Source organism: Nipponia nippon, unplaced genomic scaffold (assembly GCF_047370975.1).
Source record: "Nipponia nippon isolate SJK-2023a ecotype South Korea unplaced genomic scaffold, ASM4737097v1 scaffold_8, whole genome shotgun sequence".
NCBI lineage: Eukaryota > Metazoa > Chordata > Aves > Pelecaniformes > Threskiornithidae > Nipponia > Nipponia nippon.
In genome coordinates, this window is record NW_028262402.1 from 9,296,922 (window position 1) to 9,585,279 (window position 288,358).

Sequence of the window (288,358 nt, forward strand, 5' to 3'; positions counted from 1 at the left end):
AAAAAAGTCTGTGCTGATAAGAACAAAGCTGACAAAACAAATTCATAGATAGCTTGTAAAGGGTTTCTCTTCAGATTACCCTGTTTTGCACACAGCTTGTTTACTAGAGTGCAGCAGAAATTTTGTTGTTGTGATGTGTGCACTGCAAAGTCAGAAAAGTGTATGAATGAGTATGTTAAATTATTGCAAACATGCATTTACAGCACCTTCAGGTGCTCAGCATGTGCACTACACTAAATAAACTCCTTTCTGTAGAGGTAGAGAAGTGTAGGCAGTTTTTAATGGAGAGCACCTAGCTGTAAAATAATCTAGTTTGTGTCAATCTGTACATCACCTGATTTGTCCCGTGCCCATGGCCCATTTGTAAGGAGATTGAAAGCAGCAACAGAGGGAGCTGCATATGAGCCTGAACAGACATGACAGGCAGGTCTACGCTGCTGACTGCTGCCGCAGTGGGGCCTGTCAGCAAAGCACTGGAAGGTATGCTTAAAAAACCTTGTATCTCAATAATGGCACCTGTGAATAAATTTAGTGTCCCAGCCACCTTAGGCCAAGAGCTCACATATTTCACTTAACAGTGGTAATGGAAGAGAAGGGGCACACTTCTCTCTTTGCTCAATTTACTCCTATTCACCGTGGCTAGTGATAGTCTCCTACTGGGGCCATTGCCAAATATTTGCAATAGACGGGCGACAAATGCCACCTTTAGAGGGCACTAGTGAGCTTCTCACCTGGCTCCATTGGTGGGCTCAAAGGGATATTGCCTCGTAAGGTGTTTCACCAGTATTTCTATACTTCAGTTTGGTCAACTTCACACCCCAAGTCAGATGGCACTAATCTGATTTACATAAAAGAGGATCATATTCTTATTCTGTATCTATTTAGTATCTATGGAGGAGTTTTGAAAATTCCTAGGTCCGTCTTTCAGTTCCTTCTTCTCATCAGTAAATGAAATCCACACTTGACTAAAACTTAGATCACTTGCCTTCGGAAGGAATGAAATTATTTGCAGACATTTTTCTCATTAGATTTCCCCAAAACTGATAAAATTAGCAGCTGATACATCTAGTACATGATTTGCATTGTGCTTTAATTTCCATTTTCCTTCCTGTCATCTGACCAGTGGACATTATACAATTGTGCAAGAAATCTGCTCATTTTTCCTTCTTTTATGAAACTTTAAATTTCTTCCAATTGAATTATTTTACTTAATATAATATTATGCAAAGTGGGCTTATAACCATTACTATTTCCCAACCGTAAAATGCATTTGTGTTCTTTATGCAACATATCTTCATAAAAAAAGAATGCAGTGATAGCATTCAAGTTGGAACCCCATAAATTCAAAGCTTTCATAACAAAAACCAGTTTAGAATTAACATGTAAGTTAGAAAATATGAAATATGAACACTTCATTTCCCCCCCCCCTCCCCCTCAGGAAATATCTATATCCTTTAGTAAAATGGGTACATTGCTTTGTTAAAGAGTTCTGGGGGTTTTTTAATTTTTTTTTTGAGACCTCTTTTGCTTACAGTTTTGTAAGTTACTGAAGATGACAGTTGTAAAACTATGCAAGCAGTACTGAAATCAAGATATAATACTTCACTGGCACTTTCCTGAGGACAGTTATTTTAATTACATGTGTATCAACCATTCAATGGAAAATTACAGATGTCATAGTAAATTTCATCTAGCTATGATCAAAACCAAGTTAGTGATTTTAATGGTTTTGATATATTGCCTCATATTTTCTGTTGCTTATTATATGGCACATTAAAATAATGAAATATTGATTTGTCAGATAGTCATTTGGTGTTTGTGCAAAAACTGTAGCGCTACATCTAGGAAAAAAATCTGCTTTATATTAGACAGTACTTCTTGTGTAATATGAAAACAGTGTGAATTCTGAGAATGGTAAAAACCTTGTAAGCCAAAGGGTGATGAGCTTTTGGTTGAATCATCTAGCAACAAAATAATTAAAGATTCATATCTCCTCATATTTCAGGTAATCATTGGTGATTGCTCTGCATTCTGAAAACATGCCAAGTAGCATGCATTAGTGATGATTCGTAGTCTCTTTCTTTCTCGCACACAAAAACACACACATGTGGACACACACATATGCACACCCATACTCCCCAAAAGGTAAGCAGGCCTGTTTACTGTGTACATGGAAGTCAAGAGCAGGAAACAATTTCCTAGATGGAAATTCCAGTTTTAGACTTTCCAGTGCTGATTATTTATTTATTTATTTATTTATTTATTTATTTTAGTTATTTTCCTCTCTGGACTGGTATATTTAAACACTGAACGTAATTATAGATTATATCTGATTACTATCAATCTTATTTCTCTCTCATCCTGAGGCAAGGTTGGGTCTTCCTATTTTTATTTTAGAAGAAGACACAGTAAGCTGTAAAAGCAAATACAGAATGCATATCAGGCTTCTCTTTTGCCTTGTGACTGTATCTGCGACCTGTTTCTTTCAAAGCCCCCCAGAAAAAATAAAGATAATATACTTGATGTAAATTTCAAACAAAAATTCCTTATAAACATTAGTATTGACAAAGCATTACACTTTATTTGCTAGTGCCACTGAATCACAGTGGTCTTTGCAATGGAAGTTCAGCAGTTAACATACAGATTAAGACACTGCAATTGCAGAAGTGAAATTTATTTCTCTTCCTCCAAAATGTGTTAAGGGCATCATCTCTACAATACAGCTGTCTACCCTGATCAGTTACCATTTTTAAATGTGGGCTAATTCTATTTACTAAATAAAGCTTTGCACAGCTGTTTTTTATTTGCCCTGTTGGCATTTTAATATCTGTGTGTTTCAAGCAAATTTTGTGTTTTTAAATCATTGCCTGAAAATCTAACAGAGTAAACTGCTTATAAAAAAATATACCTAATATGTGGAAAAAAAGACTGAAACAGACTTGCCCAGATCTGAGTCTGTGTATACAAAGTGATTTAGTCTATCAAAACAGAGCAGGACACCTGCTTCTTGATGGCTGTTGTTATTTCATTTTTCTCTTTCTCTTAGGTTTGGTTCCTTCTCAGGTGTGTGCTTCCGGTACAACAGGATCCCTTCTGTTCACACCTGTATGGAAAATATCCTATTACTTGCTCTGTAGGGGTAGAACAACACTGTGGAAAATGCACCCTCTAGGTTTTATGCATGCCCTGTCTCGCACAGGCTTTCCCCATTGCCTGGTCAAGTCCTACAGGATGATTGCAATACAAGCAATAAACAGTAATAACCAAGGCCTAGGCAAATAAAATGTGACCAGCTTCCTTCTCATCCACCATCCGTATATGCCAGGAAAACCTTCCCTGCTGTCATTCCCACATAAGCTGCCACACAGGCAGCTGCCTCTGCCTCTGGTGCCTGCCTCAGTAAATGCGACAGTGTATTTTCCCCCTTTCAGTGATGCTGCTGCCTGCTCCACCGAACAGCTATCGATGTGTGATTATCAGCAACATCAGAGAGCCCTTTTATCTTATCAAAACACCTGAGATAATTCTCTGCCATAGTTATTCTGCGCAGTCCCTTTTTTCCCCTACACATAACATTTAAATGCACTTTTGCAATTCTACCTGCTAATGGGAGCCGGGACAGATGAAGAAAGCCTGCCGTTGCCTGTGCCAACTCTCATCAGTGAAATCAAGTGTTTTATACCGCAAAAGTATTTCCTGATGAATCTCTGCAATGAAATGTTAAAATTCACATACAAATAATGTTATGCTACAAGAAGAATCAAACTTTAAATGGAAAAATATGTGATATTTCTTAGAGCTGCTCTGTTACACATGGTTTCTGCAATCAGACTTTCATTCTAGCCCTTTGGGGTGCTGAGCACCCTTAACTTTCACTAGAAACTCTTTCAATATGACAGGATCAAGGCCTAAATGCTTTAAAAAGCTCCTGGTACCATTCAGTTGCTCTGACAGGGATTAAAACTACTGCAGACAGTAGCAAAGTGGTAAATATTGACTCAGCAGTAAATAAAATCAGTCCATTGAGGTGGAGTGTACAATATGTGGTGGAGGAAGAGTCACGAGAAAGCATTATCACTCCTGGGCAGATTAAACAGTTTACATCACAAAACCACATGCTGTTTCAGAAAAGTCAGAGTCTTCAGAAAACACAGTGACACTTTACACTCACAGCAAAATTTAAACAAGGAAATCGTGTGTTCTTTTTTTTTTTTTTTCTAAATCTAGTCAAAAATTTATTTTCTTTAGTTGCAAAACAGATGAAGCCGGGTACTGACGGACAACCTGCCACCCTTTAATATGCCTTAAAATGTGCACGTGTAAATTTTAGATCCTGCCAACAACTATGTTAAAAAATCTTACAATTTGTTATTTATAAAATGGAGGATGTTTCAATACCATTCTCTCCTATAAAACATACTTTATTACCAGTTAAAGAAAAACAGATGACATACAGGTGATCAAGTAATGAGAAAGACAGCAATTTTAATAGCTCTTTTCAAGCCTCGTTAAGCGTGGTTAGTTCCATGCAAAATCAGTAACTGCAATGCCATTTTCTACTCAGCATATAGCAGTCAACTGTGAATCTACCACCAGGCCAAAATGTTGGTGTTTTATTAGTCTGAGCTCCTTTGTTTTTAATGTTTCTACAGAGCTATGAATATGCCATCAAGTGGTGGAAGGAATTTGCAGTAACACAAAAATGAGCTCTCCTTGATTTGGTTGCTCTAGCTTTCTCTTCTCTACTTTGGGGGATAAAAACAATATAAAGAAGGTAATATTAATATTAAAAAAGGAAGTATGCCTAGCTGGTGAGGCACCCCACATATGTGTATATGAATGCCTCAGCAGACGAACATGGCTCCGTTACTGAAATGTAGCAAGCAGAAAAAGAAACAACCCGTGAGCTTTCACTTCATACCACTAAAACTGCTGGCAAAAGAACAAAAAGTCACAGTACCTCACGAGGTGGCTGTGAGATAAGAGGGGGTGTATGCATTTGAGGGGAAAATGGTTCATATTTGAGTTACACAGGAACAGGAGAGAACAACAGGCTGGTGTGTTTCACATTTTTCTTTCCCAATACTTGAATGGCCATCTGCTTAAATCTGTGTATAGGTATGAGTTAATAACCAGTCCTCTGTCACAACCTCACACGCCCTCCTATGAGGTTAAAACCTAACCGTAAAGAACCTTAAAGAGGTAAAAGGTTGAAAAAATAGCATAAAATCACTTTCTCTTTTTTTCAGCCTAGCCCTTGAGCACCTTAAGCCATTTTAAAGGCCTAAATATAAACATCCATATGTGATAGATTTGGGAGATATGCAGATACTGAATTTGGAAACATATACATCCAAACACTCGATATAAACATGACAGGAACAGTAAAGCAATAGCATTGTACCTCAGATAAGTTTGTTAGGGACACTATAAAGGGTTTCACCCTTTTAAATATGATATGGAAAACATATATGAAAGTTCAAAATATGTAATGGAATATTCTTTATTAGAATATTAGACTGGCAGTACAAATGGAATATTCACTACATGAATGTGGAGTCTATATATTTATTTACACATCATTAAACATTTCATAGTAAACTAAAGAATAAATATTTGGTATTATACTCAACCTGAAATCGACAGTATCTCTGAGAAAAGAACAGACTTACTGAATAATTTAGGGTTTACATAAAAAGGACAAATACATTCTGGTAAATAGTACTGCATAATGCATATTTCAATAGCCTTTCATGTGAATTTCAAGCGACAGACTATACATGAGCAGCCTAATCAGAGTTCAGCGCCAGCGGGTGAGCCGGCAGAGGAACTTCTCCAAGGCCACATGGAGTCTCCCAGGTCTACACAAAGAACGGACCAACTAAAAGGGCATCTTTGTATAGGTGGAGAAAGCCTGGCTCAGTCATTTCCAGGATGCTGACTATTGCGCGGAGGCACAAAAAGTACCCTGTGCATGACAAGACTGATGACATTTGAAAATTGGCTGATGTGTCTGGAAATTGGCACTGTTTAGCATTTGCAGTAAGATATGCCATGGAAGATCACTCTCAACCACACACCACGGAGTCCACCAGCGGGTGTTTCATAGAGCTGCTGCGTGCCAAAGCAGCCTGTCTGGCTCTCACAGCCCTGCTGCGGCGCAGCCCCATGGCCTGGCAGCTGCTTACTGGAGAAATGATGGAGGGATCTGTGAGAAACCTCCCCAGGGCCATCCTGTCGCCCTCACTCGAGCGATGAAGTCCAGCTCAGCATCCCCAGCTGTCCTCAGCTCCCACTCACACCCCTGCCCTTGCCTGGCCCCAATCCTGCTGCTCCCTGGCGGGAAGGAGTGAAACGGACACTGTTGCCACAAACAGGGGCCAAGACCCAAGCTTCCCAAATCATGTTTTAAAACACCACAGTCTGGAGCTCAGGGATAAAGAAACAGTGAACAGGAGGTAGGAGCAAATGGCCTGGCCCAGTCTTACCACAAAGCTCATCGAGTCTAGATGAACTGGTGAGCACAAGCTGAGCTTACTGATATAGAGATCAGTAAATGATGCAAAGAAAAAAAAGATCCTAATTCCATTTTCTAAATTATTAGTGATCACAGAATATTTATAAATACACAGGGAAAGAGTGGACAGTTAATGAATTATCCAGCAGCCCTTTCATTATTTTCTTCAAAAGTAGCTTTAATCTCAGTCTGTGAAATGAATGCAAAGCTCTCAATATAAACGGAAATTTTAAAAGCTTGTTAACTGTTAATTTGCAAGTCTGAAGGATCTAATAATGGTTGGCTTTTACACTGGAAACAACTGCTGAATATACTCTGAGCTTACAAAATGGAAGTATCACCAAAAGCCAAATAAAAGATGAATCAAATAAATCAAAACATCTTTACTTATCTCTTGTAAGAAAGGATACCAGTCAGCATTTATCTCCTTCACCAAGTAAAAGGTTATATCAGATCACTGAAGTGAAAGAGAATGTACTACACTGTACATATTAAGAGATGTGACAGCAACATGAGCTGTTACAAAATGTCTTCCACCAAATGAAAAGAGTAGAAAAAAAGAAGCAAATACCACTCTAACCTGCAGGCTACAGATGTAGAACATGGGGTACTGAAGACATGAACACAGCAAGCTTTTTGCAAAGAAAGGTTTCTCAAAGTAGTCAGCTGTTTAGGACTGTACTACTAAGTGTCAATGTTCATCTATTTATGACTTTCATGTTTTCCCAAGGTGCCATGCTGTGTTTTGACTCTTTTTACACTGCTAAAAGTCATAAAAGCTCAAGAAGAGAATCAAGTACTTCTTCAAGTGATTCCCAGTGTGGGCACAGAGGGGGAACTCCAGATCTTGGGGAGATCAGTAAGGGTTTTTTCTCTTGACCTCACTAAGGTTGGACTTTTGGCTCGGGTATTCACAAACCAAACAAACCCTGCAGAAAGGTCAAGGGCAACAAAGACAAGGTCAAAGAATATATGAGGTGGAACACTTGTTCCCACCTGCAGTGCATTGTTTTTGTAAGAAGCAAGTTAAAATATAATGAATTCCACACAATAAATTAATTCAGAGGGAAAAAAACAAAACAAAACAAAAAACCAAACACAAAAAAAACCCCAAAAGAATGCTACCTACCTGTAGCTTATTATTAAGAAATCAGGGAAGAAAACAACATTTTCTAGCACCATAGACAAATTCTAAACATGCCACTTAAAATGCGAGCTTCTTTCAAAGCTGCCTGTGTATCATTGACATAAGCGAGCTCACTGCTGTTAATGAGTGACTCATGGATGTTTATTGTACAGAAAGAACACAAAGTATGTCATTGTACTTGTGCAAGTAAAATAATTTACAAATATACATCAATTTTCTACTGCATTACACTGAAGAATATTGTTAATATGGATTTGCTTTGCAGAGGTGCAGTTTTGAATTTAGAAGAGACTTGTGGGAGTATGATTTAAAACTCTTATTTGGACTTTTCTCGGACATTATTAGGGAAATACAAGTAGGATTTACTAATGAAAAATGTGCGTGTATATATATACTTGTGTTGCTTTTTGGAGCATTCAAAGGCCTTGTTGTTACTGAAAAAGTAATGCTGTGGTCAGTAACCAAAAAGCAGTAAATCATTCACTTCCAAGCCCTTCTATGCATGCACAAATGCTGAAATTCTGGCAGACTTTCAGAACAGCCATAGCCACTATATGTTAAAATACTGGGAAGTGAGAGTCTTTCCTGTCTTCTGTTACTCTAATATTGAGAGTATTTTGTATAGTGCCCCTTTAAAAAGACAAAGGCAAGGACTGAGTGAACATGTTCAGCAGCAGTTGTGAAAGACAGGAGTCAGCAGCTTGTGAGAAGAATTACAGCTCCTGAAAGACTCAAAGAAAGAAAATTTACTGATGTAAGGGGGCAAAACAACAGAAAGGAGCTTGTGATGGTATTTTGTAATCCTATAGGGCAAACTCAGTGCCCTTTCTGTTTTTTAGATACTTCTGAGTGAAAGGCAAAACAAAGGGGTTTTTTGGAAAAAAATGTTTACTGAGAAGCTGAGAAAAATATGCAAAATGAACAAAAAGCACAGGGAAAACTTTTGTGGTGGTTACTGGCTTTCTGAGATTTTTTTTTTTTACCTTCCAATAAATGTCAGGTTTTGAAATTCTGAGCAAAACCAACCTCTCTGTTTCTGTCAACAAGGAAATGTATACTTTTAATTGCATTTAATCATTTTAAGCTTTTTTTTTTAAATGCCTGCAGTATGAAATTGCACAAGGCAGAGTTGAAATTTGTCAGTGTCCAACAGTGCATTCACATTGATATTATAATAAAATATACAGTACATAATTTGTCTATAGCTGAATTCACAGATGTTGCAAAAGAAGTGAGAATGGGCACCAAACTGAAGGACGTGTGCCCAAGTCCCACTTCTGGTGGCTGCCCTTGCCATCCTTCAGGCTGAGAAGTGGCAGAGGCACAGCAGCAGTGTCAGGAATCAGCAGCAAGGAGTGAGAGCTCCTGCGCTACAGCTCATTGCTGACAGCAAATGTGGGAAGGGGAAAGTAGTGCCCCATCCCCGTGGGGACGGAAGCCAGGATATGGATGCATGTGCCTGGCAAGTCATTACATAGGCTCTCACGCCATCCAAAGAGGAGAGGATAAAAGGCAATGTCCTTTCTGTTACGAAGTAAGCCAAACCTATTAATCTGAATAGTTACGGAGACAAAATCTAGTTTGGAAGGAAATGAGAAGTTCCACATTTTCTTACCATATCAGCATGTTAGGGTCAATTGTAAACAAATCATACTGTGTTGTAATTAGATATAGATTAAAAAGCAGTAGAACTCTTCCTTTCATTCTTTTACTCGGTGTCCTGAGTTTCCCCTTCTTCCTGAATTCTTTGCCTTCCTCAGACTGGGGTCTGGGATTGCTGCCTACTGTCACCCTGCTATCTCGTCATACTGCAAATGCTATGTGCTCTACACCTGTGGAGTGAATAAGGCTTGAAGAATCAACATGGTTCTGCAGGATCTGCGACCTTTTCCGTCCAGCGTATTCCAGAGCAGTCCTTGTGGGAAGAAGTATCAGCTGGCTGCAGCAAAAGCCGGAGCGGTTCACAGTCTGAGCCCAGAAGCAGGCGGCTGTGCTGAAAATCACAGCTAAGGGCCTCTTACTGTTTTCAGTAATAATTTACTTTCTTGCTTAGAATGCAATGAAAATAATTTCTGTTAACTTAAAAATCCACTAAGGTTGCTTCATGAGATTCTGCAGCTGGCAGAAGGATAGGATCACTTATCAGTGATCGGCACTCCTGGCAAGGGTCAGATCACTATTCATTGATAGGATAATTTGAGGAGCTTTTTGATCCTTTCCACAACAAAAGTGACATGGGTGACTGCAGTTTACAACCAGCATGAGAAAACCATGTCTCTTTGAAGGAATGTCTGTATACACACAGTGCCAAACTTGGTGGATTTTTCTCACATCAGAAGGCTTTAGAAAATAGGAGGAACCTTTCTTTCATTTGCATGAATTATTGCAGCAACCAGTGTTAAGGTGATATGTTTTTCAATCTGCTTTTCAAAGGATGTGAGGCTTATATTTACTAAAATAATTTGCAGAACACCATGCCCGAAAGGGTATGACCTTGCTTACACCAGGACTGGAAAAGTAACACAAGAAGAAAATGTGTTGTCGTGTACAGATTCACAGTATCCCCTTATGAATATTGTGGGATGTGATACACAAAGTTATGCCTATACATCATGAAATGGTCTGGTTTTGTATTATTTCTTGGAACTGCTGGTGAGCAGAAAGAGGCTCTAATATTCAATACTGGCATAATCTAAGAGTTAAAAACGATGTGGGAGCTGTAATTTGCAAGGGAAAACACAAATAATGATGAAGTTTCTATGAGAAATTGTTGGAATACTGAAAACGAGTTACAGTGGAAAGAAGTATTAATAAGAAGACATGAAGTGCTTTCAGGGTAGCAGAGAGAATGGTCATGCTTTCTCACAATTGGGAGACACCTCAATCTTTCAGTCCATTTAGAGGCAAAGAGCTACTGAAACGGTGAGGTGCCCTGGTAGGACAGATCTGAAGATCCTGCTGTCATCTAGACACGCAGGTTACGCTGCCTGTCACGCTCGGGCCTGACTTGACTTTCTCTCGTCTCGTTGGACCAAACCGGCCTCCGCTAAGCCCGCTCCTCAGCTGCGTGTAAAGCAATGTCCATCCTAGATGGCTCCCATTTTCTTTTTTCTCAGGGTATGAGGAAGGTAAAAAACATGGTTGCCTACAGCTAATGTGGCGTCCCAGGAAAATGTCTTCTTCATTTCCCAAGCCTCAGGGAACCATGTCTCCCATTGCTCTTGTAATGGCCTGTGGAAAGGCTGCAGCCCAGTCCCTCCGCTTGTGAAATTATGTGGGCTAGAAGGGGATGCATTCGGGCTTATTGACTCTTGCAAGGTGACGGACTCCTGTGCCCGCTCCAGCGAGGCGGGAGGTGGAGCGGCAGGCCTGACGAGTTTTGCGTCCCCCTCCCTCAGCCCACACCCGGGGTCAGCCACATCGAGCCCCTTGCCGTCAGGCCGAGGCGGCACTCGCCCAGGCCATTTTAATAGGAAAGTTAAATTCACCGCCGAGCTGCCCTTACCCGCGGCCCGCCCTGCCGACCGTGAGGCGCTGAGGCGAGACCCGCCGGCCCCGCCGCGCAGGCGCAGGCAGGACGCGCCCGCTCGCCCCGCGCTCACCGACCCCTGTGGCGGCCGGCGCGCATGCGCGGAGGCCGGGCGGCGGGGGCGGGCCGAGGGGATCGGGGTGCTGCCGCCGGGGCGGGCTCTCGCGAGAGCTGGCGCGGTGCGGCGGCGGCGGCAGGGAGCGGGCAGGCGGCGAGGCCGGTGTCAGGGGGAGCTGCGCCTCCGCGCTCCGCCCGCCCGGCCAGGCTCCGCCCCGCAGTATGTGCCGCCGCCTCCGCCGCCGCCCGCGGGACGAGGGGCGGCCGAGCGGCAGGGGCCGGCGGGCCGGCGGCGCCCTCCTCTCGCCATGAACCTGCACCAGGTGCTGACGGGGGCCGTGAACCCCGGGGACAACTGCTTCTCCGTGGGGAGCCTGCACGACCAGCCCTTCACGGTCAGTTCCCCGCCGGGGCCCGGGCGCCTCCGCCGGGCCCGGGCCCCGCGCTGCGTTCCCCGGCGCCGAAAGCGGCTGCGTCAGGCGCGGCGGCCGCCGCCGCCGGCCCCGGTAGCGTCGTCGGCCCGTAGCGGCACTGCCCGCCGCCGGGGGACGGCTTCCCCGGAGGGCCTGCGGCACACCTGCCCGGGGGGTGGGGAGAGACGTGCAAAACTTTCCCGGGGCGGCGGCGGTTCCCGAGGCCGGCGGTGCGGGCAGCGCCTGGGGTGGGCGGGCCGGGCCGGGCGGCGTTTCTGCCGGCGCCGGGATGGACGGGGCGCGGGGCGAGTGCGGTGCCCGGCGGAGGCGGCGCGCAGCTGCGGCTCTTAGCGGGGTTTGCTAACGCGGGAATATGGTGGCTTCGGTAAAAGATTACATAAACGGCAGCCGGTACGTGGGGCGTTCTGTGGCGGGGAATTTCAGCAGTCGCCTTCTGTCAGGTATGTAATTGGCATCCTTACTGGTCGCCGTGGAAGAAGATCTTGAAATACCGTGCCTTAGTGTTAAGGTTTTAAAACCAGTTTTGAAGTCCCTGCCGATGTTTATACTTAGAGTGGAGAAAAAACGCTTGCAGTGTTTAGTAAAGGCTAGAACCTTTCATTAGTGTTTGTTTTCCTCCCTTTCGCTTTTGTTTTGTAAACAGACTTCTGTTGTTGTGGTTCTCTTCCCACCCTCCCTCCCAAATATACCCTTCCTGTTTTGGGCTGAAGAGGAACGAAATGAGACGCAGCAAAGTTTCTCAGTGCACCACATCTGAGTGTTTTTAACCTTGCCTTTTCTGGCCACCCCTAATTACAGCACAGTGTGGTTTTGAGTTTGATAGGGAAATGATAGATAGAAATGCAAGAATTAAGAAACTTTATTTTCTAATGTCCCGTCTGGTGTACGCAGTTAAATTCAGCTGGCCACTTGCAGCTTCGCTCTGCGGCAGCGGTGCAGTGCCGGTGCTGGGAAGGTGGGGTACAGTCAGCGTTCAGAGCGAAGCACCCTAGAGCTGCTTCCCCAGAGTCAGGCTGGCTTTGCAAAGTCCGTTTATCTACAGCCTTGTCCAGTGATGTCCTTGCTTCTGAAAAAATGAATCCTGGAAATAAGTTCATATTGGAAGACTTCTTAAACTGCAGCAATTGGGACTTTGAATTCCAACTGTGGCAAACTTTCTGATTTTACACATCTGAAAATGTTAAAGACCCACCAGTGGTGGGAAGCCACTTGGTAGGAGACAGGGAGGTTTGCTTCACAGGGGAATGCTAGTAAGCTTTCAAAGTATGTGCTCATAACTTTCCAATTTTGATATTGTTCTTTTTTGAGGCAAACAGTTCGAGTTATCAGTGTCACTGAAGTGCTTGCTGCTTGTTATGGCCTAACTTATCAATAGTGTTAGAGCTTCCCAGTGGATAAGAAGAGTAAGAATCTCTCTTTGGGGAGAAGGGAATGATTGGGAAGTGCAGTTATCAGTAACTGTTTCTATGGTCTCTTTTTTACAAGAGCTATTTTGACATAAATACAGTAACAATGTTTCCTATAGACACATTAATCTTGCTTTGTTTTGTCCTTTTCCCCAGAAGGTTCTTAATGGATTTCTTTTCCTCAGATTTAAAACTGCTAACAGAAATATCCTCGACTGCTTCAGGGTTTTGTTTTGTTTTTTTTTTTGTTGCTGTTACTCATTTTATAATGCTATGTTAAGTTCATGAGATTGCTCAGCAGGATTAAGAAGTGAAAAGTGCTGAAGCTAATTTCTGCCTTTTTGGAAAGAAATGGTAGACATAACCTGTAGAAAATCCAACAAGAAAAATTAACGGTTGTTTTCTCATATCTGAAGTCATGATACAAACATCAATAAGTATAAATACTGTTGAATGGTATCTTAGAAATGGAAAAAAAACATGTCTCAGCAAACTTCTATGCTTCCAGGTTTTGTGACTGAGAACTCACAGGAGTTGATATTTCAGGGCTACATACTGTACAGGTGGGGTGAGTTACCTTTGTCTGACAAGAGAACTTGGTCTGTAATACCTTGATTTTTTTTTTGTTTGTTTGTTTTGAATACAGTATGGCCCAAAATATTGTTTGATATGGTGCACTAAATATTTAAGGTGAAAAGTTCTAAAATTTTACAGTTTTAAGCTAAAAATAACAGATTCTTCTGCTAAATTCTGAAAAATTGGAAGTGAAACTTGTAAAAAGCGCCTGTACTCACTGAATTGCATGCACCTTTTTGAATACGTGCAGTTCTGATCTAAAAAGGTATTTGAGATGCTTGTCCTAATGGTGTGCAGGCGGCAGAGTTTTCTTGTTCTGACCTTCTTTTTTTAGGATGTGAAGTGTCAAGTGGAGCTTGAACTTCCTTAGACAGAACACTGATAAAGAGTTTTTGGCATGTCTTTTATTTATATATAGAAAAAGGCTCATAAGCATCAAGATATTATAAGAAGCATGCCTGTTGTTTATCTGCTGAGAGTGGGTAGTAATAATGTATGGTACACTAAATGAGAGAGAACTTGGCCCTCAGAAGTCTGTATTTAACTGTTTATTCTCTGTGTGCTTCTCCTGAAATTTGTTTTATCTACCGTGTACTTGTCCACAGTGGACTACATCCTTAGCTTGCTTTTGTTGTTTTCAGATCTGAAATATTTGAGTACAAAAGCCATTTGTTTAATAAGTTCATGGAGTTCATCACATAGGATACTGTTATACTAGTTATTACTGAAGTTGTACTTAAGTTATTGGGTAACCAGCACTGATATGCCTTTTGTGATTGATTGGCTTTGTGCATTTTTGCTTATTCAATTCTGCTTCTGTAATATTGTTTTTCCTTTGTTTTTTTCCAAGTATCAGAAAAGGGAAAAAAATCACTATGGGCAATAGCAACTTTAGAAGCACAAGTCCCAAGACTGGTAATAGAAGTCACAAAAAAGCAGTTGTTTGTAGGGGTAAAAATTTGGAAAAAAAAAAAAAAAGATAAATTACATGGTTTATTTCAATGCATCCAGAATCTGTTCTGGACAGATTTCCTCTCTGTATGTGGTTAAACTCATCCTGGACTTGAGACTTGCTTTGTATGATAGACAAAACTGTGAATTTAAAATGCTAAGGTGAAAAGCACTTGGAAAATGTGTTTTTTGGGTAGTTTGATCAAGACCACACTGAATTTTCCAAAGATATTGCGTTGCGGTATAAAGATTTCCAGCTTTGTAAAGTTTTTTTCATAAATGTAGTTTCTGTGGCTCAATAAAATTGGTACTTATTTGTCTGGAAAATACTTCATGTTTTCTTTGTATTTAGAACTCCGTGTGTGTCTATAGTCAAGAAAATTAACTGACTGGTCATAAGAGTCACTCAAGAAGTTACAGTGTTTACACCTGCTTCTTGATTGTGATTTAGAAAAGGGAAGGAAACATTTTTGGTACTTTTTTTCCCCAGATTCCAGTTAACCTATTCTGAACTTAAGAAATTAATTGGCTTTTAAACTTTTTAACTGAATTAATCTTAAAAAAAAAAAAAAAGGGGTAAAACCTCTTTACACTTCAATGAAAAGTGCAGTTGCAGTGATACTTGATTCTAAGTGCACGTCCAATCAATTTCTCATTTAAAGTATAGTAGTTCAAGTACTTTTGATAGATTAGAAAGTTGTTTTTTTTTCCCCAAGGATGATGAAAGAGTATTTCTTACATTTAATTCATCTTCTTAATGAAACAAATATCTTTTTTTTTAAATAGGATATTTAAATGTAATACTTAGAGTAGTGTAAGTTTTGATACAATAATGAGGGTGGGAGACCATGCTGAAAAGCCTAGTGCAAATTTATATCTGCACAGGTGAGATTTTTTTTTTAATAGAGTGATTCAACGAGGTACCATGTGCTTCATGGTGACTGTGCTTTTTGATTTTGACCGTTCTGTGCAAAGGAGAAAAATACAGATGTTATTGCAGTATAACCTGGTTAATAGATTTATTTGCCTTTAATTTTTATCTTTTCATAAGAATGACCTTTGTTGTAAGTTTCTTAGAAGAGGAACCAATGAGGAAGGTGTGAAAATGAGAGAAGCGAGACACAAGGAAATACTCGCCTCCCACCTGTGCCTATTTGTGTTGCATATAAACAGTATTTAGCCTTTGCAGACTGAGAATGTATTATGTTTATGTGCTCAATCAAGCAGAAGAAACAGGTACCTGATGTAATTAACAAAGGTGATTTTTTTTGGCAATAAGTTTTTGTTCCTAGTCTACAATGCTTTTCCTTGGTAGATCTTTTTTTTAAAAAAAAACAAACAAACTGGGAAATGACTCTTCTCTAAGGTATAAATCGCTGTAAAGGTTGTAAAAATACCTGTTGTAAACTTCCGCTTTCAAACATGCGATAGAAATATTATTCAGCTATTACAGAATTCTGATAAAATCTTTTTAATCGGTCAATGTGATTGTAAGCCCTGGCATCCTGACCTTAGGGACTTGCTTCATTTCATTGGCAAGGGACATAAGAGCCCTTGAGACCCATCAGTGATAAAAATGGCCTTGATGTGGCTTGAGAATTACCCCCGATACAGTAACTGAATCAGTTGCAAAACAAAAGAAGCAAAAGAGAGTGTGGGTTGTTGAACTGTTAAGCTTCCAGTATAGCTATAGTGGGGAGAAAACATTTCCAAGTGAGTTACTGTGAATGGTTAAACATGGTCCCTTCGTCTGCTTCGGCTAGGTGGTTCTGTATGACCTTGGGCCCAGCACAGCCTTCTGCATTATCTTTCTAGTCTGTCTGTTCATCCCACATATATTTGCATGTGTTTATATATTTATATATATATATATATAACTTTATAAATGCATATGTGTGCACACACATACTACTGCATTCACCTGTGCATAGTAGCTGGCAATTTATGGTAGGTGTACTTGTGCCCTTCATGTAAGAGGTGTAGGTTAAACAGAGTTTGTACAAGTTGTGCAAGATAACGTGTCTGTCCTTATGTAGCTGTAGCAGAAACTATAGCAAAAACTTTGTATGTCAGTACATAGAAGAAATACATAAAAAGGGTTGAATATAAGGGAAATAACTGCTTTAGAGGTCCTGTGCTGTGTAAGAGGTCAGGACTCCTGCTCATTTGTTTTTCTTCTGTTGAAAGTAGTCTGATTTGCCAGTACTATTCTGTTTTTTTTAGAGTTGTATATATCAGGCTTTCACTTTAGAAAGGAATTAGAATAGTTCATATAATTGTCTGTACTATTTTCTGTTACAACTAACATGCTTTTAAAGCACTGTTATTGTCAAAATATCTGTTAATCTTCTCCAAAGAAATATGATTTTACAAATAAGAGCTGACATCTGATTAAAAGAATGAGTAGAAATTGTGTGAAAACCCACTATTTCATGCAAAATCACATTTATTTTCACAGGCCTGAAACATCTTTCACTTCCTAATTTCAGGCTTGTTTTGATATGTTGACAGCTAGTGAAATCCATGTACATGCAGCATGAACAAGTTCTATCTTGTTTGTTTGTGTAACAGAAGAACAAAGCATTGTTTAATAAACATTCCAAGAACATGATAATGTCAACATTATCTGCTTGTCCCATTGTGCAAAGATAACTTTCTTGTAAATATTCTAAGACATTCTTAAGGTGAAAGGCTTTTATGGCTTGCCAAAATCAGACTTAGAGGCTCTGCTTGCTTTAAAAAGGTGTTCTGGGTGTTTATTATTTTTTAGGAATTCTTTCTTAGTTGAACAGTATGGCAGCATTTTGTCCCTCACCAAGGGCCAGGTAACGTAGGCAAGAGTATAGATGTGAGACATGCTTATACTCTGAAACTGCTTCTTGCCTTACACATAATAGAACACTTGAATTACCTTTTTTCTTAGATTCTATAGTTTGTAAAAATGCAATCTCAGTAGCTTCTGTCAAAATGAAAATGGGTGACGTGAACTATTGTGGACAAGTCTTGCAGTAAAGAGTAGATAAAGTTGACTGGTAGGCAGAATCCATTTTTGTTGTATCTGAGAGACTGTTAGGGTATATAGAAAGTATCTCTTACTCCTCAGTGCTGATTTCCATTATACCATGCTAAAATACCTCATACAGTTTTCTGAGGTGAAAAAAATAAGTGTAAAATTAGTCCAGCAGTTAGTTTTGTGCTCTTGTTTTAGAGAAATGCCTTTATAGGATACTACTGCTCTAGAAACCTCATTCAGAACTGGAGTCTGGGTTCCAGTGCGTGTGTATGAGGAGATGACCTTGCTGCACAGAGACTGTCTAATGGACGAATTGCAGTGGGGACAGCAAAGAACCAAAGGAAGGACACCTTAAGAGGAGGGCAACACTCAAGCTTCCCTCCCAAAGTGTCTGGTCAGTGTGAGGTGTAATGGGATTGGGATGGTAGGCAACAGTAGAAAAGGGAGCCTGTTGCAGTTTCATTTGCCAAACAGCTTAGTTGCCTTCTGTTCAAACACTTTTTTTCTTTGAAATATATAGCTTCCTTCCCCTCTGCATCCCTTGCCTTTTGTCTTTGAAATTGTGGTTCTCCTGCAGGCGAACATTGACTAAATGTCAAAAATAACTTCAAGCCATCATCCTTCTGCTTGACTGTAGTTATATTTGGAAGCTCCTTGAAGATGCTTTTTTTTTTTCCCTTGCTACCTCTTTGGTGACAGACCAGCTCTACAGGCTTATGAGCTAGTCAGTGCTTCTACAGCTTATTGGGGATTGGGAAGTCAATCGGACCAAGTATGGTCTCATCTATCTGAATAGACTGATGTCAGAAGTGATTCTTTTTTTCCCGAATGTCAATTTTTTTCAGGTAATGTGGATAATTACCAGAACATAAGGATGTAATGACTATATTTTTCTTCCAAGAATAAGATTTTAAAAGGGCACCTGTATTGGGTTTGTGTGGCAAGGTTTTGGTAGCGTGGGGGCTACAGGGGTGGCTTCTGTGAGAAGCTGCTAGAAGCTTCCCCTGTGTCCGACAGAGCCAATGCCAGCCGGCTCCAAGACAGAGCCCACGCTGGCCAAGGCCAAGCCCATCAGCGATGGTGGTAGCGCCTCTGGGATGTCATATTTAAGAAGGAGGGGAAAAAGAAAAACCTATGCAACTGTAGCCAGAGAGAGGAGTGAGAATATGTGAGAGGAACAGCCCTGCAGACACCAAGGTCAGTGAAGAAGGAGGGGGAGGAGGTGTTCCAGGTGCCAGAGCAGAGATTCTCCTGCAGCCCATGGTGAAGACCATCGTGAGGCAGGCTGTCCCCCTGCAGCCCATGGAGGTTAATGCTGGAGCAGATATCCACCTGCAGCCCATGGAGGACCCCGCAGAGGAACAAGTGGATGCCTGAAGGAGGCTGTGACCTTGTGGGAAGCCCATGCTGGAGCAGGCTCCTGGCAGGACCTGTGGACCCATGGAGAAAGGAGTCCACACTGGAGCAGGTTTGCTGGCAGGGCTTGTGACCCTGCGGGGAACCCACGCTGGAGCAGTCTGTTCCTGAAAGACTGCTCCCCATGGAATGGACCCACACTGGAGCAGTTCATGAAGAACTGCAGCCTGTGGGAAGGACTCACATTGGAGAAGTTTGTGGAGGACTATGTCCTGTGGGAGGGACCCTATGCTGCAGCAGGGGAAGAGTGTGAGGAGTCCTCCCCCTGAGGAGGAAGGAGTGGCAGAGACAATGTGTGATGAACTGTCCGCAAATCCCATTCCTTGTCCCCCTGTGCTGCTGGAGGGGGAGGAGGTGGAGGAAACTGGGAGTGAGGTTAAGCCGGAGAAGAAGAGAAGAAATAAGTATTAAACATAAAATAATAACCATGTTTAAACATAGCAAACAGGAGGAGGAGATACAGCTCTTGGACAAGAATTTATATTCATAAAGGAGACATTTTCAAGAAATGTCAAGTCTAGGGTGTGTGTATACCTCTTTGAGCTACTGCTGTCTAGCACAGGCAGGTTAGCAGGGGATAGCCTGAGCTCTGATACTATTTTAAGTCCTTGTTCCTGATACATTGATGAATATACTAGTTCCTAAAGACTCCAGTGTGTAATGTTTGATAGTTACTTTAGAGTTCTTCCAGGGCAAAATGCCAAGTGTACTCAGGAATTTTTTTATATGTTAAAACTGGTTGACTTCTTGATCCCATTAAAATAGTTAGTTTATGAATGTCAGGATCACTGCTAACAGTATGTGTTACTATGTATGCTAGTTCTTGGTCACCATGGTGGAAATATTGTAGTGTTGTGACGCGATGTGATCTCAGGCTTGCCTGTGAAGCTAGTAATGGAGGGAACCAGATATGAGAAATCTAGTAAGTCTATAAAGTGCTGATGAGGCCTAGAGGGGCATACAGAAGAGCAGGTGGGCTTCATAGAGTCTTTGAGACTTCAGTCTTTTAAAGGCATTTTAATGAAGCCATGTTATCTTTTTAAAGTGAGGCATGTTTTTTTTTTCTTTCTTAAAATTGCCTCCATATGGAATGCTAAATTTAACAAAATGGCTTTGGGGAAAAATTGTATGTATGGTACTTCTGAATAACCTTTGCTGGGTGGACCAAGGATTTAATCAGTGAGTCACCAGGTGAGATGGTTTTTAACTAAAGAAAAGTTCTGTCAGGAACGGGTCCAAAGTTCATGTCATTGCAATATCAAAATAATCACTTTAACATTGGAATAAAAAATAGTATTCAATCTCCTCTTCTGAAATGAGTTTTAAATTAGACTGCTTTGGAGCCTGCAGTTTAATATGTCAATTTGTAATAAATGCTGCTCTCTTGACAGGAGGAATTACACCTCTTGAACCTCTTCTTAAAGCTGAAGAAGGGACAGGACAGGAAGGGGCTCAAAAACCTGACCAATAATAAATGATCATAAATAAATATATGGTTATATTTAGTCTGCAGAAGCATTCTGGACAGAATTTTCAACTATCAGGTTATTTTAAGGGTGGCTTGTGGTCTGCTGGTTGGAAAGCAATAACTGAATATTGGCTGAGAATGGTGATCACAGTCTTGTGGGTAAGATTATTTTGTGAAATATCACGGAACCCTTTGTGGGGAAAATTGTCTTTTGGACTGAAATCTCCATATTTTTTATTTTATTTATTTATTTTAATGTATGTAATGGTATGATAGTCTAGGTCAGGCTGGGCTAAAAATACTCTTTCACATGAAGCACCTGAAAACACGATCATGAGATTTCAAATTTGTAAATCTAGCATTCAATTTTTCTGCTTTTTTCCAAGTCAAAAGTGTTTTTAGTTAATATACTAGAAATTAGTAGGGTTGGTTGTAAGACAAGATCATTTATGTCACTATATGGAAATCTTCCATCTGCAGTTTCTGTGAGACTGTTCTGCTCCTGCATCTTTTGGCCAACTAAAATGGCATTTTTGGCCCTTTTATCATTCTCTTGCTCTCTAACAGAATACTATTTTTTGTGCTCTTAATTTTGTTGCTGGCTTCCTGGCTCTGGCTTTTTAATGGATGTGCATTCTTTGTTCTAGCACTTTCATCCTTGAATGCTGTATTCTTACGCTTATTGGATGATTCTGCTCACTATTGTTTCCGCAAGTTTCTTCAGCATATAATCTTTCTCTCCATTTTAATCTGTGGTCTGTTTCTAACAAAACTTGTATAAAGATAGGAAGAAATTTTGACTCACACATTGCAATACTCAGTCAGCTGGCTCTGTGAATGTGTTAGATGTATCAAATTACTTAGTGACAATATAAATTTAAGAGAAAATAAAATTAATCCATGGAATGCAAGTCACAGGAGACTCAACAAGTCTAAAGGCACCGCTTTGCTTCTGTATAACTAAGCTTCATACTCTTACCCTTTTGAATTTTTCCTTTACTAAATGCTTTGTACCATTTTAGCTCTTCAGTTCTATTCCCCCTTTTCAAAAATTTATTTTTAAATGCCTCTTTCTCCAGTGTGGAAAATATATTACTTTTTCCTACTTTGCATGAACTTTGTTCTTCATGCTTTTTCTTTTCTTTTAGATGTTTTCATAACTCCATCTTTTTTACCTCTTATATCTTGAACCACTGTTTGCTTGTTATGCAAGTGTTGTGATGCACTTCTAAGCATGGAGGAAGAGTAATTTGCCACTTCTATTGCTTGATTTAAAATGTAGATATCTGTTTGATCTCTGCGAATACCTCTGTACTTCGGTCTATAGTGTTCTACATGGATAGGATACGTGGACTATGCTGTTTCATTCTTTACGCACATGCTGTAAATAGCTAAAGCTTTCCTCCTTGTTTCTTTTTTCATTTTTAGGCATACGCATCAGGATGTGATATTGTGGTACTGGGGACTGACTTTGAAAGATTACAGATAATCCCTGGAGCAAAACATGGAAACATTCAGGTGGGATGTGTGGACTGTTCAATGCAACAGGGGAAGGTACGTAGAGCAGCGTTTCTAATAATGTTCTAGCAATATCATATTAAGCACCTTCTTGAGAGTGCGGATACTTGCAAGGTAAAGCAAATACAGAAGAGTGAATAGTAAAATGGCCGATTGCTCCATGTCTTTATTTGTGGTAAGCAGCACACTGAATGTGAAATACTAACCATAGTTATAAGATTGTAGAAGATATGTAGGGCTGCACAGGAAGATGTAGATATGCACAGGGCTGCATAGAGGAGATAGCAACAATTTGACTAGAAGATGAGTAAGGTAGAAGCAAAGGTAATTTGTTCACTATGGTTTCATACTACTTGGCGTGTCATTGACATACTTTGACATGTTTGTAGTTGGTAGCAGATGAGAGGTTCCACAAAAATCATTTTCAGGTCATTCAGAAAAATGACACCCTTTCAAGCAATTCATAAAGGTTTAAAATTGCTCTTGGACAGGGTTTTGCTTTCTTGAATTCTCAGCTTTTCTTTTTCTTACGTAGGTAAACTGGATCAGAAATGTTGTATTTTAGACACTATTAGGTTTCAAGTCCTTTTTACATAGGTCTTTCTTAATTGTTCTGTCATAGTAAAAAAGAAATAACCAGGTAACTGTATCCACTGGGATGTCACAGTGTGATTAAGCTGTTCACCAATTCAGTAGGAACTGTGTTTGGGTACATGTTGGCTTACCAAAGAGAGTTTTTTTACTTTGTTGCTTTTTGTGAGTAGATAAGGTGAGCCTTTTGCACATCACTACAAGCCTTATGAGTTGATGAGAGCTTTGGTTAGATTCTGGTGTCTGTCTTGAGATGAGACCTCTGCATGGAAAGCAGTTAATGTTTACATGTGAAGTCTATGATGATGATCCCCAGCCACTCTCTGTTTCTGCTTTTTAATGTTTGAGTGATGAACTCTTACAATGGTGGTGAAGGAACATAAATGAAAATGAGGAACTGTTCTGCTCTGTGTCTCTTGGTACCTCATAGCCATAAAGACTGCGTGTGTTTCTCCATTGGCTGCTGTTAACTAGAAAGCTTTTTTGAGTTCACTGACTGTATATTAACAGATAGTGAAATACACGTGCAGATCACATGTCACAGTTAATCTTATAAAATTTTTCTGCAAATTTGCAGGGTCATCTTGACCGCACAGTAGCGGTTCTATATGCATTTAAATGACAAACTGTCCTTGAGTTGTAAATTAACACATATGAATATATCAAATGATCAAGCTTACTAAGCTTTAGAATTTTTTTTTCTTAAATGATTTTGATTCTGCAAGTTGGTATGGTTTGCTGTTAGCAATTAGACTAGATGTATTTGCAGAGTGCTGAAATACTAAGCAGTGGACTCTGCTTATTGACTGCACTGGTCAATACCTCTCCAGTTCACTGTTGCAAGGATGGAATTTCTTCTTGTAGCTTCTTCATTGGTATTGACACACAGATTTCTATTCAGTTTACCTCCAGTTTATTCTTTGTTGTTTAAAATCTATAGGAAGAAGCACAATGCAAATAATGCAGCTTATTTAGGCTGCAATTTTGAACCTTTCTAGAAAGCATCAAGTTATAATTTGTAGTTTATGAATTTCGTACCTTTTTAACTTTTTACTTTATGGAGAACTGCTATCAAGCATTTTCTCCATAATAGCTGGCCTTTACTGTCTTTGAAGGATCTCTGTCATTCTCCCTTTGGATGACAGAATTGATTTGTAAAAGAGTAATTTTTTAGTTGTGCAAGTAATGAGTTGAAATTTTTCTTCGTTCTTGCCCCATAAATCTAATTGTAGTTTATTGGGAAGCTAGTGCCTTGTGAAGCTACTTTGAAGCACCAACAGCTTAGAAGTTCATGTATGACCCACCTCTCCCTTGGCTTTGAAGGGTGGGGGGAACATGGCACCATCTTTTCTTTTCCTAGTCTAGTTTTGGAGATTAACTTGATTCTCTGTCTCCATGAATGAGATGAGGGGAAAAAAATGGATGAGAATTTTTAATCATCCCAAGAAAGCATGTATGAATGTGTTTATATTTACATGTGTTTGTATGTGTATGTATATAAACTTTTTAAAAAAGTCTCCCATGGATTTGCTTGCAAAGACTAGTTTCACAAACAGGACAATTTAATCTTAGGCCACTGAATCCAGTCTCTTGCCTCTGGTTGTAGGCAACTTAGTAATCAACAACTTATTTGTAAGTGGGTGCAGTACTTGATCTTCTCCCACACAATGTGAGCTACAGGCTGCTTTCCAGGCTGCTTTTTTTTCTTTAGTGAACATAAGAATTAAGGCCAAAACTTTTAATGATAACCTGATAAAACTTTAATTGTTTTCATGGTTTGGCTTGTACAAATATCTAACATTAGAGTACAAGAAGATGGTCCTCGCTTCAGATCACTTGAAATGTTTCATCAGTTGTTTGTGTCATGGCTGGTGATTGCAGTATTACAAGGTATATGAAGTATTTTCTTTATGGAACAAACTATTTTACTGATGTCAAAGGAAAACATAGGTACTAATTAAAAGTTTCCTTTGGTTTACATGATAATAGGTTACCTGTAGAAAATTGGTAAGTAAAACCAGTAAGTTTGTTAAATAAGACATTTTTAAATAGGACCTTTTTTTTCATAAGTAGAACTACTAATTATTTTGAGTATGAAAGCTCAGTTTTGAATCAAGGGTTTATAATTTTGTGAACTATACTAGGGTGGGGGTTTTTTGTTGGTTTTTTTTTTAGTACGCAGTCTGTGGATTCTTTTCAAAGGAACTCTGTTCCATTTTCTGCTGTTTGGTAGTGAGTGATAATATAACTTGATACGAGCTACAGACCTTTTGATGAATGAGAAAAATGTTGAGGACTTCTATGCAATATGGAGGCTTGGTGGAAATAAACATAAGTGTATCAAGAAACTATTTGGATTATACTAAGACTTTAGAAAATGAGAAACTGATGCTGCCAGTTCTATTCCTACTTTGGACAAAGTGGTGAGGTGGACAAAGTTGTTGCTCCAAGGACTGATGCTTTATTCGTATATGATGGTGCAAGAATTATAGAGTCACAGAATGGTTTGGGCTGGAAGGGACATTTAAAGATGCTTCAGCCCAACCCACCCCCCACCTACCCTTGTGGTCAGGAACATCTGTCACTAGATTGCATTGCTCAAAGCCCTATCCAACCTGACCTTGAATGTTTGAAGGGATGGGGCATCTACCACCTCTCTGGGCACTGTTCCAGTGTCTCACCATGCACATTGTAAAAAACTTCTTCCTTATATCTAATCTAAATGTACTGGCTTTCATTTTAAAACCATTACTCTTTGTCCTATCACTACAGGTCCTGGTAAAAAGTCTTTCTCCATCTTTCTTATAAGTCCCCTTTAAGTATTGAAAGGCTGCAATAAGGTCTCCCCAGAGCCTTCTCTTCTCCAGGCTGAATAACCCCAACTCTCTCAGCCTTTCTTCATAGCAGAGGTATTCCATCCCTCTGACCATTTTTGTGGCCCTCCTCTGGACCCACTCCAACAGGTCAATGTCTTTCTGGTGCTGGGGACACAGGAGCTCAATGCAGTACTCCAGGTGGGGTCTCACTAGAGCAGGAGAATCACCTCCCTTGCCCTGCTGGCCACCCTTTTTTTGCAGCCCAGGATACGGTTGGCCTTCTGGGCTCCAAGCGTGCATTGCCAGCTCATGTTCAATTTTTCATCCACCAGGATCCCCAAGTCCTTCTCCACAGGGCTACTCTCAATCCAATCAGTCCCCTTGTCTATACTGATACTGGGGATTGCCCAAGGTGGAGGACCCTGCACTTGTCCTTGTTGAACTTCATGAGGTTCACATGGGCCCACTCCTCCAGCCTGTCAAGGTCCCTCTGGGTGGCATTCCTTCTCGCTAGCGAACCAACTGCACCACTCATCTCGATGTCATCTGCAAACTTGATGAGGGTGCATTTACTACCACTGTCTACAATTAAGAATGACTGTAACCTTTCTCTTACAACTCAGTAAGGCTTCTCTGCACATCTTATTTCTCCTAACAGCACTTGGGACTACAACAGACGTTTGGTTGATGTCTGGGTGGTTATTGTTGTAGTTTGGGAAATTCCGCAACACATGTTTGCATTATTCTTTTTGGTGGCATGCTGCTCAGTGAGGACTAGTCTGAGTGGCTGTATCATTGTGGAAGCCTCTGGAAACTTTCAGAGGGCAGCAGTTGCTCTGGACACTATTTGTTTAGCATTTTGGCATGCTAATGTTAGTTTGTCTTAAAAACCCACTAAACAATAAAAAATGGAAGGATTGTCCACAGTTGGAAAAAAGGAAAAAGGAAAAATCTAATGGATACGAGGTTATATAAACTACTTGCTGTTGAGGTGTGGAATGGAATTACAAGAACAAAAGAGTAATTGTGGTATTTAAAGAGAATTAGAGAGGGCAAATATTAGCCTGAGATGTAAGAAAAAAGTTTCTTCAGGCATTTTGCAACTATGACAAAATTATTCTTGGCATTTTTGGGTCAGGCTGATGTTTAGGTTGCTCGTGTGATAGAAATTTGTTTAATGATCTGTTCTTTTTAATGCAGAGGGCTTCTCTTGAAGCTATGGATCTACGGATTTTAGGATCTGTATGGATCTGTGCATTTGTATATCTGTACATTTGTAATTAACAGATCTGTAAATAACATGAACAACTTGGGTATGACACTTTAGTGCTTTTTTTTTTCCTTAAAGCTGCTGTGGTGGATACTGAAATCAAAATGTATTTTATGAAGTGACTGGCTTTCTTTAATGTTGTTAAAGGGAAACTGTGAATATTTTCTGAGCCAGAATTTCACAGATATAGGAAATTGACTATTACAGCATATCAGAACTGTAGATGTGCTCCCTTTTAACATCAAGCATCACTGCAGAATGCAGGATGTCCATTATGCATGACCTGTGCAAACTCCTTAATTTTTGTATTTCAGAGTAGTTTTAGGCAACATTGCCTTGTGACGGTGCTCGCAGGCTCTGCCTGAGGGCTTTAACATATATTTGGCTTGTTTTGGCTGCTCTTATCAAGTCTTTTAGGCTTGCTTTTATATAGATATCTTGAGATAAAATACTCCTAATTTTGTCTTAATGCAAGTTTGGGGTGGCTGATATCACTGATGGAATAAGACTTTGAAATACCAATTAAAGCTGACCATACTGCAACTTTTTTTTGAAGTATTTTATGTTAGCATTTAGTAGTTCTTCTGTTTTGCAGTTCTCTGAATTGGGTGTTTAGCTTATGTAGCTTATGAGTCTTGTGAATTATCTTTTTATAATCTAGCATGTTCTCATGCCAGGGAAGTCCACAAAAGGACCCTGAGCCAATGTTGGTTCCATTTCTGAGAATGTGAACTCAGCAGACTCCTTTGAGTGTTTACCTAATTTAATGTGGAAAGAATATTGATAATAGATCTAATTTAAAAAAAAAAGGCTCATGTCCACCTGTACTCTCAGTAGTTCATCAGGACTAATGTGTAAGTAAAGAATTGTATTTTTATTATCATCAACACTTGCTTCATGATTTTTGCTAGATGTCATTTTGCTGTTATTGAAAGGGAGTATGAATGTGAGCTTCAAATTTATCTACAAGGAAGGTTAAAAGTAGAATCAACAATTTGCATTTTATTCTTGTTCTGTAGCTTGTTTCTTCTGTGTGTGTTTATGTACATATAAATTCCTTTAGATTGCAGCTTCTTACGGAAATGTGATTTGTATCTTTGAGCCGGTTAGCCTCTTGAAGCAGAACAGCAGTCATCATAATGTGAGTAATTCATCACTCCTTAATTCATTTACTCAGGTATAAAGCCTGACTCATTTTCTGGTTTGCTTTAAAGTTGAAGATTTCTTTGTCTTCTTTTAATGCTGGAATAAAATTGAGAGATAAGATGGTCCTTGGGAAATGAAAATGGTAGGAGGAGGGCAGAAACATTTTTTGAAATAGTTTTAAAAGGAATAGGTTTTACTATAATGCTTCATATTAGTGATTTCTCAAACCCTACAATTCATAACTGAAATATTCCAGAACCCAAAAAGAAGTGCATGTCTCCATTCTCCAAAGAGTATAGCCATTACAATAGGAATTCCTTTTTGAACCATCCTGTGTAGCCTTTATGTCCTGATGTGTTTTACAATTCTTATTTTAACTTTGGTTTATGAAACTACATGCTCTTGGTGAAATCTTTTATAGTTTCAAAAAGTCATTTATTGTAAAAGTTCTTTAGAATATCTGACTGCATGCTTATACTTCAGTGTTATGACGGTGAGTAAGAGCAATATTTATTCTCTTGATAGCATAGCTTAGTTTTGGTGACAGTGGTTTAGTGAATTAGTGGCCAGAATCTTAATTTCTGGCTAATAATGTGATTTAGAGCAAGTTATTAAACCATGCTTCTTACACGGGGAGGATTACTCATATAATTAGAAGCTTTAGAGTCTAATTAAAGTCAGTTTGATGATATGAGGAGACTTTGATAGCAATTGCTCAAGGAGCTTGTGTCTCCCTCTTCAGGGGTTTGGTCTCTCCATTTATATTAATAAATTGTTTATATGGCTGTATAGTGGATTCCCTTCTTTATACTAACCAGCTAAGTCATATGGTTCCTGGTGTACCTGTAAACTAGTGGTATTTTATATATTAATTAAATAGCTGGTATTGAATATCAATGTATAATATTTCATACCACTAGAAAGCAATGGAATAAAATAATGGTACAATGTGACTTCGTGTGCTTATATGAACTTTTTAGAAGTACTGCTCTCCTTTTTAATCATTGGAGCTGTTGAATCCATCCTGAATGTTTTTCTATACCTGTAAACACTACACTTACCTTGAAACCTCGAAGTTAGTCTAGTAACTGTATGCAATAGAGGAAGCACTCTTCACCCATGATTTTCTTTCAAATATTTTATAATTGAAGAAATATTCTGTTACTTCATTCTTGCAGTTAACATCTATGCAATAATTTCCAGCATATTTAGGTTGTCGTAGGATTGTCTGTCTTCTATTTACTGGAATGTTCAGAATCTAAAAAAAAAAAAACCAACAAAACCAAACAACAAACCAGCTTCAGAAATATTTTATTTAGATCTTTATCAGCAGGTACTTTTTACTGTTTTCTACGAAACTTGTGGAAGATTTTGTTGTTATATTTTAACTTCAGCATCTATTGGTTTGATATTTTTGGAGCGAGGGATGATTACTTTAAAAATGTCTGTCTTTGTGAAGAAAGAAAAAAACTTGTTGACTCTAAATATTATTTCCAGTAATGATTTCAGTTTCTTCTGTAATTCAAATCATCAAAACTTTGCAACCTATTATGTAAACAGACCAGATAAATACTTTGTTAATTTAATCCTTAGCTTGTTCCAGTGAATGAAGTAATGACGCAAAATCTGAAGATAGCTGACTGTCCTATTGTATATTTTAAAAAAGGGGGGAGGGGGAAATATCATATATGTTATCTTGACCTTATTGAAATCCTTTAATTCAACAATACTACTGATATCAAACACCAGGTGCATTTAGTGTATTTCATTTTTGAAATATCTTTTTTTCCCAAAAATAAAATCAGACTTCCCTTTAAAAAAAACCCAGATTCTGATGATGATTATATGTACTGAATTTTTTTAAGATATATTTTTAAAATAAGAACTTAGAAACTTCTATTTGTATGGTCAGATTAATGGAAAGCTATTTTGTTTAAAAATCAGAATGAATCCATTTTTATGAGGTAAGCAGTAATGTATTTTTAAACACATCCTTCATAAAAGTTGGAGGATGCAGTTAAGATGTACTATTTCTATTATGAAAGGGGAGGGGAAGGAAACATTTTAATGTTTGTGAACACTTAAATTTCAGACATTACATTATCAGTGGCAGAAGAATGCTCAAATCTTACTGGAAGCCATAGCACATAATCTAACGTGGGATCCCACAGGTAAGAACAGAATAAAAGAAACACCTAACTATTTGATACCGCAACTAATTTTTTATTTAAATTTCACCATTCTTTGGGGACAAGGAAACAATTTTTGTTTTGCCTTGGCATAATAGAGAACATTAAATTGGAGTGAAATCTACCTTTTGTCACTTGCTATAGGAGAGCCAAAATATTAGGTGCATCTGTATGGTTGTACTTGATTATCCTAATCTTAGCAGTATCTAATTTTTAAAAACATGGCTTAAATGGTAAGCATTTGTTAAGAGGGATGTCTACAGTAGCTCTAGGTGTTTCTTTTAGAGAGTAACTACTTTGAAAATTTGATTAATTTTCACTATTTGAACTGTATGTAGGTACTCTCATAAGACATTTTGATTTGAGTATCTTCTTGCAAGATTGACCCAGTCTATATCCATGTAGGGGAATATGTAAAAGGCACACTGCTATTATAGTAACTTTGCTATAGAAAAGGTGTTAAAATAATATCTGGCGTATTTTGTTCTGCAGTTTCAGCTTTGCAAAAGTGTTTTTTTCTCTCTCTTTACAGAAGTCTTTATTTTGCTACTTGTTTTGTAGTTATATTGTTATAAATATTTGCTTTAGGCACTCGTCTTTTGACTGGTTCCAGTTGTCTTCAGCTTTGGTCCAATGTTCCTTTGGAAAACCCTTCTGACAATGACAATACTGAAAGAACAGGTGTTGGACTAGGAGAATGGAGGTGTATCTGGCAATGCAAGTAAGAAACTTGTTTGAAGACAAGTAATTCCTTTTTCCTTGCTGATTCATATCTTTCAGATGAAATACTTAGTGTAGTTTAATGAAATCCTATTCTATACTGTTACTTGATAAATATTACTGATATGTGATAAATTTGAATCATATTTCCCTTGAATATGTGACATTTCTTTCTTCCTACAACATCGGTTGTAATTGTTTTTGGGGTAGTTTATGTTCTTAGGCAGTTCTTCAATTATATTGAACACTAGTAAAATACTGAGGGAAGGCTGCTATTGAGACTGTCCCAGTCGACTTTGTTCCTTGTACAAGAATTAAGGTGAAAGCTGCATAATTGAAAATTATTGTGCTTGCAGGATGGATGAAAATAAACTTCCTTCTATGTCCAATGTACTGCACCTTTCTTTTTCTCACACATCTCCCCCCTTTCACACACCTTTTCCTGTGGTTATTCTGTATATTTGGAACAGTTATGCAAAGATGGATGCATTCTGTTTTTCATGTTGATTAATCATTTTAATCTTTGTGTCTGTGTATTGATACATTCAGAAGAGTTTTAGTTTAGTACTTCAGTTATAAAACAATTGAAATTACAGTCCTTTCTGCCTTTATTGAGACACCCTTGGACCCTCATCTCTCAGCCTAGTAAGAGGAGGAGTCAGCCTGTAAATAGAATGCCATGGGTATGGCTTTAGAATCTGGGGTTGTGGTAACAGTAGTCCAGATCATACAGATACTGCTTTTCCTCTGTCCCTTCAATAATATGTTTTGCATTTGTGTCATAAACCTTACAGAAGTGTTCATAGCTCTCCACCTGGTTCCCTCTTTTAAACTCTTTTGTGGAGGAGAGAGCTGAGTGTTGTGTACTTGGCACTGGTAGGTTCTGGAAAGGGTCAACAGAACTCACTTTGTCAGTTCACCTTTTGTGCCTGTATGTCTTCTGGCATTTGTACTTCAGTTAGATTTAGAATAGGGCTTTTCTTAAGGAGAAGTTTTCAAGATAGTGATTTTGCAGTACTACCCTTTGCCAGAATAATTTTTTATGTCCAAAGGAGGCATTCCCAAATGCCTTCATAGTGGCTCTACTAGGAGAATGTTGCTTAATCCTAGGCGGAAATTGACTTTCTTTGATGCACAGCTTTTGTAATTGACTTATTGTTGTTACTGCACCCACTAAATGCATCATGTTTTTGTTGACCTGATGGTTAACTTAATCCTTCTTGAAATTAGGCCTTACAACTTGTTTATACATGTCTAATAAATTCAGGATGAAAACATACACTGTAGTTGTGCTGCACCATTAAATTCTTGTATGTTCTTGTTGCCATTAATAAGCCTGTCACTTAGGCAATAGCTCAGTGCTTCAACACCTATAAAAGAAACTCATTTATTAGTATTTCCGATAAAAGTAAAACACAGCAAAAATGAACCACATAACTAGGTTTAGATTATTTTGGTGTGGTATCTTTTATCAGTTTGACCATTAATGTAAAAACCACTTTCAGATACTTCTTAACTACACTATACTTTTTATACCTTTTTATTTTCTTGAGTTACAGCTGTAGGAAGTATGAGAAATGGAGGTGTCTTTCAGATAAGTTGGAAGATAATATGGGACAGCAGAAATCAATTTGAAATCCAAATGATTGTGAAGTGGAAGTAGAGCATATCTTCATAGAATTTAATCCGTTAGCATCTGTTAAAAAATATCCTATGATATTTTGGAATATTGGATATGGTAGTACCCTCAGCTACAGCTTTTTGGTTTTCTGTTTTTCCTGTGTGACCACAACTATGTGTTGCACACAAGTTTACCTCCTAGTTCTTCTGGACTTTGTTAAAGCTTAAGTTGTTTCACACAATACAATGGACATTTGCATATAAGAATTAAATGACTTTCATGAGTTCAAGGGGAAAAAATGTTCAGAGTTCTGAAAAAGTTCTTAAAACTTGTTTATCTATTTTTAATTGTCTTTATTTCATAGAACTGCTTCTCAAGTTTGTTTAATGAAATTCTCGCCAGATGGGGAGTTTTTTGCTACTGCTGGAAAGGTAAGCATTTTTTTCTAATTTGTTTTGTACTAATTCAGATAAGCTATTAAAGCAAACAATCAAAACAAAACCACACTTTTTTTTTTTTAAAAAAAGCTTTTCAGTGAAAAATTTCTTTTTTATATTTTTTTGCATAGTATTTCCAGTAATCACTCTATGCATCTTTACATTTTGGTAAATAAGAATTTGGGAGAAAGGTAGTTTGGGGGGGGGGAACCCAACAAATATTCACTGCTTATTATTTTAAAAATACCCATTTTTAATCAGTACCAAATTATAAGACATCAGAAAGAGTTTCAGGGAATGGGGGACATCTGTGAATGAGCTCTGTGATGGATATCCTTCTAGTGAGGAAATATATTCAGTATTTCACTATTATCGTGACACCATTAATCAAAAATAGCTCTTTAGTATCTTTTTGTGTAAATGTGTCTGTATGCCTATTTGTATACATAGAAGAGAATTCACATTCCCCTCCACAGGTGTATTTGCACATAATTAATGTCAGTGTTTGAGGCCAGTCTTACAGATTAGTTCTGTGTGCTCAGCATTGAGTGATTTATCAGCAAAAGCAATAAAACCCCTTGGCAAAATAAGCAAAAAAGTTAAAGCAAAATGTCACTGTCATGTTTTTTCACTTCCTGAAACACTAATCTTTTATTTATACTACAAAACTTGTTCTTCAGGTTTTGTAAGAGAATAATATCCTAACAAGTCAAAGCAGAAGAAATCAAGAAAATGTAGAGGATCCAGTGAAAAAGTGTAACAAATCCATACAAGAATTTATATTGCTTGTTAAGGGACGTGAGATGAGTAGTTGTTTTCTGCAAATAATAGTGTTGTCTTTATTTGAGGGGAAAGTCGCATTAACACTGGTCAGAAAGTTCTGGTAAGAATGTCCAGATCCATCTTGTGAGAATTTATGGGATTATCAAAGTAGATGGGGGGGGGAGTTTTCAGATTACTGTTTTTAAAAAAGACACAGAAAATTTAACAGTATAAGCAGTTTTAACACAGATTGACAGATGCAGGTGGGCATAAAGTTTGTGCTACCAACTAAAGAACCTAGCACAGACTGCAGAATTATTAAAAAGGAAGCAAAATGCTAGTATGTAAGGTTAATTGGGACAATGCAATTGCTGAGATTAGTGAAAACCTAGTTTAGGTGTCACAGAATCCAGAGCAGTATTAGCCTGACAGAACGAGTTTCAGACTTAAGAATGACAGACAATTGTGCAGTTTGGTCTAGTCTGTCTCAGAAGCATGAATGAAAAATTAGTATGTACACATAAAGATTGGTTAGAACAGTGTTTGATTTGGTAGCAATATGTGGAACTTCGCTTTTGCTGTTTGGATTGTAATGTCCCTTAATACATGCTCAAAGCACAAAGATTCAAGGACGGTTCAGTCTGCAAATAAGTCTTGCTTTTGAAAGGTAGTTGTCATGCATATTTTTGTGATCAGTTGTATGCATCAAGAACAGATGAGTAACACACGTTTTGCTTAGTTATAAGTGTTTGGTTTTTGCTCTAAAGCTTGCCATTTCAGATCATTATGCTTGCTTAGAAGACTAACTTTGAAGGCATTTGCTATCTTTAAGGAAGAGACAAAGATGTAACAAATCTATAAAATAATCTAGATTTCTTTTTCTAGATAAACTATATTTCAGTTGACTAGTTTCCAACATGTGAAGTGAAATACTAGACTTTCTCGATGATAACCTATATTCCGTATAATAACAAAGTCACAAGTTCTCATGTTCCATTCCTGTTTTGCTTATTTGGAATGTCATATTGCTTGCTATATGTTCTGTGATGTCTTTAGCCATTTACTGGCTGAAAGGAGAGTTATTGCAGTCATATTTAAGATAACTATTACTTTTTAATTTTTCGAGTACAGGTTTTATAAAAAGAAAGTTTTTTGTCATTGTTGGTAATATATACTAGATGTATTTCATTGTATTTTTTTGGATGGGTAGGCATTAATATTTATTTTAAAAGTCAAGTTTTAATAGGTTCTAATGTTATAATATGATTGAATTGTGGAAAAATAAATTAATCTGGAAATAGCTTCTGAAGGGGTAATATCCTTGCAGAGTTTTTGATTGGAGTATCTTATGTCCTGATGTGTTATCTTACATTATAAACTCATGCAAAGCACAATTACTAAATAAATAGGAATAAGTAGGAAAAATTACTAAGTAGGAAAATTAATAACAGATTGTTTGCCATAAATTACTAAGTTAATTACCTGCCTGCAGAATCTTTAAAATGCATCTTAGTTTCTGTGTTGTCTTTGTTTAATTTTTTATGAGAGGGGATGCTGGTCAGCAAAACAACTTGCCCTGCCCCCATCAGGGTCATGTTAAGCATACCCAGGTTAATATAATCTTTCAGTACCATTCATATTTAATAGTTGATCAACAATTTGTGAATCTAGGTCCAGATTAATTTATCTAGTCCTTTAAGGCATAAAGGACAAGGACACTAGGAACATGATTTTTTCAGCTTATGTATGTGTATATCTAAGAAAAACAGGCTGAGCAGTACTGAGCTTGATTTTTGAGATGTCATCTTTGACCTTTGTTTGTATTCCTAGCATTTAAATTTGTGTGTGCAGGTTTTGGGGGTTTTCTGTCAGAGGACAATAAGTTGTATTAACATTTGAATACCAGCTCAAGCCTGTACAGCTTGCAATTTTGTGGTTAAAAACTGGCAGCTAATCAGAAGGAGCAAAATTAAATCCAAGTTAGTAATGGCAACAGAGATTAAACAGAAGCTCTGCTACCATGTTTTCTTTATGATCAGGTTTTGAAGTTCTATTTACTGAACTGACTTTCTGCCATCAAAAAATTATTTTACTTAAAAGAAAAATGAAAACACAGGATACATACCCAGAAGTACTTGAAGTGCATCATATTCTTATGCAAGATAGTCTTATTTCTCTTTGTTCTTCCCCCAGGATGATTGCCTTGTGAAAGTATGGTACAATACAGACAGCTGGCGATCAGCCATAACACCACCTGGCGCAAGTCCAGAAAAACAAGCAGAAGTAGTTGATTTTTCATTTGTCTATTTGGCTCATCCTCGGTCAGTAAACGCATTTTCATGGAGGAAGACCAGTAAATTCATGCCACGGTCAGTAATTCTGATAACCTGAGGTTTGTAAATTGCACAAAAAACCCCCAAACTGTGTAGTCTTCCCAGCTCTACAGTCAACAGTCACACAAGTTGTTCAGTTTATTATTATTTCAGTTAATAATTGAGTTTACACATCTTGTATATTGTTCGTGTGTGTTCGTATAATTCCTACACACTGAAGTTCTTGAGAGGATGGTAAGCATCCTCCTACCCGAGAAGGAACTGGAAAGATAGAAGGGGAGTCCCACAGACTGGCTTAGAGATTGGACTAAATATAAAATCAGCTGTTGAAAAATTACATCCCTTTGCATCTTTTTGATTGCACTGTCTTAAATGACCATTCATGCATTTGGTCCCAGCCTGTTGCTCTCTTTCTATCCTAATGGAATCAGAGCAATTCAAAAGTCCTGTCACTTTAGGTTGTCTTTGTCCAACATTCAAGTACTTCCATGTCTTTTTAATTTATTTCTCTACCTAGTACAGAACTAAACCTCTGTCAGAAACAGTATCTGGAAATTAAATCGAAATGATCATTTGGAAGTGGTAATCTGGGTTTGATTTGTGTGTGTGTGTGTTCTGATGATTCCTAAATGACTAGTCCCTAGTTTTCACCAGTAATTGCAATCTCAAACTGAAGTAACATTAGCAATTTTGTGCCCTGCAACCATCTTTTTGCCATATTATTCGAAATAGTAGCCATTTGAATTCTGCATACCTTTGTGTGTTTGAGCAAGTTTATGCTGTCTTTTATACCAACCTTTAAGTAGAAGAATCTTCATAAAGCTATTACTGTAGTCCTTAAATCAGTTTTGAAAATCCACCTACTCCTTGATGCCTAAGGAAGTTTGCTGCTGGACAGTCCAGTCAGATGATCCATATAGTTTTTGAGTCTTAGCTAACACTAAATTCTGAAATTACATGAACTGGAAACCTGATGATCTTCATAGTTTTACTTCAATGCCTAGTTTAGGTTAATTAATTTTTTGTATATATGTGTAACACAAATTGCATTTGGAAAAATAGTAATTAAGAAAAGTTAGTAGTTTGAAATTGGCTGTTGTATTCTTGGTATTACCTTGGTTTCTCTGTTTGGGATATATAATTTTCTAAGTGCTAATAGCAGTAAGATCTTGGGAATTGAGAACAGGTATCCAGAATATGATTAGGTTTTTTTGTGAAGGACTTTAAAAAGAAAAACATAGGTTTTGCTGTTCCAGCTGTGACTAATTCTGTAAATTGAAATCCATGATTTGGTGTTGCACAGATGTGTAATGAAGTTTGAGGTAGTTCATATTCAGATACTTGAACAGGTATGAAAGCCTTTCATACATCATTTGTTTTCCGAATAAAGTATTAGTGAGTTTTTCTTTCCTTAGCATCTTTAAGTTACTTGGTGCAATTCTGAAAACTGATAATGGAAAATTGTTTGCTACTGTTGCTTTATTTTGATGCTATGTCATAGTAAGCAGCTTCTTCACACCTTAAATTTTCTTTCATTAGGGGTGCTGTCTGCAATGTACTCCTGACTTGCTGTAAGGATAATGTTTGTCGTCTCTGGGCAGAGACTTTGTTACCCAATGACAGTCTGTTGTATGGTGGAGGATACAATAATTGGAGTGAAGCGGTGAACTTCACAAATAACTTCAAGAGAAATATTTCAAGTAAGGAAAAAGTGCAAAATGCTTTAGAGGTAAGAAGTGAAATTGAACAGTGAGAATAAACACGTGTACACACGCGTAATTTGAGACAGGATTGTAATTAGGAGCTCGAACATGTATCATAAGCTGAAATCCTTTATACCATAGATGTGCATAAAATATTACAAAAGAGTGGATTTACTTTAAATCTTCCTTAGGAAGGCTAAGCTGACAGCTGTCTTACCAAGCTTTCACATTAGAAGACACACTGTCGTTACATCACTACTGCCTGTTTTGCTCTGGTGACTAAAGCAAAGTGCTTTGCAGTATCTAGTTCAAAGGGCTAGGAACAGTATAGAGCACATATTGTACACAGAATATGTGACACTCACTAATGATGCTGCCTTAAAATGTAAGGGGGCTCACTTTTTACCTCTGAAGTTGGGATGTTGTCTGGCTTCTGCAACTGGAAAAACAGTGGTAATATGGAGGGAAGAAAGATAGCCTTTGTTGCCTTTCTGCTGTAGTCCTCAGGTAGAGCAGACTGCTCGTAAGCTGTATCTCTGAGGCAAATGATCCTTACCAGATAGTGTTTTCTAACCAATGGGAAGCAGGGGGAAGGTGAAGCATTAGTGGTCTTTTACAAAGCTATGTAGAGAGTATGTGGATATTGTGCTCTTATCTTAATGGACTGATGGATTTAAGATGATCATGGTGCTTTCTTAGCACATGTGGCACAGATGAAAAATATGACAGGCTGAAAGGCACAACACAGCAAAGAAAAAAATTCAAAGGGGGGAGGGGAAAAGAAGTTGGAGACAGTTCCGTGTTCCTATTGAAAATAAGAGGCAACATTAGAGATCAGAAATAACAATTAAATAAAAATTGGGAGAAAACTCTTTTACAGGAGCATGCTGGTAATATGCAAAGGATAGCAAGTGAAAAGGAATGCCAAGAGTGTAATACCATCCTTAATACAAATCATGTACCACCTTGTACCTTTTGGTGTCTATATAGATAGCTACAGCACAATGGCCGTGAACTGTGCAGTATGTGGAGTGAGACTTCTTAATACTGGCATAGTTAATCTTAACAATTGAATATTACTTTTCCCTTGGAAACATCTATTTGCATAAAAGAGGGAAGGCCTTAAAACTCATTGGGCCATTATGATGGGAGTGGAAGTACTGATCCAATCAGATCCGAAGTACTGATCCAGTTTTTCAGTCTCTGAAATGAAATTATGCAGATTTCCTGCTTTTTTGTTCAGAATCTTGAATAAGCATGATATACCTTTATGAAACACAATAGTATTTTCTGTTTAAGTATAAAAACTGTATGAGCATTTTCTGCATACTGAAATGTGAAGCAGTTACTATGTCAAGGTACTGTGTGGGCCTTCATAAATTAGTCTGAAGGCACTGGTATCTCTACTGCAGACACAACCTGAACAGCGTAGTTTTTGCAAGAAACTCCACTGATAATTTCAAGTAGCTTTTAAACTGAAAAATTTCCTTCACTAGTATCTAGAAAACCACTTACAGATGAAATATGATTTTTCTTTTTGAAAGGAATTAAAAATGACACCTTATTCTTCATGCAGTTAAACCTGAGGCACTTCCGACGAGGAAGGAGGAGGTCGGGTGCTGTTGTAGCACATACTGGATATGCTCCACATCAGCAAGATCCCCATGAAGTTCACAGGAACATCCCTCCTCATGCAAATGCACTTTGTCACTTCCATATTGCTGCCAGTATCAATCCAGCCACAGGTAAGAAGTGTGGTAAATCCTTGCTACAGGGTGAGCTACAATTTCGGTTAGGTTTGTGTTGTCTCTGTAAGCTTAACTGGCTCAGATGTGTTTGTACAGTATTTACATGATCATGCAACATCACTAGCATGTTGGTTTCATTTAAGTCATGGAAGAACCTTCTTCTACAGTCATGAAATCATTTGAATAGATTTTCTCTACAGTAATCCTGTCTTTCATTTTTGGTCATCTTTTAACTGAGATTCACAGTGGTCTGAAATGCAGGAGGCTAAGTATTTGTAACTGGAGTTACAAATTTGCTGGGAATTGTGTATGATATTGGGAGCACACTGATAAATCAAAAATTTCTAGGCTTCTGAAAATGAGTACCTGACACTAAGTGTCTGAAGTAACCACACATCACTGTACTTTGGCCTCTGAACCAAGCAAAACACGCCTTCATCTTGTGTTCCATAAACTTTACTATTCTCTTGCACTCAAGCAATATGTTGATAGGCATTAAGGAAAATCCCCTATAGTCACCAATATTTCTGTCTTCATAATCGTTTGTGTATGCTGAAAATGAAGTGCATGTCTGCTCATTGAAAAACTGAATAGAAATGCAATATTGAATGGCCTTTCATTAAGGTTTTATTGCTATGATGTGACTTCCTGTGTCTAGACTTAATGAGCAAACATATTATGTAATCCTTTTCTTAAACTAGTAAGCTCTGTCTTACAAATAGTATTTTTAAATTGTTTTTTGTTCCTCCTGACCATTGTTTGAAAGGCCAATTTTGACCTAAAGACATTCATGAGTAGTTCCTGTTTGTAGCTGTACAGTCTTTGGTATGATTATAAAGAACTATTGGCTTCCATTACCATTGCTGGGCTAAGCAAGCTATAAAAGCTTTCTCCTGTAAGATTAGAGTTAGTCTTCACCTTTTTTGGTATTGGTTCATGTTTCTTTTAACAGATATGGCCGGAATCACATCCAGCCTACTAAAAGGGAACTTTTTGCAGTTTTGTGCTGTGCCATCAATGCTATCCTATTTCTACAGGAAATGTCTCCAGTCATTACATATGTTACTACCCAATGTCATAAAGGAAAATTTCTCCAAAGCTTCTTGGAAATGTGTAGTTCACCTCTCCGCATTTCTGCGTGTTCAGATTGCCCGGGGAACTAGCTAACCTTTTCATGTGGCTAGCACATAATCTTTCACTATCTTTTTTGTGTCTACTCTTAATGCACTTATTTCCTTGTTTATTTATACATAATAACTAAGTAAACTTTAAGTTCACTTTTAATAGTCTTTGCAATATAAATGTGCCCAACAGCAAACTCACAGAATGGGAATAAAAATAATTTTGGAAACAAACGATAAAAGATTTTCCTATATGTCTAACACTTTGGTCTTTTTAATCTTGTATTCCTTCTATGTTATCTGTATTAATGTTATCTATCTTAATACTGTGTTTTGGATCACTTGGTCTTTAACTCAGTAGTTTGGAGGATAATGGGTTGTTCTTTAATGCAGAACCTCCGTTCGAAGTAACTTTCACATCTTAAATCTTAATTTGAAGAAATACCTGTTCTCCCTCACAGTCAAGTCCTTAAGTACCTCAGTCTAACCAGATTCTCTAGGTAGTCCTTTTAGTTTGCCCTTTTGAAATTAAATTTTATCTGAAAACCTAATTGTATTTTCTTTCACTTAATTTAAACCAAATTGGTTTATGATCTCTCACTTGAAAATTTGCCCTTAGTACAGCATTCAGAGTACTTGATAAAAACTAAGGCCAAAGCAGCTTTATCTCTAGTTCACTTCACTTTTTGAAGAATGCTGTCATATAGAAGAATAAATGCCTTTTCAATTTTTATTGTATTTGTGTTCTGTTGTTAATTTTGAAATGCATTTTCCTGTAGCAACAAAATCCTTGAGACCTTTTTTTATACTTGACTGTTATTTAAAGTGGTATGCAGCCTGGGTGGAGTTCAGCGAAAGGAATAAGCAGTGGTTGCTGGGACAAAATTATCTCTAGGCAAATCCTGGGAAAGTTATTGAATCCAAACACCCTAGAAGTTTTCTGGAAAGAGTGAATGTGATTTATGAAGCAAATAGAAATTCACTAAGGATTTTGTCCAGAGCTGAGCATCAGTTAGAAGTTGGTAGTTTCATGGCAGGAGAATGGGGGGAAAAGTTATTTCTTTAGCAATCTTTTGATATATCCTCAAAGTACATAGATTTATATTCTAATCTGAAAAGTCATCTTTCCAGTTCACCACCTTATTCACGTTTACTGTAGTTTCGTTTTCCAAAGAGAGGTCAACAGAATTCTTCCTTCAAAGTTCTGTTTTTGCCAAATGTATTACGATATTTGTAAAACTGGCGTTAATTGGCCTTTTTAGGAAAACATTGTATTTCTTAAATACTCTGCGTTCTTCTTGCCCCCCTCCCACCAACAAAACTGCTGGTAGTCATGGTGGCCCTTTCTTCTATCTCTGTGCTCTCAGTTACCGTTTTCTTAGGCTAGACTGGAGGGTAAGTAATTCAAAGCCATCACTGGCTTTGAAAAAAACACCAGAATTTGAGTAAAAAGTATTTTGCCTCCCAGGGCATTGAATTTAAGTAATGCTGCATAAACAGGGAGCAGGAGATGAGAATATATATGGAGACTTCTAGGTGGGAATTAAATGCAGGTTGAGCTTTTAGCATGTTGCTGTATGGTCCATTTGAGGAGATTACAGTAAATCACCTAGCTGCTTTTTAGCCACACTTCATTTAGATGATGTTACTCTGAAGCAGTCTGATGTTTGCTTCTGTTGCTTACATTGTGATTATTGCTGTATTTTGTACAGCCACCTGGGGCAGCAAGTAGCATCCTAGGGCAATGTAAAATAATAATGGAATCTATAGGAATCAGAAATCCTGGCTTTATGTGATGTTGTTACAAAGTCACTGTACTAGTGTTTGCTAGTGTAAGCCCTGCCGTAAGTGGTACTTGATTACAGTGTATACCTACTGCAGCCTCCATTGTGGACTAAATGTTGGGAAACTATGCTTAAATTATTTGGTTTGTACTGAGCTGTAGTAGTAAAAGACAAGGTAAGTTAACCTGTATGGACAGAGTTACATCATGAAGATGTAACAGTCTAGGGCCATACTGTAATCCTAATGTAAGCATACCCAAGAGCCTCCTGTGGAGCATCTGTTGTTGTAGCAGTCAAGCAATTTACTAGTGAAAGTAGATGATGTTGGTGAAGTGAATGACAAGTGGCAATACACTTAGTGTATTTTTTTCATGACAGAGTTTCTGCTTAAAAAAAATTTCTCTAAAATTCTTTTTTGACCAAACTGCTTGGTTTTCAAAAATGTCAACATCTTTTTCTTATAGATATTCCTCTACTTCCTTCTATCACATCTCTGAGTCTTGGTGAAAATGAAGAAAAAAGTGGACCTTTTGTTGTGCACTGGCTAAACAATAAAGAACTTCATTTTACCTTATCCATGGAAGTATTTTTGCAACAACTTAAGAAGAGTTTTGAACATCATTCTCCTGAGACTAATACTGAGGAATCTAATCAAATGGATGGTAGATCAGAAGAAGGTAAAAGTCTTATCATAGACAAATGGCTTTCATTTTACAAAGTAATTTGGAATGTTCTTTCATGTGAAGTAAGAGGTGGGTAAATTGACATGTAAGGATACAGACAGATTACGGTAGCATTTCTGCGCATTTTCTTCCCTTACTCTGGAAGTACCTGTATCCTGAAATGCTGAATTTGTTTATGGTTGTTCCAGAGATTTTGAGTTAGTTATGCTGAAAACTGTGTTACTTAAGCTGATCTGGAGACCTTTGCATGAAAGTGTGTTATTTTAACATGTTTAAGGAACCAGGTGCAACCTTAGAATTAACTTTCTTTCTTTTAATATTAATGTACACCTAATTTAAATAGCTTTATTTTATATATAATATAGTCAATTAATTTACATATATACAGTTTGGCAATGACTGCTTTTGTTCTGCCTATGCATGCAAAAATGTATATAAAATGGGGAAGAATAAAAATATTTCAAATTAATGTGCAATATAAACTATTTTGGTTTGTTAGTCATTGACTGAGGTCCACTAGAGGATTTCTCATTCAAGTTTTCATTATTTTGAATTTGTGCTTATATGAGTAGTTTACAAAAGGCCTGAAAGGTGCTTCAATGCCTGAATAACACTGCTTGCTGCTATACTTCTGCTTTTGAATATAATATATATATATATATATATCTGTGTGTGTTCTAGAAGTTGATGAAAATGGAGATGAACAAAAAGGAAACCAAGAAAAGAAGGAAGTGGGGGATGAGAAAACTCCAAATTCAAGCCTTGTTCCTTTATCTTCTGCTATTATTGATCATGAAATTGAAGTACTACTTTCTGAATGGAGTAAAAATGCTGACATGCTATTCAGTATACATCCTATGGATGGTTCACTGCTGGTGTGGCATGTGGACTGGCTTGATGAATACCAGCCTGGCATGTTTCGTCAGGTGCAGGTACTTTATTTTTTCTGGATTATGCATTGTTATTCCGTGAGAAGTATTATGAAAAAATAACTTTAATACTTATTCTTTCTCCCTTCTTAAAATTTCAGGTGTCATTTGTCTCAAGAATTCCTGTTGCATTTCCGACGGGTGATGCAAACTCTCTTTGCAGAAGTATAGTGATGTATGCTTGTACCAAAAATGTTGACTTAGCTATTCAACAAGGCAAACAAAAACCTCCTGGCCTTACACGTTCTTCATCTATGCTTATCTCTTCTGGACACAGTAAATCAACCAACAGTTTAAAACTAAGTATCTTCACACCCAATGTTATGATGATTTCCAAACATGCAGATGGGTCATTGAACCAGTGGCTAGTGAGTTTTGCTGAGGAATCTGCTTTTTCAACCGTACTCAGTATTTCACATAAATCCCGATATTGTGGTCATCGTTTTCATCTTAATGACTTGGCTTGCCACTCAGTATTACCACTGCTGCTTACAACCTCACATCACAATGCTCTAATTTCACCAGATGTTGAGAGCGCAAAACAGGCAAATGATTCTTTAAAGTCTCAAGAGTCACCAGTAAGACTTCAGAGTAGAGGCAATGCAGATGTAACATCCCAGGATCCCAATGCAGTTTACAGTGAACTTATTCTTTGGAGAGTTGACCCTGTTGGGCCTTTGTCCTTTTCTGGTGGAGTTTCTGAACTTGCTCGGATCAATTCTCTTCATGTTTCGGCTTTTTCTAATGTTGCATGGCTGCCCACACTTATACCTAGCTATTGCCTTGGTGAGTTTGGTTTCCTGATTTGTGAAGTGTTCTAGAATAAAAGTAATATAACCTAATAATGCTATTAAATGGATAATGTAGATGTACTTGAATGCATTGGAAAAAATGTTAAGCGTGGGTCCTTTATTTCACAAATTTCCAAGCTGCTCATACGTGGAAATTATTTATTCCTGTGTAAAGAATTGCGGGGTTCTTCTGCCTTCTTTTATGTATTTCATATTTTAGAAGCTAGTGCAGTAGGGTTCTTAGATGCTAGTGCGTACTTCAGAGTGCATTGAACACTTTAAGCAGAGGTAGATTTTGCTCTGGTTTGCAAATGGGATTCTCGTTTCCTTTCGTGTACTTTGATTGGGTTGCTGAGTGCAGCATTAAACTTTGTAGTTCTTGCTTGTGAACAGAAATTAACAAGAGAGAATTTTTCTTATGCTATATTGTTTTCTTTCATAACTTCAAAATTGCCTCTTACAAAAAAAGGGAGCAAGTTGGTGTTTGAATATTTGAGCACTTTCTGCATTCTTATTTTTCAGGTGCATACTGTAATTCTCCAAGTGCCTGCTTTGTGGCCAGTGATGGACAGCATTTGAGATTATATCAGGCTGTAATAGATGCAAAGAAACTTTTGTGTGAGCTTTCCAATCCAGAAATTTCTGTAAGTGAAAAGCTGTCTCAAGTTTTTGCAGGTTGGAACTTCATTCAGTAGCTCTAGTTTCAGACATGTTCGTAACTAAGCTGGTTGCTGAGGATTTCACATTGTAGCCATACTGTGTTCCATTTAATCTCAGACTCTGCATATTGAGGCAGGTCAATGTTTGTTTGGGAAATACCTCTGTAACACATTACAAGGAGTAATAACAGAGCAACAAACTGTGTGCGTTGTCCATCCTAAGGAAAAGTTGAGATGACAATGCAGCTTGGGGAAAGGACAATAAACTGCTGAATGCAAGGCTTTCCAGATGAGAGATGCAGGTTCCTGTCACCTTTCAGCCATCGAAAACAATGTGGCTCTTGATAAAACTGTGTTCTTGGTGAATTTCAACCAGTGTATATTTAATGCTTTAGTTAACATTTCCTTAGTGATGTTGCACCTACCTAGAAGGCTGTGCCACAGAAATACACAAAACTGAGTTAACAAGATCATCTCCCTGACTCTTTTTAAACAGAAATATGTTGGTGAAGTTTTTAACATCATAAGTCAGCAATCTACGGCTCGTCCAGGATGTATCATTGAACTGGATGCTATCACAGAGCTTGTAAGACCTTTCTCTGTACTCATTTTATACCATAATTAGCTTGTTTAAAAAGTGTTAATAATAAGGCTATACCTGTAGCTCTCCATTGGATAAAGATGAGGTATTTAAAGACTAATTCTAGCATACACTTGCTTTTGGTTTCATAGTACCTGTAAATGAAAAAAATGTGAGTAATGAAGGTGCATTTTCTTGAGAAATCTTTCACTGATGTGTGTAACTTAACAATCAAGTTAAAAGCTCCCATGTTAGAGAGCAATCTTAAACAGTATGCTCCATGATGTTCACTTCTTGTGTGTGTTTTTGCTTTCTTAGCATGGCAGGAAAACACAGTTATTCCATGTTTTTCAAGAAGACTTCATTTTAAATAACCAGGAGAAGGGAATACCTGAAAAGAAGAACAATTTATCAGACTCTGGTAAAGAAATTTTTTTCATAGAACATTGAAGACAAAATATTATATTTTTTTTCCACAGTGGAAAAAGAACATGTTATATATATAGCTTTTAGCATTTTAAGGTCAAATACCTTACTCTATTTGAGATCTGTATATACCAAAGAAAATCTAATCTAATGAAACTTGGGTGTTTCACTTCCTTTAAGAGTAGTGCGCAACCAAATTTAGACAAAGTAGCTTAAATCATGATATACCGATCAGGTACTGTATTAAGCATTCCATTGCTGATACCTTTCTTACATGAGGGGGAAAGGGTTTTAAATGTAGAGCCTGTAGCTGTAGGGTATGACATAGACAAAGCTTACTTGGGACCTTTCATGATGGATGTTCATCCTTTACATCAGCTAAATACTGCTCCTCAGGCCTCGTGTTGTATAATAAATGACAGGCCAAACGAGTCTGCCAAAACACAACTATAAAATACAATATTGTGAGTAGTGTGTGGATTTGTAGGTCTTAGGGCGGATGTGAATTGCTCTGGAATAAATGATCAGTTTTCCTTGGTGGAGTGGGTGAGTAGTTGTGTTATATAGGCATCTTAATTTTGTTTTGCTCTGTTCCGTTAAAATAATGTGGAAAAAAAGGATCAGAGTAAATGTTGTGATATTAAGTCATCTGCAGTGGTAAAGAGAATGCTGAATAAAAAGCAAAGTTGTGGAGCAGTGTAAAAATGTCGCATAATAGCTCGATACACAAAATTTATTTTTCTTAGAAGAAAAGGGAGACACCTAGGGAAGTATTACCCGAACTGTATATACATAATGATCAATTCTGAATTAGCTGTTTCTAGTCAAGAAAGAGATTTGGAGTAATGAAGATTATCTATGCAAATGTCAACCCAACTTTCAGCAGAGGTCACAAAATGCAAACGGGTTTTTGAAAATGAGGAAGAAAATAGAGAACAAAAAGAACTGTTACTCTACAGCATAAATTTGTTGTAAGTTTGCATCTTGAGCATGGTATACAGAAAGGACTTTAAAAGAAACATGGAATACTTGATCTTAGAAAAGGGCAACTGTATACATCTGTATGTGTTTTGAAGGTCTATATGGATTGCTGCTATGTAAGAAATTGGACTAAGTGGACCCTTTGAAAAACTGTGAATTAGAAGTGTATCATTCACATACATTCTAATTTGAAAGTATTTTCTAGTACTTTAAAGCTCTTTAGTTTTTTAAAAAAACACTATTTCCTCTTCAATAAAACATGTAAGTATTTAGCATATATTATTTTTAAAAAGAGAACAAATTCGCTTGTGTTTTTCTACAGTACCATAAATAACCCAATGTCAAGCCCACAGGGCAAATACAGCTTATTCTTGATCATGTTTTATGTAGATGCACACCTAAAGAAGGGTCGGAGGAATCATGGAGGAAAGATGGGCACTAAACTAACTATTCCTTCTTGGTTGTAATGGGTTTATTTTGGTGCTAAGGAAGAAAAATGGCTGCGTGCACCCTCCAGAAATGGGCTCCTACTGATGTTGTCTTTTCTTGGGGTGAAAATATAGCAAATAATTTCTTAGGAAGAAACGTTGTACCTCTTGTGCATTCCAGACTATACAGGTGGTCTGTCTGGGTTGTGATGGATGAGCCTATCCATTAGACCAGGCTATGACTTTCCCAACTGTTGGCGTGGCATTTCTTCTCTAGATGTAACTTGCATACCTTTTATACATTAAAGGCCAAACCTCTGTCTAGCTCACTGGCTTAACCGTTAAAGTTGCCAGTAATGGGTAGCTAAGAAACTGTAAGACACAAGCACGTAGAAGACAAAGGTGTAGAGCTGAGAGTATATTCTGGGATTTAACTTTAAACACAGTAAATTCAGGCAAATATTTTGTCCTCTCTAAAAGAAAACACTGATAGTTCTTCATGTGTGTACCTATAATTGTAGTGGTTACTGCTTGTGATAAAATACTGAGAAAACTAATATAACAGAGTCGGATGTAGTCACTGTTGCATTTCAGTATTAGTTCACGATAGCTTAATATGTTTATTTGCTAGCCAGCAAAATTTAGTTCTGCTTTTAGGTGCCTAACCCCTAAGATCTTCCTGTTCTGAATTTCATCAGGAAACAAGCACAATGGATTCTCTGAAAAATTCTACTTAATAGTAATAGAGTATACTCAAAACCATTCATTACTACATATGTGGCATTTACATTTGAAGTCAATTCCAGTCTCAGTAGGTAAGCCCTCTTTCTTGTAGTTTTCTGTTTTTTTAAAAAAAAGTCACTATCTTGTGAATATATCTGCTATTCAGTATATTCTAAATTGTATTTCAGCTTTTTGAGAAGAATCTGCAATTCTATTACCAGCTTTCACCACAACCCTTTCTTTCTTGATTACTTCTTAATGTTCAGAATGTTGAAGCTTTTGAGTTCAGCCTGAGCCCAAAGTTTGGTATTTTTTGTGCATTCTAAGGGAAAAAATATATATCTGGTTTTAATACAGTGTAACAGTTCAGATGTTTTGCTTCTTAGAAGACTTTGTTCTGCAATTTTTGAGTTTACACATAAGTTCTAAATTGGACCGTAGTCTGAAGCACCTAAACATCAGAGCTACAATTACAATTATGAACAATTCTGAAGTTCTGAAATCTGCTAGTTCTCTTTCAGGCTACCAAACTACCTCAAAAAGTATAAAACTTTTTAAATAAGCTAAGATATATTTCAGTAGTTTTCTTTTAACATTTAAAGACTTTAAGAAAACATATATCTGGCATTTACTACATACCAGAGGAATCTGTTATAATGCATGTTTCTGTCATTTAAACCAAATTGGTATTTGTCTTACAGTTGCTTTCAAAGGCAGAATTTCTTCAGTTATTTTAAGTATTATTGCTATTAGTTTGAGTTCATGAGAAGACTAAAGATCCAAAATTTTTGATCTACTTGTATGATTAGGACATTGCTAATAAGGCTTTTCAACCAACCTGTTGTCAATCTTCATGTTCCAAATCCATCAAATTCATACTTCAGCTGCTGAGTTTTATTAAAAAAAACAAAAAACAAAAAAAAAACCAAAACAAACCCAAAGCACTTGTATCACATAATCTCGGAGATCCTACATATTAGGGAAATATTAACAAAACTTTTCTGAAAAATACCTTTCCCCAATTTGTAAGGCAAGACATGGAGATCTTAATTTAATTTTCTCTAGCTGCAGGTATTTTGTGCTTCATGAAGCGTTAATTTCCATGGATAACCACATACATACCTCTTTCATCTGCAGTTTTGGTGTTTCTGGTTACAGTTTGATTGTTCTAAGTCTGAACTGTTTAAAGCTGTAACTTCTCAGCAGTTCTAGAATTTCAGAAGTATTTAATCTGAGATGTGCTAGCATTTCTTTTTAAATCTGAATTTGGGAATGCATTTCATTAAAATGAAAGTAAAACTTTAAGTCATGTTTTATCTGTCTTTTTGCAACTTCTGAGGTGAGTAAAATTAATTCTTAGGTTAAAAGAAATCATTGACTCTTTTAAATTAACAATGCCAACTTTTTTAGATGAAAAGGTAGATTCAAATACACCTGAAGCAGCAACACAAACAGAAGAATTGTATTCTTCACCAGATCCAGAGAAGATCCAATCACCTTTCACTCAAAAGTATCAGGCCTGTAGAGCCAATCTTCAGAGCACCAGCTGGCTTACTCTGTCTTCCAAAATGGTGTATAGCCAAGAGTTGCATTTGCCAGAAGGAGTAGAGATAATAAGTGTAAAGCCATCAGCAGGTTTGTAAATTTTTTAAAGAATAAAATAAGGAATCCTTGCCTTTCTGACTTTGGTCTTAAAATAGAAACAAAGTAATAGTAAGTTTGGTATTTGTTTTTAAAATTAAAATGCCTGTAGGTGGATCCAAAAGGTTTGCTAAAACTTGCTCCCCTGACTTTATATCTCGATTCTGGAACTAATACTAAAATAAAACTTTCATTTAAGGTATAATATTTATGGAATTCCAGGTTCTTGCAATAAAAGGAATTACAGAAACACAAATTTGGTTTTGCAGTCATTCATGAAATTTTTTGTAGGATCTGTTTGTAAATTTTAAGGCTTCCATCAGTAGTCTTTCCAAAAATATTTTATAAAGATTTTTAGATTTCTGAATGGGAAATGCTTGTTTGTTTGTTTGGGAGAGATGAGAGATATTAATATTCAGGTTTAAATCATATAATTTGACTCCTTTCTAGACCATGAAATAGAAACAAAGGGTAAAATGGTTTCACAGTATTTTTGTCACGTTGTCTCCTTTGTGAGGCCCTGCAAACAACCCTCTTTGTGAGGAAGTGCTAATACTTTTTTGTTTCAGAATAACAAAATGATAACTGAATAAAAACTTCTTTACTTTTTTGTTTGCTTTTTAATATTTCCCCCAGTAAAAGTGTATTTTATTTAATTCTAGGACATCTCAGTTCATCTTCCATATATCCTGTTTGCCGTGCACCGTATCTGCTGGCTACTTCATGCTCTGATGGAAAAGTTCGATTCTGGAGATGCAGAGTTACCTCTGAATCATCAGCTTCTTCCATGCAAGAATATAGTGCACATAGTGATGTTACATATGTATGGGAAGAATGGCCATTACTGATTGAAGATGGACTTCTTAGCAGTAGTGCTATTAATGTTCCAGGAAGGCCAACTGAAGTTAGCTGTGCACACACAAACAGATTAGCAGTAGCATACAAGCAGGTAACATCTAAAAATAGTCATCTTTCTCAAGATTTTGTAATGCATGTTAGTATTTTTGAATGTGAATCTACAGGGGGTTCTTCTTGGATTCTAGAACAGACTCTTCATTTAGATGAGATAGGCACCATGTTAGACTCTGGTGTTAGTATTGATAGTAATTTAGTGGCATATAACCGACAAGACATTTCTCTGTCTCATGGTGGGAGTATTATGCCCAGCACGAAGCACTTGGTACACTTAGATTGGATGTCTAGGGAAGATGGTTCGCATATTCTAACAGTGGGAATTGGATCAAAACTTTATATGTTTGGTCAGCTCTCTGGGAAAATGCAAGAACAAAATGGTAAGGAGATTGTAGCAATCTCCCATAGTGGCCACATGAAGGCTACAGCCCTTTCTAGGTTTGTTCTGCTGCGTTGTGTTGACTTGGTTTCATCTGTAGAGGGGTCACCTCCTTTTCCAGTCTCTTTGTCTTGGGTGCGTGATGGCATTCTTGTAGTTGGAATGGACTGTGAAATGCATGTTTATTCCCAGTGGCAATCTCCTTCCAAGCAGGAACTAGTTAGTACAGATTCCTCCAGTGGAAGTATGCCATGTATAACTAGCTTAATGAAACAAAGCCAGTCAGCTGCCTCAGGTCTGCATCCACCAAAGCGAACCTTGACCAGATCTATGACCAGCCTTGCACAGAAACTTAGTGGGAAAAGATCTGCCTGTGATCTGTCTACAGAAATGGAAGATTCCGGTCTCTTTGAAGCAGCTCATACATTATCTCCCATTTTACCTCAGTACCATCCATATCAACTGTTGGAACTCATGGATCTTGGTAAAGTACGTAGAGCAAAAGCCATTTTGTCCCATCTCGTGAAGTGCATTGCTGGAGAAGTTGTTGCTATAAATGAATCTGAACCTAATCACGATAAGAGGCTCAGATCTCTGACCATCAGTGCTAGTGGAAGTACTGCAAGAGATCCCAAAACATTCAGCAAAACTGAGACTACAGACTATATCGAAATAGACTCTGTTCCACCATTGCCTTTGTACGCTCTGCTTGCTGCAGATGACGATTCATGTCATTCCTGTTCAGAGAAGTCTAATAATCAAAATAGTCAAAATAAAAAAGATGTGCCCAATGACAATTATGAAGATCTCTTTCAAAATACTGTTATAAGTACAGATGAACTTGTTACTTTTGATGCAGATGAAGACAGTTCGAAACCAAAAGTCATTGATCTTTCTCAATATAGCCCAACTTACTTTGGACCAGAGCATGCTCAAGTTCTTTCTCGTCACTTGCTTCATTCAAGCTTGCCAGGTCTGACTAGGATGGAGCAAATGTCATTGATGGCCTTGGCAGATACGATTGCTACTACCAGTACTGACATTGGAGAAAGCAGAGACAGGAATCAGGGTAAGCTGTCTCTTAGTGTTAAATGTACTACTGTGCTTCACAACCTTTTTTGGGAGTTTTTCCTATTTTGGAATATTTCTGGGGCTTATGAAAGCACGTCATAGTTTTGTTTCATAGTATAGCCTGTATTATTTACTGTGCCATCACAGTATTTACTGTTTAATTAAAGTTTGAAGACTTCAGACTTCTATAAGATCCAATTTTGTGTTGCTAACTATTAATGCCAGTGTTAGTCTGTCAGTCTACATACTGTAATTGTTTCTAATACACTTTTGAAGAGGTGACTTTCCTAATGGCCAATGTTTGTTGCACTGTGTAGAGAAATCAAGAAATAAGTTTATGGATTTTTTTATATGATAATACTTTTTCTGTTTCTTGCATTAAGAACATATAACTTGAAAACTCCTTATATTTGAAGTTTTCCTCTTTCCCTTTCCATGAAGGGAAGAAGTATGAATTAAGCTATTATATTTATGAATTTAAAGCATTAGTAGTCTCAGAATTGTGAAGTATTACTTCTGTTAAGACACCGAATAGCTACTTTTAGTAGTTTCTCTAAAGTGCATATAAAAATATTTAATTCCAGGTGGAGAAACTCTTGATGAGTGTGGTTTAAAATTTTTATTGGCTGTTCGGCTTCACACATTTCTGACAACTTCACTTCCTCCTGTACATCGAGTTCAACTGCTTCACCAAGGTAACTGATGTGTTTTCTTATGTGAGGTGAATCTTAGTGACATAGCTATACATATGATTGCTGTGCTGTTGACATGCCTCTGCAGAATCAATGAGTTATTTTGTCATTTTTTTAAAAAAATATTGTTCAATGTGAACATATGCTAGAGCAGAAAATGTCTGTTTTATTTTAGATAGAGGTCTTGGAACTGAAGTGATTCCCCCCCCCCCCCCCCCCAATAATTTTTTGGTTTTTATTTTTCTCTATTTCCCCAAAAGAACTGGCTTTTCTGTACTTCTAGTACCATGTTGTTCCAATAACCTTCTGCAGGAATAATGCAGTAGAAAATAGAGTACTTATTTACTTAGTTTTTTAACACGTGTTTGAAAAAAAACCTCTTACAGGCTACTCAGACTTTAAATGGTTTTTTTCATATGCTTACCGTAATTATCCAATGAACTACTTCAAATCGCTTTCTTTGGTATAGTTTTAAGTAGTTGCAACCTGATATTGCAGACAACTGAATGAGATGGACTTGATTAGGCTTAATCAAATCTAAAGGGCTGGCTCTGATTGCTTCTTTACCCTTTCATTAGTCATTATGACAGTTGATAGCATTTCCAGTCTTGTGGCTTGTAACCCGCAGCTGCATCAGAGATTGGAAATTGCCAGGAATGCCACAACAGAGTGCTACTGAGTTAGGTCTCTGATAGAATACTTTTAGTTGAGATACTTCTGCTTCTGGTGAGCTCAGAAATTGCTGATAGTTAGAAGTGCCTCCAAGGCATCTGCAGATGTGCAGTTGAGTGTGCCTCCTTCCAGTTTTCATTTGTATCTCTAGCTTTCTTTAATATTTGGTATGCAGTGCTTACACATGTTCTTCAATGTCTGTTGCCTCATCAGCAATGCACTTAGAAATCCAAAATAAACAATTTGACCTTCTTCCCTTCTCCCTTTCCCACCCCTTTGTCTTCAGATTCTGGATTATTTTATTAGTGAATCTCTTTTTTTTTTTTTTTTTCCCCTCCCTTTTTTTTTTTAAATGGCTTATTATGTAGGTTTATCTACTAGTCATTTTGCCTGGGCATTTCATTCAGTGGCAGAAGAAGAACTACTGAGCATGCTCCCTGCAGTACAGAAAGGAGATCCAACATGGTCGGAACTCAGAGCTATGGGTATAGGATGGTGGGTTCGAAATATCCATAGCCTGAGGAAATGTATAGAAAAGGTAAACGTAGCATTCTGAAACAAAATTACCAAACTTTTTTCAAACAGCTGTCCTCTGGTGTTTACCTTCTATTTATGTGGTTTTAACTTTTTAGATATGTTCAGTGTTTCTGAGTGTTTTGTGCTCTATTTTTTTGTACGTATAGTTTATTGTATGAATATGAGCTTTTGTATTTAACTGTTTATTTTTAGTACCGTAGGTTTCAAATTCCAGCGTGAAGTACATTGCGGGCTTTTAGATATTCCATTTTGAAGGTGGCAGTGTACAGTGCTTACTGTGGATGCTGAAGACACAGATTGAGCATATAGTTGTTTTTTATAGCAAAACTAGGAAACAAGTTATGTGAAAAAGTTCTCCTTAGAAACCTATCAGAAGCAGGGTCAACTAAAATATTGTACATCTGTTTTGCAAATTGATACATTTCCATGATAACAAAACCTTCTGTTGTTTTGTTTTGGCTTGTTGTTGGTGGTGGGTTTTTTTAATATGTATTTTAATCATCACAGATGTGGCAATAAGCCTAGCCTCATTATCACTTGTTTTAAGCTCTTGGAAAAGCCAAGTGTGTTGAGCTAGAAAATGACATGCACAAGATACTTTGACTACAAAGCACAAAGTGGTAAAATGCATGTGTCTACTTTTACTTTTCAACTTCAGCAATTGATCATCACTTCAGGAAACTTACCTGCCTTGGTTTTGAAAAATTCCAAGTATTCTGGGCCTGCATTTAATGTTACCTTACATGGGTCTTGGACTATTCTTGCTGCCACTTACCCCTTTTTTTCTTTTCAACCTGCAAAAGTAATATCCTGTAAACAGCTTTTCTCCTGTTGTGAGTGGTCCCAGCCTGTTCTTCAAGACTGCATTTTTCCTTTGGTTACCAGAGCAACTAATAAATTAATTTTGTTATGATTTCAGGAACTGATTTCAGCTGTAGGCATTCCCATTTGATCTGCCAAAAAGCTTCTAGAACTGGAAAAGCTTTAGCTAAATGATATCAACCAAAAACAAGGGGTTGAAGCTGTGGTATCTTCATGCGTTCTTATGTCAGACTCATAGTGAGAGGAGGGATCTTATATTAAAGAGAACTTCCATGCACTATGGGGTGTGGCATACCAGAAGCAACAGGAATCCCATTTAAGATTTATTTAAATTTTGGTTGGGTTTTTTTTGCTGTTGAACTGTCTTCACAGGTGGCTAAAGCAGCCTTTCAGCGAAACAATGATCCACTTGATGCTGCCATTTTTTACCTTGCAATGAAAAAGAAGGCTGTGATCTGGGGATTATACAGGTAGGGGACATGCAAGCTCTTATGTGAAGTTTCATACTGTCTGGTATAGCTTTGGGGAAAAAAGTTGAATGCGATGGTAATCCAAAAGAAGTACAAATATTACCATTGAAAGCTGAGATTTGATTTCTAAATCAGTCACTACCTTGGGTAGTTTTTAAGCTTCTTGTATTTACTGAGGTAATGAGTTGCTGTTTCTGAAGGTAGATGCTTCAAATTTTAGTCTCGAATCTACTGTAATTTCAATCACTGCTTAATTCTGATTTACTTTGAGGATTACCTGCGTAGTGTGTGGAATGACATGGCTATCTTTTAGAAGAGTGTTTGTTATAAATTTTACCTTAAGTTCAGAGGACTGAATTAAGTCTGTCTTTTGAACTGGTGTTTCGTAATATAATGTTCAATGTTGCAAACTTTTCAAAAAGTAGTTTGCATTGTCACTTATTCTTAAGACCTCACCTGGGAAAAATGAGCTTTTCTGTATTTGTATCAGGTTAACTGAAAATACCATTAGTTTTTGTATTTACTAAAGTTGTTATTTTAAAATATGAAGCTTCGTATGCTTCCAGTGTGGTGAGAGCCTCTGCATTTCCTAATGAAAAGATCTGTGTAAAATTCTACTAGCATCTAAGGAAACGAAGGACCATAATGCATCTAGTAAAATATATAAAATTTTTATCAATTATGTTCAATATGCAGGTCCCAAAAAGATACTAAAATGACACAGTTTTTTGGAAACAACTTTACTGAGGACAGATGGCGTAAAGCAGCATTAAAGAATGCTTTTTCTTTGCTTGGCAAACAGCGTTTTGAACATTCTGCAGCATTTTTCTTGTTGGCAGGACACTTAAAAGATGCAGTGGAGGTAATAAAGTAATGAACTTCTTTTTTTATGTTTAAGACTGTTATATTGTCCCAAACTTAGAAATATATTGAATGTGACTTGCATTTTGCATTCATACAACCACTGAAGATTCTGATTTGTTTGTGCTCTTTCCCACCCTGCCCTCCCACCCCAAATTAATGACAAATACAAATCTTTGATATTGATGTTTTGATTCTGTTTTAGCTCTCATGGTAGTAATACTAAAAAGTCCCATGGTTAATTTCTCCATAATATTATTTAGAGGCCTACCTACCATTAACTTGCTTTCAGATTGTCTGCTCTACCATATGTGAAGACAACATAGTTTTTCAATAGGAAGTTCCAGATCTGAAAACAAAGGCTTTTTGGCAGTGATGTGGGTTGGCTCCTAGAATCCCTTCACAAAAAAAAATTATTTCCTGGATCTGTTTAAATTGAAAAGTTGGGAGGAAATTCATCTCTTTGATAATGAAGGATTTGTTCTGTAAAGCTTCGTAACCAAAACATACGGCTTCAAGAGGTGGCATGTGCACACTGACAATGATTTATTGAAGCCAATTGATTTCAAAGATCTATTGCCATGTCAGGCTTAAACTAAAGAAATTGCAAATCAGATCTTGCGTATCATAGTTGGCCACAGCTATTCTGCATAGTTCCTGCTAATTTTTTATGGAATTGATAGACCTAGTTATCTCAATCTAAACAGATTTATGTCACTTCCTGTCTTGTGATCATTTTAACCAGAGGAGAAATTATAACGTTTGGTCTTGTGAATATATTTATTTTCAATTAGGTCTGCCTTGAAAAACTGAATGACATTCAACTGGCTCTTGTAATAGCAAGGCTTTATGAGTCAGAGTTTGAAGTATCTAGTACTTATAAATCTGTACTACAGAAGAGAATTTTGGGAAGTGTGTTTCCTGGAAAAGAGAGCTCAGGAAACATGCACTCTGACCCTTTTCTGCGAAGTATGGCTTACTGGATTTTAGAAGATTATAGCAAGGCTCTTGACACTTTGATTAAACATTCTGTTGAAGATGGAGGTAAGAATATGAGTATTTTGCCTGTTAGGTTGGTTTTAACTATTTGTTGCTTTAAGCAGTAGTTTCTTAAAGCATAGTCTGAACAAGATCAGGTACTGCACAGTTGCTCAGCGTTGCTAGTAAGTAGCTTGCTGTAGCAATGTATTTTTGTACGGTTTTATCCTAAATGTGGTGACTGTGGTGGTGTTATCCTGTATCTCATGAATGGATACTTAATTTATCCTTTAAGTATGTGAATATCAGGATAATGAGAATGACCCTGCAGTGATGCAGCTGTTTTTCCAGCAGCAACTTAAAGATGAAGAGACAAATTAACTTCATTAAGTTAGTCACAAGCTAGGAAAAAATCTTGTTGCATAGTTACATAGCAGAGTCTGGAAGACATGGTGTTTTGTAGCTTTTAGTCCTTGGGAAGAATGGTTGACCACAATGATGAACTGCCATAGCAAAGATTTTGATATCCCCTATGATACAAGAAGGCCCACATGGTGCCTGAAGTAGCATGTAAGTCTCCTAAAGTGATTCTTTTCCCTGTTTACTTGCTAACTTTATAGGCCTTCTAAGAATCAGTTGTATTATTTCCTAAAGTTAATGTTGTCAAGGAAGTTAAATGTATCAAGTCACTAGTAGTTAGCATAATAGCTGGTTTCAGTCCTGGCTACTGAGAGAATCTTGATGGGGATAAATGAAGATTCGAATCCACAGAGTTGTGCAATTAATTTTAAGAACTGATTTCAGTAGAAGTTACATTCCTCAAGATAATTTTGAGCAAATGAGGGATGTAGTATTTAGTTGTTTCCGTCTTGGTCACATCCTTGTGTGTAAAATAATATTTAAATGTTACTAATTCTTCTGTAGAAGAAGTTCAGTGGCTTGTTTGTGGTGTGTTGCTTTATTTTCTTACTTAAAAGGTGCTCTTTCATGTACCTTTTCCTATTATCTGTAGTTAGTTTTGCCATAACTCCTGACAGAGGAAACAGTAAGGATATATCTCAGCTAACCTGGACTCTTCAGAAGCTGTGTGAATCATTCTATGCTGATGCTCGTATCTTTTCAGGGGTTTTCGTGTTGTGCTTTTGGACATGAAAATAAAATCTGTAGGTGCTGCACTGCTGTATAATTCATTTATTTGTATGTAATAGTGATCAATACGTATAAATGTTAAGGATTTCCTGGTTTTATTTTAAGTTGCATTTTTGTTAAGAGGTAGACAAAATAAAAAATACTAATCAAATTTAAAAAAAAATTTTTTTAAAAGTAAAAATAGTAACATGTAACATCTTACTGTCGTTTAGTGATGGAGACTTCAGAAATCTAAACTGAACAGGAACATGGTCCTGTTTGACTGCAGGAGAACTAGTCTGACTGCAAGGAAAAGAAATGACAACTGTTTTAAAGGTCTTACCTGGTCTGCCATTCAAGCTTCTCTTTTTAGTAGTGATTAGGTTTGGCAATGTCCTCCCTCCAAAGACACCCAAATGATAAAGGTGTGCAAAGGAAGGCGAAAAGGGGGATGCAATGAAGTAAACAATAGAATGAATATTAAGACCTAATAGCCTTCTGATGAACTTAGAACTTTGCAGATGGATTATTTCATACAGAATGATAGATTTTCCTCCTGATGCAATATCTTTTCAGATGAAGGAGATGGCTCATCGAGTTGTAACCCTGCGGTGTTTAACTTCTATAACTACTTAAGAACACATCCTCTCTTGTTGCGACGTCATTTTGGGTCTTCTGATACATCTTCCACACACATTTGCCTGACAGTAGAAAGTGGATTAGCTGACAAAATCAACCTAGGCGAAAGACGGCTGTTTTTCACCACTGCATATGCGCATCTGAAAGCTGGTTGTCCTATGTTGGCCTTGGAAGTGTTATCAAAGATGCCCAAAGTTGTCAAGAGGTCAAAGTCATTCTGTAGATCCCCTAGTTTAATGGATACTAGTAAAGATTTTTCACCATCTTCTCCAGTTAAAGAGTTGGAAACAAAAGACCAATCTTCCAGTGTTGATTGGTCACAGCCAGTATTGAATGGTCTAGGTTCATCTTCAGATTGTTCATCAGGAAAACATTCAAGTTCAACTCTGTCCTTTGACTGGAGCCAGCCAAGTGTGGTATTCCAAGATGAACACTTGAAACTACAGTCAGACAGTGATGAAAGTGATGAGAGTGAAGATTCTTCCCTGGTAATGAAAGAGCTAAAACCTCTGAAGAAACCTGAAAAATTATATGAAACAAGTTCTAGCTACACAGAATCTTTTAGTGTAGTTGATGACAAAGATATTCTGAGTCCTTCAGAAGATATAATTTCAGCACAGCTGAAGTTTAGAGCATGCCTGAAAATTCTTACTGTAGAGCTTCGTACGCTGTCTACTGGTTATGAGGTAGATGGTGGGAAGCTGAGGTATCAGCTTTATCAGTGGCTTGAAAGAGAAGTGGTAGCTCTTCAAAAGACCTGTGATTATAATGTTGAAGTAGAAGAGATACAGTCAGGAATTAGTGTGATGCCAGAGGAAGCTACGGTACATGAAAACCCTGAAGACTCCGCTGACCAGCAAAAAAATATGCTACAGAAAGAAGACTTTCAGAGAAGACGTCAATGGCTTCTGAAATATCAGTCTCTCCTCAGAATGTTCCTTAGTTACTGTATACTTCATGGCTCTCATGGTGGAGGTTTGGCATCTGTCAGAATGGAATTAATTCTGCTATTGCAGGAGTCTCAGCAGGTATGTGGGGGAGCTTAGTTTGTGTTTTGTCTTGCTTCAGGTTTCTTGTAGATTTTTTTGAATGTGTTCCATATTATTGTTGAAGTTTTCTTATTATAGCATGCAGCTGTTTTATAATAACTGTAACACTGTTTTTAACATGTTATGTTTTCTGTAGGTTATGGGTTTTTTTGTTTAGAGTCCCTTTCCCCTCTTTCAAAAGTTCTGTTCCCTTTAGGAAGCTGCGCTATCACTTTGTGTGTGTTTCTTGCTTGTTTTTAGGAACAGTCAATACAGATACCTTCCAGCCCTCTACCAGAGCAAAGCTCCATACCTCTCCTATTTGCTTGCACAGCTAGTGCCAAAACAGTGGTGGCTAATCCGTTGCTACATCTTGGTAACCTAACTCATGATATATTACATGCCATAATAAACCTTGATTCACCACCTCATCCAGATACTCAGAACAACAAGGTGTGTATTTTTTTTATAGTTGTTTGGGTTTGTTGTTGTCATTGTCCAGGTTGATGAAGTCATGAATCTTTTTCTGACAGCATGAAAACTTTCTGATGTGCCTACCTGTGACAAGTAATAAAACTGTGGAACTTAAGTGTTTTCTGTAGTACTATAATGTTCACTGATTATTACTTATTGTTGAGGTGTTAAGCATCTGGTTCAACAAGCCGAAGTACATTGGCCTCTCTCAGGACTCTGTATTTGTCCAAGATGACATCTGTTATGGAAAACACTTTGTACTACATTATCAGTGTCACGTTTGTCTTTATGACAGTATGATCATTACTTCTGTTATATTAATGATAAACTCTGCATTTCAGTCCTAGACCTAAGTAAAATTAAGTTTTGAAGTGTAAAAACTGATTATCAGCAAAGTGCAGTAAACTCAGACTTTTTTGTGAAACAGTATATATGTTTATACAGTAAAATATAGTCTTTTTTTAAGTTATGTTTCTGTAAGATTGCTTCTATATTTAACCTTGGACTGGAAACCAAACTTAAAGTGTTAGATTAGATCTTTCCTGAAGTTTTGTATGTGTTAGGTCCCAAATAATGTTTACTTTTCCTAGAGATTTCTAGAGACTACTCAAGAGATTGCTCAGTTCCTAGTCTGTGCTTCGTTTCAGAGGGAACAGACAAATAAGTATAATAAACTAATCGTTTTTTACTGAACCTTTTTGATCAACAGATTCTCTAGCTCTTTACGTACGTGTGTTTTGTGATACATTAAGAAAAGTACCAGCTATGATAAAGATCAGTGTGATACTGAGTAAATTGTGTGTGTGTCTGAGAGCTGCACAAGAATTGGTCAAAAACTAAGTTGCATTATAATTTCCATTCTGAAGCAAAGGCTTTGTATTCTGAGACAGCATATTGCTACTGTCTTAGGGTATAATCACTTAAAACTGTTGTACAGAGGTTTAATATGTTGCTGTTTCTTAATTGAAAACATTGCAGCTAGAGCTGATCTATGATTATGGGTTGGTGGGGTGAGTGAGTGCTTCCCCTTCCCTTTCACTGCAAAGTGAACCGATTTCTTCGAATTGAATTCTGAAGAGAAGGTGGCTTTGTAAGTGATTTTTGCCATAAGTGCTTGTACTTTTGATATTCAGCTCTTGTTCCACTGTTACAAATCTGTATGCGTGAAAGGCTATGATACTAACCACTGGTCATCTTGAGTGTAATATGTTCTATAAAACTTTGTCTTACAGATATATGTAATGCATACCTTAGCAGCGTCACTCTCTGCTTGCATCTACCAATGCCTTTGTGATGGCCACAGCTACAGGTAAAGGTCTATGAAAAGTACTTGCTAGAGCATGGTCAACCTATTGTCTCACTGTAGTGATGGTATAATACATAATGCACCGGAAGGTAGTGCTCACACCTGCCTACATCTAGAAAGGGCCATCTCTTGAACAGTTTTAAACATAACTTTTTTTTATAAATACAACATCCCACTTTTCTGTTTCACAGCTCATTTCAAGCAAATCAGTTCACTGGAACAGTGTATCAGACAGTGCTATTAACTCAGCGCCATTCTCTAAGAACAGGAAGCTTAGAAGAAACAGTGACTCCCAATACGTCACCTGCTCAATGGCCAGGTATCTAGAGTTGATTTGTTTCTTTCCTCTTAAGGAAAACTTAATTGTCTGCATCCACTGTAAGAGAATGTAGCTATGCTCTGGACTTTCTAGTAGTATTTGTGACAGCTGTGTGGTAAAAATAAGTTCGTATAATAAAATTTTATCTTCATTTTTCAAAAGCTGTAAGCTAGTAATTCTGGTTATTCACTAAGTCAAGTTGATTTATATTGCTTTCTCTTGCTAAAAAATGTTAGTGGAGGCTCTAGTAAAGGGCAGATAAATGGAAAGTAGGGTGTTGTCCTGTGCTCTACTTGCTCCCCCTGCAGACAACCAGCATTATTCTACTTCCTTACTCTTGAAAAGGACATGAAAGGCTATCTTAGTTTGTGCTCCATCACAGAATGGTTGTAGCTTATGTACAACTTTTGAACTAACGTGAAACTATTGACAATACAAAGTTTATAATGAATTGTGTTCTGCTCTGAAACCCACATAGGACTTCAGGTAGTTCTTAAAGTGTGCTGGGATCTATGCTAATGAACCTACACTAGTCATATTAGAGGGAGTGTAAACCATGTAATATGTGTCTGTATGAGCTTCAGTTTACAGCACTAACTTTAAGTGTAGCCAAGAAATATGCTTTCATATTATGGGATTTGTTTTTTCAATAAGAAAATTTCACATTAAAAATTTTTTTTGGAGAACCTTAAGCAGTCTTTGTATTTGACGCTATACTAGTTTTTCTTTTCTGCAAAACATTCTGTCACTGAATCTACAGATTTCAAAGAGAAATCAGATTGTCATCTGTTTTCTCCTTATTTCATTAGTTGCAGAGTTAAATTTCTAATGAATCGGACAAGGGATTTTTAGCAATTGTGCTAGCAATCACCTTGAACTTATTTCTCTATTTTTTTTTAATAGCATCACATGCTTTATGTGCAAATGGGAGAGCATAACACAAAGCAGAATTCTTTGGCCACTGCTTTTTGTATTTTCTCTTATGTGCACGAAGTGACACAGTTGGAGCCACATCTGAAACTCTATACAACTTTTCGTGGGAGTGTAAAAACACTACAAGATGTTTAGTACTTGGGTGAAAGAACACTTGTCAGACAGTGCATAGTTCAAGTTGATGCGCATGATTTTTGGTTGGCTTTACCAGAGTAAACTGAGAATATAGCATTTCAACTTAGTGTTATGCTGGAATTATAAACCTAACTGGTGAAACAAGCACCACAAGAAAGTCAATGAGCAGATTAGTATTTTTTATCTTAAGATCTGGATGCTATGTATTAAATATGCTGTGAGGTACTGAATTAAAAGTAGAGAATAAAGAGCTAACCCTTTGCTGAAAGAATTGAAGAGCCAGAAAAGAGAGAGCTTGAGACATGGGGGGAAGAAAGATTTATGTAAGTAAAGTAACTAGATGTTGTATCATAGAGTTTCAGTACCAGGGAGTTGAATTAAAGCTGCCAGTGTTTTATTTAAGATATATTCCAAAATGTGAGCGCTTTTTTGTGGTATTTTTTTTCTCTTATTCTTGAAAAGTTGCTATGTATTTCTTTAACTGTTAGCCCAAAAGATGGAGCTGTTAAAAATAAATAGCATGTGACTTTTTCCTGGAGTTTTCCATTTCCTCTAAAACTTAGAATTTTTCTACATTAGAAGGTTGCCAGTCAAAATACCCATGATAATCCAGAGTATGTTCACACACACACATATATGGTTTATTTTTTTTTTTTCTTTATAAATAGGAATAACAGCTCTGATACGTCTCTTGAATTCTGCTGGTGAGGAAGCCCAGCCAGGTCTCACAGTTTTACTTTGTGAAATCCTAACTGCAGTCTATCTGAGTCTGTTCATCCATGGCCTAGCAACACATTCTAGCAATGAGTTGTATAGAATTATGGCTCATCCACTTAACAGCAAAATGTGGTCTGCTATCTTTGGAGGAGGAGCTCATATGCCCAACAGTGGACAACTGCAATTAAAGACAAAAACTGGTTAGTTCTATTGTTTTACTTATATTTGTCTTCTGGGTTTTTTAAGAAAGTGGTGTGACTGCTGAAAGCTTAAGATCAATTGCTTTAAATAGTTCATGTTCAGTAAGAATTCAGTATGGTTTTAGATCAGCAAAGAAAAACAAGGCTCGAAAATTATTAGTATAGGTATTGTGTAGAAGAGAGTAGGAAGCAGAAGTGAATCTTATTGAAATAAGGTTTCCAAGTAGCACAACACTGTAATGTGAGGGGGTTACTTTCATCTTAAAGAGAAAATTTTCAGCACTATTACAGCTTAGTTTTTAATGTTAATTTTAAAGTTTTCCAGTTCTGTCATAACAGGAATATATTCCCATTTTGCAAATACAGTATGTTTTCTCTCTTTGGCAGGTAGGCACTTCCCAATGCCTAGCCCACATCAGGTGGTAGTGTTCTCCATGGAATGCGTGGGGTTTTCCAAATCCCTTACCACCTTCAGTACTCATAGTCCTACCAAATCTTCAGGCAAGATACTAGATTTAGTACTAGGCCTCTACATGCAGTTTGCTTTGTGTGATTTTTTTTTTTTTTGCATATGTAGAAAGACAGAAAAACTTCTGTTTGCAAGCCATGACATAAAAATTTAAAGCAAAGTTTTGTAACTAAAGCAGCAGTTGAATTGGGCCTTTTTAAAAAAGAAAATTGGCAGTGCTGTTGTATTCTTACTACACTTCATTTGAAATCAATGTTAATTATAAAATGACTTTGACCATGGTTTGAAAGGATCAGAAGTGTTTCATATCTTTGGAGAGCTGCTTGTTTTGCGTTTTGAATATAAGCATTATTATGCATGTGGATTTCTAAGTGTTCATTCTAGACATTACAAAGGAAAGATGTCTTGTTGATATTCAATTTTGATAGTCTGAGAACCCTTTAGGAAAGCAAACAACCTTCAAGTTTTAAATTCAGATTATTATAAATTATCCTGAGGTCCAGAATGAATTCTGCAATGCTTTTCTTTTTGGTACAGATTTGTGCTTTGTAATTTAGTTGGACTTCTATAACACCAAGAACAACAGTCCTACAAATTATCTACTTTTTTAACAGGAAGATTTTGTAAAGATAAATTTACTCGAACGATGGTGACTTTGTACATCACATCTGAATATATATCCATATAAAATATAACTTAAACTATATAATTTTTATTATACTGTTGTTATTGATATTAGATGTATGTTACATATAAAAATGTCTTACCTTGCATTTAAGGAAAGCTGGAAATTCAGTCTGTTTAAATACAGACTTTGTCAGACATTTAGAAAAGTATTTTCAGAGTAGACATCATTAATCAAAAGTGAGTTCTTATTCTAAATCTGATCAGTTTTCTCTGTGGTATTGAATAAATATTTCTCATTATAATTTTTTTAAGGTAAATATATTTGCCATATCAGAATTGTTGGAAGGCATAACTGGCTTTTGTTGGCAGTTCTAAGTTTCCTAGGTGTTGGTAACTGCATAGTGAGGTGTGTTTAATGCTGCTGCTACTGCTGTTTTAAAATGATAATTGTTTTTACTTAGAGGGGTGTTCTGAAATCTATACTAAATGCCTGTCTACTGCATGTTTTTCTTAAAAATGAATGCTGGCTGTCTGATTGCAGAATTAGTAAAACTGTTGGTGGAAGAATCAATGCTGAAACTGAAAATTTAAGGGAAGAAGGGACCTTTTTAAATACTAATTTGTAGGGATAATCAAACACTGGAAATTGGGGCCTAGATGAATTGTGGAGTCTCCATCTTTGGAGTTATTCAAAACTTGAACAAACTAGGCCGTTACCTAATTTAGCCTTATTCTGAGCAAGAGGTTGGACCAGGTCCCTTCCAACCTACATAATTCTAGGATTCTGTAGGTCCATTATTTGTTTTTAATGCATGTTTATCTAGAGCAAATTTGGGGGAAAGAATTTTGGAGAAACATCTTTCTCTGTCACTTTAAAAAAAAAAAAAGGAAAAAATAGACCCACAGTGAAGCAGAGGAGTCGGGTTAAAATCAGCTGTATTTTTGTGCCTTTACTGTTATCTCTTGCTTTTTCTTCTGACACACAGAAGCAAACACTGAGAAGTGACTGGAATGCTTGTTCCAGTCAACTATGGCATATTCTTCCATAATATGATTCAGACTTCGTGTAGCTTCCTGTTCTGTTATGCATAACTAGGCTCTTTTTTCTTTAAGCTTATTTTTAGATTTTTGTGAAATATTTTCAGTCTCAAATAAAGATCAAAACCCAAAAATTCTTAACACTAAAAATTCTACTACAAAATAGTAGAATATAGTTGATATATAGCTGAATATAAAATTTCTCTTAAATAAATATGATCTTCCTTTTAGACATAAACTAAAAAACAGGAACAAAAAAATAGTTCCCGGTAGTCTTGCTGACCTCTGTTAAGAATTAGTTTGTATGAAAAACTATTGTTTTATTGCCTCTTTCACAGTAAAGATCAGACAAAGCCTAACAGTTTGAATGCTTTTGAGAGCTGCCTGACATGTTATACTTTCCAGACTTGTTTCTTGGTTTTGCAGTTGCAGCAAATGATTTTGACAAACTGGGTTGCCATTTGAGAATTTATGTTATGTCTTAAAATTGTGGGTGTGTCTTGTTTTCAAAGAGGCAATTAGCATCTGAAAAATAACCCTATTGTTGATTATAGTAGATCTTTTCAGAATCATATTAATATATAGTTTCTCTTCAAAACTGCCTCAGAAAACTGTTTTGTAACTTAAGTGTATATAAAGATGGTAAGTTCTCTATAATCCAGAGGGTTCTTAAGGAAAAATTTGAATTTTGCTTTAACAGTTAGAAATCCATAATTTCATTTCATATATTCAGTTATTCCATGCTACAAGAGTAAATTAAATGAAAAACTACTTCCAAAACTCGAGTATTTTACAAGTATACTGTATACACTTGAAGCTGTCATTTTGGGTTTCAGATGTAGAAAATCAGAAATCTGATAATACTTGATTATTGAGACAAGTTATTTTTCTCTGCTGATTGTTCTAACTTTCCAAGCAATTAAAAAAGTTTTAAAGCAAATACTATTTCTGAGTACTGTCATAGTTGTACTTTCATAGGGAGAAATGATAAACTGTCAGCTCTTACTGTGATGAGTTTTGCCTAACATGCCAGAGATTTTCACACAGATGCCTTGATAATAAGGATGTGCACATAAAATTTATCCATAGGATGTGAAGTCCTGCTGTTAGTCTTATGCATGTATTTCTCTTGTTAGATCCTCTGAATTAATTTGTAGGTTTCGCTTGGTCTCCACAAACTGTTATTCATGACTTCCTAGAAAACTTACTGCCATGACAGATTTTATAAATGTCTGACGTAAAGTAACAGAGCATCTAAGCAGAAGATGAATTTATTGTTTGGCCAAGTTTTGTTTAGGCAATTGAAAAAACAAACCCTTAGAACTCTTGCATTTATCTGCTTGTTGTACCTACTGTGAGGTTTCATCCACAATCTGAAACAAAACCACCACAGAAATGGAACTTGCATTAGCGGTGCTTCAGACTAGATGCTCTCTGCTTCAGACTAGATCCAGCAGTGCTATAATCTGCTACTCAATTTCACCAGCAAATCAGGAACAACAGTAAATAGTGTTCGTTTTTAGACTTTATCTCCAGGAATGTCTTAATCTCAGAATAGATAAAGGGATACAGATTCCTCAAGTTTTAAAGCCTTCCAGCCTGTATAAGGACCTACAACAGCCATGCCAAACTACTCCTTTTTAATACAGAATTCCCTGTGATATTGTTAGTGATGGAAACTTTGACATAAATGTGAGAATAATTGCCTTTAATTCTGAGCTGGAATTCAAGACTGCAACATTGGGCCTGTTTTCTTACTGTACTTTGGAGTACTGAGTACTTCATTACTTGTATGGCCTTTCTATTCTGTGTTAAAGTCTGTGTCTTCACACTATTAATCTTATTCTTGGTTAAGTCAACCATTAAAACAGATTAGAAGTTTGACTTTGAAGTATTTGCACTGTGAATGATGGAGTTACTTTGATTCAGTACAAGAAGCCTTAGATGGTCAGAACAGGATATATCAACAAAGTTTGTGTATGCCACTAAGTACTTCGTTGTGCTTATCTGATTTTTTGAGAGGTTTCCATTCATTTATTGAAATGTCCACAATGTATATAATGTCTTCAGAAACATCTGAGAGTTTAATATATACTTGCTTTGAGCTTTTCAGTGAATCACTAGTCATTAAATGGTGCATAAATACAATAAAGAATCTACAGTCTTGTGTACATACAGTAAATCAAACTGCAGCTTATGGAACTGAATTGCAGTTGCCACTGTTGAGTGCTAATTCATTAAATTAATCACTTTGGCCACATGGGTTATTGCCCGTGAGAAAGCAGAATATCATGTTGAAAATTTCAGGATTGGTAACCTTGCAAAATTAAAATTCTTTTTAGGTTTGAAGTCAAAGTGTCCAGGAGTGTAGATTTTCACCGGGCTGCTGTTCTAGTTGGCTTTCATAGCTTCCCAAAGAATTAGAAATCTGTGCAGGGCTTTACACTTACTAAAAGGATTTGAGGTGTGATTCAAAATCAGTGTTTCTTTGTCATGTCTGTCATCCCACTCTGTTCTGGGCTTCAGCAGTGCTAATAATTGTTGATGCCTTCAGTCAAGGGTGATGCTTTTTTTAAGAGGACTTCTTCATAATTTTACATCTCTTAATGAGGACTTGCATTTCTTGTAGGGTCATGGGGTGTTGATGCTTCATGTCTGCACACAGTCTTCAATAAAACACAGTAACTCTGTCTTGCATTTTAGTTTTTTGGGGAAATTGAAAGAGATCTGCCTTTTAGCTCTTCCTGGGAAGCTGGAAAGGAGGTGATGTGAGCAACAAGTCTTTTGAATATCACTGCATGTATTAGATCTTGGCAGAAATAGAAGCATTTTCCATGTCTGACAGATTACAATAATCTTGGAAAGTAACATAAATTTTACATTTGTCTTATAAGTAAAATGAGACCCAAGATAAATGTAAACGTGTAAAAGAGTTTTAACTAGAAATATGAGAAATTTGAAAGTGAATATAATTGATGATCTGAAATCCCAAATGACAAAGTCAGATTCTTAATGAATTTGTTAATTTATTTAAAGATTTTTAGAATGCAAAAAAAGAAATTGGCATCAGTAGTATGTAGGTCAAACCACTTAGATGGTTGTGCATTTGCCTTAAATACTGAATTTGTTTCCAATGGCTAGCTTGCAGTATTCTTAAAGATACAGAGAATGATCCAACAGAATGGAAAAAAGTACTGTTTTAAAGTAAAGCATTTGCTTTTTGAATTCTGTTTAGAAGAACAACCTGCAAGCATATACTTGCTTATTTCTGTATCATGCAACACTTGCTCCTTATTTTATGCCTAGTGAATTTCTTTTTTTTGAGCAATTGATAAAAATTCATACAGTGATGCATGTGCATGCTCTTTCTTACCCGATGAGCTTTAAATAATGAAATGAAAAGGCATTGTACTGAAGCTATTATATTTGCGACTTTTAGTACAGGTAAGTGGATTTCAAATAATATCCCTAACAGGAAAAAAAAAATTATGATACAGTATAGTAGTGCAACACAAACTGTTGAAATATACCAGTTTCAAGATGAAAGATGAGATGCTGTCTTCAGCTTTTATTAGATTATCTATATAAATTTATTTTATAGTTCAGCTGCTTGTAGTGGAACTGGTTGTCTTCTTACATGGTCAAAAATGTTTTTGAAAATCCTTGGAAAAACATGGGTTTTTCTGGTCCAAAAATGACCAGAAATTATGAAAAAATTCCATCGGCCACTGTGAACACAGAGAATTTGCCCATTTCAAAAAGAAATTAAAAAAAACACATGAAAAATCATAGTTGTGAGGTATAAAAAACTCAAGTTGTTTTTTTTTTAAATCAACTTAAATCTTACCTCCCTCAGTGTTTACAGGTGGCTCAGTTTGTGTTATGAGCATGTAAGTCCTATGTGGAATATAACTGTTCTTAAATGAGCGCTGTTTTTCTTTCATCCAGAGTGTTAGACCTTCTGTTTTCAAGTGATTGGAGTACCCATAAGAGTTTCAAAGCAAGTAGTCTTTCAAGCATATATCAAGACTCAAAAGTCTCCTGTGGATAAAACATGTAAACAAAACAAAATGAGGGTTTAGGAAATACTTCTTTGTAGTTGTTCACTCCAGGCATACATAGGCGTGCTGGCTCTTCTTATGCCATCCCCAGCATTGTTAACAGGAGAAAGTAATTTCAGAAGCTTCAATGGAAGTTAGTTTTGTGGGCCCTTGGTAGCAGAAGGGAATAAGGAAAGTTAAAACAATAAAGCACCCATTTACATTTGTAATGTTCATATTAGTTCATTCTTGCAACGAGTCTGGCCCAACATGTTGATGCTTGAACTCAGTGATAGGGATATGTAATCTCCAGTTCAGCTCTTTTAGCCTGCAGATTTCCTTTCTTTGAACCTATTTATTACTTTTGTTACCTCAGTCAAAGACTCAAATCATAAGGCAACCCATATTCCCCTTTACTTAAGAGGTGTTTAGATGAGATCTTTTATGACTAACTGCCTGATCTCGTTATTGCTCTATGCAAAATAAAAAAAAAACCAAACACTTAAACAAGAAACAAGCAAAAAGTTTTTCTATACTCTTCTTCCCCAACTGCTTTTTTTTTTGCACTTAAAAAAAGTGGAGTGGGGTGGAACTTAAGTGTGTTCTGTGATTCTTTTGGGTGATGTTGTAGTTTCAAATCTCAACTGGAAAAGAGAAAATGTAAAAAACTGGAAAAAAGTATATGTTTAGTACTTGGTTAAATAGGTTTTGAAAGTTTTGGGGACTTCAAAAGGCAGTTTGAAAAATCTACTCCCTCTTTATCTTAATGTTTTAGCTTTCTTTTTTTTAGCTAAATCTTGAACCCATTCAATTGTTTCACTGTAGAAACTAATCTCCATGCATTACATTTATCTACTTGAAAATAAAAAACAAGTTTTACAATCAAGTAGGAAATGGATTCAAGTCCATTTTGTCTGTAATGGAAGATGAATGAAGGCTACCATGTTGTATCAAATCTCCAAATATGATTCCCTTTCTCCCTCATCCCTTCCACTTCAGAAATATTCTGGAGAGCCAGAACACTAGCTTACTGGTCAGGGACAGTGACAATCAATATCATTCATCCTGTAATAACAGAAAGGCTGTATTGGAATACAGTCCACCTACCAAGAATTGGAATGGTTTCAAGTCATCAGATGGTTATGTGAGCCTCTTTTTAAGTAAGCCATTACTTTTTCCATATTTGTGAAGTTGATACTTCTCAATTAACAAGAAAATAAGGGATCTGATATGAGGCTTGCTTGTTTGTTCATTTGTGATATAACTGCATTAAGATGTTCCCGATAGCTTGGATAAGCTATTTCCTTGAGTACTGTGATCATCAAGAATGTAATTCAAATAAATCTGTTGTAGACACTTCTTATTCTGAAAAAAGTAAATGGTGGGGGAAGTGAGGGGACCCCTCAACTCCTAGGAGTTAGAGTATTATTACAAATAATTAGTCTTTCCCTATTTGATAAGGTATATATCAGATTGTATTAGTTAAAGTGGGATCTTTTATATTTGCTAAAGAAATATATTGTCAGGGCATATGGATTTATCAGAATTGTACGGTTTATAAAAAAGTACAGACCTCCTCTGGAAGGAGACATGCAGTTAGAACTTGGAGGAGGAATGGCAAGCTTAGATATTTGCACTATGTAGTCTGAAAAACAAGACTCTTGGCTTGTCTTAAAAAACAAGCATGATCAGTATTCAGTAGTGCTATTTAAAGTAAATTAGTTTTGCAGTATTGTTGCTTGAGCAATTTGTCATCTTTGTAGGAAGAAAGCTTCCAATGCAGTTATGGGTGTACTCTACTACTCTATATTTGTGCTGGGGGTTTTCCCCTTCTAGAGTTGTAGTTATATATTAGTTTTGCATATTTGAGGATTAACATTTGCTATGCTTATTTGCTACAGAAATGTTAAGATAAAATTCTGAAAACTTGTAATGAGGAAGATTTTTACATTCTATTATAAATCTCTTTATTAAAAGCAGTAGGGAGGTGGAGTAGACAATTTAAAGCAACATACTGTATTTTCTTCCTCTGTAGATGATGGAGAGAAACAGCAAAAACGTTACAGACTTTCATCAAAAACCTCTCCAAAAGAGAGTTCTCAGTCGCCTGCATTGCCATTGGTAGACCAAGAATCTTCATCTTCCAAGGAAAGGTTTATTCCTCCTGAGCTTAGCATCTGGGATTATTTCATTGCAAAGGTAATTTTTTGCTATTACGACAGTTAAATATCTTCTGTCACTTCTGGAATGGTAATTTTTTTCTTCTTAGTCTTTATTCTAGGTATTAATTTAGATGTGTGATAGAAGCTGCCTGTTTTTATTACTCGTATTTAGCTTTTTCTAAAACATTGCCTATAGATATTTTTGAAACAGCTTTCTTAAAAACTGTAGTTATGAAGTTTACTTGTTTTCAGATAATGCTATGAACAAAACATTTGCTTTTTACAGTTGCAGAGTAGGAATGTATAGGTGATTAGGGATAAGCTGTTTAGATGGACAAGGAAATGTTGAGAAGCTTTTTATCATCTCTTTCAAATGGGTGAAATGAACGTTTATACTTACTAGAAATCAAATTATGTTGTCTTCTGTCAAGTCTCCTGTGGCAGATCATTATTTGTAGAAAGTTAAAGAATTGTATGGAGTTGTATGGCACATTTCTATATCAAATATTAGCCATATCAGCAAAATAAATATGTAAGCAGTATTTTGGGAGCAAGGACAAAAAAGAAATTGCCAATACTGAGTAACACAGGGGGGCACTGATGGTGGGCTTGTCCTAAATACTGAACTCTGTAGACAGGGGATAGGATTTTCTTTTTCTTTAGTCCTCTGAGCCCTTGGAAGAACTAGAGAGAAAATACAGTAGTGGTTTTGGTTTCTACCTGGCAGACAACAAGCTTGTGTGTCCTATGTGTGGTTTGATATATCTGACATGAAAGTAAAGCAAAATAAGAATTGGAAAACTGTTAGTATTTTCATTTTCAGTATTAGAATTTTGAGTAACATAAAAAAATGGTTAAGCTGTTAAAGTATGCAGTGCTCATGGACAGGTACCCTTTTCATGAGGTACAAACTGCAAATGTTACTAAAAATAAGATGATATGCCTGCTTTTTTATAAAAAGCATAAAATATAATGATGTATTTTTCAAAAGATAATTTAAGACTAGATGTGGGCTAGAAGATACTCAAGGAATATTGTTTAAATTTTTAGCCTTTCCTTCCATCGCAAGGTAGAGTGGAATATGATTCAGAAGAGAGTCAGGAAAGTGGCGAAGATGATGAAGATATTGATGGTGATGTGTTTGCATCAAATTCACATAATCAAGAGCATTCTAATTCAAATTCATACAGGTAAGTAACTCTTTAGAATGCAAAATGTTCTGCAATGGCTGGACTTGCATTTCTGGCCTTTTATTTTTGAGATAATACACCAGTTACTTGATAAGGCACAGCCATAAAATAACTAGACTTAATAGTTAATTTTTCACAATGATTATTTTACATGTTTTATTAATACATGATATAGTGACTTTTGAATTCAAAGTATCTCTAATATTCTGAAATACTGTTTGTAGCTATCAGCAGTTTATAATGAAGATTTAAAGCTCTACATTTAAATCCTAATTGTGAATAAGTGAGAAAAATTTATTTTCCTATTAGTAAATGACTTACTAGTGCTTTCTTGTTAGTTGGTCACTGATGAGATTGGCAATGGTTCAGCTGGTACTTCACAATTTGAAGATTTTCTACCCTTTGGCTGGACATGATCTTTCAGGTAATGAGCAGCAGAGTTGTCTTTCCATACTTAACTACATTTAAAATCAGTGATGTGTTGAATAATATGTATGTTGTAGCTTTATTTTTAGTTTAAAAGTTCCTAATTTTTCCATGATCTGGGAATAATTGTTCTGATACTGTTTATTATATAGGTATATTTATGAAATAACATGGTGGGTGGGTAAGATGAGTGGGTGAGAAGGAATGCTCAGTAGTTAGCAGAAGTCTCTGCATACTTAGTTTTTTCTTTGCCTCTTAGTCATGGACGAATGTTTACAATATTTATTTCTTGGTAGAAGCCCTATAGTCCTTTGTAATTCAAGTTACATCGTTCCTACTCCTTGTTTCATAGAATCATGGAATGGTTTGGATTGTAAGGGACCTCTTAAAGATGATCTAGTCCAAACCCCCAGTTGTGGGCAGGGACATCTTTCACTAGATCATGTTGTTCAAAGACCTATCCAAGCTGACTTTGAACACTTTCAGGGATGGGGCATCTACAGCTTCTCTGGCAACCTGTTCCAGTGTCTCACCATCCTCACTGTAAAAAATTTCTTCCTTATAACTAACATAAATTTATTCTCTTAGTTTAAAACCATTACTTCTTGTCCTATCGCTACAGGCCTTGGTAAAATGTCTGTCCCTATCTTTCTTATAAATCCTCTTTATGTATTGAAAGGCTGCAGTAAGGTCTCCCCAGAGCTCCTCTTCTCCAGGCTGAACAACCCCAACTCTCTCAGCCTTTCTGCATAGGAGAGGTGTTCCATCTCTGACCATTTTTGTGGCCCTCCTCTGGACCCGCTCTAAAAGGTCCATGTCTTTCTTGTACTGGGGCCGCAGAGCTCGATGTAGTACTCCAGGTAGTGTCTCATGAGAATGAATTAAAGAGGGTGAATCACTTCCCTCACCCTGCTGCCCATGCTTCTTTTTATGCAGCCCAGGATATGGTTGGCTTTCTGGGTGGTGAGCACACATTGCTGGCTGACCAGTATCCCCAAGTCCCTGTCTGCAGGGTGGCTCTCAATCCCTTCATCCCCCAGCCTGTATTGATACTGGTGATTGCCCTAACACAGGTGCAGGACCTTGCACTTGGCCTTGTTGAACCTCATGAGGTTCACATGGGCCCACTTCTCAAGCCTGTCAAGGTTCCTCTGGATGGCATCCCTTCTTCTAACAAATCAACTATACCACTCATCTTGGTGTTATCTGCAAACTTGCTGAGAGTGCACTCACTATTACTGTCTATGTCATTATCAAAGATAGTGAACAGTACCGACCCCAATACACACCCCTGAGGGGCACCACTTGTTACTGATCTCCATTTGGACATCAAGCCATTGACCACTAGCCTCTAGATGTGACCATCCAGACAGTTTGCTATCCACTGAACAGTCTGCCCATCAAATCCATATCCTTCCAATTTAGAGAGAAGGATATTATGGGGCACTGTGTTAAAGGCCTTACAGAAGTCCAGATAGATGACATCCGTAGCTCTTCCCTTGTCCACCTTTTCCAGCTCTTTGGATGCAGTCATTCAGCCAATTCCTTATCCATCGAACAGTCCATCCATCAAATGCTTATCGCTCCAATTTAGAGGTAAGGATCTTGTGTGGGACTGTGTCAAAGGCCTTACAGAAGTCAAAAGCAGAGAACATCAGTTGCTCTTCCCTTGCCCGCTGGCACAGTCAATCCATTGTACAATGCCACTGGATTAGTCAGGCACAATTTGACCTTTGGGAAGCCATGTTGGCTTTCTCTCATCACCTGCCTGTCATCCATACACCTTGACATAGCTTCCAGGAGGATGTGTTCCATGATATTTCATTTCTGTCAGCATTGGAGAAGTCTGTTCCTGTATTTAGCAATGATAGCACAAAGCAGTTCATCTTTTTATACTTACAAATATCAAGGTGAAGTTTGAATAAAGCTTACTTTTGGAGATATTTGAAATACACTTCAGCCTTCGGCTGTGGAATTATCTTTGTTGAGGTTATAATGGAGAAGGAAGGTTTTTTATTGTTGTTTACTTTTCTTTCTAGAGCTTCCAGTTAGCTCCCCAATATGCCATGCAGTTCTGAAAACACTACAGCGCTGGGAACAAGTTCTTCTCCGACGTCTTGAGCTATATGGGGGTCCACCTCAACATTATATTTCAGTTCATGCTTCTGAAGATGCCTTAGCTGCTGGTCCTGCACTGCTTCGCCATAAAACTTTACTTGAGCCTACAAACACTCCTTTCAGGTGAGTCTAATTTCTATGAACACTGACTATATTATCTTTAATATACGTCAAGCTTTGTTGTTAATGCATGTGACAGACCATGACTTCAATAACTATATAAAGCCAGTTTCTAGACTTGCTTTAATCCATTGTGAACTTGTGGGTACACATCAGAATTCATGCACCTCTGGTCTAAAGCAAGATCAGGAAAAACAAAAGTTTCTAATTTTTGTAAGTTCTTTTATTGAAGCTTAACATTGATTTTGAGTGCCTCTGTGGAAAAACAATGGTTGACAACAAAATAACGAATAACAAATTTGCCCTGAAAGACAATTAAGGATGAGGGACAATGAATTAAATAATTGCCCCACTTTTGGAGGGAATAAAATTACATTCTTATCAATATCTTTTCCTAAGATGAGGTAAGAAATACTTACTATTTATAATATTTGCATAGTTGTGATTCCATATAATTGCATGTTCAGCCAGAAAAGTCTGGTCAGTTTCTTAAATTGTCACTTTGTAAATAGATTCCTGCCTTTTTAATCTTACTATCACCTGTGGTTGCAGAATCAACAGAAAGTCTGTCTTTTTGTTGTCAAATACCTCACAACTGTCACACTTAGTTTTAGTAACTTGAGCTGATTAAAAAGGAAGAGCTTAACATGTATCTGCTGCCTGGCATTATTTTTAAATTATGATTTAAAGCGATTCAAGGTTTGATGGATTTTGGCCTGCCATAAGCAGCTGTATTTGTATTTACAAGTTTTACTTGAGCATACAGTTTCTAGGGATAAGCATAAACATTTGAAGTCTGATCTGATTCTGCAATCCTTCCAATTTTGTTACTGGAAAGTCATGGATGTTTCAGAGATGTTACACAGCTGGTGATGTGTTCCTAGCAGGAAGTGTTAGTCATTCATTGTCCATGTGATAGAAGCACTCATTAGCAATTGTTGTGGTTTAACCCCAGCCAGCAACTAACCACCACACAGCCACTTGCTCACTCCCCCCCGTGGGATGGGGGAGAGAATCGGAAGAGTAAAAGTGAGAAAACTCATGGGTTGAGATAAAGACGGTTTAATGGGTAAAGCAAAAGCCGTGCGCGCAAGGAAAGCAAAGCAAGGAATTCATTCACTACTTCCCATGGGCAGGCAGGTGTTCAGCCATCCTCAGGAAAGCAGGGCTCCATCACACGTAACGGTTACTTGGGAAGACAAACGCCATCACGCCCAATGTCCCCCCCTTCCTCCTTCTTCCCCCAGCTTTATATACTGAGCATGATGTCATATGGTATGGAATAGGCCTTTGGCCAGTCTGGGTCAGCTGTCCTAGCTATGCTCCCTCCCAGCTTCTTATGCACCTGGCAGAGCACAAGAAGCTGAAAAGTCCTTGACTAGTGTAAACTCTGCTCAGCAAGAACCAAAACATCAGTGTGTTATCAATGTCATTCTCATCCTAAATCCAAAACACAGCGCTCTACCAGCTACTAAGAAGAAAACTAACTCTATCCCAGCTGAAACCAGGACAGTATCTACCCCTTATTCCATACCATTTACGTCATGCTCAGGTCCCACATTATCCAATACATCCTCATTAACCACCACCCCTGTAAAATGTCTGTAAAATGTCCATAAACATCCACAAATGTCCACATAATGTCCATTGAGTTCATTTAGTCCGTGACTTTGGGCTCCATCTGTGATGGTGGTCGCTTAGGACAGGAGAGGTGGTGTGTTGTGTGGAGTTATTGGGCACCAAAGCCAGCTCAGGTCGGGTCACTGCTGCACTTGCACTGCTTCTTGTAAGGCTTCTCCTCCATTGGTTCAGGTGGTTCCTGCTATGGTAATTCCTATAACATGCAACTCAGATCATGGGTTACAACAATTTAAAGGTATTTCCATTACAATCTCCACCCCGGCCCCTTTGGGTCAGGATTAACATTGCAAGGAACTCCTCCCCCTGTTCCTACCCTGGCTAGCAATAAGGGATTCCTGCTATAGTAATTCCCATAACATGAAACTCAAATCCCGGGTTACAACAATTTAAAGGTATTTCCATTACAATCTCCACCCCTGGCCCCTTTGGACCAGACCATTGGGCTTAACACTGCAATGGACTCCTCCCCTTGCCCCTGCTCCGGCTTGGACTTATCCACAGACTGCAGTCCCTTAGGGGTTTACCTGCTCGAAGTGGAGCCTTGTCTATGAGCCACAGTCTCTTCAGAAGTAAACTTTCTCCACCATGGCCTTACCCGCAGCCACAGTCTCTTCAGAAGTAAACTTGCTTCACCATGGCCTTACCCATGGCCACACACTTTGAGGTGCTCCAGCATGACCTCATGCACAGCCACTGATGCTTCAAGGTGTACCTGCTGCAGCACAGACTTATCCACAGCCACAGATGCTTCGAGGTGTACCTTCTCCAGCGTGGACTTATCCTTGGGCCACAACCCCTTCAAGAGGTATACCTGCTGCGGCACAGACATAACCATGGCCACAGACGCTTCGAGACATACCTGTTCTGGCATGGGCTTATCCATGTCCACAGATGCTTCGGGGTGTCCTGCTCCCGGATGGACTCATCCACAGGTCACAGTCCCTTCCACTCGAGTTCACACTGGAGTTGCAGCCTGTCCAGTACAGCAGCGATGCCCTGGCCTTCTGCCAGCCCAGGCGCATGGCCGTTGTTGTTATCAAAATGTTCCCAGGTACAGCAGAGTAAGATGATAAGCAGTTCAGCAAGCAGCAAAAGCAAAAAGCAGCCACTAATGAGCACTAGACTGTAATATATGGTAAGGCAAGCAAGCCCTGTGGCAAGTACAGAAGCCTGCCGATTAATACCTAAACAGCACTAACAGCTATAAATTCAGTCTAGCACATTCCACTTAAATCTGTCATTATCTTGAACCCTTTGAGCCCCATGTTGAGCGCCAAAAAGGACTGTCGTGGTTTAACCCCAGCCAGCAACTAAGCACCACACAGCCGCTCGCTCACTCCCCCCTGGTGGGATGGGGGAGAGAATCGGAAGAGTAAAAGTGAGAAAACTCATGGGTTGAGATAAAGACGGTTTAATGGGTAAAGCAAAAGCCGTGCGCGCAAGGAAAGCAAAGCAAGGAATTCATTCACTACTTCCCATGGGCAGGCAGGTGTTCAGCCATCCTCAGGAAAGCAGGGCTCCATCACACGTAACGGTTACTTGGGAAGACAAACGCCATCACGCCCAATGTCCCCCCCTTACTTCTCCTTTCCCAAGCTTATATACTGAGCATGATGTCATATGGTATGGAATAGGCCTTTGGCCAGTCTGGGTCAGCTGTCCTAGCTATGCTCCCTCCCAGCTTCTTATGCACCTGGCAGAGCACAAGAAGCTGAAAAGTCCTTGACTAGTGTAAACTCTGCTCAGCAAGAACCAAAACATCAGTGTGTTATCAATGTCATTCTCATCCTAAACACAAAACACAGCGCTCTACCAGCTACTAAGAAGAAAACTAACTCTATCCCAGCTGAAACCAGGACAGCAATAAACAGAAATGATCCATGTTGTAAAGCATGAGGTGGACTAATAAATAATCTGTATACTGACCTTATTGTTGTGTAATCTCTTAAAGAGATTTTTCTCACATGTCCCAAGATCAGAGGTGAAAATGCTACTTGTTCTTTTCTTTCTTTCTTTTGCACCTCCTCTCACACATAGGTTTGTCAGGAAGATGGTACCAGAATGCTTCTGAATAGCTCTTGTTTAGAGAGCTGTACTTTTTCTTCCGCATTTCTTCTGACTATAGTTTGATTATTATATAAGGTATTGCTGTCTCCTATAAGTATGAGCATGATGTAAATTTTTATTTTAACTTTATTCTGTAGATCTAACAGTCATGTTGCACTATCTGTGAAAAGGCTCTGGCAGTACTTAGTTAAACAGGAAGAAGTCCAGGAAACCTTTATCAGAAATATTTTTACAAAGAAGCGATGCCTGAATGAGGTTGGTATGGTATGTAAAATGCATAAAATGTTGCAGCTCAATCTATGAGCTTTTACTTAAGTTATTTGGCTTTCTAGAGCATGAGTGTATAATATACTTGGCTATGACTCTAAATCTACAGTATTTCATATTAAAAAATCTTTGTCCATTGTTTCTTTGAATATTCTAAAAAATAATCAGTCTTTGACTATATATTGCTCCTTTTCTTTGTCACTGAACCCTACTCCCAATAATTTGAAAGAATCACGTGTATTATAGAAAAACCTATGGAGTAGGAGAAACATAGGAGAAAGAAGCAGATCCAAACAAATTAAACATTCAGGAGAAAAAGAGTATTCATGACTGGCAAAGCCATGGCAGCAAAGAGTTCTGTATGAGCTAATCTTTGTCTTGTCACAACTAGAATTTTAGCTTGTTTGAGTATTTGTGGCTGGCTGTTCACTACAGACTGCAATTAAAAGGAAAATTTTCTTTGGTCTTGTCCTTTGAAGATGCACCATTTCTGATCATGTCTTATGTTAATGCGGCCGTGCTGCTATGCTATATGGAAAGGTATTTTGGAATATTTTAGGTGGGCTTCATAGGTTTCCAAGCAGGACTATTGACAGCCTTACACAGCATAGGTATATTGGCTTTATTTTGTATCCTCTTGTTACTGGCAAAATGTCAGTGGAGATGGCTTATTTTCCAAGAAATACGACTTTTGAGATGGACAAGATGCTGTTACAGTATAGAATAAATAAATCAGTGTCTTCTGTACTGAATATTGAGTTTAGAATTTGATAATTACTGTTACTGTATAAAACACATATGTATGTGTGTGTGTATGCAAATGTACTGTTGTGTTTCAATTGTTCTGTGTTGGGGTAAACAACAAGGACTTAAGGATTTCCTTGATACCTTGCATGTTATATCTTATCTTTATTCTTTGTTCTGTGGTTGTGCTTTCCTTGGTGAAGTCATTAGAGGAGCACAATGAAACCGTGAAAAATTCTGTGGTGGAGGAGCCCATCATCAATAAGGTACACAGTAGTAATGCTCAAATTAATTAGACCTTACATCATTATGAAATAGTTCCTTTTTGAAGTGGTGCTGATCTCCCTTAAAAAAAAATCTTTGCTGACATAGCAAATAAACTTAAACGTTCTATTTTGCAAGAGATTGAGTTAAAGTAGACTTGTGTTAGGGCCTATCTGAAACCAAATGTATCTTAGCTGGATTAAACAATCAGGTAAGAACAATATGTATTATCAAATTCCATAGCTATGCCAAATGAAGAGCTGAGGTTGAGATTTGCTCAAGTGACAAAAATTCAGTAGTACTGTGGGAACATAGTACCTACAGGAGCTTTCACCAGTATGAGATGGCTAGAATAGCTGCCTGTAAATGAAGGTGGTTAACTGAAGTTAGAGCAGTTTGCTAGCATGATACTAGTTTGCTACCAAAAATTTTCGCTAAGCCTTAGTTTTAAGATGGTGACAAGTGAACCCATATAACAACTTTATACCAACTTTCTTGAAAAATTGGTATGAGAGACTAAGAAGTATGACACTATGCCTAGAAATGCAAACAAATACTGTATTCTTCAGGTGGTCTTTTGCAAAACTAGTGAGAAGACAGAAATGAGAACATCCTATGTCCTTGGGGTACCTTGTTGTTATTAATTATGCAATAACGCAGTATTAGCTAGTAGGTAATTGGAACTGACCGGGGAAAAAATAATCTTAATTTCATGTGGGTTTGTTTACCATACAACACTGATCATGTTTCTGTATCTGTTTGTCACTGCAGCTTTGTGCAGTCTTACATACATAAGGTCATCTGAGTATCAGTTTTGTTTTAATATTAAAAAAGGTATTCTACTCTGTGCTGTATAACAGCTACAGTCTTTTTTCAGACTTTTAAAAAGACTGTTTGCAGTTATTTGACAGCATCATCTTACTGTTTTTCAACTAAAATATCCTTGTTTAAATCTTTGGAAGACCAGAGAATTAAGAAATTGAAGGGGAGAGGCTGGGAAACAATAGTTCTGAAATAATTCTTTGTGTTTTGAAGAAAATACAGAATTTTACATTTGTAATTGAGGTTTGAATTTTTATGTCACCATTTGTTTGGCAATGCCCTTTTTTACTGTAAAATTAATTTGTAACTACAAGAGACTGGAGTCTGTAGTCTATCAGTTTAATACTTGCAATGCTGAGCTCTTTAATTCTGAACAGGAGTACTACAGTGCTGGTAGAGTCCAGAATTTTGTGTGCTGGCATATAGCTGGATGCATTTCTAAAATACAAAAAGGTAGACAAGATTCAAATATAACATTAGATCGCATTAAGAAAAAAGAAAAAATAAAAATATGATAGTAAAAAGTTTGTGGTACTGGAATGTGCAGGATTCCAGATTTATTTGATGGTGGAGAATGGTGAACAGATAAGCTGACAAAGTTCAAATTTATTTTCCTGCTCAGGATCTTGTCTGCACCTTCTGTTGGACTATTTCATCAGTTTCAGTGGCAGAAAGTGTTTGCTAAGAGCAAGAAAACATTTAGCAAAATTTTTTAAGAACAAAACATCAAGACTCAATTTTCTTATTATCAACACCCCCAAGTGTGCATGTAGCCTCGCTGGTGTTCAGCATCCCTGAGAACTTGAGAATGAGCACAGTACTGTGAATTCTGTGACAAATTATGCTTTCTGTGTTGCTGTGGTAACCTCAGTGTGACAGTGGGAAGCTAGATTATTACACATGAAACAGGTTTACTGTAATTATTACAGGTTATATTTGTCATATTTTCTTAGAATTAAAATAGAGAGGGGAAAAAAAAAAACACAAACATGAAATTTCATACGATCCAATGTTTGGTCTCTGTACTTCCAGTAAAAAGCAGTGTTCCATAGAAGTTTGCATTTAAATATGCTTTACTTTTTAAATACAGATAGAAACAGATTTGGGATACCCAGGAGGCAAGGCAAGAATAATCCATAAAGAGTCTGACATCATTACTGCTTTTGCAGTCAATAAGGTGAGTATAAAAGAGGTAGAATAATCTAATTTTGTTGTACTTCCGCCTGATAAACAGGCAGTAGTCCCATTATGAATGAGTGAGATATCCTTTGCCAGCCATCCTGCTGCAGCTTGAACTCAGCGCTTCCTTCTCTAAAGCACTTCAGAATTGTCTTTTCATAATTAAACAGTTCTACTACAAAATGTCTTTTTTTCTATTGTGCAATGGATTTAGGGAAGGGAAAGGTGGCCTCTACTTTTTCTTTAAGCTTGTGCGTAGGAGTATTTTTTTCCTTCTCTGTTAAAGACAGCCAGGAAGTCATCTTTTCTTCTCCTGTTTAACTATTTAAGCCTTAAGTGGAGGAGGGGAGCTTGGTTGCAAGCATTGTAGTATAGTTACCTCTTGTTTATCTTCTGAGGAAAGCAAGGAGAAACTAGAGCTCCTTGAGAGAGGTATAAAATACAAATAGTGTTTGATGCTATCCCAGATGCAGATAAACTTTTAAAAGGGAAATGTCAAGTTTAGACAGTTTAAGTATATATATTTATAGACAAAAATGTTCGGATTTTGTGAATTGATTAAGTGTATATTTTTTGAACAACTGTACCATAACCAGAGAAAATAAAAAAAAAAGCACATTTTTGAGTATTCCTTTTGTACCTGCCTTTGTGTGTCTTACTTTTTTTCAGGCAAATCGGAACTGCATTGCAATAGCATCGAGTCATGACATTCAAGAATTAGATGTTTCTGCGATTTTAGCCACACAAATCTATACCTGGGTTGATGATGATGTGGAAATAGAAAATAAAGGGTATACTTTCTGTTTCCAGTATCACAGCTTGACTGTGTATAAATCAGTGTAATAAAGCATGGTATTTAGTGTTGTTGTTTGAAATCTAACTTACAATGTTGTTTCATTTATAGGGCTGATGATTTCTTAGTTATACATGCTCGAGATGATCTGGTAAATGTTCAGGGAACCACTCCTTATACTCACAGTAATCCCGGCACACCTATCAATATGCCTTGGCTTGGTAGTACACAAACTGGCAGGGGTGCATCTGTGGTAAGTCGCTTGTCAAAGATTAACCTTATGTACTCTGTCTGCTTCTCTCCTTTTGTCTGTTACTGGTCATATTTTACAATTAGCATGTAAGTAAATGTAATTTTTCTGTGTAGTCAAGGCAAGCTGAAATTTTTTTATAATCATTCAATTAATAGCTTAAAATACTGCACAGAATTTAGGACACACCAACTAAGCAAGCAAAGTTTTTAGTCAAGCCATATACGCTTTCTATACTTAAGATACATAGTTTAAAAATAAAGAATCAGGGTTCAACTAAGAAGTTGCAGTTTAAATTGTTCTTTTATGACTTGAAGCCAAATGCTGTATCTAAAGAGTATATATTCAGGAGATTTCAGGATATAAATTCATAAAGATTGCGTAGAAATATTTGTGTGAAATATTGAGGTAACTTTTATTTTAAGCATAATCTTAAGTTCCATTCTGAGTTCCAGACTATTCCAGCTTTTATGTAAAAGTAAATACCAACTTCTGCTCTTGTACAAAGTACTATTGTAGTGCACTGTATATTAGTATGAGCCTGTATTATAGAACGGGCAGCAAATGAACTCTTAAAGCAGATTTCACTGGCAGGACAGAGCCTTCAGGTGAAATGAATTAAACGCTGGAAACTGAGTAACTTAAACTTGGGAAAAATAGGGATTCTTGATTTCATAAGAAAAATGAGGAAGGCGGTACTGCAGAAATAGGACCAGCTACAAATGTCATGTATAGTTTGAACTATACGTCATGCTGATGCATGACTGTTTCTCTCCAAAGCTGTTTTCAGCTCTGTCATCTCTGAAGTGCTGCACAGTTTTGCCATAACTCTGCTTAGTAGCATCATTAAATATCTCACCTCTGAAGATCATGTTTTAGCAGAGATGATCAGTTTCACTGTTCAGCATTTCTGAAATACACTAGAGTGAGAGACCCCCAGTAAAGTGTAACTAGGTCCACATGAGCAAATTGATCCTTCTGATCATAGAGGTGACACCTGCACAAGGGTGGCTCTTACTTTTAGAGATAGATTCTGTTGGAATGAAGCTTGGCCCTGAGCTATTTGAGCTATTAGCTCAAATTTAATTCAGATCAAATGATAATTCTAGTCTGGCCATTAACATACTTACCTTAGTTCCTATGAAGTGTAGATGCTCTCTAATAATGCAGATCTCTTGATTCGTTTAGCTGGGAGATGTTTAGCTTCGGACCCACTTAACTGGACTGAAACACTTATACAAGACACATGTATCTCTTAACCTGCCTGCACATAGATGTGGGGTTTTCCTGGATAACTGAATGCATTAAGTCTTGTGACTTGACTGCACTTTGTGGTATTTAATAGCTCAGAGCAAGTCCATAAGTGGTGGCAGAATGAAAGAGCCACATGTTAATTTATATTGTAGTTGGTTTTTGAAAATATTGGATGGTTAGGAGGAGTAAATAAGGAATGAGCATTATAAGAATGATAATGTTATCCACATGTGGAAGTAATACCCATTATCACTTGTGCCAGTACCTACACCTGTCCTTTCTGTGTAGGAACTGCTGATCCTAGTTGCCTGTTTTGCAGCTCTGGTATCACAATCAGGTCTCTTCTGCAAGAATTCTTTGAATGACTTTGCCACTTTCTCCTCTCACTTCCATTTATATAGATATATACATATATATAGATTTTGAGTGTGTTTGTGTATTTCTCAACAAAGTAATTACATAATCTATTATTGTAAACTATTCTTACATGACTTTCTATTTTATATGTAGTAAAACTGTCTTACCTGAAGATATATGGCTATGCTTGTGTTGAATGCGTTTGCTGTTAAACTTTGGACCTAAATTTTGTTTGCGATACTGTTTGACTGTGGCAGAGTAGAGAACCAACCACAACGACACCTGCCCACTAGGGAGGGGAGACAAAGGTACTGAATGAAGGACAAAGTAAATGAAGGAAGATAGAGGGCTTCTTGGGAATAGTGTTACTGTGGAAGGACTCAAATCTGGAGTAAAACCAGCTTCACCGAATCTTTGTCGCAGCTATTTGTTACTTTGTTCCTTCAGATACTGCTTTCGATCCTTGTTCCCATCTTTGCTTTTCCATAATTTGCAGCCCATTTAGTAGATAGAGCCCACTGTTCTTTACCATTACCGGCTTTTCAGTCTTGTGGTCTTTGCTTCACTTCCATCAACAAGTGAAACTATTGGACTTGCGGTACTCAGGCAGTTAACGTTTTATTAGCTCTGAGGTTTTTTTGTTACTCTTCACTTTTTCCTGTTACGCAGTTCATACAAGGTAAGTAAGGAGGCTCACCAGCAGATCCTTCAGTACACTGTATTTACACAGTTCTTACAGGAGGTGTTTCTAAGAGAGCACTGAAGTAAATAGTGCATACTCTCAGCTTTGAAACTCAGGTAATGTTCAACAGCTTGTCTGCCAAACCAGTACAACTGACACCAATATTCACCAGTTTAATAACTGATGGGTCAGATTTTAAGCTTTTATATTCTTCAGTCCTACTGCATATTAGGCTCAAAGCACCCAACTCTCCAACAAAGCAATCAGTGTTCTAGCCATCAGCTGTTGTTAAGGGGGAACTGACAGAATCAAATGTCAGTTACATTGGTAATGAAAGTATTTGCATTTGATAATGATACTTGGCTTCTAAATCAGAGATGGTGCACCAGAAATTTATGTTAGCGTAGTCTTTCAAAAGCATGTTTCTGTAAGAGTGCATTTTTCCAAAGCATAATCCAGTAGGCGTCAGGAGATCATGATGCATGCTTATCTGTTGAATGAAGGAATATGATTTCCACTGACTTCTGGGTAAAAGTTAGTAGCCAGAAAACTTAACACAGCCCTTCATTTTGGTGAAGAAATAGAATGAACATGAATAATTTTTCTTTCACTTACACATAGAGATAAATTGTAAGTTTAGAGACCTAAGTGTTGCAATTATTTACTGATTGGTATATGCATTAATGTTTGAAGAATATCATCCTCTGTTGTCTTGTCCTAAATCTTATAATGTATATATTGTTCTATTCACCAGTGTTTTACCAAACCATTGAGCTTTTTCCCTTGTCATTTAAAGTACTTACATGAAAAAAAGGAAAATATGTATTTGAAAAATCTTATTTTTTGTCTTCAGGAAAGTGTTTTGAAATAAACTTGGGTAACCAAGAAGCATAAGGCTTTCTCTTCAACAAATAATAAAGCTTTGAGAATTGAAAGATCTAAATCTGCTTCCAAAATGTAATTAAGAGGATTGCAATTCCTCTGCTAATCCAAACCCCAGGAAATTTTAGCAAGAAAATCAATTATTTCCCTTCCAAGTGTTTTTCCTCCTTTTTGTTTGCAAACTGAAAATGTGGAGAACATTGCTTTTGAACTCTTTGGATCACATTTAGTAACGTGAAGCAAGAGCATGAACATGATTCTAAGTAAAAATTTGTAATTCATACGTTCTTCTAGTTGACACCCTGACATGATTGGAGGCCTGGGGAGAGTAGCATATTTAAAATACTTGATTCGCTATCTACTGTTTCAGAGACAAAGCAGTGGCAGAATACTATACAAAATCATAGCAGTTGAAAGTCACGGTTGGACTTGATGATCTTAAAGGTCTTTTGCAACCTAAATGATTCTGTGAAAGTAGTTCAGTGCCAGCTTGCTATTCATGTGTAGAAGTGGTAAGCTGCTGTGTTGAAAGTAAGTGCTCTGGCAACAAACTTTCATGTTATCATTTGAAGTTAACACCTGGAACAAATATAAACTTATGCCTTCTTCTCTCTCAAATGTTCAGTTAAATAATACATGCATAAACAAACTGAATCCAACAATTTTCTGAGGAAAGGCAGTCCTTAATGTATTCAGACACTTTTGAGGAGAACTAATCAGAAATAAAAGAATGAACACTTCACTTTGGCATACATTAATAGAAAGAAAAGAAGGGAAGAGACATGCAAGGAAAATACAAGTGCATTTCCCTGATGAAAAATCCCTACTGTTTCTTTCCAATAGTGGTATTGTGGGTTGGATTTATGATTTAATTAGATGGTGGGGTTTTATCTTAATTGTCTAATGTCTCCAGTCCTCTTCATATATTGAACTCTTCCCAGTTAGGAATTAAGCAACTAAGAAAAAGAGCATTCTTGGTCATGTGTTTTGCTTAAAGCAAAGTCTGGAATTTAGGAACACAAGTGCTGCTAAAAATCCATTGGATGTGTATTTGCAAAATTACAAACTCTTCTGAAGAATTTTTTTTTACCAGTTGCTGAGTATATTGCTTATTCTGGATGCCCACAAATAATCACTTTTCAGTCAATGACAATAAATTAACTAGAGTTGAAAATAAATATATTCCTTCCTATTTTTTACTTCTGTTAAAGTTTGTTTACCTCTTTCTTTCCATGCTTCTGCCTCTCTCTTGCTTATCTTACAATATTCAGGAATATTCCAATAAATTTAATGGAATCAGAAAGGAATTGGCAAGAAAAGAGGTAAGACTGCAGTCTAAGGAGTGTTTATATTTGGATCCATAAATCTCTGAAGCAAAAAGTTAATATTTACCTAGATGTATAAAGCTGCAAGAGTATTAACATCTACACTAGTCTTGGAAGAAACTGACTTCTGTCTGAATCTCTAAACCCAGTACTTGCTTTCAGTAGGAATTTTGATAGGAAACAACTCTCTGTGATTACTAATTATTCTACTTCAGTAAGTTTTTTGTTCAGTAGTATTGTTTAATTATTTTCTATTATTTTGTATATTAAACAGATGCTCAAGAAGGCTATTAATAACGTCAGAAGAATGGCTTCTCATCCAACATTACCATATTGTAAGTTTGGTTTTGTTAAAAAAAGACAAAAGTTATCTAAAGGTTATATATTTCCTTTTTGGCCCTGTTTCTTAGTATGTTGCTATTTTGTACTAGCATAGTATATGTTGTAAAAGTTGCTTATAAGCCCTATTTTACTGAAACTATTTTTCATTTACAAAAAAAAAAAAAAAAAACAGGGGATACAGAATAGCCTTTAGACACAGTGATATTTTTTCATACCAAAAAGTACTGTATTTCTGTTTTATTTGTGACTTGGATGAAAGAGAGTAGGAAAAAGATACATTATTATCTCTGAGTAAATAACTTGTATTTCAGTACCATCTAAATAGAGTTCTTAATTAAATAATGAGTAAGTACAGTTCAATAAAGTTTGAATAACACAAGTTTAAGTTTCAGTGGTACCAACTACTCCTACAGTATGCCAGGTATTATGGCACTTACTGTGGCACTAGTTGTTTTGAGGATGTTGTGAGCTGGTGTGAGATTTCTTAAGATTTTGGAAGAAACCTTCCTGCTCAGTTGCTACAACACCTGTGAAAAGTTATGTAAATATTCTCTGTTGCAGACCTGACAGGTGCTCAAGATGGTAGTGTAAGAATGTTTGAATGGGGTCATGCACAGCAAATCACATGTTTTCGGTCTGGTGGCAACTCAAGGGTAACTCGAATGAGATTCAATTACCAAGGAAATAAGGTAACTGACAGAATGTTACTGTACTTACCTTCTTCTCTTTCCCCTCTGCCCCCAATGTGTTTTTAAATTAGCAGAAACATCACATCTTCAAATATAGTTTCTCCAAATTGTGGATAATTTATCTGTAATACATACATATGTTTTTACAATTAATATCTTTTTTCAGTTTGGAATTGTTGATGCTGATGGATATATAAGTTTATATCAAACAAATTGGAAATGTTGCCCGCTTACTGGAACTTCACCTAAACCATATTTGGTAAGCTGAAAACTAAATTTGCTGCCGTAAGCTTGTGTTGCGCTCTCTTATTTCCTTTGCCCTTTAGAATAGTTAAGAGAGCAGGAATTGTGCTGATAACCAGTATTAATCAAGATTTAATAATATATTGTTGCCATCCTGTGATCTGTGTGACAGACAAGTTCTTAAATCCTAATCATACTTAGTAAGTTAGAGAGTAGAAAATGCAATGTTAGATCTGAAATAACTTCAATATTCTTTGCGACTTGTCAATAATTGTCAATTGTTAATTAATTGTGGATAGCACAGGACTGGAAAGTATACTTCTAGGAAAAATTAAGAGTATCAGAAGGCATACACATATCTTTATATCCTGTGTTCTTTAAGTTGCTTTTGAAACAGCTCACCTTTTTGAGGAAGTTCAAGATTTCATGCTTACACAAAATACATTTCTTTTTTAATTAATAATTTCTAAACTGCAATTTTTCAGACCTGGCAGTGTCATAACAAAACAGCCAATGACTTTGTTTTCATCAGTTCATCATCTTTGATAGCCACAGCAGGATTGTCTTCTGACAACAGGTAAGAACTGCTGTGTTAACACATAAAAATGAAGTGGTGCCATGTTTTCTCTCCTTCTTGCCCTCTCCCTGTTTTTTTAATGATTCTCCTTAACCAGTTTAAGAGCAATGTGTGTACTTCTGCTCGCTCTCTTTCTTTGTGGGAGAAAAGCAATGCTTGCAGCTAAATTCTATGTGCCTATTAAAGGAGGTTCCATAGGGAAGCACAAATCCTCTGTTCATGTTCCATATGAGGAAAAGTGGAGAGGGGAGGTACTGATCTCTCCTCCCTGGTATCCAGTGACAGGACATACGGGAATGGTTCAAAGCTGCATCAGGGGAGGTTCAGACTTGACATCAGGAAGCATTTCTTTACCGAGAGGGTGGTCAAACACTGGAACAGGCTTCCTAGAGAGGTGGTTGATGCCCCAAGCCTGTCAGTGTTGAAGAGGCATTTGGACAGTGCCCCTAATAACATGCTTTAGGTTTTGGTCAGCCCTGAATTGGTCAGGCAGTTGGACTGTATGATCATTGTAGGTCCCTTCCAACTGAAATATTCTGTTCTGTTCTATTTTATTCATATGAGCCTGTCTTAAATTATTTTTATAGACGTAGGGCGTAGCTCTTCATTTCACACTTACTTTAAGTTTTAATCAAGAAATAGCAAAAACTGCAAACATTCAGGTGAATTCAGCTACAAAAGATTGTAATCTCAATATGAATTCTTTATGAGAACAAGTCGTAGAATGATTGTGTAGAGGGCATGTTCTTGCAGTGTAGGTATAACTACGAAAGTAACTTGATGTCTGCTCAAAAGTAATCACTGGAAGTCTGTTCACAGTGCTTTTATGCCTGAAGCAATCTTTTTGAGGTTCAGATGACTTTTCAAGTGTTCAAAATACTTCAGAACACTTCTCACTGCATTAAAACATTTTTTTTCTACAGAAATATTTGTCTTTGGGATACTTTGGTTTCACCTACAAATACCTTGGTGCATGGTAAGTAAAATACAGCCAGGAAAATATCTGATCACCGTAAAAAATACATATGTGTGTGTCTGTCTGTATGGAAAAGTTATTGTGGGAAGTAATTTTAATATTAGCAGTAAAACATCCTTCACAGTCCTGTGTGAGTGCACCAGCAGGAACATAAAAACATATTCTTGAGAAATGACTTAGTGTTATATACAAATGATTGGTTTCATGGGCATGAGCACCTTCCTTTGCATACCATGTATCTTTTCACCACGAGTGCAACCCCTGACAGCCGGACATCTGTAATTTCTGTTCATTTTTAAAAGATTCTGAGCAACTCCTGCTTGCAGTGACAAGCATGTTAAGACAACAGCTATAACGCTGTCAAAACTACAGGTTTTAGCACAGTTATAAGATACATATTTGCAGGAAATGCATCCACACCCTTCAGTTCAAGGTTCCTATGGCTGTGTCTGTACTCCTAAATCAGAGAGGCCCCACTCAAAATTGATCAATTAAGCGTTAGACCAAATAATGGTACTACAAAGATAGCACTGGGCACTTGCAGATACATTATCTATTTAGAGCATATGAGAGGACATGCTTTTTATGAACTGTTGCCTCTGTGAAAATCCTATCCTCAGAGAAGCCGCAATTATAAAACTGTTCTCTGAAGGTATGTATATGAATAAACGCACCAAGTTTTCTAGAATATATTAATTGTTTTTTTATGAATATATTGAACAAAGAGATGCACAAATAAGATCTCATAATTATATAGTAATTTTCAGAGTTGAACTAAAAGATGAACTTACTGCTATATTTGTAAAGTAGTGCATTTTTGCTTTCAAAGATTGTCCAGTTCTATGACACTTCTATGTATTATGCCAAATATCGTGGAATGTTTTAAATTATTTCTCTGTGTGTGTGTATAGATTATCTACACACAGTATCACAAAAATGCTTAAGAAGAATTATTCCTATAAGTATGCTTTCTGAAATGTAATAAGTACTTCGCGGGGTTTCATTAACTTTATTACTAATATTTTGTTGCAGTGGAAAGAAATATATTTCAATGTCTGAAATACAGAATTAGGCTCAGAGAGAGCTCCTTGTAATTAAAATGTGGTGAATGCTTAAGTGTATGTGTGAGACGTGTCAAATTTCTAGAAGTAAATTTAGAGAGCCCTTTGAACTACAAGTACAATATACTACATGCCACGTGTTAGGATTCATAGCGTCTAGTCTCAAACATACTGAGCTTTGTTCTGGTAATTGTAATCTTCTTTCACTTCCCCCACTCATTTGGGGGAGTAGACATATCCACACAAATGTGAAAAGCAGCAAATTAAAAGTAAAACAACCAATGGAAACTTACAAGATATTTGGGTAAGTAATTTAGGAGGACATTTCTTATGGGAAACATATGCCTTAAAATAGCAAGCATTAGAGAGTCTGAAAGGAATCTGTTTCTGGTCAAGGCTTAATAGTTTGTGATCACACAGGAATAGACAGAAGGATATAATTTTTTTTTTCATACAGATAGTAACTGCTTAATTTAAGAATACTGCAACTTCAGGATGCCTGATGTGAACTTGGGTTTACATATGTATGGTACTGCAGTAAATGGTTGTGGTCAATTGGATTACAGCATCAAAGTCACTGTTGCTACTGTCTTGAACCATTAGAGGTTAATGGAAAATTAAAGTTACTACTGTAAAATTGAAGTTGGTACTATGTGTTTATTTAAACTACTTTGCTTTGGCTTTCAGCTTTTATCTGTCATGATAGTGGAGCAACTGTGCTAGCATACGCTCCAAAACATCAGCTGTTGTTATCTGGAGGCAGAAAAGGCTTTACATGTATAATTGATCTTCGCCAAAAACAGCAGCAACAGTTACTCCAGAGTCATGATTCTCCAGTCAAAGCAATTGCTGTTGATCCTACAGAAGAGTATTTTGTCACAGGATCTGCTGAAGGCAACATAAAGGTATTAATGAGGGGGAGGGAGCAGAGAGATGAAGATGGTGGTGATGTGTAAATTCAAAAAGAATCTTGCATAGGTGTGGAATAATTAGATATGTCATACGTTCTGCATTTGTTCTCAACCCTGACTTTCACATTTACTAATTTAATTAAGAAATGCTATTCTTACCTTGCAGTCCTCCTTTTAGTTAGTCTTGCGTTAGTCCCTCTATATATTCCTTATTATAGAAAATAAATATTAATGTTCTATAACTGTGTCATTACAGATTGTTACATAGCTTTTCTTTTACAGTTAGTGTCAGAAAATGAATGCAAAATATAGTCCAATTTCTCCATGACTCATTACTGGTGAATTTTAAGATCATGGTAATTACCCTTATAAGAGATTGGTGTTTTGATGCTTTTTCAGGTATGGAGTCTGTCTACGTTTAATCTTCTTCACACTTTCATCAATGAGCATGCTCGACAGTCTCTCTTCAGAAACATTGGGACGGGAGTCATGCAAATTGAGACAGGACCAGCAAATCACATATTCTCCTGTGGTGCTGATGGAACAGTAAAGATGAGAATCTTGCCCGATAGATTCAGCCCTTTAAATGATGTGTTAAAAAATGATGTGAAATTTATGATCTAATATTTTTCTCAGAACAGTGTATAATATTCCCCTTCTGCCATCCCTAAAAATATTTTTCCTGGAACTAGCCAACAAAGCAGATACACAATGATAGCTTGTGCCACAAGGATGTTTGGGTTTCTTTTTTTTTCCTGCTGTCCCATGCCGTACCCCGCCCCACCTCAATATTTATTACCTGGAGCTTTTAGTCCCTGATGCACTGATGCCTTAAAGATTTTAACAAGGTCCTTCAGATTTTGATCATTGCCTAAAACAATAGCTGTACATTACTCCATATTATATACTTATAACATTATTAAGATGTTGCTGAAGTGGTTTACTCTTCCTTTTGAGGTAGTTGTGCTCCCACCTGGAGTGTACCATCTGGACATGGCCTCTGCTTATATTCAACATCTGGCCGCCTTCTAAGATCAGGTCCGTCCAGATGGAAACCTTAAATAATGTTACTCTTTCACTGTGGCAACCATAACTGTCTCTCTTCTCAACTATAAAAATTGATACCTATGTGTAGAAGAGAAACAAAGCCTGTATGAGCCTCCTGCCCATGCAAGCACTCATATAATAAGCCACTGTCTGTCTCCATTCCTGGAATCCAGGCTGTTTACCTCTCTAACTTGCCTGATCTCCTTCCTCTGACCTAGGGTATAAGAAACTGAAGGATGTTCTGTAACTTGTCTTCTGTTCTATAGCTTGAATCGCTGCCATCAGGATGGCAGGCTTACCTTTTAAAAAGAAATATATTTTTAACCCTGAACACTCCCTTTACAAAAATATGTAAATATTAATGGATATCTTCCTAGTAAAATAGTCAAGATTATGTGTGAAACTTTCGTCTTGATCAAAAAGAAACAGGAAGATACTGCTTTAGGATATGGCACTAGAATTTCTTCAAAGAATATTTATTTACATGTCTGTAGAGGAAAAAAAAACTAATTTATTTTTACATTTTTTCCAGTAAGACTTTTATTTAGCCCAAAGATACTCAGTTCATTCTTAGCACTTATGTTCTTGTTTGTCTGCTTTTCCTAAGTACCTTAAAAAAGGAAAAAGGAAAAAAGTTCAACAGCAAAGTACTTTAATACTGTCAGTCTTTGTACTTATGTTTACATCTGGTGTAAAATGAAAGAAAAAAATTTTGAAAAGGATAGATGGATTTTTTTTTTTGCCAAAATATTAAACTGCATAACTTAATGTTTGACCAAATTATTAATGCAGAAAGCCTTTACGTTTTTTTTTAGTCAGCTAAAAACTGTTTCTGTAAGTGTTCTGATTTATTTTTTCTGACTTGAGAGCTTGACAAAGGTTTAATTTGTAAATTAGATGTGAGGCTGGATTACTTGAATGCCAATGGTGTACTTTTTGCTAAAAGATATTTTGTGAAATATAGCACCAAGATATTAACTGTAAAATAAACTTGTCAAATTAGGAACTATGGGGATACATAAAGCATAGCAGAAATGAAGGGCTTGTAAAATGAACTTTGTAACATTCTCAGGATGCTTTTATCTTAAGAATATAAAATTGTTTAAAAAGATTTTGTAAAATTAAGGTCATTTTAAATGTATGTTTCGCAAGTTGCAGTGCAAACACTATGAAGGTTTTTATGCACATAACCTGAATTTTCAAATTGTGCAATAAAAAGAATGTGAATATTTTGCCATGAAGAAACATGTGACAGCATTTCAGACTGGTACAGCTGTTCAGTGATTCAATTGTAATTGTTCTTCCACAACACTTATAGATTGGAATCAAAATTGATATCAAAACAGTTTAAGTACAGTGATGGACCAGAAAAGTGACTGACTAAAAGTGACACCACCTTACAAAACAGACTTGCCCAATGCGTCTGTCATCTGCTCAGTGACTGAGTTTCTAATATTCCTTATTCTCATGAAAAAGAAGGAAAACAATGGAGTTAACAGTAGCACACTCCTTGAGAATCAACTGAAACCCTGACTTTGTAGCTGCTTAAATACATGCATTAGTTTTATGCATCCACTGAACTAACACAATTTCGTTCAGAAAAGGAAAAATGTGCAAAAATCATGGCAACATTATATAATGATGTTCTTGATGTTTTGTCATTAAATATTGGTATCTCATTAGCTTTAATATTTCAAGCTCAGTTTATTGTACTGGCAATCATGAAAAGCTGTCTTATCATCTGCAAACTGAGCAGATTTTGTATGTAATTTGCCAAGACATACAATGTTGTCATTTTTCTGAGTAGAGCTGCACTATGAATAATCCTGGCAAACTTACGCTTTTACCAGAACAGTACTGACTGTGAGCAGGCATTTTCAATAATGTTTATAGTTACCATAAGCTACTCTCAAAACTAAATTATGTAAAATCACAATGTATTTGCCACACCTTCATAATCTTTACAATAAATCCTGCAGAAACTCAACCTTCTACAATTCCATGTTGCTGCTACTTCATTTACAAATCAGTTGTTTGCTTGTATAATGTTCATTGATGTTTAACAATTATTGTAAGTCAAATTATCCATAGCTTTCTTGTAATGATGGAATCAAAATGAGTTAACTTCTGTTGTATCTGAAACTTTTAAAGGGACACTCTCAACTTTTAAATCTAGTCATTGGGGAAAAACTGAACTCAGAACTCTTCCAGCTGTTGCCCTTAATAACTTCCACTGAATTTTGTCCTCCAGCAGTTAATGCTTTCTTCCTGTTGCTATGCAAGTTACTCAAACAGAAGGGTAATAGTGGCTACCCAGCGTTCTGTGCTTGAAGTAGCCACGTGCACAAACTGAACTTAAAATTTGTATTTGCCAGTGCTTAATCAATAATTCTGCACCCAGACAAAATAACTTAGCTTGTAGTTGATAATGTCCCTTCTAAATATCATAGACTAGCAGTTGTGACTTGTGTTTGTCTATGTAGCAATACACAATGCAATCGGAGTGTGTCATTCTTGTGATTCAGTTACCTCAAACCGATACACGATCTGAGTTCTTTACTATTACTTTAGTAACTTGTGAGAGTTAAAACTGGCCATCTGGGTACTTAAACTGGCTTGCTGTGTGACTTTTAACCAGCAAATTCTCAGCTGACAGCTGATGTTGCAGGATGTTTATGGAGAAAGATGGAGAGTGGAATAGATGCAGATTTTGTACCACACTGCTGTGGCACAAGGTGAGCTTATACGTATAATGTTCTGCGTTTTAGGAACCTTGCTACCAGTTACAGGAAATAAACTGTTGAGATATCGTGCATTAGGTACCACTCCCTTCCTCTTAAGAGCACCCAGTGTTAGATTAGTTGCAATAGGTATGAAAAAAGCAACAGTGATTAAAAAGAAATAAGCTTGGAGACTATATGTTCTCCAAGGTAATTTTTTCAGATGTTTATTTTTACTAAAAATAGCAAAACCAACTCTAATGGCAGGTTCAGCACACTGATCAAACTACTTTCTATAAAATAAAGATATTGATTAACCAAGTTTCTTGGTGTTTCTTATTCCTCCCCAGTTCTAGCTCCAAAATCTGCATGGTTTTGATCTTTCTCCTTTCCTGTCGTTTTTTTTTTTTTTTTTTTTTTTTGGTCTTAGCTTTTCATGCCTTAGCTTTCCTTGTATTAGCTTTTTAATGTTTTGGGGGGTTTTGTTAGTGGTTTGTTTTTTTTTTTTTTAACTATCAGCTGTGATCACTTCTAAGTAATTTCTCAGTGGAAAGAGGCTGATGTGCTGATGGTGCTTTCTGTCATTTTCTTCCACAACTAACTTTTTTTTTAACTCCTTGTCTGTTTCGTTTAAGCTTGAAAGCTTGTGAAGGTCTTGGGGAACTCCACCTCTCTACTTTTCCTACCCCTAGACAAGACACAAAGATGAGTGCCCCTGCTTTAGTTGTACATTAGGCAGCACGCTGCTGCCAAAATTAAGAGCACCTCAACATGCAGCTCAGTAGAACGAAAAAAGAGTTTTACTTGGGGTTTGTCCTTGCGGTAACGGGTGGCAAAGAAAAGATGTACCCTAACATCTGGGACCGAGACCGTGCCCTAACATCTGGGACGGAGACCGTGATGTCCTTTGCGGGCGTGTTGAGCCCCCTCTTCTCCAGCTGGTGTTTTCCTCTCTGCGTGCCCGGGGAAGGCGATCTGGCCGAAGCGCCTCCCGCTGTGCCCGTCTGCCTGCCGCCCCCTCGCCCCGCGGCTGTGCGAGCTGCTCGCCCGGGTGAGAGGCGGCGGCGGAAGCTTGAGCGGGACTGAGGACGGGCGGGCGGGCCCCGCCTGGGGCAGGCGCTGCCGGCCGCGGGGGGCTGCCCGCCCCGGCCCTCCCCTCCCCTCCCCTCCCGCCCCGGGACGAGCGGCGGGCAGGGCCGCCCCTCTCCCGCCCGCCAGGGCCGCGCCCCGCCCCGCGGCGCAGGGAGCCGGGGTTGCCTTCGCCGCGCCCGCACCGCCTCGGCAGCGCCGCTCCCGCCGCTCCCGCCGCCAGCCCCGAGGAGGCGCCGCCGCCCCCGCCCCGCGCCCACACAGTAAGTGCCGCGGCTCCGCGGCGCGGGGTCCTGCTCCCGCCGCGCCGGGCAGCCCCGTCCCCTGCGGGGAGCGGGAGAGGGCAGGGGCCCCGCCGCGGTAGGGCGGGCCCGCGCCCGGCGGCGCCTCAGCGGCGTGGCGGGCTGGGGCCTGGAAGCCCGGCGGTGCCCCGGCAGCTTCCCCGCCGAGGGGGCGGCCGTGGGGGCCTGTCTGCCCGGCGGCTGCAGGTGGCGGAACCCGGGGCGGCGCTGGGAGAGCAGAGCTGGGCTCCCGGCGCCGCCCGGAGTTACTCGGGTTTCGGCATGGGGGGCGAAATGCGGGGGCCGGGGCGGAACTCGGGAAGCCCCCGCGGGGCCGGGGCGGGGGCGCGTCGCTGCCGCCTCCTGCCCCGGCGGCTCTCGGCGCTGCGGAGCCCCGCAGCGCCTCGGAGCGGCTCTCCGGGTGGGAGCTGCCCAAAACGGCTCACGTTGAGAGTTTCATCGCGCAAAAACGTATTTGGGTGAAAGCTGTACAGGGGTTTCTGTTCGGGGAAACCTGACTGCCCATCTTCCTTCCGCCGCTCTTCCCGGGCGGTGGGGCAGTTTTCTGCTTTGTTCAGAAATACTCCTGCCTTCGCCCGGAGGGAGCCGTCGCCCGCCTCAGGGTGTGCTTGAGCGCCCACAGAACACATCTGCCGCTCCTCGGGCAGGGGCAGCAAGTGTGGCAGCGCAGCTGAAGTCTGCGTGGTGCTGGTAAAAGACAAACTTTTCTGAGATACACGAGTTTGCTTTTGAAATACTACTAGCAAAAATTCTGCCGGTAAAATTAGTTTGTATCTTATTTGCATACTGCTAATTAAATGAGAGAGATCACGGTTCAGTGTGGGCTTTTCCTTTTTAGAAACCTGGATGGTCAGACTTCCCACGCTGGAGGTCTGTGTGTCTCCAGAGGTGCACGTTTGCCATCTTACTTGACCACACATATGCACTGGTAAAGCAAAATGCAGTCCAAATGATGTTTCACTCTGCATGTGTCTTGTTTCGGTTATGCTCATTTGCAAATTATTTTGCATAACTGAGTAGCGAAACTACTCGTGTTACAAACTGCCCGGTCAAAACTTCTCCGAGCAGTCGGGTACGCCAGATGAGGAGCTGTTGGTTGCACTCGCTGGCTGGGTTGACTGCTGCCAGCTCTGCTTATCTGTTGTCAGCTCTAAATAGGAAATTTGCTTTGAAAGAGCGCTGATAGCAGAGTGCTTGCAGCCCGTGCGACAGCAGAGGAGCCTTTCGGTTGCCACAGACCACAGGTCTGGCCTGAAAAGTGTCGCTGACCTGAACCTGACCGCTCGTGGGCATTACTGGGAGATCCAGAGCTACTGTTCTTCACTGGCAGACCCAAGGCGGGGGTTTCAGGGGCAGCACAGGTCAGGCTGTGTCATATCTGTAAAGGCAGCGTGCCTAGACGGAGTCCTGATCCTGCATGCTGTTCCTGTTCCCATGGTGGGAAGCGTCTTAGATGAGATGGATGTTGCTGAGAAACACAGGACAAGCCATCGCTGCTGTATTGCTTATAACTTTTCCATTTAATGGCTTTTGGTGGGAATCTATTTCTTTGTGGTGGAAGTTTCTGACTATTATTTCTACTTTGCAGTGATTAATAAGCATTTTAGTAAACTTTGGAGACAGTGCAAGTCTGAGCTATTTTAACTTGAGATTACGCGGAATGCATTCCTATCCTCATCATGCTACTTACATTGTTGCCATGTATTAATAGTGCAAAAACGTAACATCATGTGTTTGCAGACCTCAGAGTTTTAACTTAAATAAACAAGCACATGATGCCTGTACTGCATGTTACATAAACAGGATACATTTTTACCTTAACCTCATTTAAAATATGATAATGAGGAGAAGAAAAAAACATCCTCAAGGGAATGAGCTACTTGGGTGTTAGCAGAAGGTGTTTGGATGTTCCTTGCTGCTTCATCCCAGCAGTCTATTTTCTAAGAGGCGGGAATCATCTGCTGTCTGTCAAATAAACCGCATAAAAGTTTCCTGAGGCTTTAAACAGGAATTGGTAGGGGGGAAAAAATCCAGAGAGGAAGTTTTGCAGTGGAAGGAGGTCTAAGGCCTTTATTTGGAAGACAAAATTCATTCAACTTGGAACACGCTTAGAAGCAGGAAGGAGGAACTAAAATGTTCTAGTACATCTACGTACTTATTTTTATTTAACCTGGATGCAAATTTCACATGGAATATTATCAAAATAAAAGTTATGGAACAGATCTTTGCAGGAGCACAAAACGCTAAGGCTTAAATTGAAGTCACTCGCTTTTTACCCTGACAACAGGAAGCTGCTCATTTCTATTAAATAGTAACTAGCCTAATCTCACTAAACCTAGATTTCAGTGTACTTTGTGGCTTAATTTGCCTGTTTTGAGTTTTCTTTAAGTACTTGCTACTGGGTAAAGAATAATAATTGCTACTGCAAATGGCTGAAGAAATAATCAAGTGGTTGAGAAATCTCAACCTTGGTCAACTTCTTATTTCAGTATGTCAAGACGAGTCCTCCAAGTGATGGACAACAAAAGGCCTAATAATCTTTAAAGCGGATAATGCATCCCTACAGATTATTTTTATACAAATAACAAAAGTACCGAGTAGCGAAGTATGGTATGTAAACAGTAGCTGATTCAAGAGAAGTTACATCTTTATGATGAATTTTCTTCCAGGTTACAGATGTTCACTCTTAAGTTTACCTTTTAAAAGAGGTTTTGGCCTAGAATTCTCCTTTCTTTTTTTTTTTTTTTTTTAGTTAATTCTTATACACGAACAGTAAAAAGATAAAAAGGAAAAAAAAAATGTTACCAAGTGATATTTGTCATGATCTTAACATTGGATATATCCACTTAAATTACCTGCTTAATTGAAATGGTTGGTAGTATGTTTTCCATAGTTTTTACTTTATTGATTACCTTCTAGCAGCTTTGACTACTGGGTAAATCTGGGAAAATTTAGTTTATAGCTTCTTACATCACTGAGATATAATACAAGGCATTTGTACTGTACTTTGCTTCCTTTCTTTTTTTCTTTTTCATCCTTTGTAGGTACGTTTCTTGCCATTTCATGTATTTTCCCACCTTTAGGTAGAGCATTCAAACTGACAAATTTCTTATGCTTTGTTTAAATTAGGTTTTGTGGATCAGATTGATCTGATGAACAAAACAAAATTTAACTGAAAATTAAGTATATAGGAAGACTTTTCTCACAGGGAAAGTATACGTTTTATACAGTATATCTTGCATAAGCATCAAGACATAATCAAATGATATGCATATCAATTTAAAAAATTCTAGTGTTCTTGTCTGTTGTTTGGAGTATCGATACCCACAATGTGGTGCTCCAGGAGCTGACGATTTAATGGCAAAGTAACTTAGGGACTTTTTAGTGTTGGTTTGGGGGTTTTTTGTGCCTATATGCTCATGCTCACAGCCATGAGCAGCCATGTTGTCTATTTGATCTGTAATAGAAACATTTGCAACATTTTTCAACTGGGATGTAGCAAAAAATCTAGTCCTCTTTATTTGAGAGTGGCTTCATAATCAAAGAAAGTGAGTATGGCTTGAAATGAGTTACTTTTATTTTTTTCCCTTATGCCTCCAGCATCTTCAGATCATAAGATGCAGAATAAATGCTTTGTGTGGTCAAGTAGAAGTTAAGATGGCATTTTGTCAGTTAAGCAAGTGAGCAAGAATTTTTACTTGGCATTTTTACACTCTCTTTCTCAAGTAATGCTTTGCTCAAACCAGAATTTCCTCTTTTAACTTGAAGACAGACTGACCTCACCCCGCACTGAGAAGTGTGAGCTCTGTGGCCTGAGACTGAGGTATGTAATTTGCAGAGCACTAGCACGTGCCCATTTCTTTAGCATTTCTAACAAGTCTCCAGGAAGGGGAAGAGTACAGAATACATGATTTAAATTAAAAGCTTACAATCATGTGTATAAGGTGCTGTTTTCTGAACTGATCGTTGGCACTATCGCTTGGAGCCAAAACATCACTTCTTTCTTTTTCTTTATTTCACTGTGGTGGTTCCTGGGATCTCTGCAGCAGCCTTGAATTTAGTAAGGCAGGTGTGTGAGACAGAGTACCAAATAAAACACATACCCTTTAAATGATGCAAGTAAAAGCTATTCCTTAATTTCAATTCTGCTTTTGTTTAGAAACCCAGATGGTGAAAAGTAAGTGTCTCATGTCTTGAGCAAACCTTACAGGGACTTCAGAGGTGTTACATGCCTTTTACATGATAAAACCATTAGTTGGCATTGGTAAGTTAATAAGAGGTATGTTGAGGACTAAGTCCAGAAGATATCAGTACCAAAATCTGCATTTCTTTCAATGCTTTCTCATTAACTAAAAGAGTATCTCCTAATAGGTGAATTTTAGTATTAAATATGCCTGGCTTAATCCAAGATTTCATTTTTCTTCCAGAAATAGGGTTGGGTGTTTTTAAGTATCTCCGTGAAGATGAATTTCCCTTTGCTTTCTAGCTGAATTAAGTTGTTTTGGACCCAATTTCCATATAGCAGTGTCGGCCACTTCCAATTTGATGAGTAGTACTGAGCTATGAAAAGTATGTTGGCATTACTGCAGGATATCGTACTTGCCTGAAGAACTTATTTTGCCTGTAAGTAAAGCTGAAGTTCTGGAAGTTAATCTGGAAATCCTGAAAAAAAAGATAGTAAAAGTAGGTTTCAGGTGATGAGAAGTGTTCTCTGCCAGAAGTCTGTTGGGTGGGTGTGCTAGCGGGCACTCCGGGCGTAAATATATTGCTGCTGTCACTCCATCCTAAAAGAAACAAAACCTTAACTTCCTGCTTTCGCCAGTTCTGCAGAAACCTAAGACATAACCAAGTCATTGGTGTCACTGGACATAAATAGTGAAATGCTCCTAAAATATGATTCAACTTTTTTGTTTCAATGTCCGAAGTAAATAACTGCCTCTTGACTTACTGAAAGCGTTCTAGTGTTATTTTCATATAAATAGTTATGAAGGGATTTTTGGTGCTGCTTTTGCTTTGAGGCACACAGAGGAAGTTGCAGCTCTGTTAATTGCTATTAATAAAGCATCACCATTTCATACAAAGCAGTCAGTTTTTAGAGCTCTCTCTGGTATATTGTGGTTAACTAATACAAAATACATACCTAAACCATACCTTCATCTTTCCCAAATAATTTTGTAGATTTTTGGATTGTTTAGATAATGTGGTTTCAGAATGTTGTAGAGAAATACTAGTTGGTACCGGAAGGTACCTGTGATTTTCTGACTCATCTGCTGCAGAAGGTATTCTCCACGTGGTGAGTATGCACAGGCATAAAAACCCTAGATAAGGTAAGTTTAGTTAAATAGCCTGTAATTAAGCCCTGATTGTTGAGTGAATTTAGAGTATTCATAATTAGATATGTGTTTACTTGTGATATCCTTCCACTTTCTAGTAGAAAAGTATTTGTTTTGTATATTTGCTTAGCCCATTTTCTTTAGTGTATTAAAGTAATTTTCAAGTCCTGTGGAGGAACCTTTGTCCAACTTCAGCTTATCCCACATCCCTCCTTCTCAGTTGGGAACACAAACTCTGCATTTTATCAGCTGCATTTCAGCTGAATTTTGTATTTCATGCTTCTTTACCAGATGAAACAAAAATAAAAAAAAATTGTTCAGCAAGTATTTTTTTTAAAAAAAATTCTAGATCATCTTCAAGTTTTATAGTCAATAAATGTTGATATTAAGATTTTATCGAATCCTGCTGTATACAGTACTGTCTTTATGACTACTAACTGCAGAATTGTTTTATTTAAAAAAAAACTCCCCTTCTGAGGATACCTTGCCAACTTACTTGGAACTTTATGTCCTTGATATATTTTAATTTTTGAGTTTATATTAAGGAAAATAATTTGCTACTGTTGGGCCTCCAACTTGTAGTGTTTGGGATTCCAGACATAAAACTTGTCTCTCAAGTAGTCTAGACTTGTTCTTATTTATGATATTGCTAGCACTTTCAGCTGTGTTATCTTTTTGGCGTGACTGGAATGATTTTGTGAACAGCTGGGGGGGGTTTAGTGGCATGTGGAACTTAATTATGCTTTTTATGAGATTAAAAAGTAGAAGCCTTTTGCATAAGATACAGGGAAGAAAAGAAGAATGTAAATAGAGGGTAGAGCAACAGAGACGAAGCTGAGCTCATTTTAGGAGCCTTAAAGTTTGCTTAGCTATCCAAAACTTTGCACGTCAAGTTAGAAGAAAGCAGTTGATAACCTTTAACTGTTTAGTTATGGCTATTATTACAGTAAAATATGGAATAATACACCTCAAGGACTTTTTGTACCTGTGCTATTCTTGAAATTTTTGTGTAACAAAAATCATCAATACTTTTTTCTGTAACAAAATCGAGAAGCTGTGTTGTTTTATTTTAATGTTAACCTTCTGACGCAAACCGACTCTTGCAGAGAGCTAAAGGACAGATCTGCATTGGTGGGATGACAAGTTTAATATTTAATATTACCCCTTCCATAACTTCTTATAAGTTAATAAAAGCAATTATGTAAAATACATGAGGTTCATTTGTAGGGATATCTCCTGCTGAAGTCTCAAGTGGATTCAGGATGAGTGTAGCAAGAGTTTTTCTCAACATCTTCCAGCAGTTTCAGAATAATTTAAACATACTGAGGGGAAGCTATTGATTTTACTCTGTTTGACTACAGTTTTCTTTTCTCGTATCACTGAGTAGTATTTAGTGTTAATAATAATGTGGATAAATGTTAGAATGCTTTAGCCTCTTGTCTGATGAAATCATGAAATAAGATAGTACAGATCTGTCACTATAAACAGTGTAATGGGAATCTTGATACTTTTTTTTTAGTTGTCAGCCCTGTTTTTCCCCAGTAGTTGACAACATATTGATAGGTGGAATTGTTTCTCGTTTGAAGATGTCATTCTAGAAATGGTTTATATGATATTTCTGTATTTCCATGCATTTCATATCAAGGTCTCATCTGCTACTTTATGTGAATTCAATTGGTTATTTCCAGACACATTCACTTAATTTGTTATCCATTAAAATGTTTGTTTGTAGCACTTCAATGTATTAGATTAACCTCATGTTAAAGAAAAAGAAATCTGCAAATCCTTTTTTGCTTGGAGCTTTTGAAAACTTATTAAAAGTTACATGTAGCATTGAATAATAGTGGAAATGTGATTAAACTTTGAATTGTAGAGAAATCTCTGTAATCCAAGCTATGAATTTATGTTGTACTGGTCTACAGAACACCACACTGGTCAATGATGCAGAAAGTATGCTGATTGCAACTGAATGCTTTTGTGCAGATTTACTGGCAGTATTTGCTGTACAAGTGGTTTTGAATATGCAGGTGGATAGTTTAAAGTCATCTGAAATGTGAACTTTGTTGTTAATACCAGGAGGATAACTGCGGAATAGATGAGGAGGAGTACTGAATGTAAAGTCAGTGATAGGCAATAAAATACTGTGTACATTATTTATTTATTCCTGTAAAGTGTTGAGTTGTAATCTCAGATGATTGGCAGTTTATACATTTCTTCGGCTTCAGATAATAGGCTGGATAGGAGAGAGTACTGGAAGTCTGCGTTATGACAAAAAGATGCACCTATTGAAAGCATATTCTAGGTCACATCAGAAGATGAAGAGCACAGGACATGGCCATTACTATTAACTGCAGTTTGTACAGTGCTGTCCATCTCATCTGGCATCCCTAAACACTGGTTGTTTGCCTGTGTTTTCCAATAAGCTTTGTGTAAGTTGTTTTTCATTACCTGTAGTTTTTTAGAAATTTCTCAGTATTTCAGCATACTCATTTTCTAATGACTTGCTTTAAAATTTAAGACCTTTAAAAAATAAACCCCATATTTGTGTAAAGATCCTGCTTTACAAGAAGTACCCAGTTCTACATGTCAATCCAGGTATTTAGTGTCAGTAATTGCAGAACATGGTGTATTGAAAACACTTGCAGGGTGTTTGGGTCCAACTGATGTGGTGTCAGCATTTGAGACCTATAAAACCTGCAAGTGCCTAAAATCAGAGTATGTGCTGCTCTTATGTACACAGGAAACCATGTCACAAAACCAACCCTATTTTCTGCTCAAGCACAAGAGGTTATGTGTAGGTGACTGAGTTTGGGGAAGGAGCATGTATTGTTACAGTGGACTTAGAAATTTAGTTTTAAATGATAGGAAAGCAGACATCTGTACTAGCCAAGCTGAAAGACAGCATGCACTATTTAACAATCTGTTAGTTTTACAACGGTATGTAAGAAAAGTAGTGCAGGAATCTACAACTAAAAATGCAATTATGACCAATTTCACCTTTGTTTGCCTTACAACCATGTTGTTTAAAAAGTTAATAGTTACAGCACAAATCTGAAAGTTGGTGTTCTGTGTCTTGATCACAATAAATACATTGATGGAGAAAAATGTCAATTAACGGATAGGCAAAGTTACAAATATTTAGCTAGGAGGAGTAAATGCAGAACTTGATCAAGTACTGGGATAGGGATAAGGAGAAGTCTTGAGGAGCTTAAATTAACTTCTTGAGACCAAAAACAAAAGATTGAAAATAAAAACTTGATGTATGATTTAAGTTTTGTGATTTTTTTTTTCTTAATATGAAGAGCTGGATAACACCATAATAAAGTAATGTAAAGCTAATAAAAAATATTTGACAACAGTGCCAGACAGAAGAGAGATCTTTTTCAAAGCCTCTTCATGCTACAGAAGAAGTGGTTTAGATACCCAATGTGACAGTCTGAAACTATCTGACAGTGCATTTTTTTTTTTTTCTGTGCTCAGTGAACTGAGGGCTTGCTAGGAGAAAGTGGTAGAATCAGTGAACTAAAGCTTTTCTAGATATTATTTCTGTTTTGTGTGGATATGAGCTGAAAACACTTCAGGGAATTTCACTACAGTAAAAACGTGTTGAAGGCTTGTTGGCTTTAAAGCACACACGTGCATCAAGAAAAGCTGGCAGACCCCGTCTGTCCCATTAAATGAAGCTCAAAACTGGGGCACAGCACTTTGTGAGGGTCGGTAGCCGGTGTGGTGCCTCGGACCACAGAGATGCATGGAGCAGAAGCACCCGATGTGCTGTGACTGTTGCAGGCAGCCCATGTCTTCTGGGGGTGGCCTGCAAGGGGGCAGGCGCATCACATAAAGTGCCTTGCAAAAGCCCTCACGCTTGTCACGAGATTGTGGTTACCTACCCGGAGTAACCGTCTGCCTTCAGTAATACTTCAGTATCAGACATGGGTATTTGTGTCTCCTGTATTCAGGTGTGTGACCAAGTACAAATCTTCTGAGGTTATGCTGCACAACTGAGGGAAATACAGATTTTGTCAATCGATGTTATACAGACGGCATGAAGAGCGGTGACCATTGCTTAATTTCCTCTGCTCAGGTAAATTCAACTGAAGTTCCCTCAAGGGCCATGCTACTGTGCCTGACTAATTTGGAGGCAATTTGTTCAGGTGCTTAGTGTTGCTGCAGTGTAACCCTGAAAATAACATGCCTTAAGCTTGTTTATACCTTAAACAAGACTGTATTGTAATTATGATTTTCAAGCTATGGAGCAAGTGCTGCTTGCTGAAACTTGTGGGTCCTGTTAGCAGAAGCCCTTCATAGTCAGAGATGGGGAAATCCTGTACTCCGGACCCATCCCACTCTCAACCCCTTTTATTGAAAGAAAGTACTAAGAAAACAATAATTTTCTCCAAAATTAAACATACAAAGACCTGTTAGACCCTGCTAGAATTTTCAGTTAAAAAGCACACTGTGACATTATCCGCTCTATTCTCCATGTGTGGCCACAGAGCATCTTTGGCCACTTGAACAAGTCACCAGTGCCAGTCACCTTAGTTTGGCATTGCGGTCCTTTACAAGCAGGTGAAGACCAGATCACCTAAAAGGATCTGCCTGAGGAACAAATAACTCGCAAACAACAATTTGATGGTGTTTCCCTGGCTGGTACATCTGTTGCTATGTCTGTCCAAATAGCATGGTGGTAGAGTAACTAGCTCTCAGAACTTGCTGTATAAAAGTTGTATCTATGTATAGTTGATTTGAGAGCTGGAGCATCCATTTTGTCTGATGACAGTTTTAGGAGATGTGGAAGATGGTAGAGACGTATGGTGGGTGGTAAGAGAGGGTGCTGGGATATGTCTGAGCTCCCACAACTCCTGTTACTTCCAACTTCTGGGACTCCCGGTGTGCACTGAGCCCACAACAGAGCACAGTGCCAGGTAATCGTGTCCCAGAAGTTATGCTCCTGTATCTGAAAACTTGGCTGAATACAGTAAGGATTGAAATAGGACATAGCTGTCTCTACAAATGTGATTAATTTGCAGGAGTTATTCTCTTAATACTTAATGTGTGGCAGCTTATAGCAAAACTAACTCCTGTTTTGGATCTTGAAATGAAATTTCCAATGCAAGAGTGTTCTGAGGGAATAAAAGTCAGTCAAGTGCTTCAAAAACATAACCTTTTATTTTTTCTTTAAAATTATTTCGAGATGTGGTATTTATGCATAATTTAATTTTAGCCATAAACAGGCATGGACAGAATAGTTCTGATACTTAAAGTGGGAATCCTGAGGCTGTTCGCAAATTCGTGTAGTTCAGGAAAAAAGTTAGAGCAATGATGTTTTGGCAGCCCAGCTTAACAATGAGAGAAAATAGGAAGATAACACTAATGAAGTTATTCCAACATAAGCTAGTGAAATAAGATGATGAAATTCAAAAACTGTGGAACAACTTCAGGCAATAACTTGCCTGCTCCCTTAGTACCCTCTTTTTTTTCAGTGCTCTAAAGGAAGTAAACTAATTAATTTTACACCCATCTATTCTTGTAGTACCTCTGGCACTATACATGTGCATATATACATATAAATGTTTATTCTGACTAGCAAGTTTTGCAGTTCCTCTTGTTTGTGTCATCCTTCCATGCAGAACTTGTACTAAATTATTCTTTCCTGTGCTGCTCTACTCCAGAAAAACCCCGGAGATATTTGATATATAGTGTAAGATGAAAGCAGCCCGAGATGACCTAGCAAGAAATAATAATCACAAAAGGAAAATGGGTTCCTCTTTGAGTACACAAAATCTTTTATTGACAGTAGAGGTGTGTGAGTGAGTTATTGCTGGCGGTTATAGAGATGGTTGTGTGATCAAGTGTAAATATGTTTATGGATGTTGAAGTGTTGTCTGTTTTGAACAAATCTAAACCAAGCTGAAAAGAGTCTGGTGGAGGAAAGCATTCTCTGTGAAATTTTAAGCTCCTTTTGCTCAACATGAGTGGAAGATTCCAGACTTTTCTATTTGGATAAAACTTCCTTCCACATTGCCAAATAGAAGTACTTGCTTTCTATTGTGTTTTGCAATCATTTAGTGAGGAGTTTTCAGTAACTGGTAATATTTGATCACAAGTATAATTTGAGGTAGTTTTCTTACATAGCATACATCCATTTTTATACACAGTTTAAGAGGTAATTCATACAAAACTAAACCTTGTTATACACAGGAATATTTCTCAGACACCTAGTTTTAATGCTTGTTTATTGAATTGATTCATTAAATGCAAGGTGATTTAAAAGTTATCTTTCTCCCTCATATCTCTTCTCTTGATTTTTTTGCAAAGTGCCAAATCCAGACAGGTTTCTCTAACTTTCTCTGTAACAGCTGCATGTAGTTACACGTACATCAAGTGAGTGTAGTATGTCTGAACAATGTTCTCCTCTGCATTAATAACATACAGAAATTACTGTGATTAAAGCCTTTCAGTGCTTGGGACCACAAGTTAAATTGCTTCTCAGAAACTATTTTTTTTCCCTTGTTTTTTCAGTGTATCACCATAGGACTGAAGAAAGTGGCTCAAGAGATTCAGACCTGGATTTTCATTCTTAAGTCTTTAAATATTTTTTTATCAAAACTTTAACCCTGAATTTTCTTGGAAAATGCCTAGTAGAGAGAAAATTGCAGCATCCTGTCATTCGGGTTTTTTACTTGACTGTGTGCTCCCGTTTTTATCAGAATCATAGAATGGTTTGGGTTGGAAGGGACCTTCAAAGATCATCTACTTCCAGCTCCCCTGCCATGGGCAGAGACATCTTTCACTAGATCAGCTTGCTGTCAAAGCCCCATCCAACCTGACCTTGAACACTTTCAGGGATGGGGCATCCACAACTCTGGGCAGCCTGTCCCAGTGTCTCACCCTCATTGTAAAAAATTTCTTCCTTATATCTAATTTGAACCTACCCTCTTTCAGTTTAAAACTGTTACCCCTTGTCCAGTCACTACAGGCTCTGGTAAAAAGTCTCTCTTCATCTTTCTTTTAAGCCCCCTTTAAGTATTGAAAGGCTGCAAAAATTTCTCCCCAGAGCCTTCTCTTCTCCAGGCTGAACAACCCCAACTCTCAGCCTTTCTTCATAGCAGAGGTGTTCCAACCCACTGACGGTTTTCGTGGCCCTTCTCTGGACCTGCTCTAACAGGTCCATGTATTCTTGTGCTGGGGACCCCAGAGCTGGACACAGCACTCCCGGTGGGTTCTCACAGAAGCAGAGCAGAGGGCCAGAATCCCCTCCCTCGCCCTGCTGGCCACGCTTCTTTTGATGCAGCCCAGGGTACGGTTGGCTTTCTGGGCTGCGAGAGCACATTGCTGGCTCATGTCCAGTTTTTCATCCACCCGTACCCCCAAGTCCTTCTCCTTTATTCTAGTGCAGCTTTGGCAGGAATTCCCTTAATCTTATTTAGTACTCTTAGGTATCGTTATTTAGTGTTTAGAAATCCAGATACCATTTTGGCATACTTTTAATACTTCTAAGTACAGAATGTTACCTTTAAATCCTTTATTTTTGGTGACAGTATTAAATGGTACTTATAGATGTTTATTTATTCTGGAGTTGAAAATACACAGGAGCTGTCTGATTGTTTAAGCTGTTTTTGTAGCTGGTTTATCATAATGAATAAAGTGCAAAACAGCCTACATTTTCTAATTTTCCCTATTTTTCTTCTAGATTTCCTTGCATGCGCATGAATATTATTTACAGTTCCCAACTCTGTCCTTAACCTGTGCAGCTAAAATGTTATAGATGGGCAATAACTGGTTCCAAAAAGAAAGAAAGAAAGAAAGAAAGGCCCTGTAATGAAAGTCACAAGTTATTCTGCTTTAAAACCTGCCAGTCTGTATTATTTTGAGGGAATGTACGCTTAATTTTATGAAAAGCAATGCATGGCCTTAATCCTCTAGGAAAGCCAAGTAAGGGGAGAACAGTGAAAGCGGTCATTTAACTGTGGCAGGTGACAGCATCAATGGCTTTGACTACATCCCAGTGCTGTAAAAATTTTCAAGGAAAAATTTATTATATTTATGATTTTCCCATGTTTAGAATGACATACCTGCACGTGGAATAGAGTCCCATTTGCAAAAAGAGATATTCCTAGCTAATGCAAAAGAAACTGGAGGTTGCACAAGGCTTAATTCATTTGACATTTAGCTACAAAATTACCAGATCCTTCTGTTATCATGCAAGTGTTTAAGAATTTTGTATTTTTTTTGTGAAAAAAATTTCAAATCTACACCAGACTTCTAGAACTTTTAAATAGAAAAGTGTAATCTATTGAGATCATTTAGCAGAAAGAAACAGTTCAGTGCAGAATACTACACCTTTCAAAGGAACTGCTTTTTCAATTTATATTCAGAAACTATTTTTTGATTGATTCTGTGTATTTTTATAAGTATTACTTGTTTTGGTGTTTTTTTTCCTATGATTCCTGTTTATGTATAAAGCACAGCTTGACTGCAGAAACACAGGCAGTGACTCCTGAAGTATGACATTCACAGGTTCCCCTTTATAGTCTTGATAGGAAGGTGCTGCTTCAGGGAATGCAGCTCTCCTGTCTTACAAGAATGCTTTTTTTGTTTGTCAGCCCTGGGAAGTGAGCACTTTCAGCCCTTTGACGCTTGCTTGGGTAGCATATGTAGATTGGGAACCTGTTTTTCAGAGGTAAAATTATGGAAATTTGTAACCCTGCTGACAAGTTATTTGCATAGCCTAGAATGAAGTTCTAACAGTAACTCAGAATTGCAGTTAAAGCACTTCATTGTGTTAACTACAACATCTGGCACAAGATAGCTGTAAGGAAGCATACTTTGTCAATAGCCATATAATAAGGAAATTTTACAGAGTGTCTATTGGATAGCGTTATTTTTTTGTTCCGAATGCATTGACCTTTGCTAACGTTACCTGGCGGTAAAGATGACTAGTTACAGCACATTCCAGGAAGTGCAGCTGTTTGCCCTCTTGCAAAATAATGAATGTATTTGTTTTAGAGACTGTGCAAGGAGATGAATCCCCTGGTGACTGATACTGCTTTCCTTACCGAAGAGCTAGAAGCCAGGAATCTGAACTGTTAAGAAACTGCTTCAGCCGATGCGTGTTAAAACCAGCATAAGCTTTTCCAGTCATAAACTGAAACCAACTCTCATGCTGCAGTCATCTGCCACTTTCACTCAGATTCTTCTCTTCCATTGTTTTTCAAATAGGAACTGTAAAAAAAGTCACTTCTGAAGCTTCTTTCCTGAAAAAAGAAACTAAATATTTCAAATATTATATTCATAATATTTGAAGCCTGTTAAAATAATTTTTGACATGGTAGAAGTAGAAAAGTGTCTATGACTTTACTAAATGTTGATTTTTTTTAAATTTTTCTTTTAGTAGGAAGATATATGTAAAGACATTTAACTTAAAAAGTGACATTCATAATATCAAGTTTATCAGAATCAAACCAGGGATGGGCAATTTTGTTAGTTCTGCTGGCTGTGCAATTTTTTAAAATAATATTATGTCTCTGGACATAAATTTCACTGCTGTTCTTCAAATAATATTGAATCCTCTCCAGTTTGATTCATAGAAAATATTTTCTAATGTTTTATCACTAATCACCTTGGGATGCATGCTAAATATGTTTCGCTAATGTTTATTCTGTTAGCTTGAAATCAGGTGACACTTGCCAGAATTTTTGCCTTTAATAATTAAGACATCCCCTAATTCTTTTAGATAAGATAAGGTTTATAAAAAAGAGTTATTTTGCTTTTGTCCTGGTCCTGCATACACTCATACCAATTTCATTAGGCTGGTGGTGGCTGTGTTTTAGGAAGAGGTAACTGGAAGAAGCCTGCCTTCTGAATCACAGGCTGCAGGTCCCCCTGTAGTGAGCAGCTGTCTCATGTTGCAGTCAAACCTCATTTTAATTCTGCACAGGCACTTGCACCCTCTACAGTGGTAGGTGGAGGATTGCTCTAGTACTGGAGGCTTCTGATGTTTAAAGTTTTACTTGTTTTTGTGGCTGGTCTGTTCTCACTTGTTTACGTATCAGCCTGTGAGCGGAAATAATTCTGTTACCTGCTGTTCAGCCCCTGGATGTTTTTATAGACTGAGGTCTTCTGTAATGAGATTGCTTGTTGGAAGAGTAAATATGCCAAACTCTTCTGTCTGCTGCTGCAGGATGGGCACTCCCCTCAACTAGTACGTTCTTCCTTTCCATTTCCTCTGGTTTGAATTCTGCTCTCCTGAACAGTGTAGGTACATGCATACATTTATTTACATACATACATATATGTCTGTCATACATAGCATCTCTAGATAGAGTTCTGTCTCTGCTGGAATTACTTCTTATGGTTTTCTCTTTTCTCTTCTTACTGGAGAGAGGCTGGTGGGCTCCTCTGCTAAGGGTTTCATGGTGCCACAGGCATAGATACAACTTGGCGTTAACTGCCGTATTGCAGCAACGTTTCTCATACAGCTTGGAAGACTAATCATCAATATGCAGGCTCATCTGGTTGCATTACCATCGGATTGTTATGCACATTATTAGCAAACATATGGGAAGACATGTTTTTCTTTGTGCTTAGCTGTGGAAGCTGCTCTGAGCAGTGTGTGTGATGGTGTAGCAGATGCTTTTGGAGCTCAAGGGCAATTGGGGCTGTGAGGTCCTGTGTGGATTCAGCTCTGGTGCGTGCTCAAAGCTGTGAAGTCCTGACCAAAGCAAAAAGAGATGCGGCATGTTTGGCTCCTTCACTTTCTGCGTGTGAGAAACAGTACAGACTGCTTCATTAGAAAACCTTGGCAGGATTTATCCATTTGAGCTAATTGCAAGAACGGTGGAAAATCTGTGGGCAGGTGAAGTTATCCTTGTTTCAAGCGAAGAAGGTTAAACAGTGTTTGTTCTAAGCATGTGCTGCTAAGGTAGCTGCTCATCTAGAGTTGGCTTGACGGTGAAAAAGGCCCAGTTTAATAAGATAAATACCCAGTCAGCAGGAGAAAAGCTCAGTGGTGTTTGCTTATATTGGAAAAATACAACATTTCAAGCATCAATAGGTGTGAGGATTGTGGATATGTGAGCCTCAAAGGAAACCTGTGGAATGAGCATTGCACTGGCACGATCCCAGGCTGTTGTGAGGAGTGGTTCTGGTGTCGTCTTCTTGCCCACCTCCACCCAGGAGAACTGGATGCTGTGCAATGAAAGAGGTGGTTGCTGAAATGAACGGGATCAGTCACCGATGCTGACAAGGCAGGTATGATGCAATGACAGCCAAGCTAGGGACCTTGTCGTGGCAGGCCTGAATTTGGGTCTTGAGATGGTCAAAATGGTGGCAGGTTGGATACAGGCTGAAGAGATAGAAAGAAATACGGTGCACCTAGGAGAAGCTGTTTGAGGGCTGGTAATGTCCCTTACTTACCAAGCGCATTTAATGCCTTAGTGAATGTAATGGAAATTTGGGCTGAGACATAGGCTATACAAGAGTAGTATTTTTGGAAAAGTGTGGTGCGTGAGTGTCAGTTCAAATGCAGGAGTCCCTGTGTAATCAAGCAGTGAAGGATTAGGCATGACAGATACAGCTAGAGCACTGGACTGGTAGCTGTGGTCAAGGGCTGAATAACTGAAGGAAATACTGTAATGTGAGCTAATAAATTTTCAACCTCAGGACAGAAAAGAGATGATGGGAACCATTTTTTGGCCTATGTGGTCTCTAATTGGTTAAAGGGATTATGATATTTCCTTACCACGGGGTACAGGATAAGAAACAAGGCATCCTTAAGCCCACACAGTTCATGCCTTTTGTGAGTTTCTGTAGGAGAGCTGAAGCTGTGGTTTATTGTTTAATTGCATACCAAGTGTCTGTGTCATCCTTTGTATGCAGATAAGAGTCTGTGCATCCCACCATTGTTGTCTTATCTTTTCCAGAGCAGTAACAGATTGGTTGATTTGTCATGATCTTGTGGCACAGGTCCTTTTCCTTTTGTTTCCAGTTGATGATATCCTCTCTTTGCTGAAGGATTCAAGCGAGTAAGCAGTAATTTCACACACATCTTTGTCTGCCAAAAATGTCATTCAGTCTTGCTCCCATGCTCATATTATTTCCTTCTTTGTGTCAGCAGAAACATTCATGTTCATCAGACTGAGGAACTCGATCATGAGATCAATTAACCTTTTTTTTTTTTTTTTTCCCCAGCAACTTTTTTCTGTGAATCAATTATGCAATCCCATGTGCCATACAGCTAAACAGATGCTTACGCTACCACAGGGAGCTCTCATGCTGGGGTGGGAGGAGACGACAGAGTTGGTGTAACATGTCTGAGAGTTGGGGATGGTGCAACCACTTCATTTGGAGGCAATGCTTAAACATTTGTGTTCATAAAAGTCTCTCAGTCTGACCTTGCACTTAGAAATACTGGTCTATATCCCATTTCACTGAAACTAACCCTGCTCAGATTTGTTCACTTTTTCTTGCGTGTTTTGTCTTCCTGTGTTAAGGATGCCTCTCAGCTTTGTGGGAGGCATCGCACAAACTCTCACATTCTTTTGAGCCAAGTTTTGTTACTGAAGTTTTGGTTAAATATGTTGCAAGGTTTAGCCTTACCTAAACTGTAGAAGAAACCTTTTAGCCTGATGTTTACCCTTCTGGTACTCCTTATTACAATTTTTCCTTTAGCAAGTCCACTGTCCAACTGCACACTAATAGTCATCTATCATTCACTAGTAGCTTTCCGTATAATAAGTCTAGATCAGGAAAGATAGTAGGTTATTTTCACATGACCTACTTTTGAGATAACCATTTCTGAATTATGTTTCAGTTTCATTAACTCTCTTTCTTTAAAAAGCTTTCCGTAACTTGGAATGCTGCTGTTAACTAACAGGCTTGTAGTTGGTCAGGTCACTTTTTTCTTTTTTCCATTCCCCTTTGTTGTTTGCTGTTTTGCCATTTTCCTAAATTACAAATGTAATTTATTCAGCCTTAAATCAATGTAATAAACCTCTGTGTATAAGAATTTTTTTAGGAAGTTTTGTGGAGTGTTTGGATTCTGAAATATTTTTAGGAAAGGTGTTTGATTCTCTTTAAGCCAGTTTGTAGAGTATTTTCTTTTTTTTGTTGGAGCATTGAGTACAGCTTGGCTTTGTTTCTCAAATGTAAACTTGCATACTAGAAAAAGCTGCCTTTGAGTAACGCTTATGATGCACAATGTGGTGCCACTGTAGTGTTTGGCATTTATTAATGCAACTTGCCACAGTAAAGTGAAAGATTTACCTTGGAATGCAGGGAAATTTGACCCAGGAATGTCCAAGTACAATAGAAGTATGGAAAACAAAACATGCCAGACACTGAGATTTTTTCATTAATCTTAGCCTTTCTTTAGCTATGTCCAGTGATTTAATTTTGTAGCTAGCTCTTATGAATATCTGTCTTCTCAGTCCCAGCAGTGGCAAAGTTGCATTCCAGGATGTATATGAGAAGGCCCGATGTAGCATCTGCAATCCGCATGTGTGTATTGTGTTTTAGATAAACCTTTGCTGTATAAACATCTCAGTAAACAAATGTGTAGCTGACATACATATGCATGTCAAAATATTCTTATGTTTATACTAGTAACCATGCAGAGTTTTAAAAATATGCTTCTTTAGCAGTTGTTTGTTTCTGTATAGCTTTTCTATGCAAATGGCAAGTTAGTGCATGCGAAGGAAGCACTGGGATTTTTAAAAATATTTCAAATATTAACTAAGGGAGGAAAACTGGTAGTATTTAATCCTGATCTGCTGCCTCTTTTTCAAAATACATGAAAAAGTTAAAATGATATTATTTCTTAAACTGGTTAGACTGAATCCTGAGTTATTTGCTGCAGTTCTTCTCTGCTTTTCCAAAAGCCATAATACAGAAGATCACTTAAAATTGTGTTCGTTGTGACAGAGATACTTGAAGAAATCAAGACAATACACAGAAGCCAAGGTGCTGTCACTTGTTTCCATGTTACAGCTGTATTTTACTATCTGCTGAACCAGAGTGGTGAAGGTTTGGTAGACATAGATGTCTGATTTTACTGTTTCAACTTCTTCAGGAGACAACTGAAGAGTGTACATTGTTTAGGGATTTGTAACATGTCTTTATTGAGCAGGCTAAGGTGTCTACTGATGATAGTTCAAAAAAAAAGAAGGGGACTGCACACACAGTTGTAGCTAGCAGTGAATATCTAAATCATGTAATCTGTAATCAGACTCAAAAATTAATGTTTTCTGACCTGATATCCCTCAGTAGAAAAGAAAGTAGAAAGTATCTAATGTAGTTGGTGCGATATAGAACAAGAAGTGGGATTAACATACATACTTTTTCATGCTGCTGCATAGACTCACACTGCTAGTTTCCTCATCTATCACCAGTCAGGTAAAATCAAAAAATAAATGCCATCACAGGAATTATTAACAGGGTGATAAAAACAGTCTGGTTTTTTTGAAGTGTTTTCTTGTGGATTTTTCCTTCCTAATCCTTAAGAACAATTATCTGGTAGTACACAATATTTGTGCTGAAGAATTTCTCCCTTTTTAACATAAACTTAATTTGTCTTAACAATCCTGATCTGCTCTGCCCCAAACTTATTTGTCAAAAATATTAAGGAGGACAAATGCCATAGAAAGCGAGCAGGTGCTGGAAAGCAGTGGAGATTTCCATTGGATGAATATTGGCTTAGAAAGCAGAGCCCTGAGGAGCTGATCTGTAGCAGCTGAAGTGCATGGAGGCAGTAGTAATAAAATGAGTTCCTACTAATGGAGCTTTTCGGGCTTTCCTTCTTGAGGTGGCGTGACCCTGGCGGGCAGGTAAGTCGCCTTCTAGTCACTTGCTCACTCTCCCACAGCAACAGGGGAGAGGATCAGAAGGACAAAAGTGAGGAAAAAAACCACATGGGTCAAGATAAAAACAGTTTAGTAGGCAAAGGGGGGCGGGGCGGGGAAGAAACAAGTAATGCAAAAGCAATGATTTACTACCAGCAGACCAATGCTCAGCCACTCTCAGAACAATGGCTACTTTGGAAAAACTCCTCCTTTCCGCCCCAGTTTTAATGCTGATCATGGCATTACATGGTATGGAAAATACCTTTGATCAGCTGAGGTCAGCTGTCTCAGCTGTGTCACCTCCCTGCCTCTTGCCCAGTCCCAACCTGCACATGGGGAAAGGGGCAGAGTGAGAGACAGAGGAGGCCTTGACCTGCTCAGCAATAGCTAAAACATTGGTGTTATCAACACTGTTTTGGTCACAAATCCAAAACACCATAAGGGCTGCTATGAAGAAAGTTAACTCCATCCCAGCCAGACCCAGTACGCTTCTAGTGACTCACCTGTAAGGCAGCAAGTACAGTAAATCTTAATAGGTTTACTAACTTTGCTCTGAAAATCCAAATATCCAACAAATTCATGGTAAAGGCAGCACTCTGTCTTTAAATGACAAACATTTTAATTTTACCTTCCAAATTAAGGATTAAATTCTAATGCCCAAACTGAACTTCTCTAGAGCTTATTGTCAATTATCAGTTAGCTTTCCATAAGCTCAAGCCTCCCATCTGAAGCCTCATTAAATTAAAACAATGAAAGCTGCTATGAACAAAGTATCTGAATCCTCTTTCTAATGTTTAGACTTCCTGTTTTCTTGCTCATTACTTCATAGTTCTTGAGGATAAGTTTTGGAAATGTAAATCAAAGTTAGCGACTTTTTTTTTTTTAAATTACCAAGAAGCTTCACCTCTTTCTCTGGTTAAAATTCTTCTTTAAAATGTTCTGTGCATTTCTAAATTTACTTATGTTTTTATGAGTAAATAACTCATGACTTTCCAACATAGTGTTCTGGTGAGGGCTTGAACTGCTTACCTTCATTATATACCACACTGTACTGTTCTGTAAATGGCAGCAACTGAAATTTGTTAAAATCATAAAGAAAAGGAAAAATAATTCTTAGATTGTGGGACCCTAAATCTTCTCCTAGACTACAAAAACTTTCTTTTAAACTGTCTCATAATTCAAAGAAAATGCAGAAGTGCAAGTGAAACAATTAACAGCTTGGTGAATTGGATTAGAAATCTAGTTGTACCTTTGGAAACTCGTGACAATCTAAAACCTCCAGAAAATAGCTCTTACCCCTGTCTATTGCTGTGAAGGATTTCCATAGATAGATTCAGTTGTAGCAAACAAGCATGTGCCATCCTCCAAACTGACAGGATGTGAGCCTGGTTTAACTCAAAACCTTGAATTAACAAGCCCTACGAGACATGTCCTCCAATAGTACAGGCAGATTGTTTCACGAGCTGTTGACAGATTTTTGTGATTAACAGTTGCTCCTTATGAAGACACTGTATAAACCAGTTCAACTTGCTCTATGGGGACATGCGTTTTGGAGTCCTCAGTCCCAGAACTAGCTAAAACATCAAGTCGGTTTCAGAAGAAATCTGATGGTTTACTTGCTGTCCACCAAAACACCTAGAAACTCATGGCAAACAGAAGCTTCCAGTTATTCAATGAAAATGTTTTGCTTGTCATTTTTAGCAACTGAAGATATAGTTGAGTGTCTGTGGTGCTTCTTCACGGCACTTGCAGGGTAGGGTGGTTGGGCATCTACGTATCTGTTCCAGGGGTTCTAAAAGCCCTTTGGAGATCCCAGGAGATTTATCAATGCGTTACGCCAAAGCCCTTGAGACCCAGCATTATTTTGCAATGCTGTTTCTAAAAAGTAGGTCTGAGCAGAATAGTTTCAGGTTGGTTTGTTACCTGTCAAGAGAGGTTTGTTGGAGCCTTTCAGAAGCATTTGCAAGATAAATGCAGTGAGGCTGTAGAGGTCCACGGTACTTAATCAGCAGTTAGGAGAGACAGGTAGATATAACAATTGCAGGACAGTGCTAACAAACAGAGTTAATATATAATGTCATGATAGTATCTGGACCAGTTTTCTTTTTAAAGCAAAAAAACCAGACAAGACCATAGTAGTTTTGGTAGCTTCCTTTTTTTTTTTTTTTTTTTTGGCTGACATAAATGAACAAAAGTAGATCTTTTGAATGCCTTACAAATTAATATAACTTTTGTTCTAATTTCAGGTGTACTTTTACAATATAAACAGATAACTCCTATTTTTTAGGACCCTTAATTACTGTAAATTAAAACAAATTATTAAGTGCTAGTCCTTAAAGACTAAGAATAAATTTGGTCTAGCACTCTAATAGGTAGTTCTGCTTAACTCCACAGAGGAGTAATATTTACGAAATGTAGATAGGTTGATACTGGGACTGGATCCAGCAAATAATAAATAAAGCATTTATAACTTTAAAACATGAAAAAGTTGCACAGATGTTTGAGTATACAGTAGTTCCCATGTAAAACCTCTAAGTAAATGTTGCCATAATTCTTAGTGATCCATATGATGTTGTCCTCTGTTATTTACAGATTAGTTATACATACTAAAAGCGTTAACTTAATGAGTTATGAAATGTATTTCCCAAATTACAGTTTTATGAACTCTTAAATGTGTTCCTGATTCTTCCTGTTTACATTTTTCTCTATTTTTATTTATTAACTCCAATGCTTTCTCAAATTCTTTTGTGTTGTACGTCATTATCTACAAGCCATCACTGCCTCCGATGGATCCTGAGCGGCAGATGGTGGGGAGGGTGGCTGGTGGCAATACTGCTGTAGATGTCTTGTGCTCTTCCTGCTTTTGGCCACTGTTGAAGGTAGAGTTCTGGGAAAAACAGACTTTTGGTCTGGTTTGGTGCAGCTGCTCTTTATCTTCACAAGTTATTACTTAAAGTGAGGAAAACTTTTAGCTGCATTTTTAAAAAGTGTAAGTTCACAGCAGCAACAGCCACTAATTCATATGCTTTGCTGGTAGCCTTAACTTTTTGATCACCCAGCCAGACCTTCAAATTTGCAACAGTGCATGAACTGGGAGGTTTCTGGTGCTGTAAGCAGTGTGTGTTTTTCCTAATGAAGACCCTAATGTGTTCTGCAATTCAAAGACAGAGTAAGGAAATAGTGCAAAGGAAGGCCTGCCTCCTGGCAGGTTTTTTTCTCTAGTGTCAGACAGATGCTGACTGACATATACCACTGGATCTTTTACTATCACGAGGAAAAAAAAAACACAATTGTGCCTTATCAGAAGATTCTCCAGCTCCTTTAAGGGCAGGTAAGATTAACTCAGATAGCAGAGCAACCTGACTTGTCCCATCTCACAGACTGTATTATAGTACCTCCTTACAAATTGTGGCGGTCCTGCAGATGGTGGTGCTAGAAAAGAACTACCTGAGAAATTGAAAAAGTGTGTGCAGCCAAAGGTTCCTGAGATCCTGACTAACCTCAGGGTATTTGGCATTCCCTCTTCACAGTCAGGAGCAGCTTTGTCTGCAGTGACCATAAGATGGTGGAGTTTAGGATCCCAAGAAAAGAGAGCGGAGCAAAAAGTAGGACCATTGCCCTGATTTTCTGGAGAGCAGACTTCAGCCTCTTCAGGGATCTGCTTAGAAGAATCCCATGGGATGTGGCCTCGGAGAGAAGAAGGGTCCAGGAAAGCTGGCTGATATTAAGGATCACATCCTCCAAGCTCAGGAAGGACCCATACCAACAAGCCAAAAATCATCAGAGACAGCAGGAGGCCTGCATGGATGAGCCAGGAGCTCAGACATGAAAAAGAAATGTATGAGAGATGGAAGCAGGGACAGGTGACCCAGGAGGAATACAGAGCTGCTGTCCGAGCATGCAGGGATAGCATAAGGAAAGCCAAGGCTGACCTGGAGTTGAATCCATCAAAGGATGGGAAAGGCAACAAGAAAGGCTTCTACAAGTACATAAACAGCAAAAGGAAGGCTAGGGAAAACGTGAGCCCGCTGATGAACAGGGCAGGGGAACTGGTGACAAAGAAAAGGCTGAGGTACTCTACCCTTGCTCCAGACTTAGGGTTAGGGAGCACTTAAACAAACTGGATGTACAAAAGTCCATGAGGCCTGGCAAGTTGCACACACGTGCTGAGGGAGCTGGCTGATGCCATTGTGAGGCCAATCTGAACTAACTTCTTTCACAGCAACTGAAAGAGCTTCCTGAAGACTGGAAGAAAGCAAACATCACTTCTGTCTGCAAGAAGGAAGATTTGGGGAAATAGTGGCAGGTCAGCATCACCTCAGTTCCTGGGAAGATGATGGAGAAAATCCTCCTGGAAAGCATTTCCAAGTGTATGGAGGGCAAGAAGAGAACTGGGAGCAGTTAGCACGAATTTACAGAGGGGAAATTACGCTTGCCCAACCTGATGGCCTTCTACAGTAAGGTGACTTGGTAGATCAGGGAAAAGCAGTGGGTGTTGTTTATCTCAGCTTTGGTAAGGCTTTTGACACTGTCTCAGTCTCCTATAACATCCTCCTAGACAAACTGACAAAATACTGCTTAGATGAGTGCATACTGGGGAGGTTTGAAAACTGGCTGAACAGCCAGACCTAGAGGGTTGTGGTCAGTGGGACGAAGTCCAGTTGGAGGCAAGTCACTAGTGGTGTACCATAGGGGTTGATACTGGGGCCAATACTGTTTAACCTCTTCATTAGTGACCTGGATGCTGGGACAGTGCACCCTCAGCAAGTTCACAGATGATACAAAAGAGAGGTGGGTACACCAGCTGCTTGTGCTGGTATTCACAGGGACTTGGACAGGCTGCAGAATTAGGCTGAGAGAAGTCTCATAAAATTCAACAAGGGGAAATGCCAAGTCCTGTGTCTGGGGAGCAATAATCACATTCAGAAGTACATGCTGATGGCTGATGGACTGGAAAGCAGCTCTGTAGAGAAGAACCTGTAAGTCAGCAATCTGCCCTTGTGGCAAAGGCTAGCAGCCTTTTGGGCTGCATTAGGAAGAGATATGCTAGCAGATCAAGGGAGGTAATAATTTTTCTCTCCTCAGCACTGGAGAGGCCACATGTGGAGTGTTGTGTCCACTTCTGGGCTCCCCAGTGCAAGAAAGATATGGACTTACTGGAACAAGTCCAAAAAAGAACCACAAAAATGATTAAAGGACTCTTCATGCGACGGGAGGCTGAGAAAGCTGTTAAGCTTGAAGAAGAGAAGCCTCAGGGGAATGTCATCAATGAAGAAGAGGGACCTAGATTTTTCTCAGTTGTGACGGTGACAGGACAATAGGCCTTGGGCACAAATTGAAATGTATGTGATATCATCTGAACACAGGAACACACTTTGTTACTTGTAAGGTGGTCAAACAGTGGCATGGATTGCCCAAAGAGGTTGCAGAGATATTCAAAACCCAACTGGATATGGTCCCGGACAACCTGCTTTAGCAGTGGGGTTGGACTAGGTGATTTCAGCAGATTCCTTCCAGCCTTAACAAATCTGTGATTCTGTGATTTTGGTGACTACTGCAATAAGAGTGAAACCAACCCGATACAGTGTTTTACTACAAGTCAGCTTAGAATTTCATCAGACCTTTATCTTTCTCCTCCTCTATCAAAGAGGATTGTTCTCACAAGTGGAGACTTTGGCCATTTGAGCATCAGCACAAAAGACCTGTAATCTCAGGAAACACTCAGGTCTCACTGACATTTTCAACCAGTGAACACAGCATTCAGAGTCCTTATTTCTGGATGATCCTTATTGACGTATGTCAGCCTCACTCTGTTTAAAAAAAAATTTTTTTTTTTTTTTTTTAGTTTATTTGTACTCATACAACCTCAAGGTGATTCGTCTCGTATAGGGACAAGAAAGCATGTAACCATGCTTTGTTCTCCATCTGCTGCAGTACAGCGATATCTCAAATAGTGTCCTCCCTGCCACCTCAGTCAAGAGAGGCATGCTTCTCCAGCATCTGCTGCTACCATGAAAGATTTTAGGGCCTTTCCCAAAGTTATTGAAATGTATGGTGACAATTCTGAGGAATCTGACAAAGGCTCTGAGGTTTTCTCCTGGCATCTGATTGCTATGGAGACTGGGGTAGGCTGCTGCCAGATGTCAGAAGCAATGAATATCACGATATTCTACCTATACGAAATTCTTGGAAAACACAAGTTTCACATGGTTTTACTGCTTAACTCGGTGGCTTCTTCTTTATCCATGTTGAACTGATTTCTGTCATTACTGTTGACTGTGAAAAATAACTGACAGTTTTATTCTGCTTTTTTGGCAAAAAGCTGTGTATTCCTGGTACTTGTGATAAAACTTGTATTTCCAAGCTACTCTACAGTTTAACACAGTAAATTGAAATTTTTTCTGTCAGCATTAACAGTTTATATTCACTAGACTTAAATGCTTAAAAAAATTTCCTTTTCTCAAAGAAGTAAGCTGACTGCATTATTCTTCCAGAACATCATCTTGCTTTGAATTTTCCCTACATGAGTTGCTGGAGACACAACAGCAAGGACTTAGACCTCTGCCATTGAGGAGTTACTCTTCATTTTCTGCACTGTCTCTGAAAGAAGCTAGAACAGAATTTAACCTTCTCTAGAACCATAAACTCTGCCTCTGTTATTTAACATTTCGACCACGTGTACTCATCTATATATTCAAAAAAGGAAGCAGTGCTGTTGCTGATAAAGACTATCTTCCTGTCTTTGCCTCCAACCACATCACCACATCTTTGAACGCCTGCCAGAAGTGGTGTGTTTTTCTTTTTCTTCTTCCTCTCTTCTGCATTTGAACACAGACTGTACATTTTCCATTTCACTTGAGCGGTATCATCATGAACATCACTTCTTATATTTATGACATCCTGCCTAACTGTAGTGGAATGTGTGATGTCAACTGACATAGTATCTCATGCCATATTCCACACAAATTGATGCAAGGCATCAACAATCCCCGAAGATAGCTGCGATCACAGTCCTTCTAAGATTTTTAATTCTTTCTGAATGATGCAAGGCTAGACAAGATTTTTGGGGAACTGTCCATCCAGATTCAGATGACATGGAAGTCACTCTCCTTAGCGTGGTAGCTCGCTTGTATGGTTAAGGCACAGCTTTTCTGTATGCCTCTGCACAGCAGCTTCATGCAGTACAGAGGGACATCTAGCATTTTCCCACTGAATCAACAGCTGTCATGCTTTAGTGTTGACAGTTAACAACCATAATGTATCACATAAACATAAGTATGAGATCTTTCTCTTGTGTAAGGAAGTAATTGACTTTTGGGAGGTTATCTAACAAGATAACTCAGTTTGGTTAAATATCTGGGCTGCTAGTGAGAGGCCCAGGACAAAGGTTCAAGATAACACATTTTGAATTAATAATTCTTAAGGCTTGCCTTTCTTTTTACTTTAAGAAGCAATAGCCTTTCTGTTTCTGAGCCTATTGATTCCCATTATTGCAATTGGATGCTTTCCTCCCGCCTCAGTCTGAGGTACACGTTTCTACTGAGCATTTCTGCCTCTTCTTCAAAAAAGCTCAGGAGTCTCTGGAGTGCTGGGACAACTTTCCTTCCCAAATCCTTCCCCTTTTGTCATCTGGACTGTTTCAGCCACATAAATGTGTAGGTTTCTCAGCCCCGTGAGCTGCACTTGTCAATTTTAAATGCGGTGTTAGTCTATGCAAATGATATCCTGCGTCTTCCTGTCAGGCCTTAGTTGGGTTCCTTGGTATTTTCCTTTGATTGGGGGTAGTGTTTCACAGGGTACCTTAATCAGGCATCGATGTCTTTTGCAAAGGACCCTTTCAAGGCTGCAACCATGAGAGGTCTGCTGTTTCTTCTGGAGGAAAAGGAGCGCGAACCTGAATGAGCACTCACTTGAAGGAGACGTGAAGGCTGTTTATTAATTACTAAAGGTTATTACAGATATATTCCGTATTCACATTCATAGTCCTCTGTCTTTCTGTCTCAAGTGCTGTCAACCAATTTTGAGATTCAAAGATTGTAAAGAAACTGAGAATGCAGCAGCATGTTCCAGCCATTTGTGCCCTCCTGGAGGGAGGAGATGTGAGCGCATCTCCTGTCCCAGCAGGTCCAGTCATGCTTAGTCATGATGTGAGTGGACACTGTCTCTTAAAGGTATTGGTTACTGGTGACGTACACATTTAGGAATATTGCAGAGTTGGATTTTGAAGGCACTATGGTTTGTGGATGAAGTGTGCATGTCTTAGGAATATTTCTGAAATGTATACCAGGTAGGCAGCAGTTTAATATTGCTGTCTCATTTCATAATAAATCAAGGTTTATACAGATCAGAATGATAGCACAGGCTTGGGGTAGAATGCTGAATGCATTCACTGAGTGTTCACATTCAAAACAAGCGTTTGGCCTAAGAATAAATTCCTTAATTTTTATAACGAAACTGGTCCCCAAAACTTTGTAATCACTGAAATGCATGTAAAAATAGAAATACATGTTTCATTTTGAGGGAATATCAGGCATCACAAATATAGTTAAACAAGAGCTTTTCAAGTGCCTTCACAGATGCTAACTGTTGATGTTTTTTGTCACTGCCTGGACTTCATCTTTCATAATGTTGCTAACCTTGTTTTTGATGGAGGCATATCAGGCACTTTGATCAATAGCTAGTCTTCAGTTCAGAGCAGAAACAGATACTATTTATTTGTTGGTGGTTGGCAATTCTGCTCAGATACAGAAGATACAGTTTCATTTCTCTTATTTAGCCAAAATAACATTTATGTCTGGTTTGAGTTTTAGTATAGAACACCTGTGAATAATTAACTTCCTTGTACAGCCAATGTTAGAGTAGGTGTTTGTAGTTACAGTGTTTTTACCCTATGAAACCAGTACTATGTGAACTCAGAAACCTGTTGCTTTATACCTGAGGGTTTTACCATAAGAGATCTGGGGAGGAAAAAGCTGCTGTCTTATTCACTGAGGGGTTTCAGCACACAGCCCTGGGTCAGATGTCAGGACCCCTGAAGAGACCTAGCCAACTTATGTGAGATTCATACCCACCAGTAGGTTAGGTAAGGGCTTGGCTGAGCATCAGTAGTAGAAGCTGACATGAATGAGGTCCTAGTTCCTTTTTGGAGAGAGACACACTACTTCAAATGGAAAGGCAGTGCCTGTTTCACCACAAAATTCATATCCTGGAGCTTTCACCTCTGAAACAAGGCCTTTTGATGCATGGAGGTTGCTAATATGTGAATTCAGACTAAATATCAGTTGTAGGGTTTGGGTTTTTTCTTTATATACTGAGGTTAGGAACAGCTTCAAGAGGATAAAAAATTCTTAATTCAAGTCTCAGTCAAGGTTGACCATCTCAAACCCAGTTCAGTTCTGATTTCATTTAGAAACCATTTGGTGAAAAGCCATAAGTATCTCTGAGTTGGAGATCAGATAAAATGAGCATAAATCTCTGTGGTCATCGAACACATTACTTTCTTTCAGATCTTTGTTGCACAAACCTTATTAACTATGAGTGGTGTCTGTTTTTTGTTGTGCACATTGGACAGTGTACATCTCTAGTTCTGCAAAGAATTTTTAAGCTGTCTTTAAAGGAAGGAGGTGACATAGATGTGTAACATTTTTTGAAAGATAAATATTCGCAGATACTATATTTCAAAGGATCTGGAAAAATAGATAGACAATAGGTACCCCACAGGTGCTCTGCGTGTGTGTGCATGTATGCATCATCAATGAAGGTGCCACAGAAATCTGTGTCACCCAGAGTCATGTGGGGGATACTGACATTTGCTCTAGCTTATCATTTAAAAATGCAACATTTCATGCTGAGTATACTTGCATGCTTCTTAAAAACTAGAGAAATAAGAAAATGCATCCAGTTCACAACTCTAAGCCAAAGCAGCAGTGTTTGTCAGCTATCGATCATCACAAAATACTAGTTTTGATTAGCAATTTTTTTAAAAACTTTTTGACAATGTTTTCTCCAAACATTATATTAAGACAGATTTCTTTATTGGTGTTAGATACTTGCATATTTTAGTGCAGTAGGTTCTTTTTTTCCTTTCATTATTTCCCTATTCATTCACTATTAAGTGTTTGTATTTCACCTATTTCTGTTTAGTATTAGAATAAATGCCAGAAACCCACTGTGACAAATACGAATTTCCGTTTCTTCCTTGCAGTTAGTAGGTTCAAAACCCTGTAACTACTGATGAGATGGCTATCCTTGTGTTTTTTGTCATGCCTGGGACTTTTTTCAGTGAAGTTTTCTCTTCTTTACACCCTGATTTAGTTTGTTTCATAAACTGATACGCTTCCAGATTTCCAGGTATCTATATGTGGAGACTGCTGTGTTTAAATTCCATAGGAATTTTGAAAAGAAGGTGGATTATTTGCACAGCGACTGTTGAAGAGCTGTCTTGAATTGGTCACAAGCTTGAAGGTCAGTCTGCATTTACAGTATAAACTGTGGAGTAGAAACCACAGAGGATTGTGAAACCAAACTCTCAGGAAATGGGGAAACATGATGGCTTTAGTATTATGTTGCCCAAACACATTCACTGTTTACTGTCAGGTAAGCTTCTGCTGGCTTTTTCCTGATGTTAACAATAAGTTGTGTTATGTAGGTCAGAATGATCTGTTTTGGGAAGGCATTGCATTAGCTTTGAGTCAAATATATTTGTAGCCTGGTCTCATAATGCTACACTTCACCTCTGCTTTTCCATTCATCGACTAGACTTACTACAGTTTTCTACCCACAGTCAACTCTGCTGAGATCAAGTAAGCCTGTTTGGATATATAAATCTAATTTGAATGGAACAGCTGTATAGCCAAGTGAACATGTGAGCTTTCTGCTGAATAGATAATGTTTTACTGCTTTCAGTTAATGTGTTCTTTAGTACTATTCTTTTAGTTTCACAGTTAAGACAATCATGTCATGTCTGGTATTTGATAAAGAATGGAGATTTATTTTTTCAATTTCATTTACAGAGATGAAAAACTTGGTAAATCTATGTTGGCTTAAAATATGGATGAAGATGTTGGGGAAAATCTTACCTGCTTAGATAGCATTGCTTAGAGTAATGGGAATGTTCTAAATGGTGGCAATTCCTGCTTCATCTTTTGTCACGGCAAATGTGAAAGCATTTGTACATACATTTAGGATGAAATGCTTTAAGGCAACCAGGAAGTAGAAAACATAGGTTTAGTATTTGTTTTATTTTCTTAGACTTCTGAAAACATGATAGGCAGGTGTCTCTACCCAACACTGACTAAACTAGAATATCCTAATTTGTCTTATTGCATCTGTTACTATAAATTAACTTCATTTATTTAAAATATCTGCTAAGGTTTTAATTGACATGCAGTAAAAATAAAAGTGACTAATACTTTGGAAAAAAAAGATTGGGGGAGCAGTCCCCAGACAATTGCAGTTTTACAGTGTACACAAAATTACTACTATTTTCTAATTTTAGGTAAACCATCCTTTCTCCACCATTTGAGTTGCTCTTAATTTTCAAAAGAAAAAATTCTTTTGAATTTTTGAATTCTCACAGAATTACTGAGACTTTGTCTTTTCCTGGAAGTGACATTAAGAAAAATGTAACGCTTGGGGATGTTTTGCAGGCTTAGTGAAGGTTGTATGTGCCATCTTTATCCATGGCATTCCGTGGCTGTGATGGACATTTTAATTCTGCATAGTAGTGATATTTGTGACTTCTTAGCATTGGACTTTGTATCACTGCTATGCATCAGGTGAGAGGCTGTCAGGATTCCTCATGATTAGTTTGAGGCTCATCTCTCCCTTCCCACACCAACCTCTTCATGGCTCTTTCACCCCATCTGTACCTTGCCGGGGACCTGGGACCTCTTTTGGCGTGACCTCTTCTTCACAGAGGAGACTACAGCATGAAGAGTCCCCCTTCTCCTATTTGAATTCCTGAAATAGGGGAGACCTACTCCAGTCCAGACCCCTGATTTATCCACTATCCCCCTGATTTATCCACTGTCTCCACTCATGAAACAATCCTGCATGTCTGGTGAGAGGAAAGGCTGCCACTGATTTTGGAGCTGGGAAGGTGAGTTATAGGTATCTCAAAACCTACCCTCTGGGGGTAGGGGGAAAAGGTTGCATCATCCCATTTCTGGAAAGGCAATGGCAGGATAGGGAAGGGAAAAGCCTACAGGCAAAGCAGGGCTAAACTGAGTTGTTGCAGGCAGAAGGCAGGGGCAAGGGATGAGCATCATGAGTAGCACAGTTGTATCCATACCTTCAAGTGATACTTGCAATTTTAGTATGGTTTTAAATTCATGGAGCCAAGTTGTTAACATCTGTTATATTGCTGTCTTAACGTAAGCGTCCTCTACATAGATTTAAGTCTTTTTTCAAATATATTTGGGATTTGGGTTGGAAAAATATGATAGATATTTTCTGTTGCGGCCTGGTGTGTTGATGACCAATTTCAGGCGACAGTTACTGCGCCAGAAGCATTTAGTTCTCCAGATTTTCCATTCCAGCACGTACAGATGAAACACAATTTCAACATTTTTGTGTGAGTTGCAATATGAAATGTTAACATGGGGCTGTACGTGAAGCCGCTCGACTTTTTTACCTGCCCTTTGCTGCTGGTGGTGCTCTGTTCCCTAGGCTGGACCAAAACAATCCTGAAGACCTGCTTTTTTTTTTCAGGGCGCTGTTGCCACCTCGTGGCATTGGCCAAAACCAGCAACAAAAGCTCCATGATATCAGTCGCTGACATATGTCGCGAGTCAGATGGATGTGGGATGCGCCAGGGGGAGCGGGTGGGTGGATGTGGATGTGTGGTAAGCCTTTTGAGGCTTTACCTCTGTGCAACACTCAAAAAGTTTGTTACATGAGATTTCTGATTAAAGTGCCCAATCCCTTGTGCGCCAACAGTGGCAGAGTCGGTGGTAGTCTTTATTCTTTTGCTTGCTCCTTTTATTTTCTATAGTGGACAGAGATACTAAGTGTTGTCCATACTGAGGCTCAGGTTTTGGAAACACACTCTAAAGTCCTCAGCCTTTAGGAAGAATTGCAGTAGCATAGCCCCAGTAGACCAGCCGCCTGAACAGTAAATCATATTAAGTATGTGCCAGAAGTCAGCTTTCAGCAAATGAGATGTTGAGCAAAAAGACTAGGAAGTCTTGTTCAGATCTTGTTATGCACATCTCTTTTTTTGAAACTCAATACTTGAAATAGTTCATGAAAGTCTTGCAATAACTCTGTGAAGTGGTATTCAGTTTGGCCTAGCCCCATTGTTGCTGAAGCATTCTGAGAGCTGAAGTATGAATTTCCTGTAAAGCAGATAAAGTACTTGAAAGGTTAGCCATGTTTCTACTAAACAAATTCATTTGGGCTCCAGCAAAAATTCCTGAGGGTTTTTTTTTTTATTATTGGAACTCACAGCATCAATAAAAATCCAACATTGAGTTTTTAATGTAATGCTAAAATGCTAAACGTTGTTCACACCTGGAATCTGCCTACATTGCTCTCTAGCATAAGCCTGCTTAATATAGGGAAAAATGAGTAATGTATGGATTTTTGATTGTCATAACTAGATTAGAAATCATCCAAGCCCTTCTTTTGTGAGAAAAATGCTTATTTTTAGCTGCAATTAATTTATTATGTATTTATTGGGAAAAACAAAAAAAGTATCAGAGAGCTGTTTCAGGTTACAGTTCTCCTAGCCAAAAAATAAATGTTAAAGGTTAGCTATAACTGGGATCTTCCTTATGTGGATGCCACATGCCTATGCTGGCATGGTAGGTGGAAAAGAAGAAGATGAAGATGCTGCAGCTCTGTTAGACAGTCACGCTCACTTGGACCAGCCTGAAGTGCTGATCTATCAAGTGTGCTTTAGTTATGAAAATATCACCATAGGCCGGGGGAAGCAAATGCTGAAAATCTTCTCTCTAAGGCTGCCATAAATTAAGAGTTCTTGAATTCATTTGGGTATTGGGAACTGACTCTTCAGCACTTGTTCAGCATAGTCTTAGTTAATATTTTCCCAAAAGAAATACAGTTCTTGCAAGTACTTTTCCAGATTCTTAATGTGGCTTCAGTCTAAGCTTTAGGCAAATAATAAACTGATTTAAAACTGATTTGGAACATGTAGAAATCAATATGGATCTTTGAATGAACACCACATAATTAGGTACATCTGGCTTGTGAATGTAAGCTATAGCTAAACTGAATTTTTAAAGAGCAAATTCTGCTTAGGTTTAATAGCCATTTAAATCCCTCTTTTAATCTCTTTTAATTAAATTTGAACTAAAAGGAGATTATTCTTAAAGCTTGATTTTTTTAGTTTTGTTTGACTTGAAATTTTGTCCAGATAAGATTGCATTTGATATGCAAGTGGTATTTTGACTGTTTGCAGGATTAATGGCTTTGGTGTCTAAAAGAAAAAGGGCATAGTTTGATTGTTACGTATTAGCAAAACACTTGGATCGTTTGCTTGGGACTGGAACACAGCCCTCACAAACCGAGACACATGTGTTTTCCCATATGTACACTGCTTTTATATGAACAAAAACCTTCCTTTTTTAAGGTAATGCTCAATTTTCTGTTCTGTCAGCATCACTGCTATACCTTTTTTAAAAAAAGAAAAATGTACCTTATTAGCCATACACTCCAGTAGAACTGTTTAAAACATACTGTATTTAACACTAGTTCAGGCACTTTGTTTTCAAGCTTTTTTTGACTTTTGGCTATGTGATATTAGATTTTCTGGTTTTAATTAAAATACCGCTTTTCAATTTTAATTGTTCCAGCACTGTGTTTTGATGCACAAGTATCTGGCAATACCTCTTTTCTTACGTCTTGCTGAGAGTGGATCTGGTGTAAGTAGGCCTGTGGCGATGCTGCCAGTCTCTGTGTAGCACATTGACTCCCCACTCATCTGGGGAATCTGTGATGCTTTTGTGTGATTTCTGTTTCTGATGCAGGGTTTTTTCATGTTTATGTTTTTGGCGTCTGCCTCTCAGATTTTTTTTCTTAGACCTTTCTTTCATTTTTGCAAAGGCTGCAATGTCATACAATAACACGACCATTTAATAAAAATTTTATCACAAACTACTACTGAGAAACTTATTTTTCTATGTGACAAAACTAGCTCAGATCTGCTGTGCTCTTTACCAAACCGGAGGATTGCACCTTCTTACCTCTGTTCATGCGGGTCTCATTGTCACTGTCTCATTCTCTTCAATGCTGCCTTTTGCTTCGCATAGCTGTGTTGGCAGTAGCAATCTGTGTGTGCTCCTTTTAAAGGAAAATTTAAAATCATGAGTGAAATTTTGTTATCTGGAGAAACAGTGCTATGAGCCTGTATGAGTAACTGTTGCAGTCCTTGGTGCAAGACCCCCAAAAGACAGCTAACCTTGGCTATCTGTCTTTTAACTTCTGTCACATCCTCTATGACCTCTTGAATGTTCACCAACCATCACTGACTATGACCTATTTGTGTATAACAACCAAGTCGCTGAATGTTATTTGGCATGTTTGCTCTTGAGAAATTGTTTTATACTTGCTCCTGCACTGAAACTTTGTCTTCAGTAACTGGTAACTGCTGGATAAATAATCGTCTCTCAGTGCATCTTATCTATGTGGCTATACTAAAACCATTGTTATTAGTAGTGGTTTTGTACAACATGATACTTATAGTCAAGGCAAACAGAATTGCATCAGAGTTCAGATCTCAGAAATCATGGTGTTGCTCTGTGTGTGAATTTGCAGAGTTGTTTTGAAAGAAAAAAGGTAAGCCAGTGAAACCCATTCTGAGCAGAGAGCAATCTCATACCCTGGCAGTGTGCTGTTCAGTGACAAACGATGCTCATCTTGAGGCCAAAAGGTGGGGATCAGTCTAAGGCAGTGACCCAGTCCTGTGCTGAGCCTGTGCTGTGGCTGAAATATCTGACCATTAGTGGCAGATGCAGATAAAGCTTATGAAGAAAGCTGCGCTTTGAGGCTAAGTGAAGATGTTTCCTTGCCTGTTAACCGCAAAGCTTTTGAGTAGAGGCAACAGCAGCTTAAAAACAACTGTTGTCGCTATTTGAAAACCAGCAGTCTCAGTGTGTTTGTAACAGGGACACAGGTTTGGAAGATGCACACTGCACAGTAGTCTTGACAGTTTGCAAGGTGGTTACTACTATATTGTCTTCTCGGGCTGTCAGTGCTGAAAATACATAGACATGATTGTGGGTATTCCACAGATGGACACTGTAAACTGTACAGATGAGACTAATGGGACTTTCAAATTTTCTAGCAAAGTTATATTCAATATTAATCAGGTTCAACTTTATGAAGCCTTTTGTGCATATATCTTCCTACCCTCTCTCCGTCCGTTTTCTGTCTGAGGGAGAAGAGCTGAGGTGAGGAGCCTCTGTAAGGCAACTGTTACTGCATCCATATGGAAACCAGGATCTGTCCCCTACATGCTGCTTCTTCCTGTCGCTAATTTGGTGGGCTCATTGTGAATCTGTTTGTCACCTCGTACTGCTGCCTATTCTGCCAGTTTGTTATCAGAAAGGAGGTCTTTAGACATGCTTTTGTACAGCTTACTCTATGGTGAAGCTCTAGGTTTTGCTTACTTTGAAAAAGCAATGTGATGTGGGTTCACATGACACTAGATTTGCCATATATTGCTCTTGCTATTTGGAAATGAAAGAATGGACAGGCCTTAATAAAACACTAGCAGGGTGGAGAACGGATGCTGAACCGGAGAGTATAGAAATAAGTGAGGAGGATAGCACAGGGGACGGGGCAGAATAGGACGAAGTGCTGGATGCCAAGCATGGAGCAGAAACTTTTGAGGGATCCCTGATCCCTTGGGCTGGACTCTTTATAATTCGTTAACCACGTGGTAGAAATATACACCAGAGTATCATTCCTGGGTTTGCCCAATAGGTGGAAGCATTGTGAGTGCTTCAACAAGTGCCACAAGCATTATCATCTGAATTGGTCTGAAGTCTGTTGTGCAAATGGGGAAAAACGAGTAAACGGTAAGAAATAGCAAGCAGTGACAATCAGGCCAAAACTAGGAGTACCCATATTTTTCAGATCTGGCTTATAGATCAACCTGCTCATGTTTTGGTTTATTTTGTCTATCTAGCTTTCAGTGGACTGAATTCTCCTAAGATGAAAACAGTTCCTGGTACGTGGTTTATGCACACGAAGACAAATTGCTTAAAAATTCTGCACCATAGATAATTGAGATGTTAGAGTTGTGCTGTTATATGAAAACACTGAATGCTGTACGTTGAAAACAGTATTTCTGACATCAGTCAAAAGCTAAGCACTGTCTGATATATGTGTGTTTCATGGTAGAATATAATAAATAGAAATCAGGAGTAAAATCTGTCTACACCAACAACAGATGGGCTATTGTACCTAATCCTTTTAGTTACAGTGCTATTAAAATCACAGAGCTAACCATAAGTCCTCTTTTTACTGTAAAATAATATTAAACTCCAAATTAACAAAATTGCATAAGAGTTGGAATTTGTTTTTACTGTGCTCACGCTACAGACTGCATATTGCACCCTCTTTTGCAATAATAGATGTAACACAACTACAGATGGTGTTGCTCTACCTCTGGGTTAGGAAATAACTTTAAAATAGCTTCTTGGTTTGCTAATTTGAATGTCTGTGTGTAACTGTCCAAGTGCGTAATTGAAAGCAGAACAACTTAGACACAATGCAAGAAAACGGAAATTTTACTTTTTTCTGTGACTCTGTGCCCCTCTCTCCACACCTTTCCTCTCCGTGTGCACCTTTGTGCGCACATGATGTCTGTGTGTGGCAGCAGCAGAAGGCACAGACAGCAGGTCAGGCAGGGCTGCACTGTTTGGCACCTGGGAGGATGTCTGGCAGGTGGATTTCTGCATCCTAGGAGATGGGCAGTGCTGGAGGAGGCAGCAGCTCCTTGCTTTGTGCTGCAAGATCTCAGTGCTCAGTAGGGATGCCCAAGAGCTCATCCATCAGTCTAAACTAACAGGGAAGGGCTAGAAAACAAAAATGTCTCCTATTTTATAAACCTGTGCATCTTGAAACTCAGTGCAGTTATGATCTGCCTGTCTGAAAAAAAGGTTGTAGTGGCACTGGAAGAGATGCAGAAAAGGACCAATGGAGCAAATCGAGGGCACGCTTCTGTGTTATCTTTGATTGCGTCCTCAATCAGTAACATCTATAAAAAGATCTTTCTGGTAAAACCTACAAGTTAACAAGGCACCACTTTCAGAAGAGGTAGCTACAGTTAATTTCCTAATGATACCTCAATGTGGCTTCCAGGCTTTTGAATTTAATAATTTGTCCCCTTTTTTCCATGAGCTATTATCTTGTACCTTTTTTCTGAGGCACTGTATAAACATCTTGTTGCCCTTCTGATAGGGCAGCATGTTTGTAGATTCCATAAATGTGTACAGACCAGACCTGCTGCATATATTTCTGCTTGGGAGATCTTGGACTGATATATAACAATCTTCCATCTCATTCACTTTCAGAACATTAGTTTGAGAAAAACTCAAATATTTGAGAATTGGTGAAATGCATTTACAGTGACGGGTGTATCACATTGTTTCTCATTACATTTTGAAGATGATATCTATGAAAAAATAATACATGTGAGTGGTTCAGGACAGTGTCCAATGTTCTCCTTATCCTGTGTGACAACTTGCATGATGTGCCTGTAACCCACACCCATTAAAGAGTGTCAGAAGTTGAAAATTTGTCAACCCAAACCCCTTGTATCAGAAATAGGTACAACTTGTTGGGGCTACAAGTGAGATGGCGTAAGCTTTCCTTATATTACTGCATGATTGCTAAATGGCAAAGTTTACATAATCCCTACGTTATATATTTAAGTATGGTATCTTTGAGTTTACTCTGTGAAAACAGCTGGTTGAAAAGCTTTTTTTGTAGTAGTACTGTGAGAGCCAGTACTTTATTTAACTGTACAGTCTTACATTGGACAATGTAGTGCAACACTTTTACTTTCTCATCATTGCTCCACACAACATTCTCCATCCTTGCTAATTCATGGGAAAGAAAATCTCTATGACATGGCTGTTGACATAGCATAAAGAAACCATACCTGCAGTTATATGTATTATGATGTTTCAGGGTACTTGTGCACCTCTTTCTTTTGTCTCACAGTTGGGAGTAGGGTGGGAAACCCAGATTTCCTCAGCTGCCATCAGAGTTTTGTCATGTGGCTTCAAATAACCCAGTGCAGTTACAGCCTGCAAAAGACATACAGTTGACTTAGAAAGAGAAAACAATTGGTGGCTATTGTCTGTAGCAAGAAGTTGAAGTTGGGCATCAACTTTATTTTTATTGATTAAAGGTTTGCAGTCCATTGAACATGACATTCTGGAAGAGCAGAAGTTATCACCAGACAACTTGAATTATGTTAACCAAACATGGGGAGATTTTTTTTTTTAAAAAACCATGAATATGTAATGTCCAAAGTGTTACATTACCACTTCCTTCTCTAGAACTGTTCTAGGGCTGTGCAGGTCTTTTTTTTCAGTAGGAGATTTATTCTTGCTTCCATGGCAGCTGCCTCCTCTTGAAAGCTTCTTCCTGATACTTCTCATGTAGTAGTGCTGCTTCCTCTTTTTTTGTGAACCAAAACATTACAATATTTTTTGACATTTCAGCATTGACCTTCAGAATCTTCTTGGCAGTAATTTTAGCACCATTTTTGGTCTACTGTGATTTTTATTATTTATTTTAAATATTTGTAAAAGATGTAATAGGATTTGCCGCCTGTGTATCTAACAAGAAAATGCTTCTGTAAACAGAGCTGTCTCAGCACGCATTGAGACCCAAAACATGAGCAAGGTTTTGAGCTGGGCTGGGGATGTGCTGACACAGCTACTCATCCTTTCACAATGCCCTGCATATTGCTGTAGTAAGCCAAGGCCTGGCTATAGCCTGTTCTTTCTGTGGTATGTCTGCCTTAGGGTTAGCAGAAATGAGGACAATTTACAAGTGATGAGCTAAAAACAAAAACAAAACCAACTGAGAAGCTTTTTATTTCAGCAGAGAAGGGTGCAAAGGATCATACTTCACTGTACCCCCCTGTCTTACCCAGCTTCGTGGCTTTTAGGCTTTTAGCCACTGAAACAGTATGTAAACCCATTTTTTTGTGTATGCCACACAAAAGATTTCATTTTCCTCTGGGAATTCTGGCCTCCCCTCCAAGACAGCATCTGTCCAAATGTGGTGTGGGTTTTAAGCCCTTCATTTTAGGAAGTTACTTTTCTTTTTCCTAAGAGAATCTGCCCTATAAAATTTAGCTGTATCTACTCGTTCTATTTTTAGAGTTTTTGTCATTCTTTGTTTTGTCCTTCCTACTGTGTATCACATGCACAGTTTACAATCAATGAGGTTTTTTTAAGCTTCCAGGCTGTTTACTCATCATGGGATCCAAAAATCAGTCTGGATGCTTTGATAACTGGCTCTTCCCTGCAGGTGAGGTAGTGTCTTCCCTTACCTGGGCTCCGGTGTTGTCCATAGACTCTGTTTAATTTTTACCTGCCTTATTCCATTACTTTTACTGGCCTTCTAAGTAAAATTATTGGAGTTCATTGGGTGCAGACTCTGAAGAAGGTGATAATGTCCTCATGATCGGATGTCATTACAAGTCCCTGCTTAACCTAAGATCAGAAAATTACCTACCTAAACACTCTTCGGTCTGATTGGGATCTTTTCAGCCGATGCATGTGTTTTTAAGAAGCATTAACAACCAAAATGAAACATAAAAAAACGTTTCTGGAGTCTGAATTGAGACCCTGTATGCAGGGGGAACAGAGCTGAGTGAGGAGATGCGATCTTAACTCTGTAGGGAAGAAACAAAACAAGATCACTGGGATTTTGTTATCTGTCCAGAGAGGTCTGAAGTTTCTGAGAGATTTGAGAATTCTTAATTTGCAGAACTTGCTGACGTTTAACCACAAGGCTCATTATCTCTCTGTGTCCGTCTGTCACCTAAAATAACAAAAGGCATCCATCTATTGTGTAAATCTGTTCACATAGGGCTCTTGATACTGGCTTATAGTCTGGCTATTTTATCTCTCTACCAACACTTCCTTTGATTAAAGGACCCCAAAGGCTATTGCAGTTCATATTGACTAACACTATTTTTCTTCCTGTTCCTCCTCTATTCTGTGTGGGGTTTTTTGAGTGGTTTCAATCTACCAAACAGTCATTACCCCAAACCAGTAGTTTTTAATTTTTTTTTTAACTTGAAAATGTGGCTTCTTTAGCTAGTCCAGTGTTGTAATTACTTTTTCTTCTGTGATACTTAGGGTAATATTCGCTTTCATTCTCTGAGCTTTGAAGGATGCAGGTGCTGTGCTTTGCCACACCGCAAGAGACAATGAGGCCTGTAGAAGACACTTAGCTTCTTGAGGAATGTCCTTAAGGGACCCATGGAGTTGTGCGTATTGCAAAATAAAAAATTGACAGTGTCACCAAGAGCCTTTAACTAAAATGAGATCTGTCTTTCTTAGGCAAGGGAGAAGTACATGGCAAATGACAGTCCTTATCATTAATAAAATCACTCAAAATAGGACAAAAGTTGCTCACATTCTGAAGTAGTATTTACCCTGATCCCCAAAGCAACTTTGTCATGGCTGAAGAATTCATACTGCCCTTCCTGACTCCGTACCTTTTTTCTTACACGACCATCCTACCTACTTAGAGTCTTCCCATAAACTTTAATGAATACAGTTGAATGTTACAATCTGAAATGCTTAATTTTTTTTTTTTCCTATGTGCCCCAATTTTGTGCAGCTGACAGCTTTGGCGCTTTCTGACTTCATCTTGAAATACAGTTATTTCTACCTGACTCCAGTAACACACTCACTGTTAATAGCGTTACTTTGACGAAGACCCTGACAGCCCTTCAGGCACACGCATTTAACCCTGTGAGGGGGAGGTAGGTGGGAATTTGGTTGCGTGTCAGAGCTGGCAGCACCATCATGACTTCTCCTGAGAGATCACGCCTCTCCTTTTGTTGGAGCAGTCACGTTTCCACTGAGGTTTTCTCCTGTTCACTGTGCTAAAAATATATTAAATGAATAAGTAGGAAAAGATGGTTCCTTTTGATGGTGATTTTCCTGGAGGCTGTGCCAATTGGAAAACAGGCTTCCAAGTAATTCCCCTGATTTTGCTCTGAAGATGTGTACAATGCATGGCGAGTTGGGGGGTGGCAGCAAAAGACCCCTGTTCTCTTGCTGTGCTGTAAAACAATGTCGTGTAATAGTTAAAAATAATGATCTCTTCTAGGATGCAGGGGGCTCTATAGCACAAAGAAATCAGATATTTTTTCTAAGAAGGAAAGGTGAATTGCACCTTTCAGGGTAGACAGCACCATGCACTGAGCATGAGTGAAAGAAAAAATAATCATTTAGCTTAAACTACCTGAAAGAGAGCTGCTGCTTCTTATCCTTCAAGCATGTATTTAGTCATCCTGTATTAGTCAGTGTAATTATGGAGGCTAGAGAATTAATTCCAGATAGTAACCAGTGTTGAAATGTACAATTTAGGCTTAAAAAATCATTGATTTAAATTAGATTTTCCTGCAAGTTAAGAGAGCTCCAATCTGATTGTCAGTTACCGCAATCAGACACTGCTGTGCGCTCAGGGCTTTTTTGGTCTCCCCTGCTTGCTTTCTCATACCACGTTGGCAAGCTGCAACAAGTGAAACTCCACCCTTCCTACAGACTGGGGAGAATAAAATGCATAAACGGCGACTGCTGTGAAGTAAAATGAGGGTTTCTGTGAAGGTGCTGGTTTTCCAGACAGTCGCTGGTGTGCAGCTGAGAAAGGGGCGGGATCCTTTTCAAGTAGCTTAGTTGTGATTTGCTGAATTCATAGACTTTTCCCCTTAATATCCCAACCCTCTCTCTCTTTTTTCCCCTTCCTCCTTTTTTTTCTTCTTTTTTTTTTTTTTTTTGAGAAGTTGACTTGTGGCTGCTTCTCAGTGCGCACGTCAGCTGTAATCTCATCCCCAGTGCCTTGAGCTGACACCATGAGTTCGGAGGCTGATGAACCCAAGGAAGGTATGGTTTTTAACTATTTTCACAGGAGAGGAAATGTGCACGCTCGCATTGCCAGCGCCGCTTTTGTGAGTACAGAGGAGAGTTTCTGCTCGCTTTAGCTTCGGGTATTCAAAGGGAAGGCAAAAATGCCTTGGCAGAATTATCCGAAGTCTTGTCGTTGTCACTGGATATGAAATGACTGAACTGTTGACATCCAGGGATATCTATCTGTCTTGGCAATGGTGATCTACTCGCACATGAAATACTGATAAGTGGAAGAAACGGTGTTTCAAAACACTGGTAGTAGAATATCGAAAGAGGAAGATTTTTTTAATTTGGAAGCACTGTATTTTTCAGCAAAAGAGGAAGTTGCATGGGGGAGAAGTGAAAGGTCATTATTTTGGGAATGAGCTTGATGCCACTTACTTCCCTGTCCGAATGAGTGTGCATGCATGCATGTGCATGCACGCGTGTGCGTGTGTTAAAGCTCAGAGGAGTGTGCCAAAGCTACAGAGTTTCATTTACTGCTTCTAGAGTGGAATGTGCGGAGGAGCTGGAAGCACTCCAACAAAAATACAATTATTCACTAGTGTTGATTGAGAGGGGGTGCGAGCCAGAGTAGGACAGTAGGGAGCAAGCGGGGGAGGAGGAGGGCAATTTCCTGAAAGTGCCTATATACAAAAGAGCATTTATGCAGAAAAGGGAACAGGGCAGTAGTGGGGTTATGCACTGGATTTCTTAGAACAGAATTGATGTTTCATGGCTACAAATAGTCCTTAGGGAGACTCAAACTTACAGAGATCCAGTATGGCTCAGAAAAATAATTTTAAAACCACAACAGATAATCAAGCAGTAAGGCAAATTAAGTATTTTGTATTTGGTGAAAACAAGAAATTTTCAGAATATTTCAGATGGTTTTCCCCTCACACTCTGTACAACTTCCCCCACTTGATGAATAACATTACCAGAGACCTCTATCTGCTTACTTGCGTAAAACAGTATTTTGTTGATTTGCAGAAAAGACAGCTTGGACTGAATCAAACTTGATAATGCTGATAGAACCTGGTTAGTAACGAAGCACGATAGCCTATGTTTTGATAAGAATTACGACAATGCTCTCTGTTTTCTTTTTCTTCTTTCTTCTCGTCAAATGAACAGATGAACTAAAAGGCAGCTTTTCTTTTTTTTCAAAGAAGATTCTGTAAGACAGATCTATTGGAAAGCAGAACTGAAAAAAATATTTCTCTATAGAAACTGTTTGGAAAAGAAAATATGTGAATAAGAATATGGCAATGTGAGGATTCTCTCTCGGTTTTACAGCAGGAGAGACAGGAAGCTCCAGACAATTTTACCAAGTTGGCTATATTTGAAATGTAAATGTTCTTGTTTAAAGAAACCTCTTACCTTCTTAGATGACTCAGATTCTTAAAATCCTCTGAAAATATTTTTGCTTTTCTGTGCATTTCTTTTGAAACGATTTGAGATGCCAGGATCTTCGTGCTGAAAAAAGCATTTGGAGCAGGTGGCTGAGACAGGAAAGAAAGGGTAGCTTTTTGATTAGTTATTTTTAGCTGGGAAAATATTTGGGTTTTGCTGTCCTGTGATTTTAATAGGTTACAATGGAAAATAAAAACAGTAGCCGTTGTGGGAAGATGAGGTACAGATATCACTGAGAAGGTTTTTCAGTCGGTCTATAAATGTATTCCTGGTAATACACTCCCATCTGGAAAGGAATAATTTAGAAGATGCATGAAAAAAAGGGGGTTTAGTGTGTATGTGAATAAAGCCTAGGATTAACAGGTGAATATGTAGAACTGCAGCTTTTACACTACTTTGCTTTGATTGAACATGGCATGAAAGATCACTGATCAAAATACTGAAAAATATTATCAAATACCTGTGGACTTGTAGTGGTCCAGTGTATGTGGCATAAAACAGGCATTCAGAGTCTTCTGTTTCATCAAGGAACTGTGCTTTCTGCATAAAGAAAATTGATGCTTCATAAATTAAAACTTAATTTGGGGCTCATGCTTTTGACATAGAGGATATATAATCTTTTAAGTGGTTTACCAAAGGGAGGGGTGGTTGATTTTTCCTTGAGGTGCAAGACTGAATGTCACTCTCTGACTTACCCACAAATTATGAGGCCCAGCCAGGGAATTAGTAAGTGAAGGTCTGTGACTGATTATGGAACGGATAGAGGGTACATTTGGACAAATATAAAGTAGTTATTTTACCAAATTCTGTACATTTCAAGGCCAAAGCTAGCGATGAAAGCACAGTAGTTAATCTGCTACATGCTAAAAAGTGAAAGTAGGAGAAAGCTACAAGAAAAATGTTATTTTAATGTCATTTGTAAGCAAAGGCAGAACTTTTCTATTTTCCTTGAAGCAGATATGCTCAGGTGGCCAGGGAAGCATCACTGGCCAGGGGCAAGTGAAGGGATACACAAGGAGCTCTGAAATTCAGTTGCAGCTTCCAGGCATGACTCTGGGACCATGTGTTGGAAGATCAGCCTGAAAGAAAAGGAGGGTTGAGGGCACACTAATAGTATCGAACATCATGTATGTTCTGGCAATGATCTATGCTGAAGCGAGCAATACTTCACTTCCAGCTACTTTGTACAAGTGAATCACAGTGTCTGGAGAACATTGGGATGTCTACAAAAGTGGATTTAATGGGTTAATATGGATTTTTTTTTTTAAATCTGCATAACAATATCAAAGACTATGGGTCTTGCTACTGTAAAAAAGAACTATACCCATTGTTACAGTGAAACCCAAAATCAAGGTCAATTTTGAATGGCTAACTCCTGAAGATTTTCTTTTTTATAATTAATCAAAAAAAAGGTAGAATCTTTGACGTCAAGTCAATTCTTATTTTTTTAGCAGAACCTGGGAGTAAAAACACATTGTTAGAAGGCAATCATTACTTCACTGTATTTTGTACTAATTGCTGGATATGGAGTATACAGCAGTGTATCTGGGCTTTTCAGCTTCTGCCTTTGATCTCTTCATGGTCTATATTAGCATGGTAACATGAAACAGTTTTTTTTTCTCCCATCACGCTGCTTAGTAACATCAGAACAATCTTTGTATTCATCTGTATACCACAATGCTGTGGTAAGAGTGTGTGTGTGTGTGTGTGTGTGTGTGTGTGTGTGTGTGTGTGTGTGTGTGTGTGTGTGTGTGTCAAGAAAAAGACTATAGCATTTAACTGTGTGGCATAATTTCAATCTGGTGTTGTATGGTGGCATATCATGTACCAAGGAAGGTTTCTAATGGTTTCAGGCTGTTATTTGACTTAATTCCTTTCTACAATCTGAAGGAAATGTTCTTAATGCTGTCACATTAAAAATACGTATCATGAATATACCATTTTAAATACATGCCAATACTGGTTAAAATTATTGTGGTGTTAATGGATTCATTCCTTACATCATATTTCTTCAATAGAAGGAAACAGTAATTTATGTAAAGCTTCAGAAAACTTCAGCTTCGTTTTACAGGTATTATGTTTTATATATAGAAAACAACAGGAGATAAACCTAATGTCTCAAAGGACAAGTAAAATAATATTTTGAATGAGTGAATGAGTACATGTAATACACAGCCTATCAAACAATGGATATTGCATTACAAACTCAGAAGCAGTGAGAGCCTTCATTGCACCTTTATCATACTTAGTTTTAAGTACCAAATTTCATGGGAGAGAGATCTCTCTGCATTCCTACAAGTGCACAGAGCTTTTTTAGACACAATTAGCATTTTTTAATCCAAATGAGATTACTGAGGAATGAGCTCACCTGTTTTGTTCCTTTTAGAGCTCAGAACAGAGACACAGGGGTTATAAAACAACAGAGCACTCACTGTTTTGAGAAGTCAGTACTCCCTCCTGTAAGTAGTCATGGATTTGCTTTGACATTTTGCAGTCACCTCTCATTGTGTGAAAGTTTTGCAGGGTAGAATCATGTTCATTTAGATAACGAATTGTCTGCTCTTGTGCTCCTACAGGCCACTTATTCCATCCAAAACATCGATGGGAGTCTGTAATGTATGATTCTGCATCCCACTATCTCCAAAACCAACATTTGTTAGAACCTTTTATGCTTTTATGACAGTGAATGGGGAGATCCAAACTGTGCAAGTAGAGCATTATGCATTCATAAATGCAACATGTACCCGTTGATGACAGCCCCATTTCATGTTAACTTCTGAAGTTACAGGCTGAGGTGGCTGTCCATCTCTTTTCGCAAGTAGCAAGTGATAGGACGAGACAAAATGGCCTCAAGTTGCACCAGGGGAGGTTTAAATTGGATATTAGGAAAAATTTCTTCACCAACAGGGTTCTCAAGCTCTGGAACAGGCTGCCCAGGGAAGTGGTTGAGTCACCATCCCTGGAGGTATTTAGAAGATGTGTAGATGTGGTGCTTAGGGACATGGTTTAGTGGGATTTGGCAGTGTTAGGTTTACGGTTGGACTCGATATGATCTTAAAGGTCTTTTCCAACCTAAATGATCCTATGATTCTATGATTCTATAATTACAATAAACTGCATGAAAATCATAATATTAAACAGAAGTGGGATGTCTCACTGTCTATTTTTGGACCCAAATTTGAATGGTTTTGTGTGACTTATGGTAGCTTTGTCAGCTGCCAAAGTTGGAGATTGTCCCCTTGTATTTGTGGAGCTCATTTTTCCATATGAAGCCCCAGGGAAGCAGCACAGACAATTGGTACCTACCCCACATATTAGACCCACCTTCTGCTCTCACCCAGAAGTCTGCAAAACGTGGGCTTTCTTTATTTCACTTGCTCTTCGCCTACACTCCCTTGTCAAAACAACAATTCCATAAAACATTAAGGCTAATGAAACAGGAGCTTTTTGTTGAGAGTAGTTTGAAAAGTTCAGTTTAGGCGCAGGACGAATCATCTGGCCCCAATGGATGTGTCAGAGATCTAGATTAGTCAATTTGAGGATTTTTTTATTCAACAGATAACTTGCCTACTACCGCTGAAGGGACTTAAAAGATTACTGGGGTCGTATCATGTATGCAGCTCTAGAAATCAAAGCAATGCTTAACAATTTGGCATTTCATGTAATTGCTTCTACAGATTATTAGAATTCAAGATTAATAGGACAAGCTAAAGGCAAACTATATTATTTTAGTACAGGAAAGAATGAAAAAAAGAACTAGGCTTACGAGAAATGAGAAAGAAAGGGTTATTACTAACCAGACACTGTAATGCTCTTTCACATATACATGGGGAAAGCATTGCCATAGCTGCAAATAGTCACGGTAGAAGGAAAAGCAAGAAGCTAACATCTGAATGAAGAAGGAGCAATGGGAAATTTGGAGCAAATAAGACCACAGTACACAGACAAGTCAGAATTGCTAGATTTTTTTTAATGTAGTTTGGAGGATTGTACGTTTAATGAAGCAAGATACAGGAAACTGTTAAAGGGCTTTGAGGACAGGAATACAACTGCTGTGGTTTGTAGTACAGCTGCTGCAGCTCCATCTAGATGTGGGCACTTGAATCTTTTGGTAAGAGCACTGACTTAAGGCTGTTAAACCATAAGACTCTAGAAGCAGCTCTGCATCTCTCCCCTCAAAAATCAAAACAATGGCTGGTTTTATTTTTCTGGCCCAATCAGAGTAACCTTTAAGATAACCTATCTGTGAATAGATTAGGTGGCTGCTCTTGTTACTTTTTCTACAGGCTCAGAATTGAATGGGTTGAACTGGTGTTTTTTGCTGTATGCCACGTTTAGAAGGCCATATGCCATAGCTGCCTTCTGCAGAACACTTGGTACCCCACACATTTAGCAATCTTTCCCTTGTGCAGTTGGAGCAGATGAGGAAGCTAGGTGGTAATTTGAGCAGAGGCAACAGGATAAGCACTAGCAGTAGCTGGTAGGTTACTTCAGAGGATCATTGAAACTCTTAACAGGTTAATCATTTAGCTGTGATTGTTGGGTTGAATGCAAGATTGCTTTGAGAAAATTCCATTAATATAATTATACTTATGCAATCAAATCTTTTAATCCATAGTGAACTGCAAGACTCACGTGTTTAATTTCAGTTAAGATAGAGTCCCTTGAGCTATCTGGTCACTAGAGAGAAGCATAGATTAACTGAGGCTGCAGGGAACTTCTGGAGGTCATCGAGCACAACCTTCCACTCGAGGCAGAGCGAGGTTTGAAGTTGCATCCAAATTCAAAGTTAGATGAGGTTCCTTAGGCTTTTTCCAGTCAAGTTGATAGTGTGTTCAAGGGTGGTGGACCCACAACTTCTCTAACAACATATTCTAATATTTGACCACCCTTGTTATGAAGGTGGTCATTCCTAATGAGAATTCCCCTTCCTGCTGCTTGTGTCTGTTGCCCCTTGCTCTTTTGCTGTGTATCCTCAAAAAGAGCCTGGCTCTGTCTTCTCTGTAACTATTCAGTAACAAGTTAGATGTATTAGTTAGGTCCGCTATTAGTCTTCAGGGTGAACAAACCTAGCGCGCTCAGCCTGTCCTCTGTACTGTGCCCTCCAGCTCCCTAACTGTCTTGGTGGCTATCTGCTGGACTTGCTTTAGTTTGTCAGCTCCTTTTTTGGAGAGATATTGGGGAGCCCCAAACTGGACGCAGTGCTCCATATATGGGGAGGTAGTACTTCATTTTCAAATTCTACCAGTCTTTCCATCTTACAGAATTGATTGTTGTACTGGAGACTTAGTTTCCCCTTCTTCCTTCCTTTTATCTGTTAATGACAGCATTTGCTGTATTATAGTATTTTTTAGTTATTTTCTTTGAGGAATTTACAGACTGTGCTGTCATAAATGAGACAGAGGTTAGAGATCAGAGAGCAAAAGTCAGTAAATCTCTGAAGAATCAAAAGAAGTATCTGGGTAAGGGAAGGGCCTTGCACCTACATTCGGAAGGGCTGTATTCTTTATCAGTATTATTTTGAACTACAGCAACAGGCTAAATGAATGGCTTGTAAGAATAATGAGTATTTTGTAATATATGTGCCAGGGATAACATGAGGAAAATGTAACATTCAAATACTAATTGTAATTTGTAACTTTTATTCAAAAACACACATCGCTCCTTTCACAAGTAACAATTTGTCATTTGGTCAGATCCTCTGTTAAATGTGACAGTTTCGTAAGGGTTCTTAAATACTGCTTTTTGAGAAGCAAATTGCTTCCCCTCCCCCCTCTCTCCTCAGACATCTAGAGTCTCTATAAACCCATTTGAGTAATAAATAAAGCAAATAAAAACTGTATTGCAGGTGTTATTTCAACCTTCTGGACTGATTTTTTTTTTGTTACAATTAGATTACAAAATGTGGTAAGAGGAGAGCATTTCATAAAGAGGTGTGAAAGAGCTACTGATTTTTATGCTACTTTATGAAACAACTTCTGTTTTTCTTTTTCCATACATCACACTCAATAGAAGAAGTAGTAGGCTAAAAATAGTTTCATCTCTTTCGTAATGGCTTTAAAGCAAAAATGACTTTTTTTCATGTTTAAAGATTAATTTTTCATGTTTGCTTTTTGGGTAGATACTTCATAGATCCAGTAGTATCCAGTAGTAGTAATGTTAGTAGTAACAGTTGCTGTATATGACTTTGTAAGAAATTTGAATGCTTGAACTGACTGTTTCTGCATTAATAAATACTACCAATCTGAACATTAGTTTTACACATAATGGTATTAACATTTTTTTTTTGTACTGTGGGAAATCTGGAAGTTACAGATTTTCATGTTTTCTGTCTGCATCAGCAGATTTGCTAAATTACTTCTGGTTTTTAATGGTAGGTGCACACTTTTTCTTTTGTGGACGCATCTCCATCACTGCTGAACAGGATACACTGTGGGATTAGCGATGCAAATGCAACTGACAGCAGCTTGGTTCTTTTAACCATAATGTCAGCAAAAGCACAAGCCTTAAATCTGATGTCAGTTGGGCACAGTCTTGTTTTGAGTGAGGAGGAGAGAAACTGGGAAACGTGCTGTTTGAGAGTTTCATTCTGCATTCATCCTTTTGCGATGGTTTCTCATAAATTTTGTTTTTCGTTATAAGATTCCCTGCCTGGGTTGGGATGTGGTTTGATTCAGTTTCATCAGTTGATTCGCTGTCAAAATTCTGTTTTGTGGTTCATTTCTAGTGCTTGACTGGCTAGCAATGAGAAGTAGAGAGCCTGAGCAAATGCATGGCATGGCGGATTCAGTCTGGGATACTTGGGATCCAAAATCTTCACGACAGATCTGTTTCAGAAGAAGCAATGTAGAGGATTGAATACACACTGTATAAACTAATTTATTTTTCCCTACCTTTTGCTGAATTCAGTATCGATATTTGTAACTATACAGATTAGTAATGAAAGATCAAAGAGTCTGTTTTGCATAGCAATAGGGGAAACCTACATTTCAATTTGACATACAATATACAAATGCTAGGGTGTCTGCAGAGTCCTGTTCCTGCTGGCAGTTTACAGTAATGAGAATAAATTGCAGTAAAGTGAGAGTTAGCATTTCATTTATTTGAGAGCATTTATCCTTGAAAGGTTTGTAATTTGAAATCCAGGGACATGTTCTGAGATGTATTTTACATATCTATGAAAGTCAGTACTTGCAGGTTTCTGTAAGGCATTTGTAGCTGACCTGTGATTTCAGTGGACCTCTAAGAATGTGATAGCCTCAAGTCTTGATCCCAAAATGTTTACATTTCACTTTATACAGGAATTAATAAAGCACTGAATCAGTGCATGCACAGACAAGCTTCCACTTAATTAACTTCATCAAAGTGTGTAGGAAACTTTGCCTTTGAAAAATGAAGAAATTCCATTGGTTTAAAATGTAAAGCTTTCATGAGATCTGTTTTTGCTTTTACTATGTCCACTTTACCAAACTATTCTACAGAGATAGTTTTATTTATAGAAAGAAGAATATTTTAGTTTAATATCACCAAAAGCCAGTAAATGACTTCCTTCTTACTTTTTTGGTAATAATCCTGAAAATCTCAACCTTTCCTGCTGGTGGATATCCCTTCATAGCTGACCAGTGCTGTTCATCGCCTATTTAAAAATACCATTTGATGCCAGTGCAAAGTAAAGAAGCTGGACATTTAAATTCTACAGTAGTTAACAGCTGTAAAAACCAGTGACCTCAATCTCCTATGCCTTGTGCAGAGGAGTGAACTACAAAATAGATGCAGGTTTTACAGAATCACAGAACAGTTGAGGCTGAAAGGGACCTCTGGAGACTGTCTAGTTTTAGTCAGTAAATATATTTGCAACATTTGAAAATAAATAGGATTGCCAGTGCTTTTCTAGCTATCAAAGTTCTGTATCCAAATAATACTGCTTCCTGACATAAAAGAAAATGACAGGGTCACACACATGATGTTTAACCAGAAGATTTAATTTTACAGATCACAAGTTGTTAACAGTATTGAAGACCTAATTTTTCTCTTAGGCTTTATATTCTACTAGGATTTAATGACATTAATGAAAGCAAAACCAAACTCTTAAGATACGTGGGGAGGTGGACCTGTGTTTTGATAGTCTTAGTTTATGCTTGACAGTTTACGTGCTGTTAAGTCAAAGAGTTTAAAGGTGGGGCTTTTTCCCAGTAACTGTTATGTATAGAAGTACTTTGCATACTTTTTCAGCTGTTTCGAGCATTGGTTTTAAATTGGAGATGCCAGGAATAAAGCAAACCAAATGGAGACAAACAGGAGTCAAAGCAAAGCCTCCAAAAGATAGACTGTGCATTGGAGAGCCTGAACTTGGAGAGTTCTGAACTTGACAGCAAGGGAGTAAGGGAACAAAGGAGAGAAAATACTCTCAACCATTGATTTCATGGCTGGAAGTTTGGATGAAAGTCCTGACAGTTGTAGTATGGATACAGAGGTAACAGGCTGTGGCTACTAACTATTGGGAGAAAAAATTAAAACTGAGGAGTTTGTTTATTTTGCTCCTTGTAGAAGAGGAAAGTAAGGGAAATGCATGTTAGCAGTGGGAATGGAAAAGACCTCTATGGCCATCAGGTGTAGTCCTCCATAATCAGAGGTACCATGAATGATTGGTGTGGAAGAGTAAACAAATTCTATGTACAGCCACACATTTAATGCCAGAAAACTTATCCTTCATGCTATAAAACAGGAAAACAGGTAGCGAAAAATTAAAGACTGCATAAGAGATGAAGGGTGTCACTAGTGTCCCAGGCCTAAAGAACAGCCAGTATTTGATAAGTAAAATTCTTAGGTGACATATTTTCTTGTGTTTTATAATCCGCATTTCAATGTTGATATTGAAAAAAGGGTACACTAACCAGACACCTGAGAATTGAGTGCCCTGGGAATCACTACTGTTTTTTTCTGTATCTGACCTGTAGCTGTGGCAATCTTCAGTGCCTCAGAAGTTTCTTTAGAAAGAAAAAGCCAGAAACCAAATTATGTGTGTGTGGGGCAGGTGTCATTTAGTTTCTCAGGGCAATCAGTGGAAGACACAAGAGTAATATATATAAACAAAGTGCAAGCTAGCAATCCAGCCTTCTCAATGTTACACTGAAACAGAGATACTGATGGACTCCCATCCTATCTGCAAGAAACAGACAGGGTGGTGTATGGATCAACATTGAGAAGAACAGAGAACCAGAACTAGAAATACAGGAAAAGCTTTATTACTTACTTTCAAAGCAATTGTAAGATCACTCACAAACCTTTCTGTCATCTGAACTCTCTGAAGCCTCTGCCGTGGCTTTCTTTACGTGCTATTCAAAATATATGCCCTTTGCATTTTGACAGCCAAGTTGCTACCTTGTCCTTGTAATTGAGTTCCCTGTTCCTCTCATGCCAGATTGCCATCTTGTCTCAACCTTCCAGTTCATTGTGTTTTTGCCACATGTATCTTAAACTTCCTCTTAACTTCTCTGCCTCCTCCACCCTGATGTCAAATTTAAGTGTCTCCAATGCATTCAGAGTTCCCCGGGGCTGCTGGTCTTAGTGCTTTTCCTTCTGCATTCAAGCCAGAAGCTCTTCTGTTATGTTCTAGGTCCTGTGCCTACAGCTAAGGTTTTTTTTGTGAGAAGGTATTCCTTTTGTCAGGATGGTTGTAAGAGCAATTAGATACCTCTTTTTAAACTTTAAATTTTGGTAAAACGTACAGTTGTAATGGCCAGATCATTTTATTCAAAGTGCCTCTTGGGTTAGGGAGTTTGGCACTGTTGCCTTGCTGCAGTTTGGTACGTGTTTCTAAGGCTGGAGGAAAAAATACAATATCTGCATTGTATTTGCTTGATCAGAAGGAATGACCTAAGACACTTTATTTCCTGTGAAAAGATTTGTGCAGTATTACTGCTGAGTGTGCATGGACACCTGGTAGATAGAGAGGAATTTGATGTAGCCCTGAAATGGCCCACAGCTGAGATATACAGGCTGCATATTTAATACCACAGCACCTGTTGTTACATTCCAGCAAGGATAACAAATGGTGGAAAAGAAGTGAAATACCAAATTAAGTTCATGACCCTACTCTGCATGACTGTCATTTTCTCTGTTTAATATCCAACATATTTTAAAATATGCTTCTCTAAAAGCACTCATCAGAAGTTAATCTGAATTTTTTTTTTTTTTCAGCTGCACTGTTAATTAAAATACACACAGAGGCTCTAGGAAAAAGAGCTTTTAAGAAGGCTTTTTAAATTTCTAAATCAGCTACAGTATATGTATCATGTGATGCACAGGGTGGCTGTGGGAAGCACAGACATGTAAAACCAGAATAACTTGTTGGCACAGACTGCTCTCATGGGACTGCAAAACTCTGCACATACATTCTTGTTGGAAATAGCATCTTTCTTGCCACACTACCCAGCCTTAACCTCCAGGTACTTTTTTTGGCAATTCTTCTCAACTCTTGATCAAAAAAGTATTTTGATTTCTGTTTTTTCATCATTTGTTTTTGCAGCTAGAAAGTGGGTCATCTTTTGCTGTTGGTCAAATTTTGGACATTTTAATACATTAAGGCTAGAATTAAATAGCAAAATCAGGAAGCATGTAACTATCATATGCATTTTGCAAACCGATTGTCAATGACTTCTTCAGCATTTTATTGAGTAAAAAAAAAAAGGTGTTCCCAATGTTTTTTGCTAGCTTTACTTTTATCTTTCCCGTGTTCCTGCTGCTGAATTTGTGCTCACTTTCAGTATGAGTATTCACATTAGACATACTGTATATTTCAAAAAATGCTTGATTAGCCTGATTTTTTGCCAGTATTGCTTGATTAACTGTTGCTTCAGAGAGACTTGCAGCCTCAGAGCTGACTTCCAAATCCAGTAAGCCTGCTCATCCAATATTTGCCATGCATTAGGCTTGGCTTTAGATTGGCTATTTTTTCTTTTCAAAGTCTTCCACTGTGAATGTTAAAATTAGTACACATTGCTTGACTAATTAACATTCTCATAGTATGCTCCGTTGGTAAAGATTATGGTGAGTGAGAATTCAGTACAATTTATTGTACCTATTAAGAGAACTGTAGGCAAAGCTTACTTACCTTTATGAAGGAATGCTTTGTATGCATTGAAAATTCTAGTTTAAACTGTTTTCTAGTTAAAATTGATATTCATATATAAATCTCCCATTTTGAAAACAAGGTGCCAAACAAAATATTTGCTCTTCAAATAAGGACCTTGTGTACCTGAATCAAAAAAGTAGAGATGTATGTGGAAGAAATAAGTACTGTATAGGGCCCTTGTTGTTTTCTTTTTTTTTTTTTTTTCCCCTCCTTCTGCACTTAGCCGTTTGCCCTCTGGGTTTTCCACTGCCTGATGGTGCTTGCCCAAACCATCTGCCCTGTTGCAGTCCTTTTCTCAATAAACTCTGTGGCTGCCCTGGTCTCTTCTCACCCCTGCCATCAGCCAGCTTAGAAGTTGCAGTCCCAGTGTCTGAGGTTGAAGAGTGAAAGCTGTCAGAGCACTGTCTGGTCTTGCATGTCTGGTACAAGCTTCAGTTTTCATCAACTTTTGAAATGCCAGCAAGTGAACAAATGCTTGTGAATGCAGAGACTGGCCAGTACGCTGAAGTGGCTGTCTGGGGACTGCTGCATTTTTGGAATGATTTCTACACTACGAGGACTTTATTTGTGCTTTTAAAAAGTTTAAATTTAACACACTTTCCACCCAGGAAACTTTGAAGCACTCAGATAAGAATCAAAACATTGACTCTTCTGTTTAAAAAAAAAAAACAAACCAAAAAAACACACCCAAAAAAATATCCCCAAAAAAACATTCTTTGAAACCATGACTCACTTACTCAGATGGTTATTAAGAAGAAGCTATAAATCATGGTGGCAGCTGGAAAAATCAGTTTACCGTATTCATATCTGAAGAATTAATAGTCTGTGTCCTATCACTCATTTTTTAATCTTATCATCACGTAACAAGTACATTGTGAAAATTGTTACAGCCCTGGTAACAAGTTTATGACTCTTATTTCTGTCTGTCCTGTACTTCAGGACTTGTTCATTGACTGGTGCTAGCTCTTGCAGTTTATCACTGTTGGAGCTTTACCTTACTGAAGTCATGTGTTTATACATGAAGTCATATATTTATATGCCTCAGGGTATTCAGTTTTTAATGTTTCTGGCCTTTATCATTCCTGAAAACAAGGGTAGGCCTGTAAAGACCCAGTAAGCAGAAGGCACAAGAAAAAGCAAAAATTCAGTATTTTTTTTATCCCTTGATATCTAGGCAATCTCATGGTTTTGGAGGTGCATGACTCATCATCACATACACCTGGAGAGCTTAGCTCGCTCAATCCCCCTTGATTTCAAGTTGCCTCCCTCCAGGGAAATGGTGTTCTCTCACTCCAGGAGTCTGACTGAACATGCAACTTGTATGGCGTGCGCGGGCTTTTAGCTGTAGCTCTCACCCGCAGTTTGTAGAGAGGCAAACACACTCGTCCTCACAGGATGCCTGGCAGGAAATCAGTTGCCACATTTCTCAAAGCTATGTGACACAGTCTTTTAAATGCTGCCTGAAGTGCTCAGTCAGTGCTGTCTCTTTCTTCCTAACCCCACGTAAGTGGTCTTTGTGCCTTGCCCAAAAACCCCTGTCATTTTTGGACATTGCACTCATGATGTACTAGTGCAGTACATGGTATGCCAATCACTAAAATGAGAACTGGGTCTCACGCAGCAGCATTGTTATTAATGGCTTCACAGTCACATTTTCCCTTCCACTGGGACTGTTGTATCAACATACCGAATATGTATGCGAGAAACGCAACTCATGTCAGAAAGCTCAACTCTTGACTTGCCCATGGAATTTAACATGGTTCACTGGAAGTTTTTACTGGATGCCTTTTTTCTGGTCCTTTGTTATAACAACAAGCTTAAAAATACTCAAGTGACTCAAGTGTTCATTGTAAGTATACATGAGATTGAATACACTCAACCGCAAGTGATGTTGAATCTACCATCGACTCTTTATCTTATGGAAAAACATTCTGCCTTGATTTAAGGCAGTGAAATAATCTGATCCAACTTCTTTTTTTTTCCAATTTCTTCTTTTGTTTGTTTAAATAGAGTTGAGAAATAGAGTATTTAGTAATAGGCATTTGCCACAGTACAGAGGGAGGTGTAGTAGCTTCCACGTCAGGGAAAAGTCAGCATCACGGCCATAAGTAGTAGCCTTCTTGTACTTTTATAGCAGTCTCCTGAGAGCTTATTAGTCCACAATTCTGAATTTTCACTGAAAGCTTATACTTCCACCACAGTTTTAAGGAGAACATGTGTAAGGTAAAATATTTTGGGGAAAACACATCCAGAATGCTACATGTCCCATATTTATTGACTTTAACACACAAAATACTGATGTTAAACACACATACTGTTGATTGCAAAAATTAGGAAGTTTCATAGTTAATAAGTTCCCAGCTTTCACAGGAAGCAGTCTCGAGCAATTTGTTTGCTCCTCTGAATCATAAATTAGAAGACTTTGCGGATGTCGCCATTACCCCAAAGATCCTGTGAATTTCAAAGGAACAGAGGCAGGACTTTCTCTGAAAGTCTTTCCCCTTGGACTGCTCTCCTCAGTGGAGAACCAGCTCCACTGAACATAATCTTGTTTATTTTTATAGATTGTACAGAAAATGACATCCCATTGATTTCAAAGGGGTATTTTTTGATGATACACTTTTAAAAAGTGAAGTGTAAAACTGCACAGGAAAGAAATAGGAGCTATAAAGAGCAGTCATGAGGAAAAACTATCTATAAGATGCTTAAAATTAGTGGGATTACCTGCCCAAGTTCTGGGTCTACTGCAGGCCACCAGAGAAATGGCCCTGTTTCAGTTTAAAGTGCAAAGATGGGACCTGTCAATACAATAGGTGTGTTCAGAGATTTATACATCCTGGCCAGCTACTGTAATCACTCTTAAAAGGTGACTACATACAACCAACCATAAGAAAATGAAGCTATTTTAAGTAGTTGTCTAAATGTGGATTTACTGCCTTATTTTTAGGTGCTCGCGTCTGAAATCGTGGTCAGAGGTTTGAAAGGGGATGCTTGGCTGTCCTCACGTTGGGAATGGGGGGCTGGTGACACTTGCAGCCGGCGGCTGCCTCTCACCGGCACCCTGTGACCCATGAATCGAGCATCTCCCATACATGCGAGTATCTGCATTTGCAGATACTGGGTTAATGTTTTAACCTCTTCTTGACACGTCCCCTGCCCTGTCGAGTCACAGGACCTTTCTCCTCCCTCCCTTTCTGCTAATTGTTCCAGTTGTCAGTTAGCAGTAACGGCTATTGGCGTTGCACTGCTTGCTCAGCAGTGCAATTTCCTTTCAGCTCTCTTTTCAAGGAAGTGAAACCACTGCGATGTATTTTTGCCTTCTGAGGTGCCAAAGCAAAATGAAGCACTGCAGGCAGGAGAGAAAGGTAGCTGAGAAATGCTGCTGTTATGGTGAGGGGGAAAAACCCACCTTCACTCTGTGTTAGCTTCTGACAGCATTTCAAAGCGCATGATAAAGTGTGCGCTGGATTTAGGGGAGTAAATAAGCCTCAGGCCAGTCTTCACCCCGGGTATTTTGTCTCTTTTTCTGCTGTCAGCATTAACAATTCCAATTCCGTTTGATGAACAAGTAAGTAATAATTTTACTGTTTTGTGAGGAAGTGTGTATGTTCGGTCTGAAGGAGCTCTATGATCTTACTGCTTAAACTCATTTTTATTTAAGCAATTGACTGTGAAATACATTTTATGTCTTTCTGCCATCAGTAATGAGGAAAAATTCTGCTTATAAAATACAAACAGTTTGCAAGTTCCTTTTTAGATTGACTGAAATACCGAAGTATGAAATCTACATACTTAGCAATTAAATTAGAACCCATGTAATAACACAGGGAAAATGAAGCTGACTTCTGGTGTATTGCAAAGTAGATAGAAAATAAGCCATGCTGGGTAGTCCCAAAACTTGGACATTTTTTAGAGAAATGCCATTAGCAGTTTAATACCTCTTGTAAGTGAGCAATTCCTGTTTTGCTTAGCAGTGGTAATTACACATGTTGAGCTCCACCTTGTCAAATGTTAAATTACATAATATAAGGGGTTTTTTGTTGAAAAACTGTAAAATTTTTAGAGAACTGCCATGTTTTCAGTTTCTTGAAAGTGATACTTTGCGGGTTGTTATGTGTAAGTTGTTAGAACCATACCTGAGTGTTTGTGGGACTTGCTGGAGGCAGGTTGTATGGATTTCTGTTCAATTACCATGGAGCATTCTGTGTGATAGTTAGCATTTTATAAGAATACCTACAGCAACCTGGGAAAGATAATTTTAAAATACGTATATATTGTATTCGGGGGGTGCTTCTCTGCAAATTAATGGAATATATTTTGAAACAGCGACTGCTATTAGTATGAACATCTATATATCTTTGTGGCATGTCAGAAAGAAGACATCATGACCAATTAGTAAATTGGAAGGCTTTAAGAAATAAAAGTTATGAAAGAACTACTGATATTCCTGTTTCCAAGGCAAAAAGCTATTGTTCATCTGTAGATCTTTGTAAACCATTAGCTGTTGAGTTCTAGTATTTGCCCACCCTTTGAAATACTTTGATTAGTTTTATTTGAATAGGAACAGTTGCAGGTTTATATTTAAAATTGAATCAAATATTTTCAGTTCAGATTGACTGCTTAGCATCTTTAACGTCTTCCTGTATCTTTGTGGTTGAGAAATGTGTCTGTCTTGTGATCTGGAGTGCTTTGCCCAAGATAGTTAACAATGGGATCTTTGGTTTTTCAGTGTCCTCATGTAGTAAAGATTTTAAAAAATGTGTTCAAACACTTCATGCTTCAAAACAAAATACTGGTATGCACTGAAAGTCTTAAGAATGAAACCTGCTTTAAAGTTTCCGAGACAACAAAAAAGTAGCTTGTTATTAAGTTTCTCAAAGGTACTGTTGAAGAAAAAAATACAGATTTGTGTCTTATGTATCCTGAAGGACAAGTTCCTTCTATTTGCTGGAACCCCAGAGGCACCCTGTGTCTGAACACACCCAGCTGCTCAAATACAAACAGTTAAGAGCAAACCTTTTCCAAAATCAGGGGCTTACGGTTTGGCATCTGCAGAATTTATGTTTTCACTAAAAAAAAAAAAAAAAAAAATGTTTCCAGGCCCTGTGTTTGCAAAGCAAACCTTCCATATGTGAAGTAAATGTAAACAGATGAAGCTTTCCTTCAGCCTGTCTGAGACTCCAGGAAAGCTGCAGCATAAAGGCAGCCGTCCCCCAGACTGTTCAGCCTGGAAATATGAACTCACGTGTGACTTAGTGGAGAAGGTGCTGCAAAGGGAATGTGCTGTAAATAATTGTCACTGGCAACAGAACATGAGCAGTAACATTTCACAAAAGAAGTCTCTGAAAGAACATTTGGGGTATTTAAGTGTTTGAAGAAACTACAAACCAGTTATTGGGTATACTGGTGCAAGCAAGCACAGTTTTGGAGGTGGAAATCTGTTCTAGGATCTACTTTATTGGTCACAGAAGGATCTCTTTTTAAGGTTATGCTAGTAAGTGTTATGGCAATCTCTAGACTGTTCACTTTGGCTATTTCTGCATTAAGTATAGAACACAGAAGTGTTAATCTATACTTGCTTTCCTTCTGAAAACCAGCATCTTCACATTGCATCCAGAGAATCTCAGTATCGTTTGCTGACAAAGGATTTTTGTATTTGTATTGTATTTTTGTATAAATATATGTTATATTTATATATATATAAATACAATACATGTGTGGGATCTGAATTCACTGATCATGTAAAATACTAAGCAGGAAAATTTTTTACAATAGTCAATTCACTGAATTACTGCCTCTAACTGAGTAGCAGTGGTAATTGTCATGACATCGGGATAGTGACAGTTTCAGATTTCATTATGAATATGAGAATCAGATCAGACTTACGACTCATCTGATTAAATACGGCAGGTTTATTGCCTCAATCTGAAAACCCATCAATCCCTATAGAGAGAGATATTTAAAATTATTTTTAAGCAAGTTCTATCTGATTTTCTGTTTTCTCAAAAATAAAACAGTCTAAAAGAATGTAAACCTAAAGACAACGGAGTTTTAGGGATTGAAAAGATGGGGTTTTTGGCAACTACATACATAAGTTTGCATTATTTCTGTGTCAGTTAGTAGGACTAACATGAATGGAGAGACATGGAAATATTCCTCAACTTACTGTCCATAGTATGGAAGTCAGGAAGTATTGACTGCATCCTTTTTTTTTTCCCCAGTGGCCACAGATGTCTTCAACTCCAAAAGTCTGGCCATACAGGCCCAGAAGAAGATCCTTGGAAAAATGGTGTCCAAATCAATAGCAACTACTTTGATCGATGATACAAGCAGTGATGTTTTAGATGAGCTCTACAGAGTGACAAAGGAATATACACAAAACAAAAAGGAAGCAGAGAAAATCATCAAAAACCTCATAAAAATAGTCCTCAAATTGGCAATTCTCTACAGGAACAACCAATTTAATCAGGATGAAATAGCATTGATGGAAAAATTCAAGAAGAAAGTTCATCAGCTGGCTAAGACCGTGGTCAGTTTCCATCAGGTGGATTATACCTTTGACAGGAATTTTTTGTCCAAACTGTTAAACGATTGTAGAGAGCTACTTCATGAAATCATTCAGCGTCACCTAACTGCAAAGTCACATGGACGTGTCAACAATGTGTTTGATCACTTCTCTGATTGTGAATTTTTGGCTGCCTTGTACAATCCCTTTGGACCTTATAAACTCCATTTGCAGAAACTTTGTGATGGTGTCAACAAAATGCTAGATGAGGGGAACATATAAGTACTTGTATTAAAGTTGACTGCCTATGCATTATTTGTAGATGGAACACTGTTGATTTATGAAGGAATAAAGGAGCATGCAAAAAGGTTTTTTTACATTATGACAAATATTTCCAAAATATCTTTATTAAATTGATTGCTTATGAGCTATCTGTTGCTATTCACAGTCCATCTGGAAGAAAGACTGCACATGACTTTTTTGACTATGCTTTGCCTACAGAAACAGCTGGATAAAGTCAATAAAACAGAACAGTCCAAGTAGAGTAAGAGTCTTGCAAGACAGATACACAAAACCAAATAATATGCTGTCAGACAATCCAAATCTTTCATATATTTACATAATTATTTCTGAAGTATCAGAGTCCAGTAATGTTAGTAACAGGCTATCACGGTGATGGTACACTCTATAATTTCTTGACTTATTTGTAAAATATATATTTGATTCATTTATACCCTTTTATGCTCTCTGCACAGATCACAGCTTCCTAGTGTTGCCCTTATGAAGCATTCAGTTTTAAATAATAACAGTGATGCTGTCACATAGAGTCTTAACGGGCTTGTTCATCTCCAGCTCAGTGGTGAAAACTTCCTGTCTGCAAGGCTACCAAGTATACATCCTTATAGACCTGCACAGATGCTTGCTTCCTTTGATTATATGGGGATTATTTGAGGAATAAGCTACAGTAAAATAGCATAACTAGGGAAAAGTACTCCCTAGAAAACACTTGCGGTACATAACTTTAACTCTGCTTATGATAAGGTAAAACACAGTGACTTACCTGTGCAATTCCTTAAGATACTTAGAATCCTACTAATAGGTCATAATTCTTTTTGAAAAGGTGTGAGTCGATATATTTTATACACTAGGCTGATGTGTATGATGATGTGAATTCAGAAAACTTAATCACCTGAAAATAAATTCCAAGCCGATTTGCTTTGTGTACAATGAAACTAGAAACAGAAATTGTTTTTATCATTGCATTATATACTATTTAACTAATGGAAAAATGGCATCTTGAATAAATTTTTTTTGTCTTTTCTTCCCTCCTACCTTTCATCCTTCTTTTTCTCCCTCATCTTCTCCCTGCCTTGCCCTTGGGGATAAAAAAATGTGACTTTCTAGACACTGTAATGTATGTAAAAGCATGAAGTTAATACATTTCAAAGATCTTGAAGACTTTTTGTTAGGAGCCATATAAAGAATTTGCTGTTTATTTAATTGCCAGTGTTTTTGCTGTTTGCTGTGTCCTTTTATTTTAATGAGTAAACCAAAGAATATTTGCACTCTGAACTTTCCATGCCTTTTTTTTTTCCCCTGTTGCATTTTAAATTATAAAGAGCAAACTTGTCCTGTGCCGGCAACGAAAGCATTACAACCTCTGATGTATGGCTTCAGCACTACTTGTGATTTTTTAAGGGAGAAAATTCACTTTTATTCGTGTTTGTTTGGTCACTAGGTTCTGAATATTCCCAGAAAGGTGGCGGAAATGTGCCAGAGCAATGTGTGTTCAAAATGTGAACTCATTTTATACAAGCCACTCGTGTCTAGCAGAGACAGAAGATTAATGTAGTTCTAGGCTGGAACAACTAGGAACTGACATAAGGATAGTGCACCAGAATTTGCCAAGAAATGGATTATTAGCTTGACATCTGAAGGAATATCATAAAAGATCCGTTCCCATGTTTTACTTAAAACAGTAAATACCTTGTACTTTTGTCCATCAGAAGTCATGTATAGGAATGCAACATCATGAGGAAAATCCCACAAATTGTAAAGAGTACAGTTTCTGATGTATTTGCTCCACCTATTTCTTTTCTTTTCCCACCTAGTAAGAGAAAGCTATTTGTTTTCTTTCCCAAGAAAGAGGTGAGAATAGAAAGGAACTTGAGTTCCAGAAATTGAAACTGCTTTCTTTACAAACCCTATATCTAAATCATGTTCTGATTCTCTAAAATAACATAGTTTATAATGATGGTAACAGTTACTGAAAGGAGGGCAGGACTGTACCTTGTTTAGAACCAGGCACAACATATGCATGTGCTGTGTAGACCACGGAAGGTTTTCTTCAGCCATGACCCAGAATATTTTGACTGCTCAAATTTGAATTTTCTCTGGGGTAAAAATTGCTTAAATGATCTTTGTACATTGTTAACGAACACCTAGTTACATGTATATGATCCATATCGTAGTCAAACTACATATATTTTCAGTAACACAGTACCTTCTTACTCAGTTGCATTATCTGGCCATATACTTTCTAGAAAAAGCAAAAATTACTCATGGAGATTTGATTATAAGCATAAAAACTTGACAACTAGGAGAAATTATATTTTGCTCACAATCTAGTTACATTCTTCTGAGATGCTGTAACAATAGTTCTTGTCTGGCATTCATTTTCAATTACAAAGAAGTGAATTCTGTAATGATGAAAGAAAACAATTGTACTGGATTTCCAAAGACCTGCTTTTGTAAATAACGTGATATAGCACACAAGCTGTATAATTTTGCAATTCATTTATTTTTCCTGCAGCATACATAAATAGTGGCTTTAATTATCAAAATTCAGAAATAAATTGATAGCATTTTTCCTTGCAATACACTTGTTATCATATTAAAGCATCGATCCTCTAGCAGAAACTTGACATAGTCAAGAGATTAAAAAAAGTTACAGTAGTACTGTTTAATTGTAGGTAGGATAATGCCATTATTCTGTGCTGTAAAACTGATGCAACACTGTGTTTTAATAGGGTAAAAATTATTAATATATTAAAATCCAATCATCACGGATTCATTTTACAATAGGCTTTTAAATCTTGGTACCTTAAGTGTTTCATACTTGTAACATCCTTTTAATGTTTAGTTAATATGTAGTGCCTAATGCCATTCAAATATATGTTGCTGAAGCTGTGGAAGTTAAAACTAATGTTATGGCCTTCTAGAAGAGTTGAAAAAGTGTTAAGTCAGACCTTGGATACGTTTTGCAAGACACATCAAACAACTGTGATTTCAGCCATACAAAGAAAGCAAGATATAGGGATGTTATCACGGCCATTTTGTGTGTGCAACCTTAAAAGGGATTCACTAGATCTTTTGGCCACCCCTTAATTATCTTTGTATGCGTTTGTGTGTATGCATAGACAAACAAAAAGACACAATTGGGTAAGTTACAAGCCTTATTCTTGGCCTTAAGGTCTCTTGAAATTTATCTCCATTTAGAAGGTACAGAGATTATCAGGAGTCTGGAAGCTTTCAGCAACTGGTGTGGGTTTTGGTGTTTGGGTTTTTTTGGTTTTTTGTTTTTTACTTTAGGAAAATACCAAATTATGTGTCTTCTAAAAAAAAGATTCAACCCCATAAAGCAAATTCCTGTAAAATAAAGGAATGAGGAAATGGCCAATTGCTTTCTCACATCTCTCCCTAAAAAGATTGCATTGTCCCAAGGAAGCAGCAAACCGGTTTTGATGCCAGCTGGTTCTAGTTGCTTTCCAGCCCCTTGTAGCTATAACAGCTATAATGTGACTATTTAAATGTAAACTGGAATTCTGTATATAACTCTTCAAAGGACCAGAACATGCTTGTTTTCATGGTCTAGCAGAGAGGAATCCACTACTTGTAAGTCCGTCATTGTCAAAGATGACAGTGTTATGAAGAGGACAGGTAAGTTGCCCATTGTACTGGCTTAGACGATCTATCTATGATGAGTGATCACCATCTGGTGACCTGCTACCATAGCTTTCCTTTGGCCTTACATGCTTTTCCTGCCCTTCTGAGCAGCAGAACTACTCTTCAGACAGGTCTATTCTTTCCCTACCATTTTTGCCCCAAGATTATATTACATTGCATATGCATCTAAGGAGAACAGTAGATAGAATATGTTACCCACTTCACTTAATGAAAAAAAACAGAGCTAAATACCAGTTTCCTGTTTTTTTGGCAATGTAATTTGAAAGAGTAATCTACATCTTGATTTAATTGATAATACTGTTTTGGATATAATCTATACCCTCATCAGTATTTAGCTGTGATTTCAGTACACGTACTTCTGAGCCTTTAAAAAAAAAAAAAGTAGTGCTTTTGAATGCATTACAGAGGGTATACTTTAGCATGAACATGAAATGAAGATTCCCGTTTGCATAACCATTTGCAGAGAAACCTTCTTGTTACAACTGTTTTTCATTGAGATTTGGGCAGGTCAGCCAACATTCATTGTTAAGTGGCAGCCATCTGTGCTCTGGATAAAACAACTGTCAAAGGAGATTATAGTTGTCCAGAAAAGTTCCGTAATATCTTATTTTTGTGAATTGCACATAAACGAAACTTCTTTTGGGAAAGGAAAGTTTCCTATCTATCTTAAAAAGAAAAATTGCTACCCAAAACCGCACTGTGGCTACTACTCAGAAAGACTAAGTAATGTAGTTGTTATTTCCAATTTGCTAAAAACTTGCATTTGTTCTTACAGAGAAAGAAGTTCTAAAAAACTAATCCATACTAAATTACTAAGGTATTGGTGCTGAACTTTGCATACTGCAGCTGAAATTATATTGCAACCTTGACATTCATATCTACAGTATTATATATCTTAGGTTACCATGTGATTTATTTTCTCTCTATGAAAATAAAGGAGTAGTATCTCCATACAGGCTATATCTAAGAGTTCTTTACGTTGCAGTAGTGCTTGGTTTATATTACAAATCAAGATTTCTTAATGTTAAACCACAAATCGCTGAAGTGACCTCTCTTTTCTTAGTACGCAGTTTTAATATTTAGAGTTCTGGTTTCCAATTTTAAAGCTGATATTTACAGATAGGACATTCCTGAATCAATACTCACTTTTTCTTGCGAGTTTGGGAAATACAGGAACAAAAGTATATCTTCTAACAATCTGTAAATTTCTACTTGCTATCACTCCACCAGTTTCTGGAGAAACATCCCTTATGGCATTTCTTTCTATCAGGGAGTAAATTGAAAAGAGGCAGCTCATAGCTTTGGGATGTCCCATAATTACACAGTATCAAGCAAAGAAGCAGACTATAACGATTAAGAATAATGGCATTAAGGAGGTACGTTACTTGCCCAACTTTCCCAAGCAACCGAAACCTGTTTGCTATTTGTTGTTCTCCCCTGTGGGAAAGTCTTGGTGTGGTAGGTGGAGGACAAAGGTGGAGCTTCCTCCAGTTACTCTGATTTAGATATAAATTACTTTTACCATCATACGTAAGACCTTCCACTTTCTACTCTAAAAATCTTAACACTGGATTTTAAAATCATGCTTCCCATTGGCTTAATGACAAATCAATTCCTACTTCAGTTTGTATTAAATATTTGGGTTTTAAATCTGCTTTTATTAGCATGCATAAATATGAGGTGAAACAAAATAGAAGTCAGCCTTGTGCATCAAAGCTTTCTTCCTAGATACCGTATTTTTTTCTACAGTCAGTAGGTGTTTTGTGTGCTATAAAGAAACTTCTTGGTGGATATAATTCTGAAGGTTTTGATAAATGCATATTGTTCCAAGAGAAAATTCTTGGCATTTCACCCACTTGTTCTCCAGTTCCTGCTGGCAGCTTTTCAGAGTGTCAGCCCCACCGGTCTTTAAACATGGCCATTTAGAGCTCTTCATTTGCAACACCCTTTGTGGGACATTTTGAATTAAGTTTTTCAGAATTCATTTATTGTTGATTGCTCTGGCCAAGCCACAGCTAATAGTGGATGAAAAATATTGTTAATTTAATTTGTCTGAGGTTTGTAGATGGAATAAATCAGCCCAACTAGGGCCCATATACCACCAAGTCTTCTTTTCTTGCATGGGAATAGCAATGCACCAGTTCTACTCCATTATGGAACAGTACTGAAAAATTATTTGACTTTCTTGAGCAGAATTTCGTCTCCTTGCATTTGAGGAATCTATTTCAGTAGCTGGGCTTGGCTTGGGTCCTGAGGCGAAAGTCCCCTGGCTGCTGATAGACTACTGTTAATTAAGGGTTCCTGTGACATGAAAGGACAGCCTTTCGCCCATTCCAGAAGCACTTAGCTGATGCTTTCGGTTTACTTCACTGACTGGACTTGAGATACTGTGGTTTTTTGCTTTGTTTGTTTGGGGTTTGGTTTTATTTTGTGGAGAGTCAAGACATACAACTCTGTATCATCTGCCAGGCCTGATAAGAGGTTGCAGGAATAAAACAGACTGAGGCTGTGCTTTTTGCCGGGGGGGGAATAAGTGCATTGGTCCTGGGACATAAAATGAGATCATCTGTTACTTTCAAGAAAGCTGGTTCTGTATCTCAAGGATCTTGATAATTCAGCAACAGAAAAATGATCTCATCCTTGGAACTAAAGTGAGTTTCTTTGCCCAACTGAAAAGCTCTCTCAGTTGTAGGTCGCTTAACTTGATTTCAAAGATATGGACACTCCCAAAGGCACATTTGCTGTGCCATCATACAAGAAACTATTAGGGAAAAGTGGAGAGGAAAGCTCAGCACTTTTCTGGGAGAAAGGGCTGTGATCACACAAAGATCTCATTAAGTTTGCTTTGCCATCGTCACTGTGATAAGGTCTACTGCCTACCATAAGCATAGGCATTTGACTTTGGCTAAGTAAGACAGTATGTTTAAGCTTACAGTTCTGGTATCCTATGACACTGCAATCTACAGTTTACCCCAAAACTAGAACTGAGAAGCTCATGCTACAAAATATGGAAACAGGGAAGGAAGCCCTTTACAAAACAGTATCGATGAAAACTAGTCTTTGCTACTGTTTGGAGCTGGGAGAACCTTGGCTGGGGAATTCAGACTTCCCACCTCATTCCTGATGAGAAAAGCAAGTGCTGAAGAAGAGTACAAACTACTAAAGAAAAACGTGTTTATGTTGTTACTTAGCTGACTGGCTGTTCTCCATCTATCTGTCTTGCTTCTCAGTTAGCGGGCTATTCCATACTGCATGTATTCTCAGCTAAAATTGCTCTTTACTGCAGGTTGAGGAGAAATTCTCACCAAAGAATATAGTCAATCTGAACCTGTGGTGTTTGGCTTTCATTTGCATTTTTGGGGTGGTTGGGGTGGAAGCTGGCAGAGCAGGTGTTTCTGAGAGACAACTGGAAGTCTGTTGTTTAGCTGTGGGGAATGAATGTATGTGTGCTGTTGTGCATAGAGAAAGCTTCTGTAACAACACTGGGATTAAGAACTCTAGAATGTACTCGGTGGCAGCTTGAGAGAAGAGGCCATTTTAGGAGGCACAGTTTAAAAGTAGCTTATCTTTTGTGCATGTTTTCTATTTATTGAACGAGCTGCCTGGATTTATTCTAAGAGCAGAACCTCTTGGAATTTTTGGCTGTTCTAAAGCTCAACATGGCCATTAACTCAGGAAGCAACTGCACTGAATCAGTTTTCTCAGGAGGCATTTCAAGTCTTCCATCTTTCAGTGAAGATTCAGCTCATCTGTAGATTCTATTTACCCGTAACTTGGTAGTAGTGCCAATATGCAGCTGATTTCCACAGAGTGAGACATACAGTTATTTGCTAGTCTTTTTACCTCTTATTTTAGTCCATGTGGTTTTTACTCTCCTTATTTTGCCTTCAAGGAGACCAAGTTAATGGATTGTTCATGAAAAATCATTTAGCATGAAATGGAGTGGTTGTGTTACGGGAACACCACCATAACCTTTTGCTGGCACCTCCCTAACATCTCGCCACAGGATGTTATTTTCAAAGCTGTAGATGTGCACAAGCGACTAGTTTCTGCTTGATGAGTTTTTTCTACTAATGTGTTATTACATACCAGCTCAGCAGTCCACCAAGCCCTGACTGACCCAGGTCTTCAGTCTCCCTTAAACCGTGAGCCTCTGATGGAATCAAATGGAGAGCTTCCATAGCACTCTGCTTGTGCCCCCAGCATGGATTTTCCACTTAATTGAGTGGTATGTGCGACAAGTGCCAAAATTAACGTTTCTTGCCAAAACAGGGATATAAGGCCTCCTGTGATGTGGGTTGTTGACAAGAGCTAGAAAAATGTTTCCATTTACATTTGCAGTTGGTTCATAAGAATATATCCAGTCTTAACTACGCAGTAGGCTGCTCCTCAACATCACATCAGGAAAGCTGCTTTTCAGGTTCTGAGGGTGACAAACAATGGATTCAATAGCTAGAAAAACCCCACTTACTAACTGCTGTAGGCCTACAGAAAAATAAAAGAACACAAGAGAATGCAAGTTAGAATGGAAATAATACTATTATTTGCTGTTCCTGCCAATGAAAGGAATCAACAGAAACACTACATGCTAGCTATGAAGAATTCCTCAGCAGGGGTTCCTATCACATAAAACTGTATACCTAATCAAAATAAGTAGTTTTCTCTAACCACTTTTACTGAAAGAGTAATTAGTAGGGTGAGCTGGGCCATACAGTTGGTTTAGATGAGATGAACATTTGTGACCAATGACCTCTCTGCACTGGCAGCCAGAGGATGGCTGCAGAGAGAGAGGATATGGGGACGATGACCTGGCTGCAAGTGAGGCCTCTTTGGTCACAGCAGAAAACGTCTATCTACAAAACCCCAGGACTTCTACAGCACTAAGGCTGTGGGGAGCTACCATCTGTTGTAGCCCATGCTTTTGTAGTGTTCAGTGAAGGGTGCCGCAGTTTTTAACATGGATTCAATATCTAGTTGTTGGTCATGGCAAGAACCATCTAGTTGCCCCCTTCACTCACATTTGTAGAGAAATCTTTGTTCCCAATGAATAGGCCTCTACAAATCTCCATGAACAAAACCATTTAGAGAGTAAATAAAGTACTTGAAAATGAGCCTTATGATCCAAACAGATCTTTTAGCAATATTAAAGAATACAGAGTAAAAGCAAGTCAGACAATTTGTTTATTCCCCCTGAATAAAAGGTTCAAAGGTGCTCATCATCTACAGCAGCAGATGGTAGAAAACATTTTCAATAGGATTAAGACTCCTACAGTATCCAAAACATGTGCAACCCCAAGTTTATAAAAGAGACAAAGCCAACCCCCCCACACAATTATCTAACCTGTTAGTCAAAAGAATGACTTTAGAACATATACCAAATTTGTTTTAGTGCACAACATGGAAGTTCACTGTTTATAAAAGAACTTACCTGCTCTAGGCCTTGAAGCATAACAGAAAAAAACATAATCATACTCAGTGTTACAGGGTACTGCTTGGGGTTTTTTGGCAAATTTTTCCAAGTGTATAAAGCCTGCTATGTCAGTAAAAGAGTTAATGATAAATATGTTAGTTCACACTGCTCACTAAGAGACAAAATAAAGTAGATTTGTTCTTCCTTTTTGACTCACTAACTTCGTTACCAGTTTCAACCACTTGAAACGCTGTCTGGCTGAGTTTGGAATCTAGATATCCTGCTATTAATCTCCCACTATGGCTCACTCATTCAAAACTGAGTTTGACACCTGCTATTGATTTGTCGCTTGACACCTACTCCATTCAAGTTTCCACCCAACATCACCCCACTTTGGTTAACAGTGGCAGTGTTTTGCCCTCATACCTTGTTTCAGACTGACACAAGTATTTTCTGATAGCTGTATGACTTCTGGAACAAATCACTTCTGACTGTTACGGGAACCCATCAAACCCCTTTCCATTCTGAGTTGTTCTTTGTATTTTGGATCTTTTTAATACAGACAGGCTTCACTTTAAAAGCATAAATATAAAAGTGAGGTACTTTCACTCCAGTGCACTTTCTGTTGTGTTTTCCAGAAAAAAAAATCTGGTGAGGAAATCCGATTCTATTTATTGTTTTGAAGTGTGACCTTTTTGCTGAGTCTAATCCTAGTCTATGTACCAAAATGAGGAAGCTGTAAAAGATCCTGACTTGCTAACAAGGCCTGTTTGTTAGCTACCTAATGAACAAATTGCGCCGTAGAAGTACCTCAAGGTCTGATCTTACTTGTGGCACGTAACCAGTAGCTTCCAGGAATATTCAAGAGTAGAGTCTTTAGCCCATCATCTAATGCACACAATCCTCTTGCCCTAACAAATTACATCCTAAACTTACAGGACAGTACAGAAACAAGACCCTAACCCCCCTAATAAATGCGTGGGAGCAAATATGGGTACATAATGCTCAGCAGATAGCACACTGGCTACACACTGCTTTAGCACAATGCTCTCTTCTGTGCACTGTTATCTTTACAGGTACACCGTCCGTCACGGTCGTGTTGCAGGGCCAAGAAGGCGGCTCTTGCAGCAGCCAGCATGGCTCTTCTCCCGCAGACTTCCCTCTCTTCTCCCAGGTGGGAGCCCAATCCCACAGTGTAGCAACAACAAACAAAATATTGAGCGTTGAAGATGGACCAAAGCTCACAGATGGTTATGAGCTCAACCTCTTACTTCCTCAGGAAGAGCAATCGCAAACTGACTCACAGCTCTGCCCTCCCGGGAAAAAGTTTCCTCCAGCCGGCGAGGCCAGCACAGACAAACGACCACCAGGGATGTTCGCTCTGCAACACCCGGCTGACTGCACCGGGCCTCTCACGGCTGGGAAATTTGCTCTCGTGTTGAGCTGCATTCAAATGAAATAGGCAAACTTTGGAAGTGTAATTCATTGTGAGGGTATTTTGTGCTGATTAATACACTGCCAGAATAACACACATCCAGTGCAAGGGGTTGTTTCTGAGCACATTCAACAATATATAAAATCCGTGATTTTTTGTAGACTATTTATCTGTCCTGTGTTCCTTTACCTGCCTCCAGAACCATTTTGTAGTTTCCAGTGCGTACACATAACGTGCCTATACAGCCAGAGGAATGCCACCACCCCACTGAATCTATTGGCTAAGTAAAACCAATGTGTATTAAAAGCAGCATCGCTTTGACTCGATCTGTGCGTAAGCCTTTTTTAGGTTCGTCGTACAAGAATTTCATTACTTGTAGTGTGGTATCTGTCAATGTAGGCATTTAATTCAGTTTTATTGTGGCACAATTCTCCCTCTAGTGCCCAAACTGTAAATTGCAATTATAGTATTCAATGCAATTTCTCCGTTCAAACTGAACTGCATGTAATAAAATCACAGGCAATACATCTCTATTCCTAATACTTCTAAAGGAGTGAATGTTACAGACTACTTGAGGTCAGAAATGCTAATTTCTTCCAGTTTGGAAGTCTCCAAATAGCTATCACTCAGGTAACTATCACCTCTCTTTAGTGTAGACAGTAAAGCACTAACAGCCGAGGAGATCTGCAGCAAAACCCATTTTTCTTTCTACTAGCTCCCGAAATAATCCAAACTTTACAAACTGTACAAGAAAGGTTAATCATGAATTAAAATTCATTTGTGCAGAGGAAATATGTAGATGATTTCCCCAACAAAATAAGCTAGTCAGCTGCTCTGAATTCTGGGTACTCCTTACACCATCCTCTCTTCCCTGAGCACCTCCTAGATTTAGGACAGACAACGTGAAGAATCAGGGAGTTTACAGGTCCCAGAGGCTCAGGCTTATGATGCTCTCAGTCAGCAGGGAAGAATGAGCAAGTAAGAAGGAATAGCTCCAAGAGATCCCTGTCCACAGTTCAGATAAAGTTTGTCATCACCTGAATTGGGTGGGTAATACTGGAAAATCCTAACTAGATCCACTGCTGAGATCCAGAGCAGTGTCCCTGTGAAACTCCAGTACAATCACATTGTGAATGACACTGTCAGACACTACACCATGGCTGCAATGATGTAATGAATAGGCATGTTCATTCCAACCTAACCCGGTGGCTGCTTCCACAAAATACCATCATCTCTGCTACTCTTTCCTCTTCATGCTGTTCCCCTGCTTCACCGTGGGGTCACTCCCACAGGCTGCAGTTCTTCACGATCTGCTCCAGCGCGGGTCCCTTCCACGGGGTGCAGTCCTTCAGGAACAGACTGCTCCAGCGTGGGTCCCCCAGAGGGTCACAGCTCCTGCCAGCAAACCTGCTCCAGCGTGGGACCTCCATGGGCTGCAGGGGGCCAGCCTGCCTCACCATGGTCTTCACCACGCCTGGAGCACCTCCTCCACCTCCTTCTTCACTGACTTCGGTGTCTGCAGGGCTGTTCCTCTCACGGTTTTCCCACTCCTCTCTCCCACAACTGCCGTGCAGTGTTTTTTATACTTTCTTAAATATGTTCTCACCACCACCCAGGCTGCGGGGCTCAGCCGTGCCCTGCAGCGGGTCCGCTGGCGCCGGCGGGCAGCGGCTGTGTCCGGCCCAGGGCAGCGGCTGTGTCCGGCCCAGGGCAGCCCCGGCCTCTCCTCGCAGCAGCCCCTTCAGCCCCCTCTCGCCCCCGGCAGCGCCTGGGCAGGGACACCCGGTACAGCCTTCCACGCACCGAGAGGCGAAACCTGGCGGGAAAAAAAGGCGGTATATTTCACATTGATTTTTCGATCTAAAAAATGGACTCCCACAACCAGGGAAGCAACGGCTGAAAGCAGTGATTTGGATTGGGAAATAGCAAATAAAGCCAAAAATAACACAACGTAAGACATAAGATTAATATAAAAGATGTAAATAAAGATTAACTTTCAACTGAGGCATGATGTCTACCATCAAGCAGCCTGACGCTAGGGCAGGACAGACGGGCTTGCCTGGTACAACCCCTGCATTTCACAAGCAGCTCGCCTCGCCTGCAAAGGTACGGAAACAGAGGGAGGAGGCGGGGCTGCAGCCCGAAAACAACCGCCTGCCCGGGGCCGCCCTCTCTCCTCCGCCGGCGCGGCGCCGCTGGGGCCACCGTTGCAGGCCCGACTACGTTTCCCAGGGGGCGGCGGGGAAGACGCATGCGCGCTGCCGGCCCTCGCTCCTCCCCTGCCGCCGCCGCCGCCGCCTTGCCCTGCCCTGCCCTGCCCGCGGGAGCCGGGCCGGCGGGCAGCGTAGTCGAGCGCTGGGCGGCGGAGCGCTATGGCGGCGCAGCTGAGGTTTGACGGGCGGGTGGTGCTGGTGACCGGCGCCGGAGGAGGTGAGCAGCGCCGTCCCGTCCCAGGGTGCGGGGTGGCGGGGGTTTCCCTCCCCTGCAGGAGGCGGGTGTGTCCGTGGCGGGGCTTCCCGCGGGAGGCCGGGCGAGGCGGACACCCCACAGCCGCCGCTGCCCGCGGCCCTGACAGGTGTCCCGGTGCCCTCCGGTGGCAGCCGGAGAAGTCTGTGAGGGCTTCACTCGTTAAAAACGTTTTGTTTGTTTGTTTGTTTTTTTCCCGGAGAAGAGCGAGGCGTAGCGGCGGGAAGGAGGCGCGGCGCGGCGGGCGCCCGCCGCGGGGCTGAGGGGGAGGCCGCGCCCCGCGGCGGCCCTGTCAGGTGCCGGCCCTCGCCCGTCAGGGCCGCCGTGGCGGTGCCAAGTCTGTACAGGGGTTACCGCCGTGTGTCTTGCAGGGCTTTGGAGCTACTGCAGTTTGATCTGAGCCTCAGTACTGCTGAAAATTATCACGTTAGTGCTGCCTCCAAATGTGTGCTTTCTGTTGTTTAAATACCCGGGAGGAGTAACATTACTTCACAGCAGTCAGTAATGGATGTGCTGCTTCACGTACTGTTTTGCTATCCTAATTCCTTCCGGTTTTGCCTTGGACCTAGTGATTGATGCTTGTGACCTGCGTGGTCGGGCAGAGTGTTGTTCCAGCAGGGTTTGACGTGAGCCAGCCCTGCTGCAGAAAGCATCCTCCGACCTGCTGCTGCCTTCCCTGACCTCCTCCCGGGAGGCAGCCTGAAGGCACAGGGGAGAGGGCAGCAGAGAAGTGGAAGGGTGGGGAGAGATTTCTTTCAGCAGCAGGGCTGGCCTGTGCTGTTGGTGGGCTGTGGGCCTTGCCTCTCCAGGGGTGGTGGTTCTGCAGTGGAATGTTTGGTTTTGCCAGGACATATTTTTGTATTTGTTGTTGTGGTGTGGGGTTGTGTTTTTTTGGTTTTATTTTTCCCCCCCCTTTTTTTTTTTTCTTCTTGCTCTGAATGCATGCTTTGACCTTTGCCTACTCTGGTACTTCCAGCCAAGATATGAGCTGTGAGTGTGGAAGAGAGAGAGGCAAAGTTTGTAGTTGTGTTGAGCTGCTAAAGGAGCTTCCTCTAAGAAGGTTCTGCCTTCCCACAGTGAAGTTTAGCCTTTTTTTTGTGGAGCTGCACATAGCCAGAGGAGTAATTTTGGGGGCCTAGATTACATGTCTTGCAGAGAAGGAGCAAGAATATGAGATTTTTGTGGAAAGAATATGAGATTTTTGTGGAAAGCACTGAACAGTCCACTCACATCACCTGAAGGTGACAAACCTGAGAATAATTGAGGCCAGATCTTTGTACGGTGCTTTTCAGCTTTTACCAGACCTATATTTATGTGCTTCTCTTTGTGTAACAAGTTTCACTGAAGAACAGGTTAAGATCTTAGGTAGTAGCAAACCAAAGACACTTTGGCAACAACAAAGCTTCTAAAAAGCACTACATGGAGCAAAAATTGCTTGTCATAAGTGTGGGTACAGTGACCCTTTTACTTCTAGTATTAGGCTGCTTGAAAATGGTTTGTTAACAGAGAAAACTGTCCTTGGATGCTGTAGTTCATAATAGTTTTTTGATAAGTCATTGATTAAATTTAAGCCAATATAAAGGGAAGCTCTCTTAACTTCAGATTGGTTCTTGTTTTGCTTTTATTTAGTTTACAGCACTGTAGTTAGACTGTACTGCTAATAGCATTGTTTGTCAACGTTGATTTTGGAATTGGATGCCGGTGAACAGATCAGAGCTGGGAATTTAGGTAAAACATCCAGATCACTAATTTGTTTTAAAGTGAGACTGTTTTCACATACACAGGCATCTACAAATACAGTAGTTTCTTTTCACTTTGGGCAAATCCCTTGTGAAGTATTATTGCTGCCTGTCATGCAGCATTGTCATTGTTTGTGCAATTCAAGGTAATTTTTTTTTTAAAGATTAATTTTGATTCTTAAGCATTCAGTCCTTGCTTGCCAATTGAGAATACTGGCACATATAACATGGTCTGGGTTTTGTGCGCTTCTCAGTTGTGTGACTTTTCAAAGCAAAAAAAAGTTTTCTTGGACTTGGGTTACATCAGGCAGTGGACGTATATGCACCTCACATGTGAAACTCTCCATTGCAGAGGCTCATAGGAGTCTTACGGAAAATTCCAATTTGAGATTAGTGTGTTGCAAAATGGTCTAAACAGTTCTAATTTTTTTATTTCCCATTTTTTTTCTTTTGAGAGCTGGCTTTGAATGTTTTGGTGAGGGGCAAAGAGATACTGTTGCACTCTGAGAAACTTTTTTCTGACTGATCATCTTTTGATCATTCAAATCTCAGTTTCTTTTGGAATGAAAAAAAGGATCATTATAATTGACTTCAATAACTTTTGACAGGTACAGTGGCTAGTATCTCTGTAAATCATTTCTTGTAACAAATAACTAATGTATAACACACCTGGAATCTAAGCCAGGTAAAGGTGCAAGAATCTAGCTTTTGTATGTGAGGCAAAAATGACAGTCTTCTGTTATGATAGGTAAACTGTGGGTGCGTCTGCTTAACTGTGATATTAAGTGATTCCTTTGTATCCAGATAATTGGAGGGGTTTCGTCAGTACATCTTCAGTCACAGTTAAATTTTGTTCAGTTTCTTCTTCAAATCTTAAAGACTAACTTTAACCAGGGAAGTATCTTATTCACTTAGAATGTAATTGATTAACTTGAAACATCCCCTCCTTCTTCAAGGTTACATCAAGACATTAAACTCTCTGCCTTAACAAATACCTTTTTCTGTCACAAGCACAAACTCAGCAGCAAGCAGCTTTCCCTGATGGTTCCGTTGAGTGCGATAACAAAGAGTAAGCACGGGGTGGTTTTTTTTTTCCTCCTCTTGACTGGAGGTTTGTCCACAGTGTATCTGTTTGTTTATTTTTATGTTTTGAACTTTCATGAAACTTTAAACTCCGGGGGGAAGTAATGTTTTGCTTTGAACCTTCAAGGTGTTTGTGTTGATTTGGTGCATTTTTCTTCATGCAATGAATTTTTATGTAGGTTTTCTCTGAATTGTGATCCAGGAGACAAATTGACTCTTTTTTTACTTTTATTTTTTTGAACTAGGTCTGGGCAGAGCATATGCTCTGGCTTTTGCAGAAAGAGGAGCTTCAGTAGTTGGTAAGTTTTATGTTAACTAACTTGATCTAGACAATAACCTTTGCCTTTTCATATGGCTTGCTTTCAACTCTCCATGCCCTTTTTGATAGTAACCTTTGTTATTTAATGGTTTTCTGTCTTATCTTTTGCTATTTAATTTTTGCTTCCAAGCTTTATTTTGTTCTGAAACAAGTTGCCCAAGTTTGTCCAAGAGCTTATCTTTGCTGCAAAACCAATTTGAATCAGATAATTTCCAGGACTTGACTTTCATCCATGCATACCAATCTTTACCGTGAGTTGTGTCCAGAGAGGCTGTAGTCTTAGGTGAATACTGTTCAGAAACTTTTAATATGACTGTTTGAAAATGTGAATATGCATCTTCTAGTACCTTCTTCCAGGAAAGAAGTTATTGGAATGTAACGCAGTATCAGTAGCCCCCCAGAAAATACAGGATGTGCTGAAAGTGCACTGCGTTGTTTCTTTCTGCAGCGCATCACACAGAAGAGCCATCTGGTCTCAATGACAGTGCCAAATAGCTCTCAGTAAAGGATTTATGATAGTTTCGTAGTCATCTGATTGAACCTTCTTCAGGGAATACTTAGTTGTGCAAAATGCTGTATCACAACCTAGTTCTGAAGGTTAATTTATATTCTTGGGCACTCTCTGGCAGTTGGCATCACCATTTGACTGCCTATGAATTAATTTGTACAGGTATTGTTGATGAGTTCAAGGTTAAATGTTTAAACAGATTATGAACGAGAACTTGCTCGCTGATTTTTAGTAGCTTTCTAATAAAAATCCCAATCTCAGTTTACAAAATGTCATAAAATTGTTTGGTTTTACTTTATTGATTAAATATGAGAAGTCTGCGTGTAGACAAAAGAAAAATGAAGTATTTTTTTCTGGTAGTTGCCACCTTTGATACTTACCTTATTTACTAGGAACATGAATACTTCATCTCAAGTTCTTATTAACAAAAATTAGGTCACTAAAACAGCCCAAATGTTTAATTGTATTGACTCGGTATAGCTAGTGGTGTTCTGACTTTCTAGAATGATCTGAAAGAAAATGTATTGTATTGCCTGACCACAGCTAATGCCCCTTTATCTCATGGCCTCATTGCACAATAGCTAAATCAGTAAGTTAAGAATTGACTGTCTGTAAGAGAAACTTCTTGTTTCCCTTTGGAAACTGCACCTCACCTAAAACCTCTTCTTATAGTGGTGCTTTGCAATTACTTATACATGCCTACATTTATTTTTCTTACTCTTGTTCTCTTATGATTGTGACTTCTAAGAGTTGAGAAGTTACTTGTGTAAAGATTTGATTTTTTTTTTTTTTTTGAACTAGAGTGGATAAGAGACTCACGTCTTGTCTCTTTAAAACAAGTTCCCTTTTTTAAGTTATGGAAATGAAGGTACATTGTAAGAACAGGGATCAAATACTCTAGTTGGAGGAATACCAGCGGGTCCCAACATGAGAGCTTTTTCTGTCCAGTCCCACATCTCTCTCTGTGTACAACTGTCTGTTGAGTGAGTTGCTGTCAGCGTGGTTAGACTGACCACTGTGACCCAAGTGGAAATCTCCCCTTTCTTACCACCCAAAGGCTGCCTGCTACCACCTTTTTTGTCATGCTTCATCTCTTTCATGCTCCTCATCAGAAAATGTCAAAAGCAGGACGAAGGGAATGCTTTGTTTTTGTCTTGCAACCTGTATTATGTCCAGACCTTACTGTTTCTTCCTTTTCAGACTACCTGAGCACTCTTCTGTGTTGCTGTTTTAGGTTAGATTAGAGTCATGCTTTTGAAGCATCTCTCCTGATTTGTATCTATCTGTATTTCTGCTTGCATTGTGGGATGGTATTGAAGTGCATGAGTGGAGTTCCTTTGAAAACCAAACTGGAAGATGCAATTTAGCAGTGCACCTGAATTGTTCCAAATGTGTGTTTGGTTTGTGGCACCAGACTACAGCAAGAAATGAGCAGGTTTATTTTTCAGAAAACATGTACTGCAGATGTCAGGTCCTCAGCACCAACTGTTTCACTCTACAGATTTGCTGCTTCTGCTCTGCCCTACTTGCTAATAATGCACTCATAGCCTTAGAGGTATTCTTCTCTACGGTTCAGACTGTAGCTGTGCTCTGTCACAGCTGCTACAGTCTCTGGCTCTTTTCTACTGGAAGTTTTCAACTGGAAGTTATATGACGTAAAGCTTGAGCTTAAAATAATGTTATTTATGTGTTTTTGTTTTTTTTAAATTACTCTATCACACTCCTAGAGTTATTTTATCATTTTCAAAGCCTAAAATATCTCTGTTCTTTCTTGTGTACTCATTTTTGCTTCAACTTTGTTAGTGCCTGCACTCAGCCTAACGTGCTTTGCTGCCTCTGGAAATTTTCCGAAATATTTAATTAAGCTTTTGCCAGCAAATTACTATTGAAGTGAAGGATAAACATATATAAGCATGTGTTTGGTAGAGAGTAGTAATGTCTTAACAAGGCTAACTGAATGCTTTTGTATAAAAGTTTACCACAAAATTGTCCACTCTTCTTTCCCAGGACAGATTAGAAATCCTAATGGTGTTCCTGACTCAGTTTTCTTTAATGTTGTTTTAAAGACCTTTGATGTTGCAGGCTGAGCAGCCTGCCCATGTTGCCTATTCTAATGCTTCCCTATGCTTGGAAACTTTCCCTAATGCCTCACCTGAATTGTGCTAGCTGCATGTTCAAACTGTTAGATATCGATCTATTTAGCTTGGAGATTGTGTCTCCTTTCTTTTTTGCATCAGCCTGTTAATGTACTTGAGCATAGCACCATGTTCAGTCTTAATTCTTCCTGCTTCAGGCTAGGCAGTTCTTGGTTTTGGTTTGGTTTGATGGTGGTGGTGTTTTCTTTTTCTTTTTCTTTTCCCATTCTTTACATGGCTCACTTCTTCTGGCCTTTGGCATTTTCATTTACTCATATGGATTTTCTGCAGTGTTTCTACATTTCTCTTGAAGTGCTACACACAACGTTGAATACAGGATTCCATGTAAGACTTTCTTGGTCTGAGTAATAGAGAACAATTTTGTTGTGTGTCCTGCAAGCTATGTTCATCTTTACATGGAGAGTTTTTTTTTTTTTAAAAAAAAAAAGGACCAGCAAGAATATCTTGCATATTTTGTGGATTTCACTATGGCTGGCTTATTGAGGACTTTAAAAAGTTAGAAGGCACAAAGCTGGAGTTCACCACAGCAAAAGACTGTTTAGCAAAATACCAATGTTGCATGTAAATTCACAGTCAGTTCTGGTTTTCTTACGATTTCATTTTGCACCCATTTAAACAAACTTCTTACCAATTTTTTAAGTTCTTTGTCCAAATATAATGTGTGTATGGAATTTTTGGGATGCTTGTGTTCCCTTGATGAATTCCGTGAAAGTGTAGGACGTGCAAACACAGCAATGCAGCAAACTGTGGTGATGATACAATGCAGCTACTGTTAATGATGCATGCCCCAGTACAGAGAGCAGCCTGGAAACAAGGCAGCTCTCTGTGTCAGGTGGCCCTCTTGTCCCACAGGAGCAGGATCTGAAGCTCCAGAGCAGGCTCTTCTCCCCTTGTTCAGACCACTTGATCTGTTCCATAGTGAAGTTTACTAGTAACATTTTAGCTACTCTATTACAGGAACAAAGTCTTCTCAGTCTTGTTTACAGTTCATGCAGTAGCTATAGCAGTTTGACAAGAGACCAGAATTAATCACCTATGATTGATACATAATCTTGATCTTAATCTCTGAACTACAATAACACAATTGGAGAGGTAGCCTGGGCAGGGCAAGCAAATTGAATGCATGGTGGAGAGAGAAAAAAAAAAAAGTTTTGTTTCCTATGTTATTTTAAAAAAATGATACTATATGTTATACTACTTAAAAAAAAAAAAAAATGTGACCTACTGTTCTCTAATCATCTGAAATTGTCAGTAGGATCCAGAAGCAGCAGGTTTTATTAATACTCCTTATAATTTCCAGCGTGATAATGAGATAAGGAGAGACCGTGAAGTCTGAGTGTTAACAACGAAAAATGCATTTCTTTGTGATGCACAGTGAATGATCTTGGAGGTGATTTCAAAGGATATGGAAAGAGCTCCTCAGCTGCTGACAAAGTTGTCAACGAAATCAGAGCAAAAGGAGGCAAAGCAGTACCCAATTATGGTATGTTATTTTTCCAGACTAGTGTAATGCTTTATCTATGGGAATAGTGGATCTGTTGAATGAAGAGTTAACACTGCTTAATGAAGGACTACTGCCAGCTTACCAATACCATATAAATTAAATAGGTGTAATGTAATGTGGAGTAGGGAGACAGAGACTCTAAAAGCAAGTGCATAAATTGCTTTTTTTAATTAATACTCTTCTAGTAATGCTTTTTCATATGCATCTCTTAACATTGAAATACTAAGAAACTGTCCATCTGCAGTTGTCTGAGGCAAAATGGGAATGTATGATTCTTACTTGTTATGCTTGTTTTTCTTGCAATGGAAAACATTGTGTCATTTAGACTTACTGTGTGGGATTTGCTTTAGGCCACATGCAAGTAGTGGCTGAATTTGTATTTATTTTATATTGGGGTTGTACACAATTTATTTTTCTTAGCTCCATGGAATTAGTTGTTAATATCCTGATAGTGCAGTGTATGCAGTTCATTTGACTTGAGAATTTATACTTCTTTTCTTGTAGATTCTGTGGAAGATGGTGAAAAGCTTGTGAAGACAGCACTTGAGGCTTTTGGGAGGATAGGTACAGTTTCTTAATTTTTGTTGGAACTTGTTTGCAAGTGCAGAGTCATTATAAACAGTGCAATTGATAACAAGTATATGAAATACAGTGTGGCAATAGTAGAACTCACCAGCCCTTGATGCCCTTAGTCAGTGAAACTTAAATCAGGGGCTTTCCACTTTAAATCTGAATGGGCAACTTTTCTGTCTTTTTGGTACTTTTTAGCGGAAGTTTAAAGCTTAATATATAATTCTTGTTTTCCTGCCCTTCAGTATTTTTGTACTTCAGTAATGGTTAAAAAATTGTAATGGTTAAAAAAATTGTTATGATCCAGGTTGCTTTAGTGGCTCTGTGACTCTGTGGTTCTTCCAATTATTTGGGCTTACTGCAACAAAGATGGTGGCACAAACTGCATAATTGGGAGCACTCTGGAATTCAAAGCAAGCTGCAAAACTGTGCAGGATGGCTGCATCCTGCAGGTATTGTGTCTCCTAGCTAGCCAGCACTTCTCAGCTATACCTCCCTGTCAGGCTTTGTTCTGTTGGCAGACCAAGACTTGCCTGTACTGAAGTATTTTGCTTTGTCTTAATTATCGTCCAATGGTAGAGTTCCACTATTCGGGACAAGGAGCTATAGAATAGTAATACAATGTATGTGTGCAGTGTTCTTGTCTCTATATATTTTTAGAAGTGGGAGCTTGTATTTTATCAGTGCATTCACTTAGTTTAGGTTTTTGTTTTTTTGTTTTTTTTTTTCAGATATTGTTGTAAACAATGCTGGGTGAGTAAACCTGAAGGTTTTTTCCTGTTTGATTGTGGGTTGTCATTTTTGTGTAAACGCCTGTTCATCTTTTGTTTGTTTCTTTTGTTTTGTTCTTCTAATGATGCATTTTAGGATCCTAAGAGACCGTTCATTTGTTCGGATAAGTGATGAAGACTGGGGTGAGTTGATAAACTTTGAAATGTACTTTCTGTGTAAAAGGTGAAAGGTACATCCCTCCCATTGCTACAAGGAAGAAGAGAAGGTGGGGAAGGCTGGCTGTGCCAGATCAGAGAATTATCTTTTGCCCTGAAAGCTTAGTGGTGAGCTGCTTGTGTTCAGCTGCCTTGCGTTCAGCTTGCAAACCAGATCTGTGCTGCAATGCATGGTGGGTGTATGTGGTTCCAAGGGGGACGAAAGGCTCTAGCTGCCGCTCTTAGTTGCTGAGTGGAATATAAAAAAGAGCCATGTGAAACCCACGCAATAGTTTTTGTGAGCAGAACACATTCCTAGCGCCAGCACTTACTAGCTGAATACTAAACAGGCTTAAAAGGCCCAGAAATAACAGCAGAGGAAAGAAAGCTGATGTGCCAAGGGACAGCAGAACAGGGGGAACCTTCAGTGAGATAGTAGGTGGTGATAAGCCAGTTGAGCAGACTTTTGCAAAGATGGTCTAGCTTCTGTAGTCCTTGTTTGACTCTGCTTAAGTGCAGGAATTTTGAACGCTTGTGAATTCTATACAGGAGAGCCCCATCTAAGAGGCAGAAGAGATCATCAGTGTATGTTCAGGCAATTAAAAATGATCTATAAAAAACAACAACAAAAAAAAGCCCACCACTGTTTTAGTAACAGTTTGGAGTACGAAGAGAGTGCAGTTTTTTTCAAGAAGAAACAAATGATGTATTTCAAGTTGGGAGACAAAATTGTGGAATTATTAAACCAACATTAATTTGTTCCTAGATATAATTCATAGAATTCATTTGAGGGGATCTTTCCTGGTCACTCGAGCTGCATGGAATCATATGAAAAATCAGAAATTTGGCAGGTAAAAACTTGTCTTGTTTTTTTTTTTTTTTTTTTTTTTTTTGCTTTTTCAATAGTATGTAGCAGACTGATGCATGCCCTGACAGTGAAGGAGTTTTGCATCCTTTTCTTTCACTGTCACTGCGATGAAACAAAATCAGTCCAAATGTGTAAGCCCTTATCCTTTCAGTTCTGCCCCCCTCTCTGCCTCCCCAGCCAAATATTTAAAGTTTTTTTTCCATGTAGATGCAAATATCCCAGACAGGAGCTGTACGGTTATAGAAATACCATTTCTTCTCATGAAGACTGGTTAGAAATGTTTGACTTGTATGTTACTTGATGTCTGAGGGATTCTTCTCCTGCTCCTTCTTATTCAAATGATGAGTACATGCAGTTCTGCTTGTGGGTCTTGTTTTTTTCATTTGGGGTTGGATTTTGTCCCCCACCCTGACTTTAGACAAATGTACTTGTCTTAGAAGTTGTGGGAGGGTTCTTAGTCTGTTTTGGTATGTGTTACTGTTAACTGAAAGAGTGCAGTGAATTCAGACCTCCCAAATTTTTTCAATTTTTTTGTTTTTCCTTATCAAAACACTGACATTGTATAAATCTTAACAACCATACCCACATGCTGAGAGCTGTATGAGCTGCTTTGTCATTCTGTGACCAAACTGACATTCATTCTCATCCAGGGAACTGAACTGTAAGGATAAGGGAAGAGATCAGCAGGCAGAATACATCGGTAAAGTCTAGGAGTTGTGTCCATTTAGGAAAATGTTTCTCTTAGCTCCTTTTCTGTATTTGCTCAGATAACAATGGTAGTGAGTGCTTCTGCAGTTTATGCGTAGATGTGTGCCATCTGCAAAATGCCTGCTTTGTATAGGTTTTGTAGCTTTTTTCATCTTTATTATATTGAGCCAGTACTTGTAACGCATCTCTTTATTTTGATTAAAAACAGTGGATTATTGTCAATGAGGCAAATAATAATAAAAATGAAATAGATTTTGATCGCAGCTATGCAGTGTGTTTGAAGTAGATTGGAACAGATTCTGATAAGGCTTCTTGTAAAAGTGAAGGTGTAGACCCTTTTCTTTTGAATTCTAGTTTATGAGAAGACGTGCAGCACAAAGTTTTCTTGCCTCAAACCAGCTATGAACTGCAGTAGTTTTAGAGCTTTCTTGTGAGCAGTTCAGTCATCTCCACAGCAATAATGTTAGGGGACAGCAAAGGGCAAGACTTTGCTATCTTCTTCCTTCATGTGTTTAACGCACGTTAGGATTCTTTGAGTGTGAATTCTTGCAAGAATGCATCTTCACATATTACCAGGTAGATGTTAAGGTGAAGTAATTTTCAATAAAATAATTTTCTTCTGACTGCTGAAGCTATTTGTTAGTTGTAAGAATAATGCCACTTGAAGTGCAGTTAGAACATGAAAAGAGAATACTTTTCTCTATACTGCACCCCATTGTCACAGAATGTCTGTTCTAGTTTTCCAGCGTTACTCAAAAAGGCTCATGACTTTGTTAGTTTTCTGCTACTATGGCAGCACTTCAGGATTTGTCAGCTGTTTGCTATCAATCAAACATAAAGAAGGTGTCTGTTTGTTAGCAAAACCAACAAATAATGTTTTCTTATTTGTACACTTTTGTTTTGTGGAATATGTAGAATACAATGCCAAAGCTGGAAAATGCTGTTGTGTAGAATTAAACAACTTGAAGAAATCATTGAAATTTTTTTTTTCTTTTTTTTCTTCCCCCCCTCCTCTCCCTTAAGAATAATTATGACTTCCTCAGCTGCTGGAATATATGGAAACTTTGGTCAGGCAAACTACAGTGCTGCAAAACTTGGCCTTTTGGGTCTTTCGAACACAATTGCAATTGAAGGCCGGAAGTATAACATCCACTGCAACACAATTGCTCCTACTGCTGGATCCAGACTGACCCAGACTGTCATGCCACAAGGTGAATCATTTAAGGTCTACATGTACTGATATTTTTCAGTGAACTGATGCACAGCTAGCTTTCTTATCTCTTAAAAAATGAAAATCCTTTACACTTCATACACTGCTAATTCATTATTCCTATTATCTTTTTGACTCTAAACTGTCAACTTACTTACTTTGTTGTAAGGAATTCTTATTTTCTGCCACAAGATAAGATGGAATTTTTGTAATTTACAAAAGCAACTTCATGTGGCAAGGCATGTGGCAAGGCTCTTTAATTATAGTCTCTTCCAAGATCCTCCTGCAGTAGTGGAAAGGCTTGTTTGTTTCATCAGATGTGGAATCAGGTACGTACAAAAGGTGTCTGCAGTTATTGTAATATTGTCTAATTGCAAAATACTGGTTTTTGCGCAGTATGTCATGTGTGTACTTCTTTGTTTCATGATCAGCAGGAGATTATAATGAACTGAGTTGCCTTGTATGTTACGTTTTTCTTTATTGCACAGTTATTAATCTTTGAATTCTTGAACAGGTTTTATCAGAGCACTGCATTGGGAAGTTAGTATTAAAGGATGTTGTAGGAGACAGCTGTATGTGAAGTGTAAATTTGGTGACTAAATACTTTCGTGAATGACTAGAAGAAGCAAAAGAATTTGGGAAAAGAAATCTGTAAAGGGAAGTTGCTCTCGGAAAGTCTTCTAGAATCAGCCTATTTCATTTCCCTCCCACCCTTCTTTTCCCTAGTGATAGGCAGATTTCAAAGCCAGGGGAATCATTACGCTTTCCAGACTGATACACAAGACATTGAAGAGTAATATATTTTATACAGTTATGCATGGATTGAATGCATGATTTTGTTTGACGAAGTTCTTTGTAAAGTATCCTGGTTTAGGTCTAAATAATCCAAGTGATCAGGAAATCAAGCACCTCTATAGGTTGTGGGTTCCAGGGATTTATTACACTTATGTATAAAAGAGTCAAATGCAGTCATTAAGCTTGCAGCCATGAGTTCCTGAAGTGTAAAGTGGAGTTCAGTAGCTGGAATTTCCTGAAGATATTTACATAGAGTGATAAAACAACCTCCTAATTTTCTTTCTTAGTCATTTTAAGAAGAGTGAGATTCTTTGGTCTCCCTATAAGATAGTTACAGCTCTGATCATTTATTTCTTACCTCGCTCCCTCCCTCCCTGTCCCGTTTTTCAAATACTGTTAAAAGGTTTGGAAACCAGAACTTTAAAAACATTTGCATATGTCTTATCAAATTATCCTTGTTACCTTAGTCAGTACTTTCCTGTTCATCTTTAGATGTCTGCAAGCACCTATGCTTTAGCATCACCGCAGTTATGTATGTTCAGCTTGGCCCACTTGCTAGAACTCTAAATGTAGCTTGCATCTTTTGTGTGTTTTTTGAACTTCTACCACCTATTTCTTAATTCATTTAATAGTGGATTAATAGCATTAGTGATAACAGTCTAGTGCTAATTTTTGAGACTAAATGGTGTGTGGCATAAAGTGGAATACTTTAGAAAAGCCTAAGGCTTTTGTTACACACTTAAAACGCACCGCATTAAATGGAGTTCAGTTTCTTTTTACCTTTGTGGAACTTCTAAAAATGAACTTCTGTTACTTCAACTTGGCTGTTACAGAAGTACCTGTAATGCTAAACTTTCCCAGCTCTTCAACTGTCAGGATCTATTTGAAAATGCTTCCTGACCTTTAGTTGAGGAACAGCTATGTATCTATTGCTGTTGAAAGAATAATATTCTAAAAGCTGAAAAAGAAAATTAAAGTTATTTTTTATTTTCAGACAGTGGATAGAATATGTGGTAAGAGCTGCCTAGACAACCATACTCTGCTCCATGACAATATCTCTGTTTTCAGATAGTTTTCTCTTGTGCCAGATGACAATGAAAATCCCAAAATACAATTGATACATGAATTTAGCAGGGCTGATAAGTCCTGATGTCACATTTGGAAGTATCAGCATTTCCAGCTGGGGTGTTTCTCAAATATTCAGCAGCTGCAATTGTTTTCATATTGTCTTTTCGTTATAACGAATTAAAAGGGAAATTGATCAATCTCTGTCAGGATTATGTCTAGCTGGCTTGTCCTTATTTCAGGCTGCCTGTCAGATGGAAATTTAGGAAGGTACATGGCTTTGCAGTCTGCATGTTACGGTGTTCCCAGCGTTTAGACAGTGTTTAATCTGTCTGGCTGAGAACCAATGTCATTGGGTTTAGAGGCATACACACATCTCACGAGTTGTTCGTATCTAATGAATCTTCAAATGTTTCATTTCATTTGTCCTTTCTTTTCATGGCAGAACACTGTTCGTTAAATTCTCCCTGGCTCTGCTGTTCATCAGAAGGTGTTAGAGTAAGAGTAATTTGGTGAAATCATACAGTATTTCTATTTTATGATTCCTCCCTCCAATTTGCTCTAGATATGGTCGATGCTTTCAAACCAGAGTATGTTGCTCCCTTAGTTGTTTGGCTTTGCCACGAGAGCTGTGCAGAGAATGGCAGTCTGTTTGAGGTAATTTTTTTATTTTCCCTTTCTTCGCTCTCTTTTTCTCCCTTTGCCCTTTCTCCCAAAATCAATCATTTGCTTTAGCCTGCCAGTCTTAACGTTTTTGCTGAAACTGAATTATCATGTGAGATACTACATACTCAGCATAGACAGAAGAAATGTTGACCCTGTTGTGCTCTATATGACAAGTACATCAGGCAGAAATAACCTTGTCAAATTCTGGTGTGCGCTCAAAATACTACTGCTTTGATTGTTATAATGCTTATTGCACCCTTATAAGTTTGAAAAGGTACCAAAGCAACTACTTCAACAGAAGTTTTTGTTTTCCGAGTCATTCAAACACGGAAAGTAACTTGCAGGAAGGATTAATTACTTAGTTATGGAATACATTATAGGTATTGTCATCAAACTGCTAGCTCATAAATTGGGTGGAAGCTGTTATCTTGTTCTTGTAGTTTTACGTTGCTAGCATTTCAGTGCTTAACTAAACTGTTAAATACAACCAGCAATAGTTCAGAAATTTTTATTATGTTGAGTTTGTTCTGAAGTATAGTTTTGTTTCCCTACATTATCAAAACTTTGCTTTGTAATGTATGGTAAGCTGATGTTTGGGTTTTTTTGTTTTGTTTTTTTTTTTACTTCGCAGGTGGGAGCTGGATGGATTGGAAAATGTAAGTACTTTGTGTTGCAGGATTGATTTTATTTTTTGAATTGACAACAAAAGCGTGCAAATTGTATTTGCAGTTAACCTCTGCCCAAGATATTTTTATTTAGGGAGAGCAGATTAGCAAAAGCCTAGGGTTCTGAGAAGACTGCTTATTTTAAGTAAAAGTCAAAAATTTCACTCCGCATGGGGGAAACCAGTAACTTAGGGATGTGCTTTGTTATGCTTTAGAGCTGACTAATAGCAACTGAAAATCTGCATAAGTAACCTTAACTCTTGGATCCTGAGGGCATAATTGAAGTCAAGAAGAATCTCCATTTTTGGTGCTAAGTATACATTGCTGCCTTTTCTTGATAACATCAATTTTTCATGGTATAAAAGTAGCACATGCTGGTAAACTGGCTGCTTTTTAGTTGCTTTCCACCCTTACACTTCTATGAAAATACTAGTGATATGCATTAACATGTTGAGGCAATTACTCTTCTTAATAACCAGTAGCTATGCTAGCTAAGTATTTTCCTTGAGTGACTCCAGTAACTAGCTTAAATATGAACGTAAAGAAAACTTGCAGACAATACTGAGGGCTTATGAGATGGAAAACTTAATTCAGTGTGTGAAATGTCTTAAGTGTTTTCCTAAATATGTTGAACCTAATACAAGCATCATTTTCCTGAACTGTTCAAGGACTTTTCAGCCTACGTGAATATGATCAGTGGGTTGGAAGTAGGGCCATTAATTCAAGAAGTGGTTCCCCCTTCTTCCAAAACATTTTTTTGCCCACTTGATAAAGATTTTGTACATTTCTAACTAACTGTAAATGTTCTGGTGGCACTGGAATAGCTTTTCCCAGGTAGTGTATTAAACAGATAAAACAAATAGGGGCAGCAGCATAAAACCTCTTGCTGCCCTCCACAAGGAGTTGAGTTGTAATACAGCCGAAAATCTGTGGCTTCTCCTCTCTGGTCAAAAGAAAATACCATTTTTCATCATTATAATGACTACTGTTGAAGTCTTTAAAATGAAGCTAGGTCATTAATGAGGTACCAGTATGGCTTTATTCGTTGTCTGTTGCTAATTAAGAGCAAAACCAACATGACAGATTAAGAATTAGTTGCAGTCCAGGAACTCTGTATCCTTCCAGAACTGATTTCACATTACCCTTCCAAGTTTCTCTCAAGTTACATTATTGAAATAAAACCTCAGGGTCCATTTGGAGATGCTCACTGCTGGTATTAACATTCTTTCATAGATAACAAGTGGTTTTTCCATTTCCCCTATAGTTTTCCAAGGCTTTCAGAAGATTCCTAAGTATTAGTAGCCAAAATCAGGTCAGAAGAGAATGTCTGTAGATACATACTCTAGCTACAGCTTTTCACTAGACAGAATCCTAAAAAGGATGTCATATTTTCAGAGAGCAGTCAGTCTGTTGTGGCTTCAATGAAATTTAAACCCAGTGCTATTCCTTTTCTAAATGTTAGTGAAAAGCAGTGAGCCCTTTTAGTCCAGTTTGAAGTTATACTGGTGAGTTAAATTGGAGTACTTACAAGCTTTCCTTTCTTGCACTGTCTTGCAAGTAGTGACCTAGATGAAAGTGATCTAAGAAGGTAAAAGTCTCTCTGTTAGTTACTTGAACTCTGGCTCATGTTTCCCATTAGTGCGCTGGGAGCGATCCTTGGGTGCTATTGTCAGAGTAAAGAATCAGCCAATGACGCCTGAAGCAGTGAGAGAGAAATGGGAGAAGGTCTGTGACTTCGATAATGCCAGCAAACCAAGAAGTATCCAAGGTAAAGGAGACTTCAATAATGTGGATAGTTTGGTGTCATGCTTTAAACTCAGATGGCAACTAAGCACCGCACAGCTGCTTGCTCACTCTCCCCACTGTACCCCAGTGGGATGGGAGAGAGAATCAGGAAAAAAAAAGCAAAACCCGTGCACTGAGATAAAGACAGTTTAATAGGACAGCAGAGGAAGGAAAAAAAAATAATGATAAAAGAATATACAAAACAAGTGATGCACAATGCAGTTGCTCACCACCCACCAACCAATGCCCAGTCAGTCCCCATGCAGTGGTCACTGCCCCCCGGCCAACTCACCCCAGTTTATGTACTGAGCATGACATCATATGGTATGGAATAGCCCTTTGGCCAGTCTGGGTCAGCTGTCCTGGATGTGCCCCCTCCCAGCTTCTTGTGCACCTGGCAGAGCATGAGAAGCTGAAAAGTCCTTGATTTAGTGTAAGCACTACTCAGCCACAACTAAAGCATCAGTGTGTTATCAACGTTATTCTCATTGTAAATCCAAACCACTGCACTATACCAGCTACTAGGAAGAAAATTAACCCTGTCCCAGCTGAAACCAGGACATTTGAGCAAGCGAAGCTTAGAAGAGAAGGCTTTTTTGTCAGACATTTGCTGAAACTTTGCTTCAAAAGTCTACAGAACCAGTGAATTCTTTTGTAAACGTTAAGTCATTTACTGTTTCACTACAGTCAGATCTTTTTAAGGAAACTTTTACGTTCTTACCTGTAGAATTAAAATGGTTTTATGTTTCTTAAGAGTTTCTAGGGAAGCAACATCACTGTCATTTTATGTATTACAGCCAGACTAATGGTAGAGTTTTATTTGATTACACCTACACAAAGGTAGTAGCAGTAGTAGAGTAAGTAGACCTTACGGATATGTTTTTAGATGCCTAAACCAAAACCAGAATAGGATATGCTTTGTCCTTTCCCTCAGATCTTGGCAGAAGAATGTATCGAGCCATACAGTAGTTCTATATCACCTTACTGACTGTTTTCACTGATCTTTGGCTTACAGATGTCCCATTTCCAAATGTATGTCAGTCTATAAATGTTCTCTGTCCTGCTGTGGAATGGTATTTATCACAACATAATTCCAGCTTTATAGCTTTTGATCTATTCTCCAACCTGTCACATGTACTATGTTATTTTTATGGGTTGCTAACAGAAAAATGTGGTAGAAAAAAAGTTGTAGATGGGAATTTCTTTTGAAAGTTGCTTTAGCATTACATATGATATTCCACATCTGCCTCTTGATGCTATCATGAGAAAAACTTGGACAAGATTTTGGAGTTTTGAAGTAAATGTGCTTACAATACAACATAGCAAGTTTCTACAGTCAGGAAATTGTAAATATTACATTAGCATGAGTCTCCCATGCAGTGTAGATGCCTTGGCTTTTGTTTTGTTATGAACTTAGCCAAAATACAGCATTGTACTTTCAATGACATCAAGCCATAGATACTGCCAGGCTGAATTAATACTTTTGCATTAATTTGTTTTATGTGGGAATCAGTGGAAGGGTTGAGGAAAATTCTGAAGAAGCTAGCTGAATAGAATTTTCAGTTCTATATTAAAACTTTTTTCTACTGCCAAAGTCTCCAGTTTATTGCTTGAAGGTATTCAACTGTTAAATAAGAGAAACTAATTAGAGTACTTGCATTAAAAATGAAAAGCTACAATACCTAATATCTGCAAGTTAAAACTCTCCCAGAAGATTTCATTAATTTAAGTAATTTGGTGCTGTGAAGAGCAATCATGTACTAACTATTATGTATAATTATAAAAAAATACCAATTAGATAAAGTATTTGGTTGTAATATAGTAGAAAATCCCATAATCAGAGATGTTAATCTTGTTTCATAATTTGGGCATACTGATAAGAGCAGTTTGACTTTATTCATTCTAGATTACAAAAAAGTAGGAGCATCATCTGTTGGCTGGGGTTTTTTTTAGAGGTAGTTTTTCTTACATATGTAACAATCATACATAACTGAATACTTGGATTCATGTTGTATTTTTTTTTTATTTAGAATTCTCTTTTTTGCAAGCATAGGGGGGGGAAGTCATTCTCTTAAAGATAAATAAATTAAATGCTCCACATCTAATGTCTGAATGATCATGCTTTTAGAGCCCTGCCTAGCAAAGCACTCATTTGATGTTTAACTAGAGCATGTTCATAGTTGTGTATTTTAGCTGAGGTCATTCTGTTAGAGATGCTGAACTCTAGAAGAATAAATGGACATACTTTCTCATCTTTATGTTTTAGTGGTGGTCTTTGAAGAAATAAAACCATTGAATTCTTTTTCTTAGAACCAGTTTAAGTAAAAAGATCTGAACTTTTCTTTCCATCTTTTTTTGACTTTTTTTTTTAAGCACTTCTTCAGTTCATAGGCTTAACTTGTTCTCTTGGCACATAAACTGAATCGAGCTAAAAAACTCCTGCTTGTCTACCAGTACATGATTTTATACAGTTTGTGCAATTTTAAGTAGTAGGAAATAGCTAATTGTCACTTGATTTGGGAGTTGATGTTAATTTAGTAACTCATTGAAGTTTCTCAGGTATCATGATAATGTGCTCAGTAAAGCAGCCTTTCTTGGTAGTTACCCTACGTCTTTCTAGACGAACAGCTCCTGATTGTGCAGTACAGTCTTTTGCCCAAACTTTTCCCCTTACCCTAAAAGCTGTCTGACACAGTCGGTGTAACTGGCTATGCCTGCCTTTTCACTTTCCTTTTAATGCCTCAAGTGTCTTTGAATGTTCTCTGTAGTTATTCTGTAGGCTTCACAGGCTTAGTCCTTAACGTACCTGGAGCATTCCTGGCAGTTCCTCTGTACTCCCACACAGTTTAAGGTATAGTCCTGTTAACTAGCAAAAGATATGATTCCTTGTGCATTCACTACACGATGTCTTTTTAACAGCAGAAAAATCTGAGAACAGATTTTTTTTTTTTATTTTATTTTTTTTTAAAGCTATGTGAGAATTTAGGCCTTAGGAGGTTGAAGAAGTGGAAGATGTAGTTTTGCTGGCATGTATTCTCCTACATTCCCTTTACCAGGAGTGAAAGGTAACCATCTACTTAACGCAACATGAAAATGTCAGTGCCTCTGAGGCAGCAGTGAATCTGCAGTGACTGATGTGTCAGAGCTTTTTCCTAACTTGCATGATGATATTTTCTTACTAATGATTAAACTGAAATAATAGTTTTAGCTTACTTTATACCACTTCAGAACAAGCTAGAAATCTTTCAAGAAGATAAGCAGGGCATAATCAGAGCCTTAGGGTTAGGACACAGAATCAACTTACAGTGTACATCAGCAAGTCACTGTAACTGGCTCCCTGTATGCCCTTAGGCAGTAGCAATTGCAGAATAATGTCACTTGGCTTAACTAGTACTAGAAAAGAATTGCTCAGGCTCTCATTTGCAGCTGGATCTAGTGAGCTGACATTTGTCGTGGTAACATGATTCTGTCTTTTGAGATACTGAGAGGTCCTGGGTTCCTGTGCCTGTGTATAAGCAAAAAGACCAAATTAAATGTGATACAGAAGCTTCTGAATGTGTGGTGCACGTGCAGCAGGTCACAGTTGTGGACTGCATGCTGGCGTGTTGTCTCCTTGTATTCCCTCTCAGACAAAGCTAGATCCAGTAGACCTTACCTCCACAGCACACTACTTGCTCTTGTGTCCTAGTCCGATTCTTCCTGTTACACAAAAGGAGATTGTATATTGTCTACAGCATCCTATAGTATGTATTGCACAGGTTAGTATGTTTAGTTGTTTTCTAGGAAAACAGAATTATGTCTGTCACCCATATGAGACAACCTCTTTCTGTCTTGATTTCCTCCTCGGTTGTGAAGATACGAGCCAGTTTCAGCTAAATCTGCTATTTTAGAGGTCTGTAATCTGCTCTTATGTTCATGTGCATTTTTAATTCTCTTAGAAGCTGTCTAGGTACAGAAAAGAACTTGAGTATTCTCACTGGCTGACTTTTGGCACATTTCAAAACCTTATCTCTTATAGAGCAAATTAATATAAAACACATAGAAGGTGTGTATGTATGTATACTTTGTCTATAAAGAAAAAATTTGCATAAGAAGAAAACTGTTGCAGCTTCAATTTCAGGTTTCTTCATGTGTGTTTAAAAAGGGTTTAAACACTGGTGCTGTTTGCTCCATAGTTAAGGTGTATGGTTCACATGCAATGTTCCCTAATTGGGAAGTGAGAGGAATACTTTTTGGAAGGAGACAGGCTTTGCCATGGTTATTTTCAACGTTTGCTCTTCAGGTTAATCTTTACCTGCTGTCTGCTAATCATTTGCTCTATAATAGCAGACCATGCTGGGGGAGTGGACATTTAAGGTTTTGGAGTTCACTGATGGTATAACAACTTAAAAAAATACACCCAAACCAATATTAAAAATAATTGTATTAATGAAAAGATTTCCTACTGAGTTTGTTTCTGCCAAAATCAAACATAATAGCTTTGAACTATTTCTTGAATGTTAGAAGAACCTTACTCAGCTTGTAGAGTCATGTGTTAAAAAGTACAAATTGTCATAGTTAAGTCTACTGCTGAAATGTTAATTTCGGACATCCTTGTGTATTTACATGACTGAAAACTCATGCACCACTCTGTGCTGATGTCCTCATCTCTTTTACTTTCAGTAATCAAAAAATGAGTGCAAAATAAAGACTGTTGAAACCAGCCTTATCAGTGTCCAAACCTCAGTGATCAGTGATTTTGTAATGTTTCATCTTTCTTCTTTGGCAATCTCATATCTCATTGTTAGCTCATAACAATGTATTTGATCACAACCTTTGTACTTCTTAACGCAATAATCTAATTTACTCTTTCTTTGAACGTGCAACTCTGCCTCATGTGAAAGATTCATATCTGGTCAACTGCTAGAATATTGCTGTAAACCTCATGCTATACAAGTCCAGTTTCTTATGCCAGGCAGCAGAAGAGCAGTGAAGACTGAAATAAATTAGTATGTTGAGACATTTCAGTTGCATGCTGCTCTAGCAGTCCCTGGAAGATGAAAGGAATATGTCAGCACTAGGGTACTTAACTGGAAAAGTTCTGTAATGTAGTAAGTCAGGGGGGAAAAAAGAAATTAGCATTTTTTCCCCCTTTATTTAAAAAAAAAAAAAAGAAAAACGTTTTGTTGCCTGCATTTGGTGATATTCTAGTAGCTTGCTTAAGCTTTTCAGGCAACCCAAAGGGGCAGCATCTTAAAAGTAGCTTTGATATTAAAGGATGAAAACCACCTTGAAACATAAAGCATAACATACACTTTCTGCTGATACCTCTCAAGAAATTTGGGCCTAGAACCATAGACATACCTCATGTAGTTGATGTCTGTCACAGATATAAAGAAATAACCCAGGAGTCCTTTAAACAACATTCCATCCTTAAAGGCAGCTTTTTCTGCATACACATGCTTTGAAAATCAATAACAGTGTTACTAAATGATTCTGGTATGATCCAGGTCAGGTGCTGTTGCTGATTACAAATATAACAGTAGGCCAAAGTTTAAAAAAAAAAAACCAAACAGTTTGGGTGAGGCCTTTGACGTTGAGGGTGAACAATGACAAGTCTCACATCTTAAAAAGGGTAGGAAGGAGGACCCTGGGAACTACCAACCTGTAAGCCTCACCTCTGTGCCTGGGAAGATCATGGAACAGATCCTCCATATGGAGGATGGGGAGGTGATTTGAGACAGCCAGCACGGCTTCACCAAGGGCAAGTCCTGCTTGACCAACCTAGTGGCCTTCTATGATGGAGTGACTGCATCAGTGGACAAGGGAAGAGCTATGGATGTCATCTATCTGGACTTCTGTAAGGCCTTTGACATGGTCCCCCACAACATCCTTCTGTCTAAATTGGAGAGACATGGATTTGATGGATGGACTGTTTGGTGGATGAGGAGTTGGTTGGATGGTTTCATCCAGAGGATAGTGGTCAACTTCTTAATGTCCAGATGGAGATCAGTGATGAGTGGTGTCCCTCAGGGGTCCATATTGGGACCAGTACTGTTTAATATCTTCATCAATGACATAGACGGTGGGATCGAGTGCATGGTCAGCAAGTTTGCAGATGACATCAGGCTGAGTGGTGCAGTTGACACACCTGAGGGACGGGATACCATCGAGATGGACCTGGACAAGTTTGAGAAGTGGGTCCATGTGAACTTCATGAGGTTCAACAAGGCCAGGTCCAAAGTCCTGCACCTGGATCGGGGCAACCCCCAGTATCAATACAGGCTCGGGGATGGAGGGATTGAGAGCAGCCCTGAGGAGAAGGACTTGGGGGTACTGGTGGATGAAAAGCTGGACATGAGCTGGCAATGTGTGCTCACAGCCCAGAAAGCCAACCATATCCTGAGCTGCATCAAAAGAAGCATGGCCAGCAGGTCAAGGGAGGTGATTCTGCCCCTCTACTCTCCTCTGGTGAGACCCCACCTGCAGTAGTGCGTCCAGCTCTGGGGTCCTCAGCACAGGAAAGACAAGGACCTGCTGGAGCGTGTCCAGAGGAGGGCCACAAAACTGATCAGAGGGCTGGAACACCTCTGCTGTAAGGAAGGGCTGAAAGAGCCAGGGTTGTTCAGTCTGGAGAAGAGAAGGCTCTGGGGAGACCTTATTGGAGCCTTTCAGTTATTAAAGGGGGCTTATAAGAAGGGACAGACTTTTTAGCAGGGCCTGTAGCGATAGAACAAGAGGTAATGGTTTTAAACTGAAAAAGGGTAGATTTAGATCGGACATCAGGAAGAAATGTTTTACAATGAGGGTGATGAAACCCTGGAACAGGTTGCCCAGAGAGGTGATAGATGCCCCATCCCTGGAAACATTCGAGGCCAGGTTGGACGGGGCTCTGAGCAACCTGATCTAGTTGAAGATGTCCCTGCTTATTGCAGGGGGATTGGACTAGATGACCTTTAACAGTTCCTTCCATCCCAAACCATTCTATGATTCTATGATCTCCTTAGTGTTCAGCCAGACATTAGCTAGCTCACCAATTTGAGAGTCAAGTCATATCATAAATTCTGGAAGAAAGACTACTTGAAAAGGAGATTGTAGTATTCTACACCATTATTAAATTACAGGTTGCCTTTCTACTGTTTGTCTCAATGATGTCATTGCATGTAAAATACATGTTGGTAGTCTTTTCAGATGTCACCATTAAGAATGATAGTTATGTTCCTGCATGGAAACAGGTTGTGGAAATGAAAAGTTGAGGAAACATTCAGGTTTACTTGGAGGTCAAAGCTGATTTTCCCTTGAAGATTTTAAAGCAATGTGAGAGCCTTTCTTTAGTTCATGCAAGAATGGTAGAAACAGTCTGTTACTTCTCCCAACAGCTCAATATTGCTTTTCCTTCATTCATTTCATATATGAAAAAAGGGATAAAAGGGATTACCTTTTAAAGGGTTCTTATAAATTATAAATCTCGTTTTGCACATTTTCACGTTACCTAAATGTCATAACCTCATGTTGTGTAATGGCAGCGCTTGTACCCAAAGATAAGGTTTGTCTTTGGCAGAAGACGTGACAACATATGTTTGTTTTGTAGATGTTCCTTTTTCTTCATGAGATTCAGGCAACAAATAAAACATTATGATGATTCTGGCAGTGAGACTGGGAAGCAAGAAATAGTTCAGGAAATCAAGATTCTGCAGGAGGTTATGCAGCTAACTTGCAAGATATTTAGGGGAGTGCTGTGCAGTAGTGCAACATGGTGTTTGAGCAACAGTGCGAGTCAGTATAGGTATAGGGGTTTTGAAGTGGAGGGGAGCGGCCTCAAGGTAAAGGTAGTTAAATAATAATTTTGCACTCCTCTGATTTAAACACTTTTTTATTTTTCTGTGTGTAATTCTCACTTTTTGTTTGATGCTTTCTAACACACGGATGTTTAATATTGATTTTAGCCATATTAAGCTTCAAGGAGCAAGCTGTTCCTGATGACCTGCCTTTACCATAGCAAAGTTCTGTATCTCAGTCATGCATCATCTCGGTGTAATCTTGGCATTATTCAAGCCTCAGACTTATTTATTTATTTATGTGACTTGGGAAAGAGGGTAACCGCCAGGAGATGATATCTGTTACTTGTATTGTAAATAGTTTTCAAGACAAGAAAAGCAGTACTAATTTTCAGATGTTTGCTTCTGAGACAGTTAAAACATAATGCTCATTATCTTCTCCTTAACACCATGGTTCAGGGAATGTGGATGGAGATCGCTTATCATCAACTGTTGCATAGATGCCTGTAAAATGCAGCACTATGCTCAATTTGCAGATGTATATTTGTTGTGTTTAAAAATGAATTGAGAAGTACCAGGATATATGTCATTTGCTGGCATGTTTGTTGTCTGTCTAACTGGAGTGTCTCATTTACGGCTATTTATAAGTGATATTTTTCAATTATTTTCTCTAGAATCCGTAAGTGCATTGAATGATGCTCTAAGTGAGATAGAGTCTCAAGGGAATGTTTCTATGAATTCAGCAAGCTCTGGATCAGTGGTGTCTTCATCTGTTGACACAGTAAGTACCTCTGTCTACCAGGCGCACTCAAAGTTAGGTGAAAACCTCGAGCAGACAGATTTATGTTGTTGATCAGCTTCTACTGTGGCTTCATCTCTACAAAAAGAAAGGTAGGTTTTAAACTGTGAAGTGAGGAAGCAGAATAAGAAACATCTCCATCTCCAGACTACATTCTTTATTTTTCCTATTGATGATGGGAAGACTTAAGGCTAGCTAGACTGAATAATGCAGAATGCAAGTGCTTGTAAGTTCTGTAACCCTCTTCAGTTAGGGTAGTGTTCAGAAAAGGGGCAGGGGATGGGTCTTGTTTGGCAGTGTGGTTTTGCTCTGGCTCTGTCTCTGTAGATAGTTCATTCTTCCTCGTTTCAGTCTTACTACAGTGCTAATTATTTCATTTGTTGTTTCCTTTAGAAAAATTCTTATGCATTGCTATGAGCGGAGCTGTATGAAGTTATACTACTTATTCTTGAAGTAAATTGCTTGCAGTGAGATATAATGCATTATATTCGGGTTGCTTGTATTATAACAAATATATTAATATTTTATGGTATCTTTATTACTCATACTTTATGTTTTCATGTGGCTACAAAGAAAATGCTCAAACATAAATTTTGTTTGATAGGAGAATTATAGAAAGAATGCAAGTGCAATAGTAACTACTATGAAGTTTTATTTTATTCTGACTTTTAATTTCCAGGGAAGCATTGTTGGCCGGGAATTGGCTACCAATGTGTATAAATATACTCACTTAGAGCCTATTCTATATGCCCTTGGTGTGGGAATGTCAGCTAAGGATCCAGATCACCTGAAATTTCTCTTTGAAGGAAGTGAAGAGTTCTGCTGTTTACCTAGCTTTGGAGTAATTCCGGCTCAGACTTCAATGTTTGATGGTATTCCTTCTGTTCCAGGACTAAGTATTGATCTCTCAAAGGTATGGAAGAGTTAAGTACCTAATTTTGTTTGTGCTTTATATAACTATAAGGTGACTTTAATTAGTATGTTTGTAATATTAATAAGTTTCCTTTATTTTAGAAAAGGAAAACTCAAAAGTTTTGTATTCTTACATCTTAAGAAATATTCATTTATTTCACTTGTATGACCTGTGTCTTCCTAAGATGGTATGAACGATCAATTTTTTGTTAAATTTTAATTTGTGTTCACTATGCTTTTATTAAACCACAAAAGTTTAAAACTTTCTTTGAAAATATTTTCTGTTGGGGATGAAATTGGAAAAACAAAACAAAACACTTGCAGGGGTTTTTTGTTTGTTTGTTTGTTTGTTCTGAACACTTTCCAAAATAACTGTGTATTCCCTTGCAATTGTGGTGGGGAAAGCAATAGAATATATTGATTGTTGTTATAGCACTGCCTTTCTTTACATAGATGCTGCATGGTGAGCAATATCTGGAACTGTATAAACCACTACCAACCTCAGGTCAGTCCTTTTCTGTTGCTGATTTGCTTTTCACTGTGACAACATTTCCTCTAGCCATATTATAAATGGAAATAGGGAAGCTCTGTTTCCAACTGGAATTTTCATATTCTTTTTACAAGGGGTGGGGGAGAAGAGAGGCAACCTGTTGCATTATTGAAGGAATTCTGAAACTGTGTTCTTGGGATCAGGTGTTGCTTTTCTATAGCATACTTAGTAAACTCATGCCTAATCTTTGATACAATAAGCAAATATACTACATGCCGGTGTATTACTCATATAATTTGATACTAACTAGCAGAACTTTTTATTCTTTCTGTGAGGTTGTATCATAGAACTTTGGGGATGTTTACCTAAAAATTCTTCAACATTGGTTGCATCTGTGTGCCTATAATAGGGTAAGATTTAAATTATGTATGTAAAGGAGGAATGGACATCTCAATGAGGAGGCTAAAAAACAATTAAACAATTACTTTTCTCAAGATACTAGTTACTGCAGTAGCAAGCTCTTTTCACACATGGCTGTGTTTTCCCAGATTACAATACCTGAGAGGTGCTTGTTAGACCCATTCAGGATATGCATGCATGTGTCTGGGTTTCTTCATTAGTAGTTTTTAAAAATTCACTTTTCCAGAGTGTAGAAGGAAAAAAAATCTTGCAAGCCACAGATAAATGGCATAATTTCTTGTTGAAACAAAAGGAGATGTGTGAAAGTTACACTAACTTCAAAGAAGTCTGATAATTAATAATGGATTGCCAGGACTTGCTGAAGCTTTTTATTTTTCCATTCCATAGGCTGATTGTGTAAACAAATATGGTTACATATCTCTCTAGAGCAATAACCTCTTTAGAGACAAACTTCATAAACCCACAGGCCCAGGCCCTGAGCTGAGCTTCTCTTCTGTAGAACTGTAGTTATCTCAGCCCTCTTGAAAATTGTGGACAATCCTTAAGTGATTTGAGCTATCTTTGAAGTTAGCGATGTGTTTGAGTCTGAAATGTGATTTGTGTTTATCTCTGAATACATAAACTATAGCAAGATTCTATTAAAAAAAACCAAACAAAACTTAAAAAAAAATTCCTCACATCAGCAAACCAAGATTTGCAAAGATTCCCAGACACTTCTGTTATAATCATGATGATTGTGATTACTATGACTATTACTATGATTATTATTACCAGTATTATTATTGTTGTTAGTAACGAAGTGTAAAGAATGATCTGTGGACTTCATTCCTGAAGCAAAACCTTACAACACATACGTGTTCTTCTTTTCTTACAGGGCAATTAACTTCAGTTTCAACCATTAGTGATATTCTCGACAAAGGATCAGGAGCAGTCTTGCTTATAGATGGTAAGAAGGTTTATAATTTTTGGAGGGGATGCAGTAAAATTTGACAGGCTCAGTTTTTAACTAACTGTACCAATAACTGCCAGCCTGTCCACAGTAAAGACTGTTAGCTTATTAAATCTCAATGAGAGTTGAGAAATGAGCTAATTAGCAATAGCTGTGTAAATGTATAATGTAATTATTCTTGGGCAGTTAACGTACTGAAATAGAACACTCTCTTTGGAAAAAGATTTCAGAGAAGGTTTGCTTTTATCCTATGCAGGTGGAATAGTGCACTATGCAAACTGAACAAAGTTCTTTAATAATAATACTTAGTCCTCTCTGAAGACAGCCATTTTAGATTCTGCCAGCCTTCAGCAAGGAGGTGTGTGTGTGCCTGTGTGCTTTTGTTTTGTGGGGTGGTTTTGCATAGGTTAGTCATATGAGTATGTTGCGTAGACTCATCTGCAAAGCAGCCATCTTTAAGAGCATGTCCTACATTCCTTTTTTATGTTTACATTATTCTTTTCTAAACAAAACAAAACCAAACCTCATTTCCTTCCTCTTGTATCCAAGTTAAAGGATCAGAATGTCTCCAGATGTTGTTGTTTTCAGAATTTTGATATCTTTAGGTGTGGTTATACCAAGGTCACTTGGGAAATTAGACTGCAAGAGTAGGTTAATAGGCAGTGAATCTCTGACCACTCTTGAGCTTTTATTCCTTCAGTGTACGGATAAAATTGTGAAAAAGGTTTTTACTGTCCTTTTGTACCTCCTAGCTGTGTTTTGCGTCCATCCTGGGCTAACATCAAGCCTGTCTGTTTCTGCAACATGCAAAAGTTCTTTTTGTGAGCAGATTCTTAGTGGTTTTAAAATTTCTTCTGGAACTGGAAATGAACATTATTAACAATACTGTAAATTTCAGTCCAAGGTGTAAGGGAGTAGAATAGGCATCAACTGGAAATAGGAAACTGAATCTTGATTCAGTGTAAGTTTGACTTCTTCGAAAGGAGGAACAGGTGACTTTAAAGCTTACTCTGGAGCTCTTTTCATACAATGTACTAGTACTGCTTTTTGTATGAGTTGGTAATGTGCTTTACGCACTAGAGATTCTTAATAGCTTTAATACATCATATTTTATGGCACAATTCTATCATATTTAAATAAATTGCTAATACAGTGTCCGGTGCTGAAATAAATACTAATTTCAGCACTTTTTTGTCAAATATTCATAGCATCTTGAATGTCATCAGCATTTTGATAGCTCATTTTTTAATTTTAATGCTTTCATATAAATAAAATTCATGATAATGTTATTTGAAACAGATCATTAGTCTTCACTAGTCAGGAAGTGACTTGCAACAGTGCAACATGAAAGTGTGACCGTTGTCCCTTCAGTTGTTAAAATGAGCTTTGCCATGTTTGAAGCTGAACTTTTCTCTTGTAACAACACATGCTAACGATGTGAAAAAGGAGATTGAAGACAATATATGACTTTCCTCTTTTGTTGTCTTTCAGTGAATACCTATTGTGGAAAGGACCTAGTGTGTTATAATCAGTTCTCTTTGTTTTGCCTTGGAGCTGGAGGATTTGGTGGAAAAAGAACATCAGAAAAGGCCAAGGTAAATTCATGCATATTCATATTTAAAAAACCACAAAAACTTCTGTCAGCACTGCAAGAAAAATATTTGCTATATCAACTAGGAAGGATAAACTAGCATTTGATCAGTGTGGTGGTACAAAGTCAAATGGAGTTTAAATACTTCTGTTCATTGAAGAGTGTGAGTGAAAAGGTACTTTTTAGGGCCTGGGAAACCAATGGTTTTGTTTTGACAATTAGGGAGAAAAGTGAATTGCTAAACATGCAACTGATGAGATATTCCTCCATTCAAATATTTGAAATTACAGGTACAGAATATCCTAATGGAAAACAGAATAGGAGATTCTCCGGAAGATGTTTAGAATCTAAATTCTGTGAACTTGGAATTAGAAAATGATGTCTGAAGTTAAAATAAAATTGAAATTTTTATGAAATGCATAATGATGTGGACAGAACGCTCCTCTAGAGGATTCATATTAGATCTTTCAGAAGAGGGTCTTTTGAAGTCGACAGTGTAGCAGGCTGTAATTTGACCCAATTAATTCCATAGAAGTGGTAAAATCTGCTACATGTTGTACTTTGGGCTGTGCTAAATTGCTTAAAATCCTACTTCTGTAGGTCAGATGGAAGATGGTATCAGTTCAACTGTCCAATTTGGCAAGAGTCTTATTGACTCTTGGGTTTATGAAACCCAAATGCCAGCTTTGCAAACAAAAGAAACTTCGCGTGTTTTGATTTTATGTATTTACTTACTCCCAATCACGCTCTCCATAAATTAACAGATGAAGAAAGTTACTAATATCTTGTTGAAACCTAGTTTGGGAAAGGTTTTATTTTCTCAATCTACTTTTGATCCAAAAAATTTCTAGAGACCTCTTTGATCAGAACAAGAACAGAGAAGTAGCTTTTATTTGTAAGTCTTGGTTTTCTCAAGAAGTCTTACATGTAGCTTTAAGAGCAGATTTTTTGTCTGCTCTTGTTTGAGCAGCAAGGAGAGTGATAAAGAAGTTAAGACTTCAGATACTTTGTCTAGGGGCCTACTACTGAGCTGTTGGATTGTGCCAACTAGACTCATAACAGAGTCCTGATTTAATACTGTCTCAGCTCTGCTGTCATGATCCCATTTCAGTTTCTGCCTCAGTGCTTACATCTCCAATTAGGAATATGTGATCTGTGTGTCATCAGTTTAGCATTACAGTGTGTTCTGCTGCTCCACCTGACATACTTTCTTTGCTTCTGTTTAAGGGGGTGTGGGGGGCTATTTATGTTTTAAAACAAATTGATACCTAGTGATAATTTCATGTGTATGTATACAGAGAGTGTTCATGTTTAGTTTAGCAACTTGTTTTTCATGTGTTAAATTTGTGCTAATAGGTATGATCATATGTTAATATTGCAAGATATTGCTCTAGTGAAAAGACTAGCATAGTAAAAAGCTGAGAAGTACTCAAATGTGTAGTGATGGGTTTGAACTTGCAATTTCTAGAAGAGATCTATAGGTGTAGCTCTTTATAAATCTATGTGTTTGTGTGAAAGAGGTTTGGAAGGCATCAAGAGCAAATGAGAGAAGTTGCATTATAGTTTCTCAGTTCCACCAGAGCGGAACTCCGGCATTTTGGGAGAGAGTTAGCAAATGACAACAATGTCACATGAGCGCATAGTGTGTATGTCCAAATGCATGAAGTAGCTATTCAGGTACCTGTCACATAACTGTTGTGTCCTTCAGAACTATGTTTAAGGGTAGTGCCAGCTATGACCAAATGTTGTTATTGTGAACTAGAGCCTTGAGGTGCTACAGTAATAAACAGTTAAATAGAGGCTATTTTAAGCTCAATATTTTTGAAAATTTATAATTAAATACCTAGATTTTGTACATCTTTAATACTGTAGGTAATGTTTTTTGGGATTTTTGGATGTAAACTTAAAAGTTTTTTGACTTAAATTCATATCAGTTATATAGAAGTTTTCCCATATGTAACTTTACAAACCAAATCTTGAAATGCCTGCTGCTTCAAAGAGAAACAGGAAAATCCTCTGTGTAGTATGAAAAATTCACAGAATATTATTGCAGACAGTGTATAAAGGTCTTTGATGGAACCCTTAATTCTTCTGTAATCAGATTTTATAACAGTGCATATAAAAAAATAGTGGTTCAAAGGAAATGCTGGTAATCTATAGTGGTTGCATCAGTGAGTCCAGTGTAGTACCTTGGCACTTTTTAGTTAAACGTTGCACTTCAGGGAACTGCAACTTCTTCGCTCTATTTAGTGAAGTATGAGAATTCTATATAAATAATTTTACATTTTAAAATATAACGAATACCTGTTTCAGGCAGCAGTCCTTGTGATAGAAGAAAACAAAATGTAGTCAAGACAACAGAGTGATAGCAAATTCAACAGAGGCCTCTGCATGTAAGAGGCCAGTTTCAAACAATAAATTTTCCTGCTTTGTCTTTGCAAACCTTCCCAATTAAAAAGACTTTCACATCCCTCTGTGCCAAAAAGAAATCCCAAGCTGATTAGATATATTTTATGATGTGTCTTTTTGTCACTTTACGCATTTATTGTATCTGCAAACTAAGGAGAACAAATTTCCAAGTTGAGGTCTATGGTGAGCAACAAATTGTGTAAGTCATGTCTCTCTGGAGCTGGGGTTTTCTTGCTCTACTGGCAGAGGGGTTTCCTTAATTATTCATATGCTGGATAGTTTTAATGTCTTAATGGCTCAGTAGGTCAGGTTGAGTTTCTTTAAACCAACTGGAAATAGATTGGCAAGCCATTCTTGTTTTGAAAGCATGTTAGATAGTGTCCTTGTTATCCAGCTGATTAATGTGTAGGTCCATTGTGGTTCTCTGAAGGTAAAAAAGCAGGAGTAATATTATCAAGTCTTCCACCCAAGACGTGGCTTTGGTCTGCTGTTAATAAACAGGAAAAAGCCTTTGCTGTCATTAGATGTGAAACTACACAGCTCTCCGTTTCTTTTGATTTCTCTTTTCTTTGGTAAAGAGCTTATGAAAACTAAGATTTAAGTAGAATTACTACAGGTGAGAGTCAAGTTGCTTCCTTTCATTTTAGAGCTTACACCAGTTTCTCTTCGTTTGGGCTTTTTTTGTTTTGAAAACACAAGAAGGAGAGGGGAAAAAAAAGATTTCAACTACTTTAATAGCTTTGAATTGGTTATAATGTTGTGTTTATCATGATCCACGATGTTCTCTGTCAGCCTGTTGCTAAAGTTTGTATCTTCAAAAGTGAACAACGAAGCTGTAGATTGAACAAGGAACAGCTTTTTTACAGTAATATGGGTCTTAATATGCAGCATGTAATTGCAAAAACAAAAGAAGAAAGTGCAAAACAAAAAAAGAGTTAGAAGCTCTTAAAGGCCAAAAGTAGCATAGTGCATGAGTGAGGCAGTAAATAATTTTGTACTCCATTGCACTTTTTAAAGTATTATTTTAAAAGCTTCATTTTGATTTCTGTGTTTCAAAACACTAGTGTTCTATGAGACACGTATTTTTTCTGAGTTAATAATTCTTGCTTAATCTTTTTTGGATAGTTTGGAAGAAATGTAATCAAACTTATCAGATATAACATGTAACTTTTAGCCAGATCTGATGCCTCAGGATCGCTATCTTTGTAAAGCTAACCTTCATAAGAGACTGTTTCTGGCCTAAATACCTTTTCCTATTTGTCTGTAAAGGTAGAAAGGGTAGGAGGAACTTTAACAGCTTTGTAAATGCTGTTTCTTTTTATACATACCTGACATATTCTGGCATGGGTATGGTTAAAAGATTTTTGCAGTGAAATATTAATACTACTACTTTTGCTTTAGGTAACAGTGAATCCACCCAAGAGGCCCCCTGATGCTGTAATTTCTGATGTCACAACAGCTGATCAGGTAAAGTTTTGTATGCTGTAGGTGTGAAAATATTTGTTTTGTTTGGAGAAAGGAGTCTTATATGATGTTCACTAATAGTTCAAATTTTCTGTTATACCTCAGGTATTTATGTATGTATATTTGTGTGTATACGTATCTATGTATAACATGAAGCTAAAATTTGGGCTAGGTTGAGTTATGACAGTGTGTTCAATGTTCTATCTAAAATGTTCTTTTCATAAGGGTAATGCAATTTTATAATTGTTTATTACAAAATTCTAAATAGAAGAGGAAATGAACATTTGTATTCTGCTGTAGTTTAAAAAAAAAGAGGTTCAAAATCTCTGAAATTTACAACAAATGGTGCAAGCAAACACATCATGACAAAAAAAAGTGCTTAAAGTTCACAGTTTTGAAAAAGTTAAATTTCTGTAGTAGTAATAGTAGTAATCAGGGAAACTTGAAATACTGACAGATGTCTGTCCATGTATGTTTCCGTCTGTCCACGGTCCCACTGGTTGACAGGCATCCACTTTCCATAGACAAAAACCTGAGTAAATAAATACATCATCCTCTGAAGGTAAACATGTGCAGGTGTCAGACAAATACGACAGGAAAGTCTGGAGCTACCAGTATTAAGACACTGAGTAGTATTTTCAAAAGCAACTTAGTCATGGCAGGAGACTGTAGCTTTTTGAGATGCAATTAAAATGTTGAGCATCAGCTGAACTGTGGTAACTGATGTCTGCTTAGCCTCTGATTATATACAGAGTAGTTAAACTTAAGTCTCATCCAGCTGATTCATGTGCTTGAAGTCCAAATTAGCCCTACCCACTTAAATCAGGAAAGAGAGCTTAGATCAGCATTTCTGTTTTTATCACTGATGTACGTGCTGCATCCTAAAATTCACAGCATCAGTCTAGGAGGTACAGATGTCTAATTCTTCTGAATAGATTTCATTGAAAATTGACAAAGTGAGCAAGGAGCACGGAACGGTGAGTGAGTACTTTGTTCCTGGGAGGTGGTCAGATGTAGTGGAAGGTGCTCTCTAGCAGCTGGCACTTTATTAGGTAAGATACAGCAACCCTAATGGCCCAGTAGTTAACAGTATTTACTTTGAATGTTGGAACCCTAGTTCAGATTCTGCTCTGCGTGATTATATCAGAATTGATTCCAGGTCCATCAATTTTCAGATGACATTTATGATCCACTTGTTCATACAGTAATCTTAGTTTCTGAGCCTTAAGCTCTTATGTCTGAAATTATTGCTGTATATAAAATGCTAAGTTCATGAGATAAAAGAAGATGGTAGTGACCCTATAATGCAGAATTTGGGAAACTTTACAAAATTGATTTTTGGAAATAAAGGAAGGCGCACAGAGTAGCCACCACACTTACTTTATTTTAAGATCTACTTTGACAAGTAGATATATAAAGAGAATTCCTCTCCAATTAGGTCTTGCAAGAGCCACAGCCAGCAAACTTTGAGAACTGCAAGAAGGCTTATCTGCCAAGTTATACAGTAGCATCTGTGCTGAAGTGATGATGCCTGTGTATAGGAGGGGGAATGTGTAGAACTTCGGAGCTTTATCGGCAGGAATACAGACTTTCATGTGAAGGACAGCTTGGGGAAATGTTATCAAGATTTTATATTTATGTGTCTGTGGAATGACACATAACTGCCTAAAATCCTTTTCGAAAATGGAAGCTGGCACACAAATTGCATTGAAGTTTCTGAATTTTTTTTTTCTTACTGTTTATATGAAAAAGGTGTTGGCAGAAATTACTGTTGCCATTCAGCTATTGAATTAGTATAGAGTATGAGACAGACTGAAAGAGTTTGTTTGCAGATGGCATTTGAGCTGACTTGATCTGTATTAATTTTCAATGATAGCTGTGACATTCACCACTCAGTTTTTGTGTTACCACAATTACGTGGCTAAACTGCTCTTCACAATTAGCATTTTTCCCCCTTAACTTTTCATAGCATGACCATGTAGTAAACTTCCTGATAAGTAGACCATCATGGATATTTTAAAAATGTTGACAGTGATGACTCCTATCTTTCACTGAAGTAACTGTCTGTGGTTATCTTGAAAGTTATATTCAGTTCTCACTCAGCTACAGTGGGTTAAGTTTTTTCCAAGAGGAAGAATGTTTTTTACATGTTTTCAGACAGGCGGCAGCACTGCTTAGTGAAGAGGATACTGGAAACAGAGGGCTAATAACCATTTTTGCCCTTCACCATGTGTTCAGCAGAATGGAGGGTACAGCCACCTACAGTTCCTTGAAAAATTATTGTGTTATGTCAGTGACCATTGACAGAACAAACTAATAATTTTGCTTACTGGTATCAAAGACCAATAGCAGGTAGTATCATAAATGTTTATCCCTTTCAAATCTGTACCCATTCTTGAAAACTTCTTTAACCACCAACCAGTGCTCATGAATGAGTTGCAGTACCATGGTGTAAGCTGCTTAAGGATAAAAAATGGTTAAGAAAAATTTAGAAGTATCTGACCTTCTAAAAGGCTTTAAGGCTTAAGATTTGCATCATGCTGAAGAAGGACATAAAATATTTCTTCTTTGTGTTTATGAATTTTTCCGCAAAGAACTAAGTAACGTTTTTTCCATCTTGCCCTGTAGAGATGTGCATGTCCTGTGGTATTTTTCTAGCTTGTTCACTCTCTGGAACCTGAGCTGTGCTTTGCTAGATATACTGCCATAAGTCTTATGAATAAAATAGACCCTTTGACAGAAGATCAAGAAGTCTGGAGGGTGCTTGACTATTAGCTGTTTAGCAAGAAATGAATCATTCAATTTCAACCCTGTAGGGAATGTTTAATGTAGTTACAGAGCTTCAGTATCACCAAGCTACTCTTGTCCTGCCAATTTTTGATCCAGGGCCTTAAATTAATCAATCAAACAGATTTTGCTGAATGGTTCCTAATGCAATTAAGAATCCCAGTCAGTGAATGACCTGTATCTCTGGAGAGTTTTGCCTCTGTAGAGTTTTCTTTTCACTCCCTTCCCAAATGTGTTGATTTCTTGGGAACTCTTTTTCTGATGACACATAAAAGAAGGTGCAGTGGGTATTTAAAGTGGATGATGTCCAAGTGATGCAGGTCACTTTTAAGGAAGGAAACAAATATGGAGCATTGTGTTTGTTGGGGGCTTTCTGTGTGTTTTTTTTTTTTGTGTGCTTGTGGAAAAACTCATAGCATTGTGGTATTGTGCAGATTGTTCTCTATCTTCAAATATCAGCATTAATATTCAGAATACACAATGTTGTGACAATAAATAAACAGTATAACAGTAGCCCATAAAATGGAATTTTTCAAGTCGTTTCAGTTTTGCTATTCTGTGTTTCCTCCCGCTTTCTTCTGAAAGCTACTGGTCTTGTTTGCCTACATGGAAGAACTAAAGCCGTAACACGCAGAGTTTGCAGAACTTCCAAGTTTTTGTTAATGTCAGCTGATTTCAGTAAAATGTCTAATACTTTCAAGAAATAGTTGCCAGTTGAAAAATGCTTTTTGCTTGCAACAGTATCATATATTTCCCTAAAGCATTCTCCTACTTTAAATTCTGACTCTGTGTATTTGTTACTTACATTGATGGGGAGAAGTAGACATGACAACGAGGTAGAAAAGACCATTTAGACAGATTTTGAAAATAACATGGTATCTCAGCCTGCCATGCTTTGAGACCAGCTGTGTACATGCAACTGTGCCACCTATAAGTCTCTGAAAAGCAGTGTCATGTGAGCTATTACATGTGAATTTCTGCCAGAGCTACTTTTTCATGCAACTTGCGTATCTCAAGCACGTGATATTTCTGCTCTGTGGCTACCAGGGTCAGGAAAATTGGCCGTTGTTGCTTTCAAGAATTTTTGAATTCCTTGTTAGAGCTTATGAAACTGAGAATGATATTGGTCTGTTGGAGGACCAGCTTTTTGATGTCCTGTCATTTTTAAATTGCTTTCGTTTGGGAAACTACAATAATATTTTAAATGTTTCAGAGTCTCTAAAAAGATAAAAATTCCAAATAAAGCTTGCTTTGTTTGCAGTCTTAATCCCCCTTGTATGCAATGCTTTATGATACAGTTTTGTCATGAAGGCATAAATGGCGTGTTTGTTCCCTCTCCTTCAAGAACTCCTTCCATAGGCAAAGAGAGGGCTCTAAGCATGAGCTGAGATAGCGTAGGAAGTCAGTTTTCCTATGTTATTTGTTGCAAGAAGTTGTGTTCTGAGAAGGAGTAATGAGAGGAAAATTATCTCATGGTTAGTGACTGGTTGGAGCTGCAGTTCTTTGACAATGGATTTTCTTTGCTTTGTCCATCAAATTCTTACGGCCTGTGGGCAGCTGCTACCCAGATATCCCAAAGTGCTCCTTAATCAGTGGCTGATAGGAGAGGGTGAGACAGTGGAATTTGAAAGATGAAATCTGGGAGTTGGACTAGCAGGAGGGTGTGTGAGCATCACAAGCAGAAATTGAAATTTACAGGAGCTCTGTTCTGAACTTGTACAGTGTACTTCAAAAATGTGATGCACTTTGAAGAATTAGGCCTTCAAATGTTAAATTGGAGAGCCAGAATTGGTTTGTGCTGCTGACAATTATGACTTTTTCTGCTGTCTTACAGTTTCCAGTCTATAAAGTAAGGATGTTTATAAATGTTTGAGGCATTTTAATTGTAAATGTGATACAGTGAGCAGCATAAAAAAAAGCCAATTTAGGGAATATAATGATTCTTGACTCATTCAGAGATTTTTAGAGAGATTCAGTAAATTCACACCTAGACTAATCTCGTAAGATTTAAAATATACAAGCTATATAAAGCCTTCTGTTCCAGGTATAGATCAAGCGTTGACTGACAGGGTGTGAAGAAACTGCTGCTTTTTAGTGGTTTGTTTTTTTTTTCTAAAATACAGTTCTTTTCCATTTTCTCTGAAAGAGGAGAAAATAATTGGCACCTGTCATGTTTCAAGCAGTGTCATCAACATCCTGTGACTAAGACTGCAGGAGTGTCCTTCCCTTCCTGAGTCATTCTTGCTCATAATGCTGTCCTTTATTTTTTCACTGTGTCAAGTTCAGCTAAAGCTGCAGTTCTTAATGTAATGGGAAACAATTGTGAAGACAATTATGCATGAATCTAGTTTGCTGTAAAAAGAGGACTTTGTAATAAAAACGTATTAAAAAAGACATCTTAGAAAGAAAGAGGTGCATGGGCAACATTTAACAGCCTAAGGAACTATTAAACTAAAACCTACTGTAAAATGTTTTCTGCCTGTTGTCAGCAGGTTCAGTACTATGAATCAGTGCTTTACCTTGAGGATGGTGCGATAACACCCTTACAAGCTTCTGTGTAATTGGAATAGGGATACTTACCTGTGGAAAGTCATCTTTTATTCTGCACAGATTTAATTTGTGTTTTCACTTTAAGCGTATGTAAATATTTGTGTGTGTTTTTAGAGAACATATGTGTAGATAGAATAAGTAATCGTTAACATTGTATAGAAAAAAAAGTTGGTTATTTCTAGCTTATGTTTGTTTTCTTGGAGAGATTTTATGCTTATTTTAAACAGATTAGAAGCAAAAAGTTATAGGAAGGTGAGTGTTTTGAGTTCAGGTCGTTTTTTGAATGACTGCAATAAAGTCATGTGAGAGAGAAGACAATGAAAATATGTGCATGGATACGGAAAATATGGTTAAAGGACAAATATTTTTTTATGTCTTGCTCTGTAAAGATTGTAGTACAGTGTTGCCTGAAAACATGTAAATTTAAATTAACTTCAGAGAATAGCACAAGAGAGCCTCCTGAGAGCCTCAGGTGATTTTTTTTTTCTGTTTGTAGCATAAATAATTTGTTTCAAGATAGAGAAAATGAAGTGCTGCAGTAGATTCAAGATACAGAGAGCATGCCAGAAAAAAAGTCTTTAACAACAAAGGGTGATACAAGCAAAACAAAGGGATTTGCCATTGCAAGAATTTGATAATGTTTTCCTAGTTTGTCTAGAGGTTTCAGTATGCAGAGATGATACTCTTAGAACCCTTGAAATTGTATAGTGAGTGAGCATTTGTAGTAGTAATTACTTTAAAAGTTTGTTACATGTTATCATGCTAATGTCAAGATTTATACACACCCACACCCACACACACCTGCCCCGTGTTTATTTCTGTTGGGAAGATCAGAATATAGTTTTCTAATCATGGCAATTTTGAAAAATAGTTGAGGGCTTGGATTATACTGGAATTTTGTATGGTTAGATGATAAAAGAAGAAAAGGTACTAGCCTGGCAGTCATTTTGTTTAAACAAGATGCTCTTCATTACCAAGAGTTTGTTTCCTCCCCTTATCTATGCATATCTTAGTAAATGATATAAAAATTGTTATTCTATTTGAAATTCCCCAAACCAAAGTGATTTGTTCTTTTTGATTAAGAGAGGCACTGTTAAAGGAGAGGCTTCTTGTACATTTGCCATGCTACTGAAAAACAGCTAATGTTCTGTGAAGCCTGTGCCAGAATACATAAGTTGATTTTAAATTTGAAAAATATGTGGTAAGGATAAACAGTAAAGACATTAATAATGTGGGGTGAGGAAGGAGAAAAGATGTAGTGCCGTTTTATACCTATTATACCTATTCCTGTTTACAGCTGTGTATGTGAAGGTGTTTTAATTGAACATTTTAGTAATTCTTATTCTTGAGGGAGTCAAAGGTATGTAGGGAATATGGTAGTGTTTGGATAGTCCAGACCACTGAGAATCAATTGGAAACCTAAGGTAGTTGAGGAAACGATACACTTGTGTTTCTTAATTACAGTCTTGTTAAATAGAATCATGTGTGATCCAGATTTCCACAAAATATATTTAGGCATTGGAAACTATTATGAGCAACTTAAACTGTCTATTTGTTTATTTTCCACGTACGCCTAATTTGAGAAAAATAGTTGGTTATCTGGAGGAACAAATAAAACCTTTTCTCTTTCTGTGTGTGGGTTTCTACCAATTGCTCTTGCCTAGTATCTCTCCTTACCCTTACAGAGATAATTAATTAAAAAAGAAGATAGGGCAAATGGGGATCTCAGATAGTCAAAGAGTAGCTGCTTAATTTTAAGTACAGTGAATTACTTAAGTACTGTGCTAAATTTGAGCCCTTGAAGGATCAGCCTGCCAGTTTAACTGGAAACGTTCATTGTTCTTCATGTAAATCAGAGCTTATTGAAATGTGTAGATGAGATTTGTGGCTGTTTTTTCTTCATGAGATTGCTTGACTGCTTGGTCTTACTTAAATAAGCTGTTAGGTAAAGTATACATACATACAGGTACACTCACATATGTACATGTATACATATATACACATACACCTGGTAAGATAAGCTCTTGGGCAGATGTCTTCTTCTCCCAGTTAGAAGGGAAAATATATGGATAGTTGGCTTCCTTTTTCGTTAGCTTTGCCACTGACCTTTATTGCAGTCTGCAGGAAAGACTGAAAAATTGGCACAGACAGGTTGGATATCGCCTTTTCTTTTGTGGTCTGGCAGAACTCCTAAATTGTTAGGAAATGAGACTTGACAGTTTGTGTTATTAATTGGAGAAAAATCTAACCATATTATGACTGACTTCAATTTAATGCCCTACATCAATTGACTCTTGTCGTCTACCAAGGATGCATCACTTTTTTTTTTTTTTTTTCTAAAGCTATCACTCAAGACTTCAGGAAATGTCATTATTTGAGGAATATAGAAAGCAGAGCCAACAAGGCTTTAAAACAATTCTGTTCTCATGTGAAATATAATTTATATAATAAAGTAATACCAAAGACCGTGGTAAATGAAAAGAAGTTTGTTGGCAGACCTGACTTGGCTGAACTGAATCTGAAATAACCTGCTGTGTAACTGTTTTATTCAGTTCAGCCTGTGTGTTTTCTGGCTGTGACCAGTGCCACTCTAGTCGTTGAAAGTGCAAAAAGACAAGTATCATCTCTGTCCTGATTTCGGCTGGGATAGAGTTAATTTTCTTCCTAGTAGCTGGTATAGTGCTGGGTTTTGGATTTAGGATGAGAATAATGTTGATAACACACTTATGTTTTGGCTCTTGCTAAGTAGTGCTCACACTGGTCAAGGACTTTTCGGCTTCCCGTGCTCTGCCAGGTGCACAAGAAGCTGGGAGGGGGTGCAACCAGGGGGGCTGACCCAGACTGGCCAAAGGGCTATTCCATACCGTATGATGTCATGCTCAGTACATAAACTGGGATGAGTTGGCCGGGGGGCAGTGACCACTGCATGGGGACTGACTGGGCATTGGTTGGTGGGTGGTGAGCAATTGCATTGTGCATCACTTGCTTCGTATGTTCTTTGTCTTCTTCTTCTTCCTACTACTACTACTACTGTTTTACTTTATTTTTATTTCACTTATTAAACTGTTCTTATCTCGACCCACAAATTTTCTCACTTTTACTCTTCCAATTCTCTCCCCCATCCCACCGAGGGGGAGTGAGCGAGTGGCTGTGTGGTGCTTAGTTGCTGGCTGGGGTTAAAGAATGACAGTCTCCTATATTCATGCATGAGACTCTTAGTTGAATAACATAGATCACATTTAATGCTCCGAACCTAATTATTTCCTAAATGCTACGTTTATTTTGTTAGTGAAGCACAAGTATTTTTTACTACAGTAATTTTGAAAAGCATTTGGTAGAAGTATTGTCTCCCAAGTAGAGCTTATTACCACCCCAAATAAATGGCTAGTTCTTATTACAGCTTTAGTAAGCAACAGCTGCATAGCTAGATTTAAGGTGACATTTGAGCTTAAAACAGAAATGTCTTTTTTATCATACATAAATAGAATTTTCCAGTACTACAACTAAATGTTATTTAGTTTAAATTAAAATTTATTACAACAGCTCCTTCGTGAAAATAGCCTTCTGACAGCTTTTGTAAAAATTCAAATCAATGGAAGAATGAAAGTGAGACCTTAGACTTTTAATTTAGCTTAAAAGTAATTTAATTATTTAATTTAAGTATTTCACATCTGGCAATTTTTATTTTCTAATTCTCAAGAGTGGTGATTTGCTGTTAGATTTTAGACTCCCTTGAAAGAAAACTTTAGTAATGAAGGGTGATATTCTGCTTCATAGAATTCCATCAAGAGCAACTCTCTTTAAATTGTCAGGTTTTAATTTTTTTAAAAAAAGGACCTAAGGGTCTGTTCCTTGCTAAAAGTCTCTTTCATAGTGTTATAACTTTGATATTGGTGGCATTAAGGCCTTAGACAGCTCTTAACAAAGAAGCTAGTGGTACATCAGAGCTGCTCATCTCTATCTTTCGACAGTGAAAACACAATTGTAACAACTACTCAGGGGAAGAGTGGGGACCAGTGAAGACACAGCAAGTCAGAAAAGCAGCATGCGCATGTTCTTCTCTGAACCCCTGCTGCTGTGTTTTTTTTATGCATGCAAGTGGGAATGTGGTGGCCCTCTTAGTTCCCCATTTTTCTTCTATTTGTGTGAGAATTGAGATAAGAGCGAACAAGAAGTGAAGGGATCAAGTGCTCTCCATGCATGGTAATTGTTAGCCCATTTCCAGCTGTCTCTTCCCACTCGTGACTTCTCCCCAGCTGCCTTAGTGGTGTACTAGAGTGTAAATATGTACTTTAGCTCAGTTTGCTTTCCTGTTCCACCTTCAACCAGCACTGTGTGTTTCACTATGTACTCCTTGGGTGCCCCCTATAGAATGGCCTCTATGGTGTAGGATGACTTCGCAGCCCATTTGGCTTGCTCTTTTGGACTTGATTTGGCTTGTAGATTGCTAGCTGAAGAGTCCTGTCACTGGAGGATACTGCCTTCAGGAGATCTTGATTTGATTCTTCTCACCAGATGAGATATCTTAGCTATTTCTACTTCTTGGTGATGCTATAAGATTTATTTCAGGTTATCTGTTCCTTCAGCAAAGTATTTGCCCTCTCCTTTGTCCCTTTTGGAAGGTCAAACTTGGACCCATCTGAACTGTAGTCTTACATTAGTATGAAATTTCCAGTCTTTACTATTTTCCTAAGAATTTATAGGATCAGTTAGAAGATTATTACAAAAAAAAAGTTATAATAAATATATGTTTTGGGCAAAAGATCCAGTGATGCCATCTTCATGATAAAGATTTGCATGCTTAAGCTATGGTGCAGTTTAGGATTTTCTTCTTGCCATTTTTAGGGCATGTATCCAACTCTCACATACAAAAGCAGTGACAAGCTCTTCTACATTCCACCATAACTGAGACTCAAAACACTTGCTGTATTGATAAATGCTACCAGGACAAATAAGAGAGAGTTAGAACTTAGTGTGAAAGCTGTATATACTTGAAGAAATGGACCTGAATATTAACAGATTAAAAATAAAACAAATTGATTATGGATTGAAATGATAATATGAGTTCAGAACCTCTTCAGTTACACTGTCCTTTGCTTCAGATTTGATAGAAGAAATGATGTTAGACATATATCAGAAAATACTTCCTTTGGGGAATCTTTGGGTTTTTTTCTTCCCTTTGAGAAATCTGTTAGCTTCTTTCCTCCAAACAGAATTTAGTGTATTTGGATAAACACATACCATTTTTTACAATCCCAGTCCAAAATGATGGGAGAAAAAGTTTAGTGATAAGGGGTTCCAAAGGCCAGTAATGTGCTCGATTAAAATAAAATTTGTTTTCAGTGTAAAAGATCTTTTAAATTAAATTAATGTTCTATTTGTATATGCCATTGTATAAAGCTGCTAAATTCTTGAAAAACTAGCATTAGTTAACGTGATGTGTTGATTTTCTCTGTACTTTCGAGAATGTTGTACTGGAGACTACTCCATAATCATTTACTCACTGGATTTCATTGGAATCTGATGACCAGGGAATAAGTTTTTAGTTCAGAAAGATGCACAGGTTGGCTTGTCAAGCCTCTCGTATTATGGACTGCTGGCCACTGTACACATACAGCAAATATAAGATTTGCTAATGAAAATGCTAAAGCCAAACAGAAACAAGAAACTGAAGTGCAGTAGCCATATTCTTCATCATTTCTCAGGTTTATTCACATTCACAGTATATACAATACACTAAATCTGTATTTCTCTACTTTTTACAAGTGAAAGAGAATATTTAACATGAAGCAGAAGTCTTCTAGAAAGCTTGGCGTGTTACTTTGGGGTTTTGTTTGTTTGCTTTTAATATTGGGACCAGCTACCCATGAAGCTGTTAAGAGAGAAGTGTGTCACAGTTAGTCAATCATGTTACTCTTAAAAAGGAAGAATAAGGATATTTCTGATATCTGTAAGATGAATCAAGTGTTGAAAAAGCATGGTAGTGTGTGTGTTTAAAAAAAAAGTTTTCATATGTAATTTTTTAAAAAATTGTGGATGAATCTGTCATGGGAGAAGACTCTTTAAAATTACACTTCAGGCTAAAGAACCTATGGATGAATTCTAGGAAATGCATTACTTCACTGTTGCCAAATTTTAGTGAAGCTGGATCTGGATGTCAGCAGAGTAGGTTGTTTTTTCCTCCCATTAAGCAGTTGTATTATTTTCTTTTGTACCAAGGCCACACACAGTTCTTGGCACATTTCCCTGTAGTTTTTCTGCACAATAATATTTAATTTCTATTTTACCTGCTTTATTGTAGAGTATGTTATCTAAGGACTAGCAAAATAGATTGTGATAAGTTTGTTAATCTATCCTAAGTTTTTGAGTGACTCCTGCTCGTTTCTGCCAAGCACAGCTAGCCTCCCATTTTTCTTTCTCTATTTCTGCAGGCTGCCTTATATCGGCTGAGTGGGGACTGGAATCCTTTGCATGTTGATCCAAGTTTTGCTGCTCTTGGAGGTGAGCTGAGGGATACCACTGTATTAATATTTGGATGAAGGATGATGTAAATGTATGTTTAATCTTTTTTTCACTTAGTCTGTACCTTTTTAACAAGCTGGAAAAAACAGTGCTTCTTTTTTATAGCTGTTCTTAGAATCACCATTAGATGTCTTCAAAGCTGTGTGTGACACTTCACTTTAAAGCATTGCTTCTTGTAGCTAGGAGTATGAAATGATGCTTGGAAACTACCTACAATGGAAACCTGCCTCCTACCCTATTTTCCTTTTAGAGCTTATTTGTTGCCAGTATCCCATCTTTACAATCTCTGTTTCTTAAACAGAAATAATTGACTATCAAAAGCTTCAGAAGGAATTCCATAAAGTCTTTGGTAGATAACTCTTTCCATCTAAATAATTTTGAGATTATGTTGGTCTCAGTAGAATTTTCTGTGCTTCTGTGTGGTATTCTCAATCCCATTAAATCTCAGGAAGGTGGGAGAGAGGGGGTTTGTTAGCACTTCTTTCTTATAAAATTGCTTAACTGCACCTCTTGGTAGCACAGTAGCTTGTTCATTTATGTAATGCTACATGCCACAGCAACAGACCATAGGCTACTTTAATAGATTCTTGCAGAGATTTAGTTACTAAAGAAGGGTTTGTTTTCTTAAATTTCTGTTGTAAAGGTATTTTTCTGAGTTGTTTTCAGGCCTTGCTAGTAATATAGTGTGATTACTCCAGGCAGACAGCAATTTCATTTACTTAAGAAATTTTCCTGAATATGTATGCTATCTTCATTAACTTTACATGAAAATACTGGTCTGTAATAATTGCTCTGCAGTTTTCTGGTGACTTCTTTTTAAAACAGAAGTATCATTGTATGGTGTTCTTACCAAGATACATAGAGCAGAGCTATCCTTCCTTGTTCAGATCACACTTAACATACTTACACGAATCATCTCCTTTCATAATTAGATACTAATTGTTTGGTTAACTCTGTTTTGTATAATTCTATGTAAATTTGTGTTAATAACTATTGATAATAAAATACCAGAGTCCATAAAGAGATTTACCTGGCTTATTAAACCATTCTGTATGTTTGTTCAGCTGATGATTTTGGATAAATATTTAGATGGAATCAGCCAATTACTCTTGAAGATGCTGGAGGAGAAAAATACATGTTTATAATTGAAACGCCAGTGTTTAAAACAATTATGATGATCCTATAAAAACCTTACAAAAGAAGAGGAGGAGAAGACATCTTCTACCTGCTCACACAAAGAGCACTGGCACTTAGACACAGTGAAAAATGAAGTTAACTCTGTAGATGAGGTGGTCTCTTTGTTGGAACAGAAAACTCCCAAAAAATCCAGAACTGGATTTTGGAACTGTGGCAGTCTCCTGCTCAAATACCTATACTACATGTAGGTTCAAACAAAGAAGAAAATGGCTGTAGAGATATTCCACAAATATTTTTTCTAGTAATACAAGAGGTTTTTTTCTTTGAGCATATTCACATACCTTCTTGTATTTAATCTCTGTAAGTGTTCTTTTTGACTGGCTCTCACCAGCATGCACTGGAAGTAAGCTTTCAGCGCAACGCAGTCAATTTGTTCCAGCGTTATTGTTAAGCCTTCCTATGGGTAATGTTTCAGAAGGTGATATACTGCATGAAAACACCTGTTTCTATTCTTGTGCCTTTAATCCTGTAGTTTGTGAGTATTTCCGAGATATTAGAAAGTGAGAGCAGCATTTACTTTGTTTTCATCTTAGTCTAGATAAAAAGTAACTTGATTGCCTTATGGATTTTTCTTTGAGTATGGATTAGTTTTATAAAGAAAATACTGTGGAGAATAGGACCATATATATTTTTCTGTTTCTGAGCTCTGAAGATAGTGGTGGTTTTTGGTTCTTTCAGGGTGAGTTGAGCTAAGCTTTTAAAGAGCTAAATGTCATTATAACATTCTGTATGAGAGATACTGAATACTGATATTGTTACAATAATGCCAATAATCTCTTTTAAAATTGACTGCATGGTATCTTTGTGCTTTTAGAAATACTCTGTGGACAGTGTACAAAAAAGAGTGCTATTAAAAGTGTGCATATTCAAATATTTTACAGGAAAGAAATGGCAGAATGATTAGAGTGGAATACTTACAGCGAGAAAAGAGACTCATGTTTCTTTTAGCCGGTCCTTCTGTCACGTCTCCTCTCCTAACCTAATGAGTCAAAATTTCTGTTTCTCATCCTTACTCCTGCTAGTCTTGTCTTCCCTTCGGGCTGTGTCTCAGAATTCCCATCTTTCCCAGCATTGAGTCCTAGTGTCTTTTTTGTCTCTGTCTTGAAGGTGGTTTCTTGTTCTTCTACATCTTCTGATTCTCTGCAGGCTAGACTTTCTCCTGTCTTCTCTTTTTTTGTTTGTTTGGTTTTGCTTTTGCTTTTTTCTCCCAGTTGTTGTCCCTTGGGACAACTTTTCGTGCTGTGTAGATGCTATGAGCAGTTGTTTAGAGCTCAGGAAAAACAGACTTTGGCAGCTGAAAGTGACAGATGACTTCCAGGCAAAGCAACTGGTTTCAAAGCCAAAGCTGGACAGACCTGTCTCGAATCCATGGGCTGTTGCAAGTCTGATCCATTACTATTCACGTGCCCTGTCAGGTCAGAGCAACTTGTTAAGGGATCAGAACATAAGCAGTACAAGCAGCATCTTTTAAACTTAACCATTGCACTTTAGCAAATCTCAGGACAGTTTTCAAAGGTTTATTTTGTCAGACTTTCACAGGACTGGAAAAAGATTCAGTACTAATACAAATATTATCCTCTGCCATGGTTCGGCTCCTGCTCAAAAGCGTAGAAGTGTGGGGAAACCTGACCAAAAATGACAGTATAAACAAACCACTGTAATTTTTTTTTGCTCTTTTTTGTTAGATGTGTTCAAAATGCCTGAAATCTTTTCAGGGTTTTTCCACTTCTAAATAAATAAAAGTTAATCCTGAAATGTGCACTAGATTTGAAGACTTTTGGCAACCATGAATAGGAATTAAAAATGGGAAGCATCAAATAATCTTAGTATCACCACTTTTTAATCATTACAATACCTCTTACCCCTGATATGCATATTTCCATGTAACTGTGTATCTGGTGTGCCTATGCACGTATACTAAAACAGCCAATCTCCTTATTTTTCATTTTGTCACCTCTACAGACAGGGACTAATTCTACTTGTGAGTCTTGCATGGCATTGGCACAGTGTTGGAGTGCCAGTTCTCAGTGAGCACTTTCCTTTGCCTCAAAGTTGAGGAAACAATAAAAGGTAATAGACACTTTTTCAGTGAGATAAATCAGGTTAAAAAGAAAAAGGATTAAGAATATTATTGGAGGAAAATGCTATGAATAAAATATAGATATTTGTAGAAGCAACATGCAAATTCCTGATACTACAAATACTAAAATGTTATTTTTTGAAATAGGATTTAAGAAGCCTATACTTCATGGACTATGCTCCTTTGGGTTTGCTGCTAGAAATGTTTTGAAGCAGTTTGCAAATAATGATGTGAACAGATTCAAGGCGATCAAGGTCTGTGTGTTCATTCTTTGCAGTTAATTTTCTTGATTTTTCTGGGTTTAGTGCCAAAAAAAATTCGTTAGGGTGGGAAAAGGCTTTTACACTGTCTTAACTGCCACAATTGCTTTTACTTCTTGGTGCATGCATTTTAATGCCTCTGTCTAGAATGTTTACGTAAATATTTAGGCTTTCTACATTGCTAGTTGACTGATTTTTCTCTTTGCTTTTTCTCATTTCAGTACAGCCTATGCTTTTAAGCTTTGCATGTACGTATGACAGATCTGTTCACACCTGCAATTTTTTTCTTTTTTTTTTTTCAGGCTCGCTTTGCGAGACCAGTCTTTCCGGGGCAAACTTTACAAACAGAAATGTGGAAGGAGGGAAATAGAATCCATTTTCAGACCAAGGTGAGAACACGCTCACCATTGTGGGCTTTAGAGAAAGATGTGTTGGTTAAAAGACTGGGGGTGTGAGAGAAAGCAAAAAAGTGGCTCATCAAGCACACCACTGAAGAAGGTTTTGTAAAGAAATTCAGTGAATAGAAGGAAATATTCTTACTTATTTTATGGTGTCACTAAGATTCCAATAAAAATACCATTATACTCATAGGACTTAATACACTCTTTATATTAAATAATATAAGAACTCAGTTCATTGTATTGCATTTTCTGTATTTGTCCACTGTGGAAGAGCAAAAAGCAGTCATTCTCAGGTCAGCATAGTTTGTACTTGTTTTCTGCAGTTAATCATAACCTTGTATGTGCATCTTTTTTTAACATTTGTTTATCTTAAATCAACTCCTGATATTAGTTTATGCAGGTAAACTTCTACAAATTTAACTTAAATTGAGTTCAACTTAAGCTGCCTCTACGCAGAACAACTTACTTAAAAATGGAAGTTTCATAGCAGTTGGACGTAGTAACTACAATAAAACAGACTTTACACTTTTATAAATTCAGTTTTTGCATTATTGTATTTTCTTTGGCATTGTTGTTAGCATTTTGTGTGGGTATCCTGTAATCCTCTCCTGCACTTGGTAGGATACTTACTGGAAGCTAAGGATAAAATACTCCATGTAGAGGTGAAAAGTAAATTCTCATCACTTCTGTTGTAGCATCCTATGACACTGTCACTTTCTTAAACTATGATTTGCTACTGGTATTTGTCAGTGTGTTTGCTTATGCAGGTGTAATTTACATTGCTTTGGCTGGCCAAAGTTTTGCAACCCCACCTCTGTAAAAATGTAGCCAGCTGCTGATTAGTGAGTACAGTGGCAGGGATAGTTGCAGCTGCAGGGAGAATTAGGCAGGCAAAGTCAAATGAGGAGAGTCACCATAAGGACATAGGATTGCTGTTTCCACAAGAATACAGCTTTGTGGAATAAATGTTGGCTGAAGGAGGTAAATTTTGTTTGCAGACCTGATGAGTGTTAGCTGCTATAGAATTTCAGAATGATAACAACATTGAGGCTACTGTGTACAAACTCTCTATCTCTGATTACTAGTAGTAAACAAGACAGTTCGGTGCCTCAAATCAGCTTTGGAGATTACTGTATTGGAGATGGTGTAGCTATATTTAAAGGGTATACCACCCAGTCCTGACAGAATTTCTAGACCTCAGGTATTTAGTTTTGAGGGTTTGCATGTGCAGTGTAAATCAACAGAATTCATGATATGCTTCCAAGCCCTTTGGAATTTGTAAACAGAGTGGGATGTTTTGTTGTGTTTAAAGGCTGGATTTGTTATTATGCTTGGTTTAGTCATTGCTAATATGTAGAGTTTGGGGGAATTTTACTACAGGTGTGGAGTAACTTATTTTGGAGAGAAATTACAATGTTCAACAGGATTTTAGAAAACCACCTTGTTTCAACAGTTACGAATTGTGCAGAATTCTGTTTCTCATTGCATGTTGGATTAGTCTGAAGTAAAGCCATCTTTGCACTTCACTCTGGTTAAATCAAACTAAATGTAGACATATAACTTCGATATGCTGGTTTAAATCTATTTTCAGCGTTGTCTGAAGTGTGACAGCGGGTGACAAGCTGTTAGGCATGGTTTGAGTAATCATTATTATGTAGTCTTTCTGTATTAATTTCACCTGTGCAATAAGCTAGGCTGTAATACTGGGTATTCCTCCGCTTTAGCTATTTATCATATAACTCTCTGTATGCATTGCTGCCATAAGTCACAATGGTTTGTCAGACCCCTTAAAGAGACAATGCCAAAATGAAAACCATTTTCTTCTTTGACTTAACTATTTAAAAAAATTAAAACAGAAGGGAATTCAGGTATTTTTCATCTTTCTTCTTGTAATCTTTCTGGTTTTACAATGCTTAAAAAATTGTTTCTAGTGCAAGTTGCAGTGTAAGGCACCTGGATATAGTGAAACCATCTAAGATGTACTCTTGACAACTGCCTATGTACCTCAAGGAAAAACATTTTAGAACGGTGTCTTTCTCAGAACTATTTATAAAGTAACAGTAACAGTAACTGGAGGTAAATTTTCAGATAAATAAGGTTTTTCTACCATTTTGTGAACAGAAAAACAGCAACATATTTTGGTATAATTTCTCAAGAAGCAAATAATTATTTTCTTTGAAGAGCTGTTTGCCAAGCATAGTATACTAACTTGCCTCAAGACTACAGCGTATTTATGGGGTGGTTTTTTTTCAGTCTGGAACTTTCATGTTTTCTCTTTTCTTCATCTCTGATTTTAAAATGTAAGGAAGACTCCTTGGTTGCCCTTCTGTTGTGACTTTTTGCAAATATATCACCTCTTTATTGTAATTTTTTCCCCCACCACAGGTTGAAGAGACTGGAGAAGTTGCTATTGCAGGGGCATATGTGGATATAGTACCAGCCTTGGATAAGCCTTCTGCTCGGGAGCCTCTGAAGGTAGAGGGAAGCAATAGAAGTCTTAACTTGCAAAGCAGCATAATTAGGCTTTATTTTTGTGAAAAACATAGGAAAAATACTTAGATCACTTACCAGTCTCATTTGCAGTACTTAGATGAGTATATGAGTTCAGAGATGTGGACACACACATTGCTTAAGATACAGAGGTTCACGGATTTATTTAAGGGGAAAAATACAGATGTTTTAAGATACACAGGATGGCTGATGAAGTTTGAAGTTCTTGATGCCAATTGAACTGTTAGGGTAAGCATCGTGCTGTATGTTACAAAACAAATGAGGCATGCACCAGTGAGGGCCACAAGTTTTGAGCACTTTTGTAACTAAAGATTCAAATTAGTCCCTATAATTTGAGGCTGTACCTGCAAAATGAGCATTTTGTTTTTATTTTGTAGATGTTGAAGGTCAAACTCAATGTAAGTTGTAAAAGCGTGTGACCTTTTTGTCTCAGTTTTTTCAGAGAGGCATGGGGAGAGTGACAGGAAGGCATTAGAAGAACAGAACAAATGAAAATGAGATGGTGTACTCATAGAAAAGAACAGTTTTGTCATTGAATCATTTTGAAAGAAGGCTCCGATGGCTGTTTTTACATGTGGTTAGGCCTAACACACAATATGCACTTTATACAATACGTATTTTAAAAAATCCTCTGCTTGCATGCATTAACCCTTGGGTACTGGACTTGCCACAAAAGACAGGATTGTGCATGCAATGCAGTGGCAAATGGTAATCCTCCAAAGGGAATAAAGGGCAATTTAGAAGCCCTTAGAGTCCTAGTTATAAAACATATCTTAAATTGTAGTGATAAAAGACAAAAACTGCAAAAAATTATTTGAAATAATTCTCAAGGAAGAGTACATGAAGCATTTTCTGCTTGAATATACTCTTTAATGCTGACAATAGCTAGAAGTGATTATTTGTGGTGGAAGAAATCTCAATTGCATTTAATAATTCTGCACTAGAAACTTTCCTGGACACAGTGCTTGAACTAATGGACATATTTAGTACGTTTTAAATGGAGTTTCAATTTTAAATTCTTCATACTCACTCTCTTTTTTTTAAGACTTCAGGGCTGCAGAGTGACCTTGTGTTTGAAGAAATTGGTCATCGCGTAAAAGAGATTGGAAATGAATTGGTAAAGAAAGTAAATGCCATATTCCAATGGGACATCACTAAAGATGGAAAAACAGCAATGCAGTGGAGTAAGTTATAGCTTTTATATAATGGCCTGATACGTTTTTTTAATGAAATGAGATTAATTACATTCATTCTAATTAAATGGATATCTTGAAAAAAAGGATAAGGTAGCAGCTGAATATTCATTGGGACCTAGAAATCTGAATGTATACTGAATGCACAAATGACAAGGAGGTCAGGTAAAGTTCCATAATGGCAGTTGCTAACCTTTCTAGGAACATACTTCTGTAAGTTGCCTGTTTAGACGTAGGCATAGGCAAACTGTGCTCTAGAACTCCGGTGCATTTCTATTTACATTTTCTGAAGGGATCACCACTGCCCTTAGAAAAGCAGGCTAAATTAACCAACCAGGAGCAATGTGTTACAGTAATTAGCCTGCTGGTGATGTACACACTAACTAATCTAAACCAACTATTTATTTCTACTGCATTGTTCTTGTCACGTCAGTGAAAGTATAGCCCAATTTGTTTCTATTCAAATTTTCTGACATCAAGGTTTAATGAAGGTACAATGATGCTTACCCATCCTTTAAGCATGGGACTGGGTTGATGAAGAGAGGCTAAAGCTTGTAATAGCAAAGAGTCAGAGGGGAAGTGTTTCCTGGTAAAGTGGATTATACAAGTATGTGAAATTGTCTGATGGAGGCAAAACCACATCCTCAAAAAACTTCTCTTCTTAAATTCTCTTGTGCTCAGTTTCTAAGGACATGTATTTTTGCAAAAAGCAGTCTAGTTTTAATAATTGGATATATTTCATTGTCTTTGGAATTATTCAGGTTTTTTTGGTGAGATGTCCTAAATGATCTGTTAGTAGAATGTAAAATTTTTCCAAAGGGATAAAACATAGTCAAGTTGTAACTTCCAGGCCTTTGCTTTTTTGTGGAGAAATGCAAGTCTTCGAGTCAAGTCTGTCACTTAGACTGCTTCATTTTGATTGGTCTCGTCTCAATGGTTGGATCCAGTCAGAACAGTTTTGGGGGAGATACAGATGGTGGGCTGCCCTTTGGGGGGCTGAGGGGAGAGACTGACATGTTGGTAGGTCAGATCAGGACTTCATTGTGCTTTGTCCCATAGACTGTGACTTTTTTAAACTATTGTTAAGTCTTTGCAATGCCTGTTCTCAATAAATGGTTACTGTGTTAAAGAAACTGCTGTTGCTTTTACAGAGTGGTTTAGAAACCTATAATTTCACTTTCTCTTTTCCTAATGTTAACCAGCAGAGATTCTGAGTAGCAAGACTGCTGTTAAGTTTCAGGACAAATATCATACATATATTGATCAAGATAGTTCTGTTCTACCTGTATTGCCTTTCAAGCAATATTTGAGGGATAAGGGGTGATTTCCAGTTGGATAGCAGTTAATCAATATATTGAATATACTTGTGTAGATTATGCAGGCTGAGTACCTATACATCAAAATGAGAGGCGGTAAATACTGCATAAATTCAAGTCAGAAGGATCTGTCTTAAAACTCATTACTGCTCTTAATCATTTCTACCATCTGCAGTTTTCCACTTTTACCCTCAGTAATTTAAATGATGAGCATGCTTAGAACCTGGACAGAAGGCTTATGAAGTCTTTCCGGTGTTCTTGCTTACATTTTCAGAACATATATTGGAAGCACATAGATGAAACTCCAAAACGTTTAAAGTTAAAGAAAAGTTTAAAGTTAAAGTTTAAGATCTTTTAAACACTATTCTGGTCATTAAAAAAAAACAAACAAACAAACGTAAAGCAAAAAAAGACCTTCCAGAGGCAAGCATTCAAGATTTGTAAGCATTTGCCAGCTTAATTCTTTTAGCTTGTTTGCATACATTATTGATCAGTATTCAAGAGCATTATCATATACTGTCTCCTCTGCCAGATGCTACCATAATTCATTTTACATGGTGAATGTGGAAGAAGAGAGTAGTTTGTGGCTTTGCATTCAAAAGAAGACAGCTTTCTTGCAGTTAAAATATTGTTGATAACCCAAAAGATTTCTGACAGATCTTGATATGGTCATCACCAAGACTTTCATAATGCACATGAATGATGACAGCCAATTTAGAATATGTAACATTGACAATGCCATTTACTGACTTGAATGCTTGACTTTTTCTGTTGTTAATGGAATGGAAGCTTCTGTACATAATTAGAAATTTTAGCCTTTGACAAATTAATTTTTTACTTTAAAAACAGAAGATGATAGTAAGATGTTACCTTTCCTATAGCTTGAATTTAATTATATGTCACTATTTTGACCGGTTTCAAACCTGCTTAAGACTTTAATGTTAGTCACCTCTGTCAGTAGAATTGCACTTCTTTATATTACATTTAAATTTGGCCCACTGATTATTAGTTGATCTTCTGTTTAAAATAATTTAAAATCAGTTTTGTAACTGTTATGCTAAGTTAGATTGTAATAATTTTGAATTATCTTTCTCTCTTAAAGTAAAATTGCTGTTTTGAGAGCTAGATCCCATAACGTACATAGCTACAATAAAGCAAAGATGAAAATATGAAATTAAAATTAATTTAGGACTTCGTTCCTGTGGATAAATATTGCATACTCCTTCAACATATGGTCAAAATTTGTTTTGTTTTGTTTTAATCCTCGAGTTGATGCTAGTTTTTTCATTGTCTATCTTCTTTTTAGGCCTCTCTTTCTAAGGGCCTCACAGGCCTTTACAGGCAGTTCTTGTGGTTCTCTTGGGCCACCTGCTAAGCCTCTCTCCCTTATTAAATTTGTTATGTAGTTGTACGGGCTTGTCTTTTAATTTTTGACTTGTCACTTTTGCACAGCTTTGTGCTGTTGCGAAAACTGCAGCAATTGACAGCACTAGAAACAATATGCGCCCCACAGCTCATTGCTGTCTTATTCAATGATTGTAGCTCCAGCATCTTCTGCTAATGTCTTTGAGCCTCTGAAGATCTGGGAGGAGGCTGGGAGGGAAGCAAATGAGAGAAAGCAGCAGTATTAAGGACTGCTGTGAAATTCATTGTCATGTACGCAGTTGTTCTGGTGTTTTCCAAATTTCCAGGAAACAGAATTCTTTTTTAAAATTTATATGTATTTTTAGTGTTTTGTTTTAATTGCAACTGTAACCTTTTGATCTCTGTTATCTGCAGCAAGCCAAGATTTTTGTTTATTACTTCAAATGAAATGGGATTTGTGAATTGGATTTAGCTTTTGTTGTTACAGAGACATTTCTTGATGGTAGCACTAATATTAGTAACACTAGTCTGTTTAACTAGCAATGACCTTTACTTTTATGTAGTTGTCTGTGGATGGTGTGAAGCCATGGGGAGGTGTAGAACCGTTGATCTTGCACTCAGGATGTGAAATTTTGAACAGTTCGTTCGCTGTCTAAACATTGTTGAACTGTAGCCACTGACAACTGCTCTTAATTAGTGGTATTTCTTTATAACAGCAAGCTGTTCTAATTTAAGAGGATGCTGAAAATCCTCTTAAGAAGATAAAACAGTACAGATTTTGGCACTATCAAAACTTAAGGAATAAGCTTAGCAGTACTGGAGTTATCTTTTCTTATTTTTTAACAAAAGTCTTAATTGAGATCCCCCAGCTTTGACTTCTCCAGTTGGCTTCACTACCTAAAGCATGCTTTGCTCTCTCCTGCACATTTATTACTGTACGGCAATTGCTTTTGGTTTCAATGGTTACAAAGTATTTATCTTTTTTTTAGAGTTAAGCTACTTCATTTCAACTTCTCTTTCCATACAGAAAAGACATTGCCATTGAGATTTGTTAGCTGATAGTTAATGGTTGTCTAGAACAGTACTCAGAAGAGTTTACCCATCTGTTGCTTTTCATCATATTTCTGAAGGCACTGCTGAAGGCAGAAGATACTTCTGTTCCTTTCCAGTTCTCAGAAGAATAAAGCTTTGTTAGGAGAACTGGGAAGAAATTGTTACGTGCGCTTGATTGTGAACATCTGACAAATTACAGCAAAACTACTTAATAATTTATGGTGCGATATGACTTCAGGCAATGAAGAGTGGGTGACACTTTGTTCCATTTGAGGATGAGTCTTGTATTGCAGTTACTTACCCTCTGTAAAGCAGAATAAAAACCAAACCAAAACAAACAAATACAGTCTGAGCCCTTAGTATTTCTCTCTGAGAAATGGTAAGGCACTCTTTGAAGGCAAAGCAAAACCTGTGCCCCAAATCTTAGATTTTTAGGCTGTTTGGCTACGTGCTATAGAATGTCAATGTCTAGTGTTTTAGCCTGTATGTGTATGATTTTTTGACCTAATCATTATGTCTCTGACAACAGCATCTTATGGATGATAATAATTCATAGATACTTAATTACTGTAATGTAACACTTATGTATAAAAGTAAAAACAAAAATTTGAAGGATAACTACCGTTTCAGCCACTGAAACTGCTTGATTCTGCTTTTCTGCCAGATGTGTAATACTAAAATCTTACATATTTAAGAAGCTAGTTGATTTTTAAAAGGGACTTCAGCTTTAAGTTTAATTTGTGTTGCTACACACAGTATCGAGGAGTACCATGCCCGTGTTTCATACTTCTTTTTTTGTATGGAGTGGATCAGCCATGTGAATGGCTAGGAGAAGAGCTCTATCTGTAGCAGCCATGGAGGGCTACATGTTCTCAGGAACAAAGAACACTGGAGACACCTTAAGGCTACTCATCTGTTACTGCTGGCGGTGGAGGTGCATTAGCAGTGCACGAGGTAGTTGGTCTGGCAGCTGCCCAGGTCACAGCCACCTGAGCACTGACATAGCTATGCCAGTACGAAGTCATAATTAAGCTGGCTGCTGCAATTGTAGTGCAGCATGCAACCCGCAGTGACAAGACAGTAGCTGTAACCATAGAGACGTGTATCCAGGAGGTACGCGTAGAAAACATGTATAGGAGGCTTGCATCCAGACTGTCTCCTGCTACAGCAGGCAGCTGTGTTATATAGCTTTATCTCATAAAGTTGTATTTTACAAGAAAGCACCCTCTCTGGTCATTTTGGAAAGCTAGAATTTTTCTGCTCTGATGGTTGGAATCTGCTCTGGTGTTCAGCTTATTTCTTTCATTACTAGTTTATATCCATTTGTCTGTGTGCCAGTGCTGTAGTTTAGTCTCAGTTGTCATCTGAATACTCGAGGCTAGGTCAGGAGGTGAGAAAAATGACCGTGTATGTTTCAAATCCTTCTTTTTTCTTTTCCCCCTCTGAAAAAAAATGAATGGGCAAGCTTTTGGGGTATTTTTCAATTCTATATATTTAGGGGAGTTCATTTCCCTCTTTAAAATACCAACATATGATGTATTTTGGATCACTGTTTCTCCGGTGTGATTCACTAGAATTCACCCACTAGGGCTTCCGTATCAAGTTTCAGGATTTCATTTCCTCCTGCTAGTTCCTTTGGGTTTTGTGTGGCTTTTTTTTTTTTTTTGACTGCTTGCATTAGAGATGTGATAACTCATTTATGATAAAGCTTAAAAAAAGGGGTGGGTCAAGTAACAGTAGAAGGTCTTTCATGGTTTTGTGGAAAAGACAGTATTTGTTGTCACAGAGCTCTTCTCTTTTGTGGCTGCTCTGTTCTTTTTTTCTTTTTTTCTTCCTTAGCAAAAATTTTAATGCTCTTTAAAAAGAATAAAGAGGAAATAAAAAATATATTTTCATATTTTGGGGAAAAGAACATACTATTAGATTGGACCTTTTTTTTTTTTTAGAATTTCTAATAAGTTTTAATTTGAGGTGGTTTAAGGATTTGATGTGATTAAACATAACAGTTTTATGCATGATTATGCGATGTTTACAGGCATATTTGTGCTTTGAGAGCTTACAATTAATTATAGATGTGGATTGGTAAGTGATTCTCTTGAGACTTGGGTAGGAAATGGAGAAGGAGAACAGGGATTGTAACAATGTTAAGTATGTACTATATGCAGATTAAAATCTAGGAGTTTTTAGAACTTGCCTGAGTTACTACACCTTTTTAATTCTAACTTTTTGTGGTTGAAACTTTACGCTGCTGAGACTGATGGATGAGGATTACCAATGAGATATATCGAAACTGCTTTTCCAGCCAGTCCTTAGAAGAGAAGGAGAAGAGGGTCTGTTGTGTCTTGGGAGATGTTATGTCAGGCTTTCAGCCTTTGGCTTCCCTTCTGGTACAGTCTGGGAAGGCTAGGGACAGCCAAAAACATTAATGCATGTAAAATGAAACATGAGGCAGGACTTATGCTCTTTTGATTTCTGAGGCCCAGAAGTAATTAAAAATAAATAATTAAGAACTGTAAGCATCCTAGAAAACCGTGTGTGTGTTTTGTGAATTTGTATGTGGGGCTCGCTGACCAGTGCTATTTCGCCCAAAGGGAGCTCAGTTTGGCTGCATTGGTATGGTTCGTAACATTCTAGCATTTGAGTAGAGGTAAATATAAAAGCACATTGACAGTTAAGCTTGGTTACGTTAATCTGAGGAGCTGGTATCCACTGTGAAACTTGCATTTCATGATTCAATAGATGATTTTTTTTTTTTTTTAATAATAGTCTGTACCTGCACAATCTACAGGAGCAATGTCTAAAGGCTCGCTTATGATGTTAGACTATGTAGCACCTGTTTTGACTCAAAAGACTGTTAACACAGCTCCTACCCACAAACACAGAAGGTATAGATTGTTCATCTGGTGCTCCGTTATTTTTTTTTCTTTCTTCTCCTCTTATTGCATCAAGTTAGTGATGTCCATTAAAGCTTTTCCTGAAATTATGATTTACCTTAAAATAAAGTGGATAATAATAATCCAGTATGTCACTTCTCACTGAGCATCATTGTAAACTTAATTCCCCTTCTAGTTTTGTTATAACTGGATAAATATTACTTAGAACAGATTTCAGAAAATGAAAGACTTAAACAGACAAAAGCTATTCCCAGTCTGTATAGTTCACCTTACCCTTTCAGAAAAATTATTTGGAAAAAAAATACACATGAGATAGTTTATGCAGAAATAAGTATCCATAGTTAGGCCAGTGTCTTAAAATTTGTCAACTAAGATAAACCCACTGACAGTATTAATATTGGTTAGGCAGCCATGATTCTGTGATTAGAGATGTCGTGTCCTTATGGGAATATCCACTTGAATAATGATTTTGGTTTGCGCTTGAAAAGCAGGGAGGGGGGACCAAGAGGAAAAGGTGTAAAGGGAAAGACTGGGGATTTGCAAAATCTGAGAATGATTTGGCAGAGCACATCCTGTCAAAATATTCTTCTAATATTCTTCTAAACAAATGACACAATACCTGATAGTGTTAGCCTTGTAATAGATTATTTTGGCAGGTCATTTGGTTTGGGAAAAGAACACTCTGAAGCTCCAGACACTTTGAGGAATTTTTGGCTTTCCAGAGAGAAAGACAGATATTTGGCAAGGCTTTAAATGTCCTTTGCGTGAAGCAGAACAGGCTATATTGCCTGTGGAAAACGCAGCAGCATGTTTGAATACCACCACTTTTGCCTTCTTTGAATATATATGTTGTTTCAGAACATTAGAGCTTTATTACTAACTTTAACATTTTTGTAGTAATCGCACTAATTAATATCTTGTGAATCTTAAGTGTTGTTTAAAAATGGTTGTTGCCATCTATGCAAGAATTTTCAAATGGCAGTTCTTGCTGTAACCTCCTCCCCCTTAGTACTGGAATAAATTTTTTTTTTTTGTATTCTGATCTCAATTATTTTCTTTCATTAAAGAAGAATTAAACCCCTTTCATTTTCTAAGTGGCTGTTAGCTCAAGATTTCTGTTTAAACTGGATGCTTCATAATAATAGACAAGGAGAGTAGTGTTCTTTAGACTGAAAATTTTATCTTTATTTTGAAATAAAACTATCTTTGCTGCTTCTTCTCAGCAATTGACTTAAAGAATGGCTCTGGAGCAGTGTATCAAGGTCCTGCAAGAAGTTCTGCTGATACCACCTTCACTCTCTCGGACGAGGTTTTTATGGATGTGATACAACAAAAGATCAACCCCCAAAAGGTAAAACCTGTTCATCACAGACATACTCACTTGCATGGGGACATATTATTTGCCTTAAATCAAGCTCTGGTTTGTGACTGTGTGCATTCCGAAATCCACAATGCTGGATGTTTTGACAGTGCAAACGAGAGTCAGATGAGGTATAAGCACATCGTTGCCTTACACTGAATTAGTCAGAAGACATGATGAGGAATTTATGCCATCTTTGTCATCCTGAGACAAAGATACCTCAAATGGCATAAAGCCTGGCAGTACGAAGTTACTTGTTTGTTTGTTTCCTGGCACTTCACAATATATGATTTGCAAGGTTAGGGTTTGTCAGTTTGATCATTCAGGGTGTTTTGATTGGTCATGTTGCAGGAAGTTGGTATTTGTTGCAATATTATGATTTACTGCTACTACTGCAGCAAAGAGAAATCTTGGACAATGCATGCGTGTAGATCCATTGAAACTGGTCAAAATTCACCCAAACTAGGTAGATTTTTAAGGGAAGGAAAGGTTTAAGAAAGGCATGTAATCTGGGTCTGCACTTTTAGCTTCTTGGAGTAATCAACTGCTTAAACCTACTAATTTTACTAATAAGAATGCCTTGTGTAAAAGTAAACTAAACTGTCACAAATTTAATATGTCAGCTTAGAGATTAAAGCTTGAGCGAATGAAAACTTTAATTAAGCTCATCATATATCAAACAGTTCCTTTTCTTTGATCCCAAGCAGAAGTTGTTGGAGACTTCAATTGTAAAATTGAAAGTAACGATGATGGCAAATGTTTGTTGTAGTCCTACATACCACATGAGTAAAATTCTTTGTGACCCTCTGTATATAGCAGGCATAAAGCATAAACAAACAAGATGTTGATGTGTAATCTTCAGAATGCTAAAGTACAGTGATTGCAATTCAGGAACATTATCTATTCTTAGGCATTAGTATTTCCTTTGAGTTTCTGTGAAGTTTTTCATCTAAAGAAGCTCAAAGCATCTATTCAAATTCTTTTCTGCTGGCTCTCTTTGTTCCTTATTTGAATTTATTTCAAGTTAATGGAACTATGCAAAAGCACATTGTTTCAGAGCTTCCAAAGAGCTTTCAAATTGCAAAGCCACAGCGAAGCAAAACTAGTTTTAAAAAAATACTGAACTAGATTGAAACAGGGTATACAGCTCTTTGAAGTAGAGACAATAAAAATGTAATATACCAGCATTTCAGTGAAAATATTGGTTGATCTATGATTCTGCAAATGCAATGAAATCTTGTTTAGTTCCTGTTTGTTGTAATATGCCATGTATAAAGCCAGTGCATTTCTTTGGAATATGCGTGTACGTGTATTGTGCAAGTTCCTGTTTGGATTTGTGAGTAGCTGACCTTTTCATTAGGCCTTTAATTTTCATTAAATGGCCTTTTCATTCCATTTTCTAGTTTCATGTAAGGATATATGGATATCTATAGCATAGGGAGGGGAGGTCTGGGAGCTTTATTTTTGTGCCCTGGGGAAGTTTTGCCATCAGCTTCTGTGAACATATTTGTCATATACTGGGAGAAGTCCTCTGTGCTATATGTAGAAAAGAAATGGAGGCCAGTGAAGTTGCTTTGTATTTATTTCCCCCCCCCCTAAGTGATAGACTTGGCCTAGCCTGCACTCTAGATAGAAATCTGTGATTCTGGATGCTATTAAAATGGAACTTGGATGGTTTTCTGTTAATAACCAATAACCAATAGGCATTGCGCACTGAATTCTTTCTCCTGAGCTTTAAGCAACCACGCTTACCTTTGGCTTCTTGTTTGGTTCTAGCAACTCTTTGGATTGTGGGTTGAACAGTTGAATACATTTATTTTCGCCCTTCTCTGCTTTTTGTAGGCATTCCTTTCTGGTAAACTAAAAATGAAGGGGAACATCATGCTGAGCCAGAAATTGGAAATGATCCTGAAAGATTATGCCAAACTCTGAGCTGCTTGATCATCTACCACAGCAGTGAAGAACTTAAGAAGACAGAAACTTCAATTAGTTCAGAACCAATGACTGAAACATTTGCAGGCTACTTAAATCAATGTACTGATTCATTATACTGCTAATATACGAGCTGCTTTAACTGCTGTAGACAGAAAATTATGAAATGAATGTAACTGTTAATATTGTCCCTTTTTTGTTTCTCAGCAATGGTAGAGAATCATACTTTCCTCATTGCACACCTTTACGTAAATAAAATGTATGTAGTTCTTACAAAGATGCATATATTTCTATCTTAATTCTGAAGAAAATTAAATCAATACACCTCTTTGATAGTCTGTCAGTCTTCATTTATATTGCCTTAGATAGACTGTCTAATTTCTGTGAATCTACCTGGTTTATTATTAACATTATCTTTTGTCTCAAATTCTCATGATCCCGTTAAAACAACTGGAAGATGGAAGTCAGTTCCATTTATTTATATCTTGTCATTATGGGGTTTTTTCCGTACAGGAAAAAGCTCTTGAACTTTAGCTCTGCTCACCTTATTTAGACAGTCAGTTTTATGTAAGTTACTCTTATAAATTACATGGAAAGTGGTAAGCATTAATTCTTTAGGGGAAACTTTTTTATCTGAGAGGTATTACACTGCACCAAAGGTTGTCATTGTAGCCAGATTGTTCTTCATGTAGATTAATTCTCATGAAGGTCAGCATCATGGCAGCAGGGAAAGATATAAGAGTGAATTCCTCGTTTTGTACCTATGACCAGAACTGAGGTAGCAGCTGTGGCCATATGTTTTCCTGAAGAAAGTATGCTCTTAATCACTGGTCGTCTCATGAACATCTGGAAATTTGATTTCACCAATATGACTAACATTTTGTGTGCTCAGTATCTTTTTTTCTCATTCAGACTTGTTCTATGTTAATACCTTTTGAAGAATTCAGGCCATCTAAGGCTTCTCTCCTTGGTCAGAATGACAAAATCATTTTGCGTTATCTTAGAGGATGGAATTTTTTGTTTGTTTGTTTGGGTTTTTTTGTCCCAAAACCGGGAGGTACATCACTGCCCTGACTATGTGAGTAGACTGTAGCCATTAAAGAGCTTTTTGGGGCTGCAGATGAGTTTGACAGTTTGAGGATAAATTCTACATGTTGTAATACTGAGTCAAATTCTCCACAAATTTGTTTCTTCACAGCTGTACTATCAGCCATGCTTTGATTCAGGCAGAGAAATATGAATCTGAGGTACGTCAACAAGTATCTCACATAAATTACATCATGAATAGAAGTGAAACAGAACAAGTGTGATGTTCAACACATCAAAGAGGCCATCCAATAGAAATGATTGAAGAAATATCATTTAACCACTTAACATTTACCTTTTCCACAGCAGTCATTTCCATATATAAGTAGGACCTAATCATTGTCTGTAGTGCCCAGCTTCTATTTACCAAGCAACTTTGTGACAAATAGATAAAGGAGTCTTCTATTACTTTCTCTTAAGAAATCATACAAGAAAGACAGATTGATTGCAGCTTGGTATGTTAATGCATGCACATGCTACATCAAAAAAAATTAGTTTTCTACATATATCTTTCCTGTCTATAAATCTATATATAATGCTATAAAAATATGTGTATTAAGAAAAAGGAATTGTGAGGAACTAACTTTGAGTCTAGGAAAGCAATTATCAATACATCCATTTAAGAATATGGTATTTACTGTAGGTCATGTGGTCTTGAAAATTCGCAACAGGTGATTTTTTTCTCAGCTTCATAGATTGTCTGAAACCTTAAAGCACTGATCTACAAGGAGGGAAAAAACTGCTAATAAGCTTTTTTTTCCTCCCCTTTGGAAATGGGAAGCAAAAATAATCAGGCAAGTGAAGCTGGTACTGTTGAAACCTGTTGCGATTTAACAGGTTGGAGTTCAGTCCACTAAAGAACATCAGTTTACTGACTGTGTTGGGTGAGGATGAAAGAATAACACAAGAACCATATCAATTATAGGTATTCATGTGGTGATTTCTATCCTGCATAGTTTCAGTTGGACACAAAATCCACATGCTTCAGTTGTATCCTCAATACTGGCCTTAATTAAAAACACAGAAGATACACCCAAAAGTTACACTGGTGTTTGACGTACGCATCCTAGACTGTAGCCTGACTTGAGCTTTTTCCTGCACCATGACTTACTCATAGGTGTTAATTTTGGGTGGAACAGAAAGTCCTCCTTACTTTGCTGCAAAAGGCTTTTCCTTTTGCTCTCCATACCGAGGCTATTTGAGCACACCTCTCAGTATTGTGGTAGACTCTTTTCTAGGAGCACAAATCAGGTATTTAATTTTGTCATCTGCTTTGTGGCCTGAGTAGCTGTTATTAATGATTTTGGCACGTTGGTTTCATCTCTACCCCAATGTATTTACCATCAGAATGTTCTTGTTAACGTCATGCTAACTAGTAATTTAACATGTTACTGTTGAAGGTAAGGTCACTTCGCTATGTTGAATATATACCTGAAGTGATTTGGAGGTTTTGGTTTTTGTTCTCTTCCTAGAATGTGAAAACCTTTTGTTCATGGTACCTTTTTTGGTACTTTTTTGTTGCATGGTACCTTTTAAGAGTACTATTCTCAGAAACAAGTAATAAACCCAAGTATCTTTAAGAGAATCCATGCAATAGAATGTTAGCCAGTTTGATAGGTGGTTGTTTCAGTCTGAATGATTCTCAGATGCTTTCATCTAGAATGGTGTAATTCTGCTTTGGGGGCTCATGTTTCAAGCCTGCCCATCTCTCTTTTATTTGGAGCATTTTTGGGGACCTTTCTTGTCATCCAGGAGCAACAGTACCAGTATAGTGTTGCATCCATTTCCATAGAGGACCTAGAGGCACGCAACAGCAGCACACCACATTCTTTTTTTCAGGGTAGCTGCTGCTTTGAATGTTTTTTCTTTGCTAGGGATAAGCGCCATTACCTTGGATTGCAAACCCCCACTTGTTTGCCAAACATTTCAGATAGCTCTTTAGTGATATTGCTAAATGCTGTAGCAAATAAGGAGGCTTTTACAGGCATCTTAGCAGTAAAATTCTTAACAGTGCATATATTCTATTTAATGTAGAGGAGAGCAAGATTGTTTGCTGTTCATTGCAATGTGTGCTTTATAGTGTTTTGATTAATTCTGTATACATGTAAATATAGGTGCTGTCTGGACATCAGTGTAAAGTCTGGACATCAGACTTTGTAGCAGTTGGAGGTAAGAATTCAGTTGTTTGTCTTTCTGGAATAATTGAATTAGTGCTAAACCTGGTCATGTAAAGTGGTGTGATTTTTAATCATGGCACAGTATTATTTTATTTCTCTTTTTCCTTCTTATATTCATTACAGTCTTCCTGCTGGCTTGCAATTACATCCATCCTCCAAAAAGTAAATTGCGGTTCCACTGACGTATGTCCTCTCCAGTCATTATGGGTTCTCTAACTAAAGCAGGAGAGCAGTAATAACGGATGGGGAAAGTTACATAAGCTTTCTATCTATTAGTATTGGCTTCAGAGAAGCCTGTGCTGAATATTATGTGTTCTAGTCATTGGAATTGTTCTTAATTAGTTTAGTTCAGAGGAGTTCAATACACCTTCCAGCTGTCATCAATAATTACAGATAACAGCTCTTTACATGTTGACAAGTGCATTCATAATCAGAAAATATTAAAATGAGTAAAATGGGGGAGGAGCAGAGGCATGAGAGAGAGGTAAACTTGAGCAACTTCAGACAGAAAAACTTACATGCTGTCTCCTCTAAGGCTTATTCCCATCTCCCTACAAGCACCACATACCTAAGGGTTATTTGTATTCTAGTCTGTTGGGCTGCGCTACTTGTAAAAACAACTGTCCTTCATTGCTCAAGAGTCACCTCAATAAATTAAAATGCTTTGTAAAATGGAAGAATTCAGTGGTATAACAAGTAAAGTATTCTAAGCTGGATAAATAAGCATTTTTAAATGGTTTAATTTTTTTTTTTTTAAAACAAGGCTCTTTCATATAATGCAATATACCCTGACAGAAGTCAATGTCACTGAAATTATATCTTCTCTTACCCTCCACAAGCCTTATGGGCAGAGCAGTATTTGGAAGGTGATGACTTTGTCTTTACATAACATTGCCTCCTCCTAGTGTGAATGAAGGTCTGTGTAAAGAAAGGATAAGTCTCACTGCAGTGTTTTCTTTCTGATCATAATCTTTGAAAAGGTAAAGGGAGAAAAGAAATACTAATATCTCCCAATTCCTGCAATGATTTTTTTTCTTCTACTTCAGTTGGTGCAGATATCTTTCTACTCGTGTGAGAATGAGTTCTCCACGATGATTCATCTGCAGTAAGAAATTCCGTCCGTTAGGCCATCAGCTGTATCTCCAGCAGACTGACCTAGACAGCATCGGACATCAGCAGATCTGAAGTCAATTAGGAAAAATATAGTAGACTATGAATGTGGTTGCATGTATATGACTTCTAGATTACCCTCCTGATACAATTCAGATGTTTCATCTGTCTAAAAATCAGTGCATTGAACTGGCATGAGAGGATCTTAGATCAGTGGATAGGCTGAGCTGTGTAAGAGGTGAATCTCTTTGTGTCTCTCACTGAGTACTATCAAAGTTCCCATAGTCTGCTAAATTAAATCACGTGTTCTAAGGTCACTGTGTCTCAAAGATAGAATCAAGGAAGGTACAATAATATGTAAAGTTGTCCAAATTATATGGTGTAGGGTGTACGCATCTCGCTAAGAGCCATTTTAGAACATTATTTCTCTTCTTTGCCTATACTAGATATGCCTTGATGATGTCAAGTGCCCTTTTTCACTAGAATTAATACTATTTTAATAAAAAAATGGGCATCACATAAGCTTAAAGAACAATTGAGAATACCCAAATTTAAAGAAATATCTCATTTAGGTTAAGGTTAAGCTTTTTTGAGTTTCTAATTATAGAAGCATATAATGTCATGTAATCTTAAAACATGTTTTAAAAGTTTCAGCAAGCCAGTGTATTGTATTTGTCATCTTTTTTAACGAATACTTCCTCTTTCCCCTTCCCTGCCTATGCCCTCTCCCATTTTGCCACTTCTGTTGTGAAGGCATGTCAGAAGGAGCACAACCAAAGGTTAGCATAGCAATGTCAGTAGTTTATGAAGACTTGGATTTGGAATGGGAAAGAACAGTCTGTTGTGGCACCTGGATATTGTCTGGATCTCACTGAACCTTGAGTCAGGACAGAAATGAAGCTGCCAGAAAAGTCTTGCAGTTGGGATTCCAGGACTTCTGTGAACTAAGTAAAAAATGGAATAAGTAGATAGAAGTTTTTCTGTTCAAGTTTGTGTTTCTATCCACAGCCCACTCAAAAAAGTGTATGTTACTATAAATGCCAAAACAACACTCACAGTGAATTGCTGAGGTTTGATTGCATCCTCTGACTTTACCCAAATAATTTCCTGTTCCTGCAGGATTAGGTAAAAAAAGAAAAGAAAAGAATGCATTAATTTCGTACTAGAGTCTAAGAGTCTACAGTCTGGTTAGAGTTTCCAATGTTACTAGGACAGCAGGTTCCCATAGGAAATAGAAATTGAATTGCTGCTTGCCTCAATCAACGTGCCTAGGTTAAATTTCAAAGCACTACACAAGTATTTTTCTCTTACATTGCTTTTCCGTGTACTGTTCTTTACTTGTGCTAGTCTCTCTATTGAGATGAAGCGCATGTGACTCATGAAGCTGCCTGACCTTTTCATGAAGCTGCCTGACTCTCCTGTTTTCTGCTCCCCTACGTCTATTTCTTTTCTGGTCAAAACTGGTCTGTTCTCTGCAGAGTTCAGCCTTCTGCTGTGTGAAGCTCAGCCTGATTTTTATGAGCAATGGGCAATTCAGTTCTGGATATCTGCTGTAACCTTATCAGAGCTCATAATAGCTATGGTGCTGAAAGCATCATAATCCTGTTAGAAAACGATGATAAAAGGTAGCAGAGTTTCTGACTGAATGTAATACATGTGGTTTTTTAGGTGTTTCTTTTTTCATAAAGATAAAATGAGGCCACCTGAGGAATATATCAGGGAAAATATAACCTTCCTAACTCAAAACATATTTTAAATGAATTTTTGATTATTTGGTTCTTCAGTGCTGTTTTTCACATATGTGACCAAGCACATCAAGGAAAACTATAAATGTAGAAAGGACGACAACGAAAAAAAAAAAACACCTGTCTGTTATTTTTCATTTTCTGAGGAAAAAAGAAAAAAAAGAAAAAAATTAAATGAGGGGATATGTTCCTTGTGTGGTCCGTGACCCACATCACTGATTCAATTGGGTTAAGCAAATGGCCAGAAGTCATCTCTCTGTGAGGCTGGTAATGGTCAACACTGACTAAGCTCCAGTTTGGCTTTAGAAAATTCTTCTGATAGAGGATCTTATTCACATCTGAAGTAAAATCAAATGTCTGATCACTTGCAGTCATTCAAAGTTAGTGTGGGGTTTTGGGGGGTTTTGTTTTGTTTTCAAGAGACATGTGTTTGTCTGAGTGCCTTGTGCAACTTCAAGCTTGGTGATTAATTCCAGGCCACTTGATGAGCCTGCAATTTCAGTAGTTTTCATGGTCAGCCTAAAATCTGAGGCTGGTGTTTATTATCGAAATACCTTATTTTGAAAGGAAATACCAATTAACAGCCAGAATGGCATGCTGTTATGTAATTTTTCACTATTCCAAAAGGACTAGTGAAACTGCTCTTCAGAGGTTGAGTGCTCTGTTAAACAAGTGCCTACTTGATGTATGAGATCACATGATGGCCTCTTGCTATTTCCTAGCAGAATTGTGATTAGTGAAGGAATTTTCATGGTTATTTATGACAGTTCCTGTTAGTGTAGTAGCCAGTTTTACTGAGCTAGACTTTGAGAGTCTGCAGCACCCAGTTATTTGGGGAAGCTTTCTAATGAAGGTCAAGGAGACCTAAGAAAAATTAACTTTTTTTTTTTTTTTCTCAGTGGCTTAGACACCAGAGGCTGTAATGTGTCTGATACTTAATAGCTCTCATAAAACAGAGCCATCAGGTGGCTTTGGACTCAGACGACTGTAATAAAATATATATAAGTGTGTTTCAACTCTTTAGAGCTGTTTGCAAAGCTTTGCCAGTACGCGTGTTGCTGCAGCCAGTTAGAAAGTAATTTTTTTTAAATGCCTTCTTGATGTCAGAAGTCTTTAAGGAGCTTTTGTAGTTACTGAGATTTTGTAGCTAGGGGAAAAATTACATAAAACATCATTGTTTTCTTGGGCTGATAAAGCTGTATTTGTAAGTAGACCAAAATGGAGATATTAACCCATACTGAGCTGGGGAGAGCAGTACTCCCACGCAGTTTGCTCTTACCAAACCATTCCCCCTCAGAAGAGACCACAAATTAAAGCGGCAGTGGGGACCTGGGTTTTGAAACACTGCTGGGTGGTAGGTGAAGAGTCTGTTCTTTACATATAAATTTAAGCATTATAAAAACAGTCTGGCTGTAAACATCTGTACTATACTCTGTGCTCCAAGAGTTTTAACATGTATATTTAACGGAGCCCTCTGGCACTGTGTTGCTAGGTGATTGACAGAGACAACTAAAAGATGTGCCACATTACAGTTTTTGCACTTATTTTTAAGTAATTCCTGAAGGAACCAGGCTGTACTTTAATGGTGTAGTCACTGGTTTGATTGCCTTAGAGTTGTTTTATGAAGAGCAAATAAAAGCAGACCACAAAAGATCATAATGACTGTAATGAATTTGCACATGACTGGTAATGGACTGAAGAAACGTTTCTCTTAAAACCAGCTGTGCAGTTCCTGGCCTCTAGGTCCTGCTCCCCAAGAGGATCTTGCGCAGGCAGTACTTTCTACAGGCACACTTGGGAGCAGAGAGCCTGACTGCAGCCAGACTGGAGTGTAACCCTGGATACTGAAATTACAGATTTAATAAAGACACTGGTTTCGTAATACATTGCCATTTCCCTCACAGTATATCTCAACCAACTCCTCAGTGATCTGCAGGTAGTAATTACTTGTGTCTCTCCCTCCCACCAGAGATAATGACTTACCATGTTTGTTACTAGCACCCCTCTATGCTCTGGTAGTGCCAATCACCATTGTGTTTCAAGTGCTCTAATTATCGTGGTTGCATTAACTCAGAATAATTATTCATGTTCTGCATTTAGCTCAAAACTACTCCTGGTTTGTACATGAAGTAGCAAAATGTGCTTGGACGCATTTCTGGCTTTTACTACAGATATTGATTGGCTAATGCAGGGTTTCTAGTAACCTTAGCTTGTTAATTTTGTTAACCTTAAATGCTTGTTAATTTTCTATTTCGATCTCTTCAGGTTTATGTGTTTCAACATAGATGGATTTGTGGAATTATTGCACTGTTTTGCTCATTGGTGTCCTTTTCTACAAGTAGTTGTCCTATGTTACATGCAACAAATAAGAAAATCTTGTTAGGGGAAAGTCATCTATGAATTTTAGCAATTCTAACTACATATTGCAACAGACCTTAGCACATGTCTTTTATAAAAATGGAAAGCTCTCATGGAAAAGAAAAGATGCTATCTGTACACTGTGTCAACGTAGTTGTTTCACTAGTCCTTTCTGTTCTTGGCTGTGAATCTGTGTTTGAAGCCCGTGCTGTTTTTCAGATGTGCTGCATATGCATTCCAACCTCCTTGATTTTACTGTCCGTGACTGTGTCTTCCTGAGATCAGGTTTGCTATGCCACTGTTTCCTGCCTGTAATCAGTGGTTTTAGCAGACATAGAAGTGTTTCTGTTTGGTTTCTTCTTCATAATCTTCGTTTGAAACCTCTAGTGCTTCTTTCTTGGATTTTTAGCATTTATATGTTTTTTTAAGGTTATTTTGGAGCAAGACAAATGTTGTGTCAAGTAGCTGAAATCACCATGGCAGTACAAACTGCACTTTGAGAAACACTTGCCAAGTTAAAACTTCTTAGTTGACAAATAATTCTGTAAGGTAATTAGTATTTAGTGAAATTCTGCTGATACAAAGATGGGCGTGGATGTTATCAGTAATTAATAAATTCAGTGCTATAAATAATGCCTGGTTTGCTCATCACAAACACTGTATCATCACTCCTTAACTCCAAGCAACAATGCACCTTTAAACAATCTATTATTTTCCTTTTTTGTGGTCATGAAGGAATATGCAAATGTATACACAGTTTGAAATTCTGATTTGATTAACAAGCATTGTTATGTAGACTGGAATTAATCAAACACTACATTAACTTTGTGCGCACCCTGCATCTTGAAACTGCTGATTCCTCCTTCGACACTTATAACGTGAAGAAGTGGCATTCAAATATTTATAAAGAATCCTGATAAGATCAGATGGCAATCTCTGATTTAGGCTGCCAGTTAAAACCCATTCTGGTTCATCTGTTCAACTGTCTGGGAGCTCCTCTAGGCATATGAGGCAAGGGGAAGGAGCTGGCAAGAAGGAGGGTGTGCTCTTCCAACAAATGAAGCTGGAGCTTTAGTTGTTTCAAACATGGACCTATTGTCTGCAGGAAATTAAGTGCCTCTGCTATGGTCCTGCCACAGGTTTATGATGTATGGAAAGCAACAAATACACTGCTTAAACTTTCAAGATCCATGTGGTAAAAACCACCACAAAGGTATTCTAAGATGTAGGTCTTTCAGATGAACATACGTCTCCATGCTGCCTTCTGTGCAACCACTTGTTTACATTTAAATGAAGACAGAAAATGTGTTGCTTGTCCAGGAATGTTGTTTATGTCTTGTGCAATTTGAATATTTTCATGGTATTCTTTAGGGACAGATAATGAAAACAATGTTCTGATAAAAACAAAATTACAGGCACATTACTACCTGTTGTTACCCACCAAAAACCTGTTACAGGAAGGCAATGTTCTGTAATCCAAAATGAGGGAAAAGCCAGAAACTCCAGGTAGCCTGTCTAATTAGCACAGCAAGTGGTTAAGCACAGTAGGACTGGTCAGCAGTATAAATCATTCATACAGATGGAGTGTTTTAGCAATATTATTTAGCTACAAGGATAATTAAAGTTTTAAAGGGTCATCAAACCTTGTGTTTCTCTGTGTACTCTATTATGAGCGTAATTGCTTTCATTGATTGCTAGTACTGTTACAAAATAAGTGGAGTGATGCTAATCAATCATTTCAGAGAACCAGAAGAATAGGCTTTCATAGTAAGTTCTGTGAAAGTTTTTGTTTAATTAAAAACCCAGCCAGACAGGAAGGAGAATGAAATCATCAGCAGTGCTGTAGAGTGCTTCTTACAGATTCATAGGTGAATATTAACTCCATTCTGTCAATACAGTCAGATGGAACGCTTTCCTTGGGAGGCTCAAACATCAGTATCTTTTTCCAGGATGTCTGTATGTGATCATGCTAAATTTCATTTTCATTCAAACACAGCAAGAAAAAAAAGGTTGTTCAAGTTCAAGAAAAAAAAAGGGTTGCAGATGCATACCTCTTAACTTGAAGTAATTAAACCCATAATATTAGTTATTTTTCTAGGCTAAAGTTACTACTGGTTAAAACAGTTATTTTGCATCCTAAATTTTCTACAGTATTTGATTTCAGAAGATCTTAAAAAGGAGTGGTGTCTAGGTTTTTTTGGTGTTTTTTTTTTTAAAAGCTCTTGCATGGGGATTCTGGTTTTGATTTGGTACTGATACCTTCCTTGGACAGTACTTGCCCAGTACTTACCTTCCTGCTGGTATTGTTTACGTAGCCTCCATTTTCATAACTTTTAAGCTCATTCAGAATAATGGGAAAATTTGGCACACAGAAGCTACCTGGTTTGCTCATGGCCACGTAACAGATGAGTACAGCAGGTTCTTACACTAAGTTTCCAAAGTCCTACTGTACTGTGCAAACAACTGGGAGTTTGTCTTCTCTTTCCATTTCTCATTTCCTCAGGAGAGCTGTAGTCTAAAGACACCCAAACCAGAACTGTGTAAGAATTCCAGTCTTTTATAAGTCTGAGGGTATGTAATAACTTCTATAAAACTGGGTATAGAACATCCGAAAATGTCAGGAATGCCTGAACTGGAATTACTTTCTAATAATGAAAAAATAGACTTTGGTTCCAATGCTGTGTTTCTTCACTTATTACTCTGATCTTCTTTGTTGCATTAATAGTATTCTCTTCAATATTTAAAATATTTCCCCAATATGATGATGACAGTCCCCTGCATGAATGTCTCTTTAAAGTCATGCATAGACATCTGTCGCAGAACTAATTTAAGAAAGAATCTTCAGCAGCAGAATGAGTGAAATCTGAGGGAAAGTGTTATAAATCATTAATAATGTGAATACATAAAATCTCCTCTAAGAGCTAAAATGGAAATTCCCTTGTTAAGCATGAACGCAGTATTTATTTAGCAAAGGCAAAGATGATAACTACATTGTTGGAAAGACTAATTTGTTAACAATTTAGTAATTAAATGGTAGATCAATTTGCAAAAATCTACATATATTAGTCAAGATGACTGGTTTGGATTTCTTCCTGCTGCATGTATAATTGTTGGATTCTCCTCTCTCAAGTGGTATCATAGGTGCCATGTGTAGGTAATAATGACAACTTCTTCCATTTTGTCAGTTTCTCACTGAAACAGCCATTGATTATTATTTTCTTCTTCCATTTTACAGCTGAACCCAGAATGTTAAAATGGTGCACTGAGATGTGCACAATACGTAAATTTTAGCTGGATCTTGGCAAGTCCCCCCGCATATCAGCAGAAAATTCAATATTTCTCACTGTTCCCCAGACTTTAGTGAACAGTAGTAGTGCACCACCACCATCTACATTCACACGGGGCAAAAAAAATTTAGGTAATCTGATCAAACTGCAGCTGGCAGATTGCTGAGGTCAGAAAAATTCCCTGTTAGATCTTGGTAAAATTTGAGTAGCCTCAGCTTACATGCTTTGTGAGTCAGAGGGAAGATTTTCACTTTTATAGTGTCTTCTGTGGCATTTCCGTCTTGTCTTCTTAGGCATCTGGCTTTGTCTATTTAAGATGCAGTTCCTGTATGAGAGAAATCTGCTGATAACCAGTCTATAATTTTATTGCACTAAACTGAGCAAGGTAGGAGCTGCACTGGTGAATGAGTAATCTTGCCCCGACAACAAACATGCAACCTTATGCTTTTCCAAATATCCTCTATTAATAACAACATTTTGTTGCAGAATTGTGAATGCCTAACTGAAGACATGCTGTATCAAATTCCACAGTGTCTTAATCTCCAGAGTGGGACTGGGTTTTCTCTTCCCTTTTATCTTCTAACTGGGAGAACTTGAGACAGGCCCATTATTCCTAGAGTGAACACTGCAAATCATAGGATCTGGTGCTTTGCCTGGCCCGAGGAAGCTATCCCAATAAGCTCTGAAGGTATCTTACCAACATCTAACACTGCCCTTTTGAAGTGGTATTTATTCTTTCTGATAAGGGAGATAATGATGCACTTTTTTTGACCTGCTGAGGGGTTTCCAGTGTGAAATCAAGGTTGGTAATTCTCAGACTTATGAAGCTGCAAGTAACCTTTTGAATAATTACTTTTCTCATTGATGTATCTTGATGGAAGATTTCTTTCATCATGATAAAAGCCAAGGATTGAGAAATATGTTGATGACTGTAAAGTCATTGAAAGTTCATGGCTTCCAAAGGTCTGTAGTGAGCCAGCACTTTAAATTAAGAAGGAGAGAGAAATCCAAATTTGGGTCAAATTAGGAAACTCCCAAAATAAACTAGATGAGGATATAACAATATGAGCTGTCATGAGACAGTGTTTAGTTGCCAGGTGCAGCCACGTCATATTGATTCTATCTGTACAGTGCTATTCTTCTAACATGACAAGTATTAATATTCCCTGACTCCAGTAACATCTATTTAATTGACTTATGTATTGAGCAAATGGAAACAATCAAGTTAAAACTGTTGTGTGGCTTTGTGGTAACAATATCTGTGCTGTTATCATCCTCTGCTTTGCTATAATCACATTTACTTAAGGCATTACAGTTCCCATAGCTAACCATATCAGAGGGTAGGGAAACGGTTATATTTTGCCATTCAAAGTGAGGTATAGAACATTACTTTTATGTTAACTGTTAAATTACTTGAATCATCATTTCTTGAAAGAAAAGATGCTTATCTGAAGGAGTAAGAAGCCATGGAAATTATATGCTCTCTATTAATGCCCTTCCCCTTCATATCTGAAATACTTCCATTAAGGAATTGTATTTTTTGTCTGAAGTATTACTGAACCTGCACCCTCGCTAGTCATGATGAACATTTCTCTACTGAACAAGGTCAGATTTGTTCAACTGTGTGTCACAGACTGGGTGATATGATTAAAATACACCTGTCCAAGCTCCTAACAAGGAGAAAATCTTCTGCTTTTGGTTTTGGAGAATGGGTACAATTCATCACTGCTGTGAAAATCCAAGCAGCCATGAAGAAGACCTTAAAGCCTTTAGATGATAGGCATATTTTTATTGCAGTATTATGCATGCTTTTCTACTCTGTCGTTTCAAAACTTTTGTTTTGTAATATATCTTACATATTCAGTGCAGGAATTTTTTAAAACATTATGTCATATAAAATGTTGATCTTTATGAATTAATCATTTCCAAATGCATTTGCAATTTCCAAATGCAAAGCAATATTTCCAGTGTCTCTGCACTAGTTTGGTGAAAAATTTGGAAGCCATTAGAAATTTTTTTTTGACATATTTATGTGGATTATGAATCAATTTTTCAGTGACCCTTTTTCAACATTTTATTAATGTGTTTGCATTCTTTATATTAACAAAATCATAGAATCATAGAATCATTTAGGTTGGAAAAGACCTTTAAGATCATTGAGTCCAACCATTAACTTAGCACTGCCAAGTCCACCACTTAACCATGTCCCTAAGCGCTACATCTACCCATCTTTTAAATACCTCCAGGGATGGGGACTCAACCACTTCCCTGGGCAGACTGTTTCAGTGCCTGACTACCCTTTCAGTGAAGAATTTTTTCCTAGTATTGAATCTAAACGTCCCCTGGCGCAGCTTGAGGCCATTTCCTCTCATCCTATCGCTTGTTACTTGGGAGAAGAGACCGACCCCCACCTCGCTACAGCCTCCTTTCAGGTAGTTGTAGACAGCAGTGAGGTCTCCCCTCAGCCTCCTCTTCTCCAGACTAAACAACCCCAGTTCCCTCAGCCGCTCCTCATCAGACTTGCGCTCTAGACCCTTCACCAGCTTCGTTGCCCTTCTTTGGACACGCTCCAGCACTTTGATGTCCTTCTTGTAGTGAGGAGCCCAAAACCACACAGTACTCAAGGTGCAGCCTCACCTGTGCTGAGTACAGGGGGACGATCACTTCCCCAGTCCTGCTGGCCGCAGTATTTCTGTTACAAGCATATGGACATATTAATCTTCCTACTGACTGTGTTAAAATTAATTCATGCTTTTAAATGCTATTGCAAGTCAGAAGTTTCCAATTTGTAAGCCAACAAAGACAAAGTAAGTCTCTCTCATTAGCAGTCTTTCTTTCCTCCTTATTATATTTTCTGGATGTGAAAAGTGTAATTGAAATCAGCTCAGAGCTGATTTTTAAAAAAGTTACACACACACATACGATTGCAACATTGAAGTGAAATTCTGTGAATTGACTGAGAGGCAAAATAACCCCTCATGCTAGCCTAGTATATAGTGACAACTATGTGGCAATGAAGTCTGGTATCCAATAGCAATTGCTAGCAATTTGTGGTGGTCTTTCTTTTCAAGGCACTCATTTCATAATCTAGCGCAAACCTCTTGAGTTTCAAGATTCTCATTCAACTTGGCTCTGTACATACAGAATTTATTTGTGCTCTTTTCTTACCTGGCACTGTCCTTATCTGCCTTTTCTGCAAGTCTCAACATGGTAACTGGGTATGTACAACTAGTGTTTTGAATAGCTTTCATGTGTCGACTACTCTCGTTCTTTAGTCTAAATCTGAAGACACATCTCCTCTGCCTGTAAAATGCATTTCTTTCTCATGCTGATTTCTGCAGTCACACCTCAATGCTAGGGAATTTGGTTGTTGATATTTACTTCAAAGATGACTCATATGACAAAGATGAAATATTTCTGGCTCGCTTAACTCACTAGGTAGGAGGAAACTGTGGCATTTGATTTAGGGAATTTGTAGAAAACCTCTTTGAAATTTTAATGCTATCTGATACTGGGAGAGAGCCTTAGTAAGATTGGTGTTGGCTGCCCCAGACCTCCTTATGTCTTTTAATATCTTTCATTCAGAGCTAACTTTTCTTCTACGTTTTCTGTTTGAACTACTAGGCTTGCAGGAAGACCACATTCAGTTTCAGCGGGTGAAGCTCTGCAGTCATTCTTCTAGCCACAGAGCTGCCTGGCAGAGGAACCTCCAGGGACTTCAGAGTGTTACATGGGGGCTGGTGGGAAGCAGAGCTCAGAGTGGGCCATGCAGCTCATGCTGACCTCTGTACTTCCACAAGCACCTGCGACAGCTCTGTTGAAAGATAACGTGGTGTCTTTTTGCAGAACTGCAGTCGCTGTACTGGCTTCAGTGGAGGCTTGTTCTGAAAACACGATGAAGCTTTTCTGTGTGGAGATGATAAGATTTACATGCACTAGCTGTGTGGTTTGGCTCTGCCTTGTAACTGTGCTAAGTTTCCATCTTGCTGCTTGGAGGACAGAATGGTCAACATGGCATCTGACAGTCAGGGATTTGTTCAGAGGCCTGGGAATGGGAAGAACAGGTTGTTTCTCATGATGCTAATTTTGTTATTTGTTTTAACATTTTAACTGTCCAATTTTGTTATTAATAATTTCCTTGACATTAACCATTAAGGAGGAAGCCTTTGGTAGGACTGTTGTAGTGGGTGAAGTTCCCTACCTGCATTCTGCTCACCAGATGAAGGTAAAGGTCTCTTTTGTTCTTCTGATCTTTAAACAATGGAGATGAAAATATTGCTTCTTAAAGAGCAGTAGGTGTAAAACATTCCAGCAGCACTGCTGCTGAGGTAAGTTGTACAAACCTTGAGCAGTGTCAAGAAGAGAAGTGGTTAACTATGGCATCGTACTCTGGGAGGCGTTGATATAATTGTCAAAACATTTGGGGCATGCCCAACAGACATAATGACTAGCTCAGCATTGGTCACATTGTGAACATTGCCCCTTGAATATTACTCGGATTAATGCAGTTCAGTAACAAGTATGTTGGCAATTTGTTTCCTTTAAATTAAAGAAGTGTTACCACATTGAGTTCAAAGTAATTGTAGGTCGGAGGTACTTAATAATAACAAATAGCATGTATTACTGCTGCTTTCTTGTAAGCCTAGACAATGTCTTTTAATTTAGAAGCAATTAGAAATATTTCATACAGTGGTGGCAATAATACACAGTGTATTTTTCAGTTGTTGATATGCATTATCAGCAAACTGAGCTACACTATACTTGCTCAGACAGCCAGACAGCAAATTGACGGTCTAAGTAGCGTCTTAATTTATGGGCAGACTGCTGCTCTGAGAGTGAATGCTGCTCAAAAAGACTGGCCCTTTCCATCTTAGTGAAGCAGAGCAGGGAGCTGGCAGCCGTAGCTAGTGCCACCCCATCTCCTTGTCAGGACTGCCAGCTCCTCTCCACTTGCTTTTCCTGGATCTGTTTGCTGCCTATGCCTGTGTGATCCCACCTTACTTCCAGGTTAGTCCAGCTAAACAAGTACAAGGTGTGGTTATAGTATTAGGTCTTTTCCATGTGCCTCCTGTTGCGTTTGGTTTCAGGCTTGTGGTGCAGAGACGTCTGAACATCCCTGCATATAGTATCAGCTACCCATGCCCAGGGATTGTGTGAAACCCCACATAACCCAAAATGAATGAAATTAATGGTATCTCCTGTTCCATGCTGGAGGTTTTGATACGGTTGTTTGCTTTCTCTTTCTGTCCTCCAAACTGGTTTTCTCCAAAAATGTCTCTTTTTGTTTATTTGGGGGCAGGAGGTGTAGATACTTTAAAGCATAGACCTTTGCTCCTGAGGTCAAATGAACATAAAAATTGTTTAGAATAATTAATGAAAATTCAAGTCTTGTGAATTAGCTGCATTTATTTGAGTAGTCCTGTGCAACTGTTTACCTCATGAAATTAAGTATAGCATTATGTAGCAGCTCTGTCAATGGTATAGGTAGAACAATATAAACAGTTTCTGAGAAAGCAAGTGAGAATAATTAAGCCATTTATCCACTATATTTCACTGAGTTAAAATTAAATCCATTTGTGCAGGGATTGTAATTTGTTATATATCTATCCTGTGCCTACCACAATGAGCTCATGCTTTTTGACAGCATAAGTTTTAAACAGCAGTTAAACACAGGTTCTTGATTATAAAGGGTCTGTAAAAGTGTGTAGATTGATACAGACATTTTGCTGCTCTGGCTGTCAAAAATACTTAAGAATTACCCAGACTGTGGTAATTGTTTACAAAATAAAAGCGCATGTTAAGCAATTGAAGGTTTCAGAACACTTTAAAAAGGAATTTGGTGTGATAGGTAGGATAAACTAGCATTTAAGTGATGCTGGGTAATGTGAATTGCTCAACAACAGCTTAAATGCTTGGGAAAAAAGTCAGCTGGGATCCTTTAAATTTCTTAAGAATTTGGTTCCTACAATGGGATAGGTAGGTTTTATAGTTGTGGTTTTCTCTAGATTTCTTTTTTTTGAAATAAGTAGTACCTCAGTAGCCAATACTTTACATACAATGGGAAAGACTCAATGTCTAGTGACAGGAAAAACGTGTGGGTACTCTAACCTATTAGTGGAGGAAAGTCTGCATACAGCCTGCATGGCCTGTGTTTCACTTTATTCACAGCAGAGACAAGGTGGTACTAGTTCAGTTCTATGCCAAATCTTGGTCAATTTGTCCAGCCAGCAGTGAAGCAGAATGTTTCAGCCTGGAGAAAAGATCTGTGTGCAGAGCCAGATACCAGATGCTTTCCTGATCCACCACTTTACCTTTTTTCTGGTATTTGGAATGACTCAAATAAGGTTCAGATAATGTAGCTTCTGCAAAAGCTTGGGGTTAAACACCTTTCTCCAAGCACTCTTACACAGTTGTGGAGGCTCTAGAATTCATTCTGCAGTGGATGGTCACCGGGTTAGCTGCTACATTCACTACTGCAGTTGCATAGCTGCTGTGGGTGAAAGCCATTCTTATTTTTGCTGCCTTTTCACTACTCACCCTCTAAAATACTTGTGGATGGTTAGGGTTGATCTCATATACAGTCATCCTAAATCCCTGTCTTTCTTACCTTGGAGCTTTGGAACATGCACTCATCCTTCCCTTTGCAAAACAACCCAGGCAACAGAAGGTGAGAGAGGCTACTTACCATCCCTGACATATACCTACAGCCAGCAGTCCTCTGCTTTGCTTGTCTCTAAACCCAGCATCAGACAACCATATGGCAGAAAAAGAGTTGGATATAATAGGCCATTAACCAAATATTAGCCAATGAGGTGATGCCGCTGGAAACAGGTGAGTAGGCACCCAGGATGGGCAAGCAGGACTGTTAGGCAATGCACGGCTATCTTCTCTCGACCCTTTAAGGCCTCAGTAGGGGTGGTATGTAGGTTTATGCTGGTTGTAGGATTACTGTGACAGCTGTAACATAAAATTTGTTAACACCTCATTCCACCCAGAATGGACAGTATTTTACTGAAAAGCTTAGCAAAGTGATTATGTATCAAAAAATATTTTCAGCAGGTGCATTAGTGATAAAATACTGCTTTGAGGAGAAAAAGGTATTGGTAGAGGTTACTTTTAATATTGGCACATTGCCTGAAGGCCAACAGCAATGAGTACATTTGGGAAGGAGCTATTTTTTCTTATCAGGTTGTTTTTTTTAACATCTATATTCTTCTTCTTCATGTTTTCTGCTTTGCTCTCTCACCCAAACCATTTTTTCCCCTCAATTTTCTCTTACTCCCTCCAGCCTTGACAGTGCTACCGTGTTGTTCCATCTATATATCTGTTGAAAAGCTAGCAGGTTTATTTTTCTGAACACACCTGTTTATCACTTGTTAGGGAATAAGCACTATTAGTACTTACCTAAGCAGTACACTGTTGAGGTCCATAATCATATTTCACATTTTTTTCTTTCTGTCACCCCTGCAAAAATTCCCTGCAAATGTTTTATTGGGTGTACTTAAGGAAGATGATGACACAGAATAATATCTGCACTTTCTGTTAAAATATTCTGTTTTCCGTGGTATGTCTGTGACAGCACACAATATCAGCATGGAAAGCTTGCTTTTAACATAGGTCCAGCTGTAGACTTTCAAGGGTAAATCTGTGTTCCATTACAACCATTGCAGAAGTGTATGGATGACCCTGTTATACTCTTTCAGGTTTTTTTTTTACTCATGCTTTAGTTATTCCTGAGAGATTACATAAAAGGACATTTTTCTTACCTACAGTAACATGTAAATGTAATCAATCCTGATTGAACAGTCTTTTAAGTCAGCTTTCTTCTGAATCCTGGGCAAGTCCAGTTCTTGCAGCATAATACTGTTCTCCCTGCTGATCTGAAAAATATGCAAGGTAGCTGGCCTATTACTGTGAATATTATTTCTTTTGGAGAGGAGAGAACAGTGAAAGGACACAAATCATCCACTCTTAAATCTGTGTTCAAGTAGAAGCAAGAAGCACGTCCCTCTGGATTTCTCTTGGTGCAAGGGCAAGAGAGAGACCGATAATCTGAAACACAGTCATTGAAGAAGCTGATTCCCAAGCAAAGACAGCCTCAACATTTCAGTGAGGCAGAGGGGGAAAATGCTTGATGGATGTAGGGTGGTTTGAATGGGACATGCCGCACAGGCAGTAACAGAACACTAGTCCAAAGAGCAGTAAGTGTGCATCTATTCTTCGGGTTACTTTCCACCATCCTAAAGAAGCTATTTTGTTTGTTGAAGGCAAAGACAAGGGCAATTTCAACGAGCGAGGTGGGATGAGTGAGATGACTGTTTCACACCTTACATGCCCTCAGGGTACTGCTTACCTGTCAAAACCACCCCATGCTGGAAAGGTGGCCAGCTGGGTGTGCACCTCTGTGTGCAGGTGTGCACATCCGGATCACATTAGTGGTCTGAGTTATGCCGTCTTCCACTATGCATACTGTGTGTACTGTGTTTCTGTTACACAAATAAATAATTCTGTCACCTTGAAAGAGTGGTGAGTTAGTTTCCTTTCCTTGATTATCTCTGCAGTAGAAAAGTAGAAAGCCAGGACACTGCAATTCCATCAATTTTACAGCATCTCATCGTGCTCAGAGTTAAGAGTCACTGTTTTAACTCCCTTGTAGGATGTATATGTTGTATTCTGAGTTTTCAAACTCAGAGGCATGTAATGTTTCTATGCCTAACAACAGCATCGTTATTCTTACCCCATTTAGCTGAAACTTTGCGTTTACTTGGACTCTTGCCAGGTGAGAAGCTCATTATCGCCAGCCATCCCTGCAGCGCTTCTTGGCAAAACCTTTGAATTCTTCTAGCTTCCTTGGCCATGGACAGCACTGGCAGTCAGAGCTCCTCAGGAACTTTTGACTTCCCTAACCCCTTCATTAATCAGTTATTTTCCTCCTTATTCCATATCCATTATTTTTCCCTGGCAGTGTTCTTTTGGTTTATGATTAATGTGAAAGCTGTGGTTCAGCTGAAAACAATTGTGAGAGAGAAGCGGAGCATGACTCCAAAAACTGCTTGTGTCACAAGTGCAGTGTTTAATTTGGCTTTGTTTCCTATTAATTATCTCTTTGATGGTGGATCTCAGAACTTTTTGTTATGTTTCATTCTTCCTTGTTATCATAGTTTACAGCCTGAAGTAGGTGACAGGATTATTGCTTTCTTTTTACAAAGTTTTATCTTTTCTAAAGCTGTTGTATTTGATCTTAAAAAAATCAATATGTGTATTCTGACTTGCAGCTGTACTCATAATTGGGAATTGTGTTAAAACTATCAAGCTATCAAGCTGTTGATATGAAAAATGACTGTCTCCTGGTTAGAGGTGAACCAAAATGTTTCCTTTAACAGTATTTTAAAAAATATGAATGGCTGTGGTAAAACTTCACGATAGCAGAAATGACCGTATCTTTTTTTCTCCCTCCTCTGCAATCTTTGGAAAGCTGCATTAGGCCAAGATTTTTGGTCTTCAGAAGACAAGAAATAATATTAATAAAAACTAATGGCAATAGGAGCAGCACACTTCCTGGACAGTGTGTTGCTTGTTCCATAAATGTCTGACTTTCTAGATGGCTGGCAAAACAGTCTGTGATATATTCCAGGTCGGTTAATAGCAATCTCCTCCACTGTCACTCTGCAACCTCATTCAGTGTTTCAGACCCAATATTGTTCTTCTTTAATCTGGTATCATGCAAGAGATCTTGTTTTGATAAGGTGTGGCAAATCCACTCACAGGAATTTAGTGCTCTATTTGAAAATACTAGTGTATTTGTTTTCTTACATTCCAGAGGGCAATATAGTCCTATGCCTTACACTGCTCTCAACATCTGTTTCAAATATTTTTGGAGATAGTCCTTTCTATTTTTATGGTAACTTGTAACAATTAGCATCTAATGCATGGATGTTTTTATGCCAGTAAACTAAGGGATAATATGCCTATATAAGACCGTGTCAGCTGCTGTTAAAAGCTGCAGCTTGGGGCTTGAGATGTTTTTCCAAAGCTGGTGTTTGACCTTGATCTGTGATCATAGCTGAAGTGTTTAACCTCCCTGAACCTCATGACCTCCCAGTCATTCAGCACTGAGCAATGTTTTGTAGGACTGAAACATTTTCCTGCAATCCTCCAGATTTAATATACTTATTTTTTCCTTTTACTTAAAAGAGTATTGATCAATGGCGTTTATTTACCAACAGGATAGGCTCATCTAGATTCCTGAATATTTACAAATGCTGTAATCATTCCCATTTCTAAGGTATTCAATGTTGTCATGGATCAGTATAAATAATGCCTTTCTTCATTTATCCATTTTTACCTGATAAACCTCACTGGAGCCTCTCAGTTGCCAAGGCGAGCAGCTCCAGTGCCAGCACGATCAGCATTGCAGCACTCCAATGCAGTGCACAGAGGGGTTTCCTGCACTGAGGGAACCTCAGGGGAGCCAAGAGAGCTGCCAGGAGCCTGCAGCTCACGCGACAGCAGCTGACAAGACCTGAGCAGGGCCAGGAGCGATGGCGGCCAAGCCCCCCAGGTGTATAAAAGAAGCCCTTAGGGAGTGCCAGTGACCAGGAGCGCTGCCAACAGGGCGGGCAAACAGGGCATAGCACATCAGCAAGGGCGTGGTGTGGCAGTTTGCATGGCAGTTTGCGCAGGAGTTTCCATGGGAGTTTGTGCAGAGGGGCGTGCAGGAAGGGCGCTGAAGCCCTGCCAGCTCGACCAAGGAGCAATGGTCTCCACCCTGCAGAAAGCCATGGCCTCTCTAAGCTCTGCACCCACCGCGACTGACTCAGCTTCCTAGACAGACCTCTGGCAGGAACACGCTCCCACCCAGGTGTCCCCTGCTTTTACGCCAGGACCAGACGGCAGCAGTGAGCACACGTGTGGGAGGTGTGCCCAGGTAGTGGGAGAGCTTAGTGGCAGAGGTCCGAGAGCAGGTGAGGAGGTTGAGGGGTATCAGGGAGTGAGAGAGAGACAGTGAGAGAGAGAAACTGGTATCACACCCTGCCTTCCCTCAGACAGGCCCAGCAGGCAGACAGGACCCATGATACAGAGGACTTCCTGTCCTCTCTCTGCCTGGCTGAACACAGTGACTTAAGGGATAGGGGGCAGTGGTGACAATGACAAGTTCCTGCCCAGTGCAGCAGGCGTGTCTCCTCTGTGACTGCCCCATCTTCCCAGGTGCCCTTGCATAATAGGCAGGAAGCTCTGCAAGTGGAATCGAACAATAATGAGGATGATGTACATCCAGCTCGGAGGTGTTGCTGAGGTTAAGTCGGCCTAAGCCCTGCATCAAAACCACCTCCACAAAGAAAAAAAGTTGGGTCATTGTCATAGGAGACTCTCTCCTGAGGGGAACAGAAAGCCCAATATGCAGACCGGACCCACTTCTTAGAGAAGGCTGCTGCCTCCCTGGGGCCTGGGTTAAAGATGTGAAGAGAAAGCTTCCTACCCTGGTACAGCCCTCAGATTACTACACATTATTGGGTTTACAGCTAGGCAGTGAGGAAGTTGCAACTAGAAGTCCGAGGGCAATCAAGAGAGACTTCAGGGCCTTGGGGCAACTGATAAGGGATCAGGAGCACAAGCAGTGTTCTCCTCTAGCCTTCCAGTTGCAGGGAATGATGAGGGAAGAAACAGGAAGAGCCAGCAGATCAATACCTGGCTCTGAGCCTGGTGTCTCCTGCAGGATTTTGGGTCTTTTGATCATGGGTCGGTTTACACAACACCAGGCCTGCTGGTGACAGACAGGGTACACCTGTCTTAAAGGGGGAGAAGGATCCTTGGACAGGAGTTCATAGAATCATGGAATGCTTTGGGATGGAAAGGACCTTTAAAGGTTTAACTTTAAAGGTTAAGTTAACTCTTTTATCTTTGAAGAGTTAGCAGGGCTTATTGAAAGAGGTTTAAATCAGATTTGAAGAGGGAAAGGGGTAAACCCAGGCTCAATAGAGATAAGCCTGGTGGCAGCATGCCATTGTTTGAGGGATGGCCTGCTAGCAAGGTCCTTCGGTCTGTCATCTCAATGGAGGAAGGGGATGGAGAGCCATGCAGCAGAAAAGACACAAGGGTTATGGATGTGTAAGGAACCATGGAAGTGCCTGAGAGTGGTTACGTAGGAATTAGAGCTTCTCCCCCAAAAAGGTGGCAGGAGCAATAGCCCAACTGAAGTGCATCTATGTCAATGCATGCAGCATGAGCAACAAACAGGAGGAGCTGGAAGCCATTGTGCAGCAAGGAAGCTATGACATCGTGGCCATCATGGAAACATGATGGGATGACTCACACAACTGAAGTGCTGGAATGGATGGCTATAAACTCTTCAGAAGGGACAGGCAAGGAAGGAGAGGTGGTGGGGTAGCCCTGTATGTTGGGGAGGGTTTTGAGTGTCCAGAGCTTAACAATGTTGATGACAGGGTTGAGCGTTTATAGGTAAGAATCAAGGGGAAGGCCAACAAGGCAGACATCATAGCGGGAGTCTGCTATAGACCACCCAACCAGGATGAAGAGGTGGATAAAGTATTCTATACACAGTTGGGAGAAGCCTCATGATCACTAGCCCTTGTTCTCGTGGGGAACTTCAACTTACCAGATGTCTGCTGGAAATACAGCAGAGAGGAAACTGTCTAGGAGGTTCCTGGAGTGTGTGGAAGAGAACTTCCTGACACAGCTGGTGAGTGAGCCAACTAGGGAAGGTGCCCCCCTGGACCTCTTGTTTGTGAACAGAGAAGGACTGGTGGGTGATGTGACAATTGGAGGCCCTCTTGGGCATAGCGACCATGAAATGATAGAGTTTTCAATTCTTGGAGAAGTAAGGAGAGGGGTCAGCAGAACTGCTACCTTGGACTTTCGGAGAGCAGACTTTGGCCTGCTTAGGAGCCTTGTTGACAGAACCCCTTGGGAGGCAGTCCTGAAGGTAAAGGAGTCCAGGAAGGCTGGACATTCTTCAAGAAGGAAGTCTTAAAGGCACAGGAGCAGGCCATCCCTATATGCCGAAAGACAAGTCAGCGGGGGAGAAGACTGGCCTGGCCAGAGAGCTTTGTCTGGAAGTCAGGAATAAAAGGAGAGTTTATGACCTTTGGAAGAAGGGGCAGGCACCTCAGGGAGACTACAAAGATGTTGTGAGGTTATGCAGGGAGAAGATTAGAAGGGCCAAAGCCCAGGCGGAACTTAATCTGGCTACTGTTTTAAAAGACAATAAAAAATGTTTCTGTAAATACATTAGCAACAAAAGGAGAGTCAAGGAGAATCTCCATCCTTTACTGGATGTGGGGGGAAACATAGTGACAAAGGATGAGGAGAAGGCTGAGGTACTTAATGCCTTCTTTGCCTCAGTCTTTAATAGTCAGACCAGTTGGTTTTGGAGTACCCAGCCCCCTGAGCTGGAAGACAGGGATGGAGAGCAGAATGAAGCCCCCATAATCCAAGGGGAAATGATTAGCAACCTGCTACACCACGTAGACACACACAGGTCTATGGGGCCGGATGGGTTCCACCTAAGGGTACTGAGGGAGCTGGCAGAAGTGCTCACCAAGCCACTTTCCATCATCTACCACCAGTCCTGGCTAACTGTGGAGGTCCCAGTCAGTTGGAGGTTAGCAAATGTGACGCCCATCTACAAGAAGGGTCAGGAGCATTTGGGGAACTACAGGCCTGTCAGCCTGACCTTGGTGCTGGGGAAGGTTATGGAGCAGATCATCCTGAGTGCCATCACATAGCACATATGGGACAACCAGGGGATCAGGCCCAGTCAGCATGGGTTTATGAAAGGCAGGTCCTGCTTCACTAACCTGATCTCCTTCTATGACAAGATGACCTGCTTTAGTGGAGGAGGGAAAGGGCTGTGGATGTTGTCTGCCTGGACTTTAGTAAAGCCTTTGACACTGTTTCCCACAACATTCTCCTGGAGAATCTGACTGCTCAAGGCTTGGACGGGAGTATTCTTTGCTGGGTGAAAAACTTGCTGGATGGCCGGGCCCAAAGAGTTGTGGTAAATGGATGGAGTTAAATACAGTTGGAGGCCGGTCACAAGTGGTGGTTCCTGGGGCTCAGTACTGGGACCAGTCCTGTTTAATATCTTTATCAACAATCTGGATGAGGAGATCGAATGCACCCTCAGTAAGTTTGTAGATGACACCAAGTTGGTCAGGAGTGTTGATCTGCTAGAGTGTAGGAAGGCTCTACAGAGGGATCTGGACAGGCTGGATCGATGGGCCGAGGCCAGCTGTATGAGGTTCAACAAGGCTCAGTGCTGGGTCCTGGGTCATGACAACCCCTGGTGGAAAAGGACCTGGGGGTGTTGGTCAACAGCCAGCTGAATATAAGCCAGCAGTGTGCCCAGGTGGCAAAGAGGGCCAATAGCATCCTGGGTTGTATCAGGAATAGTGTGGCCAGCAGGACTAGGGAAGTGATCGTCCCCCTGTACTTGGCACTGGTGAGGCCGCACCTCAAATACTGTGTTCAGATTTGGGCCCCTCACTACAAGAAGGACATTGAGGTGCTGGAGCATGTCCAAAGAAGGGCAACGAAGCTGGTGAAGGGTGTAGAGCACAAGTCTTATGAGGAGCAGCTGAGGGAGCTGGGGTGGTTTAGCCTGGAGAAAAGGAGGCTAAGGGGAGACCTTATTGCTCTCTACAACTACCTGAAAGGAGGTTGCAGCGAGGTGGGGGTCGGTCTCTTCTGCCAAGTAACAAGCAGCAGAAGGATGATGAGAGGAAACAGCCTCAAGCTGTGCCAGGGGAAGTTTAGGTTGGATATTAGGAAAAACTTCTTCACCGAAAGGTTAGTCAGGCAGTGGAATAGGCTGCCCAGAGAAGTGGTTGAGTCCCCATCCCTGGAGGCATTTAAAAGAAGGGTAGACATTGTGCTTAGGGACATGGTTTAGTGGTGGACTTGGCAGTGCTAGGTTAATGGTTGGACTCGATGATCTTAAAGGTCTTTTCCAACCTAAATGATTCTATGATTCTAAGAGTGAAAAGGTATTTTTCATAGTGCTCTGGATCTCATTTGTGTTGAAAATAGAGGATAATGCTGCCAGCAGAAACTCCAAATGTTTCATGGAGGTGATAAGAAGCACCTTTCTTTTTAAAATGAAGAAACCGAATGACAGAAAAGTAGCACAGAGACCAACCACAGGAGGAGAGTCCACACTGTCTTGATATACCTGTGTGACTTCCAGCCACCACTTCTAATGTTGACCTAGTCTTTTTTAGACACCACCACAGGGAGAAACACCACCTGTCCTGACTTTTCCTTGCTGCAATTTAAATGCACCATTTTATTTCCCCTCTACCTGGGATTTTTTTAAGTATTCTTCCATAAAGGCACAGTGATTTCATTTATATTTATTTGGTTAAATTTCTTTTCTATTATAGAAATTATAGAATTATAAAAGCTGCTTCTGTTTACTGCAATTCGAGCTGAATCTTTTTGTAACAGATTTTTTTTTTTTACCATACATGCAATTTCAATAATGTCGCTTTGGTCAATAAAACCTCCAAACAGTTCTTTAAAATAATAAAGTTTTTTATCAGTGAAGCATTTTGATATTTTAATTTGAAAGTTTTTTGTTTTGAAATTACTTTGAAAAGTTGTAGTAAACCCAGCTTATTTCATGTATATAAAGGGCATTTTCAGTATATAAAACTGCATTTGTTTGCATACCTCTTGTTATTACCACAAGATGTCTCTGTCTTTGCATTCCCTATAAAATATCATGCTATGTTGTGAAGTCACATCTGTAAGAGAGAAAATTCAGTGGAACTTAAAAAATGTTGTAAAATAGAAACCGTCTTCAGGTTTTTATCATCTTTTGATCAGTTTTGAGCTATAAATTTGCAGGACGTTTATATACTTGTTGTGTTATTCCCTGAAATTATTATATAACTATCTGGGAACCTTAAGCATAATCTCTCCTCAGATTTAAAACAGAAGGTTGTAGATTGGTTTTGGTCTGTGCTTTTATGATGGGGATTTCTTGACCTATGGCACAAGGACAGTCTTTTGTTTAAATAAACTGAAATGAAGCAATCAGAATAAGTAAACAGGAAACACGATTGAAAATATTAGAGACAAAAAAGTGTCTCAAAAGAATAGTAAAAAACAATGGGACAAAGATGGGAAAACTGATGAGATGCATGGCCAAGTTCTGAGGAGCAGTTTGGAGAAAAAGAGTGATTGCATTTAGTTGTCTCATAACATGAACTCTGTCTCCAGTAACAAAGTCTTAAAATTCATGGCCGCAGTATACATCTATTTTCTCTCTTTTTTCCCTTCCCTCTCAAATCTGATGTTTCATGACATGCTCCTTCTCTGTAGGCTCTGACGAATACACTGTAATTAATGCTCCCTGGGGGACGATGCTTGGAGGAATGTAACTGGGAGCGAAGCAGAAGGTACAGTAGCTCCCACCATCCACACTTAGGAACGCCAACTTTGCACCCCTGCCTGTTTCAGACTGACTGTTATTCCTGTTCTGGACATTATAGATTTACAATTCAATGGCTTTAGTCTCATGAGACTCAATTTAATGATACCATGTAAAAATTTGAAAAGTTTAAGAGATCTTCTTACTGAAAGCTTTCTTTAAATAGATTGAAAATGCTTCCTATCCTACATAAAATAGCTTTACAGGGACTGAAGAAAAATGAAGCTAAGTGTCTGACTATTCTTTTTTGAATGTCAATGCTGTAAGGAAAAACCTGACCTTTCTGCTGCCTGCCTCTGTTGGGGAAGCTACCCAAAGCCACATGAAAGAAAAGATAAAATTCTTAAAATTTAAAGAGGAGTCGTGCAGTGTCTTCCCACCTTACCTCTGACTCCTTTCCAAGTCTTAGATTTGACAGTCAATTCCCAGAGTGAGAAGTGCTTCTAAACAGCTGTCCTTTTAGACTGCTGTGCAGAGGGGGAAGGATGCAGCTCTGAACTTGAACACTGCAGCAATCAGGTTTCCTTTGTATAATAGGTGAGGCCTGAAATATGTTAAGTGTGTCCAGTAGTTTTCAGAATATGGCTTTTCCTCTCTCTGCTAATCAGGCATTCAGAAAAAAAAAAAAAAAAAAAAGCCACCTTCTCAGAATTTGAGACTCATAACTGTTTAAAACCTTAGCAAATACCACAGTATGTGTATAGTCTAAATGTCAGCCATATTTTTCTGGGGAGATTGGATTTTTTGCAGGAGAGAGTGAAGAATATCAATCAGCTGTAGCCCAGTGACCCTTTATTCCTTGAGCTTAATAGCAAATGTGTGTGTAGCTTTTGATCAATGGCAGAGTAGTCTGCTTCAGGAACAATAACCTCTCTGAACTATGGAAAGTATTGTAGAAGTCTAGAGCCTCCATCCTTTTGCCTTTTTTATTTTGGCTCCATTGCCTTATAAATGAAACTTGATCTTCTTCCTAATATTTTTGTGTGTGTGTTTATTTGCTCTTGAGGGACTTAAAAATTTACTGCAATCAGTTTGGTGCTAAGACTTCAAGTTTTCTTTAGTTTTCACCTTTTTTTCCATAGATATTAGTCTTCCATGTCTGTAATCTCTGCCATCTTCTGGCTTGTCTTTAAAAATTGTATCCTTGGCCAGCTTGAGCTGCCTTCTCTGTATCATTGTTGATTCTCTACCTTATCTTGCAGGTCGTGCTTGTGAATATTCTCACTCATGTAAATAGCTTCATCAAAGTTGATTTATTAGTTTTAGTGGGATTATAAGTATTACTCCCCGATGATATCCCCCATTGATATAATAAGGCAGGAAAAAATCTGTTTATGCTGCGCTGCCCAGTAAGATATTGTCTTCTAAAGCCCTAACAGAGCTTTGAAGATCATCTATCTATCTAGGCAACTGCAAGAGGGAAGGAGGGGGTTGAAGTTGGACAGAAGCGATCTGACCTACAGCTGCTTTTATCTCTGTCAGATTTCTCTTTTCAACTCCTGAGACCAAGCAGAGCCTGATTTATTTTGTATGCTAACTTTAACAGTGGGAGAGCTGTTATAAGTTTGCTTTTTACTTAACTGCTTGACCAACACCAGATTCCTGTAATAATTCTCTTGTACTAGGAAGGGGATGTTCTCTGCTTTATGCTTCATTTTATAACTATAAAAAGAAAATTCCAAGCTCATGATATAAATTTAAACACATTTAAAACCATATAAAAGTAACCATTAGTCTGTCAAGCTTTCTTCAAGAAGCAATGAAGGCACTTGCCTTACAGAAAAGGCTCATTCATACCTCGGTTAAATCTAGAGGTAAAAATTTTTATTAATTAAATCTATTTTTAAATTGTGGTGCTTTGCATTTGAACTGCATGTGTTTTATCTGCTCTCAGTATTTTGGTCAATTTGCTGATGCCAGATTCTGTCCATCCAGAGCAGCAGCAGGTCCTGCCAAGCAGCCTCTGAGCAGTCCCAGAAGGAGTTTCATCCATCTCTACTCATTCTTATTTCCTATCAGAGCAACGTGCAGCTGGCATGTTTCCCCCTCATTTCCGAACCTTTGCTCACTGCCTCTTCCCAGTACAGAAATCATCACCCTCAAGTGCTCACTCTGACCGTTCTTCCTCTTTTCAGGGAGCAATAACTATAGGAGGGGAAAAAAGCAAAGAAAAAAATGAGAACACAATATTCTACACTGAAATTTTAATGAGCCTCTTTCTAGAGACAAAAGCTTTGGAGTTTTTTATGCTTTAAGATGAGCAAGAACCATAAACGAAATGAAACATTTAGTACTGTGAAAGTCTTTGTTTTTAAGTTTATCTATAAGAAAGCCAAGGGGGAAGATATATTTTGTCAGACCTGCATGTAACATCCTTAAGAAAAGGCTATATGAAAATGTCTTGAAATAAATAGCTATTTTCTTAGACCATTCTTCCAGTTTTCAGGGGATCCTAAATGTCAGCATATTGAAACTCAAAGCTTCCAACGCTGACTCATGGTTAATTTTTTAAATTTACAGCCTGTAAGACCTTGGGAAATTTGATCATCTAGTCTGAACAGTTGTCAGTGTAGACTAAAGTAATTTTCTGAATTAGAATTTAAATATAAGGGAAAAGACCTGATCTTGAGTTAAAATGTCCAATCAGAGAGATTCTGTTATGATTTGTAATGTAGTTTTTGTACTGTGTGATCTGACTTTAAACAGGTTCAGCTTCCATCCACTTGATGATGTTATGTATATGTTGCTTATGCTATATGGAGATTATGTAATTTTTGTTACGTACTTATCACATTTTACCTTTCTGTTTGAGAAGTAGAGGAGATGGAGATTCTGCAGTTTCTCATAAAGCATCCTTTACAACTTTATTATTTTTGGGTGGCTTTTTCAAGTTCTCTTTAATTTATCAACTTTCATCTTAAAGTGTTGATGCCAAATTTGAATGCAATTGTAGAGTGCTCGTGGTGGGTGATTGAAGTCCTTGGGATTTCTCTGTTAATCCAATCATGAAGAGCACTTATCCTCTTGACCTAGGAACTGATGTTCAGCTTTTTACCTACCATGATTCCCAAGTGCTATTTGGAGTTGCAGCTTCCCAGGATGATGCCCCATTGTGTAAATATTTACTGTGTTCTCATATTGTTTCAGTTTGGGCTAACATAAAACACAGACTGTAGCAGTGGTCTCTGTGGCAGCACACAAACACTCTGTTATTTCATGCAATCCAAGATGAGGCATTCCTACATGACGATGTTTTTTCCATGATGTTATGAGCTGTCATTTGGTTTTTCATCTATTTAATTTCTGTCATGGTATTTTATAGCCTTCTAGCTTCTTGATTTGGAATTTTTGTGGTGTTTTGTTAGGTGTTTTACAATGGCCTAATTATATTGCATTGATATTACATTGTGGTGAGTTGGCCTTGGCTGGCTGCCAGGTGCCCACCAAGCCACTCTATCACTCTCCCTCCATCAACAACACAGGGGAGAAAAATAGGATGAAAAGCTTGTGGGTCGAGATAAGGACAAGGAGGTCACTTACCAATTACTGTCACAGGCAAAATGGACTCGACTTGGGGAAATTAGTTTAATTTATTGCCAGTCAAAATCAGAATAGAATAATGTGAAATAAGGACAAATCTAAAAACCACCTTGCCCCCACCCCTCCCTTCTTCCCAGGCTTAGCTTCGCTCCCAGTTCTTTTACTTCCTCCCCCTGAGTGGAACAGAGGAACGGGGAATGGGGGTTGCAGTCAGTTCATCACGTTGTCTCTGCTGCTCCTTCCTCATCATGCTCTTCCCCTGCTCCTGCATGGGTTCCCACCCGCGGGAGACAGTCCTCCAGGAACTTCTCTAACATGGGTCCTTCCCACGGGCTGCAGTTCTTAAGGAACTGCTCCAGCATGGGTCTTTTCCATGGGGTGCAGTTCTTTAGGAACAGACTGCTACTGTGTGGGCTCCTCTCTCCATGGGTCCACAGGTCCTGCCAGGAGCCTGCTCCAGTGTGGGCTCTCCACAGGGTCACAGCTTCCTTCAGGGCACATCCACCTGCTCTGGTGTGGGTTCCTCCACAGGCTGCAGGTGGATAGCTGCTCTGCTGTGGACCTCCATGGGCTGCAAGGGGACAGCCTGCCTCACGGTGGTCTGACTCCAGGGGAATCTGTGCTCCACCTCCAGAAGCACCTCCTCGCCCTCCTTCTTCACTGACCTTGGTGTCTGCAGGGCTGTTTCTCACACTGTTTCTCTCACTCCTCTCCCCCAGGTGCTGTAGTGCAGCTTTCTAACCTTTCTTAAATACGTTATCACAGAGGCGCTACCAAGGTTGCTGATGGGCTCAGCTTTGGCCAGCAGTGGCACCTTCTGGCATCTTCTCATGGAAGCCACCCCTGCAGCCCTCCAACTACAAAAACCTTGCAACATAAACTCAATACATACTTATATCAGCTGTATATGTAATATTATAAGATAAGGTGTTTGTAGTTGGACAGAATTGGTTTTGGATAAACTCATGTTAGACTTACAGTTCTTCCTTTTACCTCTTGATTAAGTGATGCCTAGGTTAGTGAATCCATTATTTTGACTTCAGTGACATTTCTCACTTGCTTAAAGTACAACGTGCTCTCAGACTTGTAAGAGTACAGCTGTAATCAGAACATGAGTCCCTACTATGGGCAAAAAAAAAAAGACATGTTTTTGAGATTTTTCCTTCTCTCATCTCCCTTGGCTTCAGAGTTGCTTGGCAGCCCATGTTTCTAAGCCATTTTACTGTTGTTTATGCATCTTCAGTCACAGATGCTTTGAATTATCACATTATCATTTTTACAGCTCTCCATTTTCCACACTATTTTATCTGAGCTCTGTGAAGGATGCTCAGACTGCTAGGATCAATTTGTACCAAGGGCACAGAAAGCTATATTATAATAGAGCTAGCAGTTAATGGAATACTAACTATTTGCATTTGTTGCACTAGTAGAAAAATTTGTTCTTTTGGATCCCTGTTAGCAGTATACTGTGAATTCCTTTAATCATTTGTTGGTTTCACTCTTTAATCCATTTCCGTTTTCCAGGTATGCTTTTACTATCAGCACATTTTTTTTATCCTTCTTTCAGGAAATATTTACTTGTTATATTTCATGTGCAAAATCAAAGTAGAATCTCATCTTTAGCTGTTGTCTGTCTCTTGCCTTTGTTGGAACTTGTTTCTGGTAGACTTTAATGATTTCATGATGTTTATTGTATAATGTTTATTGTATGATGACATGGGAAAACATTAGAAATACGTGTTCTATACAAATGTACCAATAAAAACAATATACAGTTCCAGGAAATGTTTGTGGGTTTCTTCTTACTGGTGTTTCAACATTGGCCTTAAAACTGCTGTAAATTAGAAAAGTAATGACATTGACTTCTATTGTTGTAAAACTGTTCTGAGTTTAGTTTAATGGCACAAACAGACAGTTCCTTTCACTAATTTAATTCATTTTTGGTTGTGTTGCAATGTGCAATAGTGTGCAATGCTTTGCCACTGCATTTTGGTGTAAAGGCAGTAATACAGGCTATGATTCCATGCTTATTGATACCAGGTCTGTGCATTAGTAGGTCACCTGACTGCACTATTAGATTTATATCAGCCATAAGCCCATGGCTGCAGTCCTGTAAGTTACGCAAAAATGCAAGTAACACCATGATGCTTGCGGGAAAATAAGCAACATGTGCTTGAAAAAAGTACTTGTCCAGCAAGTGTTTTGTCAAAACTCTTTCAAAATATTTTGAATAAACTTGGATAGAGTGAGATCATACTGATTGAGTGCTTAATGTGGGCTACTTAGGTGAGTGGTTTAAGCCTTTTCTGAAATAATGACCTTGTTAAAGCATGCTAACATGATAACAAGAAATCATCTGGTTTTAGTCTTAGATATGGTCATAGCTTGTAGAAAATCAAGCTGACATTTCTATGACTGTTTTTTTCATATAGTTAAGAACTAACTGCTTAGGCTTCTTTGGGCTTTTTAACAGGAGTCTTCAGCAGTTTTTTTTAAAGAGGTAGCACTGACCAGGAGGAGGCTATTTGTATCATATCACTGTCATTTTCTGGAAAAGTATATGCTATGTTGTGGGAGAAAGATGATTGGAAATCAGAAGCAGGGTGTAGGAGTTCCTAGTGAGGGAAAGAAGCAGGCAAAAGGGAAAAAAAAGTAAAGGAGACATTTTGGGGCATACTGCAGTGCTGACTGCATGTTGAAAAAAACATGCTAACAAAAAACTACTGTGTTGAGAAATTGGAGGGGATTTGAGATAAGAATCTGACAGGAGAGATTAGAAATAGACCACAAAGACCAAGTGCCACAAGGTAAACTGGCTGCAGTTTACAGCGTTCAGACCAAGCCAGGGAGCCTGTTAATGTCCATGCTCTTTTCCCTGTTAGAAAACCGGAGCACAAAAAGTCACTGTAAGGAAGGAGACCATACACAAAACAGCCTTTCTGTTTTGTTGACGGGTAAGATATATTGGACTTTGCAGGAGAAAAAAGATGGAGATTGAGTACATGAATGCCTTAGTTTTCTTGGCAGTAATTCCTTGTATCATGACAGAATGTACTTTGCAGAAAGTTTGGAGGTTTCTGATCACAAAATGCAATCCATTGATGTACTGGTTTGTGCTGCATTGTGCCTATATAAGGAAAACCCGACTTAAATCTGGAACTGTTGTGAACACTTGAAAATCTGAAATGTATTTCTAATACACAGATTTGATATCCCAAAGGGTATTTTAAATTCTGAAAAGATTCTGCGTAACATTTCAGAGTTATAGTGTCATTCCTTCTGATACTGCAAATGGATTTGTTTGATTTTCTATTTGCTTGGGTTACATTGCACTGTTTTCTGTAATGGGATAATTTCATACTTTGGATTTGTGAAAATGTGAAAAAGTAAAAACTCTCATCCTGTTATTTCTGGTTTGTTAATTCCAGTCATCTCTGGCAGACCAGCACTCTGCTCTCTGGAGAGGTCCTCTTTTCTACATTGGCACTTTCTTCTGTGTTCTTCACACCATTACTTCTGGCTCATGGACATCAAAAAGTTAGGAAAGTGCTTGGCAGCTGTTGCTTTATGTGATTTGACCTTCACTTTGTTCTACAGAGGTTATTAAAAGCCATGAGGAGAGAAAGCTTTTAAAAATCTGATCTCAACACATAGCCTAGAAGATGTGGGCAAATACTTTCTTGGCTAAGAGCGACTGGCGATGTAATCAGGTATTAGATGCAATCCTATTCATCTGAAAAAATAAATGCAGTTGAGTGCCTCTAAACACATAGGAATCAAACATCAAGAAACAGTTAATTAATAGTTCAATTTTTCTCATAGTTCCATGTCTAAGTCAGCCAGTATTCAGCATCAGAACTCTTTTCTCACTTTCCTCAGTTACTCCACCTGTCATTTCTGACATGTCTTGTGTCTTATTCTTTTCTTACTGCATCTCTTTTAGTTTCTCTGCACATGTGCAAAAATGTGAAAACTGCAATCAAGTCAGTCCTCCCACTTTGGCATTTAACATCAGCCCATATAATTAAAATTCCTGAAGGACTTCCAGTGTGGCATGAGGTTTGTGTGATTGCTTTTATTGTTTCACCATCTCTAATCGAAGGGACACTTCACTGTTCCCTTGGGCTGCAGATGAAAGGTGTTTCTGTTTACCAGTTTCTGTCTGGTTTCTCCCATGCCAGAATAACATTCTTGTTTTCAATACTTAAGATTGAGAATTGAACTGTCAGTGCTAATTATACAGATGTAGTGGGAAGAACAAAGTAAGGAAATGTATGTGTGAGGTGTTTAAAAATGAAAAAGGAATTCTTGGGGAAAGCACTTCTGTAGTCCTTTTGGCTTGCCCAAGCCTCAGAGCAGTAAACCAAGGAGAAAAAATTATTTTGTTTAGTAGGAAGGCTTAGCTGCTAATCCAAGAGTAAAATTTGATGGATTAGAATGAATGTTCTGCATAAGTAAGAATTACATTTAAACCATAGAAAGAAGTTTAGCTCTCAGATGAGCTCAACTACCATATTGCTTGCTAAAAATTTTCTGTTAAACTCCATATATGAACTTAATATTACTCATGCTACATGATAGTTCTGTACAACTCGAGTTCTAATTATAGTATGTGGTTCTCCTTCATATAGTGCAGGAAATTTTATGTATGCTAAATCAGGTTCTCCAAATTGCACCTAGAATTTTATGTGTTTACTGAGCAATCAAACAGCAATCATAATAGTGTATGTGAGAAATAATTTTTACTTCACCCTGGAAGAGTTTGTGTAAAGGATATTACTTCTCTGTTCTTTTCCCTGATAGAAGCTTATCTTAGTAATTAACTGTATGCTGAAATTTCTGAAAAAAATTGGCTTACTGTAGGTTACTTTGTGCTGCCCTTGGATAATGCACCCATTACAAACTGTGCTGTGCTTAAGCAGAATTAACAGAGACTGCACACTAGCCACAACACTTTATCCTAATTAATAGAAAAATACAACCAGAATAACCTTAAAAACACTAATTTCTTTATTTTTAAAAGACCAGGGTGTGGGTATGAAGAACAGAGTGTCTTGGGGGGCTGTGATAATTTGTTGAAAACCTTGAAAATAGTGTGAAATTGCATATTTTTGCTGTTATCAATATCTCTTAACTTCTTTTACTCTAATAAGGATGCTACTAAGACAACCATTTTACTGTCCTTTAAAACCCTAATGAAATTACTTAAAAAAATCCCTAAAATGTCAAGCTGACATTAATTTTCATTATTGTCTAAGAACTTAAATTAGTCAACATAATGTGCTGTTTTAATCTGTTGCCTCATTCTCTTTTATGTTTGCTTTGGTGCTCATTAATAACAACAAAAAAAATCTGTTTTATTACTATTTTATTCCTGTTTTTTCTTAGTAATGAAAATAAGTCTAATTTTATAATGCAAGTTACAGCTTTTCTGCTATATGCACAGATATGGGAAACAACTCTCAACAGACTGGTATAAAAAATGAAATTGTGAAGGCAGAATGATTAATGGAAGAATTTATTCTGCTTTTATATTGCTGTCATCACCAGTAATGAGCAGATGGGCTTGAGAAGACCCTGCTAGCCTGCTGTGTCATGCTTGAAGGGGAGACTGGCTGTGACTTAGGCTTTCTGGAGCCTGGAGCAGACACATTCCTTTATATGGTACTTTGAGGCCATGGTACAATAGCTTGGAGAAAGTCTGAGCTTGTAAACACCATGAGGAAGAGGGCTAAGAGCTGTTTCATGGGAATAAGTGGGCTGAACAACGGCAAAAACACTAGTTATGAAAAGACAAGACTGATAAAGGGGCAGACGTGGTGGTGGAGAGTGGCTCGTGCAGCTGGCGGCCAGAGTGGTTGATTGCCCAAGGGAGGGATGGACTTCTGGTCCTTCGTGTCCAGGCCAGGAGGGTCACCACTGGCAGGCTGTTATTACCTGCCTTTCTGCCTACAGTGTCCTAAGCACTTGGGACAAATATTAATTTTGTCTCAGCCCTAAGCTGCAGAGTGTACAAAAAGGTATCAGGGTCTGGGTGAACTAGAGGGCTGTGCTGAGGTGTGTTTGTGGCACTGTGGCAGCACTGCCTGGGGAAGCCTCAGTAAATGCATGTGACTCACAAAAGAGCTGTGCCGGGGTTTGAGCAGAAAAATACTGAGTGCTTTGTTGATTCAGCTATTTTGCTTGTCTTGGGACCTAATCTGCACATCATTACATGGCTGTATCCTGCCATGGATCTCTTTCAGGGTACATAAAGTATGTCTGCTTGGACTCCATCTTGCGGCTCACTGCCTTTGCTGTTCAGAATTAAAACTCTAGAAATTGCTGTAGCTGTCTAACATCTTGCAAGATTGTTTCATGTTGCTCATAATTTGCTTATCTGTCATGGTTAGGCTGAGGTTTTATATGCTAGTAAGTGTTTTTTTTCTGGAAACCCCAAATGACCAAACTGTTTCTGACCAGAATAGGGAAAAATACTGTTTGGTATTCCACATTAAACAAGAAATGGATGGGTTTGTTTTGGAAAATGCTACCACACCTCCAGTCTTCGGGCTGTGAACATGAACTGTGTCAGTGTGGCTTTGTCAGTTGATGACATTTGCCATAGCTTTAAAAAAATCTGACCAGGTTTGTCTTTTAAGTGCCACAAATCGGTGTTTTTAAGAGAGACTTGAAAATTTTGTTCACTGAAGATTTTTCCTAGCTTTAGTGTTTTCCAGAAAGGCCACATACTGTAATCTCATGGTGACTGAGTATGACTAACATGGTTTCTCTGAAATGACTACTAGGGTGAAGAGAAGTTGGCAACTTAACGATGACCCTTTCTCTACTGCATAGAGTGATACTATGCTTGGGATCCAGGCTCGAGAAGAGGGAAGGAAAGACAACAATATTTAGGAGCAAAATTAGAGGGGAGCAGATTAGGGCAAAGAATCCAGTGAGATGTGGACTGGTGTGGGGAGGAGAGAAAAATCTTGCTTTAAGTTAAAAGATACTTAGGGTGATTAGGAAGAAAACTAGGCTGGGGATGCTTGGGAATATTTTCCCCAGCTTTGACTGAAATATTTAACTGAACTGTGGGATCTCAAATGGAAGGAATTCTGTGCCTTGTAAACTGCAGGTTTGGGATGGAGCATTGCATCTTGCCAGCGATGTAGACAGATCCTGGCAATGGTATGATGAAATGGAGGACTGGATACTGCTTATGGTCACTGTGTTTACGAAGGGATCTGAGAGCCAGGACAAATTGCTCTGGGCAGGCATCCAAGCTGTGAGCCCAGATGTATGGTACCAGCTTGCTCAAAGCTGAGGCTGGTAAATCACCAAATGGTCAGGACTTGTAAAGACACTATATTGTATTTAGTGCTAGAACTAGCTCGGTTTTGAATTAGCTAATCTTGACCTGTCTTGAATACTGCTGTATAGCATGATTATATATGTTTTGCTATAATAATGTACAATGGGCTTTTGTAGATGGGGAAATTTCATCTTAGGGGTGCTTTACAGCCTGGCTGTCCTTTATTAACATGAAGCTACGGCTGCAGTGCTCTGCTAATTGTGCTATAATATCTTGGCTTTTGGGGGAAGACAATTTCTCATACAAGTAGGATCAAATTCATCCCGTGAAGTAGGTTTCTTTCATAGGAGAAGGATCTGAGATGAGGTCTATGTATTTTGGTAGACATCTAAAGGTTTACAGGTTTGCTTAACAAATCTGCAGATGGATATCAAGTTTTCATTATCAACATGTGATTTGCTTTCAAAATCTGGGATTCAAGCATTCTGATGTTTGGAAAGATTTTTATTTTTTTTAATCTCAGTTATCTGTATACATGCTTTGCTCTTCCTGAATTGGGTTGTGAATTTGTTACCATAAAAAAGCCAAGCAGATTGACTTCAGCTATGCATTCAAAAATACTACACTGGTCATGTCACTTGGCTCACTTTTGACCTTAATTTGTGTGAGATGTTTACTCTGCTTGAATTCTTGATTTTGAAAGAGAATTACATATTGACAGATTCCATGATCTAATGTATTTTTTACCTTGGCAAGCAAACCTCTTGAAGTAAAAGTAAGGCAGGAAGAAAAAAATTTTGCTTTATTTTTACACATTAACATTTGAAATTCTTTACTACAAGATATTATTATGCATAAGAATTAATGAGGTTGGGTTTTTTTTTAAAATATATTCATTAGCACAGTAATCCTTGCGGCTTTATTTTTTTTTTTTCTTAACACATGAAAAAATATTTTGTTTCATGGGATGAGCCACCAATCAGTTGCTGGGGTTAGAAAACTTCTTTATAGCCAGATTGGCTCTTAGCAGTTTGGGGGGATATTAAGAGACTAGTTACAATTGTTTTTCCAGCAGGTAGAAGGGCTGGAGGAGAACCAAAAAAGTACAGTTTACAAGCAGAGCTGGCACCTTAGCATTGATTGAGATGACTTTCTTGACTTGTGACTTGCAGATGAGACTTGACTGGAGACTTGCAGGAGCTAAATATCTGCACCAACATCATTACCATATGTTGTTATTCAATTAATATTTGAAAGACTCTGCCATAGCTGGCTACATGTGTATATGTTGTCTAGGAGTCATGTCTAAGGAGGAAAAAAAAGCTCTGAATATTTAGATATTAAAGGAGACAGGAGCAGCTTGACAGCACTTCAAGTGGAGGACTTTGCTGGTGTGAGCATGGTGCTGTACAAATGCAGCTCTCCTGCTTCTGATGTAAAACTGGTGGCTCACTTTGAGTACCTCTGTCCTGCAAAGGAAAAAGAAGGGATTTAAGACTGGTGTCTCTGTGTGTGTGTGTGTCTCTCTATATATGACTTGTTTTGTTAATTAATAATAGATGCAGTGGCCTAAGGAAGCAGTTCAGGAGATGTCACCATTCCATGGTAAATATTTAGATTTAGTAGGTACTACAATAAACAACAAACATGCATATGTATCTTCAAGGGGTGTGAAATTACAAATATAAAAGTGAAGCCGATTAATTTTCAATTTGCCGGTGCAAGATGACCAAGACTCCTCTTGGTGTGTGCAAACACTTCTGCTGGAAGGATGGGAAAGTCCTGTGCAGTAAGTATGGGGCACTCTTGTGTGTTGTCACACTCTTCTTCAGGGTTAGGCAGAATGCTGATTATGACACGTCTGTCTCCTATCCCCTCATATTGCAACCTATTGAAAATTTAATGATGTAGCATTACTTCTATTTCATATTCTGTTCTATATTGCCACTGAATGTCATCAAAAACTCTCATTTTGTTAACATTCTGGGTGAAAAATAATGGAAAAATCAGGAAAATACTTGCTTGTGACGCTCCTACAGTCTTGCTGGCAGACAGAATGCTGCTAACAAAATTGGTGTTGTCTGAAGAAGAGTGATGGTTTGGCAAGAAGAACCACTAATGGAAGGAAAAAAAGAATTCAGTAATGGATAATGTAAGTGTGTAATATGGTCACCTGGAGGAAAGGACAGGCCATATCTTGAGAAATTGTAAAAAAAAACAAATGAGCTGTAATTAAAAAAAAAAGTGTAAATTTTTATTTAGCTGTCAGAACTAATATTTATTGATTACATTCAATATTTGCATCAGAAATGCCGCAACATTTGCCAGACTGGAGAACCTTTGTGCCACAGGAACTGGATCATATTTTGAAGTCATTGAAAATTCTGGTCTATTAACACAGATAATTAGGTTTCCCTGCTCTGACCAAGATGCTTTTGGGTATGCTGCTAGTGACCACTTGAGATTCACCTGAAACAGTGTTTTACATGTTGTGGGATTACTGCTGCTGAAGTAGCTGTAATCAACTCCTTTCGTATTGTTTTTCAAAGATCTGAATATTTTAGAATAGCTGTTCAGCAAAATCCTTTGGTAAAATCCTGACTCTAAGTCTTGGAGAAATGTCAGCCTGATATCCAGTTTTTCAGGACATCAGATATAGACCAAATTAATAAAAGAATAATTTTTGCTTCCACATCTTACTCCTGGCAATGACTCAGTGGGAATTATGCATGCAATCTGTCCTGAGAAAGTCACATCAGATAAACATTCTCTCAAATTGAAAAGTGAAATAGAAATTTACTTTTTTTTTTTTTCCTACAGCTGTTTCTTTTTGTTTACAGCTTTTTCATCCTACTCTCCTTTCCTTTGCCCACTGCTCAGCCAATATATACCCTACAATCTGGAACCCACATGCCTGAAACTTCATAGTTCACTGAAGCCAGAAAAAACAACAAATGAATGTTTTGTTTCACTGGAGTCACCCTATCTGACTATTTACTCAGTCAAAAGCTATTAAATATTTTAGATACTTGTCTGCTGCTGTGTCTTTTGAGGAGATGCTTGGTCCCAGAGAAGATGCATCCTTGTGTCAGTAAGAAGTTTAAATCTAGTGAAAGAACTTGTCAAAGCCAACCTATCAATGCCCAGTTTTCTAGTCCTAACATTTGTTCTCGGGGAACTACAGAAAACCATAGATTTTATGTTGGGTAACTGTCATGTCTTCTAATCAAAATTTTAGTGTTGTGTTTCAAACTAACTCATTTGCATTATAAAAAGCCTCATAATCTTATTATGCTGATAGATACAGCTATTTATGCTTAATTGATAGAATTAAGTAATTATATTCTATTATTTTATGTTAGAAGTGCCTAGACTGAAAAACCAATGTGCTGCAGTAGGCTAGCTTGTATTTTTGAAGTGCTGAAGACCCTAGTCTAGTTAACACAGTACTTGCTACAAACAATTTTTATTTATTGTGTATGAGTTTAGAAACTAGCCTAGAAAAACAAGGAATATATTAACATCCATGCATTGACATCTAATTCAGTTTATGGCAATTCAGCTAAGAAAGGCTTTACATGAATCTAAGGAATTAATACCTGTAGTGTAGCCTGTTACTTGCATCTCAAATCATTCATGTTTTTGTGAGCAAAGATCAAATATACAACCATCATGCAATTAAAGGTTTGTTATTATGGCAAAGGTACTTAACATGCTATACAATCTATATGTAGTTTGATTTCACTCTAGTAACCCTAAGCTGGAATGAGGATGTGATATATGTGCTCTGGGATGTGGCCTAGAATTTCTCACCTGTGTTTGCACAGCATTTCTCTACTGAAATTGGATTTTTCTGGCAGAGAATAACTGGATTTGAGAAGACAGCTTGAGTATGAACACGCTGGGCAGTTCAGATCATCTTTATCATGTCTGAAAACAGCAATAAATCTTCACCCTGTCCTGTACAGCCTCAGAAAATAATTGGCATGCTCATTACCATTTCTTCATGCCAAGAGCTGAGTGGAATTTACCCTTATGTACTATATGAAAAGGATGGATGTACAGCTTTTCTTGACTTTGTTGTGTCTTTGCAGAAGTATTTATTGTGCTGTTTCTTTGCAAATTTTCCCTTGTAGCTGTTTAAAAAAAAAAAAAAAAGCTGACAAGGTTTTCTGCTTTCCAAAGAGAAGCTTTTGCTTAAGATTTGGCTGCTTTCAGTTATAAATGCCAGTGGAACACACGTTATATAAAGAAAGTGGCTCACAATCAAAATATACGATATGAACCAGTCTAAGCAAATCATCCGTTAATCATATTTAATATTTTGTTAATTTCTAACACTTGCTTGCTGCCATTCTTATGGCATTCTTACTTCTAGCCTTAAGAAATTGTTTCCATGTCCTCCACAATGCTTTTTATTTTATATTGACAAAGAAAAAAATAAAACCTGTACTAGACAATTTCTTAAGCATTTAGGTTTTAGGAAAATGAACGTAAGGCTAGGTACTTTCTTTCGTTATCTGTCATTCTTAGCTACACTGAATATAAGAGTTTTAATTATTTTTTAATAAAGCTTTCAAAAAAAAAAATCTGTAAAAATACTCTATTGGTTACTACCAGTCTGATTTTAGCAGAATCTAGATGTTTAGCAATAGAGATAACGTGTTGTTGAATCATAATAATTAAAATTGGAGCTTTTGATGCTTATTAAAATAAATGACAGATTTAGAAAAAACATGAACCTAAGAGGGGCATAGTTTGAAAGAAATATGACATTATGACATCTATTATTATGTCATATTATGACATCTAAAAATGAATGACAGATATACTTTGAATTTCTTTGGCAGGAGTTATCTTTGTATGAGGTGGTAATTGTAGGCTCTTCCTTAATTAGGCTGAAATTGTGGCCATGTGACAGACTTCAGCAGAGTGGACACAAGAAGGGCAGAAGCAACTTTGCAAAAACAAGCTATCCATCAAATCAATCTTAAAGGAAAACCTGAAGACTTGACTTTTCAATGAAGTGTAAAAGTGAGCTTTTCCCTTGGTGGTGAAACCAAAAAAGGGGCAGGGGGAATGATCTGAAATGAGCTTTTTTTTCGTAGAAGAAAGAAAAAAAAAAAAAAAAGGAAAGACACTGTTGATATCATTAGATATAAGTGAAAAGTACTTTATTTACTGTGATATAAAATGTTTCACTTTCATTCACTGCATTTTAACAAGTCAAATATATGGTAAATCTGTGACTGCTTTGGGGACAAATGAAACAGCTGCTATTAGAAAAACATTTTTTTTTTCCTCTTTAGGACCTTTCAGGACATGAAGTTATCAAATGATTCTGTCTTATTTCTTAATACTGATTGAATGTGTGTTCCTCAGGTGGACCATTTCCTCACATAACTGGCGAGGAGAAGATGATATGATTTCTAAAACACAGTGAAATATGTGAAGGGTACAGAGGTCACAATCTAGTCCTGCTGTCATCTGCATCTGAGTCACATTCTAGGAATAAAAAGAAGCTATCACAGGTATTGAGAACTGTCTCCTTCCAGTTCGTATGGTATAGTATTATGACGTGCTATTTTATTTCCTTTACTAGTGTTGTCAAGGGTAAAGACAGGTAGGCAGAGCGTCCCATTTCTTACTGCCTGGTCTTTGAATACCATGCAGAACTTCTTTTTTTTTTTGTTTAACATGCTCTTAAATTTACTGAAAGAGCAAATCTGTTCACTTTTTCATTTATCACTTTAATACTGTACTATCTTTTTTCCCCTTCTAATAATAGATTATATTTTGAAAACATATTATGAGGAAATAGGCAATTTTAACAGAACTACTTCTTGCACTGTAATTTCTGTAAGTGATATATATATTAGAAGCCTGTACTATGACTAGTAGGCAGGCCTACTAAGAAAGTCCCCATCACTGTGACTGTAGTAAAGAAATGATGTACATAAACCAAGAGAGAAAATCCTGGCTGTGATCAGTGTCTGAAAACCATATGGCAGGCTCTGGTCCTGATCCTTAATGAACGTCCCCTTTGACTTCAATAAGACTGCAGGGTGATGCAGCCCACACTCTCTGCAGGACATTTATTAGCTTGCTTTGTGCCCTTTATCCATCTCTACTCTTTCTTTTGCATAAGAGGCTGAGCTGGGTTCCTTTGTTGTTGTCCTCAAGGCAGCCTACATTAGCTTACAGCTTCTGTACTGTTAATGTTCTGAAGTAAATTAATTCTCTGCTGTTCTATGGTTTGATAACACAATGATGGTTGTATTAAGAGAGAATTCACATCTAAATTGTGTAAGTCAGTAAGTACTGATCACTATATCTCTTTATGGCATGTTTGTCCTCTTCTTCCCCTTTTCTTTCAGTGGAAATTTAATTTAAAAACAGATAGTTGTTGTTCCTTGCAAATAAAATACTGAGGACTCAATAATTTTCTTAGTAATTTTCTTTTTCTTCATCCTGATCTGAAAATTGAATAAAAGACAGTTTCTTTGGAGATCTGAATTTTATCATTCCTAAAGAACAAACAAGCCCAGAAAAAACCAAACAGAACTGTTTTCAGGTATAAAGCCAGGTTAACCTCTCATTATAGCTTAGTATTGTTATTTTTACATTAGCATGTGTCCTTTTGTTTCTTTGCCTCTCTCTCTTTCTCCCCACTCCAGAGAAAGCCATGTCACACTCTGATATTTATCCTTTGTTTCTGTAATTTTCTGATAGTTCAGGCTAAGCTGAGAATATACTTCTGTTGGTGGGGCAGACAGGCATTTTGGCTGTCCTGTCTCTGAGACCTTTCATTAATTTCAAACTGCCTTTCGAAGAGCATCTCTCCAATTAGCTGTAACTCTCATACAAACACACTTAAATCTCTGCATCATCCTGAAGAGTGCTCCTAGGTAACCTTTCCTTGTCTTTAGCAAGTGGGTTGGTTTGTCTGCTGAGACTTGCTTAAAGCAGTCAAGTGTGTTTCTTCCGCTTTCATTTGTGAAGCAGTTTGCAGCAGTTCTCCCCAGTGTAGACTCAACTGCAGCTAACCACATCTTTGTTGCTGTTAGACTAGAAAATTGCTATATCCTGGAAAATGCTCAGGCACATTTTTGTTAGTGCAGGATGAAGAGTAGAAGGATGCTGTCAGCTGATGATTTATAAAATCCAACCAGCTCAGATGGTGCTCATAAAGAAGCACAGAAGCATAAAAGAAGCTCATGTTATCCCAGGTGATATCCCAGAGACAGGTAGAGAGCAAAATGGTTTTAGACCCCTGAAGCTTCTGCAGACACAGCAAGTAACTTTTTCTGACTTCGTGAGATCCGTGTTTTGGCTTGATAACTGCATCATACAGAAGTCTTTTAATCCTTCTGATGTAGAAAAATACATCAGCATCCAGACACTTATTTGCTTGCTCATGGTTCTGAAATACTTAACAATATTGCGGTGCCTATGCATAGCTGTATTTTTAAGCTTTGCCTCTTTACCTAGCCATGCCTTCAGTGCAGTCAAGTCTGGACAAACTTCCTTGCTCCAGCAATTCTTGATTTCAGCTTGGGTAGAGCAGTGTTAGGATATTCTTGCTTTAGCATGTTTGTGGCATGTTAAAATGTCCATTTTTCATTTTAATCTTCCTCAAATAGGGCTTTTTTTTTTTTTTTTAAAATTAGAAAACTCTGTTTGTGTTAGGAAATGCAGAAGTGGACATTTGCCAAATTCTTCTTATCTAATTCATAAAGTTAAAATAATGCCAATCAGTATGCCATGTCACAAAAAAAATGTAAGATTTTATTTTATGATTACTTATTGAAGTGCCCATATGGATACACTTGATTAGTAGAAAGTGCAGCTTTTTGTGGAATTAGTTTTGGTTATCAATCAAGTTAAGTTTGCCCCAGCTTTTTATTTGCTCTCCCAATCATGACTTTGAACCGAGCTTAAAACTGACTGACTAATCAATACAGACTGGCTAAATTCCTGTGTCTCATTTCTTGGAGCAGTAATGTTGAGAGAGCAGAAGCAGCAAAGGCAAGTGGTATCTTCTTACTTCTCCTTGGAGATCTCACTACCAAAGATGTTCCACATCTAATATGTAATGAAATATCTGTTAATGTTCATACAGCTCCTGTGGCATTTAGCACTCTTGATTTTATGTTGCCTGGTTTTGAAACCTTATAATGTTCTGTAACCTTTCAAAAACATTCATAGGTATGATGTCAATGTTTCCTAAGTACTCAGTTTTTGTTATTGTAAACCTGACTTTTGTTTACAAAAGCCCAGGCTGCAATTCATTGCCTTGCAGGAAAAAAAAAAAAGAGAAGAAAGAAAAAAAGAGGAATATTTTGCATCTTAACACTTTCTGTATTTTCTCTTTAAAATTCCATTCCTCTTTGATAAGTGAAATGACTTTTTTTACGTATGTTTATTTAAAATTCTTTGCTGTGTCTTGAACCTTTGCTATTACTTATCTTAACATTTGAACTTGTGTTAGCTTTTTAATTTTTTTTTTCTATCATAGTTATACCAAAACAGTATCCCTTCCACTCTTGTTTTTTGTTTAATCCAAACTCAAGCTAAGCTGTATGGTGAAAGATTCATCTCCTAGTAGAAAACTGTAATTGTACAATTTATATGTTGGCAAGTTGCCCATAATTATCAGTTCTTCACTTTTTCACTGTTCCTTTGCTATGATAAGCATATTTCTTTTTTCTCTAGTGTTATAGTTATTCTTTTCTCCAGTTACCGATTTGCAGAACTGAAGAAAATATTAAAAAAACCCCAAACAAACCTCAGTTATGTCTTTGGAAGTTACTAGTGTCTGTTGCAGGTTTTGACATAGTTTCTTTGCACATTGAATATTGAAAGCAACATGGAAACAATCAGAGTCATGCTATCATCTCTAGTCTGTCATCTGGAAGTACAGTAGCAGTTGAGATGCAGCAGTCATTTCCAATAGTTGTGGTATGCCTAAACAGGAAAGATATTTGCTCTTTCAGTGAAAATATGAATTTTGGTCTGTTGTGTGAATACTCCAAATTGCAATGCAGTGTCAGAAAGTTTTCAGTGTGGGAGCAAAGTACCTTATTGGTCATAAGGATGACCATATGTTGGTGGTGGTATGAAATCACCGATTTGTTGTTAATTCATCTGCATTCATGGCACAGTAACTTCTTCCTTGGAAAAGTATGGATAGTAGCTGTTGACACATTAAAAAATTCTAGTAGGAATTACTGTCTCCTCACTAACTGATTCTTTTAAATAAAATTAATCATTAAAAATACAATAATTCTATTACTGAATTATTGATACTGACAAAACATTTAGCCAAGGCAATTTCTCTTTTCCACTAAATATATCTGGTTTTGGTATATTAAGGTATCTTTTTTCGTCTAGTTTCCTTCTTTAATCTCTAGCTTTCTGAATTTCTTTTTCCCTTTTCCATACATAATCTCCTTGTTCCTTTCTTTCTCACATGAAGGGTAGTGATTTTGACCAGAAGAACAGCAATGACATTCTGTAGCAATGACTGATTTTATTTCCTTTGAGGTATGTTGGTGGACAGTGATTTAAGGGGTTTATAGCCTTACAGAACAACAGGAAGATGAACTTTCTTTAGTTACAGCTGACGTCACTGAATTTCCGGTGTGGTACACAAATTTGATAAAGATACAAAAAGCAAATGTTTTTATTTCAGTTTGGTATGTAACTAAATGGAAAAGGAAAACCAAAGTCTGTAGGGATGGATCCTAAATTTGCAGCATGAGTAAAATTAATTGTGTTGGAAAATATTTTTTTCTTTTTCCTCCCAGGAGGTTAAAAAAATAAGCTTACTGGCAGCAGTTGCTTTGCTTCACTGCTCTGAAAAACAGATCAACTATTTTAAGGAAGGAGAATATCTACTTAAATGACTACCAGATTCCCTCAACAGTTGTCTTAAATTCTCATAATCTCTGTTTAAATTATAGTTTGGTAGATTTTACCCATAGCCATTTCCACATAAAAATGTATTTGTTATTCAATTTATTATGTTTATTGAAATAAGAAACTAATGACAAAGGTTTCCCAAGTTGTCATCATGGAAAATGGTAAAATGTAGCAAAAAATAGGAAAGGTTTTTGTTAGTTTGGTTTGGGTTTTTTTGTTTTGTTTATTAAAATAGAAGGCTTTTGGAAGTAGAAACCCTGTGAAGAGTCTAAATAAACACCAGATTAGCATTTAAACAATGTTTTGCCAGTCAGCTGTGATTGTAACAAGGCTGACTTCTATTAGTTTCAAATTTGACAGGAATTCTAATAAGTGCTAAAATAAGCAAATAAGAGTTTGTGGAAGAATGTATTGGAATAAATTCAAGAACATTGTAATCCTTGACTATTGCTATTTGAATTGAATTAGTACCAAACACAAACCTTTTATTTTTCCCCCAGAATAGGGACCTTTAAGAACATGGGCATGCAAAAAAAATCCCAGGTTCTTGCTAGGGCTGTAATAAAAAACTTTAGCTGCAAGAGAAGTCCACACTTTGTTGCATAAGCAAAAAGTCTTTAAATCTGCTGACAAAAAATGCTAAGGCTCTACGGGAAATGAGTTCAAATGGCTTACCTATTTCCTTTTATATGTTGAAAACAAGATATGATGTCAATTGTTTTGATTGTCTTCACAGATAAGGAAAAACATTTATTTTGTAATAAAATTTCCTTTCTTATATAAAGAGCCTGAAAGCACCATTCTTATGGATTATAAGCATTGAATTGTGACCATTTGAGCTTTTTGATTTCTTTCACATTATAAATCTAACAGTTTATTTAGCATGGATGTTGATATATGTACATGCATGCCATATATCTCTAGATACACAGTAATATTGATAAAAGTGGATCTTACAGAAAAAGCTAAGGTTATGGAAGTAGTTTTCTTTTAAACTGCAAGATTAATTGATCAGATCACATGACCTAAGAGTATTCATTTAGGAGATATAAGAATTGCTATTTTATAACAATGAAAATATCCTCAAGATATATAATTACAGGAGGGGAGCTGCATTGTCATACTATTTCTCCATTGATTTTATGCTTTGTAGATTTGCAGAGGAAGAAACTCTATTTTTATTTCTACAGCACTTTTACTAGAATTTTGCTGAGTCTCTAACCCCATTTCATCTATAGTAAGTATTGTTTTTCTTTCCTAAATTCTACTTTTCTCTGAATCAGTTAAGGCAACTTAGGTGTTAAGGGAACTAATCTGAATATATTTAAAGTTCAATTGATCCTTGTGATTTTTTTTTTTTTCAATTAAATACTGAGTAAATCACAGAAGTTTAAAGAAAGTGCAGACAGCAATTTTGTGTGACATTCAAATTATTTGCACTAACCCAGAGGCCAGACACCAAGTAATTGTATTTGGTTTTAAATCCTTCTTGGAGCTTTGTGCAAGCAGGTTTTCTGAGCTCCCAGCTATAGCCATTGACTTCTGCTGAGGCTGAGGACTGCCTTGCCAATGGACATGTACTTAGTGGGAATGATATTGCACTAAACTCACCAGAAATCCTCTGGTGGAGGAAGCTGGGGGTACTGACAGGATCAGAGCAGGGACAACATATTCCTGTGTGCCCCTTCACATGGCAACTGACCATTTTGTGAGGTGCTTTTATATATCACCATTGATTGCAGCATGTTGCTACCAGCTGCTGCGCTTAGCTGTCAGATGTGAAGCTCTGAAGGTACTCCATGGATCTTCAAGAGGCAGTTAACTATGCCTTCTCCTTTGTATGACAGTAATGAATGTGCTTTATCAGCAAGTCAGGTAGCTCTGTGTCCTGGTTTCAGCTGGGACAGGGTTAATTTTCTTCCTAG

General features: G+C 38.1%; 3 protein-coding genes across 22 annotated transcripts; all 3 read left to right on the plus strand.

Moving 5' to 3' along the window:
* Window positions 1-11,372: 11,372 nt before the first annotated feature.
* Window positions 11,373-97,992, plus strand: DMXL1 (Dmx like 1). 15 transcript variants are annotated; one of them, XM_087742651.1, is made up of 47 exons: window positions 11,575-11,645; window positions 13,599-13,653; window positions 21,943-22,068; window positions 27,773-27,850; window positions 29,948-30,026; window positions 30,633-30,765; window positions 32,750-32,816; window positions 35,778-35,953; window positions 37,457-37,646; window positions 39,197-39,365; window positions 42,738-42,950; window positions 43,638-43,888; window positions 43,987-44,671; window positions 45,199-45,320; window positions 45,832-45,921; window positions 46,234-46,336; window positions 48,449-48,565; window positions 49,884-50,108; window positions 50,777-52,474; window positions 53,061-53,171; window positions 54,209-54,378; window positions 55,572-55,669; window positions 56,366-56,531; window positions 57,325-57,574; window positions 59,213-60,303; window positions 60,565-60,756; window positions 62,010-62,086; window positions 62,275-62,402; window positions 64,139-64,387; window positions 64,775-64,888; window positions 72,597-72,760; window positions 73,774-73,913; window positions 74,252-74,337; window positions 76,379-76,580; window positions 80,423-80,549; window positions 81,500-81,562; window positions 83,473-83,559; window positions 84,231-84,352; window positions 84,466-84,607; window positions 89,051-89,101; window positions 89,379-89,439; window positions 90,008-90,135; window positions 90,302-90,394; window positions 90,864-90,955; window positions 91,879-91,931; window positions 93,680-93,897; window positions 94,303-97,992. In XM_087742651.1, exons 3-47 carry the CDS (start codon window positions 22,054-22,056, stop codon window positions 94,525-94,527), a joined length of 9,111 nt encoding a protein of 3,036 aa, XP_087598777.1. In that variant the 5' UTR covers window positions 11,575-11,645; window positions 13,599-13,653; window positions 21,943-22,053; the 3' UTR covers window positions 94,528-97,992. The 15 variants fall into 15 exon arrangements, with proteins under 15 accessions (XP_087598782.1, XP_087598766.1, XP_087598767.1 ...); XM_087742640.1 differs by lacking the exon at window positions 13,599-13,653 and having other exon boundaries at window positions 11,375-11,645; XM_087742641.1 differs by lacking the exon at window positions 13,599-13,653 and having other exon boundaries at window positions 11,375-11,645; window positions 80,423-80,540.
* A 912-nt stretch (window positions 97,993-98,904) lies between these two features.
* Window positions 98,905-162,972, plus strand: TNFAIP8 (TNF alpha induced protein 8). Of its 5 annotated transcripts, none has more exons than XM_087741704.1 (2): window positions 98,905-99,022; window positions 161,117-162,972. In XM_087741704.1, coding segments are annotated over exons 1-2 (567 nt in total). In that variant the 5' UTR covers window positions 98,905-99,021; the 3' UTR covers window positions 161,683-162,972. The 5 variants fall into 5 exon arrangements, with proteins under 5 accessions (XP_087597830.1, XP_087597832.1, XP_087597831.1 ...); XM_087741706.1 differs by lacking the exon at window positions 98,905-99,022 and adding an exon at window positions 102,866-102,884; XM_087741705.1 differs by lacking the exon at window positions 98,905-99,022 and adding an exon at window positions 129,963-130,036.
* Window positions 162,973-174,484: 11,512 nt separating this feature from the next.
* Window positions 174,485-237,789, plus strand: HSD17B4 (hydroxysteroid 17-beta dehydrogenase 4). 2 transcript variants are annotated; one of them, XM_087742120.1, is made up of 24 exons: window positions 174,485-174,641; window positions 177,745-177,798; window positions 181,858-181,965; window positions 182,491-182,550; window positions 183,288-183,309; window positions 183,424-183,470; window positions 184,249-184,333; window positions 186,082-186,269; window positions 188,694-188,785; window positions 189,426-189,450; window positions 191,099-191,227; window positions 199,676-199,782; window positions 200,480-200,713; window positions 201,166-201,217; window positions 202,497-202,568; window positions 204,063-204,166; window positions 207,973-208,038; window positions 219,804-219,873; window positions 223,319-223,425; window positions 223,734-223,820; window positions 226,218-226,307; window positions 227,389-227,527; window positions 235,388-235,515; window positions 237,367-237,789. In XM_087742120.1, the coding sequence occupies exons 1-24, from the start codon at window positions 174,584-174,586 to the stop codon at window positions 237,454-237,456; spliced, it is 2,214 nt and encodes a 737-aa protein (XP_087598246.1). In that variant the 5' UTR covers window positions 174,485-174,583; the 3' UTR covers window positions 237,457-237,789. The 2 variants fall into 2 exon arrangements, with proteins under 2 accessions (XP_087598246.1, XP_087598247.1); XM_087742121.1 differs by lacking the exon at window positions 174,485-174,641 and adding an exon at window positions 177,384-177,485.
* Window positions 237,790-288,358: the final 50,569 nt, after the last annotated feature.

Coding starts and splice junctions, on each gene's coding strand:
- DMXL1 (XM_087742640.1), top strand. CDS start 11,559: ATGAACCTGCACCAGGTGCTGACGGGGGCCGTGAACCCCGGGGACAAC. Junction 27,851..29,947: donor AGAACAGCAGTCATCATAAT/GTGAGTAATTCA, acceptor CTTAAATTTCAG/ACATTACATTATCAGTGGCA. Junction 62,087..62,274: donor TGTGATGGCCACAGCTACAG/GTAAAGGTCTAT, acceptor TCTGTTTCACAG/CTCATTTCAAGCAAATCAGT.
- TNFAIP8 (XM_009467230.2), top strand. CDS start 142,315: ATGAGTTCGGAGGCTGATGAACCCAAGGAAG. Junction 142,346..161,116: donor GGCTGATGAACCCAAGGAAG/GTATGGTTTTTA, acceptor TTTTTTCCCCAG/TGGCCACAGATGTCTTCAAC.
- HSD17B4 (XM_087742120.1), top strand. CDS start 174,584: ATGGCGGCGCAGCTGAGGTTTGACGGGCGGGTGGTGCTGGTGACCGGC. Junction 181,966..182,490: donor CAAAGCAGTACCCAATTATG/GTATGTTATTTT, acceptor CTTTTCTTGTAG/ATTCTGTGGAAGATGGTGAA. Junction 204,167..207,972: donor GAACATCAGAAAAGGCCAAG/GTAAATTCATGC, acceptor CTTTTGCTTTAG/GTAACAGTGAATCCACCCAA.